At 52.6% G+C, this 285902-nt stretch overlaps 1 protein-coding gene across 4 annotated transcripts; it reads left to right on the top strand.

Annotated features, from left to right (window-relative positions):
• Positions 1 to 65470: 65470 nt before the first annotated feature.
• Positions 65471 to 197189, top strand: EPHA8 (EPH receptor A8). Of its 4 annotated transcripts, none has more exons than XM_039509366.1 (17): positions 65471 to 65664; positions 91552 to 91616; positions 113413 to 114076; positions 155567 to 155722; positions 162090 to 162425; positions 166545 to 166669; positions 166857 to 167019; positions 168428 to 168524; positions 181108 to 181175; positions 181526 to 181651; positions 183735 to 183920; positions 185486 to 185547; positions 186058 to 186267; positions 190955 to 191104; positions 192580 to 192770; positions 193819 to 193974; positions 195051 to 197189. In XM_039509366.1, the coding sequence occupies exons 1-17, from the start codon at positions 65595 to 65597 to the stop codon at positions 195163 to 195165; spliced, it is 2940 nt and encodes a 979-aa protein (XP_039365300.1). In that variant the 5' UTR covers positions 65471 to 65594; the 3' UTR covers positions 195166 to 197189. The 4 variants fall into 4 exon arrangements, with proteins under 4 accessions (XP_039365300.1, XP_039365301.1, XP_039365303.1 ...); XM_039509367.1 differs by having other exon boundaries at positions 168431 to 168524; XM_039509368.1 differs by lacking the exons at positions 65471 to 65664; positions 91552 to 91616 and adding an exon at positions 112964 to 113086.
• Positions 197190 to 285902: the final 88713 nt, after the last annotated feature.

Raw genomic sequence — 285902 nt, forward strand, 5'->3', positions numbered from 1 at the left:
AGATTGGAGGTGGCTTTCTGTGCAAACCTGGACACTTTCCAGAATCTCTCTGGGCGCCAGTTCACCCAGCCTGTTCTGTCTGGTCTATTTAGTCTGAGAGCTCATTGGGGCAGGAACTCTGTCACTCTGTGTCTGTGCAGCACCTGGCACAACAGGGCCCTGATCTGGGCTGGCATCTCTAATGCTCTTGTAACACAAATACACAAGAACAAGGCTGAAGGAAGAGGACTACCGCGGGTTGGGAATTTCTTGACAAAACTTCTTTTGGGGGCAGAAAATGCTGCTTTGTGAAAAAGGGAACTGCTCCTGGGAGAGTGCTGGGTTCAAGGAATTGCCTGTTTTGGGGTGGGGGAATCAAAATGGCCACAAATGAGCCAGTTTGCGGTTTTCAGAATGAAAAGTTCTGGGTTTACCACTCACAACAACATTGGTTTTGAAACTGAAGTTGATTTATAGTAAAACAAAATGTAAGTTACATTGTGGTTGTTTGTCTATCTCAGTGTGTCTGTCTTGTCTTCTAGACAGTGAGCTCCTCGGGGCAGTCTCAGTGTGTTCAGTGCCAGCCCAGCACCCTGGGCCCGACCTGGCTGGGTGTCTTTAAGTGCTGCCAGAATATAACCCTTAATCCCAGTGAGGCAGACGGGGAGGGGCTGCCTGACGACTGGCAGTGGAAAGGACCAACCAGCTTCCTGGAAGTGAGTAGAACAGGCGGAAAGGAGGCTACTGGGGTTGAGCCCTCACTGTGAGGTTTAGATTATGAATTTTACACCCAAGTGAAGAGCCCTGGGTCTGGGGCTGCAGCCTGAATACTGAGGTGTGGTGAACCCCACTCACCAGCATTAGGGTGAGATAGTTCTGAGGAGCTGGTGTCCTGCGGAAAAAGAGATTCTCTAATCACCAGTATAACTATTAAAAATCCAGAATGCAGCCGAGCGAGAGGCAGTGCTGCTCATGAATTCAAACCCCAGCGCTTCCTGACACTAATTAATGCCTTGCAGTGCTTCGAAGAGGAAAACAGCGATCTGCGATAAGCAATAAGTATTATTATTACTATGATTTTATTACATCAACCTTGCAAAGTTATATTTCCCCACTTGCTCAGGGCAAGTAATTTTTTTTTTGAACGGGCAAATAAGATATTATTTTTTCATTTTCATTATTAGCCTCCTTGTTGATGTGATAAGGGGCAGGGGCGAGGATTTGGGTCTATTTCCCATGGGAATTTGTAAGTGGAGCGGGATGGCTACCCCACTCCTGCCCTGAAGGGCTTGAAATCAGCCCTGAAAGAGGGCTGCAGTGGTCAAAGCTGGGCTGAGTGAGGAAGTGGCCACAGCTGGGCCACCGCAATCAGGCCACAGCTGGCCTGTATAGAAAGGCTGGGAGCCAGACACTCAATAGTCTGTCTCTGAGTTGAGAGAGAGAAGGGCCTGGCTGCAGGGAGCTTAACCAGGTATCTGGAGTGGAGTGGAGCAGGGCTGGGAAAAGGCTAAGGGAGCTGGGGAGCTCTGGCCTGGGAAAGCCCCAGGCTGCAGGCCTGGTAAAGCCTATTAGGTACCGGATTGCAGGGGCAGCCCATGGGTAGCCAGAGGCAGCAGGTCCAAACCCCTTTGCCTGTGATGAGTGGCTGATACACTGCAGTCTGCCCCAGGGAACAGGGGCTAGATGGAGACTGGGCAGTAGCTAAGACTGAGGCGAAGTGGGGATAGTGGGTGGGGGGGTCTCCTGGGAGGGGGAGACCCAGTCTGTGAGGGTTACTGCCAGGGGGCACCAGGTCTGGGAGGGACATGGGGGCCAAGCGGTAGCGGGACACCGGCCTGCAGAGGGCGCTCTGACAGCTGGAGAGCTAGTTCCCGGAGACGACCAGCAGGAGGCGCCGCCGGGTGAGTCTGTGCATGCTTACAGTCAGGTTTGGTAGGGCAAAGAGACACAAGGCCTCTGGCTCTAGCTGGCAGCAGTCCCCAAGCGACCATGCAGCAGCTGGAGATGGCCAAAGCACTGTGTCCTCCAGCTACACTGCCCCTGCCAGGCCCCTCCTCTTCTTGATGGCCTCATTGCTGACGGCTGCAAGAAGGGAGATGTAGGAGCCGGCTGGGCACCTGCTGGGGTCTCCCCCACCACATAGGGGCTGCCATTCCCTCTATTCCACCTGAGAGAATCTGCCCCCCAGTACTGATGGCCTGTGCTATGCTGGAGCTCAGCTTGTGATGGTCCCTGCTGGCCTTAAATCACAGGTGCTGGAACTGGGGGTGCTGCTGCACCTCCTGGCTGGAAGTGGTTTCCATTCTATCCAGGGCTTACAGTTTGGTTCAATGGCTCTCAGCACCCCCACTATAACTTTTCCAGCTCCCCTGCCTTAAACTCCATGGGGCAAGGGGTCTTTTAGCAGTAGGTTTGTCCCTCAGGCTGGAAATTACTGCCCAAGAGACTAGAGAAACAAAGCACTTGGTTCCAGTCAGCAAGGACAGATAAGAGTGGCTCTCCAGCACACAGGGATCCTGCGGTCTCAGATGAGACTGGTATTGTCTGCACTGATTGGCCCTCAGTCGCCCCAGACCCATGAATTCCCCCTGGGGCACCAAGCAGAGAGCAAGGCCAGGCTGTAGAGTGGTGCCTGCAAATTGAGCTGTTCATTAGCAATAATCCTTCTCATGAACCTTGCCCCTTTCGTGGTCAGCGAGTGGTTCTTATCACGGTCTGATTATTCCTAGCCAGTCACTGCATGTCCAGGAGAAATCGTTCCCAGCCTGCGGGTGGTCTGCGAGTCGGTCACGTTGACTCTGCTAATTTCCGTGTGCGGTTGGTCTCCTGAATTGATTCCATCCCTGATTGGATGACTGTAACATCATACAAATGAAGAGCAAATAGTGGCGTTTCTGGCCTGACTTTCCAGGCCAGTCGCTGTTGGAGTTAAAGTCGGTGAAAGTCTCTGTGTGACTTGTGGCTGCCCAGACCTGTATGTACAACGAATGGTAGGACCTGCCCCAGCCTAGGCTGCTCCTGGGTGAGGCTTTCTCAGTCTCTCCTGTTGATGCTGTTCCACGTTGTATAAAATGTTTGACTAGTTATCAGAGCAGGGACTTGAACAAGCGTCTTCCATGTCCCCAGGAGTGGGTGCTCTGGCGCTGGAAAAATGAGTGGGTGCTCTGCAGCCACGCTCCCCTCTCCCCCCGCCCTGCCTCCTTCTCTGCCTCCTGCCCTGAGTGTGTGGCGTCCCTGCTCCTCCGCCTACCTCCCAGTGTTTCCTGCCGCCAAACAGCTGTAGCAAGCTCCAGGAGGGAGGGGGGAGGAGCAGGAACATGGTGTGCTCAGGGGAGGAGGTGGGGCTGGGGCGGGGGTTTGGGGAAGGAGTCAGAATAGGGGCATGGAGGGGGCGGAGTTGGAGCGGGGACTTTGGGGAAGGGGTTGGAATGGGGGCGGGAGGGGGCAGGGTAGGGATGGAGTCGGGGCAGAGGGCGCCAGTAGAAGTCGGTGCCTATGCCCAGGAGTGCCCTAATCCCCAGTCTGTAGAGTCACTCTGCCGGCTTGCCACGCTGTTATTTCTTCTCAGCTAGTGGGTGCCCTCCAGTGGGCACTGCCTTAAAACTCACTTGTGGGCTGTGCCCCAAAGGAACCCCTGAGCTAATCTCTCGCTCTCATTTTGTTCATCACAGAAGCCTCTCGAGCCATGCCAGTCTCCCTGCCCCTTCATGAGGATGGCCATTTTTCCTTCTTGCTGTGCCACCTTTAAACGCCAGTCACTAACGCTGCTCCGCGGAGCTGGACAAATAACTGGGGTTTTGGTTTGCCGGCAGTTCAGAAAAAAAAATCGGTTCATGTTGAACCGAGTCTGAAAGTGTTTTGAATATTTGGTGAATTGGAAAAGCCCATTTTGGGTTGAATGAAGCGTTTCTTTCAAGCCAAAACATTTTATTTCTGGGCATTTTTAAAAGGCTGGCGTACCAAAGCTGCCAAGGGGGTGGAGGTGTCGCCTCTAGTACCCTTCCCCCTTGTAACTTTCAGCCCAGTGGTCAGGGACCCACCCACAATGTGGAGAATTTGGCTTTGTCTGTCGTGAACCAGGCCTTTGAACTGCGTTTTCAGCAAGTCAAGTATTTGTCCAGCTGTACTGACTCTGCGTCGCACTGGAGCTGCCAGTCTCCATGGGGGTCGCCCTCCTGACCCAAAACCAGTGCACTGGGCCTGAACATCACACTAGCCCCAGGGCAGGCAGCCAGTGCTGTGGGGGATAGGAGAGTTGCCCTTCCAGAGAGCTTGCTGCTGAGCACACCGGCGCTCCTTTTAAACGACCCTCCATCCTCTCAGTATCTGGGACTCTCTCCTGCAGACCCCCAGCGGCTCCTCCTGACCCTTGGAAGGGGGCCTGTGGCAGGCGCTGAAAAAGGTTAGGGTCTAAGAGCATCTATTTGTGCTAGAGCTGGGCACACGTGTTCCATGCGAAAGTGGGGGCAGGGAACGTGCTTTGGAGCAACAGAGATGTCTGAAGTACGTTGCCAATTCTCAGATTTCTCATGAAAATGGAACGTCCCTCAGTCTTTGGCCACCAATTTGCACTTGACAGACAAGGAACCGTTTTTGGTTTTCAGGTTTGCTTTTCCTGACAAACTTCTGAAAATGTCAAAGGCTTCTTTTCTGGGGGGGGGATGACGACCCCCCCTTTTTTGATAAAGTTCTGCACAACGGGGGGCGGGGGGAATCGACATTTTTTTTAATGAGCTCTAATTTGTAGCAGGGGGAGGATGATCCAGCTGAAAAAGTATCGAAGTGGTTGCAACCCAGCACCATTTGCATTATACCAATGGGATGTTCTCGGCTTGCGCTTTTTCAGATAACTAATTTTTAAAAATCCAGCTTTGAGCAAGAAGCTGCCTTACATTGTTCAGTGAATTTTCTTTTCTCCGCTGTTGAGGTTTGTAAGGCCTTCCCTACACCCACAGATTTAACTGTGTTGGGTAGGGGGTGGCTTCCTACCAACATTGTTTAATTGGTACAAGCCCTGTGGGGATGGAGTCACCTGGGTGTGAAGGTGCCTGTACTGGGAGAGCTGGTGCCCCTGCCCTACAGTCCTTCTGTGCCTAATGACCCCATGCCCTGGCAAGGAGGAAGCTGACCATCCCGTGAAGCAACCCTGCATCACCATAGGCTGTCAAAGTCACCCAGGGAGCAGAGAACAGACGCTTGCCTTTACCTCCTTCCGTTACGGGAATCTCGGGTTTCTTTTGGCAGCGGATCGGGGCATTTGCAGACAGAATGGGATGCTCAGCTAGGCAGTGGTGCTTTAATTCCCTCTGAGGCTAAATGCTTATCAGCCAGCCTTGGGCATCAGGGCTGAGTGCGAAGCCTTTGCCGACCAGGGCTTGTAATGCAAGCCCAAGCCTGGCCTCCCGCAGCCCTCCCCACAGCGAGGGGGCTGCTCTGCTAGGAATCTCAGCAAGTGGCTTCCTCTAACTTAGTCAAAAAAAGAAAATTGTGACATTTAAGCCCTTTCTCCCTAACGGGAAGTGGCAGATGAAATGAAAAGTTAATGAAGGTAACTGTGTCTCGCAGAATCTGGGCTCTTCCCCTCCCTGCCGGCCTCTCCGTTCTCCAATTAACATCTTGGCTGGATGGCCAGGCTGTGAAGAATCTGCCAAGATAGGAGGCCTGTGGGGGTAGGGGTGGAATGGGGGAGACGCCAGCTGCTCCTTCTCCTGGCACAAAGCAGATGAAAGGAGCAATCTTCCCTGTGTTTGAGAAGGGAACAGAGACCCCCTGCGCCTCTCATTCACACCACTCCCTCCCCTCTCATTAGAGCAGGAGTCTTGGGAGCCAAGTGCTGCAACTGCTACAAAGAGGACTAAGCACACACGGCCCAGGGATTGCGATTATGCTGCTGATGGGGGTTCCCTCTGCTTGGGAGGCCAGGGACTGTCCTGTAGCAGGGGAGGTGTCTTTCCAGCCCCCCAGCTGTGCACGGCAGACTGCCAGATCTACCCTACGGCCTGCTGCACCTTTGGCCCCACCACTTGAGCGGGGCTGTGGAGATCTAACCACGGGTATCGTGGAGAATAGATTTGTACGTGGAGAAGCCTGGGCTGCTGGCAGGAAACGGTAGTGGAACTCGCAATGAAAAGCAAAGCTAGTGGTGGCCAGAGCACTGGATGGCTGGTGCCAGCTTGGCGTGAAGGTGGTTAACAGGCTAGAAACATGTCTCCTGCCAGAAACCCCAGCTCCCGCAGTGCCCTGGGACAGGACACGCCCGCTGTTCTCAGGGCAAGCACTGGGGTCTCTCCAGGGCAGCAGCGTGGGGAACAGGGAGCTGCTCGCTGGGAGACTGGTGCACTTTAGAAGGGACAAATATGCCTGAGACCGTCCGTGCTGTGCGTGCCTCATCCCGCCTCTGAAAGGAGAAACCCTCCTTCAAAGCCAGGGCTCCCTGGCCTCGCTGAGCCGCGGGTGTATCACGAGCTTTGTGTGTGAAAGCAGCAGAGCCGCTGGCACAAACAGAGGCATCGTTCTGAGCAGGAGGGATCCACACAAGTGTGGTTGGAGGGCACTGGGGCCTGTCCTTCCAGCCCTACATACACCTGGGCTAGGGTGACCCGATCTCCTGATTTTTATAGGGACTGTCCCAATTTTTGGGTCTTTTTCTTATATAGGTTCCTATTACCCCCCACCCCCACCCCCTGTCCCGATTTTTCACATTTGCTGTCTGGTCACCCTAACCTGGGCCCAGTGTCTCCCAGACTGGCACAGTTAGGCAGTTTGTTGGGGAAGGAACCAGCTTCACAGGGACGGGGGAGAGGAAATGAATGTGATTTGTTTTAAGCCCTTTTCTGGTAGGATGGAGCAGTCCCTGGCCGCTGCAGAGGCTGCAGTGCGTGCAGGAGCAGGGCGTGTGGCCATATCCCAGCCAGCTTTGCTCTAGCGCACTCGAATAACAAGAGTGGTGACGCTGCGGCAGCATCGCGGGACCCTGGGTAATGCGCCAGGCAGCCAGCCCACACTTAAATCCATACTGCTGGCTTCCCGGCTCTCCGTACGTGAGCTCGCTAGACTAAGCGAGCTCAGCTCTGCTAACAGCTGGGAGAGGGAAGGATGGGGAAGCACCGGGTAGAGGGAACGTGCATTTCTCCCTGCCCACAGCAGTCTACGATAAATCCAGCCAAAAGCCAAAGCAATTGCAGGCTCTATTGACCTGTGTAAAGCTCCCCCAGCACTGAGGAGCCCCCCGTGGAGACCTGTGGCAGGCTGGGGAGCCATGCTTTGTTGGAGATATCCAGCCATGGGGAGCAGGGGCCTTGGGGCCAGTATGGAAGCACAGGACAGCTCAGGGGATACCATGGGGTCTCGGAAGGTCTCTGGGTTTGGGGGGTTTGAACCTCCCACTCATTCCCTGCGGGAGGAGACCTTTTTCTCCAGTAGACCCGTCTGGGACAGCCAGAGGGAGTGCGTCTCCCCCCCGCCCAGCCACGTCACATGGACTCGTCCATGGGAGAGGGAGATAAAAGGTAAAGTCCAGCGTGCTGCTGCCACTTGCCCCAGCTCTGCTCATGCAGAAGGGTGGTACAGAGAGAGGGCCCCCGGCGTCGGGCCGCTCCAGCTCTTTGTTCGGTTAATTCTACGCAGCGCGCCCCTCGGGGGATCAGCGCACCCCTCAGGGGATCAGCGCACCCCTCGGGGCAACATTCAGCTTTGGACTAAACTGATTTTAGGAAGTGTTCAGTGAGGCCAGGGCCCTTAGCGTCAGCTGGCACCTGGGCTGCCACTGCCACTCCCTCTGCGTCGTTAGGTGGGATTTGAATTGTCCCAAACTCCCCGTCAGGGGACACCCTAAGAGAGCCCACTGAAATAAATCACAGACTTGTGTTACCTGCTCCTACAGCCCAATAGTGCTGGGCACATCCCCTGGCATGAGCAACCCGCTGCTCCCCGCAGGTGTGGGCTGGGGCTGGGTCACTCGCTGCTGCTGGCTCCAGGCCCCCTGCTAACCCCCCATGCCACCCTGGACCCTGCGTCCCCTTGAAGCGTGGAGACCCCCAAAACCCAAACACTGGTGGAGCCGAGCCCACGTTCCTAAATATTGGTGGAGAACAGGCACCAGGGGCCCATATAGCTTGCTGCCTATGCTTGTCTACCAGTGTCCAAGGGTCAGACACAGCTGGGTAGCTGCTCCTCCCCAGTTGTTACACACAACCGGGTATTGTCGGGGGCTGGAAGTGTTGACGGCAACGTCCTTCTTATGGCACTTCCACCCTGTTCAGGAAAGAGCCTGACTCCCCTTCTCCTGTGATTGGCAGGCCCCAGTCAGCGAATGCTGCGTGTTCATGAAAGCCCAAAGCCCCCACACTAAAAACAGCAGCATAGGCTAGGCCAGGTGGAAGCAAACCCTACCCAGGCCAGTGTCTGATCTCTGACGGTGGCCAGCACCAGCTGCTTCCGAGGCAGGTGTAAGATCCCTCCTGAGACTGAGCCAGCGATTATGTGAACTCTGCCTAGTAGGAACTGGGCTGAAACCCTCAGCTCCCTGCATGCAAGGCTTGAACTGCCACTACCTGAGCCAGACTCCTCGGGTGACCTCAAGATTAACAGCTCTGAACGCCTCCCCCAGCGCCAGCCTTACTCGGTCATGTAGCCAGCCAGGGGCATGGGACCCCCTGAGCATCTCCCTCCACATCCCCAAGCAGACTCAACTAATGGGCTGGCACCTGCTTTGGTGCGAGGCCAGGCGGATGTGCGAGTGGGTCTGGAGCATGCTTGCTGTGTAGGGGTGCTAACCTTCTAATTTCTGAAAACCGGACTCTACTGCAGGCGCGCCACAACCTCCCTCTGGCCCACCTCTTCCCCCAAGGCTCCATCACCTGCTCTCTGCTCTCCCCCTCCCCACCTCCTTCCCCTCCCCCTCTGCTCCGGGGCTGGGTTGGGAACCTGCCTGGCCATGAGATGCAGGTATGAGGTGGCCCTGGCTGAGCAGGGGCTGGCACAGGTTGATGACCCAGCACCTCCCCCCACCCAGGGGCAGATTATCCAATCCCCAGAGCATCAGGCAGGCAGGGCAGCCCCCCTGTGCGCCCCCCCCCCCCCCGAGAGCAGGAAGATACCAGGCACCTGTTCTCCTTCAGCTGGCTACTACATCCCCAGTCTCTTCCTTGATATGATTTGGAAGCAGGCATATCGATAAGGTGATACAGCTTCTGGTGCTGCTAAATAGTTAGCAAGTGCTTAGTATTTCAGCTGTTCCCCAAAAGCGTAGTAATTACACATTCCCGAAGCTGATGTTTATGGTCCCGAAGCCTGTCTTTTGGAGGCTTTCAAGAAGCTAGATGGCTGGATTAAATTCTGTAGGTCTGCTAATATTGGAAAGTAGAGGTAGCACTTCAAAACTCAAGTGTCAGACTTCTGCACCCAGCAGCTGGTGCTTGGCAGTCCAAGCGTTTGGAATTTGGTCTTCTTTTAGGTGGCGATTTCATCTGGAGACCTAAACGCATGGGTCCCCCTCTAACTTCTTTCATGCTCCAGCCTCTGAGCCATGGCGCCTTGGTGAAGGTGTGAGCCCAACCAGCCTGTTAGTGCAACAGCTCTTCAACAAGCCCAGATGGCTGCAAGGTGACACCCGGCTGGCTGTGGTGCAATCTCCCCACTTAGAACAGGATTGGACGGCATCTGTTCTATTGATGTGGCTGAGCGATACCGAAGGGGCCATGCAGGGAGGGTTGGCTCCCAAAGGGCCCTGTTCCCCGATCCCCACATCCAGACCCTCAACAATTGGCTGCAGCAGAAGGTAGGAGAACAATGACTCCCCAGAATCTTGGCCACTGGAATCTTCCTGGGTCCCTAGAGATACATGTAGTTAACACACACATGTAAGAAAGGATGAAATTATCCATTGTGCATTTGAGCCGGATTGACGTGCTGGGCAGAGGCGCCGGGGCGAACTGTGGCCAAGTGTCTCGTCTCTGTGTGCTGAGAGTTTGTGGTGCAATCAAGTATCCCGTGATCTCAGCATCACCTGCAACTCCCACCCTCCCTATCAAAATCAGCGGCATTTTCCCTTATGATTTCACCTAGAGCTGGCTCTCTCCCGGCTGATGGGAGATTAGCCCAGGCTCTGGCGATGTCATGGGCCAGATTCAGCTCTCAGTTACACTGGTATAAGTCTGGAGTGGCTCCCTCACTGGCAATACCCCAAACAGGCCAGTGGTGGATTAGCCACTGGGCCAACAGGGCCAATTGGGGGGCTCTGGAAAAATGGTCGCCCCCATGCCCTGACTCTGCTCCCTGGCAGGGCAGCAGGTGAAGCCGCAGCGCCCAGACCCTGGCTGCAGCCCTGAGACTGGAGGAGCTCTGGCTTCCTGCCACGGCCTTAGGGCTGGGAGAGCTCTCGCTCCCTGCTGCAGCCCTAGGACCATGGTGGGTGGGTGGGAGGAGGGTACCGAGCTTCTCTGGTCTTGGGGCCGGGGCAGGGGGGCAGAAAGGAGCAAATGGGTTGGAGACAGGGGCGGCTCTAGGCATTTTGCCATCCCAAGCACGGCAGGCAGGCTGCCTTCAGCGGCGCACCTGTGGGACGTCCCCGGTCCCACTAATTCGGCAGCAGCCTACAGGAGGTCCGCCGAAGCCGCGGGACCAGCGGACCCTCCGCAGGCATGCCGCCGAAGGCAACCTGCCTACTGCCCTCGCGGCGACCGGCAGAGCACCCCCCGTGGCTTGCCGCCCCAAGCATGCGCTTGGCGTGCTGGTGCCTGGAGCCGCCCCTGGTTGCAGACTGCAGTGGGGGTGGGTGGAACAGGACGGGACCACGGGGGAAGGGGCATAATGGGGTGGGGGCCGTGTGATGGAGCAGGAAGCAGGGTGGATTTGACCTGGGAATGTTGGAGGGCAGTTACATTGAGGATGGGGAACTTCCCTTCAAGGAAGCTACCTGAGCTGTAACCTGAGCCAGGAGGGGGGTTGGGAGAAGTGACACCTTCTGCCCAGGAGACTGAACAGAGGAGAGGAGGAGCAGGGGGAGGGGGAAGAAAGCTGCTGGAGGAGTTTTTGTTTTCAGTCTTGGGCTGGGTGGTGCAACGCAGGGAACCCCAAGCTGGGGTCTAAGCTCCCTGAACCTCCAGAAGGACTTGACTGAGGGGTTCTGGTTGTACCTACATGGTCCACTTGGGACTGTGTTCCTGTTGTCTAATAAACCTTCTGTTTTACTGGCTGGGCTGAGAGTCATGGTGAATCTCAGGAAGAGGGGTGCAGGGCCCTGACTCCCCCACACTCCGTGATAGGCCGTGGATGGGGCCGCAGGTGGAAGGGGCAGAATGGGGGCGGGACCACAGGCAGAAGGGGAAGGGACCCTCACTTGCTCTGGCCCAGGGCCCCACGAAACCTTAATCTGCCTCTCCCTCACCCACCCACAGTAACCGGATTTTGGTGTCCGGTCAGTACATCTGACTGGACACTGGACTGGTCCCTTTTTGACCGGACTTTCTGGCCAAAAGCCGGATACCTGGAAACCCCAACACTATGGGCTGCGCTGCTTCATGTTTGCCACCGAGCCTGCCCGTCCCCATTAATTATCAGCTTTGAAATGATTTGTTCATTTGCACTAATGCAATAAGAGGCCAATTTGCCTGTGTTCTTTGTGCGGAAGCAAACGGGCGCCGCTCCCTGGGAGTGAGCATTGTGCTGCCTCTGACTCTCCGCTATGCTAATGCACCGTCTCACTGCAATTTCATTTCAACAGGGACTAATTTAAAAGAAATGACCAGCCTGCCAGGGGACTTCAAAGATCCCTTCTGATGAGTTTTAGCAGCTTCAGCAAAACTCTAATTTGAATTTCAGTGGCTGCTGTGTGATTTGCTCAGTGACAGTGGAGAGAGGCTAGAACTAGTGCTACCTGTCACTGGCACCTCTATCTTTTGCCTCGTTGTGCTGCTTTGTTACAGGCGGGGGGAAAGGGAAGGGAAAAGTTAAAAGAGAGGGTGGCTCGAATGAAGTGTGTGTGCATGCACACGTCAAGGAGAAATAAACAATTGATGATAGAGAGGGAAGAAAGGAGGAAAATAGAGTGTAGAAGGGCTGGGCTGGGAAGAGGGAGCTGAGTAAATCAGAGAAGGAGGTGATGGTGGCCAGACGAGCCGGTGCAGGGAAGGGAGGCTGCGGGCGCTATTGCTGGTTAGCAGCTCACGTGGGGACGGTAGGTGCCTGCTCAAATCTCCCCAGCCTGCACCCCAGGGGACGTTGGCTGCACTCGATATTTTCATGCATTTCATACAGACAATACATGAGATCAGTGAGCAAAGGGAACACAGTGGCTGGAGTCTGGGAGATATGCCAGTGTCAAACCAAAATTGGAAAAGATGCTGGTCAGACCCAGACCTGAATCAATGAGATACTCCAACCAGCATGGCCAGCACAGAGGCAGTGAGATGCACCAGCCTATGGGGCTGGCGCGGAGCTGGAGAGATGCTGGCCGACGGGGCCGGCGTGGAGCTGAGAGACACCGGCCGACAGGGGCCGGCACGGGGCTAGCAGGCGCGGAGCTGGAGAGCCCGGGCCGACAGGCCGGCACGGGGCTAGAGACACCGGCTGATGAGGCAGGCGCGGAGCTGGAGAGACGCCGGCCGACGGGGCTGGCGCGGAGCTGGAGAGACGCCGGCCGACGGGCCGGCGTGGAGCTGGAGAGACGCCGGCCGACGAGGCAGGCGCGGAGCTGGAGAGACGCCGGCCGACGGGGCCGGCGCGGAGCTGGAGAGACGTTGGCCGACGGGACCAGCCTTCTTTGTCAAATTCATCGATAGTTTCAGTGCCCCGCAAAATGCATTTTCCAATGAATTTACTACTCAGTTAGCTGGAGTTGTTAGTAGGGAGCAGGGGGCGGTGCCTCCCCAGTCCAGCCTGTCTCTGCTTTGGATCTTCATATCCGCTGTGCCCACATGCCCTTGTCCAGGAGCCCAGGATGCTGGAGTGTTGAAGGCCCGTGCTCCCTGCTAGCACAGGGTGCAGTGTGGCTTATTTCCCCGCTGGCCCCTGGTGCTTCACGCCTCTTGTTATGCGCGTGCGTCTCTTTAAGAGAGGCCTGGTGGGTGAGCAAGTGCCCCAGGTGTATCTGCTGCAGGGTTCGCTCCCTGTGTAATGTCTGGAGCTGCCATGGCTATGGCTGTCACAGACAATTTCACGCCTTCCCTAATATCTTTAGTTTCCCCTGTCAGAGACAGTTTCATCCCCCGCATCTGAGAGAGGCCCACCCCGCTGAGACGGCAGCTTCGGGGGCAGGGGCGCCCTGGCCTTTTGTTACCCAAGACCCAGATCCACATCCAGCGTCTGATCCAAAGGAAAGGAGCTTTGGCCTGGCCTCCGCTGCCCGGTGCAGAATATCAATCATCTTCTGCAGAGCTTGCACTTTCCGATTAGCAGGAGTGCTGGGCTGCATGAGAAAAGCCACTCAAAGCCCGGGAGGGGCTGCTCCCGCAGGCTGGGGGCGTCTGCTCTGACGGGCAGCATGAGAGCAGCCTGAAGGCTTCTGTCAATCCCGCGGTAAGCGCAATGCATCCCGATCAGGCCTCAGCTCGGCTGGGGGAGAATCCAGGATTAGAGAGCAGGCCACGTGCCCGCTGTTGCAGACTGCAGCAGCCCTTGGAGACTGAGAGCATGAGGATATGGGCCTGCATGGACACAGGGCCGCCACTGGGAAAGTGCCATCCCCACTTCTCCTCAGCCACCCTGAGGCTCAGGGTTCCCCCTAATCCTGCTTTTTGCTCCCTGGAGATGGGCTATGCCTGAGTTCATGCCACTTATTGAAAGGTGTCTCTTCCCGCTGCTCCATTGCGTGGGCTTGGCGTCCCCTAGCTTGTCTAATGCCTCAAGGCTGTCCAGGGACCACGGCCTCTCCTGGTCCCTGTGTGCAGGTCTGGGGGCTCCCTTAGAGTAAACCGGGGACTCAGGAAAGCTTGGAATGTGGGCGGCAGCTGCTCCTTGGTCATGGGTTGATACACGGAGTGCAGCTTTCCCGCCACCGAGCTCTTGCAGGGCAGAATCCCAGCGCTATCAACAAAGGATCCCTGGGACCCTCACCCAACCCGCCCCGCAGAAATGCCCAGGGAAGAAAGAGGCCCTGCAAAGCGCTCAGAGCTTCCACTGACTGGGGCTCTGCTGGGCCAGGGGGAGAGACAGGTCCAGAGCCCAGGGCCCTTCCCTGGGAAGATCTGCCCCACAGGCCCCCTGAGGATGGGCAGGCTGAGACACCAGGGCACCCTGCAGCGATAGTTTCGTTCGAGTGAGGGACACGGTGCTTGGTTCTGCGCTTCCACAGGTGACCGAGGACTGTGAGGTTGTGAATTTATGCAGCAAATGCAGATCTTGGAGCAGATGTTGCCTCCACCATCTCCGACTGCTTCTTCCAGCCAACCAGCATCCTCTCTCCTGCCTGCACTGAGCCTCGGATGTGGGTCCAAGTCCCAGGTCATGGCTCAAAGCTCCCCGACCACAGTTCTGTGCCAGTCATTTACCAGCATAGTTACTGGGGCAGTAGCACTGTCCCACTCCTCCATCCTGCCTCACATACCTTCTATCTGGGGATCTGCACTCTGGGGCCTTGCAAGGGTTTAGAACCTACAGCAGAAGCTGCAAAGACAATGCCGCAGGGTGGGGTTTGCCTGAGTGCTGGGGAGCAGCTCTAGAGAGATGGGTCAGAAATCGCCATAGCATGTGGGCTCCTGGACATGGTATCTGCTAAAGTGAGGCCCAGCCTTGGCTCAGGTCAAGCTTTGCAGAGATCTTTGTGCCATCTGGGAGGACACTGGTGCCAGCAAGAAGCACAGCGCAGAAACACTTTGGGAGAGAGAAGAGAGCAGGGAAGAGGCCAGGGATCAGGAGGGGCCCAGACTCAAGGTGCTGTGAACAAGGGAGTCATGGCCAGGGGTTCTGATGGGCTTGGCCCCAGCGTTAGTTATCTGGGTCACTGGGAGTGAACTTCCTCTGCTGTCACTGTCTGCAAAGATACACAGGGAGAGGAACTGCACGGCCTGGTGTATTTGTGCACATTCCGATTCCAGATCACCAGGAAGGATACTAGTGCTAGCACTAATTAATAGCAATGAATCCCTTGCTCTCCTATAGCACCTCCCATCCCAGGATCTCCGGGCTCTGTGCACACACTCATCAGCCTGGCCTCACCCCCTGTGGATGGGAATGCAGACCCCTCGCTGCTTTGATTGGCTCTCAGAGTAAAGTGCTGAGGTCAGCTCTCTCCTAAGCCCACCTGACAGTGGTGCTGCGACTCTGCAGGGGGAGACCTCAGCGCCTGGAGTCAGCCTGTCCCTGTGAGAGCTGCCGTGAAATCACTCCGACATTAGTCACTTCTTAATAAAGCTGTCACAGACACCCCCATTATCTCCCGGCTCAGCCCCCTGCCCTCTGTTTCACCAGATAATCTGCTTTTTAAAAATACATTTTCCACTGGCTTGGTGGAAGTTCAGGTCCATCCTGGTTCCTTGTCAGTGAGTCACGCTGAGGAGTTATCAGCATGGACTGTTATTTATTTATTTGTCATTGTGCAATAGAGCAAAGTCTGTTCTGTGGCTGATTAGAGTGGTACTCGGCATGTCCCCAGGGAGCGCTGTGAGCTCATCCCAACCGCAGTCAAACAGCCTCTGCAGAGGAGTGGCCACGTCCCTCAGGCAATGGACAGCTAAGCCCTCCAAGGTGCCTCACTGCAAATGCAACGCTGGGGGCCCAGTCTGTCCAGTGTCCCTTCATCCCACCCTCTGGGAACCCAGACTGGAGATGCAGCAGCTTTTCTGTGCTGTCTTGCAGGGATCTCAGGGGTCTTGGCTGGGGGTTGGGTGCTGTGTATCTGAACATATCTGAGCCTCTCTGGCTCCATCCCATGGGGACAGTCTTCTGCTACTCCACAGAGCAGTGGGCTGTAACAGTGCCCAGCCCTGAGCGGGGGTGCGAGGAGAAGGCCCCCCCCAGTGTATTATCTGGCTCTATCCCACCCATGGGGCTGGCCTCACATCTGCTTTGAACAGGCTGGAGCCTTGCAGCACACCTGCAGTGAGCCATCGGGGCATTAGCCACTGCCCAGTTCTACCCCCTGGGATCGCTCACCTGATGGGTGAAGCTGTGTTGCTATAACCATAAATGTCAAGTATCAGAGGGGTAGCCGTGTTAGTCTGGATCTGTAAAAGCAGCAAAGAATCCTGTGGCACCTTATAGACTAACAGACGTTTTGGAGCATGAGCTTTCGTGGGTGAATACCCACTTCGTCGGCATCTGACGAAGTGGGTATTCACCCACGAAAGCTCATGCTCCAAAACGTCTGTTAGTCTATAAGGTGCCACAGGATTCTTTGCTGCTTTTACATAACCATAAATGTGTCACCACAAGCACATGATCAACGGGCCAATGGCAGACCTAGAAGATTCAGCACAAATGCCTCTTCCTCACCCGTCCCCAGGAGGAGATCACCTGCCCATGCAGCTAGCCCAGACCTAGGCCCGAGACCAGACTGACAGGGGCAGGAGAATCAGAAGCCTCCAGGTCTTGCCAGAATTGCCTCAATCTGACCTGCTCAGCCACCTTCCCCAGAAAGGGGGGGGTTTGAAACAGGAGAATAAGTAACAAAACTGCCCCTCCGAGGACATGGTTTCTGCAGCGGGGCCCTCACACTCGTGGCCATAAGGGAACTGTTTGGCACCCTGCCCTGTTGAAATATGTTGAGAATCTCCAGGACAAGCAGCCCAAAGCTACGTCAGGACCTCCAGAACTTCAAGTGGACATGAGCAGGAACTCAAGCAGAGAGGATGTTGTATCCTGCTCTGCTCCTTGGGAGGCAGGTGGCTCAGTTCAGATCTGGGGAAACTTACCACAAGGTAACATGGAAATTCCTCCCAGCAAGAAAACAACTGTCAGCAAGTGGAGACACCTGGTTTCCCCAAGCTGCCCCTCTGCCTGGGGCTTTCCAGGCCCTATGGTGGAGGTGAAGAATCCTTTCTTGGCTTCCAATACATTGGTCTGAGTTGGCACGAGATCACCAACACCAGTCTGTTAGCCGTCTCCTCCGTCACTTGGCCTGTCTCAGGCCATCTCAACCCTGTGGTGACCTAGTGCGGATGGAGCCAAGGGCAGAAGCTGGTTAGGAGCCACCGTATGGGTTGCTGAGAACAGGGGTCCTTCCAGCCCATCGGCCGAGTCTGTCAGCTCAGCAGCGTTCTCCCAGACGAACAGGCAGATGCTGTGCTGCTAATCTTGACACCGAGCCCAAGTGAACATGCAGTCAGTGAGCGCACACTGCAGATTCCAACCCATGGTCCAGCCTGTGGAGCTCATGCTGGCCATCCCCTACCAAAGCCTAGGGCACCGGCTGTACCTAGGAGACTGTTGCTTTCATCCGGACGGCTCTCCTCATGAGATACCTTCCTACTGCTGCAGGAAGGTACCACTGCATTCTGTGATTGCCTCCTGCAGGAGCTAGGGCGTAGTTCATGTGGAGCTCCTCAGTAAAGGGAGCGGAGGCTGAATTCACATACTCATTGCTGTAGAAAAGCCCTGGAGAGGCAAACTCAGAGTCTGGCTGGATCCTTGTGACCTCATCCAAGCATTAAGACCCTCCCACTGTTACCCGCACAATTTAGGGCTCTCTCCTCCCCCTTGGGGTGTGTATCTATTGGGTTTCTGGGAAACTGGGCGGGCGGAAGCCCGCCCAATGCTAAAGGATCCCCCCCGCAGGATCTACAGGACCTACAGGGGGATCTACAGGACCTCCGAAACCCACTAATTTCGGGGGACAACTAATAAAAAACAGGGACAGGAGTGCGGTCAAAGGGTCAGAAGAAGGGAGCCTGACAGGGACACCGAGCAGAGAACCCCGGACAGCGCCCACCGCTCCTCGAAGGCGTCAAGGGAGCCAGTGGACGCCGCCCAGAGGAACTCCGCCCAGATACGTGAACGGACTAAGGACCGGAAACAAGCCCCACAGTCACAGGGGTCTCCATTGGCCAACCGCCTCTCCCTGGTCACGTAGATGGCCATCTTAGCCAGGGCGAGGAGGAGGTTGACCAGGAGGTCCCGTGACTTTGTGGGGCCACAGATAGGGAGTGCATGCCTTGGGGTGTGTATCTATTGGGTTTCCAGGAAACGGGGTGGGCAAAGCCCGCCCCATGCTAACGGATCCCCCCCTAGCCTAAGGGGAGGTTCCACAGGGCCTCAGAAACCCACTAATTGCGGGGGACAACTAATAAAAGAACAGGGACAGGAGCGCGGTCAGAGGGTCATAAGAAGGGAGCCTGACGGGGACACCGAGCAGAGAACCCCGGACAGCGCCCACCGCTCCTCGAAGGCGTCAAGGGAGCCAGTGGACGCCGCCCAGAGGAACTCCGCCCAGATACGTGAACGGACTAAGGATCGGAAACAAGCCCCACAGTCGCAGGAGTCTCCATTGGCCAACCGCCTCTCCCTGGTCACGTAGATGGCCATCTTAGCCAGGGCGAGGAGGAGGTTGACCAGGAGGTCCCGCGACTTTGTGGGGCCATGGATAGGGAGTGCATGCCTTGGGGTGTGTAGCGGAGTAAGCACCCGCTCCAGGGCTGAAGGGGTTGGAAAAGGCCTGCAGAGGGCTGGGGCTGGGGAAGGGAGAAAAGCCTTGGCTGATTGGGGGAAGTGGCTGCAGCTGGGGCCACGCCCCGAACAGACTAACAGGGCCTTATAAGAAGGCCAGGGCAGCCAAGAGCTTAGGAGTCTCTCCTCTAGCTGTGGAGGGAGACAGGCCTGGCTGCTGGAAGCTTGAGAGGTACCTGGGAATGAGGCAGGGCTGAGGAAAAGCCAGGGGAGCTCCAGGCTGATGACTCCCCAGGCTGTAGGGCCTGGTTCCAGAGGTACTGGGGGTAGAAGAAGCAGCAGGCCCAAACCCCCCTTGCCAGTGATGAGTGGCGTACACTGCAGTCTGCCCTAGGGAACGGGGGCTAGTTGGTGACTGGCAGTAGCCTTACACTGAGGCAAGGTGGGGGTGGGGGTTCCCCTGGGTGGGGAGACCTTGAGACTGAGGGGTTATGGCCAGAGGGGCAGCACCCCAGAGAAAGAGGCACCGGGGTCCTGGGAGGGACACAGGGGCCAGTGGTAAGGTGGATCACCAGCCTGCAGAGGGCGCTCTGACGGCTGGAGAGCTAATTCCCTGGACAACCAGCGGGAGGCGCCGCAGGGGTGAGTCCACACGCTTATAGGGTGCAATGGCCCCCATGCTTCATTAGGGGAATACATTTGCAACAGCAAAAACGTATCCCTTTTATTATCAGAAAGGAGCTGCAGTAACTCAAGGCTTGTTTGTCCCCATTCTCATGACTTGTGACTATCTAGCTATCCCTGTCAGTAATGCTGCAGCTGCAGGTGATACTTTTCTATCTGTCTGCCTACGTCCAGGCCGAATTCTCCTGACTCTGTTGTGTGTGTTTTCAACGTATGGTGGCTGAGCATGCAAGATGGCTGCGGGTTATTGTAAGTCCATACACAAGATGGCTGTGAGTCATGTCAAGTCCAGGCCATTCATTACACCGTTACCCTTTGCCCCCAGGGATACATTGCAGCCAAGCTCCTGGGTGTTGGGTGAGATGCACAATTGGTGCTTTGGGAAACTGCATCACCCAGACTTGCTGTGCCCAGTACAGACTGTGCTCAGTACGGATTCTCTCACTTGTTTGTCTGTCAATGTCTTAGTGCAATGTGGATCCTGTGACAAAGTGGGGGGTTTTCTTGGGGTTTTCTGTGTTTTCCAGTGGTTTGCATGCACAGGGGATGGGACTCAGTGTCCCCGGGTGTTACTGGTTTAACAAAGTGAGGGGAGAGGGAGTTTGTTACAGAGGACCGGAGAGGGAACTCGGGACCCCAGCCAATGGCCTGGAGGATGGAGACCCCAGCGACTGGTGACCTGGTGACCCGGAGACCCAACTCAGGAGACACATCCAGTTCTGGCCAGTGGGGGACAATGGGCTGTGGGGAGAGGACCCTGATTACCAGACCAGCTGGTTCCAGCCAGAGGAGGGCTGAGAGGAGAGGAGACCCAAGCCATCCTGTTTACGACCCTGTTTACTAGAGAGAAGACAATGGACAGAGGCGGGGCTTGAGGCTGGGGATATCAGAGGCCCAGCTGCGAAGCAGGGGGGCTCTGGGCTGGAGAGGGGAAGCAGGCAGAGCCCACCTGGATGCAGGGAGACTGGGATGTGCTGTTATTGTGAGAGGCCAGGCCTGAGGCCCTGAGAGTTTCCTGTGCTGTGTTCAACTCTCAATAAACCCCCGTTTTACGCTGGCTGAGAGTCACTCCCGTCTAGGGAACAGGGTTGCATCAACCCCTTCGGGGGTGAAGAGGCCCAGGGGGTCCAGAGCGCGTGGACTCCCTGAGGGGGCCCACGGCAGAGACAGATGTGCTAAGGCTCAGAGAGGTGCAGCTCCAGGAGGTGGAGGGGCCTGACCCCGAGAGAGAGTGGACCCCCGAGAAGGGCTGTCTCATTGAAAGGGGCACCCCTCACGGACCGCACGGGGCCAAGAGTGGGCACGATCTGTGAGTCCGTGACAGATCCCAATACAAGACTGACGAGTGTCCGACCCACATGTTAACCAGGCTCTAGTGGAGATGGGGGGCTAGGCTGGCTGAGACTCAGGAATGGTTGTAGGTTAGGGAAAGCAAATGTAGAGATGGGAGCAGCAACTCTGACTGCTAGCCTGTGCCACCTGCCATTTGTTATACAGGCCAGATACCTATGGGTGTTGGATGCTCAGGGTGTGGCTCTGGTCCATAACCCTTTATATCATCCATGTGTAGCAAGAAAGCTGTAGTCATTTCTTTTGGCTGTGGATATCCCCTCCTGGAGGGCTCTGTGCTCTGCAGGGGCTGCCCCTTCCCAGCAGTCAGACAGAGACTCCTAGGGCACCGTGTCATTCACTGTCTGCTCCATGGCATTTCCCATCGGAGCCACTCCGCACCTGTGAGCTGCACTGGGTACGGGAAGATTGCTGGGTGGAGTTCAAGGCGTTGGTTTTAACTTCAGTGGGTTCAGCCCCTGCCTACCTGAGAAAGAGAGAGAGCGTGTGTGCTGCTCTCCTCGTGCGATACCACCAAAGTCAGCTAGTGCTCCTGGGCATCTTCCAGCAGGGCATTCTCCAGGAGATGGCCTCAGCACTGGAGTCTACTTTCCCCTTTCATCTGCCAGGGTTAGGATCTCCTTCCCTTCCGGGTGCACTGCAAGTCCCACCTGTTGTTCCAGGGCATGAGGTGGGGGCAGGTGTTGAGCTGTGCTCTGGAAGAAGGTGCACATCTCAGCAAAGCATGATCTGTGTTCTGGAACTGAGCTACCATTTCACGGTAGATAGTGCATCTAATCCCAATAACCTCCCTGAGACAAAGCACCTCGAACAACCCTGGGCCTTGCTGAACTAAAGTCAGCACCAGGTATAATTGTCCAAATTCTCCCCAGCACGACTGAAGTTAAATTTCCACAGTGAGAGCTGCTGAGGCAACATAATGGGATCACTTCAGAGACACGTTATGTTGTTTTGCAGAATACAAAGAGCCTAAGCACAAAAGAGCCAGGGCCAGGGTTGCCTATTTTACTGCTAATAAAGCACTGACTCTACAAGCAGCTGAGGCTAAAATTGGATTTAATTTAGTGCAGCTCCAGAAGGCCACCCAGGATATTACACATCAGAGTGGCCCTGTGCACAAGCAAGCAAGCAGAAATGGCACTATACACTACTGCAGCCAACTCCAAATTCCTTTATCCATATGTAGAAAGTCTGATCAGAAACCATGTGAACCACTTGTCATGGATGGCGACATAGGCAGTCAGGCCCTGTGGTCAGAGCAGGCGTTGAAAGCCAGGTGTCAGAGTCAGGAGTCAAGCCATGGCTCAGAGATGGAGTCAGTAGCTGGGGTGAAGCAGAGATCGGAACAAGGCAGTACTCAGGAGTCAGGTCCAGTACAGCAGCCAGCCAGCAATTCACCCAGCTGCTCAGACAACTCCCTGTGCCTCCTTCTGGCATACATCACATGTCTTATCCAATGGGAGAGGCCGGATGTCTTCTCCAATCAGGGGCTTCGAGGATGGTACCTCTGGTGAGCTAGGATCCACCAGCCCACATAGCCTGCTGGTCTGAGGACTGATTGAGGACCTGGCTTTGAGCCCCATGCCCCCCTCACATTAGTCCTGAAAAACAAACAAACAAAAAAACCCACCGTACAACATCAGGCAGCTGATTCTCCAGTTGCAGAGATCAAGAGCCTGTGTAGTGTATCATACGTGAGTGGCCACTAGGATAAGTCTATCCATTACTGACCTCAGGAGAGCCCCACTGGTGGAATAGGGGGAGGAGTGCCCGTGGCAGGTCAGAATCTTCCAGTCCCAAAAGACTCCAGATCCATTGGTACCCTAGATCTTACACCAAAGACAACATTGGAAGCCAATTCTATAGTAAACAAACTAAAGGTTTATTAGCCAAGAAAAGGAAATGAGTTATTCAGAGATTAAAGCAGATAAATTATATGTATGGGTGAGTCACAGTCTATAATTCCAAATAGTAGCAGAGATGTAGCAATCTGCCAGTTTCCCCAAATTTCTCAGGGCTACCCAGAATAACTCTGGGGATCTCCAGTTTCTCCTTCACTTGTTCTGCTCTGTTAGAAGCAAAACAGTCCAGAGATGAAGGATCTTTCCCTGAATCCCTACTTATAGCTTCTTCTCACAAAAAACAAGCTGCCAGAGTCACTACCCGTTTGGGCTTTTCCTTTGAGGATGGAGAGTGAGGAATGCATTTAAAGTCTTTGACCTCCAATCATCACACACAATGACCACTTGATTTGAAATGAGCACTTTTCTGTGAAAGTTCTTCATCTGCAGTCCACAAGATTTCTTTCTTGTTTGATGGGTTATTTAGTTACAGGGGATATACACAGGGGTGTATACAGGTCTGTTGCATCTTACGCGCATTTAACATGCGTGATTTCAGCTTTACGTGGTCAGCAAAAAAAAAAAAAGAGAAAAATAACAATTTTAATACTGTACTTGTAGTGCGGGCGATTCCGCCCGCCATTACACTCAATGTAATTTTGACTATACACGATTTTCACTTTACGCGCTGACTGCGGAACGTAACCCCAATGTAAGATGCAACAGACCTGTACAGTGTGAATGTTTGCTATTACATTATAGTGGGATACATATATGTGAAAACAATACAAGTAACATTAGTTTTCATGAAGTTTAAACACCAACTACAGTCACACATTTCACAATCGCTTTGATCTATACTAACACATGTGAATAGGCCTGGGGCTTTGGCACGGGCTGGCACCTCATCTGCCAGCATCACAAGTGGAACCTTGCAGCAATGAATCCCAGCCAGGCAATGGCAAACACCACCACCAAAAGCATTTCTCTGGCAAATCTCTGCTGAGCTCTGGCAATTCAGCATGAGACCAGGGGACAGTCGCTGGAAACCAGCTAGAACTATGGGGGAAGCAAATAAATTCTTGGAATGTATCAGGGACAACGTTTTGTTCCAGAAAGTGGAGGAAGTAACCAGGGGATGGCCATTTTAGACTTGATTCTGACCAACAGGGAGGAATTCATAGCAAATCTGAAGGTGAAAGGCAATTTGGGTGACAGTGATCATGAAATGAGAGATTTCATGATTCTGAGGAAAAGGAGTGAGAGCAGCAGAATAATTATAATGGACTTCAAAAAAGCTGACTTTAAAAAACTCAGAAAACTGGTAGGTAAGGTCCCATGGAAAGAAAATCTAATGAAAAAAGTAGTTCAGGGGAGCTGGCAGGTCCTCAAGGAAGCAATATTAAAGGCACAACTGCAAACTATTCCAATGCAGAGGAAAGATAGGGAGACTAGAAAAAGCCCAACATGGCTCCATCAGGAGCTCTTTAATTACCTGAAAATCAAAAAGGAATCCTACAAGAAGTGGAAACCCGGACACATTGCTAAGGAGGAGTATAAAAGACAGCACACATATGTAGGAAGAAAATGAGAAAGGCACAAAATGAGTTACATCTTGCAAGGGACATAAAAGGCAAGAAGAAGAAGTTATTTAAAGACATTAGGAGCAAGAGAAAGATGAAGTGTAGATCTTGTACTTAGCAGGGCAGGAGAGCTAATAACTGATGATCTCCATCTGGCTGAGGTGTTTAATGCCTATTTTGCTTCAGTCTTCACTAAAAATGTTAATGGTGACCAGATACTCAACACAATTAATATTAACAACCGGGGGAAGGAATGTGAGCCAAAGTAGGGAGAGAACTGGTTAAAGAATATTTAGATAAGTTCAATGTATTCAAATCAGCAGGGCCGGATGTAATTCATTCTAGGGTACTTAAGGAACTAGCTGAAACAATCTTGGAGCTGTTAGCAATTATCTTGGAGAACTCCTAGGGGACAGGTGAGGTCCCAAAAGACTGGAGAAGGGCAAACTTTAGCACCTATCTTTAAAAAGGGAAACAAGGAAGACCCAGGGAATTATAGACCAGTCAGCCTGACTTCAATACCTGGAAAGATCCTGGAGCAAATTATTAAACAATCAATTTGTTAGCACTTGGAGGACGACAGGGTTATAAGGAATAGTCAGCATGGTTTGTGAAGAACAAATCATGCCAAACTAACTTAATGTCCTTCTTTGTTAGGATTACTGACTGGATGGATGGGGGAAGCAGTAGATGTGATGTGCCTTGCTTTTAGTGAGGCTTTTGACACAGTTTCACGTGATACTCTCATGAGTAAACTAGAGAAATGTGGTCTAGATGAAATTACTATAAGGTGGGTGCACAACTGGTTGATGATGCTCGTTAAAAAAATAATGCCTTAATTAAATTTGTGATTGAACTTCTTGGAAGAGAATTATATGTCCCCTGCTCTGTTTTACCTACATTCTGCCATATATTTCATGCTATAGCAGTTTCGGATGATGACCCAGCACATTTTAAGAACACTTTCAGCGCAGATTTCACAAAACACAAAGACGGTACCAACATAGCTACAGCACTCAACCCAAGGTTTAAGAATCTGAAATGTCTTGCAAAATCTGAGAGGGACGAGGCGTGGAGCATGCTTTCAGAAGTCTTAAAAGAGCAACACTCTGATGTGGAAACTACAGAACCCCGAACCACCAAAAAAGAAAATTAACCTTCTGCTGGTGGCATCTGACTCAGATGATGAAAATGAACATGCATTGGTCTGCACTGCTTTGGATAGTTATCAAGCAGAACCCATCATCAGCATATTTTTGTACATAATTCTACATTTGTAAGTTCAACTTTCATGATAAAGAGATTGCACTACAGTACTTGTATTTTTCAATTCATCTAATACTATTTTTTTACAGTGCAAATACTTTTAATCAAAAATAAATATAAAGTGAGCACTGTACATGTTGTTCTGCATTGTAATTGAAATCAGTATATTTGAAAATGTAGAAAACATCCAAAATATTTAACTAGATGGCATTCTATTATTATTTAACAGTGCGATTAATTTTTTTAATAGCATGATTAATCACAATTAATTTTTAATCGCTTGACAGCCTTAATTTTCATTAATGACTTGGGTTATGGAGGAGAGAGTATGCTTATAAAATTTGTTGATGATACCACGCTGGGAGGGGTTGCTAGCACTTTGGAGAACAGGATTAAAATTAAAAATGACCTTGACAAATTGGAGAATTGGTCTGAATTCAACAAGACAAGTGTAAAGTACTTCACTTTGGAAGGAAAAATCAAATGAAAACTATAAAATGGGGAATAACTGTCTAGGTGGCAGCACTGCTGGAAAGGATATGGGGGTATAGAGGACCACAAACTGAATCTGAGCCGTCAGTGTGATGCAGCTACAGAAAAGGCTGATATTCTGGGGTATATTAACAGAAGTGTCGAATGTAAGACACAGGAGGTAATTGTCCCGCTCTACTCTGTGCTAGGGAGGCCCCAGCTGGAGTCCTGTGTCCAGTTCTGGGCACCACACTTTAGGAAAGACATGGGCAAACCGGAGAGAGTCCAGAGGAAAGCAACAACAATGATAAAAGGTTTAGAAAACGTGGCCTATGAAGAAAGGTTATAAAAACTGTCTGTTTAGTTTTGAGAACGGAAGACTGAGAGGTGACCTGATAACAGTCTTCTAGGATGTTAAGGGCTGTTCTAAAGAGGACGTTCTCCTTGTCCACTGAAGTTAGGACAAGAAATAATGGGCTTAATCTGCAGCAAGGGAGACTTCAGTTGGATATTGGGGAACTACGGGTAGTTAAGCTCTGGAGGTCATGGAGTGCCCATCCTTGGAAGTGTTTAAGAACGAGTTGGACAAACACCTGTCACGGATGGTCCAGGTTTACTTGGTCCTGCCGCAGTGCAGAAGGTTGGACTAGATGACTTCTCAGTGTCCCTTCCAACCCTCCATTTCTGTGATTCTATGAAATGCTGAAAAGATGGGTTCCAGGAGATGTGACTCGAGATTGGACACCTCATTTTCAAAGCTCTTTAGCTCACCCAGGAGTGGATTAATGCACAGGCAAAGTAAGACATGTCTAGGGCCCAAATTCATGGAGGGGATGCAGATTTGCATGCAAACTGAAAGACTTGAGCTAGTGGCACTCTGGCGTGGAACACGGGTCGCAGCACCACTCAAAGTTGGCCCAACCCCTCTTCACCCTGGTGAGCAGCACCCTGGGCAGCAGCAGGATGAGCAGCCAGACCTGGCAGACCCAAAGTGGTGACTGTCCAGCTCTTTGTGGTGATTCACATTAGAGGGTAGGGGCCCAGGAGTGGGTTAATCTGGCCCTGAGCACAACCAGAAGCTTGGGGCTGGAAGCAGGACTCACTCTGCTGTGCTAAGCAGGAGGTCAGACTGCATGATTACAACGGGGTAAACTTTCCAAAGCACCTAAGTGATTTAGGAGCCTATGGCCCACTTTCAAAAGTGACTTAGACATTGAAAGTCACCTTTTGAAAATGATGGTTTAGTCGCCTAGGCAGCCTTGAATATTTTACCCAGCGGTGTCTTCCTGCCTTGAAGTCTCTGAGTTCTGTCACTCCCACTGTCGTTTGTCTCAAAGAGCAGAAAATCATCTGTTCTCTTGAGTCTCCTTCTGGGAGCGTTACTCTGCCAGAACAATCAAACCCCCAGTGCACCAGCCAGAGTGGGTGCCAACCTGTGACCCACTAGACGGACAGGTACCGGGCGCAGCAATATCCAATCAGTCTGAACAGCAGCCGTAGCAAAAGTTTGCCTTTCTGAGTGAAAAGTAATGGAGTAGGCAGCCTGCTGCTGTCTACATGGTTTGTTTAGATTGTTTCAGTGCCCTGGCTTGAAACGGTTACTAGGATTTGTGTTTATATGTTTCTCTGTGTGGTGGGGTGCTCCCCTGCTCCTGCCTGGGAGGGCTGCAGTGGTAAAAGCTGGGCTGATTGGGGAAGCGGCTGCAGCTGGGCCACACTCCAATCAGGCCACAGCTGGCCTGTATAAAGAGGCTGGGAGCCAGGAGCTCAGGAGTCTCTCTCTGTTTGTAGAGGGAGAAGGGCCTGGCTGCAGGGAGCTAGAGACAGGGTACCTGAGTGGAGCAGGGCTGGGGAAAGGCAGGGGAGCTGGGGAGCTCCAGCCTGGAAAGCCCCAGGCTGTGGCCTAGCAGAAGGCCCAGGGGTACTGGGGGTTGCAGAGGGCAGCCCAGGGGTAGGCAAAGGCAGCAGGTCCAAACTCACCCTTGCCAGTGATGAGTAGGCTGATACTGCAGTCTGCCCCGGGCTCAGGGGCTAGACAATGGCTGGCAATAGCTGTATACTGAGGTGAGGTGGGGATAGTGGGTGGGGGTTCCCTGGGGAGGGGAGACCCTAAGACAGGGTGTATGGCCAGGGGGCAGCATCCCAGATAATGGGGCACTGGGTCTGGGAGGGATGTGGGGGTCAGCAGTAAGGCGGATCACCAGCCTGCAGGTGGTGCTGCAGGATGCTGGAAGAGCTAATTTGCTGAGATGACCAGCAGGAGGCGCTGCAGGGGTGAGTCCCGCTCCTTTACACTCCACCACAGCCAATGCACCTCATTAATGTGGCGGTTCCTGAGGCTGCTAGAAGAGGAGTCAGGAAGGCTCTCTTATTTCCATGTATGACATTTACATTATGCCCTCAATCTCCATGCTAGAGCGGCACAGGTACCTGGCATTTGTCACTCAGAGCAGTGGGTTTGGGCAAGTGTCTTCCTTGTGTGCTCAACAAGACCCAAAGCATCTCACGGGCTTATTCCCAGCACCACGGCAAGCTGCAGCCATGCGCCGCAACACAACGCTGGGGCCAAAGTGGTCCACGGTCATCACAGCCACAGGAGGGCGCTGTTGCCATCACAGCACTGCATTAGCTCATCAGCCTGGCTCCGTTGCTTGCTGGGGATACCGTGCCCCAGTCTGGCTTTGACATGCTGCCAGCACATTGTCACACCACCCCCCTGGCTGCAGAACACGGGTACCTGCCTGGCTGAGCTGCTTACATCCAGCACTCGGACAGTTCTCCAGCCAGCCCTGCTGTGATGCAGTCTAGTGACCAGCGTTGCCCCAAGAAATCTGGCTGCTCTGAGCTCAACTTATATAGTCCCCTATTACCTGAGCCTCACCACCTTTAGTGCATGTATCCTCACAACAGCTCAGGGGTACCTTCATTTTCCCAATGGTGAACCAAGACACAGAGAGACTCAGTGACTGACCCAAAGTCACAGAGGGGATCTGTGGTGGGAGGAGCGGGGAATTGAACTCAGGGTTTCTAAGTCCTGTGGCTGGCTGCACACTGGGTACAAGTAGGTAGCTACTGTTGTCCTCCCTGGGCATGAGACATAAGGCCACAGGTCCGAGACTAGGCCAGCTGCTCTGCACCGAGCACCCAGAAGGGTCCTGGGCTGGATTCCCCTGGTATCGGTGCCCAGTTCCCGGAGTGAATGCACTGTCACTGCACATTGCTGGCCCTGCGGAGTCAGGGAAATGGCCCCGGAGAGACCAAGGGGGTGCAGGGATGGAAAGTACCATGGAGCTGAAGGGCCTGGTGTGGGTGTGCATGTCCTGGGGCCAGCACGGAAATGGGGCAGCATTAGAAAGGTGGGGGGGCAGCAGGGCTGGCAGCCCGGGGGAGCGCAGGGGGCTCAGAGCGTGTGTTGTTGGTGCGATCCCTGTAGTTTGGTGCGATCAGGTGCCTTGCAAGAAAGTGGTTTGATCTTCAGACATGTCTTCCTGCATGTGAGCTTCCTGGCAGGGCTGATGTAAGCATTCAGTGAGGGGACGAGCCCAATGCCCACGTCTCCTCCCCTCCGAACACTGCTCACTAACTGCTGGGAGACCAGGCTGGGCTGTTCCAGCAATCCCAGGGCTGGGGCAGTTTGACAGGCCCTGGGACAGTCTGGACTCTCAGGGTTCTGGAGATGGCCCAATGCATGTGTCCCTGGCCCCTGTGCTGTCTGAGTGGGAGTATTCCTGGTCTCTAAGACTGACCAGGTAATTCCAATATTGTCATGACAGGCAGCGGATCAAAGGCTGGGTGCAGGGGAGGGAGCAGCCGTGGCAGGAGGAATGATGTGCAGTTTGCATTTCGAAAGCACTTAAGAAGCAATTATCCAGCGCTGGGAGCCCTGGCCAGGGAGTGTGGCTCATGTATTTTAATGCGTATTTCAAAGAGCTGAAGATTGGTCCCCAGCAGGGGGGTCTGGCAGTCACGGAACAGTTGTGTGCAGCTCATGCAGCAACATGCTAAACATGCAGCCGCCTCACGCAAAGCTGCAGCCTGCACATGCATACTCTGGAACGCAGAGAACCCGCTGGGCTCCATCATCCCCCTCCCACTCTGCTCCCTCACCCCCAGGGGAAAGGGACCAAGTGCAGCAAGGGAAGTTGATGGCTTCATGGCTTGTCTGGAGGGGTCAGGTCAGAGGGTAGCTGGGCTGCACTCAGTGTCTCGGTCTGGCCTGCCCTGTGCTGGGGGTGCGATAATTCCACAGGGGGATCTGGGGATAGGTAAGGGGAAGCAGGCCAGGGATTTTCCCAGGGAAGCTCTGCTCAGTTGTAGCTTCTAGTATAGGGACAGGGAGATGCACAACGCTGTTTCCTCCAGGAAACTCAGCCCAAATGCAGCTTCCAGTGGGAGCATTTGGGGATCTTACTCCTGGGCAGCGCAGCAGAGCCCGTGCTCCGGGATGGAGCTGGGGGTTCTTGTTGTTCACTCTCTGGATTGCAGGAGTACACAGAACATGCCAGGCACGTTCCAAACAATCAGGGTATAGCTCATCTGTGGATCCAGGCTGTGGAAACAGCCCCCAGGAACAAAGGACCATGACAAGCCTCCCCACCTTCTGCTTGAGCTGCCAGGCCCATTTCTTGGCCTTTGCCTTTTCTGACATAAATACAGAGTAATGGGCATGATACAGAGAAACACAAAACCAAACCAAGACACTACTGCCCACGCTTCTTCCCCAGGGGAGAGGATGAGAGAACAAACACATGACAGATGTTAGCCAGGTACTAAGAAAATGAGCATGCAATAAGAAGCTGTATAGAATAGAATAGATGATCATGATGGTCTGCTCTGGCCTTAGTCTATGAAAAGAGACATGGCCGCTGTCCCAGGGATCATGTGTCCTACATTGCCTGGGGAAAAGCTGGGATGAGGAAGTCTGGTTCAGCCTCTGGGCTTGGGGAAATCTAAGGAATTTGAATGGACAAGGCCTATCAGCCTGGTTTCCAGAGATCTGGGCCCCAGGTCTGTACTCAGGTCAACTATTTAATCCAATCTGCAGCTGCTGCATCCTGAAACCACCCAGCTTCTTCCAGAGAGGGGAGGGGGGGTATCTGATACCCGCACAGGCTGATAGGGCAATGCTGGCGGCCTTTGAGAACTGAGATGTGATGAACACAAACATGATAGCCGGGTTTAGAGCTATGAAGAGGAAATGCCTAGGTCCCAACCCTGGTGGCAGGGCTGTTTTACCCAGGCTGAGAAGAGAGAGGTCAAAGGGAATGTTACATCCAGGGGCTGAGAAAAGGCTGGGGGTTGAGTGAGTGGCCAGAGGCTGCCCAGAAAGTGTCACTGAGGGCTGACAGAACACACCCAGAAAACGTGCTGTGAACAGGACAGTCTGTTTCTCCGAGCCAGTGATGGGGGAAGCTGGGCTGTGGGGAACATACAAAAGCTGACCAGGAGAGAGAAAGGGGTGAGGAAGACCCAGGCATATTGGCCTGTTATTGGTTCTACCCTTTGCTCTTCGTGCTTTGCACCTTTGGGGGATGAATCAATAAATAATGCTTTGTTTGGAAGATGTTTTTGAGTCGCTTTCATCAGTCATGGGTCCCTGGAGGGAAAGGGCTGCCATATACCAAATGCAGCTGGGCCTATCATGTTGACGTGGCTGAGAAACAGGAGACTGGTGACCACAGACTCAGGCCCAGAGTGGTTGGACCACATGGTTCTGCCCAAAGCAAAGGGTGCACATCTACTCGAGATCAACCAACAGGGGCTCGCCGCTCCCAGGGAAGGCCCTGTGCCATTGTCCCTGCCCTGGGAGCTCGCTCTCTGCAAGCGGTTGAGGTGGTGAGCTAAGTTAGTAGCACAGGGATAAAGGATCCTGTTTCCTAAATCCCAGCCTCAAGAGCCAAGTCTGAGGCTGTGTTCAGCCGGGTGAAGACGTGGGACTGCTCAGCTACACCATGTGTTTGACTTAATTTATTCTGCATCAGGCCCACACTGGTGGTGCTGCTGCTGCTGCTGCCTTGGCATTGTCCAGCAACACGCCAGGACTCTGGGAGGAGCAAACTCAGCTCATAACCTGTCACAGGCACATTCAGGAAGGACCGCAGGGACACCGGCTTTCAGGGGCCTTGTTACCCAGGGGTTAACTGAACCCAAAGCCATGGTGACTAGTCTCTGCTTTCCAGGCACTGTCAGGAAATAAATCCATGGGGGACACAGCTCCTCTGTCTGATAAATGATTGGTGTACATAAGAGTGCTTCCACTCAAAAGCTCTTGTTTTGATGGAGTACAAAGCACACCTCTAAAATAGCAATAGTCTAGAGCACCCCAAAATATAGTTACCCAAAGTGTGAGGTGGTGTTGAGTGGCAGCAGAGGTTTTCTGGTCGCCAGCCTTCCTCCTAGCTGCTGGGTAGATTGAGATCAGTGTCTTCTTGCTCATCGAAAATCCAAACTTCTCCAAAGTACACTCTCTAATCTTTTTAAAAGTAATTCAACACAAACATAACTCAAAGGAACAGCTAATAGGCTAACCATTTCCATAGTGACAGCAAAGAACTCGTAATTTCTACTTATCAGTAAAGCAAGTCTATCAAGAAACTTACAGGCTCAGGCACCCAGACAAGGTCAGCTATCTACCTTCCCTTTTCATTCTCCTTCCTTCTGTAACACCACAGCTGTGCAGCTGGTTTTGTCTGCCTAAGCAAGGCCAACTTTCTTCTCACTATGTGGCATCCTCACTTCCAGCTTATGGTGGCTAAGTGCACAAGATGGCTGCAGGTTATATCAAGTCCAGCTCTTTCATAACAGCATCATTTGCTTCTCAGTAACACTGCAGCAAATCCACAGTCACTCCAGGAAAATGTCACCACTGCAGCTGAGCTCTGAATCCGGACTGATCCGCTGGCTCTGTCAAGAGGCCAGACTGCATTGAAGACACCAGTTGTAAAGTACAGCCAGCTACCACCCAGCTACCACCTAGCGGGGACCAGTAGCAGACTGAAATCCCTTTATGTGGTGCAGCCACTAGCCTGGGACAGGCACTTGTCTGATGTGTTATACGTTGGGGGATGGAGTGCCACATGGGACTGTTACCTTTACCTGTCTGTACCCCCCTCCTCCTTCTCTATGGCCCTGTTACATCTGCCTCTTTCTGTATAGTCGCTTCCTGCTTATGACTCTAGTCTATCCCATTTGACTGCTGAGAAGTTTATCTACGTCCTCACCTTGTATTGCCTGGGGCGATTCCTTGGGTTCACCTGTGCACAGGCCCCCTTGCGTGGCGGCGTCATGCTAGAAACACCCCAGTTGTACTTGGAGAGGCCCATCAGGCCCGCGGACTCAGGGCACAGACTGGGAGCCAGTCCCAGCTGGGCAGTGGCATGGGCTGGTGGGTAGGGCACTGTGCCAGGAGCCAAGAGCTGTGCATTCCAGGCCTGCACCTATCAGTAGCTGTCAGTGTCCCCTTGGCCGACCTGCTCCCTGTCTCTAAGGTGTAGCTGCCGGCTCTTAGCTCCATTTACAGAGCAAGCTGAGCTCTGGTTAATAATGTCTAAGTGCTGAGTAAAAGCAGTGAAGAGTCCTGTGGCACCTTATAGACTAACACGTATTGGAGCATGAGCTTTCGTGGGTGAATACCCACTTCGTCGGGTGCTGCGTGTGCTTCGCAGTGTTGGAGTAGAGGTGATACCTGGCAGATTTGTCTCCCTATAGCTACAGCACTGATTTTCCTCAAAGGCTGGCAGGTTTCTCTCTGGGGTGTGCTAAGGGGTTACTCATCCTGGGGGTGTGACTAGCCCCCAGAATGATTCCCCCAGCTTCCCTGTGGATCCTGATCCTTCCAGTACCGAGTGGGTGGACTGTGGGGAAATCTCCCAGGCCTGTTCCCAGCTGTCATGTTGCTGCTTAGGAATGCGTCTCACTAATGGTGAAGCCTCTTTTGGGGAAGAGACCACCTGGGAGATGCAGCCTGGTCCTTATTTCCTAATGAGAGCCAGGCTTACACTGGCTACAGGCATTAAAGAATCTAGTAATCAATCTAGTAATTGCTAGCAATTCTCTCTCCCAGTGCTGGCTGGAGCAGCCCGGGGTACGACGAGCAATAACCCCCTGGCCTGAGACAGAGATCTCGACTTTTCAAAGGGGGCAGCTCCGCTGTGATCTGGAGGGAGGAGGGGGAGTGCTGGCTGGCTGGATCCCTGACACTGCTCACTGAGCAGGAGGGCAGCCTGTGTGGCTGGGTCCTGGAGGTAGGGAACTAGCGGAGCGCTAACCTGCCCGTAGCTCGGATGGGTATCTGGGTGCGGCGAGACAGAGCACTGATTGGGCACTTTCCCTAAGAGCAGGCAGTGCCAGCTCTGTGTCATAGGAAGGAAAGAGGCCTGGCATTTGGGGCCAATCCGTGGCTAGCTGGAGCCAAGTGGGAATATGGCAGACCCAGGGCTGTGTGAGCATTCGGGTCTGGCTAGGCATGTAACAGACCCGAATTCTGACTTTTGTCTAAAGTTTCTTTGTCACCAGCTAGCTCAGCAAGGGCCAGTTACTGCCCCCTTCAAACCTCCCAGAGTGTCAAAGCCCCTGGACAATATGGCCACCAGCTATGTTTGAGGAAAGTAAGTTGTAATTAAAACATAATAATTAAGCAACGTTTGCCATGGATCCTGTAGGTCCCAATCTTAGTCCTGCTGGTTTCAGTGGGAGTTATGGACTCAATGCTGCCTCCATTCATGATAGTGGCATATTTCATATTTACTATAATATTTAATATACCCTCTTCAGGATTAGGCGCTATCGTATGTGTGGGTGATCATGTCGCCTTCTGTCGGTCAGTGGCAGCTTAGACAGAACATAAAGGCTTGATTTGTGTGAGTAGCAGCTCGGAGGGATCTTTAGCTCCAGGGTTTGAGGCTTGTGTCTTTGTAGCTCTAAGAACAGGCTTTGGCCTCAGCTCAGCAGCTGTGTGGGGCTCTAGCAGGGAAGGGGGCAGCTGCAGTCCTGTTACAAGATGAATTTGACCCCCCAGGTAACTCCAAAAAGAAACGTTCTTGCACTCCCAGCAAGGCGTTGTGAAGGCTCCCTGGCAGTTTCCTGGTGTTCTGGTGCTTCTGAGTACATCAAGTGTGGACTTTCTGAGAAGAAAACACTCTAAAATGGCTTCTCCTGGACATTTTTTTCCAAGAGTCTAATGTTTCTTTAAACCCCTTGTGCTGCCTAACTAATTGAATCTACCCCACGACCTGGTAATGTGGTTAGGTTTTGATTTTGGCTCAGGCAAGAGGCTATTTTCAAGGGCAGGAACGGGAAAATGCTTAAGAAATTGACATAACTGAAAACTAGACACGACTCTCTGTCATTTTTAACGAGCCTGAAAAAAACAAGGAGATGAAAAATATTTCCATCTTCAATCTCCGATCCAAACTTGCAAAACTCCACAGTGCCCCAACACTCAGTTGTATAATGAGTCTTGTGGTATTTGGTGTTTCCCTTAAAGCCCCAGCTCCTCGAGTCTGGTGGTTATGTAAGAATCTCAATTTGTCTGTTTAAGATTCAGTGTCTAGTGTTTCTGGTGGCAGAGGAAACCCTGAAAACATGACCCCTAAGGACTCAAAACCAGAAGGTGAATAAAAAGACACCAAGTTAATTACATTTTAAAATATCTTGATTTTTAAGCCAATCTCATGATTATTTGGGGCATCTCATGAATTTCGAACGCTTGGGGTTGTTCAGACCAACTCCAGGATTTGGCAAAACATCCCCCTCCTGCCCTGCCAAAGTGTCTGTGGGGAAGTGTAATGGGCACAGCGGATTTTCCGTGTGGGGTGAGGAGACTTGCCCGAGGTTATACACCAGGATACCTGTGGCAGCACTGGGAACAAACCCCAATCTCTGAGGTGCTAGACCCATAGCATAGGGGCTGGAAATGAGGGGAACATGCCTGTAGGCCAGCACTTGGAGTAGCCCACAGCCATGGCATTCCCCAGATCCAGACTGGCAGGCAGTGGTGAAAGCCTCCTCCCACACAGTGTAATAGAGAGGTGTGACCTGGCCCACCTGTGTCCTTCTTGGGCACTGCAGCTAGCACTGGAGGTGGGTTATTTTTGCCTTGCCTGCTACCTCCATATGTACACCTCAATCCTACAGCCCCCCTAAGGAATAGCCCTCGCTTTCCCTGAGCCAGGGTGACTATGCTCAGAGAAGAAATGGTGCTGCTCGCTCTGCTCCCTGCATGGTTCAGAGGCACATTAGGGAACGGAAAATGAGTTTGAACTGTATTTACCTCCCGCTAGCCCTGCAGCATGAGCAGGTCTCTGGGAGAATGAGATGCCTCCTGCATCAGCACAGCTTTGCTAAGCTGGCTCCTATTGCTGGAGCAGCACTGGGTCAGCTCCTTACTTAAGGTTGGGTTCCATTTTTTAGCTGAAGCTGGGATTCAAGCTCTTCCTCCTGTATGATGGTTACAGCGTATCCTTGTTCAGCAGTTCCTCTCTAACCACATATTAATCTTTCTGACCATTTACAAGTAAATCTGTTCATTAGTTTGAGTTAAAATTAATTAAAATCAGGCCTTTTAGACATTTCAATTTGTTTATTAACCTTTTCTTCAGCCCCCTTTAACTAACAGATGGATTCTTATTGGCCTTTTAACTTCCCATAAAGTCAGAACTCATTGAAAACAGGTCTGTAGGCTACATCTGAAGAAACTAGGTTATAATAATCTAATTGGTCAATGATTGTTTATTCTTGTTTGTATTATAGTCAGAGCTAGATCAATAATTTGGGTCGTTCACAAACAGTGTCATTGTGACTGAATCTTCACCCTCTTCCCAGGGGCATGTGGATGTCTGATCATGAGGGAGACGGGGGCAGCAGGATCTTCCAAAATTCCCACGCTAGGGCTAGGAAGTAGGCAACAGACTTACATTTACATTAGGGTGACCAGACAGCAAGTGTGAAAAATCGGGATGGGGGTGGAGGGTAATAGGCGCCTCTATAAGACAAAGTCCCAAATATCAGGGCGGTCCCTATAAAATCAGGACATCTGGTCACCCTAACTTACACACACACACACACACACACACACACACACACACCCCACCAAGGGGCATGTGCCAGGACTGTCACATGTAGTGGTGCCTCTCCTCAGGGTAATTGAACCATTTCATTAGAGTCGGTGGGAAAGGAAGCTAGTGAGTCTAAAGATGGGGAATCCTGAAAGGTTTTATTTGAGGGAATTCACAACTAGACAAAGCACAAGCTGGCAGCCATCCATCACCGTTGGTTATTCATAAGCCAGGGCCTCTCAATGCACACTGCTAACACCAGAAAGGAGACATGAAAAGAGCACAAATTAGTGGGGGGGTGTCGGGGGGGGTATGTGTAATGCTTGTGATCACATGACAAGCTACATGCAAGGGAAAAAGTCGGCAGTTCATATCAGGAAGCCTGCGTGGTGAGGCCATTGGGTGTGAAGCCTCTACATGAGCTCCCCTAAAGGAACATGAGCAAACAGGGAAGTGATCAGAGAAGTCATCAGCCATCCAGAGCTAACCAGAATCTGGCAGGCATAAGACATGTTCTTTGCAGAGCATACTCAGCAAACTGAATGTCACTCCACAGCTGCACCTTTAGCTCCCACCCAGCATGACCCGGGAAAGAAAATGCTGCTGTTTGCATTGTTCATATGCCCATGTGCCACACTGGGGTGATATGTTAATGGAGGGAAATTTCAGACTTCTCTGCGCTGGAATCTCTCCCCATCGTCTGGCCCCTTGCGAGCTGAAATCAGGTGGCCCTGATTGCCTGTCTGAGAATTTCCCTGGTATGGGGGACCTCTCAGCTGTCATTAAGCTAGTTCCTATGCCACCTGCCTCAGAACTCCCAGTCACAGGGTATGTTGGGAGCAGGGAGCAGGGGGTGTTGGAGGGGAGCAGGGGGAGCACATCTGTGCTCTGTTAATTTTCAGCTTGCCTAAGTTAGAGCAGTGTTGTCTTCTTCCTCTTTACTCCCTTCCATCAGCTCAGCAGCGATGATGGGGCTGAATGAAGTCTTTCCACCACTTTCTGTCTTGCACCAGGTTCATGGCTTCGTTCAGCCTTTTTTGTTTCTATATCATTCTTCACCATGTCTATCCAACGCATCCTCAGTCGTCTTCTCTTTCGAGTTCCTTGCGCTCTGGTATGTATCACCATGTATAGTATCCTTTCCTGGTCCATTCTTAACATGTGTCCAAACCATGGCAGTTGTTTTTCTGGAGTCTTCTGTCACAGCATTATTTCTTGCCCTAGCCATTTTCTTATCATCTTGGGGCCTAGCATCTCAGACAGGTGCATACTTGGGGCCAGCTCCTCCTGCAGCTGATGCTGCAAAGCTACACTCTATTTTTAGCTCCATAAGAGCTCGCACAGGCAGGTCTCCTTGAGCTGGGAATTCCACCCCCAGCTCAAAGGGTACACACACCTTTACGCTGCAGCCAGAGCAGTGACTGTGTCCCCCCTGCTCTCTGGCACAAGTAGGTCCCAGTGCAGGCTGAGCCAGGACATTTCCAAATGAAGCTCAGAGAAGGCAAATGTTGGCCAAGGATACTAGGACAAATCCAGACACTTACAAAATGTGCCATGGGATGTTTATCCTGAGTGCAGAGGAGAAAGTGTTGAGATCCCACCAGAAAGACCCCACACAGCAAAGTGGCAGGAGCTCAGCTGATCTGCCTGAGAAGATGGAAAGGCTGAGTCAGCCCTGCAAGGGACCTGTGGTTTCAAGAAGTCTGCATATCGCAAACCACCTGCTTAGCCCACAAAGTCATCCCCTCCAGTGATATCACTATCCTTACGCTCTGGGGACTCTGAGGAAATACATGCTGGAATCGTTTGTGCTATTACAGCTATTGTTTTATTAGCCGTGGCTAATTTTTGTTTGTTTATATTTTCCCTTCCCTGCAGAATTTTGGGTGTCTTTGGAGTGGATGTGTGAGATGGTCAGTTGGTTCGGAGCTCCGTAGTGCCCCAGAACACTGCCCCCTTCCCTTCTTTGGCACGCACAATCAACACAGTGTGTGTGCCTTCCCAGGGAGAGAGCATCAAGGACTGAAGCCAGCAGACTGATATCAATTTGTTTGGCAGGGTCTGTCTCCAGTGTTGCTAACGCTTGTGATTTTATTGTAAGTCTTGTGATATTTGATGTGTTGTTTAAAGCTCCAACTCCTGGATGCATATGATTAGGTGAGAATCTCAGTTTTCATTTTAAATAAAGGCAAGCTTCTAGCCCTTGTGGTTGCATAGAAAAACCTGAAAACAAGAACCACATGCACCTTTTGCACAGGCAGAGAAAAATAACTTGAATTTTATAATGTTTAAAAACATCTCTTTATTTTTGGCACTTGACTCAAGGGTCTTCAGTGCTTGGGGTTGATAAAATTGTGTCTCTCCTTCCTTAGCCAACTGGTAAAATGTCATTGTTAAAAGAACCGCTTGGGATCATTTAAAAGGAAATCCAGAGAGAGATTTCCAGCAAATCACCTGGTGTCAAACCCCTGGGTGGATTTGAGCAGCCTGGCTTAAACGTGTGGGGTACGTGGCAATCCATTCCATGACTGTAGAATCCAGGCCAGGATTTAGGTAGTTTCTGTGTAGAGATGGTGACGTTAGGCAGCTCCGGCTGTGGCACTAGAAAGCCAAAGAGCAGCCTCAGTAAATGCCCAGTCCCCATTAACCTAATGATGCCCCCACCCTGCCTCTCCACTGTGATGAGGGGCGCCACCAACTGCACTCCTAAAACACACCGTTGTGCATGGACTGCAGCCCAGCTGGCCCGCAGGGCAGCACCCGCCTTTGCAGAGCCAGGGGATGGATCACTGCGGGAAACATGACCTCGTAGGAGGCTACAGGGTGTTTGACTGAGCAGGACTGTGCTGGGCAGGTTCATAGTGGGCACACTGGCCAAGGCTCCGCTTTGGAGCAGGTTATATTTCCCAGGGATAAAACACCCTCTCCACACCTGGAATGCACCCAGGTGCTGCCTGGCACTTGTGGCCAGCATTAGGCCAGCTGTCCTGTTTCAAAGGGACAGCCCCATCCTGCTGTTGGCTCTGCTCTGTCCCTCCATTACAACAGAGTCACTGGGCACAGCTGCCAACGGTGATCATTGCTGAGGGTTGTGGGGGCTGCTGGGCACATGTGTAAGCTCTGGGTTTCTGGGTTCCCCCGCAGCACATGGATATCTGCAGGGAAGGAAGGCACACCTGTCCCTGTCCTCACAGCATCTGTGATGAGCATCAGCCCTCTCTGACCTGCAGGTGCCCGGGCCTCCCATTCCCTGGTTATGTGAGGCTTCTCCCATGCAGGGTGACCCATCTTTTCCTCCTCCCTGGAGTTTCCTCTCTTTGTGTTATTTCTCTTCTCCCCGCCACCCTTCCTATGTTCCCCACTCTCACAGCCCTCCATTTGGGTCTCTCTGTGAGCCCTTTTTCCATCTGCTCTCCCCAAACCTGCCTCCCTCTCTTACCATAGCATGGAGATGGGGTGAGACTCCCCTGATACTGGCTGGAGCAGCTGAAAGCTGAGTCCTCCCCTCTCTGCACAGTTGGCCTTCACTGCTTTTCAGTGCAGAGAGGCTGAGGCGGGGATTGGAATGAGGGGTGCTTAGCTCTTGGCTGCCTCTCTGATATGCCCTGTGTCCTGTATGGGAAGGGCGTTCATCATCAAACTGCTCCACCAGCTGCCTGGCCTTTGGCTGGGACAGTCAGACCGGGAGCTGGGTTACTAACCCAGGCAGAACAGGGTGGAATGGGAGAGCTGGCAGGTCTGGCAAGGTGTGTCCCTCTCTCTCCCGAGTTGCCGCATTCCAGTGCAGACAGCAGAGCAGGGCCAGTTTTGGATGGTGGCTTGAGAGTCTTTCTCATGACTCTGAATTGTTTACTAACATATGCTGGATAGTATATATATAATCTCTCTCATATCATATTAATATGTCTGATCTTCACCATATATATATATTAGTATGCATTAAACACCAATAACATTAAGCATAAATAACTGTAACAGGATATAGCCTAAACTGAGCTATACCATAATCATGCTCACTTATGCTAATTATCCTGTAGCTCCTTGCATTTGCTGAAGTAAGCATTTGGCATAAGCAGATAGACTTATCAAATCAAAATATATGCATTCTATGTCTTAATACAAGACAGGGAAGTGCCTTCACGGACCAGTACCTGAAATGCCAGTATCCAAAACAAAGAAAGAAAGGAACAGGAGAAAAAGTTAGGGAACTGGGACAAACAGGTAGAATTTTAGTGACATGTAAAGAGATGTGTAACTTGTTAAACATCATATAAATAATACCAGTTGAAATGTGTAACTTGGGGAGCACACCTTCTATGTAAGATTGCATGAGGTGGCTTTCTGGAGACTGTTTTATATGGAGCCCTTTTCCTGTACTGTATTATTATTGACTTATAGCAATAAACCTGACTGACATTGGTTATTTGGTCTTATAAATATATTTTACAATGAACCAAAATATGGTCAAGCAATTTACTATTCAATTTATCAACTAACTGGTGAGCCAGCCAGGAGCCATCTAGCATAGATGTCAGACAAACAGTGCGGAGGCGACCTAACTGCTTGGAGAGGGATAACGTTCCATAAGTGAGATGCTAGTGTTCATCAGGGATCCTAGAAATTCATTTACCACGGAAAAACACAGTATTTGTATTTTTACAGAGAATCTTATATAGTCAAAACACGTATAGTAGAATCCCATTTATCTGAGCCTCCATTATCTGGCTCAGCCTGGGGCTGACAGTGCAAGCCCCAGCCACTGTCAGCCCCAGGCGGGTGGTGGTTCAGTTAATATGGAGAGACAGATAATGGGGGCTCAAATAAATGTGGTTCTACTGTATATCAATAAAACATTATGTTCAACTGATATCCATATATTGTGACTAGGGAAACAAAAGTTCAGTGTTTTGTTTTAATTGCGGAAAAACTTGGATTTTTATGGGTTTTTTTATCATGGAAAAAGTAGGATCCCTGGTGTTCATTAATCTCATGTACAATTGTACAGCCACTCAGGCCAGGCCTGAGGTATGGGTGGAAATTTTATAATAAGCGCTAATACAGCAAAACACCTTGGAAAAGTAACTGGTTTTATACATAGAGCATGATAAAGCACGTTAGGTGAAATGCCAACAGTTCAGGAATTCCTGGGCAATAAGCCACATTAAGTATATACAAAAATTAAATCACTTTTCTTGGCTAAATGCATACAGATATACAATAAAAAGAAAGGAAAATAATTCTCTCTCGGCAAATGCTGTATAACAAACTTAAAGCCATGGCGAATGAAAGTGGGAGACAGATGACAGAAGATAGAACCATTTGCTCTACAATTTGTAAATAGCCATGCTAAATATTTTTGCTCAATAGTGTAAATCTTGAGCTTGGAGCCGTGTATGTAACTTGTTTAAACTGGAAATGGAGGGGAAACAAAAAAGGGAAAGATAAGGAGCAAAGTGGTATTGCAATGCAGTGTCTCGCTTGTTTAGTTTTGAACAGTAATATAAGAGCGCTGACAAAGAATTTAAAACTAGAACAAGATCAAAATGGGAAATAAAAACAGCGAGTGGAAGGTATAATAACGTGTAATACTCCTCTTACCTACAGTTTACAAGAAATTAAGGGAAGACTAGGAGATTGTCAGGTGAGATGCAGCCAGCAAGAGGGAGAAAAATTAGGCTGACAAAGACAGGCTAAAAATCTTAAAAAGATATATGACCCTGCATCCCATATTCTTCATAGTGATATTATTATCATAGAATATGATATGGTTATAGCATAATTATGATGCATTTTATGCAAGATGAGTCATGTAAGGTGTCATTGGAAAAGTTATGGTTTTCTGAATATGATTATCCTATTTGTATGCATGTATGATTTTTGTATCTGAAGTTATGAATATTGACTATGTATCTGTATTTCAAATGTAGTTACACCTGAGTGATGACCACTAGGCAAGATGCTTTCAGTCTAGCTAGCTGGTTGGGAAGGGCCTATTCAGGGCAATGAATCATTAGGGAAAACAATAGGCCTTAGGAGAAGCCACCTGGTGAGCCTTCCTGAGAACGCTACAGACAGCCTGAGTGATGACTATGACTCTAAAAGGACATGTGACCAGGACACATGATGCTGGATTCCATCTTGGGATGTCAGTGTTTTTTCACAGACTGGTCTGGGAACCAAGCTTTGGAACAAAGGGTTCCCGCCATATGTAAAATGTATATAAGGCAGGCGTTTCTGTAGCAAGCTGATTTTTACAGGGTGGAGTTGCTAGCCCCACGCCCAACCCTCCTCCTTTACCCTGACTTGGGACAGGCAGATGGCCCCAAAGGACCTCTCTGGTGGACCTGATAACACAGGATACGAACAAGTCATGGGGACCCACGCTCTGGGAGAGATGAGTGAGAATGGAGAGAGATTTGTGGATCTGTGTGCACTTAACAACCTGGTCATAGGAGGCAGCATCTTTCCTCACAAGCGGATCCACAAGAGTACCTGGGTATCGCCAGCAGGCATGACAGAAAACCAGATCGACCATGTCTGCATTAGCAAGAAGTTCAGAAGATCCTTGCAGGACGTTAGAGTTAGAAGAGGAGCAGACGTGGCGTCCGACCATCACTTAGTGGTGGCCAGATTGAAGCTGAAGCTGAAGAAGAACTGGATAGACGCGTCAGACAGAAGAGCGAAGTACAACGTCAACCTTCTGAAGGACCATAAGACCAAGGAAGATTTTGGATTGACGCTGAAGAATAAGTTTTCAGTACTACAGGATCGGTCTGAGGAAGAGGAAGACAGTGTACTCAACAGATGGCAGAAAGTGAGAGACACACTTAGGTCAGCATGCCAGGAAGTGCTTGGAATTAAGAAACACCAGCAGAAAGAGTGGATCACAGCAGAGTCCTTGACAAAGATAGAAGACAGAAAGAAGAAGAAGGCAGCAGTCAACAACAGCAGGACTAGAGCAGCAAAGGCCAAAGCTCAAAAAGAGTATGCTGAAGCCCACAGAGCAGTGAAGAGGAATATTAGGAAGGACAAGAGAGATTATGTGGATGGACTGGCAGCAGAAGCAGAGCAGGCAGCATACAGCGGTAACATGAAACAGCTGTACGATACTACCAAGCGACTGTCTGGAAAGTTCAGCAAGCCAGAACGTCCCGTTAAAGACAAGCAGGGAAAGTCTATAACAGGAATAGAACTACAGATGAACAGATGGGCGGAGCACTTTGAGGAACTCCTGAACAGACCAGCACCACCAAATCCACCAGACATCGACCCAGCCAACGAGGACCTCCCAATCAATTGCGATAAACCAACCAGAGACGAGATCAGAAAAGCCATCACCATGATGAAGAACAGGAAGGCGGCTGGACCTGACGATATCCCAGCAGAGGCCCTGAAAGCAGACCTGGATGCTTCAGTGGAAATGCTGTACCCCCTCTTTGAGAAGATATGGGAAGAAGAAGTGATTCCGGCTGACTGGAAAGAGGGATATCTCATCAAAATCCCCAAGAAAGGAGACCTCAGCAACTGTGCCAACTATAGAGGAATCACACTCCTGTCGGTGCCAGGGAAGGTCTTCAACCGAGTCCTCATAGGGCTTGTCTACACTACAGGACTATTTCGAATCTACTTAAGTCGAATTTGTGGATTCGACCTTAATAAGTCGAATTTGTGTATCCATACTAAATACACAAATTCGAACTTCTGAATCCACATTCACGGTGCCAGCTTCGACTTTGGAAGCGGTGCACTGTGGGAAGCTATCCCACAGTTCCCGCACTCCCCGCTGCCCATTGGAATTGTGGGATTTCCCCCCAATGCATGCTGGGGGGAAAAATGTGTCGTCATTGAACCGTCAATCCCGCCCTCCCTGTCTTCCTTGAAAGCGCCGGCGGGAAATCTGTTCGCGCCCTTGTCTGGTCGGTTACAGCGCGGACGCCACAGCACTGCGAGCATGGAGCCCGCTGCGATCATCGCTGCACTTATGGCCGTTGTCAACTCCTCGCACGTTATCGTCCACCTCTTCCACAGTCAGATGCTGAGAAACCGGGCGAGGAGGCTCCGGCAGCACGGTGAGGAGAGTGGCGCAGACCTCTCAGAAAGCAGGGTACGCCGGGCAGTGGAGATCATGGTGGCAATGGGTCAAGTTCATGGTGTGGAACGGCGATTCTGGGCCCGGGAAACAAGCACAGACTGGTGGGACCGCATAGTGCTGCAGGTCTGGGATGACACAGAGTGGCTGCGAAACTTCAGGATGCGTAAGGGCACTTTCCTTGAACTGTGTGACTTGCTGTCCCCTGCCCTGAAGCGCCAGGACACAAGGATGCGAGCAGCCCTGAGTGTGCAGAAGCGAGTGGCCATAGCCCTCTGGAAACTTGCCACGCCAGACAGCTACCGGTCAGTAGCGAACCACTTTGGCGTGGGCAAATCTACCGTGGGGATTGCTGTGATTCAAGTAGCCCACGCAATCGTTGAGCAACTGCTCTCAAAGGTAGTGACTCTCGGAAATGTCCAGGTCATCATAGATGGCTTCGCCGCGATGGGATTCCCAAACTGCGGTGGGGCTATAGATGGGACTCACATCCCTATCCTGGCACCAGCCCACCAGGCCAGCGAGTACATTAACCGAAAGGGCTACTTTTCAATGGTGCTGCAAGCTGTGGTGGACCATAGGGGACGTTTTACCAACATCAACGTCGGGTGGGTGGGCAAGGTTCATGACGCGCGTGTGTTCAGGAACTCTGGTCTGTTTAGACGCCTCCAGGCAGGCACTTTCCTCCCGGACCACAAAATAACGGTTGGGGATGTGCAGATGCCTACAGTGATCCTCGGGGACCCGGCCTACCCGCTAATGCCCTGGCTCATGAAGCCCTATACAGCCCTATACAGGCGCCTTGGACAGTGAAAAGGAACTCTTCAACTACCGGCTGAGCAAGTGCAGAATGGTGGTGGAGTGTGCTTTTGGACGTCTCAAGGGGAGATGGCGGACCTTACTGACTCGCTCGGACATCAGCGAAAAGAATATCCCCGTAGTTATTGCTGCTTGCTGTGTGCTCCACAATCTCTGTGAGAGCAAGGGCGAGACCTTTTTGGCCGCTTGGGAGGTTGAGGCAAATCGCCTGGCTGCTGTTTACGATCAGCCAGACACCCGTGCTGAGAGAATATCCCAGCGGGAAGCAATATGCATCAGGGAGGCTTTGAAAGCGAGTTTCCTCGCAGAGCAGGGTAACCTGTGACTGTCCACTTGATTTTAAGAGAGCCTGATCATAAACCAAGTTTCCCCCACTTCCGAAGGACGTTTTAAAACTAAGGACATGTTTTAGTAATTAATAATAAATCTTTCGTTGACTTTGCATTTCTCTTTCTTCGTTGAAACATGGAAGCATTCTGTGCTGGTTAAGGTGTGCACTGATGGGTGGGTTTGCAAGAAGGGGCGAGGGGTGCCGTCTTTGGATAGGGGTTAACATGACGGCTGTGGGTTTGGGCGTTGGAAGGGGTGAGGGGTGTGGGGGAAGGGTGAGTATCTGCCCCTGGATGAGGTCTCTTGTTGGGGCGCAGGGCACCGGGGAGGGTCGTGACTACGGTCCTCGTGCATGTGAAGGGAAGCCTGCCTTTACATTCTGGGATGTCAGGCACCAGGACCCTGCACAAGCATACACATCAAGGAAAGACCCGGGGCAGCATACAGCACACAGACTGTCCCTGGTGCCTATTGACTGCAGTCTGTGTGCCCTGCAGTTGACCCTGCAGCCAAGTCTGTAGCATGGCACTGTGGGCTATGCAGTGAAATTACAACCCCCCCCGCCCCCCCCCCGGCAGAACAACAGAAAGTCTTCTGACACCAGAAACGTGACGGAAACAGTCAGTAACACAAAACCGCTTTTAATAATGTAGTAAACAGTGGGGGGTTTGAACTTGGAGTTGGGACTGGTTGATGCTTTAAGGAAAGAGCTTGTACAAATTTACAGCGCGACAGTTGTCTCGAACATTATCGGTGTGCTGTGGTGCAGGGACAGTTCTCACGGCCCCTACCGCCCCTCCGTCTTGTCACTTTGGGTGAGGGGGGGACAGGACTTCTAGGGGGATGGCGGGGCAGTCCGGGAAGGAGCCGAAGCTGTGTGATGCGAAAAAGTAGGTGATTTCCTTGAACAAATACATGTTTGCCAACAGTAAACACAGTCTAGTCAGTTTCAGTTAAGAAGACCAAACAGGGAAACAAGTCTCAGGAGATCTCAGAACTAGTCCGAGATTTCGGAATACGCTCTCATTGGCGGCGCGATTGCACTGGATAGCGCACAAGCGAGGAGAGACAGCTGCATCCCTCTTGCACAAAGTCCTGGTAAGCCTTACAGTACAGAGTGCTTATCAGTTAGTGCTTAGCTGTGCTCTCCTGCTGGAGGCAATGTGCAAAGCAGAAAAGATGAGCGTTATGCGGCACCTCCCGCCAGTGAACGGGAAAGACCCCTGTATGCTTTTCCTCTGTGGCCTGCAACACGTGGCTGTTAAGCGAGGGTCATTCTTATGCAAAGTAAAACTCTGTTAAGCGAGGGTCATTCTTATGCAAAGTAAAACTCTGTTAAGCGAGGGTCATTCTTATGCAAAGTAAAAGTCTACCATGCACAATAGTAACAGTACACTAATTCCACTAATTAGATGCAGCACTTCCACAACGACATCACCCTGAGGCGTGTCAGGCGCACACAGAGAGAGCGGATGCTAACAGAAGCCCTGCACAGACCAGGACCATACGCTGCCATGCTCGTAGAGGCGATGGTCCCCCTGTACCTGAGGATGGCCTGGCGCGGAAGAGTGTGCTTCAACGGAGCACCCAATAAAGCACCTCTCCCAAGAAACCTCCTGCTGAGGCTTTTCCAGCTGCTCTCTGAGAGCTTTTTTGAACTGTCCCCAGAGGACTATTGCTCCATTACTGTCTGTGTAGACCTACTTTTTGTATAGTTTGATATTTAAAAATTTTTATATAGTATTTCTATTTTTTATATATATCCCTGTTTCTTAAAAAAATAAATGTTTCCCTGTTTGTACCACTTACCGCCTGATCCTTCCCCTGATTCCGAGTCCGGGTTAACGGGCGGGGACGGTTGGTAGGGGATCTCTGTGAGGGTGATGAAGAGATCCTGGCTGTCAGGGAAGCGGAGTGGGTTCGATGTCGCCTGCGCCGTCCTCCAAAGACCCTTCCTCATCTTCCCCATCGGCGAACAGGGAGGAGGAACTGTCCCGGTACACTATTCCGTCCTCGGAGTCCACCGTCACTGGTGGGGCACTGGTGGCAGACCCACCTAGAATGGCATGCAGTGCCTCGTAGAAGCGGCATGTCTGGGGCTGGGCTCCGGAGCGTCCGTTTGCCGCTCTGACTTTTTGATACCCTTGTCTTAGGTCCTTCACTTTCACGCGGCACTGCATCGCATCCCGGCTGTATCCTTTGTCTTTCATGGCTTTAGAGACCTTCTCGAAGGTCTTCGCGTTCCGCTTGTTGGAGCGCAGCTCCGAGAGCACAGACTCCTCGCCCCACACAGCGATCAGATCCTGGACTTCCCGGTCAGTCCATGCTGGGGACCTCTTTCTAGTCTGGGATTGCCCGGACTCCTCTGCTGGAGAGCTCTGCATCGTTGCAGGTGCTGCGGAGCTCGCCCCGATGTGCAACCAGAACGTCAGATTCAAACCGCCCAGACAGGAAAATGAATTCAAATTTTCGCGGGTCATTTCCTGTGTGGCTGGCCAGAGAATCCAAGCTCGGACTGCTGTCCAGAGCGTCAACAGAGTGGTGCACTGTGGGATAGCTCCCGGAGCTGCTAAGTTCAATTAGCATCCACACCAAGCCTAATTCGAGCTAGCAAGTTCGAATTTAGCGTTACTCCACCTGCCGGGGTGGAGTACCAAATTCGAACTAAAGAGCCCTCTAGTTCGAATTAAATGGCTTCCTGGTGTGGACGGTTGAGCGGTTAGTTCGAATTAATGCTGATAAATTCGAATTAAAGTCCTAGTGTAGACCAGGCCTTAGAGAGAATGAAGGATGCCGTCGATCCACAGCTACGGGATGAACAGGCAGGTTTCCGGCAGAACAGATCATGCACGGACCAGATAGCAACGCTCCGCATCATAGTCGAGCAGTCTATGGAGTGGAACTCCTCGTTGTACATCAACTTTGTTGACTATGAGAAAGCATTCGATAGCGTGGATCGAGAGACCCTCTGGAAGCTCCTTCGGCACTATGGCATCCCAGCAAAGGTGGTCAACCTGATCAAGAATTCATACGACGGCATACACTGTAGAGTGATCCATGGAGGGCAGCTCACAAACAGCTTCCAGGTGCGAACCGGAGTCAGACAAGGATGCTTGTTGTCACCACTTCTCTTTCTTCTCGTCATCGATTGGATTATGAAGACATCCACTTACAAGCGTAGGAATGGAATCCAATGGTCATTGTGGACCCAGCTTGATGACCTGGACTTTGCCGACGACCTTGCACTCCTTTCACACAGTAAACAGCAGATGCAAGAGAAGACCAACGTAGTGGCAGCCACGTCATCACAGGTTGGCCTCAACATCCACAAGGATAAGACCAAGATCCTTAGGATCAATTCCATCAGCAACGACCCAGTCACACTGAATGGAAGCCCCCTGGAAGAAGTGCAGTCCTTCACCTACCTAGGTAGCATCATCGACCAGCAGGGTGGCACAGACGCAGACATCAAAGTAAGGATTGGTAAGGCAAGAGCAGCCTTCTTACAGCTCAAGAACATCTGGAGCTCCAGAGAGCTGTCTTTGGCAATAAAGATCCGACTGTTCAACTCCAACGTGAAATCAGTCTTACTGTATGGAGCTGAAACCTGGAGGACAACCAAACCAACCACCAGGAAGATCCAGACCTTCATTAATAGCTGCCTCAGAAGGATTCTCCAGATCCGCTGGCCAGACACCATCAGTAACATCCACCTCTTGGAGAGGACCCATCAACTCCCAGCAGAGGAAGAAATTAGAAGGAGAAGGTGGGGCTGGATAGGACATACACTACACAAGCAGCCAACCAACATCACCAGACAGGCACTGCGGTGGAACCCCCAAGGCAAGCGGAAAAGAGGCCGCCCAAGAAATACCTGGCGACGCGACCTTCAGGTTGATAGCAAAAAAATGGGCTATACCTGGAACCAGCTAGAGCGAATGGCCCAGGATAGAAGACTATGGAGATCTGTGGTTGGCGGCCCATACCCCGGTTGGGGTGACGGGCATGAATGATGAATGAATGATATAAGGCAGGGAGTGACATCATTGGTGGTTCTTCAGTCCCCACACAAGAAGACTCCTGGAAACAGCCGAGGAACAAAGACTGAAGTGGAGGATGTGCTGGACCCAGGCTAAAGGGATTTCTAGCCTGTGTATGAAACACCTGGAGATTCCAAGCTGCAAAGCAAGTGTAGTTTGGGCCTTAAGAATCTACAAGTCTGTCTGTACCATCGGTTAGGGTGAGAATCTGCTATTCATATCCAATCTATCTAGTATATTAAGCTTAGTTTGCGGTTTTTGTTTATTTGCCAGATAGTCTGTTTGCTATCCCTTATACTCACTTAAATCTATCTTTTGTAGTTAATAAACTTGTTTTTTTTAATCTAAACCAGTGAGCTTTGACTGGAGTGCTTGGGGGAAATCTCTTCTTGGTTACCACAAGTGTGCAAAGTTCTCTTCACACTGAGGGAGAAGTAGACTGGGTATTAAATCCATATACTGGCCAGATTAGACTAGGGCAGGATGGTACTGCTCTGGCGTCCCAGGATGGGAAGCTAGTGGTTAGAGAGCCTGTGTGTAATTGCAGCTGGGTGTGTCCCTACCAGGGGTGGCTCTAGGTATTTTGCCGCCGCAAGCACGGCAGGCAGGCTGCCTTCGGAGGCTTGCCTGCAAGAGGTCCCTGGTCCCGCGGATTCGGCAGCGCCTGTGGGAGGTCTGCCAAAGCCGCGGGACCAGTGGACCCTCCGCAGGCATGCTGCCAAAGGCAACCTGCCTACTGCCCTCGCGGCGACCGGCAGAGTGCCCCCCGTGGCTTGCCGCCCCAGGCACGCACTTGGCGTGCTGGTGCCTGGAGCCACTCCTGCTCCCTACCTATATGAATGCTAGTGAAAGTGCAGGCTGAAGGGCTTTGCAGCTTGTGACAGGAGTACAGTGTGAGAGGGAGCCCAGGATGATGGGGTTCAGTGATACTCCAGTTCCAGGTTGGACCCCAGAAGGAGCCCATCACAATATGTTTGAAGGTGTCTCATAACTGCAGCAAGGAAGAACACTCCTGTAATTAACTTGGAGTGCAGACATAAGCAACAGGCACTTGGGGAACAAATTCAGATTTTGTGGGAACAGGTAGCAACCCCCACTCTCCGCCCAGCGCTAGGATAAAAATGAGAAGTCATTATTCCCAGCCCCCCTGCTCTAACCCACAGAACCCCACTCACCTCTCAAAGCTACTAATATAAGCTTCACACTCTAATATTGTTATGTACAGGTCAAATTTTTCCTTTATGTCTTTTGTCACTGCTTCCTGTACTTTGAAATGTTCTCAAAGAATTGATTAATCTCTCTCGTCTCCCTCCCTTCCTACATTGCTTTCGCCTCGCTTCTCTGCTCTCTTTGTTTTAAAAGTTAAATATAGTTATTACAGAAAAACCCATCATAGAAAGAGATGGAGAAACTGAAACAAATAAATCATCAAAATGCTTAAGATAAAAACTTTAAATAAGCCCAGTAAAATTAATGATTTTAACCCTTCAGGAATCCAACAGCTAAAGAAACACCTAACTTTCTTGAAGATATGGTTTCCAAGCAACAGAAATGCTAACTTTGCTTCTAATCCTAGCCACTAATATATGAAACATGGCTTTTTCTTATTACTATATAGTAGTATTCTTAAGATAAAAGTAATATAAAGTAATGAAACTAAACTAAATTAATACAGCAAAGTGGGCAAATAACTAAATAGGGATTTTATCAATTCTTATTAAAAGTTTTAAATGACAACTTAATTAAATTAAACGTTTAATTCTTGTCTTTACTTTTTAATTTTCCAAAATGCATTGCCTCAATAATGTTAAGCTCTTAATGTCATATCTTATATAGTTATAAATACAATTTTGGCACCATTAATCTTTAATTATAGGTTTGTTATATATGACCTGTATGCTGTCCTATGTTGTACGTTGTGTCACAGGACTAATTTTTGTTTTTATTTTGTTGCAACAGAAGCCAGTTTTACGCTCATAATTATAAATCTACATTTTAATATTATGGTGGGGTCATAACCATCATAACACCAGTTCTTTTTTTTTTTCTTCCAAAGCTGAAAAAGGCCTGACTTCTAAGTATATGTACATAGATTTCTGACTTAATAAATAATGGAATTGCAAACAAAAACGTTTTTTTTATTAGTAAAAGGCTTTTATTCAAAAGTAAAAAAAACCTTAGGGTGAAAATCTCAGCATTAATGAAAGGTAATATTAATAAAATCATAACTTTTTTAAGGTTTTGGTAAACTTGTTTGAGCCTTTATTAAATATTAAACTATAGTTATAAGTATGTTGTAGCCAAAATGTCTAAAATATAACAATATATATTCTGTCTGGTTATGTTGCAAAATGTTAAAGCTAACCAAACAATTTCAGCAGGTTTCTACCTCTCTTTCCCAAGCACACCCAAGTGTCATGAAAGTTTAGTAACCTCATAGTGTTTGCATGAACCTGCATTTAAACTTCATTTTTCTTTAATTTTTATACTATTTTCTTTTCTATTTTGTTAAAAAAACATTGGTTATTAAAGTTTGTGCTTTCAAATACAGTAACTCCTTGCTTAACATTGTAGTTATGTTCCTGAAAAATGTAACTTTAAGTGAAACGATGTTAAGCAAATCCAATTTCCCCATAAGAATTAATGTAAATGGGGGGTTAGGTTTCAGGGAAATTTTTTTCACCAGACAAAAGACTATATATATTACACACACACACACAGTACAACACACATACACACACACACATTAACAATTTACACACACACATGTTTACATGATTGGTTGCTGATGTGAGGGTGGAAGTTGATAGGGTGGGATATACTGCTAAATTATAAAATGCCTAATAACTTAGCCCTCAAGGGTTAACACATTTACCTCACCCTTACACACATTGCATTACAGCAAATGGAGTGAGAGGGAACAGCAGGAGGAGGGGGAGTGTGTGTGAGACAGATGTGGTGTGTGTGTGTGTGGAGACAGTCTTGCCCCTCCACTTTAGCTGACTCCACTCAAGTGCCACTAAGTTTTTAAGTACAGCAGCTGAAGCTCAGCAGCTGTGCTGCCCCAAGCTCCCCTCCCATCCCCCCTGGGGGGAGGAGGGGAGGGGAGGGAGGAGAGGAGAGAGGAGACACCCCTCTCTCCCCCCCCCCAGCCCCCAGCCAGGCAGCAGCAGGCTCCAGTGAGCAGGCAGCAGGCAGCAGGCAGGGAACAGCACAGAGCAGGGGGGAGACTGCTGCTGCTGGCTGGCTGGGAGCTGCTGCTGGGGGGGAACTTAGGGGGGGGCTGGGGGGGGGGAGGGGGAGCTGGGGCTAGGGCACCAACTTTCGGGAGCCGTGGGTGCCCCCCCCCTGCCCCCCCCCCCCCCCCCCCCCCCCCCCCTCCCTGACTCCTCCACCCCCCTCCCCCAATCCCCCCCCCCCCCCCCCCACCCCCCCCCTCCCCCCCCCCACCCCCCTATTGGATCCCTTCCCCAAATTGCCATCCTTCTTCCCCCCAAGCGCGCATTCCCTCCCCTCCCTGCCCCACGAATGGGATGCGGGCAGAGGAGGGAGGAGGGAGGGAGGGAGGTAAGCTGGGGGAGGGGGGGAGGGGGGAGGGGCGGTGTGGAGCACCCACCAGTTTTTTTTTTTGGGTGGGCCAGAGGCTGGGCTGGCTGGAGCACCACCTATGCTATGCCGGGTCATGGTTCTTCCAGCCCCCCCACCCAGCAGGCTCAACTGGTTTGCTCTTCTGCCAAGCAGTGGACAAAGCAGGCAGCTGCCAACGACGTTATAGGGAAGCATTGCGCAACTTTAAACGAGCATGTTCTCTAATTGATCAGCAACATAACAACGTTAACCAGGATGACTTCAAGTGAGGAGTTACTTTATTTAACAAAAGTTATTCTTAATAAAAAAAAAAATTCTGTTTGCCTTTGCTAAAAAAAAACAGAATGCTCAGAGGGGAGAGCACACCATGACATGATGTGAGAGCATCTAGCAGTCAAGCCCTCTATTTATTATGGAAAATTAGTAATGCACAAGTTAAGGAAGTAAAAATAAATGTCTAAGCAAAAACTGCAAAAGCATCTAAAACAGGTAAAGACCTGGGAAAATGAGAACAGAAGCATAGCTTGTGTTATAAAAGATTAGGCCCCTATTACATTGTAAATATACAAAGTTAATCTGAGTATAAATTGGGGCCAAGCCATTGACAATACAATGTAGTAACAGAATCACGCTATTGGGTTACAGCTGACTGCATCAGTGGCTGGTAAATCACAGGCGCCATGACTGGAGCTGCACTTGGTTGTGTGGAAGGGCTGGGTCAGTTCCTGCCAGGTGGTGGGTGCCTCTGATTTCCTTGGAGCTGACTGGCAAAGGTTGCAGACTGGGCTGTGTCCTGCTGTGCTTCTCTGTGATGGAGACAGGAGGACTGGAAGGGTTGGATCAAATATTTGCATTGTTACCTGAGGAATCCTGGGGCAGGTTCTGTGCGGTAGCTGCCCTCCTGAGCAGCGCAACGCCGAAGGTGCCACTGGGGCTAGGAGTGCAGCGGTGCTTCATCTTTTCTGCTTGAATTCTCAGTTGCTGAAGTGGTTGCATGGGGCCCCCGTGTATTTTAAAGCAGCCCCATCCCAGCTTCCTGACGGCTGTTTCAGAGTCAAGAATTCCCGAAGCACAGAACATGAGAGTTACTCCTCCACCTGCCCCCCGAACACTCTTTCAACCCTACTGTGCTTCCCCCGGGAGATCCTCCCCCGGACCATTGCAGCCCTCTTGCACTGGAGCAGCATCAGACCCTGCTCTGGTTCACGCTGGAAGAGTCCATGGCCCGGTCTGCACTCAGAAATCTGCTGGAACAGCAATGGGAGGGCAAGTGAAGAGTGGGCTCTGAGCAGGAAGCTGTGCAGTGTCTAACAGTGTAGGGAGGGGCTGAGGGCGTGGAGACACCTGGTCTCTATGCACCAGCAGCAGCCTCTGTCAGGGCCCACTGCTGGGTGCCCTAGTCTCTACTTGTGGCATCTCTGCTATTGCAGCCGCCTTTGAAAGTTCCACTTTAGCCAGAGAGAAAATAAGCCAGGCAGCAAGCACCAGCCGGGCGTGCGTGGAGCAAAGGACATTAATGCCTTTAATATCCAGCAATCAGAATTTCTTCGAGAGAGAACACTACAGTATCCCATTCTCACTTGCTCATCCTCTGCCCGTTTAATGAAAATCAGAGCCAGCCATTAAAGAGCTGTTTAGCATTTCAATACGTTTAATATCCTCACTGATAAGGGAATGAGGGATATTACCATAAGGCCTTTCTTAAACTCACCCCCTTCTTCAGCCAGCACTCCTGGCTTATGTTTGTCTGAATTCCAATTCCAAATCATCTCCGTTAACCAGGCAAAATTATGATAAGATTATTTTTTTTAATATAAAGGATATTAATACACAGCGTTTCTGGTAATGACAAGGGAGAAGAGAGCACCAGGCCTTGGCAGCCCTGACCTGAATTAATCGTGCGCTGATTGCTGCGCCCGCCAAGGGCCCCTGGTGCTCCGGAGAGAGGCCACCACTTGCAATGCCCCTTAATGACAGTGCACCAAGGCCCCTTTCTGGGGGGGGGTGTTAATGAAAGGAGCACGCTACCTATTCAGGGTAATTGAAAGGCCTTCTTGCCTTGGTGAGGAGCTGAGAGCACTTGGCAGCTGCCCGTTCTGGGACTCACAGATGGAGCCTTGTTCAAGGGCATGAAGCCACCTGGACTGCTTGGGGCTGGGGGAATATACCCCTGCTATAGCTGTAAGACCCCCCTGGGAATACCCCTGGCAGCTGTGCTTCCCTGGCAGACACAGCATTGGCATAACCAGAAATACACAGGCCCTCGCAGGAGCCCTCATGGCAGATGCACCTGGGGAGGCAGGAGCATCCCTAAACTCCAGTTATCGCCAGCAGAGTCGATGGACCACTGAGGTCATTGCAGTCTGTGTGCAAGGGAAGTGACTCTAGGGCTGCTCTGACCTGTACTAGGGCCCCAGCTAGCTCCTGGCCATCCTAGAGTTGGAGAGGCACATTGCTTGTCCCGCAAGGGCTCAGCATGGCACAGTGATGGCTTCCCCCTCAGAGCAGGGAGAAGGAGAGATAGCTCAGTGGTTTGAGTATTGGCCTGCTAAACCTAGGGTTGTGAGTTCAATCCTTGAGGAGACCACTTAGGGATTTGGGGCAAAAATTGGTCCTGCTAGTGAAGGCAGGGGGCTGGACTCAATGACCTTTCAAGGTCCCTTCCAGTTCTAGGAGATTGGTATATCTCCAATTATTACCTAGCTCCAGCAGGGACTAGGCAGTGGTGTGACTAGGAGATCCTGGGAGGAATAGGCTCAAAGCGGGAAAGGAGAAGGAGGCTCTTTAGGCTGGTTGCTGAATGGGTCTGGATAGTGGGGTGGGGCTCATTAGCTCATCTCCCTCAGGCAGCCTGGTATGGAAAGCCCCATAGCAGCACTTGGGGGTTTATTGCCTTTGCCCCAGTGAATACGCTCCTCAGGCTTCCTTTCAACACCAGCCATCGTGGGGGGGAGCTTCCTTTCACAGGCCTGCTCCAGACAGGTGACGGAGGTGAATTGAGTGTGACAGAGAGGCCAGCATAACCTGGGGGAAGAGATGATTCCCACCCTTCTGCTTACTCTGTGCAAGGTCCCCATGTCTGCCCATTGACATCATGTTTGGTTTCCCTATAAACTCTGAATCCGCAGGTGGGACAATACAGATTACACTGAGAAATGGAAACAGTAGATGAAAGCTTATTAACTGGCATCAAAAAGTTCTCAGAAATCGGGGGTTGTGGTCAGAATCACCATGGTCAAAAGGGGCCTGGTGCTGCCCCCTGGCCAGGCAACCAAGGAATTTTTCCGAGAGAGGGAGCAGGAAAATTAAGATCCTATTGGGACAATAAAATCCATGTAGCACAGGAAAGGAAAGGGGATAGTCCAGTCTCTGGAACAGAAGAGAAGATGGAAAAGGAGGTCTCAGAGTTCTTCTCCACAATCTTTTACTTCCTTGTGACTTCTTTGGCCAGGTTCAGCTCCTCTGCTGATAAGTTCTTCAGCATTGGAGCCAAGATTGATGGAATTTAGGTAAACAAAGTGATACTGACTTATGGTGTGGCTGCTGCTGTAAATGGAGGGCTTTACAGTTCTGGATAGTTTGTTATTATGGGTATTTTTATAACTGGTGTACCACCCGGTGGTGACTTGGAATTCCATGGCTGTCCCACTGAGAGATGGGGATTGTTATTTCATAAGATATGACTAGCTTTGGGAATTAAAACTGCCAACACTCTGTTCTGCCGGGCAGTGGAACTACAGTTGCCACAGAAACATCCTATAATGTGGAATAAACTGAAGGCAGATAGAGACGTGTCCACCATTGGCTCCCAAACTCGTGACAGAGACGGACCCAAAGATTCACCTGAGAGCACCAGTTACGAGTGGGTGCAACTCACGGACGACTGCTGGTGAGTCGACTGGATGAACTGAATGTTACGGTGTGTTGAAAGCAATGTCGGGATGATCTTATTTTTGAGTAAGGGGCTGCCGGTGATGTATGGACCTGCGCCCTGTCCCTTTAGGGGCTAGAGCTGTTCAGCAGGCCGAAGAGGACAACTCTGGTTGCAGCAGCAGATTTGATGTACTCCCATCCAAAGGGATTTGCAGCCATGGGATGTGTGTGTGCAAGCTGAGGGCTTGGTTTGCGATACTAAGCTTAATAAAATCTCAGTTTTAAAACAGTCCCTAGTGTATGCACGAGAACGGAAAAGAGGGAGGGAGCCTGGAGGGCCTCTCTGTGCTCCAGCTCCACAGGCTGATATCTCTGCTGCTCTCACCCTGTGAAGGAGGCCCATGGCAGTGTGGGGAGGTGCCAGGGGCTGAGTTTTCAGAATCTTTGACTGCAGCAAGCCTTTGAGGGCAGCTCCTGCTCAGAGCCTCCCTCCTCTCACCCTATCCTCCCTCCTCCCAGCTGGAAGCTCAGGAGCAGTCTGGAACCATGTCTCGTGTCCAGGGAGGGGCAGTCGCACTGTTTCCCAGTGACCAGGTAAGAGCCGTGCTGGCTGCCTGGAGTCTGGTCCTGTGGGACACGTGATCTGGCTGCTTCTCAAACTCCTCCTTGCGCACAGAGACCCAAAGGGGGCTCCGGCAGGGCACTTGGCAGGAGAGACCCCGACAGATGTGCAGCCCTGGCGCTCTTTCCAACCCGAGGGCATGTCTCAGGTTCTCAGTCTGCTCCAGCGCCCTGCAAAGACATTCGCCTCTCACACCTGTGGTCTGTAGCTCTGTGCCTGCACCACTTTAACCCCCCGCAGTGTGCTGCACCCGTCCCTCCTAAAGCTCAGGGCTGCCATTCAGCCACAAATCCTGCCTGACAGAGACCCGAGTCTGGCTGGAACGCCCATGGTGCTGCAGCCAGGGAACAGGTGGGGGATGGAGGACCCAGGCTTTGCCTAGGCAGTGAGCAGCTGAGTGAGTGCTCCTGGAGGTGGTGCTGTTCACTTAATGACTCAATTACCAGCTTCCACTTGCATTGTCCAGCAGAAAGCTGGCCCCCGGCTACCAACGGGCAGCCCAGGCTCAGGGGGTGAGAGAGCAGAGCGGGAGGCTGCATGGAGCCAGGAGATGCAGCTGCACCCCGGCAGTTTGTCCCTGGCCTGACCTTACTGACCCGGAAGTTGCTAAAGATTGAAGAGACCAAGTGGGGCTGACATGAGAGGAGGGAGGGTCAGGACTTTCCTTCTTCAGCCCCAGCTCTGAAGGGCAGCCCAGCCAGGACACTGAGCCTGTCACAGGCATTTCTATAGCATCATCACAGACGTGATGCTGGGTGCTTCCAAGACTGGGATGCATTGGGAGGGTGGGAGGATGCCCCTAAGGGCCCTTTGTGACAAAGGGGGAATGTTCTTGATGTGTTCTTTGAATACTGAGTGGGGAGTATTGACCTGGGAAGGTTGCTGGGGAGTTTTGCTGGGACTGCCGGCATTGGGGATGGGAGACTTTCCTTGAGGGAGGATACCTGAGCACATAACAGGAGAACCCAGGAAGGGGGTTGGAGGCCAGGTGACACCTCTGCCCAGAAACTGGACAAAGGTTGGGGGAGGGTTGTCATCACGGAGTGTGGGGGAGACAAAGTCTTGCACCCCCGACTTCCTGCGATTCACCGTGACTCTCAGCCAGCCAGTAAAACAGAAGGTTTATTTAGATGACAGGAACACAGTCCAAGACAGGTCTTGCAGGTACAGACAACAAGACCCCCCTCAGTTAGGTCCATCTTGGCTGGGGGCAGGGAGGCCAGAGCCCCGTTGGGAGGCCAGAGCCCAATCTGGGCTCCCCTCCATTTTCCCAGCCAGCTCCAAAACTGAAACTCTGTCTCACTCGGCCTCCCCCTGGCTCCTCCCCCAGCCTTTGTCCAGTTTCAGGGCAAAGGTGTCAGCTGGCCTCCAACTCCTTCCTGGGTTCTCATGTTACGTGCTCAGGTATCCTCCCTCAAGGAAAGTCTCCCATCCCCAATGCAGACAGTCCCAGCAAAACTCCCCTGCAACCTTCCCAGGTCAATACTCCCCACTCAGCATTCAAAGAACACATCAAGAACATTCCCACTTCGTCACACCCTTCTAAAGAAAGGAATGCTTTCAATTTCTGTACTGTGCTGAAAATTCTTTCCCCCTGGGTTTACAAACATTAATTTGTATTTTTTATTTTATTTTACTATTTTTTTTTTTGTTTTAAATCAATAGGTGTGACTGCTGGACCCTTGGTGGAAAGCTTGGCCGATGGCATGGCTGAGGGCCCCCCCTGCCCACGCCTGGCTCAGAGCAACAGTGCAGCAGGCCCAGTCTGAGCTGCTACCGTGCTAAGTGTTAACCGTCCTGAAGGGAGGGGGCCCCCAGAGGAATTATTAGTATCAACTGTCTTCCTTTCTCTCCTGCATCTATAAATATCCTCCCTGTCTCCGTGACAGCCAGGTGCAGAACCACGTCCAGGGGACGCTGCGGATGGCAAGAGACACGCCAAGGGAGCGGCAGCAGGCATGTGAAATGGAGAAAGCCACAGTCGGAGGACGTGTGACAGTGACAGCGAGAGCTCGCTGCTGGGGGGAGGGGCAGCTGGGGTGCAGGCAGCACCCACCGCACCTCCCCAGCCCAAGCACGGGACCCAGGGCTTAGCTCCTGGCAGGGCCGGCTCCAGACCCCAGTGCACCAAGCGCGCGCTTGGGGCGGCATTTTGCCGGCAGGGCAGCAGCCGGCTCTGGCGGACCTTCCACAGTCATGCCTGCGGGAGGTCCACCGGAGCCGCAGGACCAGCGGAACCTCCGCAGGCATGACTGTCAGAGGTCCCACGGAGCCGCGGGACCGGCGACCGCCACAGCGCGCCCCACGGCGCGCCGCCCTGCTTGGGGCGGCGGGATTCCTAGAGCCGCCCCTGGCTCCTGGAGGAGCTGGCGGCTGAGTGGGGGAAGAGGAGTTTTACTGGGTCCAGGCGGGGTCTGCAGAGTTCGCACACACTGTGCTGGCCTGAGGGAGCTGGGAGCCCACAGGAAGCAGCCACTGGGGGCAGGAACAGGGGTCTCTGAAGGGCACTGTCGGAGCCACTTAATCCCTCCCAATGGGACAGAGCTGAGCCCAGCAGACCTCTCTCCGGGCTCTCCTGCGCCTACACCCCCGTCTGACCCTGGGGCTCCCGGCTCTCCTGCCCCTTCACCCCCCTCTGACCCTGGGGCTCCCGGCTCTCCTGCCCCTTCACCCCCCTCTGACCCTGGGACTCCCGGCTCTCCTGCCCCTTCACCCCCCCCGACCCCAGTGCTCCCGGCTCTCCTGCCCCTTCACCCCCTCCTGCCTTCACCCCCGACCCCGGGCGCCCGGCTCTCCTGCCCCTTCACCCCTGACCCTGGGCGCCCGGCTCTCCTGCCCCTTCACCCCTGACCCTGGGGCGCCCGGCCCTCCTGCCCCTTCCCCCCCCCCGACCCCGGGGCGCCCGGCTCTCCTGCCCCTTCACCCCCCCCGACCCTGGGGTGCCCGGCTCTCCGGCCCCTTCACCCCCCCCGACCCTGGGGTGCCCGGCTCTCCTACCCCTTCATCCCCCCTCTGACCCCAGGGTTCCCAGCTCTCCTGCGCCTACACCCGTGACTCAGGGACTCATTACCATTTCTTCCAACCTTCCCTACCCGGAGACCTAACCTAATCCAGCGCCTCTGAAATCGCATCTTCACTTTGAAAATCTTCACCTGAGCGACCAGGTGAAGGAGGGATTGCCCAACGCATCTGGGCACGGTGCCATGGAGTCACCACTTTGATTCTGCAGTATTAGAAAACAGGTTACCCACAAGATTCACCACAAAGAGACCATCCAGCATGGGCACCTCTACTTGTTTGTACAGGGATGTGGAAGTTATTGTGAGCATCCGGCACAGACCCATGAGGAGCCCAGATAGTGCGAGCATGGATGTGACTGGGGACAAGCCAAGTCCAATGGCACAGTGAGCCAGTGGCTGCTGGGGGTGGCTCATCCCCCCACTATTGTCAATGGTGGGTGTACTGGGGTAGTGACATGCAGATGCCTCTCTTCTGCAGGACTGCCAGTGCCACAGTCTGCCATGGGCAGGCACCTCTCTTTTCTAGTTCTACGGAAGGGAGGGCTGGCAGGAGCCAGGGTCAGTGATGCTCCATCCAGTGTAAGTACCTCTGGGATCTCCTGTTCCCAGATGCTGAGGATGATGACAAAGGAGCATGCAGTACTCATGTGGGAATTCTGCGCCACTGCACATGCACAGAACTCATGTCTGGTGCAGCATTTTTTCCCCCCGCAGAAAATACATTCTGCCCAAGAAGTGCTGCAGTTCCACCTTTCGCCTACCAGAGGCCGCTGTGCACCAGAACAGCTGGCTTACCGACAGTAACAGCTAGCAGCCAGCTGCGTTCATTACAGCAGCCTGCTGGTGGAGCCAGAGTGGGGCACACGGGGCTGCTGGGAGGGGTGTCACAGATGGGTTCAGAAGGACTAGTGGGGGGACAGACTGGGGCACCGGATCAGGAGCTAGTGGGGTGCCAGCACTAAGCCTGGGGCTGAATGGGAGCAGGGGCTGCAGGGCCACATGAGAATGGGGGAGCAGGGGCTCCAGGACCACATGGGGATGGGGAGTAGGGAGACTCCAGGGCTACATGGGGATGGGAGGTGGGGGACTGAGGACCACATGGGGACAGGGACCAATATGCCTGACTGAATGGGAGAGGCTCAGGGTCAGCCAGGGTCTGCATGGGGGAGGCTCTCCAAGTCCCTTACAACCCCGCCCCCCAAATAAACTGTTCCATACCTCTCCCACCCACACACAACAACCCTTCAGGATTGCTCCCAGTCCTTTCCTCTCCCAACGTGCCTCTGTTACCCCGACTCCCCCAAGCCTTTGCACAGCTTCTGAGGGGTGCAGAAATACGGCTCTGTAGTGTACTTTAAATGAATTACTCAGAGTTCTGTATTAATATGCCTAGTAAGGAATCTGTCAGATAAAAATTCTGAATTTGTTTTGTCTGTACTGTTACAGACATACTTGCTGACAGGTATTTTGAAATAAACGACCAACATAATTGAAACTGGCATGTTTATATTGTCTTATTTTGACAAATAAAATATGCAGAATTTTGCAGAATTTTTTTGGCACAGAATCTTTAATTTTTTGGTGCAGAATTCCCCCAGGAGTAATCTAGCGTCTAATGGCCAGTGCCACCCTGCATTGTTGGGGATGGCTGAGCTCTTCCATTCCTTGTGCTGTACATGCTGAAAACTAAGCTCAGCGCTACCCAGTGCCTGGGGAACAGGCGATTCCAGAAAGAAAAGTGACCATGGGGGTTGAGGGCACTCATCACCTGACCCCACCTAGGCCGGCATCACTAGGGGAAAGCACCCCGAGTCTCATCACAGCGAGACAGCTCCAAATTCCCCTCTCGTGTGATCTGAAGTCTAACCCATCCAGCTACAGCCCCAATCCTGATCCTAACCCTGGGACTAACTGTGACACTGTCCTTACTTTAATTCTCTCTGCCCCTGAGCACAAATGGGGCCGTGCCCCTAAACCTGACCACGGCTATAGCCCTGACCCTGAGTTAAACTGCAGGCTGATCCCATGAAGCTCCGATGGCAGGATTGCTCCAGAGCATGTCTCCAGACAGCCGGCTTCCCAGGGGCACAGGCCGTGAACCAGCTGGTGGAGGCTTGTACCGCAAGGCCATTCCAACACTGAGGGCAGGGGAAATGCCTAGACAGATTCCGGAGTAATTTCCCTGAATGGGGAATTGCTGAACCCACGCTGGGAGGGGAAGGGCTTAGCATTCTCTGCAGCAAGGCCACTTCCCCCATGAGGTGTTCGAAGGGATGAGGCCCTCAGGAAGCCAATGGTGGTGTTGCATCCAGCAGCAGGGAACCAGGCCCTGTCAGCCCCCCCACACAGCACCTTGTGGGGCTGGAGCACTCCCACTCACTTGCTGCGGATGGACTATAAACGTCACCAGGGCCCTCTGAAGGGAAATGTCTTGGCCAACAAGAAAAGCATCATAGGTTGGAGGAGTGCGCCAGACAGGTCTCTATTCCCTGAGACCCCGACAACAGCAGTCCTCCCAGTCCCAACACCTAACCCAGGACAAGAAGGGACTCCCAGCTGAGGCAGGAGGGATCTGCCCTGCCCTCGACATTCAAGAGGAAGAGAAAGATTTTGTATGTCAGTGAGTGAGCCTGAGCTGTTGGATGGTCTAATTGTCCTTGGTGCAGTGCCCTGATGGCCATGGGGTCACTCCAGGGTGGACTGGCCCCACACTACATAAGTACGGACTGCAGAGGGAAGAACTGAAAAGCAGCCCCTCCTTCATGAGCAACGGTGACTCCTCAGATCCCTCCAAAACACTCACGTTCTACGCTACTCACCGGGACTGGGGCGATGACCAGGGTGGGTCCTAGGAGTGGCACCGCAGCTGACGCTATGTGCTGAAATTGGCTTAAAATGGGACATTAATCATTGGACTAAAGAGCTCAGCCATTCCCTTCTCTGGGCTTCCTAGCACCCCCTGTCTGCATCTGGCTGTGTCCGGCTGTCTGCAGCTGTCTTGTCTAGACTAAGCAATTGGGGACGGGCCCGTCTGCTGTTTGTGTCTGGCTGACAATGCTGAGCACATTAAATACTAAGTCACAACAACAATGCATTCAGAAGTCAGGATTTGCCAATGGTTACTACTCACACAGATCGGAATCATAGAATCTCAGGGTTGGAAGGGACCTCAAGAGGTCATCTAGTCCCCCCCACTGCTCAAAGCAGGACCAAGCCCCATGCTCAGTCTAGGAAACAACTGTGGTAGCTGTTGGCAAATGCTGGGTTTTCAGGGCTGACCATTGTATCTGCCAGGGTCTGCATTCTCCCAGCACCATCTGATAGCTGCACCGTACAAACACCACAGCACCCGCATTACTGGCCCAGCATGCTGCCACGACAGTGGCTCGAGCAGCAGTCGCAAGGCCGCTCCATACACAAAGTGCTGCCCTGTCCCTTCTGGCAGAATGGCCTTTAGTTTGGAATCTGGAATCTTGCCTAGGCCAGGAAAAAGGTCCCAGCTAAGACATGCTGATTGAGCGCTGCTTAGAGTGTGTTGGCTCCTAGTAGAGATAGGGCCTAACACCTTTCGAAACAGGGTAGTTGGGCTGACACCTTTTTAAATTGCACTTCATTATACCCTGTCAGTTCACACATTGTTCCTAGTCTAGACAAGGCCAGAGAACAAGAGACGCACAAGAGTGAGAGCCCACGCAGAGAGTGCATCTCCTGCGCAGCAGGGTGCTGGGCTCAGAGAACATGGCGGCTGCACTCTGCACAGCGATATGCCTAAGGATGTTTTACAGAAAAAAACCCTCCCATAGAGTCCACCCTGCAGGTGTGCTCCGGACCACCCCCGAGCCGTGTGGGATTTATCCCGGAGGGCCACTCCCTCCCCATCAGCTGCAGAAGAAACGCTGGCCCTGGGCCTCAGGAGAACCTTTGCAAGAACTTTCCAGCCTCTCCCAGAGGACGCCCCGCTCCCTGCACCCCAGCCCGGGCTCGCCTCGAGAGCTTGGCTTCTTCTGTCCAGCGTCCACCCACTGCCTCTCGCTCCCAGCCAGCCCTTGCCCTGCTCCGTGTCCACACGGGACAGGGGGGAGCAGCGCAGCGACCTTTGCGGCCTCTGCCCAGGCGGCGGTGGCTGTACCACGGGGTGTCCCTGCAGCCTGCCCCGCGCTGAGCCGGAGCCGAGGTCTGTTTAAGCAGCACGAGCCGGGGGGAGAGGGAGCCCGGCGCGTGGATGGATGCACCGTATCGGGGGGGGCTCTCTGAAACCCAGCAAGCCAATTGGCTTCTAGGCTGTGACGGGCAGTTTGCTCCCGCCCCGCATGCGGCTTGCCGGGGTGGACGCGAGCAGGAGTGTGGAAAGTGCAGCCGGCGGGGCTGGGCTCTGCCGAACCCCCGACGCCAGCGGCCGCAGGAGCCCGGCCGGGCGGCCTGCCCCGTCCCCGTCCCCGCCGCGGACCATGGCCCGGCCGCCCCCGCTCTCCCTGCTCCTCGCCATCGCCGCCTGTGCCGCGGCCGCCACCAGCGAAGGTAGGAGCCCGAGTGGCCCGGCGCGGGGCGGGCGTGTCTGCGGCGGGGCAGGGGCCGGGGCCGTGGCCGGGGCCGGGCTGGCACCGCGCGCTCCGCCGGGCGCCCCTGGCCGGGCAGCGCCGGGCGCCGGACTGCCCGAGTTCTGCGCTCCCGCCGCGCCGGGCGGCGCAACTTCAGCGCAGGGCAAGAGGACTTCGTGGCACATGCCAAGGGCCTGCGGCCCGGGCCGGGCCGGACCGAGCAGCCGGAACCGCGGCGTTCTCCGCTGCCCGCGCTACAGCCCAGACGGCCGGGAGCGGCCGGACTGTGGGGCTGGGGCGGTCCGTGCTGGGGTGTTGGAGGGATGGCGCGGGTCGTGCAGACCGGCACCCCCAGGGGTGCGCGGACAGAGGGAGTGACAGAAACTTCCACGTGGCCAGCTGGGAAGCCTCCAGGTACCCTGCAGCGCAGCCCCCTGCCCGGCTCCCCTGGGCGCTGGCTACCCAGCCCCCCTGCCCGGCTCCTGCCCGGCTCCCCTGGGTGCTGGCTGCCCAGATCCCCTACCTGGCTCCCCTGGGCGCTGACAGTAGCATTCCTGCTGCTTCTTTCCAGGGCGCCAGACGTCCCTCACCAGACCTCTGCAGGCAGATGCCTCTCAGTATTGTCAGAGAGTTCTCGCTGCCCACCTTGCTACCAACACACTGGCAGTGCCTTTCCTGCTGCCTCTGTCCCCTGCAGCCCTGGCATCCTTGTGCCATCTCTGACCCTCCAGCTGCCTGTTGCCCCCACAGCACTGACCGCAGGGTCTGGGCTGCCTTTCCATGACAGCCCCACTGCCCCATCTTCCCCAGCCTTTCTCCCCATTCCCTGCTGCCCCATCTGCCAGCCTCACCTGGCGCCTTCCGCACCCTGGGAGCAGTGTTTCTCCCCATTCCCTGTGGTCCAGCGCTCGTCTAGCCTTGCTGCCAAATTCCCTCATCCCCATGCCCATCGTTCCACCCCTCGGCCCGGCCGTCACACCTCTGTCCCTGGCCCCCCTGCTGCCCAGCTGATTTCTTACTTCTCCCTGTGGCTGGTAGAGGAGTCCCAGCAGTGGAGCCCAGTGCTAACTTTCTCCCGTTCCTCAAAGGCGATGCTTTAAAGTGGGCTGGGAAAAAGTGCACGGAGGGGGCTGGATCACTCATAATCTGGGAGCTGCAGCTTGGGTCAGACAGTGCCCTGTGGCCCCCCGCCCCCCCTCCTGGCTCCCTTTCTAATTACATTGCTGGGTGTGTGACCCTTTGCCCCCCCCCCCCCCGCCCCCCACACACTCTGGAGCTCCCTGCCCCCAGAGCCCAGTGCCAGCTCCCGTTACACAGAGCTGCTGGCTGGGCTGTCCCTGCCCTCTCAGCAGCCAGTGAGTCCGGGCAGCCCTGCAGCTGCACTGACCCCAGCGCCGGGCACCTCAGCTAACCCTGCTCCGGACAGAGCATCTCAGCTACCAGGCAGCGGAAGCCAGGGAAGCTGCTCTCCTTGTGCTTCTGGGAACGTTCCCGTGTGCTGGTTTCAGTAATGGCACAGGGAGGGGAGTGAGGCGGGGGCTGAAAATTCAGCTGCCTCTAGACTGTGCTGGCTGGGACCCAGCTTAGTATGGAGGGAGGAGATTAGGTCCCTAGGGGCCCGGCCCCATGCAGCCTGCCCCCTGGGAAAGGGCCTCTGGAGAGGAGGCAGCGCTGGATGTGCTGGAGTCCGGCTGTGGTGCAGGGAAGGTACACGGCTGCCGCTGGAGTCCTTCCCCACATATCGCCCTCACCAACACCGCTGTGGGTCTGGGCCCCCCAGCAGTCAGGGACGTTGTCGCCAGCTCACCCTGGGGGGTCGGTCACTGTCTTGCTCAGATAACAATGTGCAAGCCCTGTATCGACAGGGTCCTGTCATCCTGGCCTCGTGGCTCAACCTGGGGCTGGGCTGCCCTCCCCCCAAGCCTCGCCCTCCCCCCGAGCCTCACCCTCCCAGGGTCTCATGCCTTGGTGGTCAGATGTGTGTGAGAGCCCGAGCTGCAGCCGGAGCCGCACCGTCCACAAGGCCCTTTCCGTGTGCTAGCTTGAGCCCTGCTAGCGTGAGTCTCTCCCAGGGCTGCAGCGTCACCATACCACACAGGGGTGGCCTGTGCGCAGGGGCCCTCACCCTGCCGTGCCCACGGGGCAGCTCAGGTCTTAGCAGAGTCCCTGCTGAACCCAGCCCCACACAAATGGCTCCCAGGCTGGCAGGTGTTTGAAGACGCTCCAGTGGAGACAGCTGTGTGCTGGGCTGGGTTCCCCAGCTGGGAGGGCTTCCTGTGTCCCTGCCAGACTAACTGTCTTGTGGCCAAGTGAGCTCTCCCGCAGCCCAGCCTCACTCATCCCTTTGCCCACGTTCATGCCCTGGCCCCATGTGCCCTTCTCCCCACACCGCAGCTCTCACAGCGCTGCTGGCTGCCCGGCTGCTCAGACAGAGGCAGCCCCTCCCCCTCTTTGGTCAGATACAGAGGTACCAGGAGTCGAGGCCATTGGCAGGCTTCTCGCTCACCCCGCTAACTTCTTTGGGACCAGTGACTGGGTTCTGATCCAGCAGGGACTGACCTGACTCTAATGCATTCATCTGCCCTTGTCCTCAGACCCCAGACCCTCGCCCCAAACCCCACCGCTTGTTTGCAGCTTTGAAATGGTGGGAGAGCTTTGATTTGTGGCTGTGGGGCTCACGCTGGAGAATGCTGAACTGTGGGGACCAGGCTACGCGCGGCTCACGGGATGGGGAGATGTGCTGCTGGGCAGCGTGGTGTCTGTGATGTCAGTGGTCAGCGATACGGGAGCGGTGCGGAGGAGTTCCAGGCAGGGTTAGGTCTGTGTTGGCAGGGTCAGACTGGGCAGCACGTTGTCAGTGGTGTTGGGAAAATACCGGGCAGAGTTGTCCATGGGACCGTGGCGATATCAGTGTCTGTCGTTCCAGGGTTCCGCTTATCAGTGGCTTGTTAGCGGTGCCGGGGATACACTGGGCACCGATTGGTGCTGCGATATGCTTGGTAGCTGAGTGTGATTGATGCCAGGGTGACATGGGGCAGGGATATGTCCATGGTACTAGATTTATTCTGGGGCAGAGATGTCAGTGGTGCCTGGGTAACAGCTGGCAGCAATGGCTGTGTTGCCAGAATCATAGCAGGCAATAAATGGAGTGCCAGGGGCTGGCGTAATGTCAGGGTTACACTGAGCTGGGATGTGACTGCGGTTTTGGAACTACAATGGGCAGAGCTGTGTCAGTCTTTTCAGATTATATTGAGCACATATGTGCCCGTGATGCCAGGGATATGACGGTCTGGGAGGCAGGGGATACAACGCGCCTTGATGTGTCTTGGATGCCCGGCCATAGATGAGCCTGTGATGCCCAGTGTATGATGGGTACCCATGGTGCTGTGGTTATATGAGGCTGGGGTACAACCGTGGTGGCACAGTTAAATTCAGCTCTGGTTATACTGAGCGAGAATCTGTTCCTGGTGCCAGGGTAGTTGAGGGCAGGGATGTGACAGCCGTGCTGCCTGCACACAGGGAAGCAGTGTATCCATGGTGCCAGAGCTACAAAGGGCAGTGATGTGTCAGTGGAGCCGGGGAGGCACTGGGCAGTGATAGGTTCGTGGGGCCATGTCTGTGCCTGACAGTGCTATGTCCTGCCCCCCGTGGTTATGGCAGGCATGGACGTGTGTGTGGCACTCATGATACACGGGACAGGCATGTGTGTGTGGAGCCAGCATTACGCTTGGTGTGGGGTGGGTTATACTGAGCGGGGGTAATTCCCTGGGGCAGGGTTATACTGGGCAGGGTCAGTTCCCTGGGGCAGGGTTATACTGGGCAGGGTCAGTTCCCTGGGGCAGGGTTATACTGGGTGGAGGTACTTCCCTGGAGCGGGGTCATATTGGGCGGGGGTATTTTCCTGGCATGGGAGTAGTTCTCTGGGCGGGGGTAGTTCCCCGGAGAGGGGTTATGCTGGGCGGGGGTAGTTCCCTGCAGCAGGGTTATTTGGCTGGGATAGGTCTATTAGGGTTGGATTGTTCTAGAGAGGGACAATTTTGCGGTTGGGTTTTTACTGCCCACATTTTGCAGCTCAGAGCCCTCGTGTGCCCCCTTTCAGGCCCCCCGCCCAACCCCATCATCCTGCCTCACAGTCATAGGCAGGGGCGCTGGAACAGTTGCTATAGTGGGGGTGCTGAGAGCCATTGGACCAAACCGTAAGCCCTGGATAGAATGGAAACCACTTCCCGGCAGGGGGTGCGGCAGTGGCGTGGTTTCCCACCATCCCCGAGTGACCAACCTGCTGGGCACCAGTGGGCACCCTGGCGTCACTGCCCCTGTGTGCACTGCATGAGGGGTGAATTGTTCAGAGTCCGAGTTGATTTTATTCTGAGCACTAGAACCTGGTGTAAATCCAGAAAGTGGGAAGTGCAGCTACAGGACAGAGAGTCCTTCTCAGTCACATCTGCATCAGTTAGTTTAATGTGCGCGCATTGGGTGTGTGCGTGCAGAGAGTCTTGGGTGTGTTTGTGTCTGTAAGATGGAGAAGCTGCCCCAGTCTGCTCTTCCTTCCATTCCACCAAAACCTAACCACCGCTTTCTTTCCAAAGGCATTTAACAAGAGCTCAGTTCTCCACCGGCAGGTTCCTTCCCCATGTGCTCAAGGATTCTGCTTAGATATGAGGACCCAATCTTGCAAAGACTGACAGTTGTGTGTAACTTTATGTCTGTCAGTAGTTCCCCTGAGCTAGGTCTTTGCAGGACTGGGGCTCTCGGATGTGTGTTGGGGGCAGGGGTGGCTCTATGTATTTTGCCGCCCCAAGCACGGCAGTCAGGCGGCCTTCGGCGGCGCACCTGCAGGAAGTCCTCCGGTCCCATGCCTTTGGCGTACCCGCCACCAAAGTGCCACCGAAACCGTGGGACTGATGGATCTCCCGCAGGCAAGCCGCCAAAGACAGCCTGACTGCTGCCCTCACAGGGCCTGGCACGCTGCCCCCAGTGGCTTGCTGCCCCAGGCACGCGCTTGGTGCGCTGGTGGCTGGAGCCGCCCCTGGTTGGGAGGAGGGAGTGCTGATATTGCTTGTTCAGTGATGAACTTCAAACAAGCTGTTTGGAGAAGGCAAATTCTTTTTCTGTTGTGTTGTAGGAAATTCTGACATTTTGAAAAATAATTTTTGTTCCAAAACAGAACTAAAAGCCAAATTTTCCCACAGAGCAAAAATTCTGAAAAATGTTGATTCAGCATCATAGACCCATAATGTTTTAATAAAATAAAATGTTCTGTTTGGATAATATAATATAATTAATAAACTGTCAAAACTAAGTGAATCAAAACAATAAAGCTGAAATGAAACATTTTTATTTTACTGAAACTTAATGTTTCAACCTTTTCAAAATGAAATAAGACAGTTGCAAGATTCATCGTGACTTTTTCCTATCAAACATTTCATCAATAATGGCACATTCCTACCAAATATTTTGATTTTGACAAATCTGCATGTTCATATGAAAAATTGTTCTGTCAGATTTTCAACCTCCTCTACTTCCAGTGTTTCCTCTGGCCTGAGAGCTACCAGCAGCCCTGCATTCTTCCACTCAAGCTTAGGAAAGATTTGTCAAAGCAGTGAAGTCTTTCAAACCAACAGAGGTGTTTAAAGTGCTACCTCCATAGGCATGAATGTGTTTGTAATACCTCTGCATCCCCTAAATGACTTTGTGGAGGGCATTATTATTATATGTCTGTCTGTGTAGATGGGTGTGTGCCACATATCTGTGTCTGTGTCACTCATCACATCTCTTGTGGGACATCCCATGCACGCTTCCCTTTGCGGCAGGGAGTGATTGATAAATGGTCCTAAATGGAGCCTCTTGGCATCTCTGTGCAAGGGAAGCAGCTCCATTTAAGCTGCCCAGCTTTCTCCTCCATCCGCTCTGATTGTAGCCTGGAGCATGTTTACCCATCACAGATTCTCCTGATGGATAAGCAAGGTGCTAACTGCTCACTGCTTTCCGCGCTCAGTGTGGAGGTCACTGCACCCCAACAGAGTCCCAAAGGCAGAAGATGGTGCTCCAGGAACAATGGTCATTAGGCTGCGCAGACCACTCTGTGCCCAAGTGGCTTGATTGTCCAGGGATCCTGGGTTGCCAACCTGGGCTCACAGAGTCCCTGATTTTTTCAGATCTTCCCATGCAGCATCAGGATTCGGTGATGTTACATATTTATGTTGCTTTGGACATAACCATAACACCCTCCCTGTGCAAGGAACCAGGAGTGACCAGGATAGTGTTAAAGGCAAATAAACAGGAAAGCTGAGAGTCCACTACAGCTTGTAGGGAAAAGATACAGGCAGCCAGTGATCAGAATGAGTTACTGCAGCCAATGGGGGAATGAGGGCATTTATCAAATATATCAGGGGAAAAGGAAACACGATGGAGACAGGACAGCACTAGATCCACTGATAAAAGAGGAAGAGGAAGAAATTAATGATCACTCTAAAATAGCTGAGATACCGAATTTGTTTGAAAATCGATCTTCAGGCAGAAAAAGAGGGGAAAGTAACTTGGTCAATTAGTGAGTGCGGAAGAACCTGTAAAAATAAGTATTGACAAAGAATATGGGCCCTATTGGATCATCTGGTTTTAATCAGAAATCCCCATTGATATCAATCAGTGCTTCAGATCTGCAGTCTGCTTCAAAACTCTTAGCATAATCACACCCTAGTTGAGGAAGCATTTGTATAATCTGAATATGCACAAATTAGCTGCATGGGATTAAATGCATGCCTGGGTATTTAGAGAAGCAGCAGATAAATTTACTGTGTTACTGATACTCGCAGTGTCATTGGAGCCGTGTTGGTCCTAGGATGTTAGAGAGACAAGTTGGACCCAAGTTGTGGGTCTTTTATTGGACCCACTTCTTCTTGTGGGGAGAGAGACAAGCTTTTGAGCTCTTCTTCAGGTCTGGGAAATGTGCTCAGAGTGTCACAGCTAAATACAAGGTGGAACAGATTGTTCAGCATGAGTAGTTAACACACATTTCAGGGGACCATTTGAGGCGAAGTGGCCCAGTAACACCCCTCCAGTCATAGGGGAGAAGAGAAAGGGGGGAGGAGAAGAAGATAAAATGCTACCGGTAACGATTTCTGAAAAATCAAGAAAAGTGGTGAGGTGCCAGGAGTTAGAGAAGAGCAAATACAGGTACCAGTCTTCAAAGAAGAAGGGGAGAGTGATCCTGGTAGTTCCCATTGTACAAATCTAACTTGTAAAATAGAGAGAGAGGGGAAAACCCCCTAGACAGCTAGCAGAGGGATTCTCCAAATTACCTAATGGGTTTTGCTTACAGGAGCAGATTTTCAAAAGTGTTCGGGCCCAGATTTGTAAGTGGTCAGCTCCTTCCCACAACTGGAGTCATATTTTCAAAAGAGCTCAGCGTTCAGTGTTCTTCTGAAAACTTGGCTCTTTATTGTGGTGCCTAAATGGGAGCATAGTGCGGCCCACAGCTTAATGGAGAGATCATTTCACGGACTCCTCTCTCCCCTCCTAATCTTCCAGTTGTAATCTCATTAATGGGCTCTGTGCTCAAATAGAAAACAAGGCAAAATTCATCCGATAATTTATTCAGTGTGCATTATTTTGTCAGCCCTGCTTCCAGCGGTGATGAGGGAGCGATCATTCGCCTAGTAAATATCTGAAAGAGAGAGGGAATGACTTTTACGGCTGGAATGCTTTGAGGATGCTACGGTCAGTTTTAGCATTTAGGAACAGGGAAAATAACAAAGATTTTCTTCATGTAGATCATTAGAGATGAATGAACAGTGCAGAAAGGACTTGTGAATATTTGAATAAAAACCGTGAATTGGCTTGGACAAAATTTGCAAACCCCTTTCTTTGTTTTCTGTGAACGCTTGCATGAGTGATTATTTTGTTTTATTTTGTTGTTGTTTGCTGTTTACGAGAATGTCGGTGGAAAGCAGAGACTGGTGTGACTATATGGGGGTGCCAAAGGGTTCATGCTGGAATGGGGTCTGAGCACATCTTGAAAGCTCTTTAATTTCTCCTGTTAATAGTATTTTCTAGAGCTGGTTCAAAAGTGAAAACAAATGTTTACAAAATTTTTGGAGATATTTTCATCTTGCAGAATTCAAAATGGACCTAGTTTTTAAGATTTTTTTTTCACAGTTTTTGTTTTATCAAAATAATTATTACAATTTGCTGTATACTGAAAATCCAATTTTTGGTAAATGACAAATGTGGATAACTACTTTAATAAATATAAACATATATAATGATAAATATAAATTTAAATCAACCTTGAAGAGAAATTAAATTTGTTACCAAAAGTGTTCTATTTATTGGTTACCAAAACCCCAGTTTTCAATAAATGAAACGTGAATAACCATTTAGATAATGAATTAAATCATTCAGTAGAATTTCCTTTTAAATTAACATGAACATTTTTGCAAAAAAAAAAATGCTAAAAATTAAGTGTTGACATTTTTTACAAAAATTGCCAATTACAAATTTATTTTTCAGAGGAAAAAATCCTTTCCATTGAAAAAATTTCAACCAGCTCTAAAAATTCCAAGCTACGGGTAGAAATGACCCGATGGGTTGACCACCACAGAATGACAAATCGGACTGTGAATAGCACAGCATTAAAGGTGTAATCAAAGCAAAAAGTGAACAAACCCCAAACGGCCTGAATCATGTCCACAAGACGTGTCCTTCAGATGATGATGATGAACAAACACATTTGAAAAAATCTAAATTTCTCAGTGAACAATCCACAAGCAGGGGGCTCATCAGCTGGACGTGACAGAGGAGGAGAGAGACTGAGGTGTGTGGGCTGATCATAGGATTACTATGAGCTAGCAGTGTGATGTGTCTGTGAAAAAGGCAAATATGTTCCTAGGATGTATCAGACGAGGCATTTCCAGTAGAGATAGAGAAGTATTAACACCATTGCACATGGCACTGGTAAAACCTCCTTTGGAAACTGTGTACAGTTCCAGTCACTCATGCCCCCCGCTTCCACAGGGACCCAGGTCTCCCTCGGCTGGAGAGTCTCCCCTCTCTTTTATCCACATAGTGAGTGAGCCTGACCACCAGGAGTTGTGTTCTCGGGGGACTCTCCTGTGCTTTGCCCTATAGGAACATATTCCCTGTGAGCTCAGTCACAGCACCATTTGCCCCGGCCGCCCCTCGTCCTGGGGCACCACTGGGATACACTGCTACAGAAATTTGGGGCTCCTGAAACAGACTGCTGAAATGCAGTTTCAGCGGCTCATAAAAGTGTAACATGATTTTTGTTTCCCTAAGTTAAATGGTTTAGCTGAAACGTACAGGGCCAAATTCACCTCTCTGAGTAAATTCCCATTAACATCATTGGAGGTTGAATTGCCTTACACCAGTACGGAATTTGGCTTGCAACCTCCACATCTGTAGACTAGAGACAGGAGAAAAACTGGTGGATTATAGCAAGTATAAAAGGCCAGGGCTTCTACTTGTGGGTTGGGTGTAATGTTAGAAGGAGTGCTGAGAGATCTGTGTGTACGCAAAGCTAATAGCCACGGGCGGTATGGGAAGTTACCGGGAACAACCTGTTGGGAGAATTGGTCTTGGGTGAGAACTCTGGGCATTGTGAATAATTTGTGAACTACTGCACATGCAAAGTGAAAAGAGCAGTAGCTCTAAGAAACTCCACTTTGGGATGCGTCCATAGTAGGGACATATTGGGACAGCCTGAAAACATGCCGGCTTGTCCTTCTCATGAAGATCTGGGCAGAAGGACCAGGCAGGCATCACCCCTAAAACAGACACACGGAAACGCATTTAACAGTTGTGGTCGTGCAGGATGAACCACTTTCTGCCACACCTTTTGCCAAGATCCTGACACGGCAACTGTACAGATTACAGAAACAGCTGTGCACGCTTGATAATGTACATACAGATTGTGTGTAGTAGTAACGCTGAACCACATGGCATAAGAACCTGGACCAGACAGAATTCAAGCAGGGCCTGTGCCTGCTATAGCAATGACTTCTGAAAGACTAGGTATGAACATGTCCAGGAAATGTAAATCGCAGCCCAGCAATGTGGCTCTGAAAACACAGACGTCGCACTTTTGCAAAGTGGCCACAGAGTTTGATTGCCTCCAAGTGGATACCAGGCATCAGCAAGTCCAGACAAAGCCAGTAGGAGCCTGTGGGGCTCCTCTGAAAATCAGGCACCAGGACCCAGATCCTCAAAGGTATTTAGGTGCCTAATTCCCACGGTGTCCAATGAGAGTTAGGTGCCTTGAATATGTTTGAAGATCTGAGCCTAGGTGTCTCAGGCTTGAACATCCAAAAATGGAGGCATCTCAGATCACTCACCACTCTTACACCTTTGGCCATTCAATGCAGTGCTCCAAAATCATGGGGAAAGTGCAGCATCAGTGCCAGGTGACAAATGTAGCAGTATTGCCATCAGGCAGGAGAGGAACGAGAGAATAAAGGGAGCTGGTCGGGAGCTGACCTGATCATAGACCCAGAGGACTGATGCACTAAGGCTGCGATTTCCAAAGCAGCCCAAGGGAGTGACGAGCCCAAATCCCATGGGAGTTAGGCACCTTGGAAAAGCCTCATCTCTGTATTGCTTGGGATCAACCAGCAAGAGGTTTGGTTAAAAGAATTTAAGGCAAACCTGTTCAGTTCAGAGACAGACCTCTCCAAATCCTGGCAAGGCAGAGCGTGCATATGGAGAGATGCTGCCAATCAGTAACTCAAGGACCTAGGGGAGGAAAAGGTTTTCAATCTCCCCGGTAGTTCTTAGTGCGTGGGCTGCACCAAAACCAACGGCAGAGGATGAGTTTTGTGGGGATTGTCACTGAAGAGAGGGTCCTGCTTAGAGGGAAATCAATACTCCATCTCCGCCCCCGCCCCCGGACTGAACAACAAGAGCAGATGGAAAAACTGACCACTAATGGGCCCAATCCTGCAAATGCTGATAGATGAAACTCCGCAGCTGAGTGACCCCACTGGCACTACTCAAGTAACCTTCCACATGTGTAGGTTTGCAGGAGAAGCCTTGAGATTTGACGGGCTTGCCAGCAGGTGGTGCTGGACAGTAAAGCTGAACTGCACTTTGTTATTAATATAAAGATTTTTCCAGTAAAACAGGATCCCCAATGGTGCAGGTCATGCAAGGAGTGTTCTCCTTCCCGCCACTCCACCATCCTGGACCAGGGGTCACACCTTATCTAGCAGATCCGCATGCCATCGGAGGAAGGAGAACTGAGCAGATGGTGGTGGAAGTGATTCTCGCACTCTGGAGTGGATAAATACCACACTTGTGCTCAGCCTATTTGTCTCATTTGTATTTGTGCAAAGGGGTGACGTTGAGATGAGTGCTTCTGAGCCAAACCTACAAAATGCCCCCAAAATGAATCTCGTTCCAGGCGGGAAGGGATTGATTTCAAAGGGGTTTCCAATGTGGGTGTTTCCGATTTTTCTCAAGACACCTGGGGCTCGACTTTCCCATGTTCTGAGACCCCACCGCTCCCCCAGACTTTGACTGGTGCTGGGGTGCTCAGCATGACTGATGACACACAGGGCTGGTGTCTTCACTTGGCCACCAAAAATCTGTGGCCCCTTTTGAAAACATTGTCTGCGTGAGCACGGTGCAGAGGGCAGCAAGCACTGCTGAAGGATCAGGGCTGGCTCTAGGTTTTCTGCCGCCCCAAGCGGCGGAAAAAAAAAAAAGCCGCGGCAGCGCGATCCCACCACTCCGTTCTTCAGCGACAATTTGGCAGCTGGTCCTTCGCTCCGAGAGGGAGTGAGGGACCTGCCGCCGAAGACCCGGACCTGCTGCCCCAATAGCGGCCGGAGGGCCGCCCCTTGGTATTGGTCGCCCCAAGCACCTGCTTCTTTAGCTGGTGCCTGGAGCCGGCCCTGCGAAGGATGGACAAAGAGCAGAGCTAAGGCTGAGCATTTGCTTGGAATATTTTCAGCAGAACTTTACCAGAAACCCAAACAGTGCGTAACTCGTGGTGCTGGCTGGCAAAGAGTCTCTGAATGGAACAGAGCTGAATCTTGTCAAAGAGCCGCGCACAGCCCAGAGCTGGCCTGGCTCTGTCAGAAAGGAGAGAAGTGGGATCATCCCAGTGGAGCTGAGAGTAAAGCAAACACGGCTCATTTTTCAAGCTAGTGCTCTCCCTGCACCCAGTGGGATTGGGGAGCCCGACTGCCTGGGAGGAGCTGTCTGTGCTCTCACTAGCGAGAGCTCCCTCTTCTTGCTAGTGCACGACTCTTAGGGTGAGACGCTGCCCTGTGCTGCTCCAAGTGCCTTTCTCCTGGCGAGCTCCGTGGCAGATGCTGCTTATCAAGAGTTTTCATAATCACTTGAAGGAGCCACTCCTGAGAGCACCCAGGGCTCTTTCATCTCCTCTGTCTTTCAACCAGGCGTCGTCCAGTGCTCTGGGTCTCTGCTGGCTCTCTGCCCTGTGGGGCCAGCATCCCCTCACACAGTGCAGTCAGCATGAGGGACACCACATGGCAGCTCAGCTCCTGATCAGCACCTCACTGGGGCAGTCTCTGCTCCCATATTTCACGGGCACTGGATCCAGTGACCTGGGTCAGCAGATTCCCCTGGGGAAGCAGAGGAGATCCACTCCCCATTCCTTCTAGCTGCTTCCTCTTGTCCCTGGCTCAGCCTCTCTCCTGCCCCCTTCCCTCCCCAGCTCCGAGCCTCGGCCTTTCCCTCTCGTGGCTCAGCTTTACAGGTTTGGCCAGACATGAATCTCATTCTCTGGGCTCCTGCCCCAGCAGATTCAGTCCCCAACGCAGGCCTCCTCCCTTCCGCTCTCCCCTCAGGAGCCTGCCTGGACACCCATAACTCTCTCCCAGGGCCATGCTCCCAGAGCGCAGGGCTGTTACCTCCATCCACCCATCCTCCTTCCCAGTGGCCTGCTGCTGGGCTCTCCCAGCACAAAGCGCTGCCCATCCCACGGGTATTAGCCCTGTCCTCTCCCTGCTGATGGGGCAATTGCAGCAGCGCCCCTCTGCTCACTGGCACTCTCAGCAGCTCTTCCCTCCCTGGCTCCATCTGCTCCCACAACGCCTGTCCTCTCCCATGGCTCCCAAGGATTCCTGCTCCTTCCCCTCATCTCACGCCCCCAGGCCTTGAACAGCTCCGTGGAGCTGCTTGTTTCACCTCCAGCCCACTGGGTTTTCCCACCCGCTCCTCAGCCTCCTGAACGTATAACAACCGTAGCCCTTCTTCAGATTCCCGCACTCGCCAGCCAGGGGCAGGCTGACAAGCTGCTTGGGCAGGGGAAGGAGCAGGCCCCTGACATGGGGGGAACTTGCACTCCTACCTAAGAGCTGGGGAGCAACTGGACAAGACGTCTGTGTAGATGTTGGTCAAGCCCCTCCCAGAGTCCGCATGCTCCTTTCAGGCCCCTTGTGGCTGTTATTCAGCGTTCTGATCCTGTTGTGTTTGCCAGGCTCCAGCGATGCGCTGGGCAGCATCTAGCTGGCCCTGACCTACAGCTACTGGAGCTCCTCTCGTCTGCAAAGAGCCCTGTTCACAGGCCAGCGAAAGGGTTTGCAATGTCTCGCCCTGGCTGGAGTGCTGGCAGCTGGATTCAAACCCAGGCCCTCTGGAGCTCAATGAAGGGGACTCGGCTGTCGGAGTTTGAAGGCCAGCTCTCGTACTGCTCTGTAGCAGGCTCGTCCGTCTCGCAATAAGACCCAGTCGCCACTAGAGGGGGACAGAGCGCTGCCTGGAGTCGATGGGGGCGATTTATTTGTCATTTATTATTCTCCCAGTGAAAAATAAAACTCCAGGCACCCAAGGCCAGTGTTTCCCCCCAGGAGTGCTATGGCTGCTACGGGGTAGACCTGGGTTTGCAAAGTTGCTGCGGAGCTGTAGCTCCTGTTGCAGGCAGTAGTGGCCTGGGGTGCTCAGCACCTGTCTGGATCAGGCCCATTGGGAGGTGATTAACTTCAGGCATCCAGGTTTGGACATTGTGGTCAGTAAGAAGCGCATGTGTTTCAGCTAACCAGGCTGGAGGCTGTAACCGGTGTGGACACATGATCCACTGCAAAATCATGACTAACGAACAATCCGGAGCCATTTGTGGGTTGTTCCTGGACAGAACAAACTCCATATTCCAGTGATACCAACGCTCCCAGTTTTATTGTGAGTTTCTCGGGGTTTGATCTGATTTTTTTTCTTAAATCCTGGAGTCGTGAGAATTTCATCTTTCTTTTCAAGAGAAGGTACATTTCTAGGCCTCATGGTTGTGGCGAAAAGCTTGAAAGTGTGGCACCTCTAGAAAACAGAAGGCCAAGAGAAAGACCCAACATTTTATTATTGTTTAAAATCTATTGGTTTTTAAGCCAGTCTGATAATGTTTTGAGGCCGGATTCATGGTGTTTGTTTGAAGGTTTGCGGGGTTGGCCACTCTGCTGATTCACTGTTAAATGGTTGGCTAGAGATACCTGGCCACACCTGTCTCTTGAAAATACGGCTTCAGTCTATGGGAAAAGCATGCCACTTCCTGGTTTGCCTCCTGCCCATTCTCCATAGATTCCAAGGCCGGAATCACAGGGTTGGAAGGGACCTCAGGAGGTATCTAGTCCAACCCCCTGCTCAAAGCAGGACCAAGCCCCAGACAGATTTTTACCCCAGTTGCCTAAATGGCCCCCTTAAGGATTGAACTCACAACCCTGGGTTTAGCAGGCCAATGCTCAAACCACTGAGATATCCCTCCCCCTAAAGGGGGGACCATTGTGATCATTCAGTCCAACCCTCTGGAACTCTTCCACCATAATTCCTGCTGGAATGAGCGCAGATACTTCAGAAAAAAATCCAATCTTGACCCAAAAAAGGCCAGTGGTAGAGAGGCCGTGACTCTGATACTTGCTTTCTGCTCTGGTTTATTCCTGGATCCAGTAGTGGGGAGAACCCAGAGCGCGGAGGAGTTGGGAGCCCTGGTTGCCGAGGGTGCCCAGGGAGGGGAGCTCAGTTCTACCGCTCTGCTGTGTGAGTGGGTTAGTAACTGAGAGGCAGAGAACAGACGTGTCGGGAAAACATGGCAAAGAGTTGAATTATCAATGCACAAGGCGTTGTTCCAGGGGCGGAGCCTGGCTGGGAATCTTAGGAGGCCTTTGAAGTTCTAATGATGAAGAACTGAAGCCCAAGGGGACAAGGCTGGTCCCACTGACCCTTCCTCTCCATGTGTGTGCTACCGAGATGACTGCCTGGGAGGGAGAGGATCTAATCATTGGGCCGGGGACTGCAGCAGGTTAACAATTAGTGAGGGATCTTGGAGCTCCTCTTGCTCCCCTGCCGCTCTTGAATATGCCTAGAAGCATTTTGGATGAAAGGGGCCCCATATGAGGCATCTGGCATGACCTTCTGCACTGGGGCAGGGCTGACTGCGCCGTCTCTGTGCTGTCCCCGCTAGCTGCGGGTCTAGTGCAGCTCCCCTGCAGTGGTGCAGGTCTTGTCCTATGTTCGTTTTCCCACTGGGAACCCAGGAGCAAGGCTTGGTGGGAGCTATTTTCTGTGCTTCTTGTGGGCTTTAGTTCTGTGCTATTCATTAACGTCAGTGGCTGTTGTGTGGCTGAGTCACCCCTCGCCATGGTGAGCAGTTTCCCTTAACTGGACTGTTTAGTCTTCTATGTTTCAATTAATCCAGCTTCCTGACACGCTACGTATAGGCAGCATGTCTAGTGGTTAGAGCAAAGGAATCCATGTCAAGAGAGCTGACCTCTGTCCCTATCCAAGCCAATGTCTCACTGTGTCACTTTGGGTAAGACACTCAGCACCCCCTGCCTCAGTTTCCCCACCTGTAAAGTAGGGATAAGGCTGTTTACTCTTACGAGCCACAGATTAAGTGCAAAATATAATCATTATTTTACTGACAAGTAAAACCAGTCAGATTTCTGCAGACTGGGCCAATCGCATCATGTCCTGCCGCACGTCTAAGGGATTGAGAGCCTCATTCTTATGCCATAAGAACAGGGTATCTGCTTCCATACATGAACACGTAGTCTGGAGACTGCATCCTTAGGGCTAGATGGGAACTACACATGTGTCCAATAGCTGTTTATTTTCTAATAATGTAAATGCTCGTTACTTCTCCCCCTGCACACAGGGACCTGGGTACGCAGCTCCGGATGGGTCCTAGATTGGACAGAATGTAGCTGCTTCGTTTCCTGCCGCTGCCCAAGGCACGATGCCGCAGGAGGGTTGCGCTGCCGGAGCCATGCAGCACAAGCTGAGGCTGCCAGGCATACATGGAACCTTAACCCTGGATCTTAGCAGGCTTCCAAAACCTTCCAGGTCGCTCACGGTGAGATCCGAGGCCGTGTCTTTGCTGGCCTAGGGAGCTGTTTACAAACACAGGGTCTGATTTCCACATGGTGGATCCCAGCAGGGCCTATGCTAGCAGTGACCTCCCTGCTGCCTGGCTGGCGAGTAGCGTGTCGCCGAGGGTGCGGGTAGCCTGCTGCACCATTCCAAGCAGGAAATCTCCTGGGCCCAGCCCCTTGCTGGGCAAATTACCCAGGGCAAATAGGCAGAAAATCTTCTGATTAACAATAACAAATAACAACGGATGTGAGATCTCGGAGGTAATTACTGTGTGCTGAGGGCAAGGCAGCTCTTTGGCAGTCTGCGCAGTGCCTCACCGGGAGCACAGGGCCTCGTCCTGCTGCCGAGCCAATGAAACCCTGGAAATTCTTTCCAATTGTTCTGCTAAGATTAATAAATGGCTCCAAAGCCCCTAATCTGCTCTGTCAGGAGCGTGATGCCGGGGCCCCTCGCAGTCAGCTCGCTACCTGCCTCTGCCACTCGTTCCCTGAGCTGTAATAGTAAGTGAAGGTGGTGCTGTTCCTCCGGCTGCATGGAGCCCGCCCTTGCTAGAGGAGAATGCCCTGCTTGCTGGAGTCTCCGGCCTGGCCTTGAGGGAGCCCGCAGCGGTGGGTTCAGCTCTGGTGTATTCCAGTTTCCAGAGTCTCCAGCCAGGATCAGGCCCAGCTGCTGCCCAGGTCTGGTCTCCACACCACTTTTGTGCCAACTGAATTACTTCACTTAGGGCTGTGATTTTCTACTGACAGTGAAATGAGTGCAACCCCCAGTGTGGACACAGGTATGTCGGTGAAAAGGAGCCCGATCCTGGAGAGGCGAGAAAGATCGGGGTGGATGCTTGGCAGCTGTCTGATGACATCGTCAGTGGCCCAAGGTCCCTGCTTCTGTGCCTGCAAGTGCCGGCTGATATTTTGAGCTGCCTCCCCAAAGGCTTGCAATTGGGGTGGCCACCCTGGAGCTCACACTCTGGCCAATGTGCCTTGGGGCCATGCCTTTCTAATTGCTGGCAACCGGACCCCTGAGGTCCTGCCCCACCTGTCCCCTTGAGGCCATGCCCCCTTTTCCGCCTCTTCCCCCAAGGTCTCGCCCCTGTTGCTTGTACCTCTCTCCCCTCCCCCGTCCCTCCCCTTGCTGGATTGTCTCCACCTCCCTCCCACCACAGCTGGGCTCCCTCTGCTCCGGGAGCTGCTGCAGCCTGACAAGGAGCCGGCCTGCAGGTAGAAGGTGGCCCCGGCTGAGCAGGGGCTGGCGTGGGTTAATGACCCAGCGCCTCCCCCTGGCCCGTGGTAGCCAGACTGTTGGTGTCCAGTCAGTGCATCTGACTGGACACTGCCAGGTCCCCTTTTTGACTGGACTTTCCAATAAAAAACCAGGCACCTGGCATCCCTAACTGGCACCCGGGCAAAGAAGCCAAAAACCAGACTGTCTGGGTAAAACCCGAATGCGTGACAGCCCGACCCAGAGTCCGGGTACCCTCCTGCGAAGCAGGGCTGCAGACACCCCGATCTGAGAGGGAGCCAGTGTCTGGCCTTTCTGAGCACCTTTCCCCTGCCTGCCACATGGCAGAGCAAGCTCGAGCCAGCAGCGTTTCACCCACATGCTCACGGTGTGTCTGCTACCAACGGGCTGTCGAGCTGGTGGTGTTGCTGTGCTGTGCGGGAGTCGAGGCTCGATGCTGGCGAAGTGCAGGGAGGGTTACAGGCCATGGCAGGGGTGGCTCCATGCCGGAGGGCTAAGAGATCGTCCAAGCCAAAGATCAAGCAGTAGCGAAGCAGGGAGAGGCTGGAGAGAGCGGGTGGGAGGGTCGATTGCTGGTCGATAGGAGCAATGGAAGGTCAGTTTGACCTGCTTCTGATACAAGGCTGAGCCTGCTGAGAGACTCCGGGAATCCGCAATCTCCTGTTTGCCTTACAAGCGTTATTGACTGAAACGTCCAGGGAAACAAACCAGGCGCAGAGCATTTCTGGGACAGGCGTGCGCTTCCCGCAGCCACCGTGCCTGTGGCTAATTCTGAGCAGTTGCTGAACTGCTGGGCACATCAGTATGGGACTAATGGGAGCCGAGCGTATCAGATTGCAGCCGGCAGGCAGCTCCCCCCTCTCTGCTTTTATTCCATGCTGGCTTCCTCTCCGTTCTCCCCGAAGACATTGAACTGACTTAAATAGAAAACTCTTGAGAGTGTTTAAAGGCATCCTTGTCCCTCCCCTGGCCTAAGCAGCTTTCCTCTCCCTGGATTGATTTGTCTGGTTCTCCTCCTTAAGCTGGACTCCCCGTGGTAGGAGGGCATTAGAAGGGGTGACTTTGATGGCACTCCCCTGCAGTCTGTTCGTGAGAACACCAGTCTCTCGTGTGGTGTTAGCAGAGGCGTGTTGGGGGCTGCTTTGGGCTGGACAGCAGGGCAGCATTTGGTCTGCAGACTTCAAACCCCGGTCACACCAGGCATGAAGTGAGTTGAAAGGGCTCAGCTGAGCCTCCAGAAGACGATGAGAAACTGCCAGCCCAGCGAGGTGAGTGCTGCACTGGGCCGGGGCAGGCTCAGGAGAATGTGTCAAGTCCTTCCCCTCCTCTCCTGGCCCCTCCTGCTCTCTGTCATCTCCCACCCTCCATTTCCTCAGGAGGGGCTGATATCTGGGAGTGCCAATGTGCTGGACGGTGCATGGATCCTTGTGCAGAGGACCCTGGTCTGCAGCAGTTTGCAGAGCCTGGCTGAGCACACAGCCCCCTGTTAGCAGAACATCACCGGGGCTAGAGCCCTGTCCCTCCCCAGCCCAGCAAGGGACCTGCACTACGAACTCTCAGTGACTCCAGGCAAGAAGAGCCTCTGCAAATCGGCCTGTTCCCCTTAGTCATCTGCTCCCTGTCTGTGAGCAGAGTAACAGCTACGGACCCCAGCGCCCCAAAGGGTGAGACCCTCAGCAGGGATCCTGACACAAGGAAGAAAGGAGAGCAGCAGAGTATGGACCCTGGACTTCAGAAAAACAGACTTTGACTCCCTCAGGATTCCCTGGGAGAATAACATGACGGGGAAAGGAGTCCAGGAGAGCTGGCTGTATTTTAAAGAATCCTTCTTGAGGGCGCAGGGACAAACCATCCCGATGTGTAGAAAGAATAGTAAATATGGCAGGCGACCAGCTTGGCTTAACAGTGAAATCCTTGCTGATCTTAAACACAAAAAAGAAGCTTACAAGAAGTCGAAGATTCGACAGATGACCAGGGAGGAGTATAAAAATATTGCTCAGGCATGCAGGAGTGAAATCAGGAAGGCCAAATCACATTTGGAGTTGCAGCTAGCGAGAGATGTTAAGTGTAACAAGAAGGGTTTCTTTAGGTATGTTAGCAACAAGAAGGTGGTCAAGGAAAGTGTGGGCCCCTTACTGAATGAGGGAGGCAACCTAGTGACAGCAGCAAAGAGTCCTGTGGCACCTTATAGACTAACAGACGTTTTGGAGCATGAGCTTTCGTGGGTGAATACCCACTTCGTCGGATGCATGTAGTAGAAATTTCCAGAGGCAGGTGTGTGTGTGTGTGTGTGTATATATATATATATGCATGCAAGCAAGAAGCAGGCTAGAGATAACGAGGTTAGTTCAATCAGGGAGGATGAGGCCCTCTTCTAGCAGCTGAGGTGTGAAAACCAAAGGAGGAGAAACTGGTTTTGTAGTTGGCAAGTCATTCACAGTCTTTGTTTAATCCTGAGCTGATGGTGTCAAATTTGCAGATGAACTGAAGCTCAGCAGTTTCTCTTTGAAGTCTGGTCCTGAAGTTTTTTTGCTGCAGGATGGCTACCTTTAGATCTGCTAATGTGTGTCCAGGGAGATTGAAGTGTTCTTGTATATTGCCATTCCTAATATCTGATTTGTGTCCATTTATCCTTTTCCGTAGGGACTGTCCAGTATGGCCAATGTACATAGCAGAGGGGCATTGCTGGCATATGATGGCGTATATTACATTGGTGGACGTGCAGGTGAATGAACCGGTGATGGTGTGGCTGATCTGGTTAGGTCCTGTGATGGTGTTGCTGGTGTAGACATGTGGGCAGAGTTGGCATCGAGGTTTGTGGCATGGATTGGTTTCTGAGTTAGAGTTACTATGGTGCAGTGTGCAGTTACTGGTGAGAATATGCTTCAGGTTGGCAGGTTGTCTGTGGGCGAGGACTGGCCTGCCACCCAAGGCCTGTGAAAGTGAGGGATCATTGTCCAGGATGGGCTGTAGATCCCTGATGATGCGTTGGAGGGGTTTTAGCTCGGGACTGTATGTGATGGCCACTGGAGTCCTGTTGGTTTCTTTCTTGGGTTTGTCTTGCAGTAGGAGGCTTCTGGGTACACATCTGGCTCTGTTGATCTGTTTCCTTATTTCCTCGTGCGGGTATTGTAGTTTTGAGAATGCTTGGTGAAGATTTTGTAGGTGTTGGTCTCTGTCTGAGAGGTTGGAGCAGATGCGGTTGTACCTCAGTGCTTGGCTGTAGACAATGGATCGTGTGGTGTGCCCGGGATGGAAGCTGGAGGCATGAAGGTAGGCATAGCGGTCAGTAGGTTTTCGGTATAGGGTGGTGTTAATGTGACCATCACTTATTTGCACCATGGTGTCTAGGAAGTGGACCTCCCGTGTAGATTGGTCCAGGCTGAGGTTGATGGTGGGGTGGAAGCTGTTGAAATCGTGGTGGAATTTTTCAGAGTCTCCTTCCCATGGGTCCAGATGATGAAGATGTCATCAATGTAGCGTAGGTAGAGAAGGAGCGTGAGTGGACGAGAGCTGAGGAAGTGTTGTTCCAGGTCAGCCATAAAACATGCATCCGACGAAGTGGGTATTCACCCACGAAAGCTCATGCTCCAAAACGTCTGTTAGTCTATAAGGTGCCACAGGACTCTTTGCTGCTTTTACAGATCCAGACTAACACGGCTACCCCTCTGATACTTGACACCATGTAATCAATGCTTTTTTTGCCTCTGTCTTCACGAACAAGGTCAGTTCCCAGACTACTGCACTGGGCAGCACAACATGGGGAGGAGGTGACCAGCCGTCTGTGGAGAAAGAAGTGGTTCAGGACTATTTAGAAAAGCTGGACGAGCACAAGTCCATGGGGCTGGATGCGCTGCATGCGAGGGTGCTAAAGGAGTTGGCGGATGTGATTGCAGAGCCATTGGCCATTATCTTTGAAAACTCATGGCAATCGGGGGAGGTCCCGGATGGCTGGAAAAAAGACTAATGTAGTGCCCATCTCTAAAAAAGGGAAGAAGGAGGATCCAGGGAATTACAGGCCAGTCAGCCTCACCTCAGTCCCTGGAAAAATCATGGAGCAGGTCCCCAAGGAATCAATTCTGAAGCCCTTAGAGGAGAGGAAAGGAAAGTGATCAGGCACAGTCAGCATGGATTCACCAAGGGCAAGTCATGCCTGAGGGGAAAGCAATGGACGTGTTATTCCTTGACTTTAGCAAAGCTTTTGATACGGTCCCCCCCTAGTATTCTTGCCAGCAAGTTAAAGAAGCATGGGCTGAATCAATAAGGTGGATACAAAGCTGGCTAGATGGTCGGGCTCAACGGGTAGTTATCAATGGCTCCATGTCTAGTTGGCAGCCGGTATCAAGCAGAGTGCCCCAAGGGTCGGTCCTGGAGCCGGTTTTGTTCAATATCTTCATTAACGATCTGGAGGATGGCGTGGACTGCACCCTTAGCAAGTTTGCAGATGACACTAATCTGGGAGGAGTGGTAGATACGCTGGAGGGTAGGGATATGATACAGAGGGACCTAGACAAATTAGAGGATTGGGCCAAAAGAAATCTGTTGAGGTTCAGCAAGGACAAGTGCAGAGTCCTGCACTTAGGACAGAAGAATCCCATGCACTGCTACAGACTAGGAACCAAGTGGCTGGGCAGCAGTTCTGCAGAAAAGGACCTAGTGATTACAGTGGATGAGAAGTTGGATATGAGTCAACAGTGTGCCGTTGTTGCCAAGAAGGCTAATGGCATTTCGGGCTGTATAAGTAGGGGCTCAAGCCTACTATTCAACATTGGTGAGGCCTCATCTGGAGCACCGTGTCCAGTTTTGGGCCCCACACTACAAGAAGGATGTGGAAAAATTGCAGAGAGTCCAGCAGAGGGCAACAAAAATGATTAGGGGGCTGGAGCACATGACTTAGGAGGAGAGGCTGAGGGAACTGGGCTTATTTAGTCTGCAGAAGAGAAGAATGAGGGGGGATTTGATAGCTGCTTTCAACTACCTGAAAGGGGGTTCCAAAGAGGATGGATCTAGACTGTTCTCAGTGGTAGCAGATGACAGAACAAGGAGTAATGGTCTCAAGTTGCAGTGGGGGAGGTTTAAGTTGAACATTAGGAAAAACTTTTTCACTAGGAGGGTGGTGAAACACTGGAATGGGTTACCTAGGGAGGTGGTGGAATCTCCTTCCTTGGAGGTTTTAAGGTCAGGCTTGACAAAGCCCTGGCTGGGATGATTTAGTTGGGTTTGGTCCTGCTTTGAGCAGGGGGTTGGACTAGATGACCTCCTGAAGTCCCTTCCAACCCTGATATTCTATGATTCTAATCAGGTGCACGGTGCTGCCCTGTGCAGGGCTGGGTGAGGGACAGGGCAGACCAAACAGGAATCAGACCCACCACACCCGTCCCCCACACTCACAGCTCCCCTAAAGATCTGTCACACTAGCTTCACCTCTGGTTTGCTCTGCAGTCACCATTCACCTCTCCCAGCTCTGCACTGTCCCCTCCTGTAGGAGGTAAGTGGGGAGAGGTGCTGGGAGAGGAGTCCGGGGGCATTTGTCCCCTCTGCCGACATCCCACCACTTTATACCTCTAGAACAAAGACTGCAGGATGGGGGGCTCTCTCCTGGGAAGCAGGGATTCTGAAAAAGATTGGGTGTGTGTGTGCATACTCAGCTGAACACAAGCTCCCAGTGCGACACTGTGACCAAATGGGCTAACTCGATTATGGGATGCAAGAACAGGGGACTCTCGAGTAGGAGCACAGATGTCATTTTATCTCTGTTTGGCATTGGTGTGACTGCTGCTGGGATCCTGTGTCCAGTTGTGGTGCCCACAATTCAAGGAGCATGTGGATATATTAGAGCTGGTTCAGCGAAGAGCCACACGAATCATTAAAGGATTAGAAAACCAGCCTTAGAGTGACAGACTCAAGGAGATCCATCTACTTAGCTTAACAAAGAGAAGCTTAAGGGGTGACTTGGTCACAATGTTGGAGTGCCCACATGGGGAATAAATATTTAAAAATGGGCTCTTCCGTCTAGCAGAGAAAGGTCTAACACGATCCGATGGCTGGAAGTTGGAGCTGGAAAATTAAGGCTGGAAATAAGACGTACATTTTTGACAGTGAGGGTAAACAACCGTTGGAACAATTTTCCAAGGGTTGTGGAGGATTCTCCATCACTGACAATTTTTAAATGAAGACTGGACATTGTTCTACAAGATCTGCTCTAGAAATTATTCTGGGGAAGTTCTCTGGTCTGAGTTATAAGGGAGGTCAGACTAGGTGATCCCAGTGGTCTCTTCTGGCCTTGGAATCCATGAAGCTACGAGTGTAGGTTAGTGGTTCTCAAACTTTTGTAGTGGTGACCCCTTTCGCCCAGCATGCCTGAGGGCAACCGCCCTTATAAATCAAAAACACTTTTTTTTTAAAAAATATTTAACACCATTATAAATGCTGAAGGTGAAGCAGGGTTTGGGGTGGAGGCTGATAGCTCGCGACCCCCCAGGTCATAACCTTGCGACCTCCTGAGGGGTCCCGACCCCCAGTTTGAGAACCCCTGGTGTAGGTGGATATGGGAGCACACAGTACTCCTGAGGGCATTCTGCACCAATACAATAAACCAGGGGTAGGCAACCTATGGCACGTGTGCCGAAAGCGGCACACAAGGTGATTTTTCCGTGGCACTGACACTGCCCAGGTCCTGGCCACCGGTCCGGGGGGCTCTGCATTTTAATTTAGTTTTAAATGAAGCTTCTTAACATTTAAAAAATCTTATTTACTTTACATACAGCAATAATTTAGTTATATATTATAGACTTATAGAAAGAGACCTTCTAAAAATGTTAACATGTATTATTGGCATGCAAAACCTTAAATTAGAGTGATTAAATGAAGACTCGGCACAGCACTTCTGAAAGGTTGCCGACCCCTGCAATAAAAATTCTGTGCACAATATTTTAAAATCTGCAAAATTCTGCAAATTTTATTTGTCAAATCAATGTCGAGGCTCCAGCATGGCCTTGGGGAGCACAGGCCACTGGCTGCACAGGGTGGGAGATAATTGCATAGCTCCACCCGAGACACAGACTCAGCGGTGAGGCTGCACCCAGCCCAGACAGCGGAGGACATGGCCGGCCCCTCTGTGCCATGTGCACCAGGTGTGGGCAGGCAGACTCAGCCCAGCAGGATCCAAGTGTGGAGGGGATCTAGGGGTGGGTTGAGAGGGTTCTGTGTGGGGCAATCTGGGTGTGTGGGGGATCTGGATGCACAGGGGCTTGTTGGGGAGTTCTGGTAAAGGGACTCTGCAGGGGGGTCCAGATGCTGGGGGAGTGGGGCTCAGTGGGGTGGGGGTCCAGGTGCAGCTGGTTGGGGCTCAGTGAGGTGAGGATCTGGGTGCAGGTGGCTCATCAGGGTGGTCCAGATGCAGGGACAGTGGAGCTCATCAGGCTGGTTCTGAGGGTGGGGGTGAGGCTTGGCAGGAGGGTCTGGGTATGAGGGGGTCTGGATGCATGGGGGTTGGGTGGATGGGGGAGTAGCTCCCTGTAAAGGGATCCCTCCCCCTTCAGCTGAGGAGTGATGGGCACAGGAAGTGGGAATGAGGGGGGAATTTGCAGAGCTTCCTGCAGCTGGAGGAGAAATCTGGAAGTGGGTCTGACATGGGCCCCAGATGCTGTGTAGGGGAACAGGAAGTCCCGTCCTCCCCAACCCAGCTGGGACTAGTAGCTGAGCCTGGCACGGGGTAGGAGCTGCAAGCCAGGTCTTCCCCAGTTCTGCCCCCTGCCTCACAGTGATTTACCTCTCTGCTGGGTGCCCAAAACACACTGCTGGAGAGGGTTGCATGTCTGCTCTTGTGGCTTCCCTGTCAGAAAGTCAGTTTTCTGCGGGGAAGCAAAGAAACTGCAGGAGACACAAATTCCGGATGTTCGCAGTGGTGCAGAATTCCCCCAGGAGTAACAGCCTCACGATATAGGTGTACTGTGGGGGGGTAGAGCACACGGCCTCACGGTGTAGCTTGGGGTGTGCTGTGGGGTGGGAGCACATGGCTTCACGGTGTAGCTTGGGATGTGCTGTGGGGTGGGAGCACATGACTTCACGGTGTAGCTTGGGGTGTGCTGTGAGGTGGGAGCACATGGCTTCACAGTATAGCTTGGGGTGTGCTGTGGGGTGGGAGCACAGAGCCTCACAGTGTAGTTTGGGGTGTGCTGTGGGGTGGGAGCACACAGTCTCACGGTGTAGCTTGGAGTGTGCTGCTTTTCAGGCTGTTTGTGAAAGGTGAGCAGTTTTCTAATGCCTTTTTTCCTCCCATGTTTTCCAGTGAACTTGCTGGACACAGCAATGATCCCCGGGGACTGGGGCTGGCTGACCTACCCGTCGCACGGGGTGAGTATGAGGCTATCGGCACACTGAAGAAATGGGGACTTTGGGAACTGGCAGTGTATGTTGCCTGTGACCCTTCTGGGCAGCTTCGGTGTAAATGGAAAGGAGAGAGCAATGCCTTCTCCCTGTAGAACATACAAGCCTCTTCAGCCTGCAGCTGAGCTTGGCAGAGTTTGCCTGAAGGGTCTGGGGCACAGCACTGGGATGTCTCCTCGGCACGGGTGGGTGTCTGTGGTGAGGTGTTCTCAGGCCCTACTCGGCTGTACTGGTCTGAGCATGCGCAGGAGTTGGAGTCTCCTTTGCTTGTTGTCTAGCACAACCCAGGAGGCTGGAGTTACACGGCAGTTTCTTATCAGCCTCAAGATTACCACAATTGGCACTAATAGAACAACGGGTATTTGTGTGGCAGAAAACTGGTATTGTTAAAAGACAACTCTGTAAGATAGCACAGCTGGTGACACGCCTCGACAGGCGATGAAAGGGCTATAACCACAACCCCCTGATTCCTACCCACAGCTGGAAACAGCACAAACTGTTACCATCACGCCTACCCACAAGCAAGCAAGCCACCATTCAGACACACCAACTGCCCTCCAGACACGGGCACACCTTCCCTTGCACCTCACATGGATGCACACACCCTACATGCACACAGTTCCCCATGTTCATCTTCCCCCACCCATGGACAGCACCCCTGACAACACACGTTTATAGTGGACCCAGCCTGGGAGCGAAATACCAACCAACACCAATTTGTTTGCCCAGTTACTGTTTGCTTTCTGCTGATTGTGCCTTCTCAGCTGTGATTTGCAGCCCATCTGCTCCTCTCCCAGGTGGCTGTGTCACCGAGTGCCCCCACTGCCTCTTGGCATTATGCTGGGCACTGCTGCGGGCCAGTGTCACAAGACTTGGAGAGTGCCAGGTTCTCCTGTGGTTTCATTGTCTCCATTGGGCACATTGAGCCTCCCTCACACTGAATAGCACTTTTCTGTGCCAGACATGGACTCGGGCACACTTCACGATGAGACGGGATCAGCATCTGGCCATCCGTGTGCACATCCCTGAGTCAGGGGAGGGCTGTTATGCCTAGAACTAGGCAGGTGCTGCCAATCACAACGAAGCAACACAGCTTCTAGTGTAACTGAAATGTGCAGCGTTGGGGTGCCGGAGTGGCCTTCTCAAAAGTGTTGAGTTTTTACGTTCCCCTCTTTTTTTCTTCTCCTCTCTAAACTCAGTGGCCCTAATTTTTTCAATTCCTTCTCATAGAGAAGTCGTTCCAAGCCTCCAATCCTTTTCTCTGATCTGTTGCTGGAGTCTTTCTCTCTCTTTTCTATCTGTTTGAGAAGGAGTGATCCAAACTGTGAATTCTTAATAATAACGATGATGAGATTCTATATAGAATATTATCAAATATGTAAGTACATCAAATCCTTGGCTCAGCTCCGATTTTAGCACTTAGAAACTGCAATGATGAGTACCCTGTGTGATAGACCCAGGCCAGTTGGGAACAGCAGAGTAGTCGAAGGGAGAGATACTGGCCACTGGATAAGCAGTTTTCTGTTCCCTGAGTGACCAGAGCAGGGGCTGCTCCAGACTAATGAGAACACCTGACTCCAATTAACCTGCTAAGAGTCAGGTGAGGCTGTTAAGCACCTGACTCTAATTAAGGCCCCTCTGATGCTATAAAAGGGCTCACTCCAGTCAGGCTAGAGGGAACCAGGGAGCCAGAGGAGAGGAAGTGCGTGCGAGGAACTGGGAGCAAGAGGCGTGCAAGAAGCTGAGTGAGTAGGCATACTGCTGGAGGACTGAGAAGTACAAGCGTTATCAGACACCAGGAGGAAGGTCCGGTGGTGAGGATAAAGGTGTTGGGAGGAGGCCATGGGGAAGTAGCCCAGGGAGTTGTAGCTGTCGTGCAGCTGTTCCAGGAGGCACTCTAGACAGCTGCAGTCCACAGGGCCCTGGGCTGGAACCCGGAGTAGAGGGTGGGCCCGGGTTCCCCCCAAACCTCCCAACTCCTGATCAGACACAGGAGGAATTGACCTGGACTGTGGCTTCTACCAGAGGGGAAGGTCTCTGGCCTGTTTCCCGACCCACAGGGTGAATCTGTGAGGCGAGCAAATCCGCTGATAAGTGCAGGACCCACCAAGGTAGAGGAGGAACTTTGTCACACCTGCAAACAGAATATATTGTAGATGGTGAGACCTTTTCCAGCCACGCTGCCTATCTGCATACGAGCCCCAGACTGTTCCTCACAATATGGTCTCCAGTGCTTTGTCCAGCCTAGGTTTAAATACTCAGGCAATGAGGCTTTTGCCACATCCTTCAGGAAACAACTCCACATCTTCATCCAGTAAAACCCTGCTTCGGTGCTGTTTGACATTCAGAGTCAATTTTCCTTTGTTCGCTTTCATTCTGTTCCCCTTTGTAACGTCCTGCACAATTCCTTCCCCTCTTAGGTAGTCACACCCTTCAAACACTCACAGACTGTTGTCACATCTCGCCCTGTGGCTGTTCCTTTGCCAAGCTGTACCTGCCACATTCAGCCCTTTCCATCCCTCCCACCAGCTCTCTAATGAATCCTTTTGGTTAATCTTCTGGGGCCAGGCCCCAGCAGGTGTAAAGCAGCGTATCTCCATTGACTGCAGTGGAACGTTGCCCATTTACACTAGCTGAGGATCTGCCCTGATGTGTAGTTTTGCATCCTAAGTTAATTTTCTTATTCTCCTGGGTCCCTCTGTTGCTTGAGACACAGCTGAGCACATCGTCTGCCTTTGTATTCACTCGTCTCTTGGCTCCTGCTTCTTCTCCTGCTGTGCTGAAGACTCATCCAGCATCTCCGCATTCTTCTTTCTGCTCCTCTGCCATTTGTCTTTGGTTCCCTCCTCTTCTCCATAGCTTGAGCCACCCCATCCATGCTGACAATGTCCAAGCCTCCCCCTCCAGCCTCCACCCTCTCTTGTAGCCTCTGGTGGCTTCTCTCGGGCATCCTGCAACCAGCTCACACGCTCTTTCTCCAGAATGAACTTCTTCAAGTGACAACTCCGCTCGCCTTCCTGTCTCCCAGGCCTGTGACTGTGGTGTCCTTCACTTGGCTTTCTCCTCTTTCCCACTTGGTCACCACAAGGCTCTAGAGCCAGTCTATCAAAAGGGTTTTACTTTGTATAAATAATTAAATATTGGGCGGGACTGAGACAGCCCAGTGACCTGCAGTGTGGGAGATTCCAGTTCAAGTCTCTGTGCCAAATGAGGCAGGGCTGGGGCCTGAAGGTGGGTCTCTTAACACCTCGGCGAGTGCCAGGCTTGGCTTGTCAAAACCAGGAGGTTTCTGTGGAACGTTTTGGTTTCGACAGAGCGGCGTTATTCGGCTGGAAAAAAGGTTGGTTGAAAAACTTTTGATCAGCTCCACCTTTATGCTGTCTGGGTTTCAGCGATGGTGGTTTCTTAGCATCCCAGCTCCTGGCCTCCTAAACCAGGAGTGGCAAAAGGTCCCTAAAAGTGTGCAGGGGGCAATGGCACTGAACTGTGCCCCGGTCCCTGCACCACCCCTTCTCCCTGAACCCCCACCCTCTCTCCTCCCCTTCTCCCCAAGGGCCCGCGCCCATGCTGTCCATTCCCCCAAGATCCTGCCCTCAATCTGCCCCTTCTCCCCAAGCCCCCTGCACCCTCCCCCCGGTCACTTGCCCTTATGGCTGGTAAAAAGTGAGAGGGGCCTGGCCCCCTGGCTCCCTCTGTTCCAACGCCCCGTCCTAATCCCATTTGTTGCTTTGGATAAACAGTTTCATTTCCTGTTCCATATTTGCCACTTAAAATATCCTTTGAAGATTGTGCCCTCGCAACGATTTCTCCATTGACCAGTGAACATTACCCCGTATGAGCATCTTATTACCCTCTGTCCAACAGCCTGTGCGTTGGGCCCAGCTCTGTCCTGGCTGATGAGGGTCAGCACAGGGGAGCTGGGTCTGATGCTGGTGGGGATTGTCAGCTCCTGTCCATAGGGAGGCCAGCCGCTGTGTCCAGAGAATGACGCTTGTCACACTGATGATCTGGCTAGCTACTGCCCCGTGTGCAGTCTTGCAGTTTTGGTTCGGAGTGTACAGAAGGTTGTGGCACAACAATTTTCAGACCAACTTGATGCCTCTGTCAGCCTCGAGTCCTGGCCGTGTGCTTTCAGGGCTGGGTACTGCACTGGTAGCCTTGGCAGGCCTTCCCCTCCTGGCGATGGGTTAAGATTGTGTGCCCACGCCAGTATTTCTACCTCAGCTGCCTTCTGCCCTGGGAGTGGCCAAAGCAGCACGTTATCACCGGGCGGCAGGGCTCCTCCTCCCCGAGGGTGTTCTCGTGTGGAGCTCCATGGCATGCTTCCCCCCCCCCCGCTTCTCAGGGTGTATGGGGCTGCTGGAAGGGCTCGCAATGCGATATGCCTGCAGAATGCTGATGGCACCCAACTCTCCATCACTGCCTCACCCAGCCCAGCCAGAACTCCCAACGCCGGGCACACGGTAAGACTGGCACACAGGTGAGAGCTGGTTGGCTGAGCTCAATCTAGGTAAGATAGCGGCTCATGGTTGGGGAGCAAGCAGAAGGTAGCTGAGGATTGTGTCTGTCCCACATGGTGAGTGAGCGTGTCTGCCATTAGTTCCCAGGCTGGGTCTGCTGTGAAGCACTGCCAGGCAGAAGCACTGTCTGGGGGAAGGGAAGGGCTGCCCAGAGGGGGGGGGCAAGTGGGCCAATTTGCCCCGGGCCCCGCAGGGGGCCCCACGAGAATATAATATTCTATAGTATTGCGACTTTTTTTTATGGAAGGGGCCCTCGAAATTGCTTTTGCCCCAGGCCCCCTGAATTGTCTGGGGGCTTTCTACTATCCACGCAGGGCTAGGGGGTTGTGGCCATTTCTTTCCGATACAGCCCTTACTGCATCGTCCGTGCTTTCGCCACCTCTTGCGTAGACGCTGCAGGGGGCTGCGCTCCAAGTGTCTGACTCCACAGCCGCTGGGAGGGTGACATGCATTCGCTAGCTGTGCTCCGGCTTGCACCAGAAAATAGCAGTGTGACTGCAGGGGCACAGGCGTCTCGGGCTAGCCACCCACGGAACATAGCCGGGGTCAGGTGGGATTGTACTCGGGCGGCTAGCCTGAGCCACCCACGGCACCGTGGTCCCACTGCTGTCTTTAGGTGCTAGCCCTGTGCCGGGAACTGCACCTCCCAGCAGCTGTGTAGTTGGACCCCGTGACGACCTGGAAACAGCAGCAGGTGCGGAACGCTGCAGCTTCTTTATGGAGCACTGTGTCTCAGAGGGCGCCCGTGCCACTGTGCCAGCTCCAGCATCCCTGTGGTGCCTGGGTTGCGGGGTAGAATTTAAAGCATTGTTTTTTCCCTATGGAGTCCCCAGTGGTTTGGGACCTGCCTGCCTGAGAGATGCTCATCTCCATGTGCCATTCTGCCCCTGCTGAAATTAGTGTGGATGTCTGAGTCGCCCCCTCCCCTGCTGCATAACAGAGAGGCAGGGCAGACTCTGTCAGGGGCCCAGACCTTAGAATGCAACCCCTGCCCCCCCACGCTGGCATCAGGGCCTGTTCTCAGAGCCAGCTGCTGACCCAAGCTGGGGGAGGGAGGGGCTGTGGCGGCAGCTGTTTGCCTGGGGAAGGGGAATATTGTCACACTGGGATTTTACTGAGCCTGGTTGTTTTTGGCAAAAGCACCTTGAGCTCAGGCTCCTCTCTGAAAAGCTACCTAACTAAATAAAGCCCCTGCTCGCCCCACTAGGGCTGGCTACCCGTGGTCCCAGGCTTCAGGGTGTTAATTGCCTTGGCTGGAGGGTCACCCTGAAGGCATCTCAGCCTGCATGGAAGATGCAGGGCTCCTCTAATGCTGAGCCTTCATTCCCAGCATTAATTCTGTCCCATGTGAAATATGGCTCATGGCCAGACTAATCTGTCACAGACACCTCCTGTCGAGGGATGGAATTTCCCACGCTGGCTTCCTCCATCAAGAGACAGCCAGTCACATCCTCCACCCCCCAAGCCACGTCCCGCAGGGCACTCATTGCCTCCCTCTGCTCCCAGCAGGGCCGTGCCCTAAGCGTGCTGCCAGGTGCAGCCCCCAGGCGCACACCAAGCGCTGGTGGGTTTCCCTCGGCACGGGCACCTGGTGGGCTACGAACGTGCTCTGCCTGCATGTTCCTCTGGCACTACAAGAGCACAGAGCACCAGACCGAAAAGGGCGCCATCGGCTGGGGGCACAGGGGAAGGATAACCCCAAACTAGCATCATCTATCAGGTTCTGCCTAATTACAAGGCGGAAGCTCCATGAGATGCCCCAGGGGACCGTGGCAGCCTGGTACCAATGGCATTTGCCTCTTGGAAGTGCAGTTCCTCAGTGCCATGTACCCCTACTTCCCTGGGCACCTGTTCAGACCCCTCCAGGCCGCCTGGCCTGCTGCGTCTCCCATGGCTCTCCTATCCACGTCCTGGTTCAGCCCAGCAGACTGGCTCGGAAAGGCAGCTTAGACCAGACCATGTTTATATGCATTGCGCTTTACCCAGTTTGAAACAGCTTGTTACTTTTTACGCTCCCCCCAAAACAGTGGCTGGTTTCTTCTGAGCAAGAGGAAACCAAACACACCTGGATCTTCTGGGCCCAGCCAGGTTGAAACTCTGATGAATCTGGAAAGGCAATTTTTTTTTAAAAAGTACATTTTTTAAAATGTCATCCCTTCAAAACACTGTCATGTTTACCTGACTTCCCAGGAAAACTACCCAGGGATGAGCTGAGGGATGCCGAATTTCAGGAAGCTCATTGTCTTCTGAGGGAAGTCAAGGGGTTGTGAAAACTGGGCTTTGTTTTTCTTTGCCGTTCAATGTGGTCTTGGTGTCATGGCAGCCTTGGCTTCCCCCATCACTGCTCTCTGCAAACAGTGCCTGCTTCTAGGCTGGGATGGGCCAGCGAGCGCCAGTGGGGATGGTGTGTGTTCTCATGCGGACCGTTGTCTGTTAGAAGCAGGACCAAGAGTCTAACAACGGTATTGCCAGGAGGCCCCTAGCAGGCTGTAGCTGCAGATGGTGATAACTTTCAGTCATCGCTGCCCTAGATTGGATTTGGACTGGCAGCCTCAAGGGACCTCCTCCCTCGCTTTCAGCTGCAGCAGGTAAGACGAGGCACTGGTGGCAGGCACTGGTGGGTTGCTCTGTCTGAGCCTCACAGAGCAGAGATGCCGGGACCTGGAAGCACAAACCCAGCTGCCTGAGTGTGCTCGGGCTGGGCGCCCTTTGACCCCGGGGATGGGCAGGCCAGCGGGAGGTGGTGTGGTCTGGTTTAATGTTTCCTCTCTCTGGGTGATTAGCAGGTGCGTAATGAGCTGTAATCGCCATGCCAGGGCTTAATTACACCGACCGTCACCCTCCATCTCAGTGACACATGCAGGGGGAGGAAGGGTCAGTGGGGGCAGCCCTGTCCCCGCAGGCTTCCACTCCTCTCAATTAAAACTTCAAAGCGCTCCCGAGAGATTCATGGCCGGCTCCCTCCCTGGAACCGTTCCCTTCACGCCGACAATTAAACTCTTCTCAGTGCCATCAAACAGCCCCGCTTCCCCCGTCTCGTCCTGCCCTTTGCCAGCCCCTGCCACAAAGCGCTCCAGTGCCCTCCTCCCCTGCGCCCACATGGCACGTGACCCGTCGGATCAGAGAGAGCCTGATCGGCCCCTCTGCAAATTGCTTTTCTACTGACTAATTAAAACGCTGATGAGATGAGTCAACATATTATTAATAATTATTGTATCGTCTCCTTTGATTTACAAAGTCAAACATGATTTTGTTCAGAAATCGAGTATCTAAAGAGGCTGAATGATTCCTGCAATGCTAATTACAAAGGGAGCGCCTGGAGCACCAATGGCGCAACCCCCCGCCGTTCCTCATGTTGTCCCCTGCACCTCCACCAGGACCTTTGGCAGCTGGTGCTGCAGCCTCCGCCCTCCTGCCCTGCTCAGTCCCAGGGGACAGAAAGGACCAAGCCACTTGTATGGACGGGACAATGCAAAGAAGATGATGTCATACCAGATTATGCTAATAGCTGTGTTAAATCCCTAAGCATGTCCAGTGGGATCTAGATACTTCCAGAAGCTTTAGGCAGGCCTCCAACCAGACTGAAAAACTGCCCCTTCACTAGTAAACAAAGGGCCACCCTCTCTCGCACTGCCAGTGTGGCCAGTGCTGGTTCTCGTGTAACTCGCAGTCTGTGGTTGATGTGGGACACTCTTTGTCATGGCAGCCAAAACACTTTCACCACCTGTCCCAGGGTCCCACCTGACCCCATCCGCTCTCACAGCCCCGCACCTGGATGCACACACACGTGGACACGCGGCGGGGCAGTCTCACCGCACACCAACACGGATGCATTTGCCTTTGTGAAGGCTCTTGGCTCTGAGAAGAGCTGGCCGCCTGTTCCCGTCAATCTGGGGAGGAGAACTGAGGGGCAGCTTGCTCTAGTGGTGAGAGCAGGGGGGAAGGTAGATCCCCAGCTTTACCATTCACCAGGTGGCCTTCGACGAGATGCTCAACTTCTTCATGCCTCATCTCTCCTCTCTGCACAATGGGGCTAATAATACAGACCTGCCCCACAGGGCAAAGTGTGAGGGTCAGTCACTCAGGGATTGACAAGTGGTGCGAGATCCTGGATAAGTATCCTGGTTATTGTCGTCTGCTTGTTAATGAGGATCCTGGCAACTGCTCTGTGAACGCAGAGGCCATTGGAGATCTGGCTGCAGAGCCTGGTTTGTAATCTCTCCGTCCGTCAGTCTGGGTAACGGTCAGTTGCCTGCAGTGTGTTACTCAGAAGAAATCGCTGCTTGTTTTCCAGACTGATTTCCTGGTAAGTGGCAGGTGCCTCGCTCGCTGTCACTCTCAGTTTAACTGTGTGGCTGCTTTTGGGTGCTCTGAACGCAGCCCATGAACAAAAAACCAGCTTGTCCTCACTCTGGAATAATCCAAAAAGTATCCAGTGGAATTGCACTAAATTTGCTTAAATAACCAGCTGAGACGCACGCCACAGGAGAAGCTGCCTAGGGTGTTTGTGTGTTACTGATGAAAGTTTCCTGCTGGTGAAGCACCAGCGGGGTGGCCGGGGGCTGATCTCCTACATCAACGGAGCAGTGACAGCACAGACAGCGGGAGCGTCTGGCTCACTACCCCGCTACAGACCTCTCCCACTTCTGGCTTGGCCTCTCTCCCGAGCCTGCTGCCAGGAAAGTCAGTGAGCGATTGGGACCTGAGCCCTCCCACCAGACAGCCAGTCAATGGCAAAAGCTCTTGGATCGGAATGAGCCAGGCCGGATCTTTTTCTACAAGGCATTTGTACCATCACATGAGCGGCGAGGTGCTCCCTATCCCATGGCCAACCCCTCCGCTAGCCTGGGTGCGGTTGGCTTGGAGAGTTCACAGCTCTGGAAGGCCTGGGCGTAGAACGGAGACGCTTTGCGGCCTACAAGGACAGTGGCCATTGTCAGACAGCCTTTGAATGCAGGAACCCCCATCTGCAATACTTGTAACTGCCTAGCACAGAACGTGGGGGTGGGGCCCTCCCCTCCGGATGGGACCCCTGAGCCATGGGTCTGCAAGTGCAGCAGAGTCTCAGGCGACTGTGGTCAGGAATGTGCTGCAGGAATAGCGAGGCGTTTACAGCTGCCTGGAAGCCCCTTGGCCTGCTGTGAGATTTCCAGGGGTTTCTCCGGCAGGTCAGGGCTCTGCCTGCGTGAATATTGGCACTGAGAGCAGAGGACAGAACAAGCCACAGTGCAGCTAATACTCATTTAGAAATGGGTATGTCAGGAGGAGCAGAGCCTTTGAAAATAAAGATTTAAACAAGATAAAGGCACTTACTGCTAATTCCCCGGACGCCGCCGGTCACTACCAGCAGTTAACGGCCTGAGGTAAAGCTCAGGGTATTTAATTGCCTAACAAATCCCTTGTTAGCCATCACAGTGACTGATTTCATGGGGATTGTCGCTATTAAAAACCCCATTTAATGCTTTATTGCTACAATAATGTGGGTTTTTTTCCCTCTTCCACTTGACAATGCTGGGTGGCTCCTGGGAAGGAATCGCATCTCAGTGCCCTGCGGGGAAGAGCTCAGGACATTTCTGGGGGCAGTGGCAGCTCTGCCGTGCTGGCAGGACCAGCAGTGAAAGGCTCCGTGGCTGTCCCCTGTGGGCGGGATCCCAGGCCTGGGTAGGTCTGGGGTCCCCTGGCTTGGCACAGCCAGGGAATGGGAGCCGTTTGGGGGATTGTCATGGAAAATAGCAAGGCTGAGGCTCTTTCATGGAGCCAGGCTTTTCTCCTTGTGTGTTCATTCCCTACAACTTCCCCTCCTCCTCCTCGTCCCTCTCCGTTGCACCGCGCAGGCCCTGGGGAGATTTCGGAGCCCTTGCTCAGCCGCACAGCTATCTGCTGTTTGCATCTTTTCCCTTTTATAATCTGGTATTTCTTTTTTTATAACTTGTGTTGACTTTAATTTAAACTATTAAAGGAGCCCCTGAATGCAGATGCAATCGCACTCCCTCCCCCCGCCGCACACTCGCCGCGCTAATTATGATGTCCTCATTTTCGTCTCGCTAGGGGATCTTATCACAGTGACGGGGGCCGAGCTGAGCTGCGTTTAGTAAAAGCCACTTCAAACCGGCAGCCAGGAGCAGGCCGAGGCGAGCGCGGCTGGAGAGGCCAGGTGCACGCCCAGCGCCCTCGTTCTTGAACTGATCCTTATCCCCTCCTCCACAGGCCCCCGCTCAGCATCAGCTCTGCCAGGCTCTCCCGGGAAGGGCAACTAGCCATGTGGCCCTGTAATTGCAGTAAACGAGAGAAACCCTTAAAGTCACAGAACTGCCTAAGGTCTGACCCTGCCTGCTGGATCTCCACACACACAGGACGGGAGCATGTCCCATGCTGGTGGCCCAGGAGCTCAGGGACCTAGTGGCATTCGCGGGTTGATGCGGGGTCACTCCAGGCAGGACACACTCTGGGTTAATAGGAAAGGGCCTAGCATTGATATAGTTCTTTTCATCAGTGGCACCAGCTTCCCAGCAGTCGACGTTACCAGGCGCTCAGACGCTTGGTTTGGACAAGCTCTCAGTAGCCTTTGCTAGAGCGAGCGATCAGGGAGGGAAAGACCTCTCCAGATGGACCCTTCCCAGTGATGAGCTGCCAAAATATTAACAACCGGTTCCCTCCTCCTCACCTCACGAGGGGGTCGTGCCCCCCCTTGGGGTCATGCCCCCCATGTTTTTTTGACACCCCCCGTCGGGACCCATGACCCATCCCCCCCTTCCCTGTCCCTTAACTGCCCTTTGCAGCCCCATCCAACCCCTCCTCTCATTCTGGATGGCCCCCCGGGACCCCTGCCCCATCCAACCACCCCTTCTCTCTGTCCCTGAGTGCCCCCACCACCACATCCAACCCCTGCTCCTTCCTGACTTCCCCCCCAGGACCCTTGCCCCCATTCAATCCCCCTGTTCCCTGCCCTCTGACCGCCCTGACCCCTATCCACCCCTCCACAACTCACCGAACACCCCCTCCCTGCCCCCTTACCACACTGCCTGGGGCCGGGACCGGGTCCGCTCTGCCGGGACCTCGACTGGCGCCGCGGGGCCCGCCTCCCCGGGCCGGCGCCGGGGCCGCAGCCGCGGGGCCCGACTCGGCCGGTACCGAGGCCGGAGCCGCTGGTTCCGAGCTGGGCGGTCGGAGCTGCGCAGGCGGGACCAGCCCGAGCCGGGGGTTTTTGTCTGGGACCGGGCTGGGGCGCTCAGCCGGGGCCAGGGGAAGCTGGACTGGGCCATGCGCGCGCCGTCCCGCTCCCCCGCCGCGCCAGGCTTACCTGCCTGCTGCTTTTTTCAGGCTTCCCGTAAACATTTGATTCGCGGGAAGCAGGGGAAGGGGAGGAGGAGGAGGAGGGCGGAGCATTCAGGGGAGAGGGGGAGGTGAGCTGTGGCCGGGGGCCAGGTGGACAGCTGCCCGAGCCTTTGTTAAATTTAAAAGCTTTTTAGAACCGGTTGTCCTGGAACAACCGGTTCTAAAAAGGCTTCTAAATTTAACAACCGGTTCTTGCGAACCGGTGCGAACCAGCTGGAGCTCACCACTGACCCTTCCTACTGGCGGGAATATTCCCAGGGAATCCCAAGTGATGGGACATCCCCCCTCCCCGTGGGGGTCTGGTCTGGGGCCCAACAGACCCCTCAGCAGAGAGACAGCCCCTCCTCTGTTGTTACTATGTATTACAGCCGGCATGGTGTACGAAAACAGGACAAAAAGCTGCCCCCTGCCCCAAGGAGCTGTCAATCTAAATAGCCAGTGAATGCAGGGAGCCCCTTGGGGTTTGATGAGTTGGTGTTTCCAGATGCTGAGCCTCGGAGCGCTTCCCCCTTCGCGGTGCTGATCGCTCACAGCACCTGCAGAGGTGCAGCACAAAGCCGTTCCCGTCCACTGTGGCTCTCGTAGCGAAGGCAGTTTGGGCTCTGGCTGTTTTGCCCATCGTAAGTAGAGGGAGCAACTGACCCACCCAGCATCGTACCTGCCCCCTCCCCAACAGCTTGGCGTGACGGAGGATGGGACCTGAGAGCCACACCCTGTGCCCAGCATGTTTACACAGCACAGCGGATAATGCTGACGACTGGCTGCTCTCTAGCAGCTTGCGTCAGAGGACCTCAAAGTGCTTAGGAAACCGTGGAGGCGCTACACCACCGCCCTCCCCGCGAGGCAGGGAAGGGTTTTGCAGAGGGGAAAACCAAGGAACAGAGAGATACATGAGGCACCAAGGCAGAGGTGCTGACCCCGTGGGTACTCCAGGCTGGAGCGCCCCCTCCCTCCTCCAGAGCCTCCCACCCACCGGTCGGCCCCACTGAACAGCGCTGCCTCCTTCTCCCAGAGCCTCCCACCCACCGGTCGGCCCCACTGAACAGCGCCGCCTCCTTCTCCCAGAGCCTCCCACCCACCGGTCGGCCCCACTGAACAGCGCCGCCTCCTTCCCCCAGAGCCTCCCACCCACCGGTCGGCCCCACTGAACAGCGCCGCCTCCTTCACCCAGAGCCTCCCACCCACCGGTCGGCCCCACTGAACAGCGCCGCCTCCTTCCCCCAGAGCCTCCCACCCACCGGTCGGCCCCACTGATCAGCACGTCCTCCTTCCCCCAGAGCCTCCCACCCACCGGTCGGCCCCACTGAACAGCGCCGCCTCCTTCCCCCAGAGCCTCCCACCCACCGGTCGGCCCCACTGAACAGCGCCGCCTCCTTCTCCCAGAGCCTCCCACCCACCGGTCGGCCCCACTGATCAGCACGTCCTCCTTCCCCCAGAGCCTCCCACCCACCGGTCGGCCCCACTGAACAGCGCCGCCTCCTTCCCCCAGAGCCTCCCACTCACTGGTCGGCCCCCCTGAACAGCGCCGCCTCCTTCCCCCAGAGCCTCCCACTCACTGGTCGGCCCCACTGATCAGCACCTCCTCCTCCCTCCCTGTGCCTCCCGCCTGCCGCAGTCAGCTGTTTTGCAGCATGCAGGAGGCTCTGGGGGGGAGGGGGGAAGAGTGAGGATGAGGTGCACTCGGGGGGGGTGAAACGGGGTGGGAAGAGGTGGGGTTAGGGCAGAGGCGGGGTGGAAGGGCGGGAAGAGGTGGTGGGGGGGGTGGGGCCTGGGGCAGAGCACCTCCCGGCACGTTGGAAAGTCGGCGCCTGTGCACCCAGTGGGACTGTGGCAGCCTTGCCAGGCCAGGGAAGAAGAACAGGCTGCTGGCTGGTGCCAGGAAGCAGGGCTGAGCGCAGCAGTAGCAGCTCAGTCTTCTCCCCCGGAGCTGGGGTCGGGGCAGGAGGAATCCCTAGCCCAGGAGCTAGGCTCTCCCTACACTAAGTGATGCTGAAGCAGAGCTTGGCCGTCCTGACGTGCTTTCCGTGGACGTTTTCCTTGCTCTGTGTCTGTCGCTGCTCCCCTGGTTTCAGACCCTGGAGTGGAGGCCAGGACGACAGGACCCCTCGTGGCGAATCCCCCCAGGGGCTCCGGGCCTTGCTGGAGCTGCAGTGTGATTCTCCCAGTGACCCTGGCCCTGGAGGGCCAGTCCAGAGAGGATGGGTCTGCGCTGCCTGTGACAGGCAGGACTTGACTGACTCATTGTTCCCTGTCAGTATCTCTGCGCTGTTCTCGGGTGCTGGCTCCCGTGTGTGCCGCCTGCAGCCAGGCCTGTGCTCGTTCCATGGCTCCACACGTTAGGCTGGAGAAGTCTGTGCTAGAGAAGCCCCTTGCAGTCTGTGCTCGGAGGTGGCGCAGCGAGCGGCACGCGTGTCAGGCGCGCTGGTGGCCGGCCCAGAGGCAAGCGATGCACATTAGCAGAGCCCTGAGAAAGGAAACCTGTTTACATCACCGAGAGGAGGCTGGGGCAGCCCAGTCGCTGCTTCGCACTCCACTTCTAAGACAGGTCAGAGTCGAAGAGCTCTGCTACCCCAGCCTCCCTGCCTGCTGCTCCCCACAAACGTCCCAGGCCCCCCACCCGCCTCCGCTTTCCAGCAGCAGCCTGTGTGTTAAGGGTGAGAACTCGGCTCAGGAGCCGTCAGACCCCTGCAACGGGGGAGAGAGCGAGGGGTGGGGAAGGTCATGGACCTGCTGGCCAGCAAGCACCACGTCATGTTGAGTGCCAGCCTGCAGTGCAGAGAACGAGCCACGTAGCTCCGAGAGCCAAGGCCTGGTGCCGAGGGCAGAGGCTGCACAGGAGAGGCCCTGTGGGGGTGGGGCAAGGTCTGACCCCACAGGTGTGGCCTTATCAGGGGGCCAGGGGCAAAGAGCAAGCGAAGACCATCTGAAAAGCAGGAAGGTCCCCTGCAGGTTTGACCTTGGGTTGAGGCCAGCCAGGACTCAGACTGGGCTAGCAGCATCACCCCCAGCCACCAGTGTAGTGGCCACTCAACTGAGCATGCCCGAGAGGTGCTCAGCAGCAATGTAGAGAGGCCTTGCCATTGGCCATGGGCAGCGAGCACGCGTGGCGCGAGCAGGGTGAATGTGTGTGACCCAGGAAACCCTTAGCGCCCGCGGGGAGGGGGTGCAGAAGGTAACAGGGATCTCCTGGGCCTGGTATACACAATCCAAGAAGTGTCATGGGAGGTGTCAACTGAAAGCCAGTGTCACACTGGTCATCAAAATCATGGCAAGACACATGTATGGATGCTATAAGTAGTGAGGTACGTAGGCTGAATGTTATGTTCTTAAGGTCTGTGCCTAGGGACAGGTCCCCAGGTTTGCTATCAGACAAGACGTGTTTCCCTAGCTGGCTGTTTACATGTAAATTGAGTATTGCATGGGTCACAGTCGGCTCCGCTCACCAGTCTGAACGAAATGCTGACAAAGGGTTGTGAAAACTTCAGAGAGAGAAAAGTTACAGGGAAGCGAGCAGTGGTGGGGGGACGTTACCCTATCTGGAGGGGCACATCAGAGGTTTTGTCAAGTATATTTAGGAAACAAAGAAGACACCCTGGCACCCTTCACCGAGTAAGTAAATGGGCAGTGAGTTTGCTTCATGAGAAAAGGATCTCAGCCAGGCTTGGGTGAAAACCCTGGGGAGAACTTTGGATGAGAGAAGTGTCTGAGACAGGGTTAGCCTGTGAGTTAAGTGTAGTTTCTAGGAAGCATGTTATGATTTTGTTTTATACGTAGCCGTTTGTTCCCAGTATTTTTACTCACTCTCACTTCACTCTCTGGTCTTTGATAATACCTGGATCCGTGTTTTCACTATAAATCTGTCTCAGTGCTGTGTGTTCCGCACAAGCTGTGTTCTAGGGTAGGACTCTTAGGGGCAGTGTATTGCTCCTTTGGGAACCATAGGCCTGGTGAGTCTGTGAGTGTTCAGTGGAGAAGGGGCTGGACTCTGGCTTGTCACGTTCCCCAGAGAGCCCTGTTCTTTGCTTGCCCTGAGCCCCCCTCCCAGTGACACATCGTCTGGTGAGCCATCCTGGTGCTGCACCTCATGGCGCTGACAGTGGGGTGGGCAGGCACCTTTTCCAGCACACAATTGCAATTAATGTCTCAATGGGCTCAGCAGGGAAAAGACAGAAAACAGATGTTGGTGTCATTTGTGCCCAATTAATTGTGACAATGGCTTTAACGTCCTCCCCCACACATTTCCCAGCAAGCTGGAGAACGGCTTTCCACTCAGTCCAGTGACGGGACATGCTTGAGTATGAAAAGGCTGAGATTGCAGGAGTGCCCTGTTGTGCTGTATTGTGGTGTGCCACATTCTCCAGTGCTGTGTTGTGTTGCAATGTGATGTGCTGCTCTCTCCAGTGCTTTGTTGTGTTGTGTTTCAATGTGATGTGCCACACTCTCCTGTGTTGTGTTGCAGTGTGATGTGCCACACTCTCCAGTGCTATGTTGTGTTGTGCTATAGCATAACATGCCACACATTCCAGTGCAGTGCTGTGTTGTGTTGCAGTCAGGGGCGGCTCCACACCCCAGCACGCCAAGCGCGTGCTTGGGGCGGCATGCCACAGGGGGCGCTCTGCTGGGAGGGCAGCAGGCGGCTCTGGTGGACCTCCCGCAGGCCCACCTGCGGGAGGTCCACCGGAGCCGCGGGACCGGCGACCGGCAGAGCATCTCCCGCGGCATGCCGCCCTGCTTGGGGCAGCGAAATGTCTAGAGCCGCCCCTGGTTGCAGTGTGATGTGCCACACTCTTAGCGCTGTGTTGTGTTGTGCTGTGTTGCAGTGTGATGTGCCACACCCTCCAGTGCTGTGTTGTGCTATAGCATAACATGTCGCACACTCCAGTGTTGTGCTGTGTTGCAGTGTGATGTGCCACACTCTGTGCTGTGTTGTGTTGTGTTGCAGTGTGATGTGCCACACACTCTCCAGTGCTGTGCTGTGTTGTGCTGTAGCGTAACATGCTGCACTCTCCAGTGCTGTGCTGGCCTGTACGCAGTGCCTGGAATCACTCCATGGAGCATGTCCTGGCTCCTGTCCCCTCAGCTCCACCCTGGGCCCATTGGGTTTGCTGACTCTTTGTATTGCTTTGGTAGGACAGGGCCCTGGACAAGGCTGGCAGGGTTGGGGCAAACAGAGGCTGGAAACGTTCACTTACCAACCTTAACTCAGCCCTTTTCCCACCCCAGAGAGAGACCCCCACGTTGTTACTTTACCAACGCATTTTTGTTCGTGTGAATAACAACAGCCTGATCTGGGGCAGTGACACGACCCCTCACTCTTCCCCAGGGTATCGGGAAGGGGCCTCCTTAGGTGCGGGGCTCGGGGGCTGTTTTCCATGTGTTCATGGCGGATGTGGAGAAGTTCAACTGGCCAATCTGGAGCATTGGCATAGGAGCTATTGCATCAGTGAATGAGGCTATCAGAGTCCTGGACCAGGATGATGGCGGAGGGGCTGTAATCACGGGCTGGGTTTGCCGCTTTGTCTTTGTGAGCCATCGATCAATGGGAAGCGGACGTGGTGCCTGGGGCAAAAGGCCAGAGAGAAGAATGGGGTTCTGTTTTTCTTTGAGGATTTCCAGACTCCTGCTAGTTCTAGTTACAACCTGCTGAGGCCTTGTCTTCACTGCAGAATTAACCTGAGTGTCGGCCCTGTCCCGTCTCCCGTCCACACACACACCCTTCACTTGAGCGTGTTGCACCTTTGAGGCTGTTTACACTGTGCCACAGTGCGGCCCACGGGGGATGTGAACTGCCATGTGCACCAGAGCGTTGCACCTGAACTGTCCTGTGTGGATGCTGCTGGCACAAACTAAAAGGTATCTAGTTCACCTTAGCGAACAGGACTGTGCTAACGGAGCTAGGTCCCTTTTCGTTCATGCAGCAGTGTCCACACGGGGCAGCTAGACTGCACCATTTTGGGGTGCTCTGCAATTCCCGTGGCCTGCACTGTGGTGCAGGGTAGACAAGCCAGACCTCGAGTTGGCTGCCCTGGCTGGGGGTGCAGGCTAATGCTCGTTGGCTGCTGACCCAATCGCTCTGTGCAGCTCAGTGTCATTTCACAGTGTGGCTGCTCTCACTGGAGCTGGGCTAACTCGAATGCAGATAACTCAAGTAAACCCTGCAGTGAAGACAAAGCCAGGCTGCTCAGCTGTCAGATGCTTGTTTGTTAAGTTTCACTCCAAGTCTCCAGTGTGCTGAAGATGGAATCCCTACAATTCGGGGTAGCCAGAGGCAGGGTTATGAACTCTGCAGGAGTCCTGCACCCACTGGCTACGTCGACTGCACTTGACACTGATTGCAGCACAGAGCTGGCGTTAATCTAGCCTGGGTAACAATAGCAGTGAAGGTGCGCTGGCATGGATCCTGCGCAGGCTAGCAAGCTGATGAGCTTGTACGGGGGCAGCTAACCTGCACCTCTTCACTGCTACCTAGGTAGGTAGATGAAAGCTAGCAGGGGATGGCTCCCTGTTTTACAGTCACCCCGTAAACTGCTGGGTAGACCTAGCCATTCTCTGGTCCTGCACAGTGCTAGGGTCGGAAAGCGGTCCTACCAGGCTGACACATGGCCTTTCTGAATGCCATGCTGGGCACACCGCTAACATGTCTGTCACATGGTGTCTGTGGGGTTGATGCACAAGATGCCTCAATGTAGCTGTCTAATTTTGGAGGTGATTTTTATAGTAAGCAGAAGTTCATTTTTCCAGAGCGAGTGACTAACTTTTCAATTATGCACCAGCATATTTCAATATCCCCTTTGACCTCATTTTCCTTGAGGCCTAATGAATGCAACACACAAGGAGTTCCTCTCTTTTCCAGGCAGGTCTGAGCTCTGGGACAGCAATAGAAAGTTAGGAGACTTTTCCAGAAGTGAGTGCATTTTGGAAGTTGCAGGTCTCCTAAATGGCAGGTCCAATCCACCTTCAACCTTGTAAGATGCAAAGAGGTTCTCCTCTAGCAGGAGACTAGAGATACACAATTTCTGCCAGGAAGGAGGTTTGTTTTTGCTGGAGTTAGAGGCAGTAGGAAGCGTGAACTATGGGCTTATTGTTTCAAATCCATGAAACTATCCCAATGTCATTTCATCCCTGCTAACCATGTGCTCACGTGATGCGCTGCAGAAGGAGCCAGTGTGACAGGATCCAGACAGCATATTATGGGGTTTGGCAGAGCGGAGCCGAGAGTTCTCAGCTCTAAGTGGCTCTGCACTTCCGGGGACCAGCATGTCCTGCAGCCTGGGAAAGCAGGGCCCGTGCGGCTGCTTCCAGCATCTGGGGGTGACAGGACCAGGGCCATTTCAATGGGCTTGGTGTCTGGTTTAAAGGAAAGAGATTGAGCCGAAGTGGTTGGTGGCAGAGGCCTTGCGGTCCGGGGGAGGCTCACATGGATTTAGGGTCAGATTCTGAAACATTTCAAGTGACATTTCTAAGGGCTTGGTTCAGATCTGAAAGATCTTTGCTTGTGAAACGTGCTCACACCATGTGTGTCATATTGCTCTCGAGCAGCTCCTCCACATACAGGATAACAGCCTACTACTACTGCTACTCTAGTACTCCTTTGACTTTAGTAGCCGAGGTCTCTGCTATGGATCTGAAGGTCCTGGGTTCAAACGCCACTGCTGAAACACGGGGCGGGGGAGTGTTGTAGTAGTAAAGCCCAGGGGTCATTCCTAGCCCTTGTGCAGCATGTCGCTGCGTGAGCAATGCAGGATGCAGTGTGCGGAGGGGTCCCCTGCCAAGCAGCGTGACACTGCGTGAGCCGTTGGCCTGCCACTCCCTCATGTTTGCAGTGCAGTGCATCTCTCATGTACGCGGGTGTAACGTCAGTGGGATTACCCTGGTGTGAGCCCAGTGGGAATCAGGCCCATGCTCTCTCTCAGCCGTGGTTGGCGTTTGTGTCTGTAATGTACTGTGGTTCATCACTAGAATGGGAACCAAGGCTTGTGTCCAGTTAGAGCAGAGCGGTGGGTTTATTTTTGTGTTCTTGCAGAGCTCCTGACAAGATTGGTTTTCCTGCTCTGCATATCTCCGCCGCGGCTGTGATTGGCCGTGGTAGGTCAGTGTCGGCAGATCCTGCTCCGTGGCTGGGCGCAAAGCAAGGATGCACGCCAGCAGGGATAACCAATCGCCAGGCTCCCACCTACAGCCCCAGTCCCACGTGTCCGTGGCGCTCGGGCAGATCTGCCAGACGCCCCAGTGTCCTGACAGAGTCCAGGCCTCCCATAGCAGGCAAGGCATGAGCAAGGGCCAGGGCTGAGCCCGGGGCCTGCCCCCAATGTCATCCTGCATGTCACGCTCTGGTGGGTCATGCGAGGGGCAAGTACGGTGTCTGGGGCAGGGGCAGCATCATTCCAGAGCTCCAGCCCTCCCCCAGCAGGGTCTGAGCCCTTTCCACATTCAAACGAGTCTCTGCTACAAAGCTTCTGGTTCCCTCCTGCCCTCCCACCCTTCCCCACACAGACACACGGGATCCCTCCCTCTGGGGGATTGGGCCCTTCAGCCCATTGGCTGGGCCCCACTGCTGCACCCTGTGGGGCTTCCGCGTGGGTGGCACCGTGGCTTGCGCTGGGACGTCCTTGGGCTGGGGAGAGGGACTAGGGCTCAGGACCAGGGAAGGCAGAAGAATGGGGTAGTCTGGGTGGAAGGAGAGAGAGGGGAGGAGGACAAGAGAGGGAGGTGGCAAAGCAGGAGACCTGGTAAGTTTGGAGGAGCCCTGGACCAGGCGGTCCTGCACCCCGCACCTTGGTCTGACCCCCAGGTCTACGCTGGTGAAGCTCTCGTCAGCTGTATTCAGAGCAGGGCTGATGGCTGAGTCTGGGGGGATCACTGGTTGGGGCAGCCACCCAAGGAGCAGTGTGCAAGGAAGATACGGGAGAGCCCCAAGGCATCTCTCCGGTCAGGCTGTCACATTGCGGCCGCAGTGTTGGCTAGATGCCAGCAGGACATCTTGTGCTGCCCCTCTGTCTAGGGCCTCTACTAGGCACAGCAAACAAGTCTCCGAGAAGGAGGCTTGAGCAGGGATTATTACTACAGAGTTCTTGGAGCCCAAACCTTTGTTTTCTGCCAGGACCTGGCCCCTGCTGCTGGCTCTGGCTGATTTCTGGAACCCCCTCCAAAAAAAGCAACCTGCAATGTGCTCTCGTTAGGGAGGAGAAAAGACAGGGTAGGAGATTAGCCAGAGGCCCCATGTGCTAGCTCCTGGTGCCAGGGACAGGAAGGAAGCTGGGACGGGTGTGTTGGCAGGGAGGGGAGCTTGGCTAATCGATGCAAGAATGCACTTTCCAGCCCCGATGTCACAGAACGCTGCAGGAAACGCTTGTGTGTTGCTCATTTTTTTGCTCTTTGTTGTTTGTCAGTCAGCAGTCACCTCTTTAAACTGTTTTTCATCCAGTCAGGGAGCAGAAGCTGGAACCGAAGGGACTAAACACATGCCGTTAATAACCGTGTCCAGCTGCAGTGGACAGTTTGTGAGCTTCCCAGAACCTGAGATCTGCTCCCAGGAACTCTGGCGAATCTTCACAAACAGGGAACACGCCCACGGAAATGAGGGTGGGTTTGCCAACAGTTTGCAAACAGCAAAAAGGCTCAGGGAAAGGGGGATTTGTCAGAAGCACTCAAGGGATTTAGGAGCACAAATCCCAGCGGCTTTAAATGGGGCTTGTGCACCTAAATCCCATAGCCCTGCAAAGTTCCCCCCTAAATTCATAATCCGCTTTATTCACACCAGATAATTCAACCAACTGCAGTTATGACCGTTCTGTTGAGGGGGGATGAAGTGCATGTTCACATTCACACCTCTGCCCCCGTCCGAGGGCTGGTATCAGTGAATGGCTGACATACGGGTTCGTACTAACCTCTGCCCCTCTGTCCCGCAGTGGGATTCGATCAATGAAATGGATGAATTTTTCAGCCCTATCCACACCTACCAGGTCTGTAATGTCATGACCCCGAACCAGAACAACTGGCTGCGCAGCAATTGGGTCCAGCGGGATGGTGCCCGTCGGGTTTATGCTGAGCTCAAGTTCACCCTGCGGGACTGTAACAGTATGCCAGGGGTGCTGGGCACCTGCAAGGAGACGTTCAATCTCTACTACCTGGAGTCCGACCGGGACCTGGGCACCAGCACCCGGGAGAGCCACTTCGTGAAGATCGATACCATAGCAGCCGACGAGAGCTTCACCGGCGTAGACCTGGGGGTCAGGCGGCTCAAGCTCAACACCGAGGTGCGGGGCGTGGGACCCCTGAGCAAACGGGGCTTTTACCTGGCTTTCCAGGACATCGGGGCCTGCATTGCCATCGTCTCCGTCCGGGTCTACTACAAGAAGTGCCCCGCGCTGGTCAGGAACCTGGCCTCCTTCTCCCAGGTGGTGACCGGGGCGGACTCCTCCTCTTTGGTGGAGGTGCGGGGCGAGTGTGTGAGGCACTCTGAGGAGAGAGACACCCCCAAAATGTACTGCAGTGCGGAGGGGGAATGGCTGGTGCCCATTGGGAAATGTGTGTGCAGCGCCGGCTACCAAGAGCAGAGGGATTCCTGTGTGGGTAAGTCTCTCTTTACCTACGGGTTAGCTCTCGAAGGGGGCAAAGATACCAACAGGTCAGAATGGGCCTTAGAATATAGGGGTTGCACAATGAGCTCTCGCAGCAGAAATGGTCCCGTGAACATTCTTATCAATTCCAGTGGGTAAGGGGGGGATTTTATTTTGGTCTTTTATTAAGAAGTCGACATTCCCCAGCAGTGGGGTGACCAGACAGCAAATGTGAAAAATTGGGACAGGGGGTGGAGGGCAATAGGAGCCTATATAAGAAACAGCCTCAAATATCAGGACTGTCCCTATAAAATCAGGACATCTGGTTACCCTACCCTGGAGCATTTGCAATCCAGACATTGCAGCACTGTGCTAGGGCACAGGAGCCCGACAGTGACATTGGCTGGAAACTGACCAGACAGAAGTGAAACGTTCTGGTCTGTATTCCTCTCCGAGCCAAGGAAAACCCTGAAAGTGAACCAGCCGTGTGAAAGGCTGTGTGTGTGAGTGGGTCGGAAAGCCGGGGGGGGGGGGTGTTATCCCCATCAGTGTTATTGGTGACACAAGCAAGGAAACCTGCTTTGTGGAAAGCTACTACTTTACGCCAGGCGTGTCCCTCCAGCGGCTGAGAACTGCTCGGTGCACTCGCTGGTAGCAGCTCACAGCCAGAGAGAAGAGCCCCCCCTCCTGCACACCTAAGCGCTGCGTTTCTCACTTCTCTTTGGCAGGGAGTTGACAGCAAAGTGAACAAAAAGAGAGATGCTGAGATGTATAAAACAAGGTTATCGCCTTAATCCCATCACCAACAAGAGCTGCCACTGCAGCCCCCAGGGGTGTAGAGGAGACTTCCCTAAGAGCCCCCCCTCCCCTGGAAGGGGTTCAGGCTGCCAACTGTATAAACTGTGATAAGGAGCCCTGGTGAGCTGGCAGTAGCCGTGTAGCTGGCTGTGCGGCTGGCATGGGGCTGCGTGTGTACAGAACTCCACGCGCTGGGCTCCCTGGGAGACCCCTCTCTGCAGGTTTGTTTGCTTTTGGTTCCTTCATGCGAGGTTTTTAGAGGAGCAGAGCTTTGACTCGGCAAACAGGGACGCTGGGCTTTGTTTGAATTTAGGGGCCAGGCAAATGGTGTCGTTCATCTTACAAGACTTGATGCAGGGTTAGAACTTTCAAAGTCACATTGGAAAAGACCCAGGCTCTGTTGAGACCATTATCTGTCCCGGGGAGCCCAGAGTTCTGCGGAGTTGGGAGAACAGGCAGAATAAGAGCTAATTTCCTAAATTCAACCTCTCCTGGTGTCTTTGATTTTAGTAAAAACAACAAGGAGTCCTTGTGGCACCTTAGAGACTAACACATTTATTTGGGCATAAGCTTTTGTGGGTAAAAACCCATTTCATTGGATGCATGGAGTGAAAAATACAGTAGCAGGTATAAATACACAGCACGTGAAAAGATGGGAGTTGCCTTACCAAGTGGGGGGTCAGTGATAACAAGCCAATTCAATTACGGTGGAAGTGGGCTATTCTCAACAGGTGACAAGAAGGGGTGAATACCAAGGTAGGAAAAATCACTTTTGTAGTGCTAATGAGGCCAATGCAATCAGGTGGCCCATTTCAAAGAGTTGACAAGAAGGGGTGAGTAGCAGCAGGGGGAAATTAGTTTTTGTAGTGACCCATCCACTCCCAGTCTTTATTCAGGCCTAATTTGATGGTGTCCAATTTGCAAATTAATTCCAGTTTTGCAGTTTCTCGTTGGAGTCTGTTTTTGCAGTTTGTTTGTGTTATCCTGGGATACATGCGATCGTTGGCTTAACCCTTCCGTGGGTGTCTCAGGGCAGTTATTGCTGCTAGCGAAGGATTTCTGGTGCCACGGCATGTGCAAAGGGGTGGGAGGGTAAGGCTGAAGGTCACTTTTGGCTAGGCAATTTGTAACTAACCCTGCTGTTCTTATTGGAAGTCCATTGTGCAGATCCAGTGTCAGATCCTCCACCCCAGGTGCCGGGCCCTGAGACAGACCTCTGCCAGGCAATAGCAGTAACAAATCTGTATTTATCTTGGCAAAGCAAAGAGATTAGAGCCTCCCTTTCCCCCTAAATCTGTGGTGCTGTGGGCTGCTCTTCTGTGCAGCTGCCTTGTGGCTCTCCTCGACTACACACATGGCGTGACTGGAGTAGCCCCCCGGGGCTGTACAGCTGAACCCGAGTAGTGGCTGGTCCATGCTTCCTGCAGCAAGCCTAGAGGAAAGCTGTGATTGTGTCTGCAAAGTTCCTTGCCTCCTCGTGTCTGCCATGTACCCTGCTGTGCTGTGTGGTGAGCTGCCACACGTATGCTGTGTGTTTGAGCGGATACAGCTGTGATGGGATCCCCGGGGTACAACCTGGGACTGGGGTACTGCTGTGCCCCCTTAGCTCTCCAGCCTGGGCCGTCTCTCTCAATGCTTTGCTAGTGACAGCCAACAAACCCCTCCAGGCGCTGTGATCACTCAGCACAACAGCGTGTGGAGCCCCACACCCAGCTCGATCCCATGACCGCTCCCTGAGCCACTCACAAATCACACAGGGAAAGGCACCGGCCAGTTTCCCTGGCTCCTCAGCCTGGCACCCCAGACCAGTGTACGTTTATTACCCAGTCCGCCCCTCCCTCAATGTGGAGAGGACACGCACCCGCCTTGGTCACTGAGCAGAGATTTCCCAAGCACTTCCACCAAAACACCCTGTTTTGGGTAAAATATAAAACAGGTTTAGCAACTACAGAAAGATGGATTTGAGAGAGTATAAGTGGGAGGCATAGAAGGTCAGAGCTAGTTACCATAGAAAGTCAAAGGTAAGTGCACAGTCCAAGTCTTAAACCTCGTTACACGGGACAGTATTTAGATCAAGCAGTTTGCTCACCCCCTGGATGTTACAGTTCTTAATACGCTGGCTTCTCCCTTGAGCCTGGACCAGTCTCCTCAGTTGAAGTCTTTGTCTTCCCAGTGTTCTTGTTGCTTCCAGCGTAGGTGGGGGAGGAGCTAGGCAAAGGCATGATGCCACTGTCCTTCATTTTATACCCTCAGACCATGTGCCTGGAAAATCCTAGCACAGACGTGCCCTGGGGGGCTTTGCTGAATCGCAGGGTTGAGAAATCCCCCCGGTGGTCTTGTGCAGCTGAGTCATTGAGCTGAGCAGACCCCATTGTGTGGTGCTTGCCCCAGTGTCATTGAATTGCAAACCCCTCGATTACACCTCCCTGATTGATGGCCGCTTGACACCCTCCTGGGAGTGGTTCACCTCCTAGCAGTAGAGACTCTCAAACTTACAGCATATGTCAGTAACAACCATACAGCAAAACCTCATAACTGAGTACACACTGGTGCTATACAGATTCGGACAGAGCAGTGGGTTTCAGCAGATCATGACCTTTCATATGATATCTTACCTGGCCTGCTCTGTATGAAATGCATCATAATTATGTGACTGGGGTGAATGTGGGGGCTCCAGGGTGCTGCTTGGAGGTACAGAGTGCCACAACAGTGTATGCAGATGCCAGCATTGGTGTCTGCACTAGCTAACAGTAGTTCACTCTGCGGCTAGGTGTAATTCTTGGTGCCAGCCTCAGCAAGACTCGCTCTCCCTTGGCTGATTCCCAGGGAGAAATCCATTAGAAGAACAGATGGCCTCCTGGACCCCCCGTCCCCTCCTCCATGGTGTCAGTGTAGCACTGCAGTGGAGACACTTGCTGCAGCTACGGAAGGGGGCTTTCTGGGGTGGTAAGAATCCATCCCCACAAGAGGCAGTAACTGGGCTGATGGCAGAATTCTTCCATTGACCGAGGTGTGTCCACACCAGGGCTTAGGTCTGTTGTACTACATCTCCCAGGGGTGTGAATCTACGTGTAGACTGGGTCTCGGAACACTGTTAATTAGAGCCGACGCGGTTTCTAGCTTCGTGTGCCAAGGTTATAAACATGTCACATCTGTAGATGTCAGAGCCGGGTATTAGTTCTGCACTGTCTTTATGGCTCCCTTCGTGCCCCCCGGAGAGCTCAAAGGGAAAGGGAATCTCTTTCTTGCAGGCTGCTCTCATGAATAGGAATTGACAGCACTCTCCACTTCTCCTACCCCGGGCTGTCTCTGCCTCGCTGCAGGTGCAGAGGTAGATGAGCTGTTCTTTAGGAAAAGCTGACCCCTTTTTCAGTTAGCAGATCGGTCGTGAGCCCATTAAGTTCTTCCAAGCAGGGAGTGTCTGTTTAGTCTGTGCGGCAGAGTTATATACAAAACGAGAATGATCCCAATGTCATTTTTATTCGCTAAACATCGTGGACGGATTCTGTTCAGCCTGTGAGCTGTTTGCGCTGATTAGTCGCTCGTGGCTGCCTGGAGCAGGCTGACACGCTTTAACCAGGGCAATACTGAATCGTGATGAACATGCTGCAGAATGAATCGTTCTTTGCTGAAATGCATTACAGGTTGGGGCTTCAAAAGCCCTGTGCCAGGCTTTCTGCTGGGCCAACTCCATTGAAGCCCCCAGAGTCTGAACCCAGGCTCTGTTCACACATATAAAGGAACAGAATTCAGTGCTTCTGTCCACAGCTCAGTTGTGCTCTTCCACTACCACCGTCCAGGGTCCGAATTCCAGCCCGACCCTGCTGGCCAGGGAGGAAGTTCTGCTGTTGGACGTTTCTCTCTTAGGCACTGACCCATCATCATCCTGAATGTTAATTAGTGTTAGCACCAGCGCCCACTGCATGCTGGGCACTTTCCAAACACCGACGTGCGATGCTCCGAGAAACCCACAGTCTGACGACAGACGTTTGAGGAAAGGGAATGGGAGTCAGAATAGGCCAACTGGATGCAATGTGTACACAAGCAACAGAGTCCTGTGGCACCTTATAGACCAGGGGTAGGCAACCTATGGCACGGGTGCCGAAGGCGGCACGCGAGCTGATTTTCAGTGGCACTCACACTGCCCGGGTCCTGGCCACTGCTCCGGGGGGGGGGCTCTGCATTTTATTTAATTTTAAATGAAGCTTCTTAAACATTTTAAAAACCTTATTTACTTTACATACAACAATAGTGTAGTTATGTATTATAGACTTATAGACAGAGACCTTCTAAGAACGTTAAAATGTATTACTGGCACATGAAACCTTAAATTAGAGTGAATGAATGAAGACTCAGCACAGCACTTCTGAAAGGTTGCCAACCCCTGTTATAGACTAACAGACATATTGGAGCATAAGCTTTCGTGGGTGAATACCCACTTTGTCAGATGCATGTCGCTTTTTACAGATCCAGACTAACACGGCTACCCCTCTGATACTTGAATGTACGCACAGTTGGCTGGATTCTCTGGCGGCGGCACACTACAGAGCAGGGGGGCTGGAACTAGGGGCGCTGGTTTAAAGTGGTTTCCATCGTATGCAGGGTTTACAGTTTTGTTCAATGACTCTCAGCCCCTCGCTGTACAAATGCCCCTGCTGCGGAGGGATAACGAGGAAGGGCTGGGGGACCAGCCCAGAGTGGTGGTAGCGTGTGCGATGGGCCAGAGAGGGAGCCAAGCTGGAGCACTGGCGGAGTGGAAGGGGCGGGGAGGAGACAACGCTAAGGGAGGATGGCGGTGGAGGTCAGAGCAGTGCTCAGCCTCGAAGTGGCAGGTGGGGCGCCATGGAGGGGAGGGACCAGATCACATCGCCCTGCTGGGGGAATCCGCTCCACGAGACACTGGCAGAGGGGCTGGGGCTGGAGGCTGCAGGCCTCACCTCTGGCTCTTGCCGAACACCCCGTTGGTGTCAGACAAGGCTCTGGCTCTGAATTATTTTCAACACGAAGGAGAAGTGGGGTGGGACAGTTGCACTAAAAACTGGCTCCCTCCCTAGGGCCGAACCCGGGGAGAGCAGGAGCTGCAGCCTCAGGGCCCGGTGGGAGGGGAAGAACATAGCACCCTGCTGGCATGGATCAGGCCCCCGCTGCCGGCCGTGGTAAAGCTCCCATTGACTTCAGTGGGGCAGGGCGGGTATGCAGCAGCAAGAGGCATTCGGTGATTCCCTCCAATGAGAGGGCAGATGTGGGTCTTGGCGGCTGTCAGCAGTGTACAGAGGTGCCTGCAGCAAACAGGCCAGATTGACATGAATGACTCGAGAGACAGAAGGCCAAGTCTGGGCTGAGGCCCAGGCTAAAGGGACCCCAAAAGGTGACTGCGGAGGGTCGGAGGGAATGGTGCGTATGAAGTAGCAAGCTGGGTGCCCATCTGCCTCATCCCACACCTGGGCTTGGGGTTCATCGGTCCCCAGCTCCGCTGCTCCAGCCTCCCATCCCCCAGTCCTGACAGGCTCAGGAATCTTTGGCCATGATCCGTTTTCTGGACCTGGCTTCCGTCACTCTGGCAGGTACTTAGAAGAATGGGGGTGGGGGGAAGCACTCCACTCTTCAAACAGCTTTAGCTTTGACAAATAAGGCGTCCGCCTGTGAAAGGCAAAAAGGAAATTAATCCGGAATCACATTTTAAATACTGCTGTAAAGGCAAAGGATCTCGTCTTTCATTTCTTCTCCCAGCCAAAACAGAATTTCCCTGATATTTATAGAAAGATGATTAGGCCTCTGCAGAGTGATTTATATCATCTCGGCCCAGTGGCAGAGAATGAAAAATCGCTGGGGCACCAGCCGCTGGAATCTTGCTCTTGTCCGCCTGACAATTAAAACGGCTAATTCCCAATTTCAACAGATCCACTCGGGTTATAAATCTTTCCAGAAAGGCCCTTTTCACTATGAAAAATGAACTCTGCACGTATCCAGCATGCGAATCTTAGATCCAAAGATCTGTATCTGTTTGCTTGTGTGTGTAAATATAGTCCCTGAATACACCCTCCCCCAGGCTGACACTGGTAATGGGGTGATTGACTGGCTGAGTCAGTTATTGCCTGTGTTCTTGTTGCACTAATATTGGGATTTGCTGCACGTTTGTTACAGCGTTTCCTTATCAGAGTGCCCCCTTGTGGCCCCATGTGCTGCAGCAGCCCCTCAATCCCGGATTCCCATTTGATCTTCCGCTGCTCCGCCCCCCCCGCCCTCACCTTCTAGGTTGCAGAGACTCAGCCCTCAGGTGAGGTCAGTGACAGGTCTGCCCTCCAGGTGCATTCAAAGTGCACAAGTCTGAAGCAACATAAACAAATTCTTCCCTTACCCCCAAGGAATCTACTAGGCTCCTGCTTTCCTCGCCCCCAGCCCTCTCCCACGTCAGAGCCCCACAGTTGCTCTGTGCTTGCTCTCCTCCAGCTGAGCAGGGATCGTCTTTTTAAGCCCCTCCCTGGAAGCCTTTTCCTGTTCCAGGTGTCTTAATTTGGGCTAATTGGGCCTTCAGTAGCCCATTAACCTCTTCCTGCCTTGCACAGCGGCTTGTGGGCCCCATGATGCGTTCTGTTGAAGATGGGGGTGGTGGGAAGTAGCACTGAACTTGGATCTTTCCATCAGACGTCTCCCAAAGGTGATCAGTGTGTCTTGCAGATTTCAGCTAGCCGAGTAGCCGTGACAGTTGCACTCCTGCAGTCTGGTTCCCATGCTCATTGTAAGCTGCCACCATCTCCTTGGTTAGAACCATGCTGGGGCTAAACCAGATGGGGAGAGGGCACAAGACAGTTTCTATTTGTAGTGTAGATGTAGCTGTGATGGGTTCCCCCCAGGGAGCCACCTGGAACTGGGGTACCACTGAGCCCCTCGACCCACCAGCCTGGGCTCCCTCTTACCCTGTACTGCTGTGGAAAGCTGCAAAGCTCTCTTTAGCCTGCACTTTCACCAGCATACATACAGGTAGGGACACACCCCGCTGCAGTTACATGCAGGCTCTCTGACCAGCCCCTGCATAGGAAGGCTACAGCTTTATCAGCTCTTCAGACACACACACTCTCTGGAGTATAAACCCAAAATTATACCATCTTGTGCTGCACAGGGAAGCGTAAGTGCATGAAATTCGCCCCCTTCCTCAGTGTGGAGAGGAATATGCAGTGGCCTTTTGCCCCTGAGTTATGATTCCCACACACTGGTTTAGATAAAGCAAAAATAAGTTTATTAACTATAGAAGATAGATTAAGTGTTTATAAGTGACAGCAAACAGATCAAAGCAGATTATCTAGCAAATAAACAAAAAACAAACTCAACTTAATATACTACATAGATCAGATATGAACAGCAGATTCTCACCCTAAGAGATGATACAAGCAGCTGCAGATTCTTAAGGGGCCAGCTGCACTAGCTTCCAGCTTGGAATCCCCAGGTGTTCCATTCACAGGCTAAAAGTCCCTTTAGCTTGGGACCAGCACTTAGAATCATAGAATATCAGGGTTGGAAGGGACCTCAGGAGGTCATCTAGTCCCACCCCCTGCTCAAAGCAAGACCAATTCCCAACTAAATCATCCCAGCCAGGGCTTTGTCAAGCCTGACCTTAAAAACCTCTAAGGAAGGAGATTCCACCACCTCCCTAGGTAACCCATTCCAGTGTTTCACCACTCTCTGAGTGAAAACGTTTTTCCTAATATCCAACCTAAACCTCCCCCACTGCAACCTGAGACCATTACTCCTTGTTCTGTCATTGGGTGCCACTGAGAACAGTCTAGATCCATCCTCTTTGGAACCCCCTTTCAGGTAGTTGAAAGCAGCTATCAAATCCCCCCTCCTTAAATAAAAAATAAAATAAATAATTGGAGATATACCAATCTCTTAGAACTGGAAGGGACCTTGAAAGGTCATTGAGTCCAGCCCCCTGCCTTCACTAGCAGGACCAATTTTTGCCCTAGATCCCTAAGTGGCCCCCCTCAAGGATTGAGCTCACAATGCTGGGTTTAGCAGGCCAATGCTCAAACCACTGAGCTATCCCTCCCCCCTCCTTCTTTTCTTCTGCAGACTAAACAATCCCAGTTCCCTCAGCCTCTCCTCGTAAGTCATGTACTCCAGCCCCCTAATCATTTTTGTTGCCCTCTGCTGGACTCTTTCCAATTTTTCCACATCCTTCTTGTAGTGTAGGGCCCAAAATTGGACACAGTACTCCAGCTGAGGCCTCACCAATGTCGAATAGAGGGGAATGGTCACATCCCTCAATCTGCTGGCAATGCCCCTACTTATACAGCCCAAAATGCCATTAGCCTTCTTGGCAACAAGGGCACACTGCTGACTCATATCCAGCTTCTCATCCACTGTAACCCCTAGGTCCTTTTTTGCAGAACTGCTTCCTAGCCATTCAGTCCCTAGTCTGTAGCAGTGCATGGGATTCTTCCATCCTAAGTGCAGGACTCTGCACTTGTCCTTATTGAACCTCATCAGGTTTCTTTTGGCCCAGTCCTCTAATTTGTCTAGGTCCCTCTGTATCCTATCCCTACCCTCCAGCGTATCTACCACTCCTCCCAGTTTAGTGTCATCTGCAAACTTGCTGAGGGTGCAGTCCATGTCATCCTCCAGATCATTAATGAAGATATTGAACAAAACTGGCCCCAGGACCGACCCTTGGGGCACTCCGCTTGAAACCGGCTGCTAACTAGACATGGAGCCATTGATCACTACCCGTTGAGCCCAACGATCTAGCCAGCTTTCTATCCACCTTATAGTCCAATCATCCAGCCCATACTTCTTTAACTTGCTGGCAAGAATACTGTGGGAGACTGTATCAAAAGCTTTGCTAAAGTCAAGGAATAACACATCCACTGCTTTCCCCTCATCCACAGACCCAGTTATCTCCTCATAGAAGGCAAGTAGGTTAGTCAGGCATGACTTGCCCTTGGTGAATCTATGCTGACTGTTCCTGATCACTTTCCTCTCCTCTAAGTGCTACAGAATTGATTCCTTGAGGACCTGCTCCATGATTTTTCCAGGGACTGAGGTGAGGCTGACTGGCCTGTAGTTCCCCGGATCCTCCTCCTTCCCTTTTTTAAAGATGGGCACTACAGTAGCCTTTTTCTAGTCATCCAGGACCTCCCCCATTCGCCATGAGTTTTCAAAGATAATGGCCAATGGCTCTGCAATCAGATCCGCCAACTCCTTTAGCACCCTAGGATGCAGCGCATCCGGCCCCATGGACTTGTGCTCATAAGAACATAAGAACGGCCGTACCGGGTCAGACCAAAGGTCCATCTAGCCCAGTATCCTGTCTGCCGACAGCAACCAATGCCAGGTGCCCCGGAGGGAGTGAACCTAACAGGCAACGATCAAGTGATCTCTCTCCTGCCATCCATCTCCATCCTCTGATGAACAGAGGCTAGGGACACCATTCTTACCCATCATAGCTAACAGCCATTTATGGACTTAGCCACCATGAATTTATCCAGTCCCCTTTTAAACATTGTTATAGTCCTAGCCTTCACAACCTCCTCAGATAAGGAGTTCCACAAGTTGACTGTGCGCTGCGTGAAGAAGAACTTCCTTTTATTTGTTTTAAACCTGCTTCCTATTAATTTCATTTGGTGACCCCTAGTTCTTGTATTATGGGAATAAGTAAATACCTTTTCCTTATCCACTTTCTCAACATCACTCATGATTTTATTTACCTCTATCATATCCCCCCTTAGTCTTCTCTTTTCCAAGCTGAAGAGTCCTAGCCTCTTTAATCTTTCCTCGTATGGGACCCTCTCCAAACCCCTAATCATTTTAGTTGCCCTTTTCTGAACCTTTTCTAGTGCTAGAATATCTTTTTTGAGGTGGGGAGACCACATCTGTACACAGTATTCGAGATGTGGGCGTACCATAGATTTATATAAGGGCAATAATATATTCTCAGTCTTATTCTCTACCCCCTTTTTAATGATTCCTAACATCCTGTTTGCTTTTTTGATCGCCTCTGCACACTGCGTGGACATCTTCAGAGAACTATCCACGATAACTCCAAGATCTTTTTCCTGACTCGTTGTAGCTAAACTAGCCCCCATCATGTTGTATGTATAGTTGGGGTTATTTTTTCCAATGTGCATTACTTTACATTTATCCACATTACATTTCATTTGCCATTTTGTTGCCCAGTCACTTAGTTTTGTGAGATCTTTTTGAAGTTCTTCACAATCTGCTTTGGTCTTAACTATCTTGAGTAGTTTAGTATCATCTGCAAACTTTGCCTTCTCACTGTTTACCCCTTTCTCCAGATCATTTATGAATAAATTGAATAGGATTGGTCCTAGGACTGACCCTTGGGGAACACCACGAGTTACCTCTCTCCATTCTGAGAATTTACCATTAATTCCTACCCTTTGTTCCCTGTCTTTTAACCAGTTCTCAATCCATGAAAGGACCTTCCCTTTTATCCCATGACAGCTTAATTTACGTAAGAGCCTTTGGTGAGGGACCTTGTCAAAGGCTTTCTGGAAATCTAAGTACACTATGTCCACTGGATCCCCCTTGTCCACATGTTTATTGACCCCTTCAAAGAACTCTAATAGATTAGTAAGACACGATTTCCCTTTACAGAAACCACGTTGACTATTGCTCAACTGTTTATGTTTTTCTATGTGTGTGACAATTTTATTCTTAACTATTGTTTCAAATAATTTGCCCAGTATCGACGTTAGACTTACTGATCTGTAATTGCCGGGATCACCCCTAGAGCCCTTTTTAAATATTGGCGTTACATTAGCTAACTTCCAGTCATAGAATCATAGAATCTCAGGGTTGGAAGGGACCTCAGGAGGTCATCTAGTCCAACCCCCTGCTCAAAGCAGGACCAAACCCAACTAAATCATCCCAGCCAGGGCTTTGTCAAGCCTGACCTTAAAAACCTCTAAGGAAGGAGATTCCACCACCTCCCTAGGTAACCCATTCCAGTTCTTCACCACCCTACTAGTGAAAAAGTTTTTCCTAATGTCCAACCTAAACCTCCCCCTCTGCAACTTGAGACCATTACTCCTTGTTCTGTCATCTTCTACCACTGAGAACAGTCTAGATCCATCCTCTTTGGAACCCCCTTTCAGGTAGTTGAAAGCAGCTATCAAATCCCCCCTCATTCTTCTCTTCTGCAGGCTAAACAATCCCAGTTCCCTCAGCCTCTCCTCGTAAGTCATGTGCTCCAGACCCCTAATCATTTTTGTTGTCCTCCGCTGGACTCTCTCCAATTTATCCACATCCTTCTTGTAGTGTGGGGCCCAAAACTGGACACAGTACTCCAAATGAGGCCTCACCAGTGCTGAATAGAGGGGAATGATCACATCCCGCAATCTGCTGGAAATGCCCCTACTTATACAACCCAAAATGCCATTAGCCTTCTTGGCAACAAGGGCACACTGTTGACTCATATTCAGCTTTTCGTCCACCGTAACCCCTAGGTCCTTTTCTGCAGAACTGCGGTCCCTAGTCTGTGGCAGTGCATGGGATTCTTCCGTCCTAAGTGCAGGACTCTGCACTTGTCCTTGTTGAACCTCATCATATTTCTTTTGGCCCAATCCTCTAATTTGTCTAGGTCCCTCTGTATCCTATCCCTACCCTCCAGCGTATCAACCACTCCTCCCAGTTTAGTGTCATCTGCAAACTTGCTAAGGGTGCAGTCCACACCACCCTCCAGATCGTTAATGAAGATATTGAACAAAACCGGCCCCAGCACCGACCCTTGGGGCACTCCACTTGATACCGGCTGCCAACTAGACATGGAACCATTGATCACTACCCGTTGAGCCCGACCATCTAGCCAGTTTTCTATCCACCTTACTGTCCATTCATCCAGCCCAGACTTCTTTAACTTGCTGGCAAGAATACTGTGGGAGACTGTATCAAAAGCTTTGCTAAAGTCCAGAAATAGCACATCCACTGCTTTCCCCTCATCCACAGAACCTGTTATCTCATCATAGAAGGCAATTAGGTTAGTCAGGCATGACTTGCCCTTGGTGAATCCATGCTGACTGTTCCTGATCACTTTCCCCTCCTTTAAGTTGTTCAGAATTGATTCCTTGAGGACCTGTTCCATGATTTTTCCAGGGACTGAGGTGAGACTGAATGGCCTGTAGTTCCCTGAATCTTCCTTCTTCCCTTTTTTAAAGATGGGCACTACATTAGCTTTTTTCCAGTCGTCCGGGACCTCCCCCGATCGCCATGATTTTTCAAAGATAATGGCCAATGGCTCTGCAATCTCATCGGCCAACTCCTTTAGCACCCTCGGATGCAGTGCATCCGGCCCCATGGACTTGTGCTCGTCCAGCTTTTCTAAATAGTCCCGAACTACTTCTTTCTCCACAGAGAGCTGGTCACCTCTTCCCCATACCATGCTGCAGAGTGCAGCTGTCTGGGAGCTGACCTTGTCTGTGAAGACAGAGGCAAAAAAAGCATTGAGTACACTAGCTTTCTCCACATTCTCTGTCACTAGGTTCCCTCCTTCATTCAGCAAGGGGCCCACACTTTCCTTGACTTTCTTCTTATTGCTAACATACGTGAAGAAACCCTTCTTGTTACTCCTAACATCTCCGGCTAGCTGCAACTCCAAGCGTGATTTGGCCTTCCTAATTTCATTCCTGCATGCTTGAGTGATACTTTTATACTCCTCCTTGGTTATTTGTCCAATCTTCCACTTCTTGTAAGCTGTTTTTTTGTGTTTTAAGACGAGCAAGGATTTCACTGTTAAGCCAAGCTGGTCGCCTGCCATATTTACTTTTCTTCCTACACATCGGGATGGTTTGTTCCTGCAACCTCAATAAGGATTCTTTAAAATACAGCGAGCTTTCCTCGACTCCTTTCCCCGTCATGTTATTCTCCCAGGGGACCTTGCCCATCAGTTCCCTGAGGGAGTCGAAGTCTGGTTTTCTGAAGTCCAGGGTCTCTGTTCTACTGCTCTCCTTTCTTCCTTGTATCAGGATCCTGAACTCGACCATCTCATGGTCACTGCCTCCCAGGTTCCCATTCACTATTGCTTCCTCTACTATTTCTTCCCTGTTTGTGAGCAGCAGGTCAAGAAGAGCTTTTCCCCTAGTTGGTTCCTCCAGCACTTGCACCAGGAAATTGTCCCCTACACTTTCCAGAAACTTCCTGGATTGTCTGTGCACTGCTGTATTGCTCTCCCAGCAGATATCGGGGTGATTAAAGTCACCCATGAGAACCAGGGCCTGCGATCTAGCAGCTTCTGTTAGTTGCTGGAAGAAAGCCTCGTCCACCTCATCCCCCTGGTCTGGTGGTCTGTAGCAGACTCCCACCACGACATCCCCCTTGTTGTTCATACTTCTAAATTTAATCCAGAGACTCTCAGGTTTTTCTGCAGTTTCATACCAGAGCTCTGAGCAGTCATACTGCTGTCTTACATACAATGCAACTCCCCCACCTTTTCTGCCCTGCCTGTCCATCCATGACAGTGCTCCAGTCATGTGAGTTAATCCCCCACTATTATTGGGTTCTTAATTTTGATAGCCTCTCTAATTTTCCTTAGCATTTCATCATCACTATTACTGTCCTGGTCAGGTGGTCGATAATAGATCCCTAATGTTATATTTTTACTAGAGCATGAAATTTCTATCCATAGAGACTCTATGGAACATGTGGATTCGCTTAAGATTTTTACTTCATTTGAATCTACACTTTCTTTCACATATAGTGCCACTCCTCCCCCTGCCTGACCTGTTCTGTCCTTCCGATATATTTTGTACCCCAGAATGATTGTGTCCCACTGATTGCTCTCAGTCCACCAGGTTTCTGTGATGTGCTCGTCCAGTTTTTCTAAATAGTCCTGAACCACTTCTTTCTCCACAGAGGTCTGGTCACCTTCTCCCCATACTGTGCTGCCCAGTGCAGCAGTCTGGGAGCTGACCTTGTTTGTGAAGACAGAGGCAAAAAAATCATTGAGTACATGAGCTTTTTCCACATCCTCTGTCACTAGGTTGCCTCCCTCATTCAGTAAGGGGCCCACACTTTCCTTGACTTTCTTCTTGTTGCTAACATACCTGAAGAAACCCTTCTTATTACTCTTAACATCTCTTGCTAGCTGCAACTCCAAGTGTGATTTGGCCTTCCTAATTTCACTCCTGCATGCCTGAGCAATATTTTTATACTCCTCCCTGGTTATTTGTCCAATCTTCCACTTCTTGTAAGCTTCTTTTTTGCGTTTAAGATCAGCAAGGATTTCACTGTTAAGCCAAGCTGGTCGCCTGCCATATTTACTATTCTTCCTACACATCGGGATGGTTTTTTCCTGCAACCTCAATAAGGATTCTTTAAAATACAGCCAGCTCTCCTGGACTCCTGTCCCCCTCATGTTATTTTCCCAGGGGATCCTGCCCATCAGCTCCCTGAGGGAGTCAAAGTCTGCTTTTCTGAAGTCCAGGGTCCGTATTCTGCTGCTCTCCTTTCTTCCTTGTGTCAGGATCCTGAACTTGACCATCTCATGGTCACTGCCTCCCAGGTTCCCATCTACTTTTGCTTCCTCTACTAACTCTTCTCTGTTTGTGAGCAGCAGGTCAAGAAGAGCTCTGCCCCTAGTTGGTTCCCCCAGCACTTGGACCAGGAAATTGTCCCCTACACTTTCCAAAAACTTCCTGGATTGTCTGTACAGCGCTGTATTGCTCTCTCAGCAGATATCAGGGTGATTAAAGTCTCCCATGAGAACCAGGGCCTGCGATCTAGTAACTTCTGCTAGTTGCCGGAAGAAAGCCTCGTCCACCTCATCCCCCTGGTCTGGTGGTCTATAGCAGACTCCCACCACGACATCCTCCTTGTTGCTCACACTTCTAAACCTAATCCAGAGACTCTCAGGTTTTTCTGCAGTTTCATACCAGAGCTCTGAGCAGTCATACTGCTCTCTTACATACAATGCAACTCCCCCACCTTTTCTGCCCTGCCTGTCCATCCATGACAGTGCTCCAGTCATGTGAGTTATCCCACCAAGTCTCTGTTATTCCAATCACATCATAGTTCCTTGACTGTGCCAGGACTTCCAGTTCTCCCTGCTTGTTCCCCAGGCTTCTTGCATTTGTGTATAGGCACTTAAGATAACTCGCTGATTGTCCCACTTTCTCGGTCTGAGACAGGAGTCCTCCCCTCTTGCACTCTCCTGCTTGTGCTTCCTCCCGGTATCCTATTTCCCCACTTACCTCAGGGCTTTGGTCTCCTTCCCCTGGTGAACCTAGTTTAAAGCCCTCCTCACTAGGTTAGCCAGCCTGCTTGTGAAGATGCTCTTCTCTCTCTTCGTTAGGTGGAGCCCGTCTCTGCCTAGCACTCCTCCTTCTTGGAACACCATCCCATGGTTGAAGAATCCAAAGCCTTCTCTCCAACACCACCTGCATAGCCATTTGTTGACTTCCACAATTCGACGCTCCCTACCCAGGCCTTTTCCCTGCACAGGGAGGATGGACGAGAACACTACTTGCGCCTCAAACTCCTTTATCCTTCTTCCCAGAGCCATGTAGTCTGCAGTGATCCGCTCAAGGTCATTCTTGGCAGTATCATTGGTGCCCTGTGGAGAAGCAGGAAGGGGTAGCGATCCGAGGGCTTGATGAGTCTCGGCAGTCTCTCCATCACATCGTGAATCCTAGCTCCTGGCAAGCAGCAGACCTCTCGGTTTTCTCGGTTGGGGCGGCAGATAGATGACTCAGTCCCCCGAGAAGGGAGTCCCCAACCACCATCACCCTCCTCCTTCTCTTGGGAGCGGTGGTCGTGGAACCCCCATCCCTAGGACAGTGCATCTCGTGCCTTCCAATTGATGGAATCTCCTTCTGCTCCTTTCTCTCAGATGTACCATCTAGTCCACTCTCTGCATTAGTACCTGTGGAAAGAACATGAAAATGGTTGCTCATCTGTATCTCCATTGCTGGTACATGGACGCTCCTCTTTCTTCTTCTGGAGGTCACATGCTGCCAAATTTTTCACCGTCCCTCTCTCCCCTCTGCACAGCCTGCTCCAATTCTTCAGGACATTGTGCCCGTAGAAGCATATCCTGACGTCTGTCCAGGAAATCTTCATTTTCTCGTATGCAACGCAAGGTCGATACTTGTTGCTCCAGATCTCGAACCTTCTCTTCCAATATGGAGACCAGCTTGCACTTTGTACAGACAAAGTCACTTCTATCCCGTGGAAGAAAGACAAACATGGCACAACCTGTGCAGGTTACAACAGCTGAACGCTCACCTTCCATAATTTCTTACTTCTAAGAGCTTCCTCAGCGGTTGCAGCAACTCACAGAAGCCCGCGAGATGAAAGCCTCAGTGGGCTCTCCCCAGGCAAACTCCCTCTGTTAGCCTTTGCTGTTCGCCGCTCAGCTGGTTCGCTGCTGGCTGCCTTTTTATAGCAGTCAGGCCCACTCAAGGCCCACCTGGAACAAACCACTCCCAATTCACACTTTTCAAACAAACAAGCAAACAATCAAGCACACAGTCAAACTGACAAACTGTCCCCTGCAACAAACACTCAGATACTCACCAACAGAGCCCCCCTAATGCAGCACTTGGCGTACCTCCTCTCAGACAGATCCCAGGCAAACTTCCCCCAGTTCAGTCTTTGTTCCTCACGTGTTTCCAGGTGTGGTGTTGCAGGAAGAGTGAGGTCCCATCATGATGTCATTTCCCTCTTTTATATCTTCTTCCCACTTGCTGGAAAGCTCTTTTGTTGTGACCTGGGTCAAACAGTTCCCATTATGCAGTGCTGTCTCTGAGAGGTTTCTGTTGTACACCGTTCCTGGGGTAATCCTGGTGCTTGTGTGCATTTCCTCAATAAACCATGAACATTGTTTGACCTTTTTACTGTTGTACCCGAAAGGCTGCTTGAGAGTGTATTCAACCTGACAACATGTTTCAGTAACACATACATAGCCAAACTTCATAACTTCACATTTGATGATAGCACATACAAGCTAACGAGATATTAATGTCTAGCAGATCAAGACTTTTAGAATGACACCTCACAAGGCATACTTTATGCAAAACATATCCTAATTATGTGACAGTGGTGAATAAGGGGGTGCCAGGGTGTCACAATAGCCTTAAAAATATGACATAGTTTACAAAATATAATGACCCAAAGCAAACCCGAACTCTGGGGAAAACGCTTGATACTAGAAAGCACTAGCCTAGCACTTGCTGATTTCTATTTCTACATTGGTGCCTGGGAAGGCGTGGGGGCAGTGTGGGATTGTGGGAGAAGCATGTTAACTGGATCTTTTTACTCTAATAAGAACATAAGAAGTTCTTGAGAAGGACATGGAGTGGCAGCAGGAGCAGGGAGGCCTCTCTAGATTGCAGACATCCTTGCACAGAGAGGTGTTACTCCATATCTGTGAAGGTGCCAGAATCTGGCTGGAAGTTACTGGCTTCAGTATCATATTGCTGGAACTGATTTCACTTTCATCCATTCCCATGTCACTGATTCCCCATGTCCTCTGTCTAAGGGATGGGGCAGACAGGAGACAATTTATCATTGCACATACCACACTTCTGTTGCTTTTTACTATTCCCTGTTCCCAAACTAACTGGTTATGTTCTGTTTCATTTACCTTGTATTTAAGTCCACCTCCATTTCTGTTGCCTTTCTCTTGACCTCTCCATTTTCTGGTCTGATGTTTCTCAAGATGAGGAATCCGAAGCTGATCGCGATGTTCAAGGTAACATCAAACCATCCATGTCTAAAATTACCATTCCAATATATCCTCCACTCTTCTCTACCTCCTTCCCAATGCTCACATTTGATTGTCATTTTTTAGCAGACATTGTGCACGGAAGAGTCCTCTACTGAACTGGCCATGTTGACATTTGCACTAGAACTGTCTCAGGAGAGGTTACGATTAATTCATGCCATGCTACTATGACCTTGCGGTTTGAAAAGCATTCACTGCACTTCTCTGCACTGCAGGCCACCTGGCTGAGGTTTCTGGTTTCATTCAGTCTCTTCGCTCTTGCTCCCTTTTGACAAATGTACATATTTTTATAACATCCTCAGATTTCCCCTCCTGATTTTCACCAAGCAAAATTATCACCATCTGGCTCAGTATAATCTTAGATTTGTTGAACAGGCCATGTTCAGCCACCTTGACTTCATTAGAGATGTGCCCTGTGACAAAGTTCCTCCTCTACCTTGGTGGATCCTGCACTTATTGGTGGATTTGCTGACCTCAGAGATTCACCATGTGGGTCAGAGACCTTCCCCTCTGGTAGAAGCCACAGTCCAGGTCAGTTCCTCCTGTGTCTGATCCGGAGTTGGGAGGTTTGGGGGGAACCCGGGCCCGCCCTCTACTCTGGGTTCCAGCCCAGGGCCCTGTGGATTGCAGCTGTCTAGAGTGCCTCCTGGTACAGCTGCGCGACAGCTACAACTCCCTGGGCTACTTCCCCATGGCCTCCTCACCACAGGACCTTTCTCCTGGTGTCTGATAATGCTTGTACTCCTCAGTCTTCCAGCAATATGTCTTCTCACTCTCAGCTCCTAGTGCCTCTTGCTCCCTGCTCCTCGCATGCACACTACAAACTGAAGTGAGGTCCTTTTTAACTCAGGTGCCCTCATTAGCCAACCTGTTCTAATTGATTCTAGCAGTTTCTTCTTAATTGGCTCCAGGTGTCCTAATTAGCCTGTCTGCCTTAATTGGTTCCAGCAAGTTCCTGCTTGTTCTGGAACTGCCCCTATTACCTTACCCAGGGAAAAGGGGGGATCTACTTAATCTGGGACTAATATATCTGCCTTCTAACACACTCCTGTAGCCATCTGGCCTGACCCTGACACATCCCACCCGCCCCACTCAAACCATGGGGTTGGGCGACTTGGGACATCAGGCAGTGTACCCGTGACAAGCCATCTGCATTGCCATGGTGGCTTCCAACCTGGTGTTGTATGGTGAATTGAAAAGGTTGTAGGGACAGGAACCATCTGGACATCCTTGTGTTCTTCTCTTTATTTCGCTGCATCCTCTGGAGGGGTGCATGGTCGGTCACAAGGGTAAACCGTCGTCCCAGAAGGTAATAACGTAGTGTTTCCATGGCCCATTTCACAGCTAGGCAATCTCTCTCAACCACGGCATACTTCTGCTCTCTCGGGAGGAGTTTCCTGCTGAGGTAGAGGATTGGGTGTTCTTCATCTCTGACCATCTGTGGGTGGAGCAGAGGAGTGTGGAGGAAGGGGAAGGGGACCATTGGATTGTCCTATGTGAGGTAACTGCTGAGGAATGATGCTTTCTGGAATGCTAGTGACACGACTGTCTCCCATATGGAAACCTGGGAAGCACTAGACGTATGGGCAAAATGTCATGGGCCAGACCCCCAGCTGGCGTAAATGGGTGCAGACATCGGCACAGAAGTAGCACAGCAGCTGCCTTTGAAAGTTCTCCTTTGCGGGGCTCCAGGGAGTTCTTGGCGACTGTAGAGGGCGGGTGATGTGTGCAAACCCAGAGGCGTGTTTCTGGCGGGTGGGAAGTGGTGGAGAGCCCTGGCGTAGTTTGTTAGGATTGCGAGGACGGATGGCAGGATATTTGTTCGCTGCACTCAGCAAACAGAATGGTCCCGGCCCCACAGAGCATTTGAGGCACTTGGGACATTTTCAGGACAGTTCCAAGAGTCCAACTTTATGGGGGAGTCTTGCAAAACTGGCAAGAGAGGAGTTTGCAGGAGCATTAATTTCCCTGCAGCTGGAAGGAGCCTTTTAGCTCGACCCTGAGCAGAAGGCCCAGTGCCTCAGTGTACTGCGGAGGATTTGCTGTGCTGTTTCTCAGGGCTCGGCATAGTCACCTCTTCTGATAGAGGCATGCGTCTGACGCAGTGGGCATTCACCCACGAAAGCTCATGCTCCAATACATCTGTTAGTCTTTAAGGTGCCACGGGACTCTTTGTCGCTCTTCTGATAGAGTCTCTAATTCCAGGGTCACACGCTGCTTGTTCTGCAGGAGACCAGCTGCTCTCGACGCGGGCGGATTGGTGAACAAGGCAGTGGGTCACGGCACTGACTCCTTACGAGCCTGTGTCTGCACCCTTTTCATGCTGCTGGTTTGAGTGAGCAGCCTCACACCGTGACCTCGGGCTCATGGCGGGGGGTATTACGGGTGCCTGGGAAGCAGCCTGGATTGGCCACGCCGATGGAGCCCGGGCACTCGTCTGCATGCCCTGTTTTCCTGTGCTGGGGGCTCTGTCCCAGCCAGTCACATCACTGCATGGGAACTGTGCATGCGTCACAGGTACCGTGTTATCATGTCCAGTCAGTGGTGCAGCTACCTAGATTCAAGGGCTCCTGGCACCTCAGCGGCATTTTCCAGGCTTGGTCTGCCTTGGAGATGAGGCTTTGCCGTGTGCTTGTTCCCACACACACCTTGGGGAGCGCTTGTGTGTTTGTGACACAGCGGCTCAGAGAGAGAAATGGGCATTAAAATCATGTATCATTGTGACTCTGAAACAACACACCTAGATCCAGACATGCCTGCAGAAACCCTCAGCTTTTCTGTGACTGAGGCTGGCTCTGGCCTACTATCTAGGACGAGCGAGCTGGGAGCTACAGACGCAATCTTGCTGTCGTTGACTTCGATGGGAGCAGAACTGGCACTGTATTTGGGTGAACACGTTGCCTTCGATTGAGCACAAGGGCGTTTCTTTAAGTGCTACTCGGCTGAGGGCTGTGCTGACAGACCAGGGGTCTAGCTTCTGCTCGGCAGGTGTGTCGGGCTGTCTTATGGAGAGGGGATAACCTCACTGTTAACGTTCCTGGAGACACCCAGAGATGTTAGATCAACACAAGAGTCTTGCTGGAAGGTTGTAACGGAACATGGCTGGTCCGTAGCATTCAGAACGAAGACACAAGAACCCAAAAGAGAGAGACAAGGCAGGCTGCTTCCAGAAACAGAGGCACAATTCACCCCCACCTTACTGTAACTGACTCAGAACATGTGGCTTCCCCAGAGTCCTCTAGCCTGAAAGCAGGACCAGGGAATCCCTCACACTTGGTGATAGTTTGTCATTTTTAACACTTTCCTGTACACTAAATCCCATTTTAAGGCTGCAACCAAACTCTCATTATCATTTAATCCCCCTTGTAACTCCCGTCCTTCCTCCTGCCTCCCAGCCCGCCACTCCAAGAAGGAAAAACCTGCTGGTGCTTTCAGAAATGTGGGTTGAGGCTCATTGACACCTTGACAGTTTTCTGACACTTTTGATTACGCTGAGTGAGGACTGGCTGAGAGTAAAATGCATTCAAACGGCTCCGATTATCAATGTTTTGCAAATTCCCAGGTGTTTCTTTGTGTCCCTTGATCTGCCCAATGGATTCACAAGAGTCCACAACCCTGGAACATCCTAGGGGGAGAGTTCTGTATTTTCTCATGCAAAGTGCAGTGTGCAAGGGACGGTGCAGTAACATGTTTAAACAGCGGCTGCTCTGTGAAAAGGAGACTCAGTTCTCTGTCAGTGCTGTGACTGGGGGGAAACAAACAGGCCACCTGGCTGACAATGTTTTCATCCTTGGCCTCTGAACTGGCCTGGGTCGGTTTCTGAAAGTGAAGGAACCCAGGATCTGGGAAGAAGACTCCTCTACCCTCGTGCACCACCCGAAGCCCCCGGCTGGAAGGAAATGCGTAGAGGCATGTGGTAATTGAAGACTTGAGCATTTAAGAGACTTTGTAATGTTTGCTTAAGGAGCTGGGAGCAGAGCGCAGGCCTCTGAGAGAGAAACCTCTGGCATCTCCCCCAAACCACAGTGAGGTGGGCCCACTTTCTGCACTCAGTCTGCTGGTGCTGCCCCATGTACATCCCGGACTCTGAGAGCTGCAGATGGATGGACAAAGCATTATTAGCCATATAGCCGAGAGGCAGTAACTAAGGCTCAGAGAGGTGCAGCCCATCTGCTTAGAGGCCCCATGGATTTGTATGCTCAGCAGTGTCTGTGGAATTCAGTGGTCTGGGCTCTGGGCCAAGGCCCTCTGCTGGCTGGCTGTGCTGTGTCTGCCTGGCTAATTTAGCTGGGTCAGCACATCAGGTGTGCTTTGGAATAGGCTGGGTTCGGCAGGAGCTGTTATTAGCTTGGCCAGCAACACTCGCCCCTTTTATTTAATAATCCGGTGATATGGCCAATCTCCTTTATTTATACAAAATGTAAACCTGTGTCTTCATTTATTACCTGAAAGTAACACAAAGACCAGTTAAAATCATAAATCTTACATTGCCCACATAAAAACCAAACCCAGGACGTGTCATTAATGGGAACGTATTAAACTACTGGTGTCTTTTTCCTGAGGCTTTTGAGTTGTTTGTATGTTGACAGTCCTGATGAAGGGCTGGTGTGCATTTTGGGTCAGAGTTAAGGAGATTGTGCTGTGATTAAATAAACATACCTTGCCGTTTGGGAGAATAATGCATGCCCTTGATTTTAAGCACCTGGGCCTTGTCAGTGCTGTGAGAGGCAAGTTTGCTGTTGTCACCCAGCTGCCTTCACTGGGTTTGGGGACTAAGGGTTCGGGGTTTGAATCTGTTTCTTTTCCTTCAGCCCATCAGCATTGGGTAGTGAAGCAGAATCACTGGAGTCTGGCTGACTGGGAAATGGTCAGCGGTTCCTGGAAAGAGGCTCCTGGGCTCAGGAGCATGCAGAGCATTCGCTGGGTGCGTGGGAAAGCCAGGCCCATCCAGAGGCCTCTCTCCTCCTCAGGGAATGAGGCAGAGGCTGTGTCCTAGCGGGATGTTGGCGGTAGGTGTAACTGACTAGGAGCTCACACAAGACTCTCTGAGGTCAGGCAGGGCCACTTCACTTCTAAACTCCCGGGTGAGTGTGGGGTGTGGAGAGGAGCTCAGGAGGCCTGGAGAGACGACTCTGTAGCTCAGTCTGAGTTTGCTCATTGGGCCTGGTTTTCCATTGCCCTGCACCTTGCCTGGCCACGGACACCAGCATGTTGTAGCTGTAAATTGCTCCAGTTCTAGCAGTTCACATTTGGTGCCAGTATGTACAAGCAGCCCAGGTGCAGGGCAGTGTAAACCTAACCCTCACTGAGCTTACGCTGGGCATGGGCACGGTCCCAGCGCACAAGGAAGATTTCCCTTCTAGTTCCAGAGTGGAGAATGCTCACCGTGAGGCTCTGTCCTCTAATGAGCTCGTTTGAGGAGGGCGCTCACGCAGCTCTCACGCCGGACTGAGACCCGGAGCCTACCCAGGCCTCACCATGGACTTGTGTGATCTTGGGCACGTCCCATGATGCCATGTTTGCCCCTGTGTCAATGGGGATGACGACGACACTGCCCTACGCACCTTCCCAGGGGCGTGGCGAGGCTAGGCTCATGGATGTTTGCAGCACCCTGGGAGGTGGAAGGAGCTAGAGCAGGGTGGGGTGTGTGTGTGTGTTATTCCTTTCCCCTCACACCCACACAGCCGCAACCTCGCGCCAGTCACACTATCCTACGTTTGCACGCAGCAGGTTGCAGCCTGATGAGGATCTGGTGAAGCACTGTGCATTTGGCACTGTGCATTTGGCCATGCCCCCCTCCGGTCCCCAGCCCCCATGCCAGACTCGCACCACCCAAGGAGTTCCACGGCAGGGCAGATCCTGGGCTGCCTCTTCAGGACAGCGTGCCAGCTGCAGGAGGGGCAACCCCCGCTGTTTTGTGCTTCTCTTCTTCTCTCATTTGCATTATTCACAAGCCAGGATCTTTGTCTCCTGAGGCCTTGCTCTGAGGCCAAACTCCCAGAGCTGCCCAGAGGGGAGCTGTGTGCCAAGCCCCAAGGCACCGGAGGTGGGAGAAGTCAGCAGCTCTCGTTGCTTGGCGGCCTTGCTCAGTCACACCCATGTCTTCGTGCCATGGGCTCAGCACTGCCTTTCGTTCTGTGCTGACGTTTCTGGTAATGGACAAGTGGCAAATGCCACAATATTGCTCTGGGAACGGGTCAGCCCCGTCCAAGCGCCCCGGGCACGGGGACCGGCCCCGGCCGAGTGCCCCGGGCACAGGGATTGTCCCCAGCTGAGCGCCCCGGGCTCAGGGATTGGCCCCGGCCGAGCATCCCGGGCACGGGGATCACTGAGGCACTTTTAGTTCGAAATGCCTTTTACTCTAGCCACAGGAAAGCAAGGAGAAAGCTCTAGGTCTCCGGGAGAGAGCACAGTGTGTGCTTCTCTGTAACAGGCTGCACGACCGCGGCGAGGTGCTGAGGGGGCGGGTGCTTAGAAAGCTGAGTGAGCCGTGCGCACAAACAAGGTTCCATAGCGAAGTCCCAGCTCATTGGAAACTTGACATTCCTCAGTTTCATAGAATCATAGATTATTAGGGTTGGAAGGGACCTCAGGAGATCATCTAGTCCAACCCCCTGCTCAAAGCAGGACCAAATCCCTAAATGGCCCCCTCAAGGATTGAACTCACAACCCTGGGTTTAGCAGGCCAATGCTCAAACCACTGAGCTGTCCCTCCCCTAGTTTGATTGTGCTCGTCTCGCCCAAGTGCTGGGCAATGTGCTCGGCCCCAGTGGATGTCGACGCATTGGTGTGTTCACAAGCCTCAGCTGAAAGCCAGGCTTGTGGTTTGCGATGCCGAGGAACGAGGCCTGCCGAGACAGTCACAGGACATTTGCTGGGGAGTGCAGATGGGTCGCTGCAGATTCCTGGCCTCATGGGCGGCGAGTAGGGCGGGCTGTGCCTCCCCAAACTGCCAGGCATGGCTCTGCCCACACTGTGCCCCTAGGCCCCCACTTCGGCTGTGCCACTGGCTCCAGGGGCTGGGGCCACACCGCCTACCTTCCCGGGGCTGGGGGGCTGCAGTGGCGCCTCACGCTCTCCCTCTCCGCACGCTGGGGCTGGGGTCCCCTCTCCTGCCCCCGCCCATCCAATAACTCTGGGCTCAGGCCCCAGGGATCTGCTCAGAAATGGAGCTGTGGCCTCCCCAGTAATGCGGACCAGAGGCAGAGTGAGAATTGGCCAGCTCAGCAGATGGGCTTGGCACTTGTTGGCGAAGTGGCACTGGCTCGTGCTAGGCCGGCTGCCACTTGCCGTCTCTCCAGAGAGTTTCCTGTTTCACAGGCAATAGGCTGGTTATTGTTCCCCTAACTGCATGGGAGATGCATCTCCCTCCTCGCTCTCCTCTGGCTGGGAGCCCTTCGAAGGCTGTCTGCTCCCTCTGCCCAGCACCGTAATGGGGCCGTGACCCTGCTCCCTGAGGCTGGTGAGCCTGCCCCTGCAAAGCCCTCTGAGCCTGGAATCCGTCAGACAGGCAGCCTCACGCACGGCAGCCCCTGCCTGAGCAGCTTTGTCACTGGCCTTCCTCGGGTCCCCTGAGACAGGGCCTGTCACGCAGACACAGCGCAGGCTTCCTGTCTGGGCTGCTGCCCGCTCCAAAGGATCCCAGTCCTCCATCGATTTGCTGTCCCTGCGCTGAACGGCAAGTGCACAGGGCAGCTGTCATGAGAATGAACCAGAGGCCACAGTGGTGTTCTGGCCACCTACCCTCTTCCCAGTAGGTGTGGGGCATCCTGGAGCAGCAAAAGGGCTGGGGCCGGACCAGCATGGACTCCACCACCTCAAGGGGTCACAGCCTTCTCCATGGTCGGGGCTGGGGGCAGGGATGCAGCCAGCTCACTGGGCAGCTGAGAAGACTGTGGTGCAGCCGGCCCTGGAATCAGAGGGAAGGAGAATGGGCACAGGCAGCCCCCGAGTTAGAAGAGGGGTCATAGCTGCCGCCAGCCCCTGAGTAAGGGGGAGGGTACAAATGGTCCCTGGAGAGGGGGCAGGCACGCAGCAGCCACGGGGAAGGGGAGAGAATCCCGGAGGATGTGAAAGGCCTTTACTGCTGCGGTTTAACGGGAGGTTCCCGTTGGTCACCAGGGAATGTCACCTGCCTGTGCCCTGTGGTAGCAGGGCTTCCTTCAGGACAGCAGAGCCCAGCCCCCATGGGGCGGAGAGGCAGCTGGACAGCTGGCCTGGGAATACTTGGGGTGCACAGGGCCCCACCCTGGTGCTTCCCAACCTGGCTTAGCTCCAATAACTTGGGCCAAGAGTCTTCCAACTTGGGTCAGGGTTCCAACCTGCCAGGATGCGCCTGGAATTCAGTTCATACGCAGGGAGATATTTTTAGTTACCGACAGTGGGCAATGCCAGAGGTGCCCTGAGGGAGAAGAACTCACAGGCTCTGATCAGTGATTCTCCCCTCCCATCCATCCATCCTCTCTAGGGAAGGCTAGGCTTACCCATCTGGCTAATAGCCATTTATGCCCATTAGCCTATGGACTTAACCATGAATTTATCCAGTCCCCTTTTAACATAAACAGTGTTACAACCCCCTCAGGTAAGGAGTTCCGAGAAAGTTGACTTGACTGTGAATGTTTGAAGAAGAACTTCCCTTAATTTTTTTTTAACCTGCTTTTCATTGATTTTATTTTGGTGATTTGTTTCTTTTCCTTATGTAATAACTTTTAACTACTCCACTTTCTCTTATTCACCATATCATATATATCATTCATCCCTGTCCCCTTAGTCCCTCTCCTTAGTCTCCTCTAATCTTCCCTAGCCTCTTTAATCCTTCCTGGACCCTCACCTCTCCCCCTCCCCTAACTCTTTTCTCTTTTTTTTTAGTTTTTTTCTAGTTTTTTTTTTCCTTTTCTAGTGAGGAGACCACATCTGTACACAGTATTCGAGATGTGGTATACATAGATGTGGATATATTGGGCAATATTATTATTAACAGTTTATATCCCTCCTAATATCATATTCATCCTTTTTTCTTTTTGACTTCCTCTTTTGTTCATGCCTGACTTCAGAGATCCAAACAGGACATATCTTCAGAGAACTTTTCCTGACCTGCCTAAATTAGCCTTCATATCCGTTGTATGCTGTTGTAGTGTTAGTTATTTTTTTCCAAGTTGCATTACTTTTTATTTATCCACATTTAATTTCATTTTTTTTTTTTTTTTCATGCCATTTTTTTTTGAGATTTGTTCCTTTTTTGTTCTTTCTTTCTTGCTTTTGGTCTTAATATCTAGTCTTAGTTTAGTGTCATAGCAAAGTGTTGCCCACCTCACTGTTTACTTTACCATCATTTTTTTATGAATAAAATGAAAAGAATTGAATTAGGACTGACTCCTTGGGGGAACACCCACTAGTTACCCCTTCCATTCTGAGAATTTACCACAATTTCCCCTACCCTTGTCCTGTGTCCAACCAGTTCTCAATCCCAAGAACCTTCCTTCCCTTTTTTCCTTGACAGACTTTAATCGAGAGCCTTTTTTTGAGACCTGGTCTTGTCGCTTTCTTCTGGAAATCTAAGTACACTATGTCTACCGGATCCCCCTTGTCCACATGTTTGTTGACCTCTTCAAAGAACTCTAATAGATTAGTAAGACACGATTTTATTAAAAAGAAGAAAAATGCTGCCTCCCCACCCCCCATGTGGCTTCATAGTAAGAACCCCGCTGGACCAGGGCCCAGATAGCCGGCTTTCCCCTGCCCTACCCAGGCCAGGGCGCTGCTGACCTTTCTCTTCAATTCTTACCAATATTTATTTGCATTGCCTTGGAGCCCAGTGGTGCCAGGCGCTGTACAAATGCGAAACAAACAGGTAGGTTCTGCCCCAAAGAGCAGAGAATCCGAGTCTAAGACAAGAGACAAAGCAGTTGTGGGCTCAGGTAGACATGGGAGGGAACACGGGTGTTCAGGCCAGCGTAGGGGGCTCACTGGCTGCCCAGCTTTGTCGAGTTTTTTGTAGGCTGGGCGGCAAAAGGGGTTTGAGGGTGGGAGTTGCTGGCTTTGTGGATGTTAACCGAACTCCTCCCACAGGAGAAGGGAAGTGCAATGGAGCTGGGAGGAAAATGTTTAACAACTGAAAGCTGGCGATGGGGCTGATAGCGTGTGAGAGACGAGAGGGAGAGGCCCAGACGGGCCTGGAGAGTGAAGGCAAATCATTCATGTTTCTGGTTTCAAATCTTTGGGGGCCTCTTTGACCATTGGACTAAATAACCTGGCTGTGTGGCTCCGGGGAAAGGACCTTCTCCCAGAAGTCCCTTCACCCAGACTCCTACCAGGTAATTCATGGGTCCCGCTCATCTCCTGCATGCTGTGTCATATGCAGTTAGCGCACGGGATTCTCTTCTGAGCCCACCAAGTCTTTGCACTTGCCTCAGGCTTCCAGGAAATTAGGGGACTTCAGTCCTCTGGAAATTCCCTTCCGCAATAGCAGCGTGCAGCATCACTCAGCTGGGAAGTCCATCACACACCAAAAGCCATTGTGAGGAATATTTCCCAACATAATTACATTTTGACTGCAAAATTCTACCTGCTCCGCTGTGTGCTGTGATCCGTCTTGCACTGATGGGCCACTGTCCTGCCTCCCGTGTTGTCAGTTACACCCAGGCAATATGAGTCCGCAGAATGGGCCCAGAGGGTTGTGGTTTGGGGGTGTTGTACCCTGCTTTGCAGCAGAGGTAGAACTGACAACACAAGGGAAAAGCAGAGGCGAATCAGGCCAATGGAATCTTTCATGTCTCTGGGAAGCTGCCCATTCAGATCAGCCCTTGGTACTGACTGACAGATGTTATTTGATGACCCACATGGGAAATGCGTTTAGCTCCCACTGGGCAGGGTAAGCACGTTGCAAACATGGTCAGGCCAGTGGGGAGTGACACTGGGGGGAGCTGCATGAGTGCTGTTTGTGCTGCCCCCTTGTGTGGCTCACCAGAGGCCTGTCAATCCTGCCACTTCCTCCACAGTTCACTTCACAACAGAAACACAAAAACACACACACCTTGCATCTCCCCCTTTCCTGTTGGAACACTGCCCGCAACTACAATGCAGTTGGGGACACTGCCAGCCTGGACGGCCAGGGCCCCACTTTGCACAACTAGAAAAAACAAAGAGCTTCTCCGTTCTTGGCTGCTAGCACATGGCCCCTGTGGGATTCGACCTGTTCCATTAGTCAGCTGCAAAACCTGTAAACTTGCCATGCAGCTGAATTTGATGCCCTTTGCTTGCACTGGCTGGTAATCCCACACGCAGGGTTTCTTCAGCCTGGCCAAACTCATATTGGAAAGAATTCTCCATTGTCTTTCTTACTGACACCAGCTCCTCTCCTATTGGGGTGAATTCTGCTCCACTGTAAATAATGTATGTGAGAGACGGGGGGGGGAGGGAAATATCTTTTATTGGACCAACTTCTGTTGGCGAGAGAGACAAGCTTGCGAGCTACACAGAGCCCCTCTTCAGGCCTGGAAAGGTGCTCCCGGTGTCACAGCTAGACACAAGAGTGAACAGAGAGTTTAGCATAAGTAGTTAGCACGTATTCTAAAGGACCGGTCAAGGTGAAGTGGCTCATACTTTTGCTGAACTATCTGTATTTACTCAGTTCCTTTCCCAGACCTGAAGAAGAGCTCTGTGCAGTGTTGTCATATGTTAGCTGCGTGTGTGTGTGCTCTCTGCGTGCTGCACTGGCCAGTCAAACTGCCCGTAGAGACCAGGAGGCCTGGTTTATTAGCAAAGGCAATCGGTCAGGTTTATTGTCGCTGAAGCGTGGTCCTAATTCCCCGGATTAATGTCTGCCTGTGACAATGGAGCAGCTCAGTCAGTGGCGGGACTTTCCAGTGCCCTCTAGGCTGGACACCGACACCCAGTACAAAGAAGTTCTGTATTGCCCCTCTGATGCGATTAGTTACCACCCATTATCATGCACATGTTGGTTGGATCAAAACATCTCTATCCATCACACTCTCATCCTGCCCTTATCATCAGGAGGGGTCAGTGTGTTCTCATTATCTTTGGCGGGGGGGTTGTACCATACTTTTCATTGGCTTATGTTGTCTCTTGCTCGTACAGGTGCTGGCACCTAGCAAAGTGCTTCTCCCATTCAGTCCCAACCTCCACTGTGCCTGGGGTCCCACTGCCACACAAGGGGTCAGACCCAGACATGAGCTGAATCAATACACATGGAAGTGGGCCCGCTCCACCATTTGTGTGATTCCTTCTGTGTGGCTACACCATGGTGAATTTGGTCCAGAGAATGGGTGGAAGAAGATGAGGCCAGTGATGGGGCCCATGGGGTAGCATGGGGATGGAAGGTTATTCTAGTTGTTGGATAGACTGAAGGCTGGATATGGGTGTGTGAGGGAGAGTGGAAAGGTCGAAGCTACAAGACGCAGCCCTGGCATGACCCCGGGTGTTGGCAGGAGGGTTGGAGAGAGGATAGGTGGGATTTAGAAATGTTACAGAGGGGGAAGCAACAGGATTTGGTGCAAGGCTGGATGGGTAGACAGAAGAAACGGGAAGGGTCCCAGATAATCTATTGGACATTTTCATTAATGACTTGGATAACAGGGAGGACAGTATGTTTATAAAACTTGCAGTGACACCAAGCTTGGCATGGTGACAGAAACTCTGGAGGGCAGGATTAGAATTCAAAACAGCCTTGATAAATTGGAGAATTGGTCTGACTTCAACAAGATGAAATTCAGTAAAGACAAGTGCACTGTACTTCACCTAGGAAGGAAAAAATCAAATGCACAGCTACAAAAATGGGGAATAACTGGCAAGGCAGACTGCTGCGGAAAAGGCCAGAGGGGTTATAGTGGATCGTAAACTGAATGTGAATCAACAATGTGACGCAGGTGTGAAAAAGGCAAAGCTCAGGCTGGGGTATATTAACAAGTATCCTACATAAGACACAGGAGGTCACTGTACTGCTCTACTTAACTCTGGCGAGGCTTCAGCTGAAGTATTGTGCCCACTTCTGGGGGCCTCACTTTAGGAAAGATGTGGTCAAATTGGAGAGAGTCCAGTATTGAGCAACAAGAATGATCAAAGGTTTAGAAAACCTGATCTATGAGGAAAGGTTAAAAGACTGAGCATGTTTAGTCTTGAGAAAAGAAGACTGAGGGAGGACCTAGTAACAGTTTTCAGCTATGTTAAGGGCTGTTATAAAGAGGTTGAAGGAAGTGGTGACAGCTGGTGGTGTTGGGTTGAAGAAAGTGTCTATGGTTGGCAGTGTCGGGTTGAGGGAAGTGGCGACGGCTGGCGGTGTCGGATTGAGGGAAGTGGTGACAGCTGGCAGTGATGGGTTGAAGGAATTGGCAATGGCTGGCAGTGGTGGGTTGAAGGAGTGATGACAGTTGGGTTTTGGAAGTGGCAACGGCTGGCAGTGTCAGGTTGAGGGAAGTGGAGACGGCTGGCGGTGTCGGGTTGAGGGAAGTGTGTGTTCAGGTTAGAGGACTAGAGGGCAGTGGCCATGAGGATACCGTGGGTGTCAGGTTGAGGGAAGTGGCGATGGCTGGCAGTGGTGGGTTGAGGGAAGTGGTGATGGCTGGCAGTGCTGGTTTGAAGGAGTGATGACAGTTGGGTTGAGGGAAGTGGTGATGGCTGGCGGTGTTGAGTTGAAGGAAGTGTCTATGGTTGGCAGTGTCGGGTTGAGGGAAGTGGCGACGGCTGGCGGTGTTGGATTGAGGGAAGTGGCGACAGCTGGCAGTGGTGGGTTGAAGGAATTGGCAATGGCTGGCAGTGGCGGGTTGAAGGAGTGATGACAGTTGGATTTCGGAAGTGGCGACGGCTGGCGGTGTCGGGTTGAGGGAAGTGTGTGTTCAGGTTAGAGGACTAGAGGGCAGTGGCCATGAGGATACCGTGGGTGTCGGGTTGAGGGAAGTGGCGATGGCTGGCAGTGGTGGGTTGAGGGAAGTGGCGATGGCTGGCAGTGGTGGTTTGAAGGAGTGATGACAGTTGGGTTGAGGGAAGTGGTGATGGCTGGCGGTGTTGGGTTGAAGGAAGTGGCGATGGCTGGCATGGTGGGTTGAAGGAATTGGCAATGGCTGGCAGTGGTGGGTTGAAGGAGTGATGACAGTTGGGTTGAGGGAAGTGGCGATTGCTGGTGGTGTCAGGTTGAGGGAAGTGGCGATGACTGGCAGAGGTGGGTTGAGGGAAGCGGTGTTGGGTTGAAGGAAGTGGCGATGGCTGGCAGAGGTGTATTGAGGGAAGTGTGTGTTCAGGTTAGAGGACTAGAGGGCAGTGGCCGTGAGGATACCGTGGGGGGAGGCCTGGGGCAATTACTGGCTGTGCGGGTTATGGAAGCAGCGACAGGTGGTGATGTCAGTGTGAGGGGGCAGTGACAAGTGGCTGCTTAGCACTGGCACATTCCCTTGTGGGCCCAATTTGGAGGTGGCAGGTAGTCGTGTGAGTCTGGGAGGCAGGGCTGGCTCCAGGCACCAGCGCAGCAAGCAGGGGCCTAGGGCAGCCAACGGGAAGGGGCGGCACGTGTGGACCTTCGGCGGCAATTTGGTAGCGGGTCCCTCAGTCCCTCTCAGAGGGAAGGACCTGCTGCTGAATTGCCGCCGAAGAATGAAGCGGTGGCGGTGGAGACAATCGCGGCTTTTTTTTTTTCCCACGCTTGGGGCGGCAAAAACGCTGGAACTAGCCCTCGTGGGAGGGGCTGTCGGCAGCTGTGCAGGTCCAAGGAGCAGCCACTGGTGTCTGTGCTTGTCTGTGGGGGAATTCACAGGGAGCTGCAAAGTTGCAGTGTAGCAGTTACTGGCAGCTGTGTGGATCGTAGGATGACCAGATCTCCCGATTTTATAGGGACAGTCCCGATTTTGGGGTCTTTTTTTTATATAGGCTCCTATTACCCTCCACCCCCTGTCCTGATTTTTCACACTTGCTGTCTGGTCACCCTAGTGCGTCGGCGTATGTAGTGACAGCCAGCTCTCTAGACCTGAGGGAGCAGTAAGAGTTGACTTCATGGGTTGGAAGGAGCAGGAGGAACCATCTTTGTGGGTGTGAGGGAGCAGCCAGCTTCATGGGGCAGAAATTAACACCTGAATTATTGGAGGTGCACACAGGCAACACCAACTAACTCAACGAAGCCATGTCACGCAGGACACCATCTAACACAAGTTTCTTCCTAGTGCTCCATGTCCCTTTCCCAGAAACCTCGCGTGGATCAATTATGGAGCGTTTGCATTTGGAGAGGGGGTTCATTGCTGCCTTTGATCAGTGTTGGGGCTCTCTGGGTCCCGTGAGAGCTTGTTCCGTTGCCATGTCCCTGCCACCATGTTCGAGCAGCCTCTGAAATGCAGAAGAAAAGCAGATTGGCAGCTGAGCTCGGTTGTCTGTGTGGCTCATTTCCATGCCAGTCTGTCTCTCGTACACACATACCGAGTGGCAGTTCTCATGACTGTGGGGTTCCTGCCCCAGTGGGTGAGGAAACTATTTTGTGCCATTTGTTTTTTTTCCATCAATCCCAGTGTAGTAGTTCCAGGAATGATATCAGCACTAGAAATGTTCTCTGATGCCATTGTAATCCCTGGAAGAGAACTGCCTTCCGGGGCTATGCAGGCAGCTGGCATGTGCCCATGGTAGCCCTGAGTCCCTAGAGATGGGGAGTGTTTTTCGTCCTGCCCATTGCTGACTTCCACCATTAGCTGCTTCCTTGCATGACCAGTGAATGGAGCAATCCTGAGGCCTGGCTCCCGGTGCTGAGCACAAGAGGGTTACCCAGAGTCGCTGCTACTCCTGGCCGTACCCCCCCACTCCCGCACACACATCTCTTGGCTGCAGCCTGCCTTCATGCTCCTGAGGAGAACAGAAAAGAGAAGGACCCTAGCCAGGAACTCCAAGCAGGCTGCACTTCCGCCTCCCGCCACTACCAAAGCTGCCTTTCCTTCTCCAGATCGCTTCCCTAGGCAGAGTTCTAGCCCCCATCAACACCAACTTGGACACGCAGCATGGCTGATCCTTGGCTATCATTTCCTTGACAGGTTCATCTATCATTTCTGCTACCCTGCCAGCTTATTAGCAGATGTTATTCTGTTCCCAGAGGATAAGCGGGAGGTAAACAAATGGCCCAAGCTACAGATGGCTTGGCAGAGCCTGCCCCACACTCTCTCTTATTGATACAAGACTGCCAGCTCCAGAGACCTCCCAGTGCAGGCAGCGGCTGCCAGGAGGCGTCAGGAGCTGGGATGTGGAGAGGGGGAGCTGCAGCACCAGGCTGGGATGTGTGGATGGGCTGTGCCGGAAGCAAAGCCACCGATTCCAATCACTGTGGTGGGACGCGCAGAGCAGAAGCCACGTGATGTTGGTATCATTATAAGAACATAAGAACGGCCGTACTGAGTCAGAGCAAAGGTCCATCTAGCCCAGTATCCTGTCTGCCGACAGCAACCAATGCCAGGTGCCCCGGAGGGAGTGAACCTAACAGGTAATGATCAAGTGATCTCTCTCCTGCCGTCCATCACCACCCTCTGACAAACAGAGGCTAGGGACACCATTCCTTACCCATCCTGGCTAATAGCCATTAATGGACTTAACCTCCATGAATTGATCTAGTTCTCTTTTAAACCCTGTTCTAGTCCTAGCCTTCACAGCCTCCTCAGGCAAGGAGTTCCACAGGTTGACTGTGCGCTGTGTGAAGAAGAACTTCCTTTTATTTGTTTTAAACCTGCTGCCCATTAATTTCATTTGGTGGCCCCTAGTTCTTGTATTATGGGAATAAGTAAATAATTTTTCCTTATCCACTTTCTCAACATCACTCATGATTTTATAGACCGCTATCATGTCCCCCCTTAGTCTCCTCTTTTCCAAGCTGAAAAGTCCTAGCCTCTTTAATCTCTTCTTATATGGGACCCGTTCCAAACCCCTAATCATTTTAGTTGCCCTTCTCTGAACGTTTTCTAATGCCAGTATATCTTTTTTGAGATGAGGAGACCACATCTGTACACAGTATTCAAGATGTGGGTGTACCATGGATTTATATAAGGGCAATAAAATATTCTCCATCTTATTCTCTATCCGTTTTTTAATGATTCTCAACATCCTATTTGCTTTTTTGACTGCCTCTGCACACTGCGTGGACGTCTTCAGAGAACTATCCACGATGACTCCAAGAGCTCTTTCCTGATTAGTTGTAGCTAAATTAGCCTCCATCATATTGTATGTATAGTTGGGGTTATTTTTTCCAATGTGCATTACTTTACATTTATCCACATTACATTTCATTTGCCATTTTGTTGCCCAATCACTTAGTTTTGTGAGATCTTTTTGAAGTTCTTCACAGTCTGCTTTGGTCTTAACTAACTGCTCAAGATAGTATCATCTGCAAAGTTTGCCACCTCACTGTTTACCCCTTTCTCCAGATCATTTATGAATAAGTTGAATAGGATTGGTCCTAGGACTGACCCTTGGGGAACACCACTGGTTACCCCTCTCCATTGTGAAAATTTACTATTTATTCCTACTCTTTGTTCCCTGTCTTTTAACCAGTTCTCAGTCCATAAAAGGATCTTCCCCCTTATCCCATGACAACTTAATTTATGTAAGAGCCTTTGGTGGGGGATCTTGTCAAAGGCTTTCTAGAAATCTAAGTACACTATGTCCACTGGATCCCCCTTGTCCACATGTTTGTTGACCCCTTCAAAGAACTCTAATAGATTAGTAAGACATGATTTCCCTTTACAGATGGCATTAAAATGTCCGGTTATGGCTTTGGAAGTAAGTGTATATTTCATGCACGTGTATGTGCTTTGAGAGCCTGAGGCAGAAGCGCTTTGGGTTAGAGATTTCCTACACACACCCTGAGGGTTGTCATGCATATGTGCTCCATGCATGTGTATGCGTGTGTGTAGAGGAGGAAGGGGACCCACGTAAACATTCCTCACTCTCATCCCCACTGCTCTAATTACTCTGCTCTCCGTGATCATCCCAGGTCCTGCCCTGACTTTGTGGCACTGCATCTAAGCTAGAGCTGGGCTAGTAATTCACAACGCCTTATTGGGTGAATTTTCCTGCTTTGGCAGACTGTGATTTTCCGAGAGGTGGAGGGCCGTCCGTGGGGAGGGATGGGTGCGTTGGGATCCTTCACAATCCTGTTCTGTGAGTGGCAGAAAGATAGAATTCAAGCTCTTTTGACCAGACTGGACAGCTAGGTTACATGATGTCCCTACTCCCCGTTCGATGAACAACCCTCTCAGCATGAGGGTGCCCAGCAGAACTTGACATTGGCTTTCCGTGAATATTCAGTAATCGTAACTGGAGAGCTGCCATTCCCCGCCCTAGGAAGGGAGCAGAATGTGATCGTTTAAGGATTCTAATGATTATATTTGGCAGCGTCCCCCGAGCTCTGGTCATGGCAGCCCCAGGTCATCAGACTCTAGGGATATATGGAAACTCAGGGAATTCAACCCAGTCCCTGTCCCAGTGACTTAAGGAACTCACTTTCTCCTCCTGTGGCAGTTCAGCTCAGTGGAAGCAGCTAGGCTGCCAGGCCCCAGTTTATAGCCAAGCTTACTGGTCTCCAGCCTAGGATACACTGCCAGGCCTGCCTGCGAGCCCAGGAAGGGGTGAGCTGACCTAGTGTATGTGGGAGGAGATGTCCTGGGCGGGGCGATGGAGCAGACAAGAGTGTTTTGTGACTCCTGATCCATGCTGCCCTGTGCATGTTCTTTGCCTACAGCTGTCTGTCAGCACACCTTGGGCAGCATTGATATACATCGAAATAAATCCCCATGGTCTCCTGGACCACTCCCCAGAGGGCTCTCCCAAGATGGAAATGTCCAGGAGCACTGTATAGAGCGGGAGAACTTTGCTGTAGGTTGTTTTGGACCATTCTATGGAATTCTTCTCCTGCTACAGGGTGGGTTAAATAACCTAGCGATGAGATCTCGTTCTTTATTGCATTCTGTAGGTGTTAGAGCAGTGTCTGTGGGGCCTGTTAAATTCTTTTACCCAATGGCAATTCCCTGCTGGTTTGTTCTTCTCACCTCTGATCATTGAGTGAGAGTCTGTTCTCCCACACTCTATGGGCCTGTGTTTCCTAGCAGGACCAGGTTGTGGGAGTGGGACATCCCAATAGGTATCGTAACATGCTTTTGATCCAATAGGTGCCAGCTCAAGGACACAGTCATTATCTACACGGTCGCCCACAATGCAGATACGGGAGGGCTATGTAGCCCACAGAACAATCCATATGTTCTACTACATGGACTCCTGCTCTAGCTAGGGTGACCAGATGTCCCGATTTTATAGAGACAGTCACGATTTTTGGGTCTTCTTCTTATATGGGCTCCTATTACCCCCCTACTCCCGTCCCGATTTTTCACATTTGCTGTCTGGTCACCCTAGCTCTAGCATAGCCTGTCAGACACTGTCTCACATGCCTGCCACAGAAGCCATCTTGCGTGTAGAGACACACACACACACCCTCCCATGGCCCTGAAACAGGAACTGTCCACTACACATGTCCTGGCTCCATCAGAGACATTGACCAAGATTCCCTCATCTGCTCGGGGGACTTTGTGCATCCTAGTGATGACAAGCAGCCACCTGGATCTGGCTGAATGTCTGACCTGTGTCACAGTCAAGACACCATCGCACATTCACACCAGTTCTGGCCCAGTGCAGTGTTTTGTATGGAGCATGTATAAACAGTGGTAATTTAGCATAATTTTCCCCTTGACTACATCTAAAATAAATGTGAATCATCGCCACAGGTAATTAACATTTCTTTACAACATTAAATTCTAAATGATTACAACTCCTGCTCAATGAAAATTTGTCATGCTTTGTGTTCCCATTTTTCCTGGCCAGCTGTCTCTCCAGAGCTGATAAATGGGAGCAGCATGCAGTGACAAATTGGCTCTGACTTCACCACCCCTAATTTGGGGGATCAGCTCCGGCTCCTTGGTCAGAAAGCACAAATCCAGAGGATGAGCAACCTCATTAACGCTGCATGCATGAGGCCTGCCAGCTTGGGGCATGAGTGAGTGCATCTCCCACAGCTGGGGAGTGGAGCTGGGAGGAAGGTGCATACTGGCCTCTGCATTGTGCAAACAGGCCCATAGAGGTGAAGGCCAAAGGCCAGACATAGGTGCCTGGAGCAGCATGGCCAGGCCCTGATGATCAGAAATCATGAGCCCAAATCCACCGGATTGGCTCAAGACTCACAAGATTTCCAAAGAGAAGAATTGTTGGTTCTTTGCCTTCCAGGGGAAGGGGGGCAGTGTGTGCATGCGCAGGTCATGCTTTCCGGCTTCTCCCTACCACCAGGAGGGCTGGAAACGTTCTTTTGTGAAATGAAAGCTCAGTTTCCCATGCGCCGCCATGTTTTAAGGAAACAACAGACGTCACCAGACTCATGATGAGATTGCCAGAGTTGCAACGTTGCCCAAGCCAAGCCCCTCAGGCACGTAACTGATGTGCCTCAAGCCTGGCTCTGTGGATATGGGGAAAGCCATGGATGTGATATATCTTGACTTTAGCAAAGCTTTTGATACGGTCTGCCACAGTATTTTTGCCAGCAAGTTAAAAAAGTCTGGGCTGGATGAATGGACTATACGGTGGATAGAAAGCTGGCTAGATTGTTGGGCTCAATGGGTAGTGCTCAATGGCTTGATGTCTAGTTGGCAGCCGCTATCAAGTGGCGTGTCCCAGGGGTCGGTCCTGGGACTGGTTTTGTTCAACATCTTTATCAGTGATCTGGATGATGGGATTAATTGCACCCTCAGCAAGTTCACTCTGAACTGGAGGGAGAGGTAGATTCGCTGGAGGGTACAGATAGGGTCCAGAGTGACCTAGACAAATTGGAGGATTGGGTAAAAGAAATTTGATGAGGTTCAACAAGGACAAGTACAGAGTCCTGCACTTAGGATGGAAGAATCCCATGTACCGCTACAGGCTGGGGATCGACTGGCTAAGCAGCAGTTCTGCAGAAAAGGACCTGGGGATTACAATGGACAAGAAGCTGGATATACGTCAGCAGTGTGCCCTTGTTGCCAATAAGGCTAATGGGACATATTGGGCTGCATTAGTAGAAGCACTGCCAGCAGATCGAAAGAAGTGATTATTCCCCTCTAGTTGGCACTGGTGAGGCCACACCTGGAGTATTGTGTCCAGTTTTGTTTCCCACACTACAGAAAGGATGTGGACAAATTGGAGAGAGTCCAGTGGAGGGCAATGAAAATGATTCAGGGGCTGGAGCACATGACTTACAAGGAGAGGCTGAGGGAGCTTAGGTTATTTAGTCTGCAGAAGAGAAGAATGAGGGGGGATTTGATAGCTGCTTTCAACTACCTGAAAGGGGGTTCCAAAGAGGATGGATCTAGACTTTTCTCAGTGATAGAAGATGACAGAACAAGGAGTAATGGTCTCAAGTTGCAGAGGGGGAGGTTTAGGTTGGACATTAGGAAAAACTTTTTCACTAGTAGGGTGGTGAAGAACTGGAATGGGTTACCTAGGGAGGTGGTGGAATCTCCTTCCTTAGAGGTTTTTAAGGTCAGGCTTGACAAAGCCCTGGCTGGGATGATTTAGTTGGGTTTGGTCCTGCTTTGAGCAGGGGGTTGGACTAGATACCTCCTGAGGTCCCTTCCAACCCTAATCTTCTATGAAGCCTGGCACACAAAAATGAAGGTATTCAAATTAGGGTCTGAGTAACTTGCTTCGGGTCCCACGGAGCTGGGATAAGACCCTAATTCTCTCGGCCAGACTCTCCTTGTGCTACCTGGCAGGCTCCGTGGCACATTGAAGCTCAGTCAAGCTCGCTGTCCCATACTCGTCAGGGTGGGGAGCAGCAGCTGAGGCGGGGCGGGGGGTGGAGGGGGAGGGAGAAGACCCTTCTCTGGCAGCTTCAGGCCCCTGCTGCCCTCTCCATGTTTCTGAGGAGTTGCTCAGGAGAAGCTGACCGTAGCTTTGGGAAGAGGGAGAGCTGCTGGAGGGACACGCTTTGCAGAAGGAGGGAAGGGATTAGAACTGGCCCTGAGCTACTGTGCTCCTCTGCTCCCTCCTTCCCTCTCCTCCCGTCACCTGTTACCCCAAAACTACTGTCAGCTTCTCCTGGGCAATTCTGCTCCTTCCCACACAGGCTTGTCTGCCCTTGGTGAGAAAGAGAAGCCAAAGCTCCCAGCTGTCCCTCCGCCTTGCCTTGCAGTGCCAGCACAGCCCAGGGTATACAACTCAGCTGCATCCCACTGAAAATATTGTTCTGCGTTTAATCAACAAGGATTAGCCAATCTCCATGCGCCAGGTGTAGCAATTTGCCTGCAACTTGGAGGGAGGAGCCCAGGTTGCAGCAGGAGGGCAGAGTTTGGAGGAGGCCCCAGGAAGTCAGTCTGTGTGCACATGGCTGGAATGTCAGCTGCACTGGTTGCACTGCTGGAAATAGTTCTCTTAATAGTTTAATTTTGTTTTACGAGCATGAAGGCCTCTCATATTATTACCCAGCATGTGGTACATGAACCATATGAGGAGGCCTGTAGGGGGTGCTATGGTGAGGAGTAGCGGAGTCCTGGACAGGCCATTCCTCCTCCTCTAGCAGGGAATTAATTCCCTGCCCTCAACTTGCCTGGGTGTCTTGCCTACTTTGTGCTGCTGCTCCCCTGCCTCGTGCTGGGAAGCAGCAGCTGGTGGACAGCGCTAGGAGGCCACTGTAGCCAGCGGCAGGGCAGAGCCAGTCAGGAGCCTGGGTCAGTTTCATGCAGAGGCACGTGGGGACTCAGAAGCCCCTGCCACTGGGCTCTCCAGGGCTTCTAGAAGGGACAGGGAAGAGCTAGCGAGCTGGGAGGTCCCTTTGGAGGGGCAGGAGTGGAACTTTCTCACAGAGCAAGTATCTTTCCCGTAGGGACATTGAGCTCAGTGTCTAGATATGGGGTTTACCAAGCCAGTGGATGAGTCTGCGCTGGGTGCTGCCTTCTGACTGCTTCCTTTCCCCCTCTCCTCTAGCCTGCGAGCTGGGATTTTACAAGTCAGCCCCTGGTGACCAGCTGTGTGCCAAGTGCCCCCTGCACAGCTACTCAGAGAGCCGGGCTGCACAGGTGTGCCGCTGTGACAGCAGCTACTACCGGGCAGCACAAGATCCTCCGTCTGCAGCCTGCACACGTAAGTACCTGCCCATCTGCCTCGGACTGCCCGCCCACTTTCCACAGCACGCAGGGAACAGAACCCGAATCAGCCTGGCTACAGCGGGAGAGGGAGATTCCCATGCAAGTGGGAAGGGGAGTATGTTTCTGTGGGACAAGAGGGACCTCAACACTAAAGGGGTGAATGTGTTAGAAACGTCGGGCTGGAGTCCTGGCCCCACTGGAGTCAATGGGAGAGTTGTCATGCTCTGTGCGTGTCTGGGGCGAGCGCTGTGAGTGTACCCAGGGGTGTTTGTGTTGTCCCGGAGGCATGTCTGCAATAGGATAACGGTGTGTGTTTCAGTCAGGATAGCTCACATGTCAAAGCTACAATGTGCCTTGACTTCACAAGGATTTTAAAGCATGTAAGCGTTAGTGTTTTAAACCCTTCTTTTTCTTAGTGTAGATGGGGCCTGTCTCTCTGCATGTGAATGCCATGGATTCAGATACACAGATTCCCAGGCAAGAAAGGACCATTGTGATTATCTAGTCTGATCTCTTGTGTAACACAAACCAGAGAATTTCCCCAAGGTAATTCCTAGAGCAGATCTTTTAGGGAAAAAACCCCAATCTTGGTTTAAAAGTGATCAGGGATGGAGAATACACTGTGACCTTTGGTAAGCTGTTCCAATGCTTAATTACTCTCACTATTAAAAATGTACACCTTTTTTCCATTCTGATTTTGTCTGGAGTTAACTTCCAGCCATTGGATCATGTTAGACCTTTCTCAGCTAGACTGAAGAGCCCATTATTAAATATTTATTCCCGTGTAATTACTTATAGACTGTTATCAAGTCACCCCTTAACATTCTCTTTGTTAAGCTAAATAGCCTGAGCGCTTTGAGTCTATCACTGTAAGGCAGGTTTTCTAATCCTCCAATCATTCTCGTGGCTCTTTGAATCTGTCAACATCCTCCTTGAATTGTGGGCATCAGAACTGGACACAGGATTCCTGCAGGGGTTATGCCAATGCCAAATAAAGGGCAAAATAACCTCTCTGCTCCTACTCGAGATTCTCGTTTATGCATCCCAGAATAGCATTAGCCTTTTTGGCCACAGAGCGACACTGGAAGCTTGTGTTCAGCTGATTATCCATCATGACCCTCAAATATTTTTCAGAGTCCCCCACCCTGGCCTGTATTCTGTGTTCATAGAGCTATACATTCACATCTAATCATGTTAAAATGCACGTTGTTTGCCTGGGATCCAGATTGCTCCATATTGATGACCTGTCTTCATAATTATTTCCCACTCTCCCATTTTTTGTGTCATCTGCAAACTTTATCAGTGATGATTCTGTTTTGTTTCAGGTCACTGATAAAAATGTTTAAATAGCATAGGGCCAAAACCAGATCCTTGCGGGATTCCACTAGAAAAACACCCACTCAGTGACGATTCCCCATTTACAATTACATTTGGAGAACTATCAGTTAGCCAGCTTTTAATTCATTTAATGTGGGCCATGTTAGTTTTTTAATCAAAGTATTATGCAATACCAAGTCAAACATCTTATAGAAGTCTAAATATATTACATCAACACTATTACCTTTATAAACCAAATTTGTAATCTTTTTTTTAAAAAGAGATCAAGTTAATTTGACAGGATCGATTTCCACAAACCTATGTTGATCAGCATTAATCATATTACCCTTCTTTAGTTCTTTATTAATTGAGTCTTGTTTCAGCTGCTCCATTATCTTACCTGGGGTTGATGTCAGGCTGACAGGCCTATAATTACCTAGGTCATCCCATTTTCACCCTTTTTAAATATTGGTACAACATTAGCTTTCTGCCAGTCTTGTGTAACTTCCCTGGTGTTTGAAGACTTACAGAAAGTCAACATGATTGGTCCACCCAGCTCATCAGCCAGCTCTTTTAAAACTCTTGGTTACAAGTTTTCCAGACCTGCTGCTGTAAAAATGTCTAATGTTTAGTAGCTGCTGTTCAACATCCTTCTGAAACACTAGTGGAATGGAAAGAATGTTATCATATGATATGACTACAGCATTCCAGATACAGAAAAGAAATATTTATTGAATGTTTCTGTCTTTTCTCCATTATTATTGATAATTCTACCATTTCCATCTAGTAACGGACCAATACCTTTGTTAGGATTCTTTTTGTTCCTAATATACTTAAAAACTCTTTCCTGTTTCATTTTCCCTGACTCATACCCTAAAGTCTTTGCTTTTGTCTCCATTCATGTCAGGATAAGAAGTACTTTCCCACTCAGCTCATCCTGTCCCCTTTGCAATTCCGGTGCTGTCCAGGGAACGTTTGGATGTGATGAGGAGTCGCTGAAATGTCGCTGTGGAATGCAGGCGGTTTTCATTCAGATTCTGCATGTGACATATCAGCGAACAGCAGCCGCTGAAGCAGCGGTCACATCAAACCCACGGCATGGCAGGACAGGCTCCCCCAGAGAGGCAGCCGGATTGCTGAGTGGTCTTGGACAGTCTGTGACATGTTAGTGCTCAGATGGGTGCAAGCCAGGCATGGGGCTGGCTGATGATGGGCAAACACCCCACACTGCTTCATCTGCAGCCTGTGCCATGGGATGAAGTGATCCCTTGGGCTCTCCCAAGCTAAGCAACCCGAGGCTTGTCCAACCCGTGGCTGGGAAGCCACGCTAGTGGCAGCAGAGAATGGTGTGAGTTACTGAGTAGGGGTTGTGCTCTCCCCTCAACTAGGGCCTGGCAGGTGGGTGCTGTGGTGGCGGGTGGGTGACGGACTCTCTCCTCTGTGTCAGTGCTGACCCTGGTGTTCCAATGTGCTGCCAGGGGCTCCTGGATGGGAGGGAAAACAGAGGTTCTGCCAGAGACGTCTTGGCATCCCCCTAAACCAGTGAAGGGTCCGTGAGCGCCTTCCCTGTAACAAACCAAATGAAGCTATTTAAGGGTGCATCCCATAGACCAGAGACACCAGGAAAGATCAGTGCACAGTGAAGAAACCCCTGGGCATCAGGAGAAGAAGATAAAGTGTGGTATAAATAACAGATTGGTCAACTACACCTCAACCTACTGTACATGGACAGCACGCCAAGCGCGTGCTTGGGGCGGCAGGCAGGCTGCCCTCGGCGGCATGTCTGTGGAGGGTCCGCTGGTCCCGCTGCTCCGGTGGACCTCCCGCAGGCAGTGAAGCCGCGGGACCAGCAGACCCTCCTCAGGCACGCCTGCGGGAGGTCCACTGGAACCGAGGGACGGGCGACTGGCAGAGCGCCCCCCGCGGCATGCCGCTGTGCTTGGGGCAGCAAAATGTCTAGAGCCGCCCCTGGACAGTTGAGTATGAAATCGACTGGAGGCACATTGTAAAGACAGATCACACGTCGGGTCAGGTCTAACTGTTGTTTAAATTGTATATTATTAAGCAAAGTGAGTTCATGCATATACCTATAGTTTTAATTATTTCTCAGTGAAATATGGTTAAATTTGGTTATTGTGTAAAAGCAAATATATCACTTCTGTATACTACTTTGTTAATTAATATAATAGTACCTTATCAGGAATGCACAAAACTCGAGGGCTGGGCAAAAGACTATTCCATAGTCTGGTATCTTTCAAAACAGTAGGTTACAAAATCTAGATGGAATGATTGGTTAAATTTCAAGATTCTCTGAATCTGGCTATCTGTTTGATTTGCAATGTGCACACATTGCTAAACTGTTTAATCAGACACAAAGAAAGTTAACAAACTAATTGCAGCAATTGATATAAAGGCAAGGAAAAACTAGAGTGGTAAAGACATTATTTTTACTGCTTATGGGAGTTACATGGTAACTACTACAACCAACTCATTAGGAAACATTGAAGAAGGAAAATTGCGTGACCTCCATTAGTGATGAACAGCTAACAGGTATTGCCCTCAGTGTATAACAAAAACTGTGGCTAACCAGCAGTACGTTGAGTTATGGAGACAAATTCCCTTTAAGTACCAGTCATAATTCGGGTTGAGTGACACGGTATCTTAATGGAGATAATGTGTTGTTAAAATAATCTTGCTCAGTGCCTGGTTCCATGTACATTTCTTTTATAGTTTCACTGCCAATATTGGAGCCTGACACAGGAATATTTAATAAATTGGTTCTGATCATTCAGTAGGTTATCTGGAAGACAAGCATCTACAAGAAACAATCGGCTCTGTCAACTAGCAGTGTATCACACAGCAATACAAACCTGAAAAGCGCCTCACACAGCTTTCAGTGGTAGCTGTGTTAGTCTGTATCAGCAAAAAAAATGAGTCCTTGTGGCACCTTAGAGACTAACAAATTTATTTGGGCATAAGCTTTTGTGGGCTAAAACCCACTTCATCAGATGTATGAAGTAAAAAATGCAGGAGCGGGTATAAATACATGAAAGGATGAGGGTTGCTTTACCAAGTGTTAGGTCAGTCTAACGAGATAAATCAATTAACAGCAGAATACCAAGGGAGGAAAAATAATTTTTGAAGTGGTAAGAGAGTGGCCCATTACAGACAGCTGACAAGAAGGTGCGAGTAACAGTAGGGAGAAATTAAGTTTAGGTTTTGTAATGACCCAACCACTCCCAGTCTTTATTCAGGCCTAATCTGATGCCAAAAGGACGCCTCATTTTTTTTTTTGCTCACACAGCTTGTTATGCCAAGGATGCTTTTGGCGTTTCAACTCATGTGTGTGGTCACAATGGTTCTGCCCAGTATGAGACAGAGAAGCTGGCCACTTCTGTCTCCTGCTCAGGAAAACTTCCCAGCAGGTGCTAATCAGCAGGAAGGGTAACCTATAACATGGATGGACAGTACCGTGTAGTAACTAATTACAAGAAGTTTATATATAGAGGCCTCACTTGTAAAGTCACTACTCCACATTTCTGTTTTATCCCTCATGTACCTAGCACTGTGGGACACACGATAATAATGTCTATCCCAGTTTTCAAAATGAATCTATTATCCAAAGTGAGCACCAATGAAGTTAAAACTTACTTACCAGTTTTAATGTGCATATTAATCACTTTAAATTTAAAAACATTACTAGACAAAACCACACACATTCAGATTAGCAGGGACATGCACAAGGCAGAACAAGCCTTGAATAACCTTATTCACGATGGGGATCTTAAAATACTGATTTCCCACACCTGGACAGCGGTTGCATTTAAGGCTTTGTTTGTGTTACAAGGTATCTTACTTTTAGCTGTGTTAATTATCTGTTGCCACTTATGGAGTTTGTTAAAACACTTTAAATCACATATAAAGGCCCTCACCACTAATTCATACATTCATTTGGCAAAGGTGTCGCCTTGACAATAACAATTATCAAGGCAACAGGTGGGGGCCCTGCTAAATAATATATGCTGGCTAGCATATAAATATACATCATATCAATAAAATGCATTATCTGCACCATACAGACGTATATTAGTATGCACTGAGCAGTAACATTCAGCACAAATATTGTAACAGCAATACAGCCCAAACCAACCTATACAGTAATCCTGTTCACATATGCTAAGTATCCCATAACTGCTTGCGTTTGCTGAAGTAAGCATTTGGCATAAACGGGTAGGAAACTTGTCAAAATCCAGAAACATCAATTCGTTCTATTTAGTACCAGCTAGGGAAGTACCTTCACGGACCAGTGCCTGGGATGCTAGTGTACAAAACAAGCTAAGGAAGGAACAGAATAGCAAGTTAGGGAACTGGGACAAACTTCTGGCTTAGACTGTAGCGACATGTAACTTGTAAAATCATCATATAAATAATAGCAGCTGGGATGTGTGACTTGGGGAGTGCACCTTCTGCATGAGGTGAGTGCACCATCGCTGCATGAGGCTGCTCTTTGGAGACTGGTATTGTACAGAACCTCTTCCTGTACCAGATTAATAAACCTGACACATTGGTCATTTAGTCTCTTGAGTATTCATCATAACAAACCAAAGTGTGATCAAGTAATTGTCTCTGCAATTTATCAACAATCCTATTCTAGTCAAGTTCTCACACTGCATGTCACCCTCATATCAGCCTGTATCTAGATTGTGTTATTTCCTTCCCCCGCCACACACACCCAGGGCATGGCACCCTCAGATCAGCCTGTATCTAGGTTGTGTTATTTCCTTCCCTCCCCTCCCCCACCCCCTGCCACACACACCCAGGGCATGGCACCCTCAGATCAGCCTGTATCACCTCCCACACACACCCAGGGCATGGCACCCTCAGATCAGCCTGTATCTAGGTTATTTTCCTCCCCCCACACACAGCCAGGGCATGTCAGTGTCACTCTGTTCTCTCCCTCGGATCACATCACCTTCCCATGGGCTCCCCCCCTCCCCCGAGCACAGCACCCCACTAATCTGGATGAATCTCTGCTTCCTTTCCAGGGCCCCCCTCTGCTCCTGTGAACCTGGTCTCCAGTGTGAATGGCACCTCGGTGACACTGGAGTGGGCTCCACCCCTGGACAAGGGGGGGCGCACTGATATCATGTACAACGTGGTCTGCAGGCACTGCACGTGGGACCTGGGCCAGTGCGAGGCGTGCGGCAGTGGGATCCGCTATGTTCCCCAGCAGATGAGCCTGGGGCAGGCTGCCCTCACCGTGGCCAACCTCATGGCCCACATGAACTACTCCTTCTGGGTGGAGGCTGTCAATGGCGTGTCCCACCTCAGCCTGGAGCCCAAGAGATTTGCTGTTGTCAACATCACCACGAACCAGGCAGGTAGGAGGAGCAGATACCCCCAGGAGGCTCGGCCCATGGCAACTGATGTGAACACTCCCCGCTGGGCCCAGCTGGACCTTCTCCCAAGAGGGGTCAGCATTTGCCGAAAGGCCCCCCGAGGGATCTGAGTCTGCCCTGGCTTTCCCTACGCTCAGAAGGGGAATTAGCCACGGTCACTGTGTGTGGGGAGCCTGTGACAAATGCTGGCTTGTCATGGTGACCATGGTAGCTCCCAGACAGGCTTCTGTGAGAAATGGCCCTTGTCTCCTCAGCCGGGGTGGCAGCGGCGCTGGGGAGACGGGACTGCCTGGGGCTCACTGCTGAGCCGCCGTCTGCAGACGCACGCTTTGAGCGAGGAATTAATCTTCTTCAGTTCGCTTTCAGCCCGTCACATTCTGCTTCGTCGCCACGTCTCCAACACCCTGGCCGTTCCGCTGTGGCCTCACGCTGGGCTGCTCCATTTCCACAGGAGGCCAGGGGCGCACCGGACATTTGTTTATTGACAAGGAAACTAAGTGGAGCATGAACCCCTAGGCCTACTCCTCACCTCCCTTCCCAAAGGGCCACGCAAAAGTTCATGCTCTGTCTAGTGCTCCTTTCCCATCTCACACAAGGGCCAGCAGCTGGCAGGTGCCTGTTGTTTGCTTGGGAAAGTCTCTCTCATGCATATCTTGTCTTTTCCAATCCCTTGCTGAGAAACAGCCTCTTTCCCCAGGAAGCAGTTCCCCACTTCAGCTCAGAGCAGGACCCTGGGGCCCCTCTCCAGTGCAGGGACCGGCATTTCCAGCTGTGCTCCCCAGCTGCAAACAAGCCCAGGGAGTGTTACGTGATGAGGAGCCTCAGGGCTTGCCTACGCTTACAGCACTGCTGAAGTGCATGGTGGAGACACTCCCTACGCTGACAGAGAGCTCCCATCAGCACAGGTACTCCACCTCCCCCAGAGAAGCCCTCCCATCTACATAGCCGCGGGGCTAGATCGGTACAACTACGTCATTCAGAGATCCACACCCCTGACTAACGTCGTGATACGGATGTAAGTGGGTAGGGTAAACCAGGGCTCATTCTGCTCTCATGTACAAGTATCAATCGGGAATAACTCCAGAGAAGTCAAGGGAGTTGCCTGGGTCAGCTCATAATAAGGGAGAGGGAAACAAGGCCTTTTATTGCAAACTGTCTCCTGCAGCTGCCCAGGCTCCCAACTGATCCCCCTCAGAGGACATCCCCCCTTTCCCTAACCCTCCTGCCGGCCCCGCCCCAGTATTATCACACCGATGCTCAGGGGACGGGCACTAAATGCCCGCAATGGCTTGTTACATAGACAGATGTTGAATGCTCCCTAGTTAGCTTTTCTCGTAGAACAGGTGTAGCTGGGTGCAGCAGAAACAGGCCGGTTGGAAAGAACAGAGGTTTAGCCGTGTGGCTGGAGGTGTTTAAAGGGATGCTGCAATGTAAAAGAGGCACCAGCCTGCAAAGCGGAGAGACGTGCTCAGTGCGATAGTCAATGATCGTTCTCAGTCATCCCGACAGCTCCACCACTCAGAGCAGCACTCTGGAGAGGGGCCAGATGGGGACTGTGCTGGATAGACCATACTCCCTGGACTGGCTCGGCCCAGTCAATCAATCTTTGCTGAGCTCTCCGGGGAATCTCACCAATCCCTGGAGTTCAGGGGTGCCAGGGATTGCTGTGGAGTGCGGAGCCTCAGTGCTCTGCCCATGGGGATTGCTTTGACTACCGTTCCCTTCTGTTGTGCCCAGCAGGGCTTCCTGGGGCTGGGCCACCTTCCCCATGGTCTGTGTCTCCGCTAGGGATTCTGACCTTGCATCACTTCCAGTTAGTTAATATGGTCACACGGGCCAGTCTGGACGCTCCCTGAATGTTTGTTCTGGGTCAGCGTTCCCCAGGGCCTGTCTACACACAGTTTGTGCTGCTTTAACTATACTGTGATCTAACCCAATCCAGTGGTAGCGGTACAAAAGCTGGGAGTTCATCATAGAATCTCAGGGTTGGAAGGGACCTCAGGTGGTATCTAGTCCAACCCCCTGCTCAAAGCAGGACCAAACCCAACTAAATCATCCCATGAGTAGGGCAGCTCATAGGCTGATCCCTGGGGTCAACCTCATGGCCAGGAAGAAACATGTGGGGAATGTCCCGAGGAGCTTTGACAAAGGCGTGAGCTGCACAGACTCATTCTTTGTGTGTGCATTAGAGCAAGAGGCAGCAAGCAGCCCAGTCGAAACATGCACTTTACTGCACCACAGCAAACTGGCTAGTTGAGGCCCCACCCGGGACTGACCTCCATGAGCTACGGTGAGGTAAAAACGACAGTGCTTTGTCTCCACGGGAATAGCACAGCCAGTGCTACCTGGAGTTACCCGTTCAGTGCCCAGACACCACAGGCCCCATCTTCGCCTGTAGTCTGCCTCCAGCAGGGGCTTTAGAAATGGCAAGACCCTTTCCCTGTAATGAACCAGCCAATCGTGCAATGCTAGAGGTGGGTGAGCTATCCCTGCCTGGCCCCCCCTCGGAGCCTGTGTGGTTAGTGTTAATGCTGATCGACATGCAGTTCTCTGGCCTTTTATCTGTCTGCTGAAAGGCTGGAATCCCACAGGCAGAGCCAGGCGGGGTGAGGCGGTTTCCCTTTGTTTGGTCTCAGTTCCCTGGCCTTTGCAGTGATGCCATGGGACAGTGCTTCCCGGGGACACAGGCCATAAGGCGGCCAGACCTCTCAGGTAACCAGTGTTATGATGCATCCTGGTCCATAGCTAAAACACTAATGCAGCTCCCCTGTAGCTGCACACCACAGCACTGAGGGGTGGGTGTGTGTGTAATGTTACTGCTCACCCTCCCCCACCCGTAAAACTGGAATAGTCCATTATGACTACTCCCACCTGGCACACCAATGGGGCATTCCATCATTGCTGCCCCGAAAAATAGAATATTCGATTGCTACCCACCCATCCACCCAACAAAACAATGGGGTGGTCCATTATTGTTGCCCCCCACCAACTGAAAAAATGGAATATCCCATTCTCGCTCTTCCACCCACCCATCATAACAAGGGTAGAACATTATCATTGGCCCCATGCACCCGCCGTAACACATCGCCTCTGGATCACCACGTGTGAGCCCCTCTTCGGGGAGAGGATTTCTGCAAGCAGGGGGCCCTGCAATCTAGCTGGCAAAGGCACAGCAAGGTCCGGTGTCTGGAAGCTGAAGCTAGATACATTCAACGTGGAAATGGGTTAATTAACCCCTGGAACAGCTTGCCTAGGGATGTGGTGGATTCTCTGTCATTTGGGGTCTTTAAATCGAGAGTGGACATCTCTGATCTCAGTGCTCGGGGCTGGATGCAGGATCCCTAGGTGGGGGTCTCTGGCCTGGGCTATGCAGGTCAGACTGGATGATCAGAACGGTCCAGCCACCCACCATGACACTGGAGTCCTTCATTGGTGCGCTCTCCCTCTGTGACAGTGCCATGTTCCATTGTGCCTCCCGGCATCCATCCACAGCGATGGAGTGAAACGATAGGCAGCCGCAGTGAGTGTGCCCAGGGCCCGAGGATGCCAGCTGTGCCGATGAGGGGCTCTTCCTGCCACTGGCACATAGCCTGGCCTGGCCGATGATTAGCTAGACAGGCTTGAAAAGGAAATCAATCACTCTGAGCCCAGCTGGGCTCGTCTGCACTCTGGTGCCATGGCCTGGGCTGGCAAGGGTGTAACTGGGGCCCGCTGACCAGCAAGGTTTGTGAATCTGCTCTACCTTTGTGAATCCAAAACAGAGAGAGCAGCGCCCATGGCCTGGGACAGCAGGAGGTTGCTGTCCCTCCTCACTAGGGAGTAGAATGGAGTTCTGGGACAGATTGTGCTTAAATGTGGGGGAGTCTGACGAGTCAGTGCTGTGCCGGGGCCCCAGGCAACTGGACAGCAAGGTCCTGCTCTCAGGGAGGGTGCTAGACAGCTGGGCTGCCCTCTGGGCGTTTGCCTCGGGACCCCAAGATTGGGGCAATGGCTGGACTCTGAACAGGCTCCAGAGATCCAGGGATTCCCAGTCTGCAGCATGGCTCACTCTGTCCCTGGAGACAAGTCCAGTTTCTGACGTTCTGTCATCTGCATTCTCAGCCCCATCCCAGGTGGTGGTGCTTCGCCAGGAGAACACGGGTCAGAACAGCGTCACGCTGCTGTGGCATGAGCCGGACCAACCCAACGGCATTATCCTGGAGTACGAAGTCAAGTACTACGAGAAGGTAACAGCGATTTACTGGTCCAGCCCCCGCAGCCTGGCCAGGGTGCATTAAGCCGGGGTTATAGCTTAGGCTGTAGTTTGCATGATGTAGTTACTGTTACCAGCCAGACACATCGAGAGGGTTACTGCCAGGCCCCTCCCCAGTCCCTGCACTGTCTCAGTGAGATCTTTGCCTTGCTATCCAACAGGACAAGGAAATGCAGAGTTACTCCACCCTAAAATCCAAAGGCACAAGTGCGACTGTCTCTGGGCTCAAGCCTGCAACCCGCTACATCTTCCAGGTTCGGGCCCGGACCTCTGCTGGCTGTGGGAGGTTCAGCCAGATGGTGGAGGTGGAGACCGGGAAAGCAAGTGAGTGCACAAGAGGATGAGGATGGGGAGAGAGCGGACGTGTGTGCGTGGGCACGAGGGTTTAAGTGCAGCATCCAGACACACAGCACTTGGTCATTGGGCTGTTTGCCTTGGACTTCAGCCGGAGCGGGATCCACCGCACAGTCAGTGGGAGGCGGAAGGGGGAGGAGTAAGTGAATGGGGAGGTGAGGGCAGAGTCAGAAGGGAGCGGTGGTTCTGCTGTCCTGGAAGCCAGGCTGGGAGTGCCAGGCACTGATGTTGGTGCAGCAGCTGGCATCTGGATGGAGAGGTTTGCTTGAGGGATTATGAGCAGCTGGAAATGGATAATGGCACATGATAGTGTAAGTGGGTGTGAGATGGGGAGGGAAAGCTGGGGGTGGGGGCAATTTGAAATCTTGGGCCTGGGACACTACACTGCATACTAGGAGAAGGGCAGAAGAGACCTCCTTGGGTCTGCCTTCCCTGCAGAGCTAGCCCACCATCCGCACACAAACTCCTCTGACACATCTCCAGAATACAGGACTCCCCCCCCCGTCCATCGCCTGCATCCACCTGCCCATCTGTGTGGGCCCACCCCTGGCTGCATCACTCTGCACGGAGATGCCACCTCCACCCCTGTTGCCACCAGTGTCCTCCTGCATCCAGTTTCCTCCTCTCTCCTCTCGTTTTCCCTGGACAAAGGCATGTGTGGTGCTGCGTCCCTCCCAGACAGGGCCACTGCTCCACAAAACGAGGACTGTCTGGCTGCAAACCGGACAAGTGGTCTCCCGCAGTGCGATTGCTCTTTGCAGTCAGGATGCAGGTGAAATCACTGCGGTGTGACACTCCTCCAGGGCGTTCCCACAATCCTGCCCTGTGCCCAGAAGGACAGACATGTTCTCCCACAATGCACTGGGAAAGACTCACAGAGTGTCCCAACTGACTGCAGCACAAAGAAGCACAAGACATGCCCCCAGAAATCCTAGCGACCCAGTGAGGACATGGGAACCCTGGCAGGGTTTTGCAGTGCTTGCCGAGTCGCTGTGGGGGGAGGAGTGACACTGCGACCATCAGACAGAGGGAACAATTCTCCCAGGGCTCCTTATGCCTTGAGAAGCGCCATTGCAATGATTAGCGCAAGGAAGTGGCAGCCAGCATTACTGGGTTCTGCACTTACCTCTGCCATGGGTTTGCTGTGCCACACTGGCCGGTTCAGCTCCATGCCTCAGTTTCCCCATCTGTAAGGAGATCCCTGCACTGGGGGACAGGAAGATTAATTCCTTTCCCGTCAAGATCCTCAATGGAAGGTCTAGCGATGGGACAGAGTGTTACATATTATGGAACGTAGGTTTACAGAGGGTGGGTTAGTGGGTGCCTCACACCAAGCACATGCGCCTTGAGTTCCCCTTCTGTGATGTTTCTCTTCCAGTAGCTCTCAGGTACGACACCATGACGATCATCTGGATCTGCCTGACCCTGATAACTGGCCTTGTAATCCTGCTGGTGGTTCTGATCTGCAAGAAGAGGTAGGAGACCCGCGGCGGTCACTGCATGCTGAACTCAAAGACACTTCATGTTGGCTCCCCCTAGAGCTGGGGCAAGAGACTGCGTTTGCGCCACACCTGGGGATTCTGTTCCGTCTGCCTGACAGGGAGTGGAGCGTCATTGAGAGCAGGGGTGGTGGAGACAGAATGGCAGGGAGCAGGAAGCAAACCAAGTCAATGTTCTAAGACAGCATTTCTCAAATGCAGCCACCGTGGCCACATGTGGCCACCAGGAGTGTTTCTTGCAGCCACCGCCTCCTGTGCAGTGATTGGAGGGGGCAGTGGCAAAGCATTCACCCCTTCCCCAGGGCCACCAGTAGGGGTTGGGCCCTGCCCCCTCTGGAGCCACAAACAGCAGAGGAGCAGGCAGCCAGTGTGAGTTCCCCCCTTTCCCAGGGGTAGTGGGGCTTGGGCTTCTGGTTTCTGCCCTAGGGCATTGGGTGGCAGGCTCCGGCCATGGGGTTTCGGGTTCCAGGCGCAGGGCTTCGTGCTCCATTCCCCAGCCACAGGGCTCTGGGCTCTGGCCCCAGGCTCACCTCCCCCATCACCCATGGCCCCCGCTGCCTTCCCCAGCCCTCCATTGCCCCTGGACCCCGCTGTTTGCCTACCCACCTGTCCATTCAGAGCTTAATTTGTCCCCAGGCTTGCCGGGGCTAAGTCTGCTGTGAAAAGCGATATGAACAAACCTACAAATGTCAGCTTTCACAGGAGCACACTTACTTAGCTAGCAAGTCTTAAACAGCAACCAAAAACCCAAAAGAAACAACAACAACAAAGAGACGAATGTACAAAGGACCTTATTTTGTTTCTATTCTGTTTAGGTCCAGTAAAGAATAGAGACAACTGTACTTTTTTTTATTATTGAGTCTGAAGAAAACTCTGCATAGATAAATTACAATGATTTGGACATGGATATGTGTATATATATTTTTTTCCTAAAGTTAATTAAGTATTTTAGGAAAAATTGTCAGAGCAGCCACCAGCAAGAGTTGGTGGCCGGAGTCTAAGGCCACCAAAAAATGTCTTGGGAGAACCCCCGCGCTAAGAGACCAGAGTGGTCCTGGGGAGAGTTAGGTCAGATAGACAAGAGCAGGGCTCCTGGTCACCTCAGCAGCGTGACGCAGGAGAAGAGGGACCTGGAGCTGATCTGCAATAGGCCTGTTGGGAAAGCAGTAGTCTGGTAGCACCTTGCTAGTACCGTGTTTTAGGGTATGTCTACACTACGGGATTATTCCGATTTTACAGAAACCGGTATTTGGAAACAGATTGTATAAAGTCGAGTGTACACACTAAGCACATTCATTCGGCGGTGTGCGTCCATGTACCGAGGCTAGCGTCGATTTCCGGAGCGTTGCACTGTGGGTAGCTATCCCATAGTTCCCGCAGTCTCCCCCACCCATTGGAATTCTGGGTTGAGATCACAATGCATGATGGGGCAAAAACAGTGTCGCGAGTGATTCTGGGTAAATGTCGTCAGTCAATCCTCCCTCCGTGAAAGCAACGGCAGACAATCATTTCGCGCCCTTTTTCCCTGGATTGCCCTGGCAGACGCCATAGCATGGCAACCATGGAGCCCGTTTAGCCTTTTGTCACTGTCACCGTATGTCTACTGGATGCTGCTGATAGACATGGTACTGCGGTGCTACACAGCAGCATTCACTTGCCTTTGCAAGTTAGCAGAGACAGTTACCAGCCCTATTGCACCGTCTGCTGCTTTGGAAATTGACGATGATGGTTACCAGTCCTATTGTACCGTCTGCTGCTGTCATGGGTACTCCTGGCTGGCCTCGCTGAGGTCGGCCGGGGGCGCATGGACAAAAACGGGAATGACTTCCCAGGTCATTCTCTTCTTTACGTTTTGTCTAAAGGTAGAGTCAGTCCTGCCTAGAATATCAGGCAAGCCTAATAAAGAACCAGAGAGTACAGCTGTTCCGGGTCAGAGCCCCAGACACCCCACAGAAATGATGAGCTGCATGCCATTCTAGGGGGTGCCCCTGCAACAACCCCACCCACTGCTTCCCTCCTCCCCTAAACCTCTTGGGCTACCCTGGCAGTTATCCGCCCATTTGTGTGATGAAGTAATATAGAATGCATGAATAAGAAACACTAACTTTATTGAGATAAAACGGGGGGGGAGGCAGCCTCCAGCTGCTATGATATTCCAGCCAGGACTGAATCTCCATTAGACGTTAATGGGGCGGGGGGGAAGAGAGGAGCACAGCCTCCAGCTGCTATGATATTCCAGCCAGGGCTGAATCTCCAAGAGACAAAGCTTAAAGAAAGGAATGACCGGAAGTTATTCCCATTTTTGCCCAGGCGCCCCCGGCCAACCTCACCGAGGCCAGCCAGGAGCAGTCACGGAATGATGAGGACGGTTTTCAAGCCTATTGCACCGTCTGCCATCAGGAAAGGAAGGGGAGGGGATGCTGCTGTTCAGCGCCGCAGCACCGTGTCTACCAGCAGCATGCAGTAGACATTCAGTGACACTGAAAATAGGCGAGTAACGATTTTTTTCCCTTTTCTTTCCCGGTGCGAGGGAGGAGGGGAGATTGACGACATATACCCTGAACCACCCGGGACAATGTTTTTGACCCTTCAAGCATTGGGAGCTCAGCCGAGAATGCAAATGGTTTTCAGAGACTGCGGGGACTGTGGGATAGCTGGAGTCCTCCGTCATAGAATCATAGAATCTCAGGGTTGGAAGGGACCTCAGGAGGTATCTAGCCCAACCCCCTGCTCAAAGCAGGACCAATTCCCAACTAAATCATCCCAGCCAGGGCTTTGTCAAGCCTGACCTTAAAAACCTCTAAGGAAGGAGATTCCACCACCTCCCTAGGTAACCCATTCCAGTTCTTCACCACCCTACTAGTGAAAAAGTTTTTCCTAATGTCCAACCTAAACCTCCCCCTCTGCAACTTGAGACCATTACTCCTTGTTCTGTCATCTTCTACCACTGAGAACAGTCTAGATCCATCCTCTTTGGAACCCCCTTTCAGGTAGTTGAAAGCAGCTATCAAATCCCCCCTCATTCTTCTCTTCTGCAGGCTAATCAATCTCAGTTCCCTCAGCCTCTCCTCATAAGTCATGTGCTCCAGCCCCCTAATCATTTTTGTTGCCCTCCGCTGGACTCTCTCCAATTTATCCACATCCTTCTTGTAGTGTGGGGCCCAAAACTGGACACAGTACTCCAGATGAGGCCTCACCAGTGCTGAATAGAGGGGAATGATCACATCCCTCGATCTGCTGGAAATGCCCCTACTTATACAACCCAAAATGCCATTAGCCTTCTTGGCAACAAGGGCACACTGTTGACTCATATTCAGCTTTTCGTCCACCGTAACCCCTAGGTCCTTTTCTGCAGAACTGCTGCCCAGCCATTCGGTCCCTAGTCTGTAGCAGTGCATGGGATTCTTCCGTCCTAAATGCAGGACTCTGCACTTGTCCTTGTTGAACCTCATCATATTTCTTTTGGCCCAGTCCTCTAATTTGTCTAGGTCCCTCTGTATCCTATCCCTACTCTCCAGCGTATCAACCATTCCTCCCAGTTTAGTGTCATCTGCAAACTTGCTAAGGGTGCAGTCCACACCATCCTCCAGATCGTTAATGAAGATATTGAACAAAACCGGCCCCAGCACCGACCCTTGGGGCACTCCACTTGATACCGGCTGCCAACTAGACATGGAACCATTGATCACTACCCGTTGAGCCCGACCATCTAGCCAGTTTTCTATCCACCTTACTGTCCATTCATCCAGCCCAGACTTCTTTAACTTGCTGGCAAGAATACTGTGGGAGACTGTATCAAAAGCTTTGCTAAAGTCCAGAAATAGCACATCCACTGCTTTCCCCTCATCCACAGAACCTGTTATCTCATCATAGAAGGCAATTAGGTTAGTCAGGCATGACTTGCCCTTGGTGAATCCATGCTGACTGTTCCTGATCACTTTCCCCTCCTTTAAGTGGTTCAGAATTGATTCCTTGAGGACCTGTTCCATGATTTTTCCAGGGACTGAGGTGAGACTGACTGGCCTGTAGTTCCCTGGATCTTCCTTCTTCCCTTTTTTAAAGATGGGCACTATATTAGCTTTTTTCCAGTCATCCGGGACCTCCCCCGATCGCCATGATTTTTCAAAGATAATGGCCAATGGCTCTGCAATCTCATCGGCCAACTCCTTTAGCACCCTCGGATGCAGTGCATCCGGCCCCATGGACTTGTGCTCGTCCAGCTTTTCTAAATAGTCCCGAACTACTTCTTTCTCCACAGAGAGCTGGTCACCTCCTCCCCATACCGTGCTGCAGAGTGCAGCTGCCTGGGAGCTGACCTTGTCTGTGAAGACAGAGGCAAAAAAAGCATTGAGTACACTAGCTTTCTCCACATCCTCTGTCACTAGATTCCCTCCCTCATTCAGCAAGGGGCCCACACTTTCCTTGACTTTCTTCTTGTTGCTAACATACCTGAAGAAACCCTTCTTGTTACTCCTAACATCTCTTGCTAGCTGCAACTCCAAGTGTGATTTGGCCTTCCTAATTTCACTCCTGCATGCCCGAGCAATACTTTTATACTGCTCCCTGGTTATTTGTCCAATCTTCCACTTCTTGTAAGCTGTTTTTTTGTGTTTAAGACAAGCAAGGATTTCACTGTTAAGCCAAGCTGGTCGCCTGCCATATTTACTTTTCTTCCTACACATCGGGATGGTTTGTTCCTGCAACCTCAATAAGGATTCTTTAAAATACAGCCAGCTTTTCTGGACTCCTTTCCCCCTCATGTTATTCTCCCAGGGGACCTTGCCCATCAGTTCCCTGAGGGAGTCGAAGTCTGCTTTTCTGAAGTCCAGGGTCTCTGTTCTACTGCTCTCCTTTCTTCCTTGTATCAGGATCCTGAACTCGACCATCTCATGGTCACTGCCTCCCAGGTTCCCATCCACTATTGCTTCCTCTACTATTTCTTCCCTGTTTGTGAGCAGCAGGTCAAGAAGAGCTTTTCCCCTAGTTGGTTCCTCCAGCACTTGCACCAGGAAATTGTCCCCTACACTTTCCAGAAACTTCCTGGATTGTCTGTGCACTGCTGTATTGCTCTCCCAGCAGATATCGGGGTGATTAAAGTCACCCATGAGAACCAGGGCCTGCGATCTAGCAACTTCTGTTAGTTGCTGAAAGAAAGCCTCGTCCACCTCATCCCCCTGGTCTGGTGGTCTGTAGCAGAATCCCACCACAACATCCCCCTTGTTGTTCATACTTCTAAATTTAATCCAGAGACTCTCAGGTTTTTCTGCAGTTTCATACTGGAGCTCTGAGCAGTCATACTGCTCTCTTACATACAATGCAACTCCCCCACCTTTTCTGCCCTGCCTGTCCTTCCTGAACAGTTTATATCCATCCATGACAGTACTCCAATCATGTGAGTTATCCCACCAAGTCTCTGTTATTCCAATTACATCATAATTCCTTGACTGTGCCAGGACTTCTAGTTCTCCCTGCTTGTTCCCCAGGCTTCTTGCATTTGTTTATAGGCATGTAAGATAACTCAGTGATCGTCCTGGTGTCCCAGTATGGGGCAGGAGCCCTCCCCTCTTGTACTCACCTACTTGTGCTTTCTCCCGATATCCCAGTACCCCACTTACCTCGGGGCTTTGGTCTCCTTCCCCCGGTGAACCTAGTTTAAAGCCCTCCTCACTAGGTTAGCCAGCCTGCTTGCAAAGATGCTCTTCCCTCTCTTCGTGAGGTGGAGCCCGTCTCTGCCTAGCACTCCTCCTTCTTGGAAGACCATCCCATGGTCAAAGAATCCAAACCCTTCTCTCCCACACCATCTGTGTAGCCATTTGTTGATTTCCAGGATTCGACGGTCTCTACCCTGGCCTTTTCCTGCCACAGGGAGGATAGACGAGAACACCACTTGCGCCTCAAACTCCTTTATCCTTCTTCCCAGAGCCACGTAGTCTGCAGTGATATGCTCAAGGTCATTCTTGGCAGTATCATTGGTGCCCACGTGGAGAAGCAGGAAGGGGTAGCGATCTGAGGGCTTGATGAGTCTCGGCAGTCTCTCCATCACATCATGAATCCTAGCCCCTGGCAAGCAGCACACCTCTCGGTTTTCCCAGTCAGGGTGGCAGATAGATGACTCAGTCCCCCTGAGGAGAGAGTCCCCGACCACCACCACCCTCCTCCTTCTCCTCTTGGGAGTGGTGGTCGTGGAACCCCCATCCCTAGGACGGTGCATCTCATGCCTTCCAATCAGTGGAGTCTCCTTCTGCTCTGTTCCCTCCACTCTCTGCACTAGTACCTGCGGAGAGAACATGAAAACGGTTGCTCACCTGCATCTGTGTTTCTGATACATGGACGTTTCTGGTACACTTTCCTCTTCTGGAAGTCACATGCCGCCAATTATCCTCGATGGCCTTCTGTCCCCGCTGCGTAGCCTGCTCTGAATCTTCAGAACATTGTGCCCACTGAAGCTGATCCTGACGTCTATCTAGGAAATCCTCATTTTCTTTTATGGAACGCAGGGTTGATATTCGTTTCTCCAGACCTTGAATCTTCTCTTCCAATATGGAGATCAGCTTGCACTTTGTACAGACAAAGTCGCTTCTATCCTGTGGAAGGAAGACAAACATGGCGCATCCTGTGCAGGTCACAACGGCGGATCACTCAGCATCCATAGTCTCTTCCTTCTAGGAGCTTCCTTACTTGTGGCAGAAGCTACTCGGAGCAACCTGCGAGAGGGGGGCCTCAGTAGGCTCTCTCCAGGCGAACGTCCATTTGATTCTTTGGCTTTCCGTTACGCTTATCACACAGCACAGTGTTGAGTCCCTGCTGTGGCCTCTATCTATCATGGCCTTGGAGATTTTTTTCAAATGTTTTGGCATTTCGTCTTTTGGAACGGAGTTCTGATAGAACAGCTTCATCTCCCCATACAGAGATCAGATTCGGTATCTCTCGTATGGTCCATGCTGGAGCTCTTTTTTGATTCTGGAACTGCATGGTCACCCATGCTGATCAGCGCTACACGCTGGGCAAACAAGAAATGAAATTCAAAAGTTCGCGGGGCTTTTCCTGTCTACTTGGCTGGTGCATCCGAGTTCAGATTACTGTCCAGAGCGGTCACAATGGTGCACTGTGGGATAGCACCCGGAGGCCAATACCGTCAAATTGCGGCCACACTAACCCTAATCCGACATGGCAATACTGATTTCAGCACTACTCCCCTCGTCGGGGAGGATTACAGATACCGGTATTAAGAGCTCTTTATATCGATATAAAGGGCTTTGTTGTGTGGACGGGTGCAGGGTTAATGTGGTTTAATGCTGCTAAATTCGATATAGACTCGTAGTGTAGACCTGGCCTTAGGCCTGAGTGTCAGTATAAGGTGGGGGTAGTCAGTCAACAGGCAGACCATGGGCCAAATCTGGACTGCCAGGCACTTTTGAACGTACCCTGAAATCTTTTCATTTATTTATTATCGTTATTGGTTTGTTTCTTATTTTCTCTGGAATCTGGACTGTGACTGTACCTTGGCCAAGACATTTGGACTTTGACAAAAAATAATCGACTACTCCTGGGGTAAGGTTTTTTTGTGGATTCTGAATCTCAAGACCCTAAGTTGGAAGAAACTGCCTGATGATACCTTGTCACTGCTGAGCATTTTGAAATACGAGCACTTATCACAAGCCAGGTGGCAGTGAAAGCATTTTCATTGAAGTTCCAAATATTTTTAATGAAAACCGCACACTAATGTTTTGTGCTGGAGCTAGGAGGTACATATGTGCTGTCTGTTGGTATTAGCTGTATACCTTTCTAGTACACGCCCTCCTCCCCCAAACTGAGACCGAAGGCATATTCTTCCTGTACTCTCTGAGCATGCTCACAACAAGTTCTTACATCTTCACTCATGCAAGTTAATTTTCAACTACTGGACAATTATAGACATTAATACATTATAAATTAAACACTCACCACACACCAAACATAATACAGGAGTTCCACATAGACAAAATGAAGTCGAGGATTGCTGCAGATGCAATATACAGAGAAGCCATAAGTAAGAAACTAGACCTGTGCACTGATCCCTTAAATGCCACTAGGCACTCAGAGGCCATAGTAAATATTGGCAGTGGTAGAGTGGCACAACCGTCAGTGTAGACAACTCACTTACAGCTGGAATTTTCCAAATGCACGAATCGGAACATTGCTGGCCCGCCCGCAGGGTTTTGTGACACAATGCCGAGGGGAGCAGAGACACTGGCAGTGCAAAATGCACAGGTTGGTCCAACCAAGATATTTGATGCTGAGCTTATCTATTGAAGGCCTACAAGCAAGTTCATGAGAGGTTGAGATCAAGAATATTTTGACAGGTGATTGGTTCCTGTACCGACATCAACATTCACTGCCTCTGGTGACGGGATTGCTGAGGCTAAATCTAAGCTAAAGAAGCAGCTGCAGACAGAGGTGTCAGCTAGACATCCTTCCTAAGAAGTCCCCTGCACCGTCACTGACGGTTCTGCTGTACACTTGCCAGCATGTGGCATCATCAAGGACTTTGTGACAAATTTCAGAATCTACACTGAACACGAGCTAGCAGCAGGTGATGTATACCTTGTCTCGGACAGGTGCAAATCCATCAGCACAATGAGTGTCACAAAATCGAGCAGAGCTACAGGAGCAAGCAGAGTGCATCATTTAAGGACAAATGCATCGGTACCTCCACAGAAAGTTGTCTTGACAGTTAATGAAAATAAGAGAGTTTGATTGGCATCATTTGTGCAGAATTATTAAAGACAGAGAAAATACCTGAGCTGAAATAAACCAGGGGTGTGTGGTGGTCAACAGAGGAGATATGGCCACCTCACATGAGGCAGCAAAGAACATCCTCAGACATCAAACAGTGATGATAGCAAAAGAGAAAGTGGTGGAAAAGTCAGTATTATCGGATGACATTGACATATTTCTCTTACTCTTGCATGATTACCTTGAACAGAGCCTAACATATTTAGTGATTATGGAACCCAGCGTCCAAGAGAGAGCTGTAATAGACATCCATGCTACTGCAGAGCAACGCCAGAACGCGATACCAGGGCTGTTAGCTGTCCAGGCGCTCTCAGCCTGTGATACAGTAGCTTCCTGTTTTGGCCTCTTCAGAATTACTCTGTTGAAAATTCTGCAAGCTGGGTACTCCCTCTCTCTGCTGGGTGACATCAATGCCACAATGCCTGCTGACGCTGAACAGGCACCCAAATTCCTGGCTGCACACTACAGACAATCAAACTGTGCCCCCATGTTAGAAGCATGGCAGAAATCATGGGCAGGGAAAACTGGCAAAGGTACCCAGGGCCGCCCAGAGGATTCCAGGGGCCCGGGGTCTTCGGCGGCGGGGGGCCCTTCCGTTCCGGGACCCACCGCCGAAGTGCCCCGAAGACCCGCGGCGGGGACCCCCCGCCGCCGAATTACCGCCGGAGCGGGACCCGCCGCCGAAGCGCAGCCCGGTCTTCGGCGGTAATTCGGCGGCAGGGGTCTTCGGGGCACTTCGGCGGCGGGTCCCGGAAGGGAAGGGGCCCCCCCCGCCGCCGAATTACCGCCGAAGACCGAGCTGAACTTCGGCGGCGGGTCCCGCTCCGTCTTCGGCGGTAATTCGCCGGCGGGGACCGGGAGCGAAGAAGCTCCTGCGCCCGGCCCCGCAAGAGTTTTCCGGGCCCCCCGGAGCGAGTGAGGGACTCCGCTCCAGGGACCCCGAAAAACTCTCATGGGGGCCCCTGTGGGGCTCGGGGCCTGGGGCAAATTGCCCCTCTTGCCCCCCCCCCTCTGGGCGGCCCTGAAGGTACCATATCAAACCAAAGCTCAGCTCCTTACCACCACCAAGGGAAGCACTTATAGGAAATGTCAAACGAGCACATATTCAGGTGCACTGCAGTATGGATGGATACGCAATGACAGTTCCAAGTCTCCATTTCCAAAAACTGAACCAGTCAATGGTGCACAGATATTTTGAAGTTAATCAAGGGTAATGGACCCTGTAAATCTATGAGCCAGATTGCCAGGAACCATATTCTGGGCATGCCCTGGAGGTGTGGAGTGTCATAATGACCTGACAAAATCAGCTTTAGCATTTGCAGATGAAAACAGGGATGACAAGTAGTATATTACCTGTATTACTCACGTTGGGACGCTCAGCTGTTGTTGGAATGAGACAGAACACCAGTAATCATTTATAATGACTCCAAAATGTGGTATTTGGTTACAATTATTATTATATTTGTCATTTTGCTGACTAGATACATCAAGGGTCGGCAACCTTTCAGAAGTGGTGTGCCGAGTCTTCATTTATTCACTCTAATTTAAGGTTTCGTGTGCCGGTAAAACATTTTAATGTTTTTTAGAAGGTCTCTCTCTACAAGTCTATATATTATATAACTAAACTAGTGTTGTATTGTAAAATAAACAAGGTTTTCAAAATATTTAAGCAGCTTCATTTAAAATTAAATTAAAATGTTGATCTTATGCCGCCAGCCTGCTGCTGGTCTGGGGTTCTGTTCACCTAGGCCGGCAGTGGGCTGAGTGGGGCCTGCAGCCGGGACCCCAGCTGGGAAGGGTCTGGCAGCCAGAACCCAAGACCGGCAGCAGGTTGTGCGGGGCCGGCAGCCAGAACCCCAGACTGGCAGCAGGCTGAGCGGCTCAGCCCCCTTCTGCTCAGGGGTTCCATCCGCCAGCTCCTGCCAGCCGGCATCCCGGCTGCCGGACCCGCTCAGCCCGCCGCTGGTCTGGGATCCCGGCCCTGCCCACATACAGTGGGTACCTACCTTCTCCCTGGTTCTGGCCCATTCTTTTCCTCTCTCTGCATTGAGCTGAGGGTGGGAGTGGCCAGAGCACAGGGCTGGGGGTGCTCAGGCTCCCCCCCCACCCGCTCCTTGTCCCAACTACCCCCTCCTGGGACCCCACCCCCTATCTAAGCCTCCCTGCCCCTTGTCCCCTGACTGCCCCCCTAGGACTCTACCCCCTACCTGTCCCCTGACTGCCCCAACCCTTATCCACACCCCCGCACCCAGACAGAACCCCTGGACTCCAACTGCTCCCCGCCCCTGACAGGACCCCAGAACTCTGGACCCATACAACCCCTGCTCCTGCCTGCGCCAACCCCTCTCCACACCCCTACCTCCTGACAGCCCCAGAACTCCCAACTCATCCAACCCCCACAGCTCCTTGTCCCATAACCACCTCCTCCAGAGACCCCCCACCTAACTGTCCCCAGGACCCTCCTTGCTCCCTGTCCCCTGACTGCCTTGACCCCATCCACCCCTCACCCCTAACAGACCCCGGGACTCCCATGCCCCATCCACCCCTGCTCCCTAACTGCCCCCTCCAGAGACCCCGCCCCTAACCACTCCCCGGGATCCCACCCACCCATCCAACCCACTCTGCTCCCTGTCCCCTGACTGCCCCCAACCCTTATCCAACCCCCCCCAGCCCCGGACCCCTTACCACGAGGCTCCCCGCTCATCCGGAGTTTTGTCGCTGCCGCACACGCACAGCCCCGCCCCGCCCCTCAGAGCGCTGCACGCGTGGCAGGAGGGCTCTGGATGAGCGGGGAGCGGTTTTCCCTCCCCACAGAGCCAAACGCTGCCCCACGGGAGAGCGCAGCCCCGGCCCCCAGAGCGCTGCGCGCGCGGCGGCAGGGCTCCAGGGGAAGGAGGGGAATGGGGGGGAGGGGCCAGCGCTCCAGCCAGGGAGCGCGGACCCTGCAGCTTGCCGCGTCGGCAGGATTTTTAATGGCACAATGGAGTCCCGGCAGGCTCCAGCGCGCCATTAAAAATCGGCTCGCGTGCCATAGGTTGCTGACCCCTGGGATACATTTATGGTCTGTTGAATACTTGTCACATAATAAAAAGTGGTCACTGTCTCAAGTGACGGTTAAGGTCTATGCTGTACCCCCAGCCCTCTGCCTCAGGTGCCCTTATTAGTCAAATATGTGTTGTTATTGATTGAGATTGCAAATGTTAAATACATGGATTTCATATATTAGGACTCTTATGCTTTGATTTTGTCTGCTCCAAATCATGTGAACTCCTGCTGATTGGGGGGGCCGGCGAGGGTGGGATGAAGCGTCGGTTTTTCAAAATGCTCAGCAGTGCCAGTGTCATTAGGCAGGTTCGTGTAACGTGTGGTCTAGAGATACAGAAGCCACAAAAACACCTTGTCTGGACCCTAAAGCGAGGCTGACCAGAGGGGCTGCCAGACTACAGGTCACGTGCAGCGGACAAACCCAGAGCAGGGAAGAGCAGATGATCGTTGTGAGACGTGGGGCTGGATGGGCTGGTGTTCTCTGAGCTGGTTGCTGTTGAACCGTGGACCTGGTACACAAGATATCCTGGTCTGGGCAAATTGAAAGCTGGAGGTGGGGGTGAAGATCTGCAGTGCAGCTGTTCTGCGCCCTGCTGTCAGCTCCAGCTCAGCTCCTGGGTGAATCTCTGGTACTGCGCCTTGCTCACTTCCTGGTAACGCGTGGCTGAGTGTGTGTGAGATGGGAGGCAGAGCTGCTGTGTCAGGAGTCTTCCCTCTGCCTCTTGTGTCTCCGTGGCAGGCACTGTGGTTACAGCAAGGCTTTCCAGGACTCAGATGAGGAGAAGATGCACTATCAGAATGGCCAGGGTAAGTACATGGAGACGTGTCTGGGGTGAGCTGTTCTCTGCCTCCCAGAAGGGGCTGAGTTCTGGGCCAGCTATTCCTGGTCTCAGGTGATTTTCCTTGTCCCTCTGGGTATCTGAGCCCTTGGGCTGGTCTGGAGAGGTCTGTGTTCTGAAGGGGAAATTTAGCTTTCCTGGAGTTGGGTGCCAGAGAGCAGGACCCCACTGGGGCATCTCTCCGCTGTATGTGGCCCTAAGGAGTCTGAATCACTGCTTTTGGGGCCTGGATTCCTGCCGCCTCTCTGGCTCCCAGAGGGCATTGCAGTTGGCTGTTGGAATAATCTCGCTTTTTCTTTCCCTGCTGAACTCTACCAGTGAAGTTCCCCGCGTCAAAGTTCTACGTGGACCCTCACACGTACGAGGACCCCTGCCAAGCCGTGCACGAGTTCACACGAGAGATCGAGGCCTCCAGGATTAAAATTGAGAAAGTCATTGGGTCCGGTGAGTGCCCTGGCTCTATGCATTTCACACCCTTCGAACTTCCTTCGGAAACTCATTTCTTCCCCCGGCGCTATGGTGCTAATGTTTGTGCAGTACTCTGGAGACGCGAGGGGCTAAATAAATACAGCTCGTGCTGAGTGTTATGATCCTCAGTGAGAGTTTGAGCCATTCTGTAGCTTTCTGAGCACAAAAAGCACGTGCAGAATTTTTTAACATATGAAGTGAACCATCCGGAGCCAGATGCTCAGCTGGTGTTAATCATAGAATCATAGAATCTCAGGGTTGGAAGGGACCTCAGGAGGTCATCTAGTCCAACCCCCTGCTCAAAGCAGGACCAAACCCAACTAAATCATCCCAGCCAGGGCTTTGTCAAGCCTGACCTTAAAAACCTCTAAGGAAGGAGATTCCACCACCTCCCTAGGTAACCCATTCCAGTGCTTCACCACCCTCCTAGTGAAAAAGTTTTTCCTAATGTCCAACCTAAACCTCCCCCTCTGCAACTTGAGACCATTACTCCTTGTTCTGTCATCTTCTACCACTGAGAACAGTCTAGATCCATCCTCTTTGGAACCCCCTTTCAGGTAGTTGAAAGCAGCTATCAAATCCCCCCTCATTCTTCTCTTCTGCAGGCTAAACACTCCCAGTTCCCTCAGCCTCTCCTCATAAGTCATGTGCTCCAGCCCCCTAATCATTTTTGTTGCCCTCCGCTGGACTCTCTCCAATTTATCCACATCCTTCTTGTAGTGTGGGGCCCAAAACTGGACACAGTACTCCAAATGAGGCCTCACCAGTGCTGAATAGAGGGGAATGATCACTCCTCGATCTGCTGGAAATGCCCCTACTTATACAACCCAAAATGCCATTAGCCTTCTTGGCAACAAGGGCACACTGTTGACTCATATTCAGCTTTTCGTCCACCGTAACCCCTAGGTCCTTTTCTGCAGAACTGCTGCCCAGCCATTCGGTCCCTAGTCTGTGGCAGTGCATGGGATTCTTCCGTCCTAAGTGCAGGACTCTGCACTTGTCCTTGTTGAACCTCATCATATTTCTTTTGGCCCAATCCTCTAATTTGTCTAGGTCCCTCTGTATCCTATCCCTACTCTCCAGCGTATCAACCACTCCTCCCAGTTTAGTGTCATCTGCAAACTTGCTAAGGGTGCAGTCCACACCATCCTCCAGATCGTTAATGAAGATATTGAACAAAACCGGCCCCAGCACCGACCCTTGGGGCACTCCACTTGATACCGGCTGCCAACTAGACATGGAACCATTGATCACTACCCGTTGAGCCCGACCATCTAGCCAGTTTTCTAATCAGTGTAGCTCAGCTGCAGCCAATGGAATGACACTGACTTGCTCCAGCTTAAGGTCTGGCTGTCCATGCACGAGTATCTCCTCTGCTGCTACCTTGAATTTCACCCCCAAAGTTCATGTCTGGGCTGAGAAGACGCTTGAGCCATTTCAGCAAAAATGTTGATTTTTTTTTCCTGAAAAGTGATATCAGCTGAGAATAGGGGCTTGGAAGGCAAGCGCACAAGAGAGAGGGCGAGCGAGCGAGCTGTCAGCTGCTGGTGACACCCATGGTAGCCAATGGTGCACAAAGTCTGAGTGCCCTCCTGCTTGGCAGTTGCACAGAACCAGCCAGGATGCTCAGGCTCAGAGCTGCCTGGGAGGTGCTGGGAATTCTCACTAAACCAGCCCTGCTCTTGCTTTTCACCTGGCTTTGTACCCACATTGTTGTGAGGGAAGTTGGAAATCCCATAATAGGACGTGCTGAGCACACCTCATCATTGCTATGCCAGCACAGAGGTGGATGAGAGTCTTTATGCCTCTGAGGCACCAAGCCAGGCAATGATTCCTTACGGTGAGTCAGTGGTAGGAAATAGAACCCAGGAGTCCTGACTCCCCAAGCACGGGACCATGCTGCAGCCTTCCTATTGGCTCTAGAAAACAGAGCCCTAGTTGTTGGCTCTGGACATGTGTTTAGCCTGGTGGCAGAAGGAGTGCGGATTTGGTGGGGTGCCAGGAGGCTGCAGTGAATTGAGAAGCTAAGCCCTTTCCCTTGTCTTTTCTTGCTTTGCAGGAGAGTCTGGGGAGGTGTGTTATGGCCACCTGAAAGTGCCAGGGAAGAGGGAGCTTCCCGTGGCCATCAAGGCTTTGAAAGCAGGTTACACGGAAAAGCAGAGACGGGACTTCCTGAGCGAGGCCAGCATCATGGCGCAGTTCGACCACCCCAATGTTATCCACCTGGAGGGCGTGGTCACCAGGAGTACGTTTCTGGGTGCAACAGATTAGAGAGGGCAGTCGCATAGTCAGTGCAGGACCATAGGGACAAAGGGGAAGCTGATCTCACACCCAGATCCCTCAGGAAGTGCTTTCCTCTCCCAAGCCTGGCAGAGACCCCCCCCTACAACCGAGAGGCCGGCCAGCTGCTGCACAACGTATAATCTCACTAATGGGGGCCTTTCACTTCGCTAGCCCCTTTCATCCCCAGGGATCCCCAATATAACAAACCCAAATGCAGCCGCCTTTGGGGTGGAATGTGGCAGCCGTGTCACTGACTATTGCAATGCTACCAAAGAGTGTTGGACAGGAATGGAGGCTTCTGTATCCAGTGGGAACGACAGAGGGAATTTAAGGAGATGGGGCACAGATGGCCAATAGGAAATGTGTCCAAAACATGGGGGTAAACATCTCATGGGTGGGAGTTCCCAACAGGCAGGTGCCACATCAGAGAGACAGCTGCTAGGCAGGCCTACCAGAGGGACCTGTTCCTAGAGAGCCCCTGCTGAAGGGCTGGATGGGCACTGGCAGGTGGCAGTGCGTGGGCGAAGCTTGCCCTGACACTGCCCTCACTCTACCTGCTCTGAGGGCTTCATTTTCGGGTCTGAACATACAGCACCGAATTCCTGGGAGCTGGCAATAAAGTGCCTTTGGATTGCTACGGGCCAGCAGGCTCCGAATGAAGTCCTATCACGAGCCGGGGTCTCTGCTGCTAGCTTCAGGCTCTAGAGTCTAGGAGCCAGCTCCTCAGCCCAGCAGCGTTCTCTCCTTTTGACATTCCTGATTAGCATCTTGAGAGGGAGACAGCTTGTCACTCGCAGGACTGCTGCTTTTCTCCTTCTCTTCTAATGTCATTAGAGAAATGAAGAGTTTATTCCTGGCCACAGCTCAAACCCCTGGTAGGAGAATGCTGCTATTTGGGGCTTTTCCAACATTCATTTGAGGGAGGTGAAATGGGACACCTGACAGGGTCCTTTGTAACATCACATGTGGTGGCTCCCCTCACCCCACTCCGCTCTGCACCGCAACGCCAGAGATCAGGGTTATTGGATTCAGAGAAGCACTACCCATTAGCGTTCATTTTAAAGGCTGCATCATATTGAATTGTAATGTGAAGTTATAGTTTTAAAAGGCACATTGAAATGCAAAGCATTATGGTAATGGGATGCAAATTTCATTTAGACAATGAAACTGACTTAGCAACAACAATGGCGCCTGTACAGAGAGTGCGAGTAGGATGCGTGAGTGTGAGTAGGCTGTGTTAGTGTGAGTAGGATGCGTGAGTGCAAGGTGGATGCATGAGTGTGAGTAGGCTGTGTTAGTGCGAGCAGGCTGCGTGAGTGTGAGCATGCTGTGTTAGTGCTATATGCACACACTGACATGGTTCACACGCAGCACCAGGATGGGACCTCACCAGCTCTTTGCAGGGCTGTGGGACACCTTGATTGTCCCTGTGGCCCTGGATTTGCTTCCCTCCCTGCACCAGGCAGGTATCTTGCTCCCAGAGGAAGGTGACTTCTCTATTAACTTGACCTCTCTTGTCTCCTACAGGCAAATTGGTAATGATTGTAACCGAATACATGGAGAACGGCTCACTAGATTCCTTTCTCCGGGTAATCAGCTCCTCTGAATTTTTATTCATTGCACATTCTTCAGGGCTGAGTGGCTGATGAGGGAGAAGAACAGGCTGATCCACACTGTGCGGCCTCATGACCACTGTGACCGCTGAGTAAAAGCTGCAGGCGCTGGGGGAACACTAGCTCCAAGGCATCTGCACTCGGTCTCACGCAGAGCATCCTAGTGTGACAGGCAGGACTCCTGTTGCTGGTGCACAGGAGCATCTGCCAGGCCTATGTAGTGGGAAGAGTGGAGGGTTGGAGGTGACAGGAGTACAAACTGTCCTTCATTTCCTCGGGCCTGGCCAGGCTTGCTCCAAGAGGTGTCTGGGTTTGGAGCCCGAGTGTGGGGGCATTACAGATTGCAACAGGTGAGCTGAGTGTAGCTTAATGGGGACAGGGGTCTGGCCCTACAGGTCACAGAGGTCCAAGTCACCATGCAGAATCAGTGTTTGTCAGGTGCCCAGCGAGAGGCCAGGAATAACGTCAGGGTTGTTTTCTCTCCAGAAACATGATGGGCAGTTCACCATCATCCAGCTGGTGGGCATGCTGAGGGGCATTGGTGCCGGCATGAGATACCTCTCTGATTTGGGCTACGTGCACCGGGACCTGGCTGCCCGTAACGTTCTTGTTAACAGCAACTTGGTCTGCAAGGTGTCCGACTTCGGCCTGTCGAGAATCCTCGAGGATGATCCGGATGCTGCGTATACCACCACGGTACATTCTGCGCTTTCCCTGCCTCTTTCTCTGTGCTGAGTCATAAAGAACAGCAGGCATCCGCACACCCTTCAGGGAGAGAAATCACAGCCTGAAGCCAAGGCATGAAGCTCAGCCCTAGCTCCACCCTCCTGTGCTGGTGCCATGAATTATGGAGCCCCTTAGACCATTATAAATGATCTGACAATTCATATAATACAAACTCGTTTCTTATACAGCCGTACGTGGAGGGAGTTACAGCACAGTGTGAGCTGGTACCTTTCCTAGCCTGCTCTCAATTACAGTCCACACACCGTCAGCGTCCCAAATCACCCTCTTCATACCCTAGCTCCTCTTTCCTCCCATCTCCCGTGTAACTGGGTGAGGTAACAGCTCATCTGTCTCAGGGAGTTTCGCACAAATGCTGCCACACTGTTACATACATACAGTCTCAGGCTTGGCCTGATGTTTTAATCTCAGTGAGATCAACAGAACAAGCTGAGTTTGAAGTAGATTGGTTCAGTAGTTTAAAAATTGTTTAAAGTTATTGAGTCCCATTGCTGGCTGGAGCAAAGGATTTCTTATTTTAGGAAGAGCTAGCAGTGACCCCAGATTTAGGTAACCTAACATTTCTGGTATAGAAGATTCTTGTGACCTTTTTATGAGGCACCCTTACCCCTCCATTATATGTTGCAGGCCTTTGACATTCTGCTGGGGCAAAGCACCGGAGCTAGAGATGTGTCTTTTGCTTGTCCCATGAAATTCTGTTGAGGGTTGGCTCAGACAGAAATGTAAAAATCACCATTTCCGTTCTCGGCCTGCATGGCTCAGCTTCCCAGAATAGTAACTCAACACAAACATTCTAAGGACAAGCCCCAGCTTCCACCAGAGCAGCAGGAGTGCTGGGAATGAGGACGAGAGCTGGACAAGGCTCCCACCCTGACCACACTCCTTCCCTGACCTGGCACATGGGGTAGGAGCCCATCCCCCACTCTAGGGGCACCAAATGGGGCAGGAGCCTATCGCTTCTTGGCATGGGAAGGGGGAGAGAGCCCACCCATTCCCCTCTGAGCTAGCAGCCTTCTCCTCATATAGCAGGTACAGTGGGTAACGTGGTCTATATGCGTTACAATAACGATGAAAGTTCAGGGTTCAAATCCTGCTGGTGCTGCATGATGGGATGGCTGGGTTGACACAATTATACATCACAGGGTTTGGTTTTTCTTTTAAAGAAAATCTTGAAATTACAAACAATTGTAATTTGGGGGGAGGGATAGCTCAGGGGTTTGAGCATTGGCCTACTAAACCCAGCATTGTGAGTTCAACCCTTGAGAGGGCCACTTAGGGATCTGGGGCAAAAATCAGTACTTGGTCCTGGTAGTGAAGGCAGGGGCTGGACTTGATGACCTTTCAAGGTCCCTTCTGGTTCTAGGAGATAGGTATATCTCCTATTATTAAATTAAAACTATGTTAAACAAACATACATTAGATTAGAGCAGGGATCAGCAACCTTTGGCATGCGGCCTGTCAGTGAAAGCTGCTGGTGGGCCGGGACAGTTTGTTTACCTGCAGCAGCCGCAAGTTTGGCCGAGCGCAGCTCCCACTGGCTGTGGTTCACAGTTACAGGCCAATGGGGGCTGCGGGAAGCGGCAGCCAGCACATCCCTCAGCCCACGCCACTTCCCACAGCCCCCATTGGCCTGGAACAGCGAACCGCAGCCACTGGGCACTGCACTCAGCCGAACCTGTGGACGCTGCAGATAAACAAACCATCCCGGCCCACCAGCGGCTTTCCCTGATGGGCCACGTGCCAAAGGTTGCCCATCCCTGGATTAGAGAGACAAGGTGGGTGAGGTAATATCTTTTATTGGACCAATACAAGTCAGTTACCTTGTCTCTCTAATATCCTGGGGTCAACACAGCTCCAACAAAATTTAGATCAGTGGTTCTCAACCAGGAGCACACATACCCTTGGGTGTTCGCAGAGATCTTCCAGTGGGAACATCAGCTCATCTAGATATTTGCCTAGGTTTACAACAGGCTACTAGCGAAATCAGTACAAACTAAAATTTCATACGACTTGTTTGTATTGCTCTATATGCTATACACTGAAATGTAAGTACACTAGTTATATTCCAATTGATTTCTTTTATAATGAAATGGTAAAAATGAGAAAGTAGGAATTTTTCAGTGCTAGTGTGCTGTGACTCGTATTTTTATGTCTGATTTTGTAAGCAAGTTGTTTTTAAGCAAGGCGATACTTGGGGGTACGCAAGACAAATCAGACTCCTGACGGGGTACAGTTATCTGGAAAGGTTAAGAGCCACTGATTTAGGTTACAAAGTCAAGCACGCAAAAATTAGGAAATGCCAAATTTACAGTTGCCTGCACATCAGTTTGATCCCTGTTTCCATATGTAACCCACTGGTCAGTGCCAGTCTGTGTCATGTGTCCCGCTCTGCGCCTGCTCCCCATGGGGTATGGGGCTGTTACAGCTCTCCTTTACAAATGCTAACTGTTTAGTTCATGCTTTCAGCTCTGGAGGGTTTCCTGCTCCAGTCCCTGAAGTGTTGGCCAAGGAACCTGGTCACATACTATATCCTCATTCACTGCACAGGATGGACATACAAAGGCGGAGAATTAAGGCCACGTGTGTAACTGTAATACTGACATTTCTTAACCTTTGAGTGCTTGACTTTGCGATCTAAACAGCATTCTACTAACGTAGATCGTGTGTGTGTGTGTCTGGGCTTTCACGTCCTGCCTAAAGCCACCCAGCGGGGAAGTAAGAGGGAGAGCGAGAAGCCAAGGATCTCTGTGTTTGGCTGCTCCTTGCCCCGGGATAAACACGCATCCTCCAGTGTCTAATAATTTCTGGGCTTGTTCTCCCTGCTGGGCTTGCGTGTGGGACACCCTGCAGCACCACACCAGACACCTTCTGGGCAGAGGCTTCGTTCCTCAGTGAGCGGTAGGGAGAAGGGGCCCAGAGTCTAGGCTTTCAGGAGTCTAAACATGAGCCCACTCTCTGCCTTATTGTCTTCCTTATAGCCAGCTCTCTGGGACTCCTGCGGGCAGAGGCCTTCCAGCAGCCAGGCTAAATTCTTGGTGCTTTCAGGTTCTGTCCTGTGTGCAAGCAAAACTCTCGGTACTCGGCCTTGGTGACACAACAAGATTGTCCTGTCATAGAGGGGAGGGATAGCACAGTGGTTTGAGCATTGGCCTGCTAAACCCAGGGTTGTGAGTTCAATTCTTGAGGGGGCCACTTAGGGATCTGGGGCAAAAATTGGTCCTGCTAGTGAAGGCAGGGCTTGATGACCTTTCAAGGTCCCTTCCAGTTCTAGGAGATGGGTATATCTCCAATTATTTAAAAGTGTCACATGACACAAGCCCTGAGCTGGTCATTGGCCCTTGTCAGTCCTGCTCCAGTTTCCAGATCTACCACTTGCCCCTAGAGTGCCCTTGCTTTGAATATATCAGGGGCACTCTAGGGTAGACTAGGACAACTTTCCCCAACGTGGGCATTTGCCACTGAGGGAGTCACTAGCTGAGGGTTTCCAGATGTCCTGGGCAGACACACTCCATTCACTTTTGCATCAGCAGGTGCTAGTGATGGGTGCACGTCCGGTCTCGAGCCCGATGCAGGGGCAAGAAATGGTATTTAAAATTCATCCCCTTTACCAAGGTTGGGGTCAGGTCATATTTGAAATGAACACATTTGCTCAGCATCAGCGCCTGCCCAGAGTCTAGTGTTAGGAGCCAATCCTGTGTTCTCATGCCGCCATTGCTAACTGCTCCAGAGTTACCCGTGACAGGATGGCAGGGCTGCATCTGCACTGGCAAAGCCAGGACTCATCGCTCAGCCTGGGAGTGCACCCGCGCAGCCAGGCTAGGGCTCAGCGTGTCTTCTGTCTAACCCTGTTCTGAGCTGGCGTAGCTGACACGGTGGTGGAAATGCCTGAGCCCTGCCCACACTAGAGCGCCTGCTGTTGCTGCCGGTGATGAATTATGGGTCCCACTTTGCCAGTGTAGACAAGGCCCAGGAGAGGACAGAGCTGCTAACAATTCATGGGAGGGAGGAGGAGCCGCATGCCCTTCCCAGTTAGGTGCGCTCCTCGGCCCAGCGAGGGAAGGGAGGGAGACCATTTACATTCAGGCCCTGCAGTGCTGCTGGTGCCAGTCACCGAACCAGAAAGCTGGGGGGTGTTCTTAGGGCGTGGGTGGGAAGCTGCCTGTTCTAGGCTCAGTCTTACAGCGCCCCACCCGGGGTCCATTGGTCCTTAGGGCTGACGCTGGGTGGTACCCAGTGGCTGCGGGTTGGACCCTCAGCACCGACAGGGCTTGGGGCCTGTTTGGTCTCAAAGAACGGAGAGCCCTGCCTCAGGGAACTAGGCTAAGCAAGATCAGGCCTGGGAGCTTTTTGCTGGGAGACCCAGGAGACTCCATGGTGTTTGAAAGCACAAAGGATTCAGAGACGGCGGGTCTCTCTAACAGACTGGCATGCTGACAGTCATGGAGATGCCAATGGCAGGCTCCAGGCTGATGCGAGTGGACATTCCCCATGCATGCCTGACCCCAGCTCCTGCTCTGGAGCAGTGAGGCCCAGCTCTGGCTCTCCGCGATAACTGCTGAATGGCCTTGCTGCCCAGGTGCCAGCTGTTTGCCCTGGGTGGAGCCTGTCCTGGACGGTTACCCTGTGTTCTGTGTTTCAGGGGGGGAAGATCCCCATCCGCTGGACGGCCCCCGAGGCCATCACGCACCGCACGTTCTCCTCAGCCAGCGACGTGTGGAGCTACGGCGTCGTCATGTGGGAGGTGTTGGCCTACGGGGAGCGGCCCTACTGGAACATGACCAACAGGGATGTAAGTGAGCGTCGTCCTGCCTGCGGCTGGGCTGGTATCAGGGCGGTTCCCTCCCTCCCTCTGCTGGGGCAGCACCTCCTGTTAACTGAGCGGTCGTGAGGGCTCACGGCGAGATGGAGGCCGCTGGGGAGGGGGTCCAAAGCCAGAGTGTAGTTCTCTGGGCAAAAGGCGATGCTGCCTCTCCTTGCAACGGGAATGGAGCTCGAGACTTTCCGCTGTCTGGGAGGGGCAACCTGGGGCCTCAACGCCGAGCTCAGCCGAGCCGTGAGGGGGGATTGTCAAATACCCTGTGTGAAAATATCAATGTGTTTACAGTTCTTCCTTCCGCATAGTGTGTGTCCCTGCCCCGCTGCGTGTTACTGGGTGTTCCCGCCCCGGTGCGTGTTACTGGGGGTCCCCGCCCCGCTGCGTGTTACTGGGTGTTCCTGCCCCGCTGCGTGTTACTGGGGGTCCCCGCCCCACTGCGTGTTACTGGGGGTCCCCGCCCAAAAAAATGTGTGGAGTCCCGCTTCCTTCTGCGTGTGTAGTGGGTCCCCCTGCAAGTGTGTTTACTGGGGTCTCCTGCCCGCTGCGTGTTACTGGGGTCCCGCCCGCTGCGTGTTACTGGCACTGTGTGAAAATATCAATGTGTTTGCAATCCTTCCTTCCGCATAGTGTGTGTCCCTGCCCCGCTGCGTGTTACTGGGTGTTCCTGCCCCGCTGCGTGTTACTGGGGGTCCCCGCCCCGCTGCGTGTTACTGGGGGTCCCCGCCCCGCTGCGTGTTACTGGGGGTCCCCGCCCCGCTGCGTGTTACTGGGGGTCCCCGCCCCACTGTGTGAAAATATCAATGTGTTTGCAATCCTTCCTTCCGCATAGTGTGTGTCTCTGCCCCGCTGCGTGTTACTGGGTGTTCCCGCCCCGCTGCATGTTACTGGGGGTCCCCGCCCCACTGTGTGAAAATATCAATGTGTTTGCAATCCTTCCTTCTGCATAGTGTGTGTCTCTGCCCCGCTGCGTGTTACTGGGTGTTCCTGCCCCGCTGCATGTTACTGGGTGTTCCCGCCCCGATGCGTGTTACTGGGGGGTCCCTGCCCCGCTGCCTGTCACTGGGGGTCCCCGCCCTGCTGGGTGTCACTGGGGGTCCCCGTTACTGGGTGTCCCCGCCCTGCTGCATGTCATTTATGTGCTTTAGGTGGGGTTATGTTAGGGGGTTGCCGAGATGAATAAGACAAAGGAAGGGAGGGGGCTGGCGAGTGGAGGGGTTGGCACAAAGAGCCAGGCAGCCTGAGGGCTGGTGTGTTCAGCGGGAGACCTCCGGAGAACAGATGCCTGTTACCACCAGTGGCCATTGGTCGCTGCTTGAGCTGCTCCTGCAGCTGCTTTGCCAGCTTCAGTCTGTGGCTGGCTCCACAGATCTCTGGAGCAAAGGGCCAGGACGTCTCAGAGTGCGCTCCAGGAGGGCTGGGTGCTCACCCTGAGCAAACCTTCCTTTCAGGTCATTAACTCAGTGGAGGAGGGCTACCGCCTGCCTGCCCCCATGGGCTGCCCTACAGCCCTGCACCAGCTCATGCTGGACTGCTGGCAGAAGGAGCGCAGCGAGCGGCCACGCTTCTCCCAGATCGTCAGCATCCTGGACAAGCTCATCCGCAACCCTGGGAATCTCAAGTGCACAGCCACGGTGAACCGGTAAGGCCAGGCACAGCCACGGGGAACCGGTAAGGCCGGGCACAGCCACGGTGAACCAGTAGGGCCGGGCACAGCCACAGGGAACCAGTAGGGCCGGCCACAGCCACAGGGAACCAGTAGGGCCGGCCACAGCCACGGGGACCCGGTAGGGCCGGCCACAGCCACGGGGACCCGGTAAGGCTGGCCACAGCCAGAATGAGCCAGTTAGAGCTCTGCAGGTGGTCTCAGCACCTTCTGCTCATAGCCATGATGAGCCAGAGAGACTCTTCACTCAACAGCACCAGCCAGTGCATCACAGCCACAGTGAATTGGTGAGAGACTCTCTTGCCAGATATGGCAACAATGGCTTCTCATTGGCTAACATTGGCCACTTTATGGCCTGTTCTCCGGCTAGAGCCTCATGCCAAGCTAGAGCGGACAGCGAGCTGGTTCACTGCCATGGTGAGACAGTCCGAGACAGAGCCAAGCCCAGGCTCTGAGCTGGCACTGGCCACATCAGGCACTCACATGCCACAGTGATGGGCAACACAACGAATGGATCAGAGACACAGAGAACTACTTAAAGCCGCCGTCCAAGCTAGAGCTTATGGCTAACACAGTCCAGGCCATAACCATAATGAGGCACACTAGCCTCCCAGCCTGGGTGGTGCTTATGGCTTCACGCGGTCATGGCCATAGGCCTGGCTAACACCAGCCAGGAGAAGAAAACAGGCTCAGCCATGAGTGGAGCAGCTGCATTTCACACACTTGGATTCACATCCACAGCCCATCTCCACACAAAGCTTAGTTGTGCACACCGAAGTGCATACACAATACTGAGCCCTGGCACTGTGGATACCCCTCCCGCACCCCTCTCTTTGGCTCTGGCTGACCAGAGAGGGCCCCAGCCGTGGAGAGCAGTAATTGTGCAATGGTAGAATAGTGTTGGGGCATCAGGCTGCCATCCCCCGCTGCACAGCCTGGGCTATGGCTGCTTTTCCGGTACCTTGACTCCACTCGCTGATCCGCCCCTTAGCGCTAAGTTTATGCCTTTTCTCTTGTCTTCGAGGTTCACCCAAACTCCCTTTGACAGAGGCTTCTTTGATTTCACGAGCTGTTTTACCGTGGAGGACTGGCTGGAGTCCATCAAACTGGGGCGGTATCGGGAGAACTTCGCGGTGGCCGGGTATTCCTCGCTGGGGATGGTGATGCGGATGAACATCGAGTGAGTACGAAGGGGGAGAAGTGACTGATGTAGGCCATGATGTGCTGGCACCACCTGTCACCCCCATCACTGTCTGCTGCCCTCCTACCTTGGGCTCTGTAGATCTTACAGGCTAACCAGTGCTAGGCCTAGTTAGCACCTGGAGGGGAGAAAATCCAGATACCGAAGGAAGTGGCGTTGGTGCCTCTCTCCTGGGTGCTCTTCTTTATGAGTCAGTCCTGAGCCAATGCACCAAGGTGATGCTGAGCTCTGTGTCTGTGTGCGCACAGGTGCAGAGGGCTCCGTGTGTGCGCGCGCGTGGGTGCACGGGGCTCCCTGTGTGCGCGCGTGGGTGCACGGGGCTCCCTGTGTGCGCGCGTGGGTGCACGGGGCTCCTTGTGTGCACGCGCGTGGGTGCACGGGGCTCCCTGTGTGTGCGCGCGTGGGTGCACGGGGCTCCGTGTGTGTGCGCGCGTGGGTGCACGGGGCTCCCTGTGCGCACGCGTGGGTGCACGGGGCTCCCTGTGCGCACGCGTGGGTGCACGGGGCTCCCTGTGCGCACGCGTGGGTGCACGGGGCTCCCTGTGTGTGCGCGCGTGGGTGCACGGGGCTCCCTGTGTGTGCGCGCGTGGGTGCACGGGGCTCCTTGTGTGACAAGATGGTGTGTCCAGCAGGGTTGGACGGGAGGCTGCACAGTGGAAGCTCAGCAAGAGTGAGACCATTGCACATGATTGCAGAATGAGGGGACGCACATCGGAGAAGCTGCTGAGTGTCCGTCTGTCTGTGTGTTTGACTGGGTGATGTGTGAGCAGCTCCAATTTCAGAGCATTGCTTTTGCTTGCTCCTAGCGTGTCAGGAGCCATTTCCCCTCTGCCTCCCTCTCCCCCTGGGAACGGCGCGGGGGCAGTGGCCCTGGGGTGGGCCATGGAGACTGATAGCCAGTCACTCCTGAGAACAGCGCGTCAGCCCCTCAGGACCAGACAACAGCAGCTCCACCGCTGGCAGATGAGTGCAGCTGAGCCAGTAGAAGGGAAGCCCCATGGCCTGGCCTGCAGCACAGGGGGAGCCGGGTTCTGACGTTGCCTTTGTTTTCACAGTGACGTCCGGAGCCTGGGGATCACCCTCATGGGGCACCAGAAGAAGATCCTGGGCAGCATCCAGATCATGAGGTCTCAGCTGCTGAACACCAGTGTCCCCAGGCGGCACCTCTAATCACCAGCTCCCCAGACCCAGCAGCTGGCATTCCAAAAGCACTGATCCTGGCAGAGTGGTGGGCAAAGCCGGCGGGAGAAGCGCCGAGCCAGAACCTCGAGCCTCTGTGGCTTTCTGTTGCCTTGCTGGGATTGGCGCTCCCAAGGGAAAGTGGAAGAGCTTTCCAGGTACATTGCTGAATCTGCTGGCTTCTTCCTCCAGCTGAGGGTAGGAGCAGCCTCCAGAGCAGGGCAGGCCATTTCATTTTCCATCCTGTGTCCCTGCTGGGCCGGGGCTCCTAGCAGGGCCTAGCTAGGGGCTGTGCAATAGAAGGGGCACGCCGCCCAGGCTGGGTCCTGCAAAGGGAGTTGCACTGACTGACAGCGATGGCGAGAGCAGCCGGGCAAGTCTCTTCCGTGTGCTGCTGCCGACTGTGTCTGAGCTGCTGTTGTACTGCCTGGAGGCTTAGCTGGATCTCTGAGCCTTGCAAGGCCTCCCACACCATTGCATGGCAGAGACAGCAAAGTGCCTGCTCTACCCAGGATCTCCAGACCAGCCCCTCCACGAAGCTACCAGGGTCATTGCCACTGCTCTCAGGAGGGTCACTGGAAAACCGGACAGTCTTGAGCCTCCTGCAGTAGTTTCTGCTGGTGCTGTGAGCGGACGGGACTTCCTTGGCGAGGGGCCCAGAAGCGCTGGCGCATGCTCAGGGAGATGTGAGAAGTGCTGTCAAAGGAGAACCCGGAACCAGCTAGGAAGTCACCACTTCCTGAATGCACCAGCACCGAACCTAGCACAGGCAGGCCAGGGCCAGGGCCAGGGGAGAGCATGTGTCTTAGGGCTACACGCTCAGGTTTCCACCCCCCGAGCCCCAACAGAGCAGAGGCCAGCAGGCTTGTGCCGCACGAGGGGCCACGTCCCCTCTCACGGTCCTGTCATGTCTTCTGAGGGGGGGTTACTGAACTCTCACATTGCCTAAAAACAGCCAGTCTGCCTTGCTGTGCTAACAGGGCCTGGCCAAGCCTCCCCTGGAGACAGTCACCAGCGGCACCGCTCCCAGCAGCACGCCGAGCTGCGATGCCCCCGCCCAAGGCTCTGCTCAGCTGTCAGATCCTGGCTGCCCCGCAGGTGAGGGCTTCTCCAGGCCACCGGGACAGGAGCTGCGCGAGCTCCCTGCTTGCGCCCCCTGCTGGCGAACGTGCCCCCAGAAGGCAGCAGGCCAGTGCGCTGAGGTGCTTGGACGCGTCGAGCTGCCCCGAGGAGAGACGTGCTCGAAGCAGAGGGACTGGCGCAGGCTGGAGAGGAAAACCGGCCTCTTGCTCCCCTTTGTAAATACGATTTTCTACCGTGTTCAAAGCTGTTTTACTACGTTGGACTTTAGACATGCAAAAATGGTCTCAAAGCACAGAAAGCCCAGCCCACGGGCTGGCTGCGCTGCCAAGCCTCTTCAAGGGGGCGTGTAGCCAGAGCTCACTGGGGGACCCCACTCCATGGGGCAGGGGAGACGAGCTCCTCCCAACGCTGCTGTTACTCGTGCATCTGGGACCCACGCCGCCGGTTCGCGGGTGAGGCCAGAGTCCCTCCCAGCGACAGCAGAGGAAATCCAGAGTCGCTCCGTTGGTTCCAGTGGATACTCTGGATTTACATCAGCACATGTGACAGCGGGATTTGGCCCGAGGTCGCCTTCCAGCAGCGCCAGATAAACTGGAGGATGGTGGGATGTGGGGGGAGGAGTTAAGGCCATTTTCCAGTCTGCAATAATCCTGGCTAATCTGAACCCTCCTGGGCTTGGTTTAGTTTTCTATCTACATGTCAATTCTACTCTGGGACTATGTCGTGGGCACTCCACTGCTTCCTATGGAAGCTCTTCCGAACGAGGGCCAGATGCAGTATGTGGTTCTAGTTACATTCCACCCTCTGTGCACTCAGACCCCTCACGCGCCAATCCTGGGGGCTGTGTACTCGGCGTTTACTCCTGCGGCACACAGGACACCCCGGGGGAGGGTGCTGCCTGGGCCTTACCCGCCCTGCGGCACACGGGATGCCCGGGGGGAGGGTGCTGCCTGGGCCTTACCCGCCCTGCGGCACACGGGACGCCCGGGGGGAGGGTGCTGGTTGGGCCTTACCCGCCCTGTGGCACACGGGATGCCCGGGGGGAGGGTGCTGGCTGGGCCTTACCCGCCCTGCGGCACGCGGGACGCCCGGGGGGAGGGTGCTGGCTGGGCCTTACCCGCCCTGCGGCACGCGGGACGCCCGGGGGGAGGGTGCTGGCTGGGCCTTACCCGCCCTGCGGCACACGGGATGCCCGGGGGGAGGGTGCTGCCTGGGCCTTACCCGCCCTGCGGCACACGGGACGCCCGGGGGGGAGGGTGCTGGCTGGGCCTTACCCACCCTGCGGCACGCGGAACACCTGGGGGGAGAGTGCTGGTTGGGCCTTACCCGCCCTGCGGCACGCGGGAGGTATAAGGGTGGGGGGGTTCTGGATAGATCCTGGTTCCTGGAGGGCAGAGGGTTGGTGGATGGTCTCTAGGGACACGGGGGTTGCTGGATGGGTCCTGGTACCCAGGGACGGGGGTGGGGTTGCTGGACGGCCCCAGCCCCTGGGGATGGGAATTGCTGGACAGAGGATGGGGGTTGCTGGCCAGGTGCTGGTCCCCGGCAGAGGAGTGTTGCTGGATGGGCCCTGGTCCCCAGGGACAGAGGGTTGCTAGATGGCCCTTGCCTCTCTCTTCCTTGCCCTTCTTTTATGGTCAGAGTCGGCACCTCTTCCCGGACAATAAAACTCTTCCTATTGCCCAGTTCTCTGTCTCTGATTGACAAATGTGTCATGCTGGGCTGCTCTCACAGGGTGCAAGGGCTGGTGGAGCTGCTAAGGGATCCCCAGGTTGCTGCTGCCGTTTCTTCCAGCTGGCATGGGGCTGCCCGAGCGGACTTGCCCAGAGGAGTCAGCACCTGTGCCCTTCTCTGGCCCCACACAGGGCTGCACGCACAGGCTGAACGCACAGACTGCATGCACAGGGCCGGCCTTTCAGTTATTTTACGTGAGAGATTCTGTGAGCAGCTTACCTGCTGGAGGAGCATGTTGAAATGGGCGGGGGGGGGCGGGCGGCAAAGCCAGTATGAGTTATATAGTGTGTGTATATGTGTGAGAGAGAGAGAGAGTGCATGCACATGTGTGTGCATGGATGTGTTTGTGTGTGCACAGCATGTGTATGCATGTGTGTGGGTGAGTGCATAGCGTGGATGTGCATGTGTATGCATAGCATGCATATGTGTGAGTGAAAGCACATGTGCGTGTTTGTGCATAGCATTCCTGTGCATGGATGTGTGTGTGAGTGCAAGCACGTGCATTTTGTGCATAGTGTGAGTGTGCATGGACATGCATGTGTGTGCATAGCATGAATGTGCATGTGTTCATAGTGTGACTATGGATGTGTGTGTGAGTAGTGTGAATGTGTATGGATGAGCATGTGTGAGTGCATGCATGTGTGTAGCATGAGTGTGTGTGATGTGGGTGTGTGCATAGTGTGAGTGTGCATGGCTGTGCGTATCTGTGTGAGTACGTGCGTGTGTGTAGTGTGAGTGTGTGTGTGTGTGCGCGTGGGTGGGGAAGAGAAGAGTTAGTGTCATTGCTGCTGTTACAGTCCAATCCCATTTCATCCTGGGTGGAGGTGGGATGGAGGAGTCACCTGGGTCCCTCTCTCTGGCCAGGTCTGGTCAGGACGCCTCTGAGAACCAGGACAAAGGCCCTGGGTCCCAGGAGATGGTGGGGGAGGCAGCCATGATGGTGAAGCTTGCTCCAGTAGCCAATTTTTCTCCCCTAAGTCCCTTTCTTTAAGGCCCCACAAAGGGAGTGATGGGCACAATAGCCCAATGGCACCTAGTTTCTGACGTGGCAATTTTGGCTCACTGTGTTCCAGTTCCACACTTTCCTGTTTACCAGGCATGATCTGACCACAGTGCTTGGGTTGGACTCATTCAGTCTGTCTGTCTGTCTCCCTTTCATACCTTTTCCCATCACCACCTGCTGTGGCGGTTACTGTGCCGTCTTCTGAACTTCCCCTCACTTCTTCCAGCTGGACCCACAAGGAGGGTAGGTTTGTAGGCCCAGTTACTACAACAGGCCCCACAGGACTAGAGCAGCAATTCCTTTCTGGGCCTGACAAAGAGACCAACGCACAACGGAAAAGCAAAATACTCCAGGATGTACATTTCCTGTTAGGGCTCACACGGGCATAGCCTAGAATAACCTCAGCAACAGGCTTATTTCAAGCACTAACGCTGAGCCATTGGCCCAAGGAGTCACTACAGTAAATCTGCTCAATTTCATCTGCAGTCCTGGCTGAATCGTAGCTTCGTCAGTTTTCTGTAGGTTCTGGATACTGCAGATCTACCCAGACACAATACTTGGCTCCACCTGCAAATTCAAAAATCATTCTAAATAGCCAAACTAAAGGCAGGCTAACTGCTTTGGGCAATGAACCTGTGACCCTAGCTATGCTATAACGGAGAAGAGAGCCACCAGGATCTGTTACGGAGGAATCTGCAGATCTGAAGGGGCAAAAAGGGACCAGTGTGTGTTTAAAGCATGAGAAGCATGTGCTTCCTTGCACCGTTATTGTGAACAGATGCTGCTCACCACCCTTACCATGGTGAAAATGTCAAAGGCAGATATTTCATATGCCCACCAAAAGCATCACTTGCCTCAGGAAGTGGGGAGCAGAGATTTGCACTTGGGTGTTCGTTAAGCTTCCACATTGCATTGATTCCTAAAGCCGACATTCACATTCTGCCAGATGTAGGGGGTTTCACCATAGGCGTTCAATCCAAAAGCAAGCATCAACCCAGGGGAGCTTACGTGTGTTAGAGACTGTACCTGGCTGACAGCTAAGCGTGCAACGCGCAGGGTGAGGGTTCCATGGGGTTATATGGGGATACTATTCAGAGCCCTCCGCACAGCTACAGTATTATTAACCTCTGAGAATTAAACAAATGTGTCCATGCTAATAGCCACTCACTAGATAAATGCCCTCCCCCAAACCCCCACTTGTCACCAGGGACATGAGTTTCCAGTTTTGCAACATTACCATTCTCCCTTCCCCCTCTTTAAGAGGTCCCTGTGACTCCTGGCCAGGGCTAGCCCAGCAGGGGCCGAGAGGCTGGCTCCGATGTGTTTTTATCTGCCAGCTAGCATGGCCCCACTGGGCGCTGAAGCCAGAAGAGACAGTTGATTTTTCAGATTATCCAAATCCCAATGTTTGTGTAGGGAAGGGGCCAGCCAGACCGCAGGGCAAAGGGACCAGGTGACTATGTTCAGGTGGGCCTGGCAGGTTCAGGTCACCTGTGCTGCCATTTACCTATGTTGTCAGGACATCTCTGAGCAGCAAGAAGGGAAGGGCAATTAATCAGCCAGGAACAGATGTTTTGCTGCATGGGCTCAGGGTTGGGAGTGACACACAGGCCAGGTATGTTGTCTACTTGCTTAGAAACAAACCAGGGGTTGTAGATGGGTCACCTGAAATCAGTCCTGCTGTGGGGCACCAGCTGTCCAAGCAGACAGACCCTCCCAACCCAGCAGCACCTACAGAACCCTCAGCATATTTATAATGCCAAATGGAGACGCTTGTGCACCCAAATAACAATCTGCCATGTTTCCCAAAGCTCTAGCCCCAGCAATCAGCATCCCACCGGGAGCACCCCCAGCAGACAGCCAGGGACTCCAGCCTGCAAACACTCCAGTGTTACTATACTGAAACCACCATGGACCAGAAGCAAAGGGGAAAAGGTTCATGGCAGTGTCACGCCCAGTCTCCCAGCCCAACTCAATTCCTTTCATAGAGTGGAAGCCAGCACCCACCAGCACCTCACCGAGTTCGGCCCCAGGGCAGTTTGTGTCCCAAGCAGGGACATCCTGTTCCAGTGATAGCCAGGCATCGAGGCAAGTCATTCTTTCACTGGTGAACTAGATCTCCTTCTCTAGTAATGCATAGTACCATTCCTGGGTACTCACCAGGCAACCCCACTATATTTGCTTTGCTATCTGTGCAAGCTAAGCTGGGATATGTCATTAATTGTACAAACCCCTGCACGCCAGCAGCATTATTAAGGTGCTTGGTCACTGTGGTACAGGACTTTGAAACAGCCCAGCAGTCCTACGTGACATCGCCCATGTGGCTTTACGCGCCCACAAGCCTCTTCTTTGTGTCAGTTTTATGAAATCATTCTGAGGTCAAACACGCTCGGTGGGTAAAGTGAACAAAGGGCAATTTCTGCCTGATCGTTACTGATATTCCTATCTGCTCACTCACCAGCCTACCTGCCGAGGAGCACCAGATTCCCTCTTTGCTTTACACTTAGCTGGGTGTTTGAGAAGATTGCTCAAGATAAACGGATAGGAGATTGAACCATCGCTATTGATGTTCTAACAGTTAAACTGGTTAAAAGCTGGCTCCATAGATACAGTTACCTTAGACATTTCCCTTAAATAAGTTCAATGTTGTAAATGACAATAGACGTGACTCTTAGCTGCAGAACTCCTCACAGGGCATCAGTGTTTTAATACTCACATTCTGAAAGCTCATAATCCCATTTCACCCCAGTCTGGAAACAGACTTGGCCCTGGAGAGCCTCAGGGAATTGCAGGTGCAGGAGCAGAGACCAGAGCCACACCCTGGAGTTATTTCCCAGTTGCTAAGAACGTTGTGCCCAATTGTCAAAGCAAGGCACATGCACCAAGCTGAAGTTGAGCTTTAGTCAAACGGGAGGGATCACAGGGATTAAGGCTCTCCTCGGCCGAGTAGGGAAAGGCTTCCAACCCCTTCAGGTTGAGGTGTGTCTGTATCTGTAGTTTTGGACTCAGTTCCCAGAGGGTGCAGCTTCCCGAGTGGCAGCACTAGAGTGGGCTGTAGTGTGGAGCCAGGGGCTGGGCATTCACCACTAGGCCGCCTAACCCAGAAAACATGATGAGAAAAAGTCTTGAGCGTGCTGGAGCCTTGTCTACGCTGCAGTTTTGGTTGGGGCCACCCCCACTGGAGTGACACCCTGGGAGTTACTGGGTTGAAAATTCCTTGCACTAGATTCACTGAGAACATAGGTGTGGTGACACCGAGCAGCACCACACCTTGAAAATCACTGGGATTCACAATGCTGGAGGTCGTCACCAGGTACAAGTATGGGGCAATGGCGCTGGATGTGGGCACTATGTGCCACAGGCAGTGGTGGTTTTAGCTGATATCTCCTGAGGGTTGCACTGGCACAGAGAACACAGCTGCTACTGGCATCCCAAAGCTGCCCAGGCCTGTATGCTGCTAGCCCGTTTACTGCAATGGTACCAGCCAAACTTGTCATGCAGCGGTGTGGGAAAGCATCCCACCGTGGACTCTGCCCTGCCCCAGCCAACAGGGGAATGAAAAGCAGATGCCAACGCTACTGCTGTTTGTTGCATCACTACTTCTTTTCGTCTGAGTAAAGCAATAAAAAAACCCGACACCTGAGTCTTGTTAACTTGGGGATGGGCCGGGCGCCATCTTTACATGTAAACAGTGTAAGGAAAAACGCACTCCCATTTACCGAAGGTCTCTGCCTCTTTATCAGGCTCAGCCAAGCACAACTGGTGGGGCTGGCTAGACTGTGGTGGGGTCTTGAAGAGGTCCTGACTCGCAGGATGGCTGTAGCCCCCTTCCTCCTCCTCTTCTCTGTTCACAGCAGGGGTCTCTGGCTCCTTCAGTGTGTCCATGGTGGTCTGCATAGCGCTGGTGGGGTCTCTGCCTAGCTCATTGTGAAAACCACAGGCTTGTGGGGCAACATCTATTGTGATGCTTCCTGGCCTCGTGGTACCTGCCACAGTGCCTTTGCTTTCACGTGGCACTGCTGCTGATCCCTGACGTACCCCTTTGCCTGCATTCCCTGTGCAATCTGCTTGTACCTGTCCTTGTTTCTGTGGCTGGTCCCAAAGCAGGCAGGCTCTTCCCAGTTCACAGCCCAGTTATTGTTCTCTGAAGGACCATGAAGGTTTTACCCCAGAGGCATCTTATCTCTAGGCATTGACTTGCTTCCTGCTTCTTTCTCCTAACAATCCCTTTTGACTTAACGCCCTAGACCTAGAGAGAGCCAAGGTGGGGGAGGGAATAGCTTTTAGTGGCCCAACTTCTGTTGGTAAGAGAGACAAGCCTTATCGCCAGATAGTCAGCCAGAAACCATCCTTTACATTCCAGCAACGGGCCACTCATGTTGCACATACAGTATTAATCACTTAATACAGAGGCACCCGTCAGCCTTCACAACTACACACAAGTGTTCAGCATAAAAGATCACATGTGGAGGGAGAGCAAGTCAGGCTGAGTGTGTGAGAAACTGGGGGAGGTTAGTGAGTGTGTGCAAATGGTGCATGTGTGTAGATGGCTGTGGGGCTGAGCATGCAGCAGGGTGAGTGTGTAACCCAACATGCATACAAGTGAACAGGCATGTTGAAGGGAGCGTGTGTGAGGGAAGGAGTGTGCCTGCAAGTTGGGATGCATTTCATCATAGACTTAAGATCAGAAAAAGACCAGAATCATCCATTATGTGATCATCCGCAAGAGCCCAGGCCAAGATGCAACCACCCACTCACCCACCAATCTCTGAAAATATCCTTTCTGTTGCATCTTGCCCCCAAAGTCCAAAAATAAAGACAAGTAGCAGATAATCTCCAGCAAGCCACCCCTGTCCCCCATGGCGGAGGAGGCGAAAAAAAAAAAAGGGCAGCCTCCAATCCACCCTGGGAGAAAAATTTCCCGAATTGACTTTGGGAAACCGAATTTGGGATGGTGAGTCTGTGCGCGCGTGTGCATGTGGGTGCAAGCAGTAAGCAGGGTGAGTGTGCAGAACAGGCTTGTGTGTAGGTGAATGTGCAGAGGAGTATGCATGTGTCAGTGACTAAGTGCACACACTCGTAGCTGGATGTGAGCGTGATTATCCGTGTGAGCGAGTGTGCATGTGAAGGAGCAGGTAGTCAGGGGTGTGTGCAGTCCCCGGCCCTGGAAGGATGGTCTGACTCCAGCGCTCCTGGCTGCTCTCCCTGCGTGTGTGGAGCAGTGAGGCCAGCAGCACGCATCAGTGCTGGCCCCCTCTAACTCAGTTAGCCAAAGGAAAGGTGCCTCATTAGAATTCCTTTATCTCGCTCACATCCTGCGCTGCCAGGGAAGGGTCAGCAGCGCTTATGAAATTTTCAATTCCCAGAGGTTTTGAATTTACATGTTTTTTCTGTGTCTGAGCTGCAAGAAGATTATGAATAAAAGATTAAAATGGGAGGTCTCCAGTCAGTTAAGAGCAATGCGCTAAGCAGTCATTCGGGGAGAGGAGAGCCAAACGCCGCTGCATGGATACCGAAAATGAGCAGCACTTCAAACGGGGAATAAACAAAAGGCTCCGTTCTTTGATGTGACACTTTGCCTGGGAGCTGGGAAGAGAGAGACATGATGCTGGGAGGAGTAAACTTGCGGGGCTGGCAGCTGGGCTGCGAAAGCTGCTAGAGGCTTGTCCACCAGTGGCGTGAGTGCCGGGGTCTCAGCGAGCAGCTGCTTTGCCCTTACAGAGGAATCAGTGCAGCGAAGCAGTGTGGAACCTCGCCCTTGACTCCGTCTGCTCCCTAGCACAAAGCGCTAGCAGACGCTGCCAGATTCCCATGGCCACATGTCCCTCTGCCCTGGCCACTGCTGGGGAGCGCTGCCTCAGAGCCATGATCATTCTGCCGGGCTCCTCACTGCACTCCTGGCATTTCCCCCCCCCACACCCCCCCTCTCTAAGTTTAGCTGCTTAGGAGCTGCCTTCCTGGCTCATTACTGTGGAGGCCTGTCGGCCCATCGGCCCAAGGAAGGGGTGTGCAGCTCAAAACACTGAGCAAGGAAACAGCAGGAAATTAACACACAGCTACAGTGAAGGGCGTGACAGGCCGAGGGCCCTGCCCCAGAGAGCCGGGCGGGTGCGACGGACCGAGGGCCCTGCCCCAGAGAGCTGGGCAGGTACAACGGGCCGAGGGCCCTGCCCCAGAGAGCCGGGCGGGTGCGACGGACCGAGGGCCCTGCCCCAGAGAGCTGGGCAGGTACAACGGGCCGAGGGCCCTGCCCCAGAGAGCCAGGCGGGAGCGACGGGCCGAGGGCCCTGCCCCAGAGAGCCGGGCAGGTGCGACGGGTCGAGGGCCCTGCCCCAGAGAGCCGGGCGGGAGCGACGGGCCGAGATCCCTGCCCCGGAGAGCCGGGCGGGTGCGACGGGCCGAGGGCCCTGCCCCAGAGAGCCGGGCGGCTGTGACGGGCCTAGGGCCCTGCCCCAGAGAGCCGGGCGGATGCGACGGGTCGAGGGCCCTGCCCCGGAGAGCCGGGCGGGTGCGACGGGCCGAGGGCCCTGCCCCAGAGAGCTGGGCAGGTACAACGGGCCGAGGGCCCTGCCCCAGAGAGCCAGGCGGGAGCGACGGGCCGAGGGCCCTGCCCCGGAGAGCCGGGCGGGTGCAACGGGCCGAGGGCCCTGCCCCGGAGAGCCAGGCGGGTGCGACGGGCCGAGGGCCCTGCCCCAGAGAGCCGGGCGGGTGCGACGGACCGAGGGCCCTGCCATGGAAAGCCCGGCAGGTGCGACGGGCCGAGGGCCCTGCCCCAGAGAGCCAGGCGGGAGCGACGGGCCGAGGGCCCTGCCCCGGAGAGCCGGGCGGGTGCGATGGGCCGAAGGCCCTGCCTCGGAGAGCCGGGGGGGTGCAACGGGCCGAGGGCCCTGCCCCGGAGAGCTGGGCGGGTGCCACGGGCCGAGGGCCCTGCCCCAGAGATCCAGGCGGGAGCGACGGGTCGAGGGCCCTGCCCTGGAGAGCCCGGCGGGTGCGACGGGTCGAGGGCCCTGCCCCGGAGAGCCGGGCGGTTGCGACGGGCCGAGGGCCCTGCCCCAGAGAGTCAGGCGGGAGCAACGGGCCAAGGGCCCTGCCCCAGAGAGCTGGGCGGATGCGACGGGCCAAGGGCCCTGCCCCAGAGAGCCGGGCGGATGCGACGGGTCAAGGGCCCTGCTCCGGAGAGCTGGGCGGGTGCAACGGGCCGAGGGCCCTGCCCCGGAGAGCCGGGCGGGTGCGACGGACCAAGGGCTCTGCCCCGGAGAGCTGGGCTGGTACAACGGGCCGAGGGCCCTGCCCCAGAGAGCCAGGCGGGAGCGACGGGTCGAGGGCCCTGCCCTGGAAAGCCCGGCAGGTGCGACGGGCCGAAGGCCCTGCCCCGGAGAGCCAGGCGGTTGCGACGGGACGAGGGCCCTGCCCCAGAGAGCCAGGCGGGAGCAACGGGCCAAGGGCCCTGCCCCAGAGAGCCGGGCGGATGCGACGGGTCAAGGGCCCTGCTCCGGAGAGCCGGGCGGGTGCAACGGGCCGAGGGCCCTGCCCCGGAGAGCCGGGTGGGTGCGACGGGCCGAGGGCCCTGCCCCGGAGAGCCGGGCGGGTGCGATGGGCCGAGGGCCCTGCCCCAGAGAGCCGGGCGGGTGCGACGGACCAAGGGCCCTGCCCCGGAGAGCTGGGCTGGTACAACGGGCCGAGGGCCCTGCCCCAGAGAGCCAGGCGGGAGCGACGGGTTGAGGGCCCTGCCCTGGAGAGCCCGGCGGGTGCGACGGGCCGAAGGCCCTGCCCCGGAGAGCCGGGCGGTTGCGACGGGCCGAGGGCCCTGCCCCAGAGAGCCAGGCGGGAGCGACGGGCCAAGGGCCCTGCCCCAGAGAGCCGGGCGGATGCGACGGGCCAAGGGCCCTGCCCCAGAGAGCCGGGCGGGTGCGGCGGGTCGAGGGCCCTGCCCCGGAGAGCCGGGTGGGTGCGATGGGCCGAGGGCCCTGCCCCAGAGAGCCGGGTGGGTGCCAGGGGCCGAGGGCCCTGCCCCGGAGAGCCAATTTCCCCCCTTGCTCCCTCCCAGCCAGGAGACGCTGCAGTGGAATAGGCCAGTCCAGCGCATGAAGCAGCAGGAAAGAGCAGCCAGGTGAGGGCTCATGTTGGCCTAGTTTAATATCAACTCTTGGACCTTTATTTTGGAGGCAGCTTTGGTACTTCCCTTCCCAAAGCTCCCGTGTCGGGTCTGAGCTGGGACATGTGGCAAGGGCAGGAAAGCCAGGATTGGGGTCTTGCTGCAACTGCAACCATCCCCATCCTGTGTTAATACATATGACAGACCAAGAACAACATCCATTCTATGATGCGTGCCCTGCGTCTCGGCCACGGTGCCCTGCCACGGTGCCCTGTATCCCGGCCACGGTGCCCTGTGTCCCAGCCATGGTGCCCTGCCACTGCGCCCTGCGTTCCAGTCACGGTGCCCTGCCACGGTGCCCTGCATCCCAGCCATGGTGCCCTGCCTCAGTGCTCTGCGTCCCGGCCACAGTGCCCTGCCTCGGTGCCCTGCATCCAGCCACGGTGCCCTGCCTCGGTGCCCTGCGTCCCAGCCACGGTGCCCTGCCACGGTGCCCTGCGTCCCAGCCATGGTGCCCTGCCTCAGTGCTCTGCGGCCCGGCCACGGTGCCCTGCCTCGGTGCCCTGCATCCCAGCCATGGTGCCCTGCCTCGGTGCCCTGCGTCCCAGCCACGGTGCCCTACATCCCGGCTCCAGTGCCCTGAGGCATTACAACAATTAATGGCACATAGACTGGCAATACTAAAGACAGTAAAAATGCCCAGTGCCCTCTAAACTAAACCCAGGAAAACCAATATTCCCTGCCCCCATTAACCTGACACACGTAAATAATCCTCACTCTGGGGATTAGGTGTGTAGGTTCCCTGGCACTGCCCTAGACAGGATCCCTTGAAGGAGGGAGCCGCAGAAGGGCACGTACGGAGCCAGCACTGCCTGGGTGCAGCGGGCAGCAGCAGGTCTTGTATGCGAGAACGAACCTTGCGCATCATCGAATGCACTTGGGGAAAGAAAGGTTCATGTGCTGCTGAAAAGCAAAGGTGGGGTGCAGGGGCTAAAGTTGCACTAGGGGTGTCACTGCAACGGGACGAGCTACGCCGCAAAGGTGCAGGGACAAGTGTGCCATTCAGCTGAGGCAGGAGAAGAACTGGCACTGCCTCGGGGGAGGGGGCCAGGAGGTTAGACCTGCTGATGCTGGGACAGCAACAGTGAAGCCGAATAAATGGGGGCCTGATCCAACCTCCTGACCCAGATCTTGACTTGATCTCAGCAGCAGCAGTAAATCCCCACCAACACATCCACACCTTGCACGTAAGCTCTGTGACAGTGTCAGTTTCTTTCGTTACAAGATCGCAAAGGCCTGCAGGAGGGGACTTCAGGCTCAGCAAATAGGCAACTCAGGAGCGTGGACTTTAGAGAAGGAAAAGGCCTACACAAGACCATCCACCCTGCTGCCCTGGGGCCAGGGTAGGGCTGCTCCCTGCAGCATATGCTCCAGTGGCCTGGCTCAGCCAGTTTTAAATGACTCCTGCTTCTGCTGCTGTTCCATTTAACGCGGTCTCTATGTTAGCATTTCCCCAGAAAGGGAGGCACGCTCCAGGCAGCGAGCTCTCAGCTTACTGACTGACCGAGGAGCGCTCCCTCGCTCTGGGGAGCCTATGGCCCAAACCACGAGAGTAGTTTTAATTTTGTTCATAAATTATCAAAAGGACATAAAGCTGAAAAAGCTCATTTTCCCCATATAAATAACCACACTGGGGCAGGATAACAGGCTCCGGAGCAACCAGTGTGAGTCACTAGCTCCAGTGTCAAGTCTGAGACATTAGAGCTACTGGGGGAAAGCTTAGCTACTGTTTCATTTCAAACAGTTACTAGTCACCAAATGTTCATGAAAATAACACGCCAGAGCATTGTGACAAACTGAGCGTGCAGTACAGGTGAAAGGGATGGAAAGCCTTGAGGAGTTTTAATCATAAAAATTCACAGCTTTGTGCAGCACTGATTAATATCAGATATTTAGAAATATTTTGTTTCTATTTCCCATCATTTTTTAATATCCACCACACTGTTATTCTACCTAAAGCAACTTCAACAGCTGCAGCAAAAAGACTTTTAAATGTAAGATCTTTATCCTCTTTGACCACAATTTCTATGTTGCTATTAAGAAACCGGTAAATGATGTGTACACGTGATTGCAATTTGCTAATAATAATAATAATTAATACCAGTACCAATAACGCATTTTCTAGTCAAGGCCACTCCAGGACCAATGCATCTTTTAGAAATAGTTCTGGAGTGGAGAAGAATTCATTATTTGATGTTTCTGTCTCATAGGAACCGCGTTGAGTTTGTAATGCACGTTATATTTTATGTCACAGACCCAAAGGGCTTGAGCCAAAGCCCACTGAAGTCAATGGCTCCCATTGATGTCAGGAGGTTGGAAATGAGCTATGGGGGGTGGAGAGGGGGCACCTAGGTCACTGGGGGGCATCTGGCTCCAGGTGAGCAAGTAGGTGATAATGGTGAGTCCTGGATAGCTGGAGATTTGTGGGTCATTGAAAGGAAATGAGCTATGGAGGGTGGGGAGGGGCCGGAGAAGAATTTCCAGTGGCAGGCAGAGCAGGCCAGCAGGGAAGGAAGGATGGGGCCATGGGTTGAGTGCAGCCTTGGACTTGGGCAATCTGGGCTCAGATCCTTGCTCCCTGTGTGACCTTGGGCAAGTCACTTGGTCCCTCTGGGCCCTGGTTCCCATCTGTCCCGTGGAGACAGCAGCCCTGCCCGGCCTCCCTGGGCGTGTGAGAGAAACCCACTAAGGCTGTGAGGCGCTCATGCAGTGCCATGATGTGGCCAGGGAAGCACCTTAGACAGACAGAAACTTTTTGCCACAGAAAACGCCTGTTCGACAAAATGAAATTTTTTTTTAATTTGTTTGTATCCCTTGGTGAGCACCAAGTCCCCCCCGACTCCACCATGCTCCCAGCTTTGGACACCAGTCGCCGGCTTCTCGCCCAATCCCCTCGGTGCCTGCATCTCTGCAGCCCCCTGTGCAGGGGCCCACCCGCCTGAGCTCATCTGCAAGGCCCTGCTCCGTCCTCGTTAAACCCTCTTCTGCGACTCTCGATTGCTATATCCCTGGTATCTGAGCTGCCCTTGTATTTCCCTCCCCAGCCTCAGCCTTGTGAGCGCCTTGTAGCCGGGAGTATCAGGGAACTCTTGGTAATCTCCTGGCACATCGGGGACACCAGCACCAATAAATAAAGCTGCTGAGCGACCTGGCTCGGAGTGCTGCTGCTGCCTGGGTCACTGGGTTGTGGGGCCGGGGCTGGGCCTGTGACTGTCTCCGGGTTCTGGTGGTGGAGTCTCTTCTACGACTGCACCTGAGGCAGCTCTGCCCAAGGACCAGAGGGATGTGCCCTGGCCACTGCTGAAGCTCGTCTTCTCTTCCAACACACAGCCCAGACACAGAGCCCGCCGCCCCCCAGCCTGCTCAGTTGCTCCCCTGAGGTGGAGGTGTTGCTGAAGCCAGGGACCCCCAGTTTCACCATCCCTAACCCTTCCCTCCCAGCATGGTGGCAGTCAGGTAGCCCTGACGAACAGGCCCATGGAGAGGAGGACACTGCATTTGGCAGTAGTGTAGTTTCAGCAGGTAGCAGAGCCCTATGCCTAACACCCCAGGGAGCAGGCAGCTGAGGCCTCTTTAAAATTCCCATCACACACTGCACAGGAGGCCAGGAAAGAAATTGATTTTTGGAAGCTTGGAGTTTTTTATTTCCCCTCTGCAAAGTGCCTGTCAGAGACACCCGCCTCTCTGGGAGGAGAGGCTGGACGGATGGATGTGGCTGAGCTGAGAGATTTTTCACTCCAGGCTGCAGAAAGCGCCCTGATTTTTGATAAGTCCCCTGGCGTCAGTGCTGACAGCCGTGGCTGCTGACTCCCTGCCCTCACAAAGCAGTTCTTTCACTTTGATCTTCTCCTGCTGCCTCTGCTGATTTCCCTTCTTGGGCTTTTCTTCTCGGTGTCCTCATTTTGGAATGACTTTCCTGGCAGCTGAGCTGCCCTGAACTCTCCCATCCCACCTCTCCTGTCCCTGCCTTTGTCAAGCTGGGATCACAAGGCCTCTCCCTTCTGAGCAGGGCCCTCCCTAAGCTCAGCAATGATAGCGCTGCCTCTCCCCCTCCAACACAGGGGCAATGTGTTCACTGACATTCTGTGCACAGTCAGCATGGGGAGGAAGCCATTACCCAGCATTTTCCAAGATCGTTCTTTCCTTTGGCACATTACTGAATTGCTAGAGATACTAGTGTCCCAGTTTGCTGGTGTCATTTTTTTGACATGAAGAAATAAGTTGTTTCCAGGGGGGTGTATCCTCTCGATAGCAGCACTGCAGCGAAGCAACAATTTTGAGTGACTTTGGCAATGAACAACCTTTTACTGATGACTTGCTCTGCTTAAAAAAAAAAAAGACAACTTGCACCACAAATAACATAGCATTTCTCCACGATCTAACCGCCTATACATTCAGTTAAACGCCCCTTGTCAGACCATTTTCACAGCCCCATCTTGTGTCTCCCAAGGCTAGTACATCACCTTATACAAGAGAAGATACAATTGACCAAGTTTATTATTACAAGAGCAACAGCACCTTCATAGTAAGGGGCAGCAAGGTTTCTGTTTAAAGCTCTGTTTTCAAAGCTCTCTGTAAACCACATGCACAGTGTAGACTGGCTGGAAATTCAGCGTGCTAGTTCAGGGCCTGGGGCAGAGCTTGTGGTACAAAAGTGGGGTCATTTGGACAAGGAGTTCCAGACACAGCCCCCCCCCCCCACACACACACCCCAAAGATGTTTTTAAACTTTCAACTTTCTTGTGTGTTTTTTGCACAGTGAGAAAGTGGGGGGAGGGTCCCCACAAAACAGCAGCCTGGCCTGCTCCTAGGGCTAGACTTTCAAGCACTCAGCACCCACAACTAGAGGGGGGTTTAAAAGAACCCAGTTCCTAGTCAGGCACCCAGGCAAGGGCCAGCTTTTACAACATGCTCAGCAGCCACTGTAGCGACCCTAACGACACCTCCTCAAGAGAGCTCAGCATTTGGGACACATCTGTCCTGCTGGACGCTCATCTAACTGATGTTGTCTGCATTTGCCCCAGGCTCCCCCTTTGTGAACAGGTTTGCAGTCTGCAGCAGACATTGTTTGTTTGGAGATGCCTGAAAACATAGGGGCGCTTAGCTACTCTGGTCAGCACCTCCTCTTCTGAGCTGTGTTTGGCCCTGGCCTTCAGTCCAGCTGGGTCACTGAAATCAAGCTCAGCTCTCTGCTGTCTTCGCTTGTCACGGATTTGGGGACATTTGCCCCCAGTGCTCTCTTGCCCTGAATCATTGTAGGGATGCAGTCTTGAAAGGGAAAGTATATGAAGCTCTGAAGGGGTTAAGTTGTCGTAAAAGGGGCAATTAATCTTGAAGGCCACACCTGGGTTGGGAGACCTCAGGCTTGATTGATAAATGACTGATTGCCCATGAAGCCCAGCTGGGGGAGAAGTTGGATACGATGCAAAGCCAGGACGCTGCAGCAGAAAGGGACTGAGCACAGAGAGGTGGGTAGGAGGAAACCCAGCAGGGAGCAAAAGCCCTGGGATCCTGTCCCTGACAGAAGGGGGTTCCCAGAGGAGCTGCAGGGAAGAAAGCTTGTGGAAGGTAGAGTAGGAAGAAGCCAGGGAAAGAGCAGTGAGGGCTGAGATTGTGTAGCCCTTGGCTGCTGCTCATAAGATCACAGGGGAGGGATAGCTCAGTGGTTTGAGCCTTGGCCTGCTAAACCCAGGCTTGTGAGTTCAATCCTTGAGGGGGCCATTTAGGGAACTGGGGTAAAAATCTGTCTGGGGATTGGTCCTGCAGGGGGTTGGACTAGATACCTCCTGAGGTCCCTTCCAACCCTGATATTCTATGTCCAGAATCCAGAGTAGCTGGTAGGCCTGGGTTCCCCTATCAGGAGTAGGAAGTGGTACAGGACTGGTGAAGGTGGCATCCAGATGGGTGGTCTAGTGACCTAGCAATACCCTGGAAGGGGAAAACTATATAGTGACCTGGCCAGAGAGCCGAGTCACAAAGAGAGGGTAAGTACTCTGAGTCTGGAAGGGGCCAAAGGGCAAGTGACTGAAGGGGGCGCTAGACTGGACAGAGCTGATTCCCAGGCCTAACAGTGAGTGAAAGCTGTTCCCACACAAATAGAGAGTCCTTGGAGGAGGATGGAGCGGAAGCACCAGCCTGGAGGGAGACAAATGGCATGAAATTTAAAAACTGGCTGTAGTGAAATGTGGCAAGTGGGGGAGTAATGCTGTAGTGAAGTGAGACTCACCAGTGCTGCCCCTCCTGCTGGTTGCCCTGGGAATTAGCTCAATTCCTGCTCAGAGCACCCTCTGCTAGCCAGGGGCTCACCTGTGTCCTGCCCCAGCTGTATCCCCACTCTCTAGGTCTCCCCTCCCGGGGGAACTCTAAGCCCACCTCACCTCCGTGGTTACTGCCAGTTATCATCTAGCTCCTGTTCACTGGGGCAGACTGTGCAGTGTAATGGCCACTCGCCATTGGTAAGGGGGGCTTGGACCTGCAGCCCAATACCTCTCTAGGCCTTCTTGTCAGGCCACAGCCTGGGAGGTCACCAGGACTCAGCTCCCCTGCTCTGTCCACAGTACCCTTTGCTCCTTCAGGCATCTAGGGCTGTCTCCAAACCCAGAGAGAGACTGACCCCGCTCCTGGCTCACAGCCCTTTTACAGAGCCAGCTGTCTCCTAACTGGGTGTGGCCCCAGCTGTGGCTGCCATCCCAAACACCCTACCTTTTCTCCTTGTTGTTCAGGAGCAGGGTGTTATGGAGTCCCCAGGCGATGCTCTGGAACTGCTCCCCACAAAGCCAGGCAGGACTTTGGGGAGCCTCCTCTCCCTTGGAGCAGACTGTCTCCAGGGCAAGAAGCTCACACGGCTTCACCTCCTGGGTCTCTCCTTGGAGCATTCAGCATCCTCTGCCCCTCCGTGCGCTTCCCACAGCGAGTCCGCCCAGGTGGGGTCCTGGGGAAGCCACAGGGTCCTGCCCCCCCACTTTGCAGTCAGACATGACTCTTAGCCAGCCAGTAACACAGAGGTTTATTTGATGACAGGAACAGGGTCTAAAACAGAGCTTGTAGGTACAGAGAATGGGACCCCTCGGCCGGGTCCATTCTGGGGAGCAGTGAGCCAGACCCCCATGTCTGCACTCACTCCTCGTCCCCAGCCAGCTCCAGACTCCCAACCCCCTCCAGCCCCTCCTCTCTGCTCAGCTCCTTTCCTGGGCCAGGAGGTCACCTGACTTCTTTGTCTCCAGCACCTTCAGTTGGCACCTTTCTGGGGAGGGGCCCAGGCCATCGGTTGCTAGGAGACAGCGTGTCAGGCATTTAGGTGCACTGGCCCCTTCCTCTGTAGCAATCACACCCCCTTCTCCCACCACCTAGATACTTAAGAACTGCATAGGGGACACTGAGGCACCAACACAGTATTCAGAGAAAACATTAAGAACATTCCCAGTTCGTCACACAGGGTAACTGCCCCGCTACGAACACTCAGAGCTTTGCTTCAGCTGGGTGCACACAGGCCCAGGCCTAGTTCCTGAGAGGTGCTTTTGCTGCAAGAAGAAGAGGCTGGACTGTCATTACAGGGACAAATGTCATTACAGGACACACAGTTCTAGACCCTGAACTCCACCGAGAGCTCGCACGTGACTTACAGCCTCCCTCCTCTGCAACCCTTCAAGAACACCTGTCCCAGCATGCAGTGCTCTAGCTTGTAGCATGTGATGCATGGCTGAGTGTGAGGACTACGTAAGGGTGTGGAGCACGGATGGGCCCATCTGCTCTCAGCACGTCCAGCCACACTCCATACGCTCACCCACTCTATCCACATCAGGTGTGTGTATGGGGGGGTCCTCATTCCCTGAGCAGGGGGTGGGGAAGGGTGAAGGAAAAATAGGTCTAGAGGCTGCCCCTTATGGATGGGCCCGGGGAAGCCCCCTCCCTAAGGAACAGGGTTTCCTTTGCTTAAGGGGAAGACCTGCCAGAAATGCAGCACACAGACTTCTCTGCCCTAAGGTACTCAGCCCAGTGCCCATGGACAGCCCTACGACAACAAAGCAGTGTGTGCAGCCCTATGATAACAATCAGTGTGTAGCCCTACGACAACAAAACAGTGTGTGCAGCCCTATGATAGCAATCAGTGTGTAGCCCTACGACAACAAAGCAGTGTGTGCAGCCCTATGACAACAATCAGTGTGTAGCCCTACGACAACAAAACAGTGTGTGCAGCCCTATGATAGCAATCAGTGTGTAGCCCTACGACAACAAAGCAGTGTGTGCAGCCCTACGATAACAATCAGTGTGTAGCCCTACGACAACAAAGCAGTGTGTGCAGCCCTACGATAACAATCAGTGTGTAGCCCTACGACAACAAAGCAGTGTGTGCAGCCCTATGATAGCAATCAGTGTGTAGCCCTACGACAACAAAGCAGTGTGTGCAGCCCTACGATAACAATCAGTGTGTAGCCCTACGACAACAAAGCAGTGTGTGCAGCCCTACGATAACAATCAGTGTGTAGCCCTACGACAACAAAACAGTGTGTGCAGCCCTACGATAACAATCAGTGTGTAGCCCTACGACAACAAAACAGTGTGTGCAGTCCTATGATAGCAATCAGTGGGTAGCCCTATGACAACAAAGCAGTGTGTGCAGCCCTACGATAGCAATCAGTGTGTAGCCCTACGACAACAAAGCAGTGTGTGCAGCCCTACGATAGCAATCAGTGTGTAGCCCTACGACAACAAAGCAGTGTGCATACAAAGGAGGGATAAATTATTCTAGTAAAAAGACAGGTTTCAGGTTTCAAGGAGCTAGTTAAACAGAGCGGTGAGCAAAATGACATCCAGGCTCCTGGGTCAGTGCTACCCCAATACTCCGGTTTAACACAGCGCAGCTCCTCTGAAACCAGTGGGGCTGCCTGGCGTAAAGCTGCGTAAAGAAGCCCAGCTTGTTTACTGAGCTGTGCTAGATCCAAACGGCTGCTGCTGATGATCCACCTGCCGCGTTTGCAGCCATTGTGCTGGGTGGGGAACCAGATGCTGGGGAGACTGGGAGGAGCAGCTAGAGGGGATGGGAAGAAAGAGGGTAGGGGGTGGGGTTCTGTGTGTCCAGCTTCCCTGCTTGCCCAAGCACAGCGCTGGCCGTGGTGCTGATGTGGGATCAGGCTGCTGTCCAGATGCAGCATTAGTTGGGGCCTGGAGCAGGCTGGTCAGCCAGTACCTGGGGGCCCGGCACGGGGTCTGAGGACAGGGGAGGGTGGCACATTCCAGCACACAGTGATTCTATGCTCACAAATGTATTGCATGTGATGCGACATTGTCCTGGCTGCAGGGAATCCCACCATAGCACAGATGCTTCCAGCTGCCAGGCGATTTTGGGAAGCCAAACCGAGCCAGGCCCCTACGCGCAACGCACGCTCGCCTAGAGAAAGGTACACGGACGCGCAAGCCCAAGCGTTCTCCACTGCTGCTGTCCGCTGTTATGTGCCCTTGATGGGAGCCAAGGTTTCATACTCAGGGGTAACTGCCATCCCCTGCTCACTCGAGGGAGAGCTGGGAAGAGAGCTCTGAGATAGCAGCGCCAAGGCTCACTTTACCAGACAGACTGTCAGCAGGAACATGCCAAATTAGGAGTTTGTGTAACTCACACTAACCATGGGGCTCTGGGTCACTCTCTAGGAGCGAAACCACATTGAATGACTCTGACGCTGCTTCTGTGCTAGGAGATCGTGTTCTTTAGCACAGCGGCTCTCAACCTTCCCAGACTGCTAGACCCCATTTAGGAGTCTGATTTGTCTGGGGTACCCCCAAGTTTCACCTCATTTAAACTATTTGCTGACAAAATCAGACAACAATACAAAAGTGTCACCACGCAGTATTACTGAAAACTGGCCGACTTTCTCAGTCTTACCATATCATTATAAAATAAATCGATGGGAATATAAGTATTGTACTTAGCATCTAGAGCAGTACAAACAAGTCAGTGTCTGGATGGAATTTTCGTTTGTACCTGACTTCACAAGTGCTATTAATGTAGCCTGTTGTAAAACTCTAGACGAGCTGATGTACCCCCTGGAAGATCTCTGCATCCCACCAAGGTACATGTGCCCCTGGTTCAGAACCATCCCAGGCAGCTCGGGCTTTTCATCCAGAGCTCCCGGGTTCAGCTGACCCAAACAGGGCATTGTTACGTTCATTTGTGCTGAGGGAGTATGAAGATGGTGGCAGATGAGGGGTTCTTGCCATGGCGAGCCTGAGATGGGTTGGTGAAGTGCTGGGCACTGAGTGGGATTAGAAGTACTGGGGTGGAGGTTTCTGTGAGTGGCCTGCATTAAAGATCCCAGGTGAGGCCCCTTGTGTCCTAGAACCCTCAGGAAGAGGAGCTGAAGAGCCTGAACTTTGGGTACTGATTTATGTGCACTTAGGACTGGGGTACCCCACAAGGAGTGTGGAACTAAGCCATGACCTGACTGGAGGCCTGAGCTGGGCCACTGTGGGTGACCATTGCCGGAGGGCGCTAGAGAAGCCAAGCCTGCTGTATCACACCCAGAGGGCAGAACTTGGTTTAATAACATCCCAGAGAGCAGCCTCATTCCCCAGGGGGTAACATTAGCGCTTACGGGGACTGGACGCCTGTGGGCACTGCTCACCGGCTGCAGCACTGCAGGGCCTGGAAGTGGGTCCTGTGCACTGGCCTCCATTTGGGATGTGTTGGACTCTCAGCTCCACAGACAAGCCAGCACTTGCACCAGCATGTCGGCGCTTTGGGGCATGGTTTGTTCTTACTTTAGTGCCCAGCACAAAGGGGCCTTGATCTCAGATGAGGCCTCTAGCGAGAGCGCCTGCAGTGGGGGCTTCTCTCATGCCCGTCATGACAGGGCCCCCCTCCCTCCTGCCCATCCTGGCAGTGTGGCACTATTTGAACTGTTTGTGATTTTAAGCCCGTTTGGTTAACACAGTGCAGACCCCTGTGTATTGATTTGACCCTGGCGTATCGCCACCGAGCTCCGGGGATGCCTTAAAGGCCCCAGTGCCGCTGTGCTGAGCCCCATTGTGTGAGCTGCTGTCTGCACGCACAGCCATGCAGGCTGCCAGTGGGGGAGGGGGCTGGCTCTTAAAATCCCGGCCCTGCAGGAGGCCTGGAGCTTGTCAGTTTCAATCAGTTTTTAACTCCCTTCCCCATTAGCCCAGCCCTCTGCAACATCTTTGGTGGTTAAGGGAGCAGGGCTTCCACCAGCAGCTCTGGCCCCATGTGGCTTCGCGCCTGGCTCCATCTGAGTCCCAGGGACCCAGCCTGCCATCACGGCCATGTACCCTTTCAGAGAGGTGACAAGAAGAGAACAGAATCCTCACGCTATCCAGGCAGGAAAACACTGTCACGGAAACATGCAAACAGATCAATACCTCTTGCTCCATGACCCCTTCCCTGGGACAGGCGCCAGCCCTCCACATGGCTCCTCCGCCCAGGCCTTGGGCAGGCCAGGAGCACCGCAGATGATCACGGGGTCTCCCAATTCACTCATCATTGTGCCTGGACTCCTCTCCTCCCTTCACGGAGCTTCACTATTCATCCGCTGCCCAGTCCTTTCCAGGTGCCGGACTCTGGAAGGGTGGCTCAGAAACCAGGCCCCACTGGAGGGCACAGATGAGGGAAAGGGAGGAGCTGAGCTCCTCCAAGCGCCCTGCACTGGTTCCTAGCAGCGACAAGGTGGGACCGGATCCTGGCGCCTTCCTGCCTGTGACTTGCCCTGTGCATCATCGCTGGACAGAGAGTGAGGCCTGGTCTACACTAGGAGTTTATGTCGAATTTAGCAGCGTTAATTCGACTTAACCGTGCACCTGTCCACACCAGGAAGCTAATTAGTTCGACCTAGAGGGCTCTTTAGTTCGAATTCTGTACTCCTCCCCGACGAGGGGAGTAGCACTAAATTTGACATGGCTATGTCGAATTAGGCTATGTGTGGACGGAAATTGACCTTAGTAGCTCCGGGAGCTATCCCACAGTGCACCACTCTGTTGACGCTCTGGACAGCAGTCCGAGCTTGGATGTTCTGACCAGCCACACAGGAAATGCCCAGGGAAAATTTGACATGCTCCGGCACCTTGTGGATGTTCTGCAGGACCACAGGCAGGAGGACAGAGCCCCCCTGCACTGTATCTGCAACCGCCCTCCCCCGCCACAAAGTCCCAAACCTCCCTCACCCAAAGTAACAAGAAGGAGGGGTGACAGGGGCCGTGAAAACTGTCACTGCACCCCTGCAGAGTGCACAAATACAAGAAGGCTCTCATTCCCTAAATGTTGAGAAGTCCTTCCCTTCCTGGCTCACCGAAGCCCCAATCCCAGTTTCATCCCCTAACTGTGTAGTTGATTATTAAAAGTAGTTTGCTGTTAATTACTATTTCCGTCAAGTTTTTCTACAGAAGACTGTCTGTGAAAGGGGGAGGGAAGGGGGTTGTTAATTGCATAGGACAGTCACCTTTACCAGGGTACAGACACGGGGGCAGGATCAACAGCAGGTCACACACACAGTGCAGTCAGTAGGCACCGTGGTCGGTCTGGGAGGTGTTTTCCATGTTCTGTGTGGGTGGGGGGTACGTGACTTTGTGGCATGGGAGGGCGGTTACAGAACTTATGCAATGGTCCTTGTCCCGGACCACAGAGCCACGCAGCAGGGGAATCTGTAACCGTCCTCCCCCGTCACAAGGTCACATAGCCCCCGCACACAGAGTCCCGAAAAGGAGGGATGGCAGGCTCCGTTGAAACAACCAGTCTGGCACTGCAGACTGCTCTAGGAGCAGGAGCCTATCATTCCTCGAGTGTAGAAGCGGTGTTAACATCACTGCACACCCTACCCACCACAGTCTGCATCCCTGTTTCAACCCTTTAACGCAAATTCATTAATAAAGAAAACGTTGTTAATTAACAATGTTCCATTAACTTTATTTTTAAACGTGTGTTGGAAGGGGGGAAACATGGTGAACGGGGTATATAACCGCAGAAGAAAGTCAACAGTAACTGAAGCAGGGGCAGGTTCAGCTTCTCTGTAAAGAAACTGAACAGTCACAGGTTACCCTGCTCCCTGAGGAACCTAGCTTTCAAAGCCTCCCCGATGCACAGCGCTTCCCGCTGGGCTCTTCTAATTGCACGGCTGTCTGGCTGGGCGTAATCAGCAGCCAGGCGATTTGCGTCAACCTCCCATCCCGCCATAAAGGTCTCCCCCTTGCTCTCACAGAGATTGTGGAGCACACAGCAAGCTGCAATAACAATGGGGATATTGGTTTCGCTGAGATCCGAGCGAGTCAGTAAGCTCCTCCATCTCCCCTTGAGACGTACGAAAGCACGTTGAATGATGACGGTTACCCAAGACCACCCTCGACACATTTTTCCCCCCAGCATGCATTGTGGGGAAATCCCAGAATTCAAATGGGCAGCGGGGACTGCGGGAACTGTGGGATAGCTTCCCACAGTGCACCGCTTCCAATGTCAACGCTTGCCCCGTTAGTATGGACTCAGAAAGTCGAATTAGTGTCCTTAGTGTGGACACACAAATTCGACTTTGTAAGGTCGATTCCACAAATTCGAATTAAGTTAAATCGAACTAATCTGGTAGTGTAGACATACCCTGAGAGTGGGTGGGATCTGGTTCCACCACACCTCCCAGCTGCCCCCGCGACCCCAGTGGCACTGTGCTGCCTGCCAGCAACCCAGGGTTTGCTCCTGGGAAATTTCCTATAGTGCCCCCTGCTGGGAGATGCTGAGCCTGGCATAGCTCTTCCCCTCTGTGCGTTCCTACTGGGAGAGGCCGGGCTTGTCCCCATGGCCAGCCCGCCCGTCCCACTCCCTGCGGCCCCCCCTGCCGGGAGAGGCCAGGACTGTCCCCATGGCCAGCCCGCCCGTCCCGCTCCCTGCGGCCCCCCCTGCCGGGAGAGGCCGGGACTGTCCCCGCGGCCAGCCCTCCCGTCCCGCTCCCTGCGGCGCCCCCTGCCGGGAGAGGCCGGGACTGTCCCCGCGGCCAGCCCTCCCGTCCCGTTCCCTGCGGCGCCCCCTGCCGGGAGAGGCCGGGCCTGTCCCCGCGGCCAGCCCTCCCGTCCCGCTCCCTGCGGCGCCCCCTGCCGGGAGAGGCCGGGCCTGTCCCCGTGGCCAGCCCTCCCGTCCCGCTCCCTGCGGCGCCCCCTGACAGGAGAGGCCGGACCTGTCCCTGCGGCCAGCCCTCCCGTCCCGTTCCCTGCGGCACCCCCTGCCGGGAGAGGCCGGGCCTGTCCCCGCGGCCAGCCCTCCCGTCCCGCTCCCTGCGGCGCCCCTTGCTGGAAAGGCCAGGACTGGCACAGCTCCATACGTGACGTTGGTCACACGAGAGCCAGTCACTGATTCTCAGGAGCAGAGCGGACAGGACGGAACAAGTTGACCCACCCACATCCATGGGATTGCATGTGCCTGGGAAGATGAGGGGGAACCTATTGGCTCCTGCACTGCCCACTAGCAGGAGGTGGGACCACCCTGCTGGGCAGGTGACGGACCCCTGGGTGCCTGGCAGGGAGTTGGTGATGGGACAGATGGGTGACTCCCTGGGCAGCTGGGCATGATAGGGGCAGTGTGTGGGGTGGCTGGGAGGTGGCTAGAGCAGCAGGGGTGGGTACTGCTTGGGTGCTGATTGCCTGGGATAGGTGGGTAGGACAAGGGCTGTGGCAGCTGAGTGCCAGAAGCAAGGACAGGTGCCTTTCTTGCCACCTTTTTCCTGCACATCCTCCCTGCTCCGCTCCCTGGCTGTCCCTCCATGGTGTGAGTGGGTCAGCCGGAGAGGGGTCCCCGCAGCCAGGAGTCACTCCACAGGAATCCTCCCTGTCTGTGCTTTGGGCGGGTGTGTGGAGGGGGGCAGGGAGGGCTGCCTCGTATTCAGCTGCTATGACAGCTGGGAGAGCAGGGAATGGAGTAGCTGTCTGCTCCCCTAGTGCGAGGGATCCCCCACCATTCCCTGCAGCGCTCCCCCAGGAGTGACAGTGAGTGCCAGCCCCCATCCCCCCCACCATTCCCTGCAGCGCTCCCCCAGGAGGGACCGGGAGTTCCAGCCCCCATCCCCCCACCCGTCCCTGCAGCGCTCCCCCAGGAGTGACAGTGAGTGCCAGCCCCATCCCCACCATTCCCTGCCTCACTCCCAGGAGTGACAGTGAGTGCCAGCCCCATCCCCCACCATTCCTGCCTCACTCCCCAGGAGTGACAGTGAGTGCCAGCCCCCATCCCCCCCACCATTCCCTGCCTCACTCCCCCAGGAGGGACAGGGAGTGCCAGCCCCCATCCCCCCCACCATTCCCTGCAGCGCTCCCCCAGGAGGGACAGGGAGTGCCAGCCCCCATCCCCCCACCATTCCCTGCCTCACTCCCCCAGGAGGGACAGGGAGTGCCAGCCCCATCCCCACCATTCCTGCAGCGCTCCCCCAGGAGGGACAGGGAGTGCCCGCCCCAATCCCCCCCCCAATTCCCACCAGCGCTCCCCCTGGCGTGACAGTGAGTGCCAGCCCCCATCCCCCCCACCATTCCCTGCCTCACTCCCCCAGGAGGGACAGGGAGTTCCAGCCCCCATCCCCCCACCATTCTCTGCCTCACTCCCCCAGGAGGGACAGGGAGTGCCAGCCCCCTATCCCCCCACCATTTCCTGCCGCACTCCCCCAGGAGGGACAGGGAGTGCCAGCCCCCAGCCCCCCCCCATTTCCTGCCTCACTCCCCCAGGAGGGACAGGGAGTGCCAGCCCCACCCCCACCATTCTCTGCCTCACTCCCCCAGGAGGGACAGGGAGTTCCAGCCCCATCCCCACCATTCTCTGCAGCACTCCCCAGGAGGGACAGGAGTGCCAGCCCCATCCCCCCACCATTTCCTGCCTCACTCCCCCAGGAGGGACAGGGAGTGCCAGCCCCCAGCCCCCCACCATTCCCTGCAAGAGGCTGGGGCTGGAGTCACTGGGAGTGCCCCAGAAGGCCAAGGCTCTGACACCAGTGTGTCCAGCACCTCCAGCGTGGAGATGCTGAGGCTGGAGCAGCCGGGACCCCCTGATCAAAGGGTCTGGACAGTCACCGCAATGTGTTGTGCCTCTGCGGCATGTTGGAAGTGGAGGAGCGAGAAACATGAAAAAGTCTCCAGCCAAGGCCCAGTAAAGGGGTTTCCCACCCCAGCTAGAAGCTCCCCATAAGAAGGAAAGTTCCCGCTCTGTGGGCCAGACCCTGATCACCTTCACACCACTCATAAATTGGAAGCATTTCCACTCCAGTTTTAGCCTGGTGTCACGGATCGGTAAGTAGTAGTTGCGCTAGGACCAGCTTCGGCCTCTCCACTGACCTTTCACTGTCACCTTAGCCTGCAGCTGGGCCTTTAAGAAACGAAACCTCAGCCGTCCTCTTCAGCAGGCTGTACTGCTCCTGAGTCACAGCCATGTACCCAGGACGACAGGCCATGGAGCGGGATCAACTCATAATTGCCCATATCTCAGAGAGGATCTTGGGATAATTAACCTGTCAACCCTCCAGCTGGAAGCCTGGCCTGTGGAAGAGTGTTGCTGACATGCCGCAGGGTCATTTCTCACTAAGCTTTAACTTCGCTTTCTCCACACCAGTCATGCTTTTTAGACCTTTTTCATAGCCCCTCTTACCCGTCTCTTTTCTAAGCCGAACAGTCTCCGGCTTTTTAGTCTCGCCTTGTATGGCAGCCATCATCTTTGTTGCCCTTCTTTGAACCTTTTCCAGTTCTACCACATGCTTTTTGAGACGGGGTGACCAGAACTGGACATGGTATGCAACACGCTATAGATGTACTAGGCATTTATGCCAATTTGCCTGAAGCTAGGCTTAACAGCCTGTAATTGCCAGGATCGCTTCTGGAGCCTTTTTTTTAAAATTGGTGTTACTTTAGCTGCCTTCCAGTCATTTGATACAGAGGCTTGTTCCCAAACCTCTTCTACTGACACATCAGTGTGGGACAGTCCTTCAGATGTGTCTCTCCCACATCCTCTGCAGTAAGACCGATGCAAGGAACTCATGAAGCCCTATGCTATAGAACCTGTGATGCCCATGGCATTTCCCCACTCTCCCAGCTCCAGTCTGGGTTGTTGAAGCCATTGCTGGCTGGGAGAAGCTGAGGGTGAGGGGGGCGGTGGGAAGAGGGACTGGGTTGTTTGCTATGGGAGGCAGTGATGTGCTGCTGACTCACAGCAACCTGCTGAGAAACCTTTCAGGGGCCGTCAGTGGAAAGGGTCGGGGATGGTGAGGACGGAGCGGCACAAGCAGTTAAGAAACCTCTTATGTTTGCACAAAACACAATCCAGGCAATCAGATTCCACTGCCCTGGGCTGTGCTCCCCCATCCCGCCCCTCTGTCTGGGGGTCTGGCTCGCACCCACATGCAGCTCCCTTATCTGGCCCTGCCCCAGCCCCCCAGGCAGGGGCTCCCCCATCACTCTGACTCCCTGGGTTGGTTTTGTTGAAGTGGAGTGCAGGATGAAATATGAATGAGGCGCGGTGCCATGTCGCGTGCTGCCGGGATGGATCCTGATTCGATTAGCACTGATGTTTCTTTCATGAGAGAGGAGATTGCTCTTCTCTGGAGCTCTGGAGCTCTTTGCTGCAGATACCGAGTTCAGTCACGGAAGCAGATGGCTGATTAACCATCCATTGCCTGCTGCTGCTCCCAGCCTGATGCTCCCTGCAACTGTCCACTCCCTGCCTGCTGCCTTGACAGACTCCTTGACCCCTTCCAGCATTCCCTGATCCCCTGCTTGGGGGCAGCTCCATGTGCCTGCCACTGATCTGTCACTCAAAGGCACATGGCACATTCCACACAGATGCCTGCAGAGCAGAAGGCTTCTCCATTGCTTCTCCCATGGCTGCCTACTCCAAAGCTATCCCCTGGCACCAGCCTTTCACCAGCCCCAATGCTGGCATTTCCCTCAAATAGTCTCAGCTGGAAGCTGGTGCTTCTTTTGCTGCTTCTCCAGCTGGAAACCTTTGTTGGTAAATGTAACATGGGAAAAGTGATCTGTTGGTCAGGAGTCTGGATCCCTGCTTGGGAGATCAAAGGCCAGCACTCACAGGACTGGTTCAGGCCCGAAGAAGCATTTCGCTAGGGGCAGGGAAAAGGGAAGGAGAGAGGCTGGCCCTGTCCTGGAGGTGGGGAGGGCAGATGCACAGGGGATGGAAAAGGACTCTCCTCATCAAGCATGGGGCCCAGTCCCCTAGCATTGCAGAGGACACTAACATGTCGTGTTAGAGGGCACAGGATGGCAGAAAACCATCCTCACTAACACTACTGCCAGCAAAGCCCTGAGTTTGCTCTGCTACTATCTGTGGAATCATGGGAGGAGTTGTTTGCAAATATCCAGGTCCCAGCGGGTGTTGGTGGTAATACCCCCAAAACCCAGCTCAGGATTCAGTCACACAGTCAGGACGAAAGTTTTTTCTTCATTCTCCCATTTAATAATGTTCAGCCATCGGATGGGAGAGCAGTAACAAGATCACGAGACAAATCACAATGTGAACAGTCAAAGTGAACAGCTTGGAAGCAGCCTCAAGGCAGGAACTGAATTGACAAATGTATGTAACTAGTAAATGCCTTCTCCGAAGTCAGGGCCAGCTTGTGAACGAGCCGCTCGGTGGTACAGGGAAAGAGGATTCATTAGTAACAAATCAGAGGAAATGAAGACTTGGACTGGCTATGCCTAGTTATTATGGCATCAGGGAGTGGTTTTTGTCTTATTCAGTTCATAGGTGGTTTTCCTAAGTGCCAAGCCTACATGTTAAGCTGGGTTAGTTCAGGCTTGGCTAACAAGAATGATTCGACAATCAGAACCTTCTTAACAATTCTGTTTGATAGACCAAGAGCTCCAATAGACACTGGTTCCCTCTCGAGGAGCTGCCTTCTCTGCGGCGCTGGCAGGAGGAGGAAGTTCTCAGCAAGGTAAGTGGATCTGACTGTGAATACAGCCACGGAGCAAATCTGGTGAGTCCAAAGGTGCCATTTGTCCATTGTGCCTTTTTGGGGCATTCAGAGTCCAGGCAGACAGAGAGATTGTAAAATGGATCAACTGAGCTGCAGAGGAACGGATGCCACAGTCTGAAGCAACACTGAGACAGCTGAAGGGAAAGGACAGTGGGGACCAAAGAGACCAAGGGATGGGACCGTGAAGCACTCACGCCATAGGAGAGGGAGAGGTTCCGTTGCCTTTCCTGTTATGCTCTTTTCCGCTCTCCTCTGCCACTCAGGTTCAGTCCAGTTTTATTTCAGTTCATCTTCACCGATGGCAGGTGAGACTAGAAGATCCAGGAAATATGCTCCATAGTGCAGACTATTCATTGTCCTTAGGGTGTCTCAGTGTTTGGCTGGTGTGAGGTTCATGGCGATTTTACTACAGACCAACCAGCAGGGACTGGCGATATTATGCAGGGTCAGGAGTAGCAGCAGGATGGGAAGAACAGCCTGGCTTTTCACAAGGGAGCACCAATGGATAAGGTCTTCCCCTGTGTGCACATATGTGGCTGTACCTATATGCTTTTGCCAGTTCAAAATTCTAAGGTTTCACAATTGTATGAATTTCCTAGGCCAAAGGCACAAGAGAGTCCCTCAGAAAATTACACTAAGGTTGTATAGTCAAGCATTTAAAAATCAGGAAAAGCCAAAAGTTAACCTTGTCTGTGTAACCTTAACTCAGCCCTTTTGCATACATGACTTACTGTTCTGTCATTCATTATGAGTACCTATGTAACGGGTTGGGACTAATTAGCTCTGTCCAGCACTGGAGCGCCTCTGCAGGCCGGTGATCCACCTGTCTTCTGGCCCCAGATTGCAGTATCAGCCTACTCATCACAGGCAAAGGGGTTTGGACCTGCTGCTTGGCCTACCCTGGGCTGCCTCTGCAACCCCAGTACCTGTTGGCCCTGCCATAGGCCTGGGGCTTTTCAGGGCTGAGCCCCCAGCTCCTCAGCCTTTCCCCAGCCCTGCTTCACTCTAGGTACGTTGCCTATAGCCCCTGCAGCCAGGCCCTTCTTCCTCTTCAGGCAGAGGAAAACTGTCTGCCTCTGGCCTCCCTGGCCTTTTATAGGGGCCAGCTGTGGCTCAGTTTGGGGCGTGGCCCCAGCTGCAGCCACTTCCCCAATCAGCCTAGCCTAAAGGCTGTCTTCTCAAGCCTCGGCCCCTTCCCAGGGCTGTTTTTAACCCCTTCAGGGCCGGAGCAGGGGTTCACCCTGCTACAACCTACTATTTCCCAGACAGCACAACATAATATCATAGAGTTTTGAACAGTCTCAGAGATGCCCCTGTAAGTATATTTTTACTCTGTGCTGTCTGCTCACACTCTTTTCATTGTCACAATGGCCCAGTCTATCCTTATAGACGTAGGCGTTCCTTGTGACACATTCTCATCACTCTAGGGTTTGTATTTCAATCATTTTGTCAGCAGCTGGGTACGGTACAATTTATTTTCAGCAGGTGGCCCAGCCTTCCTTAGGTGTAATTCAGGAGCTAATGCAATTAACTACCAAGCTAATTTACCTGCACACCCATGTGGCGCACAGTCTTTTTAAGTGCAATCCAAGGCACAAGGCTATTAACTATGAAGCTAACATAGCTGCACATGTAGGTGGCTTATTCATGCCGGCAAACATCCAGTATTAATCTGCCTCACCATACTTAACTCTACAGTCGGCCGTGGAAGAACAAATTCTCTGTGCACAGACAGTGCTAGCAGAGAGGTGCCCAGTATTACAAGTCACCTGGGTGACTAGTGGGCTAGATCCTGGTGTAAATTAGCCTAGCTCCACAGGCGTTACGCTGATTTACACCGCCTCAGGATCTGGCTCACTCTGACTGGTGAGCCCACTCTAGTCTCTCTCATAAATAGAGGCGGATCCTCTGGGCCATGTTCTCGGGGTGTTTCCCCCTCCCTCACGGCCAAGCTCTTCTCGTTACTGATCATTGAGAAAAGCTGCCAGGTGGCCCAGCTCCAGTGTTATGAGCCTGGCAGCCAGCAAGTTGCTATTGTACTGAACGTGCACAGGCCAATCTGCCCCCCCCCCCAATGAGGGGGTACTCCCAGACACCCGGCTCTTCTCCACTGCAGCAGAGACCCTCACAGTCCCCCTTAGCAGCCACAGCAGCACCCCCTCTCGTGCCTCCCCGCTAGCTGCGTGCCTGGCTGCCATTTCCAGCTCCTTGAACTCCAGTCTGAGAGGAGGAAGGGAAGGGGAGGGGGAGCGAGAAGCAGCGATCCCAGGGCCCAGGGGAACACTTGACACGCTATTCCTCTCACCCAGGCAGCACTTTACACGCTACTGCTGGCACAACAGAGCAAACAGCCTGGGGTTTCTCTGACACAGGCGCTGCCCCCACTGCCGTGCCTGAGAGCGCCTTCCTTCTCCCGCACTCACACCTTAAAGATACAGGCACATTCTGGTGTGACGGGGAGGCTGGTACGAGAGAGAGAAACACACTGAAAACCCCAGTGAAGCAGGGTCCTCTGCAGCTCTTGCTTCTTTTCTCTCTGCTTTTGCTTCTTTTCTTGCCCTCCTCGTGCCTTTCCCCTGGTTTTCCACCCACCTGTCTCTCCCTTCCCCATTCAATGTGTAGCCCCCGGTCCCCAGGCCTTGGGTGTCTGGCCTCTCTGCAGGCCAGCGGGCATCTCTTTGCCTTAGGTTCCCTAGGATCAGGTGTGACACTGCTGCATCCCTAGTGTGACTCTGGGCTGCTATGCCCCGTCCATTAGGTGAGAAGGTCATTGGTCCATCACCTGAGAGACGGGGTCCCTGGCACCCAGAGGCCTTCAGGAGATCTGCAGAGCCTTGGGGAGAGCCTGCTCCCCGAGACGGCTCAAAACCATTCTCACTTCCTAAGGAGACACAGGGGCTGAGCTTGATGGCTAGAAGCAGAAGCAAAAATACATGGCAAAGGAAGTTGTTCTCTTGGTCTGTGTCTTCACTGAAGAGCCAGCCTGGACTCTCATCCACGTGTCGTCCTGATGCCCCCTCCCGTCCACACACAAACCCTCTCACCTCTTGTTTAATTTAGATGGAATAAATGGGCCCAAAGTGTTAACATAACCCAACCACTGTCCAACATTAACCAGTGTTAAACAAGGTCTGGGTGGTATTCAGAGACCTCAGCCTGCTTAGTACCACGGCAAACACCCCATTAAACAGCCTTTGCACCTTTTATTAAAGATACAGAAAAGGAGAAACAGTTAAAGCCTTGGAAAGGTAAAGCTGTAAGTCAGGCTTTCATTGTAACAACAGCCCTTGTTCCCTTTAGCTGGGGAGGGTTTTTAGAAGGAAACCCCCCTTGTTTGACAGTTTCTTCTCTTGGATGGGATCAAAGCTGGGGTGAACTGTTTGTGGCAGGTGCTGCTAGAGAGGCTCCTGCCACTCCAGCCCCAGTGAGGGGGGTTGGACTGGGGCTGGGTAGATAGCCAGATGCTTGCCTGGTAACTGACCACACCGGCCAGCCTCCTTAGCAGGAGCTATAAGGCTGGGAGGAAGTGAGAGCATGGCAGGGCAGAGACTAGGAGGGAAGGTCAGGCCCAGGCCCAGGTGGAGGTGGAAGACTCCTAGTCTGTTGCTGGCCAGGCCTGTGGCAGGCCAAGCTGTTGTAAAAAGCCTGTCTATCGTTGGAAACTGGTGGTGGGGCCTGGGTGTTGCACCAGCCTGACGTGTCCCTGAGTCTCTGAGAAGAGGGGGAGAAGGGCTGAACCAGAGGGGCACGGCGTGTGCACTGTTATACTGTCCTTTGGGGAAAAGAGAAAGATAGTTGAGATGGGCTGGAGCTGCTGCTGTTAAAGTCCGATCCTGTTTCACCCCAGGTGGTGTTTGGGCTTCACCTGGAGCAGGTTAAGGTGGCGATGTCATCTGGAGCCCTAGTTGTCATGGAGCCCCCAAGTGATGCTCTGGATCTGCTCCCTATGAAGCCAGTCAGGATTTTGGTGAAGTCTCCTCTCCCTTGGAGCAAACTGTCTTCAGGGCAAGGAGCTCACACGGCTTCCACCTCCTGGGTCTCTCCTTGGAGCATTCAGCATCCTCTGCCCCTCTGTGCACTTCCCACAGCGAGTCCGCCCTGGCGGGGTTCTGGGGAAGCCACAGGGTCCTGCCCCCCACTTCGCAGTCAGACGTGACTCTTAGTCAGCCAGTAACACAGAGGTTTATTCGATGACAGGAACACAGTCTAAAACAGAGCTTGTAGGTACAGAGAACGGGACCCCTCGGCCAGGTCCATCCTGGGGAGCAGTGAGCCAGACCCCCATGTCTGCACTCACCCCTTGTCCCCAGCTAGCTCCAAACTGACACCCCCCTCATCCCCTCCTCCTCTGGGCTTTGTCCCTTTCCCAGGCCAGGAGGTCACCTGATCTCTTTGTTCTCCGACACCTTGAGCTATCTCTTTGCAGGGGGGAACGGCCCCGGCCATTAGTTGCCAGGCGATAGAGCAGAGGTTGGCAACTTTTCAGAAGTGCTGTGCCGAGTCTTCGTTTATTCACTGTAATTTAAGGTTTCGCGTGCTGGTAATACATTAACGTTTTTAGAAGATCTCTTTCTATAAGTCTATAATATATAACTAAGCTATTGTTGTATGTAAAGTAAATAAGGTTTTTAAAATGTTTAAGAAGTTTCATTTAAAATTAAATTAAAATGCGGAGCCCCCTGGACTGGTGGCCGGGACCCGGGCAGTGTGAGTGCCACTGACAATCATCTCGCGTGCCACCTTCGGCACACATGCCATAGGTTGCCTACTCCTGCGATAGAGTGTCAGCCATTTATGTGCACTGGCCCTCTGCAACAATCTCACCCCCTAGAGACTTAAGAAATGCATAGGGGAAACTGAGGCACCCACACAGTATTCAAAGGAAACATTAAGAACAGCCCCACTTTGTCACACCCTCTCTGGCCCACTCTGGTCGGGACATCTCTCAGGATTAGGACAAAGGAGGTCCCGGATTCCAGGAGATGATGGGGTGGCAGCCAGGATGGTGAAGCTCGCTCCAGTCTGTTCTTTCCATCTCTTCCCCACAAGTCTCTTTCTTTAAGGACCCACAAAGGGCATGGCAGGTGGACTAGCCCATTGTTATTTTGTCCACCCATTAGGCATAATATACAACACACCAGTTTTGGCTCATTAACTTCGAGCTCTACATTATCTATTTTTAACAAGCATAATTTTCATTTCAACAGTCCTGGGATTATGTCACTGTGACCTTTCTGGTTTAGACTAATCCAGTTTCTTTCTCTGGTTTTCTTGCACCTATTCCTCCCCCCCATCCAGTTGTTATTATTGTGACATCTTATGAACTTTCACTCACTTCTTACAGATAAACTCACAATCAGGGTAAAGTTGTAGGCCCAATTATCACACCACACTTCAGTTTGTGGTGCTTTGCAGCCAGGCTAGCTGGCCTGCTTGGGGAGTGGGTTAGAACAGAGAAATAGTGTGTCCCAGATCCACCACTCTTCCTTCAGTTTTAAGCTGGTGTGACTCCATTGGTGTCAGGGGAGAAAGTGAAGATGAATCAGGCCCCATCCATCTAGATTTAAACAAAGCAGGAGAGGTAGCTGTGTTGCAATGAGCAGGGAGATTGCTGCACAAAACAGAACAGACCCCATTTCTGCATTGGGCACAATGAGCAATGAAAGACCCTGGGATTCCCCATGAGAGAGGTCAGCCAAGTAGCCTGAGACCCAAATGTGAAGAAGGAAACCTGGATTTGGACACTGACCATGAAAATCTGAGACCTGAACCCAAGAGACATAACTGAAGCCCCAGGTAGCCATAACTCTGAGGAAGCAGATGCTGTCTGAAGGGGGAGCCACACAGAGTGCATATGTCTACTCCACTGGCTACCAGAGCCGTGGCCAGATACATACCAACCAAGTTAAAGAACGTTCATTCCACAGAATGGTTCAAACGCAAACAAGAAGATCAGTGTGTCTTGGACGATGTCCTAGAACTTGTGCTCCTTCCACCCAGCCTGGGGGGAACCCACAGAGGAACCACAATACCTGATGCTTCCTGGTCTCAGATGCTGCTGATTCATCTTATCAGGTCAGCATGGACCTCTCCCCTTAGCCCATGGCTGGAAGGAACTGGTGCATAATTGGGATCAATGCCGTGTTGGGCCCAGTCCCAAGACTGATCGGCAAGGTTCTGAGAAACCTGGGATCCCTGGGAGCCTGCCCTCTGGAAGGGAGCTATTAACAAACCTCATTGGCAAAGGGGCCTGGGAGGGACTTAGACCAGTTCAGACCCCATCCCCCACTCTGAGCAATAAGCTGGCGATTCCTAACCCTTAGAAGCTCTCAGCTCTGCTGTGCCCTGGTGCTGCTAGGAAAAGTCCTGGCTGAGCATGGCTGTCGCCCGGGGGCCCTGGTCCCTCAGAACAGTTCAGCTGCCAGTGCGCATGGAGCGAACCCCTTCTCATCACTATTGCTGGGTGCCTGGTGGATGCACGTTCAGCCAGGTTACTCAGTGTGCCCAGAACGCAGAGCTGCACAGCAGGGAGGAGTGTCACAACGCCCGGGTCTCAAACCTAGGCCTGGTCATGGGAGCAGCCCCGCTCCAACCCTCCACTTGGCAGTCTGCTGGCGCTAGCTTACCCAGTGTGAGCTTCTGTCCTGAGATCCGATTGGCAGAGTCCCGGCGCGACTGACTGGCCCTACTTCAGCAGGAGCAGGGAACTATCCAAACAACTGGACTGCACCCTGCTCTGGGCTGTGTGCCATGTACCTCCTGCTACCTACTACCTCCTCCTGCTTCCCCGGCTCGCTCTCCTGGCATTCCCACCCAGTGTGACTCCTGGCCTCTGGCCGCCAGTTCATCTCCTGTCTCTTACCCCCTGTATCCTGACCCAGCCGACTCCTGTCTCGGACTGGCCTCTGGCTCTGACTACTAGGTCTGGCTGCCCCATGACCTGGCTGTGATTGGGGGGGGTCAGCCATGATGTATTGCTGCTGATTGGGCCAAAAGAAATATGATGAGGTTCAACAAGGACAAGTGCAGAGTCCTGCACTTAGGACAGAAGAATCCCATGTACCGCTACAGGCTGGGGACCGACTGGCCAGGCAGCAGTTCTGCAGAGAAGGACCTAGGGGTTACAGTGGACGAGAAGCTGGATAGGAGCCAACAGTGTGCCCTTGTTGCCAAGAAGGCTAATGGCATTTTGGGTTGTATAAGTAGGGGCATTTCCAGCAGATCGAGGGATGTGATCATTCCCCTCTACTCAGCACTGGTGAGGCCTCATTTGGAGTACTGTGTCCAGTTTTGGGCCCCACACTACAAGAAGGATGTGGATAAATTGGAGAGAGTCCAGCGGAGGGCAACAAAAATGATTAGGGGGCTGGAGCACATGACTTATGAGGAGAGGCTGAGGGAACTGGGATTGTTTAGTCTGCAGAGAGAAGAATGAGGGGGGATTTGATAGCTGCTTTCAACTACCTGAAAGGGGGTTCCAAAGAGGATGGATCTAGACTGTTCTCAGTGGTAGAAGATGACACAACAAGGAGTAATGGTCTCAAGTTGCAGAGGGGGAGGTTTAGGTTGGACATTAGGAAAAACTTTTTCACTAGTAGGTTGGTGAAGAACTGGAATGGGTTACCTAGGGAGGTGGTGGAATCTCCTTCCTTAGAGGTTTTTAAGGTCAGGCTTGACAAAGTCCTGGCTGGGATGATTTAGTTGGGTTTGGTCCTGCTTTGAGCAGGGGGTTGGACTAGATACCTCCTGAGGTCCCTTCCAACCCTGAGAGTCTATGATTCTATGATTCTATGATCTGCACTCTGCTATGAGTGGGGAGCTCAGCCTTGGCCCAGGAATTCAAAACGATTTGTGGTGCAATTAACTGGACTCGGAGAGTCACCTGCACTGTTCAGATGCCTCTGCTGATCAGTTGCAAGCATTAAATCATTTCTTGCTGTCAACCACCCCAAAATACCCAATGAGTGGGGCACCCTACCCATACCAACCCTAACCCTAGCTCCAAGTACCCTATGAGTACCCTATGGGTGGCATGGTGCTGCGCTGCACTGCATGACACTGCATTTGCTGAGTAGCATGGCACAGTGTTGCACTGTATGACGCTGAGCTTGCTGAGTTTCCCTGCATGGCACTGTGTGTGCTGGGTGGCACGGTGCTGTTTCACTGCATGACACTGCACTTGCTGTGTTGCATGGTGCTGTGTTGCACTGCCTTTGCTGGGTAGCATGGCGTTGTGTTGCACTGGATGATGCTGGGCTTGCTGTGTTGCACTGCATGATTCTGTTTCACTGCATGGTGCTGAGCTGTATGTGCTACATGGCATGGTGCTGATTTTCACTGCATGGCACTGGGCATGCTGGGTGGCATGGCACTGTGTTGCACTGCGTGTTGCACTGCAAGGTGCAGAGCTTGCTGTGGTGCACTGCAGGTGCTGGGTGGCCTGGTGCTGTGTTGCACTACATAGTGCTGAGCTTGCTGCGTTGCACTGTGTGGCACTGTGTGTACTGGGTGGCATAGTGCTATGCTTCACTGTCTGGTGCTGAGCTTGCTGTGTTACACTGCATGTGCTGGGAGGCATGGTGCTGTGTTGCACTGCATGGCACTGTGTGTGCTGGGTAGAATGGTGCTGTGTTGAATTGCATGGCACTGTGTGTGCTGGGAGGCATCGTGCTGTGTTGAATTGTGTGTGCTGGGTGGCATGGCGCTGTGTTGCACTGTGTGGTGCTGTGGTGCTCATTGCTGTGTGGCATTGTGTTGCATTTGACACTACTCCGCATTGGCTCCAGTGCACGTCTCCCCCTGTGCTGGAGAATTTTCTGAGGACTAGGTTTGTGAAGGCTCCTCTGGCTCTCCTGGAGCAGAGTGAGTGGGTAGCTCCTGTCCATTTATGTGTAAGGAAAGAAAAAATACAGACTGGTGATTTTCTCGGGGGGGGCCGAGCGCAGCTCAATCTCGTTGTGTGCTGTGAAGCCTAAAGGACACCTTGAAAAGTTCTTTTCTTCTGTCAGGGAAAAGCTGCCTTCTCTCTTCAGGGGCTCCTCCACAGGGGGTTTCCTGTTGGATTTCTGACATCCAAGGGAGTGTCCTGCCCCCATGTCACGTGTCAGCCTGGCCCCCGTGTGCAGCACAGCGCCCTGGCTCAGAGCAGGGCCTGGGGGAAGGGCAGGTTTCACAGGCCCAGGGACTGGACACAGGATAGCTTTGATGCTGCTCTGGGGAGGTTTGAAGTGACATGGCCAGCTCCAGTGTCACTAACTCACCTGCTCAATCCCTGCATTTGGGGAAGTTGTGCTGGCTGGGGCAGCTGAAACACAGGAGTGCGATAGCTCAGTGGTTTGAGCATTGGCCTGTTAAACCTGGGGGTGTGAGTTCAATCCTTGAGGGGGGCCACTTAGGGATCTGGGGCAAAAATCTGTCCGGGGATTGGTCCTGCTTTGAGCAAGGGATTGGATGAGATGATCTCCTCAGGTCCCTTCTAATCCTGATAGTCTATGATTCAGGGTCCAGGTGCAAATGGTTGGGGAGGATTTTTAAAAGAAACTCTCCAGGGGCCTCTGCTGCCCCAGGCAGCTGTTTTGCCCCTACACAGTGCTCGCCTGGCCAGAGCTGAGGGTCGAGTCAGGCAGCTGCTGGGCAAGCTCTGCAGTCTGGATGCTCCCGCTGCTCCTCCCATTCACTCGGGCTTCACTGGGAGCACCCCATTACTGGAGTCATGGTGTTCAAATATCCCAGCCATCAGCTCAATGTAATCAGCTGGGTAGAGTCTTGTGCCTGCTCAGATCTGTGCTGTCATACCCAGGCTCTGATCCCCCTGGGGCTCCCTGGGATGGTACCACTAGAGCAGGGTCCCCATTTTCCAGCATCTCCCTTCCCTGGGCATTGAGCCCTGCTGGGGGAGACTGTAGCACCCAGCAGTGCCAGGGATCAAATGGGCACCAGACGCCAACTTTGTCTGAGCCCATCTGGCCGTCCTCTCTTGGCCAGTGGAAGGTGACAGCTGATGCAGAGGTTGCTGGGCAGAGCCAGGTGAAGGGCTCCACTCCTTGATTCCCTGACTCAGCCCCCTCCCCTCCCAGCTGGGGGCAGTGACTGGGGTGCCCCAGAGCTCTCCCTAATGCCTTGTAAAACAGCCAGGGAAAGCCTCTGCCCACTTCTCAGCTCAGCCTCACTCCCAGTCCCCTCCATGCTGTTTTCTCCCCAGGCTCCCTTTTCATCTAGAGGGCCCCAAGGAAGCTACCCTGATCCTGCTACTTTAGCACCTTACCCCAGATAGAATATCAAGGTTGGAAGGGACCTCAGGAGGTATCTAGTCCAACCCCCTGCTCAACGCAGGACTAATCCCCAGACAGATTTTTGCCCCAGATCCCTAAGTGGCCCCCTCAAGGACTGAACTCACAACCCTGGGTTTAGCAAGCTAATGCTCAAACCACTGAGCTATCCCTCTCCTATCCCAGTCAGCTGCCTGCAGATTTCATGTGCTGCCGACACTGCGGGCTTGCCTGCCACATCTGTGCTCTTGTCCGCACGGCGTCACCCCACATATCAGGAGTCGGGCTCCAGTGGGTCAGATTTTGGGATAGGAGCTGTGGGGAGGGCAGGGTTTGCATTCCGTCCAATGTCTGATTGCTCTACACTTCAAGCTTTTCGCTGCAGCCCGGAGGGCTAGAAATGTGCTTTTAATAGGACTACCTGGGGGTGTCGTTCCCCGGATGGCCGTGCCCAGGTCCCTCAGCACAAGGGAGGTGCAGTGCCGCTCCAGCAGAGCCATTGGCCCTTTGATCTCACCTCCTAAACCAGCCTAGCTCCTCTCCCCACACCACACAGCCGCCCCGATGGTGCCCCCGGACATCTCATTGTGCAGGCTCTTGTGTGACTGTGTTCTCTGCTCATTCTGTCCCTCCTGCAGCACGCTGCCACCAGATCTCCCGCCCCAACTTCCATAAACCCCCCGTGGTTCCTGCTAGCACTGTGCTCACACCCACGCCCAGAGTCTCCCCTGCAGCCCGGAGCACTCTCAGCATGTGCAGCCTGTCCCAGCTGGTCCCACCCAGCCTCGGGCACGACGCTGCTCCTGTCCCCCATTCGGGGCAGGCTAATGACTTGGCAACTTTTCATAGCTTTATTTGTCTAATTATCTGCCCAGGCACAGCCAGAATCCTGGCCCTGCCCTGTTCCCCTCCGCCCCTCCCACATGGGGCATCCCAGTGGGGCGGGGGGGATGCTGGCTTGTACTCACCTCCTCAATGGCTTCATTATGTGTGGGAAAGCCCTGTATTTTGCATGTCAATTTCCCATTGGCCCACGGGGTCCCGCTGGGCCCCTCACTTTGATATTGTAATTTAGCAACAGGAAAACAGTTGTGCTCTGAAATTAAACAGTCAACAAGCTTCCCTTAAACTAGGGAATTATTTCTACATCATTTGGCATTTTCTGCTCTGTTAATTTCCTTCTAGTCTGTCATTTTCCTCATTTGTCCAAAGGCAATGGCCCACGTAAGGCCTGGAGCCTCTGGAGACGCCAAACGAGTCACTGCTCCCTCCCTGGCCGGCTCAGCATCCCTTGGCCAAGTCTCACTTGGTCTTGCGCTCTCCTTGACCCATTAGGGTCCCTCCTGGCTCAGTCAGCCCCCCCCCCTCAGATCAAAGATCCCACAGGGATCCCTAGCAATTCTACGGGAACAAATCTCTGCACAGCATCGGCCCCTCCATTCATAGTAAATAACCAGCAAAGCCATTGCAGGTGCTCAGCACCTCTCAGCATTTCATAGGTTACAAGGCCAGAAGGGCCCACAGTGATCATCTAGTCAGGTCTCCTGTATAACACTGGCCACGGGCCTGCCCCAAAGTCTGCCCTGAGGTTGGCCCCCACGTTTGTGAGTCACTCGAGACAGCCCGACAGTCACCTGCAAACGTTATCAGTGATGATTTTATGTTTTCTTCGAGGTCATCGATAAAAATGTTAAACAGTGCAGGGCCATGTTAAATGATCCTAGCAGCGATCATTTAGCCATTTTAATCCATTTCATGTGGGCCATGTTAAGTTTTTAGCATTATATTTTTTTAATCAAAATATTGTGTGGTATCAAGTCAAACACCTTACAGAAGTCTAAGTATAGTATGCCAATGCTATTACCTTTAGCAACCAAATTTGTAATCTCATCCAAAAAAGCTATCGAGTTAGTTTGATAGGATCTATTTGCCATAAACCCATGTTATTTGCATTAATTATATTACTCTCCTTTAGGTCTTTATTAAATTGATTCTCATACCAGCCATTTCATTCTCTTGCCCAGGATCAATGTCAGGCTGACAGGCCTATAATTACTCAGGACATCCCATTTACCCTTTTAAAGAATTGGCACAACATTAGCTTTCTTGCCATTTTCTGGAACTTCCCCAGTGCACCAAGATTTATTGAACATTACCAGTCCAACGAGCTCCTCAGCCAACTCTTTTAAAACTCTTGGATACAAGTTATCTGGATCTGCTGATTTTACAATGTCTAACTTTAGTAGCTGCTGTTTAACATCCTCCAGAGACACTAGTGGAATGTAAGGAGTGCTATCATCACCATATGATGAGAGCTGTTTTTTTTCCCTAAATACAGAACAGAAACACTTATTGAACACTTCTGCCTTTCCTGCATTATTATTGAAAATTCTACCCTTTCCATCTAGTAATGGACCAGTTCCATTGCCAGGATTTTTGTTCATAATATATTTTTTAAAACTCCTTATTGTCCTTAACTCTGCTTGGCCATAGATTTCTCCTTGTGTCCCTTTGCTTCCCTTATTAATGTTTTACAATTCCTATATTCTGACATATTCATTACTATCAATTTCCTATTTCTTCCATTTATTGTATAGTTTTATTTTTATAGCTGTCTTCACTTCCCCACTAAACCAGGGTGTTTTGTTTTTTTAACCCCCATGGCTCTCTTCCTCAGTTGTGGGATTGGGGCTTTTGGGGCATAGAGCAGTAACTCCCTTGCACCTATCCTGCTTCCTTCATCTGCAGGACGGAAAGTGCTTTGAGACATCACCCAGTGGAATCATGGCCACACCCTCCTCCTGCCAGCAGCATGTCCAGCCAAAACCCCACTCCTGGAAGCTGCACCCAGGGATCAAGGTGATGGTCCCTGTCAGCCTAGATCCTGCAGGGCCCCTGTAGCAGGAAGTGTGTGGGCATGGGGAGGATGGTGCAGGGGATACAGTCAGGGATGTGCACGCCCTTGTAAGTGCAAATGAAGCACAAGTAAGGCCAAGTGTTGGGTCTCACCCTCTGCATTCCCCAGCCCCCTCACACTCTGGCTCCCTCACATGCGGGTGGGCAGGGTAAAAGCACTGAGGTCTGTCAGAGGAGACTTGGTCTCAAGTTGGAGAAGGCAGTTAGTTCTGTGTCTCCCCCCACCCCCCTAAACCGCTGAGCTCTCACCATGCTGCTCAGCAAGGAAGAACTTGGCAGCCACAGAGCAGCTCTCCTGGTGATGTAGGATTGGGCCCATCCCCACATTCTAGGCCACACAGGTTCAGGCACTTCCCCACGGTGTCAGCAATGCAGGATCGGGCCCCTCCATGCAGGATTTATTCATAGATTTTAAGGCCAAAATGGACCATCGCCACCATTCTGTCTGATCACCCACAGTACACAAGCCAGAGACGCTCCCTGTGAGAGCTGCTGGCTGAGCCAGGGCGGAGACACATCCAGTCTCAGTCATGGGACGGAGAAGCCCTCATGCCCTGGGTGAGTAGTTCCAATGTGCCCCCCTGTGCCCAGGCAGGTTCAGCCCCCCCCCCCCCCCCAGTAATGCTGCAGTGCAGATGTCTCCCTGCCCCCTCCCTCCCCGCAAGTGCTCTTGATAATGCAGGTTTGGGGCCCCCACACCACACAGAATCAGGCTCCCCTGCCCTCAGCAATCCCTGGGCCCGCTGCCCTCTGCACCGGACAGGATCGCACCTTCCCCACGCTCTGAACCGCCGGATCAGGCCCCCACCCCCGCTCTGCTAGCACCTAGCTAATGGTTTCCATATGCTCCTTCACCTGTGTCTGTATCCACCTGCTCTCTCTCCTCCACACTTCGACTGTCAGCTCTCTCCTCGTTCTGCGTTTATACAGCACCTGGCACAGCGGGGGCCCGGGCCACGGCAGGCTCCTCTGCACGACCATGATAATAATACAGTAACGCTTGGCTGTGCAGGATCGGGCCCCACACAATCCACAGCACAGGATCCCCTCCCCCACCTCCCATCCTACTCAGCACTTGACAGCTGCACTCCTGTGCCTCCCGCCACCACGTGCTGCCCCGGATCAAACCTTTGCCCCACACATCCCAGTGTCGTCCAGCGTTAGCTCAACACACACCCCGGCGTGTTCTGCTGTCCAGGCGTGTGCGCCACCTTGTCACCTCCCCCCGGACAGTGATGCCCGGCTGCCTCCCACACGTAGCCCTCATGCCCGGTGTCCATGCTCCCCTCCGGGGGCTCTTCACTGAGACCTCTACGAGAAATCCCCCTGCTTGGTCTCCTAACACCCTCTCCCCATTCAGGGGCAACTGCCCTTCCCCGCTGCTTCCTCCCCTCCCCCACAGCCCCCTTCTCTGCTGTGCCAATCAGCCGGCTACAAATTGCATGTTCTGAATCCCCAGTGAAATGACCACTCACAACGGCTCTTATTTAATCTCCCCCGGATTGGCAGCTCTGCCATTACCCGGCCTGGCAGAGCAGTCACTGGAGAAGGCCTAGCAAGGGGAGGAATAATAGAAGGAGCCCACTGTGGCGCCTGACAGCCCATCCAAAATGTGTCATTTCTGAGCGAGCCAGGCCAGTCCCCAGTTAATCTCGCTGTCCTCTTCCACCCGCTAACAGCACCAATCACCATGTCACGATCACAGCTCTTAGCTGCTTAGGGACGCTCCGGCAGCTCAGCTCATGGACTAGCCACGAGCTTCCTGCGGAGAGCAGGGAGGTTCTAGAGACACTGCTCAGTGCAGGGCCATAACACGGAGCTTTCAAGGGCGAAACCCTTCATGGATCCAGCGCAAGTGGGAGGAGACGGAGCATGGAGTGAGAGCACTGCAGGAACACACACACACACACGCACACACACTCAGCCAGAGCTAGTCAGACACCAACACACCCACAACCACAGCAGCACCCCTGCGCATACACAGGTTGGTGCACACACCTTTCTGCCCACCCCACACTCACACACAACCAGACACTAACTCTCCCGCACTCCCCTGCCGCGCACACACTCCTATGTACCCACCCCCATGTAACGCCAAACACGGCCTTGGAAAGGCGGCTGTTCGCAGAGACAGGGCCCCGTGGCTCCGGATGCGCCGTTCAGAGTGATGGGCTCTGGTTACCACGGGGAGGTGCAGCCTGTGAGACTAGCAGAGCTCGGCCAGCGGGGACCGTCCCACCTCTAGAGTCAAGGTGAAATCCACACCCGGGTGTGTAGGTGCTAAAGCCCACTCCTCCTCCAGACCCCCGGGTCCCATAAGGCCCCCGAGCAGAGTCACACACAGAGTCAGGAGGCCCAGAAGCTGGTGAACTGCCTGGCTCCTAGAGGCCTGGCTCCTGCCAATGCCCTTTGCTTGCTGAATTCAGAGCCCGGGGGGGACACTGAGGCAGAGAGCTCAGGCCAATTGTCAGAGACTCATTCCCACAGTCCAGCCCCTCAGGTTCCCCCGGCCCTATCACATCCACTCACAGCTGCTGCCCCATGGCTCCTTGCACAGCCCCAGTTGTTATGCAGAGGCTGGGTCACAGCTTGGAGCAGCTGGGAGCTCCTGGGGCCTGTCTTGGTGACTGGGCAGGACAGCTGTCACCAAGGCCAAGATTCATGGAGTCACAGATTTTATGGACCATTGTGATCAGCCTGTCGGATCTCCTGTCTGGACACAGGCCAGAGACCCACCCCAGGATCATTCCTGGAGCAGAGCTTTCAGAAAAACAGCCCCTCTTGATTTAAAAATGGTCAGTGATAGAGAATCCACTGTAGGAAAGGTCCAACAAGGACGATGGCTGAGCCCTTGTTAGTGCCTTCAGCCCTGTCTCTGGGCTCAGTTCTCAGCCCCTTTGGGGCTAGCTTTCAGTCCTTCCTCGCCCTATTAGAGAGCACAGCCCCCCTCCCCGGGCTTTCACCCTGGAGAGACTCTGTCGTCACCTGTTCTCACTGCCCCAGCTCGGTCATCTCTCAGTCCCGTTCACCAGACGATCTGCCTGCCCTTACCAGGGTCTTTAGCCCCATCCCTGAGCCTTCTAAACACACCTTATCCTCTTCTCTGGACTTAGCCCCCTTCCCAGCACCCGGGCCCAGCAACTACTTCAGGTTCCAGACCAGGGACCCTATAAATAGCAGCCGCATGCGGCTTCCTTTACTCAGTTGCTGCTGCTATTCCCTGGCCTCTTCCCCTCTGTCCATTACCTTGGGGCTCAAGCGCTCAGCGCCTCTCACTCCCAGATTTAGCTATTGCAGCCCATCAAGCTGGCCAGGCCAGGCCAGGCCAGGCCAGAGCCCCCATCCTCCTACTCTAGCCCCAGCCAGGGACTGCCCTGCTCAGCCCCTGCAGCACCTTTCAGCTGAGCCTGTCGGGCTCTGATTGGCTGCTTCCCTGTAGCCTTTCTAGGCAGGCCCAAAGGAACCACCCTGACTCCTCTTTTCCTGGGGCAGGGTGTGGTAGGACCATGAGGCCTCCAGCAGGAGGCTTCCAAGGGCCTGCTGCACCTGGTCACACTCTGTACCAGTGACCTGTCCTCTTCGCTAGTTGCCATTCCCCCAATTTTTATGTCATCTGCAAACTTTATCAGTGATGCTTTTATGTTTCCTTCCAGGTCATTGAGCAAAACGTTGAATGACGCAGGGCCAAGCACTGATCCCTGTGGGACTCCACTGGAAACACGCCCACTTGATGATTAGCTCTTCCCCCAGCTGTGTTTCTAATAAAGCTGCCTATGTTCCCATAGCCTTCCTGATACGCACGTCACATGGTCCCACCCTGCCCAGCTGGGCTGATTGACGCCTGTGGGGAGGGCAGGCTATTCTTACACAAGCAGAAGGTGAGCCTCTCCCAGGACACCATGTCTGGAGCTGCAGGGATGGCCCATGATCCCATCTGTAGGGCAGTGAGAGAGGCTGTAGTATCTGTTCAATCCAGGAGCACCTGGCCACTGATGTCCCTTGGACTCACCCAGATCACGAATCGAGCTGGGCAGCAAACAAGCTTCCCAGCCCATGAAACTTTCCAAGATGTCACAAATGTTCCCATTTTGCATTGGGACAAAACTGAGACTCTTTGAAGTTTTTTTGCAGGGAGGAGAGGGGGGTGAGAGGGAGTACAAGAGCCCAGCCCTGCCCCCCCCACACACAGGAAGGCCAATAGCTGCTGGTCTGGGTACCCTCCTGCAATGTAGGAGACCCAGGTTGAAGTCTCTGCTCTCCCAGAGTCAGACCAGAGACTTGACCCTGGGTCACATACGTCCTAGAGGAGTGCCCTAAACTCTGGGATATTGGCCATTCTAAGGCAGGCTGGGCTGTCTCTGGCTATGACTGGAAATACCAACCTTAGCCTGAGAAACCTTCCTGACGAAAGCTTCACTGACTCTGGGGATGTCCCCGCAAAAAGTTTTGCTTCTGATGAATTGTCATTTTCTGACCGGCTGCAGTGAGCATGATCTGCAATAGTCTGGGACCTGGTGGAGTTCTGAGCCACTCCAGCAGCTGGGAGAGGCTCTGGGCACCCTGGGAACTGCCTGCCAGTACGGCAATTGCCTGCAATATCCTAGACAAGCCTTACTGAATTGTTTCCTTCCTTTGGCGTCCATTGTTTTCAATGACGGGTTGACATACCCTTGTGGGCCAGGGACTGTATGGATCTCCATGGGTAGGTACAGTTCCTCCAGGACTGGGAACTGCAGGGTTACTTGGGCAAATTCACTCAGATTATAACACCTCCAGCGAAGTACCAACACCTGCAGACGCTCACCTCTACTGGTTCAAGCTGGATTCTCCAGAGCCCAGCAGACAAAGAAAGGACTTTTGGACACATAGATTGAGCTTACACTGACTCAGGGCCTGCAAACAGACAGGCCCTCTGGTCCAAGGGAAGCACCAATCCTTAGAGAAGGGTTGGCAGGTCTGAGCTGCTGAGGCCCCATACGACTGAGGGGGCACCTGCTGAGCCGAAGCTGTTATGAACTTGTGACCACAGAAAAAACCCTGGGTGGGGCTTGCAGGACTGTTCACTGGCCAGAGCCCTTGCTGGAGTTGGGGTGATCTCCGAGAAGCTTATTAGCCTGCATGTCTTTTATTGCTTCAACGTGTTTTCTCTGGAATGCTTTCACCTTAAGAATACATGTGCTTGCTTACGTGCGCTGTGTGCTAACTTAATGATGAGAAATTACACCATGCCCTGTCTCCGAGGAGAGACGTGAAGCAGGCCTGCTGAGGCAGACTGTCTTTTGCCGGGGAGGTCGCCGTACAGTCAGGGCACTGTGCAGCCTGGGAACACCCTAGTCAGGATGGGGGTTGCCAGGTGTCTCCACCCACAAGAGGTGATGGCTGAAGAGCTGGGAGCCTCGGGTGGATGCGCTGGCTGCACCTTGGAGGGGAAATACAAGTACTGGGATGCTGCCCTCTGCTGGCTGAGATGAAACCTTGAGTACAGGTGCTGATGAACAATTGTGCTGCATGTCATCTGCAGCCTTTCCCCGGGATCTGCCTCCCACCTTGTGCTGTACAGTGGAGTCTGTACATAGACACCTCTGTCCCTTTGTGGATCCAGGCCAAAGTAACTTCCCAGGGTCACACAGGGAATTGAATCCAACTCTCCCAATTCGCAGGCTGCTGCCCTAACCTCCGGACCATTCTTCCTCTCTGGGGTGGGCGGCTGTGACTCCCGAGTTTATAGCCTTGTACGCTGTGTAACCTCATGCTGCATGCCGGGGGACAGCCAGAAGTGAGGCAGGCTTATCCTTGGCTTGTGCTGAGTTTGTTTCCCTGGGTCTGGGCAGCGTGCTGGCAGGCAGAGCCAAGCGCTTCAGAGCTCACTAGTCATAGACTCATAGACTCATAGACTTTAAGGTCAGAAGGGACCATTATGATCATCTAGTCTGACCTCCTGCACAATGCAGGCCACAGAATCCCACCCATCCACTTCTATAACAAACCCCTAGCCTATGTCTGAGTTATCGAAGTCCCCAAATTGCGGTTTGAAGACCTCAACCTGCAGAGAATCCTCCAGAAAGTGACCCGTGTCCCATGCTGCAGAGGAAGGCGAAAAACCTCCAGGGCCTCTGCCAATCTGCCCTGGAGGAAAATTCCTTCCCGACCCCAAATATGGCGATCAGTTAAACCCTGAGCATGTGGGCAAGACTCACCAGCCAGCACCCAGGAAAGAATTCTTTGTAGTAACTCAGATCCCAACCCATCTAACATCCCATCACAGACCACTGGGCATACTTACCTGCTGATAATCAAAGATCAATTGCCAAATTAATTGCCAAAATTAGGCTATCCCATCATACCATCCCCTCCATAAACTTATCAAGCTTAGTCTTAAAGCCAGATATGTCTTTTGCCCCCACTACTCCCCTTGGAAGGCTGTTCCAGAACTTCACTCCTCTAATGGTTAGAAACCTTCATCTAATTTCAAGTCTAAACTTCCTAGTGTCCAGTTTATATCCATTTGTTCTTGTGTCCACATTGGTACTAAGCTTAAATAATTCCTCTCCCTCCCTAATATTAATCCCTCTGATATATTTATAAAGAGTAATCATATCCCCCCTCAACCTTCTTTTGGTTAGGCTAAACAAGCCAAGCTCTTTCAGTCTCCTTTCATAAGACAGGTTTTCCATTCCTCGGATCATCCTAGTAGCCCGTCTCTGAACCTGTTCCAGTTTGAATTCATCCTTCTTAAACATGGGAGACCAGAACTGCACACAGTATTCCAGATGAAGTCTCACCAGTGCCTTGTATAACGGTACTAACACCTCCTTATCTTTGCTGGAAATACCTCACCTGATGCATCCTAAAACCGCATTAGCTTTTTTTACGGCCATATCACATTGGCAGCTCATAGTCATTCTGTGATCAACCAATACTCCGAGGTCCTTCTCCTCCTTTGTTACTTCCAACTGATGCATCCCCAATTTATAACTAAAATTCTTGTTATTAATCCCTAAATGCATGACCTTGCACTTTTCACTATTAAATTTCATTCTATTACTATTACTCCAGTTTACAAGGACATCCAGATCTTCCTGTATGATATCCCGGTCCTTCTCTGTGTTAGCAATACCTCCCAGCTTTGTGTCATCCGCAAACTTTATTAGCACATTCCCGCTTTTTGTGCCACGTAATAAAAAGGTTAAATAAAATTGGTCCCAAAACTGATCCCTGAAGAACTCCACTAGTAACCTCCTTCTAGCCTGACAGTTCACCTTTCAGTATGACCCGTTGTAGTCTCCCCTTTAACCAGTTCCTTATCCACCTTTCAATTTTCATATTTATCCCCATCTTTTCCAATTTAACTAATAATTCCCCATGTGGAACCGTGTCAAATGCCTTACTGAAATCGAGGTAAATTAGATCCACTGCATTTCCTTTGTCTAAAAAATCTGTTACTTTCTCAAAGAAGGAGATCAGGTTGGTTTGGCACAATCTACCTTTTGTGAAACCATGTTGTATTTTGTCCCAATTACCATTGACCTCAATGTCCTTAACTACCCTCTCCTTCAAAAAATTTTCCAAGACCTTACATACTACAGATGTCAAACTAACAGGCCTATAGTTACTCGGATCACTTTTTTTTCCTTTCTTAAAAATAGGAACTATGTTAGCAATTCTCCAGTCGTACGGTACAACCCCTGAGTTTACCGATTCATTAAAAATTTTTGCTAATGGGCTTGCAATTTCATGTGCCAGTTCCTTTAATATTCTTGGATGAAGATTATCTGGGCCCCCTGATTTAGTCCCATTAAGCTGTTCGAGTTTGGCTTCTACCTAGGATGTGGTAATATCTACCTTCATATCCTCATTCCCAATTGTCATCCTTCCATTATCCCTAAGCTCCTCATTAGCCTTATTAAAGACCGAGGCAAAGTATTTATTTAGATATTGGGCCATGCCTAGATTATCTTTAACCTCCACTCCATCCTCAGTGTTTAGCGGTCCCACTTCTTCTCTCTTTGTTTTCTTCTTATTTATATGGCTATAGAACCTTTTACTATTGGTTTTAATTCCCTTTGCAAGGTCCAACTCTACATGGCTTTTAGCCTTTCTCACTTCATCCCTACATGTTCTGACCTCAATAAGGTAGCTTTCCTTGCTAATCCTGCCCATCTTCCACTCCCTGTAGGCTTTCTGCTTTTTCTTAATCACCTCTCCGAGATGCTTGCTCATCCAGCTTGGTCTACAACTCCTGCCTATGAATTTTTTCCCCTTTCTTGGGATGCAGGCTTCTGATAGTTTCTGCAACTTTGACTTGAAGTAATTCCAGGCCTCCTTTGCTTTTAGATCCACAAGTTCTTCCGTCCAATCTACTTGCCTAACTAATTTCCTTAATTCTTTAAAGTTAGCCCTTTTGAAATCAAAAACCCCAGTCCCAGATGTATTTTTGTTTATCCTTCCATCTAGTTTGAACTGAATTAACTCATGATCACTCGAACCAAGGTTGTCCCCTACAAACATTTCTTCTATGAGGTCCTCACTACTCACCAAAACCACATCTGAAATGGCATCCCACCTTGTTGGCTCTACTTGATGAAGAAATCCATCAGCTATCACATCCAGAAAAATCTGAGCCCTATTACTACTACTAGCACTAGTCAAGGTCTAAGGTGATCAGTGACCCCAGACATAGCAAATTGCAGGGAAACTTTCATGCAGTCTGAAAGAATAACGCAAAGTTGTCTGGAAAAGAATAGCTTCAAGTGGGAGTATAAAGAATAAACGTTCCACATCTGGCCAACAGGGAAAACATCAAAGCTCAAATCCAGGCCAGTCTGCAGCAGCCGTGAATCCTACCAGGATAAATTATGTTTGCCCAACTTCAATTACTGCAGTTAATTTGCAATGTTACACACCAGCCTTCCTGGGGACAGAGCGCACCGCTGGGCTCTGTTCCTCCTCATGCTGAACCTGTCAGCTCCAATCTGAATGGAGCCTCAGGACAAGCAAATGCCCCAAGAGGAATCAGGATTCCCAGCCAGGGATCTGACCTTGCCCCAGAAACGTGCAGGCCCCCTCTCAGAAAAGAGACACTTTGCTCAGTTTGTACTTCCCTGGGGACCTCCTGCTGTTGGAATCACAGTCCCCACTGGCTTCTATTCGCTGCTCCCACGCTGCCATGCCAGGGGTGCGGGGAGGAAGCAGCTCTCCTGGGTGGCCCAGGCGCAGGACCTGGCATGTCTGTGTGGCAGAGCCAATGTTCAGGTGTGACCAAGAACCATGGCCTCAAGAGAGAGGGTGACGCTTTGTCCTGTAGGCAGGAGGCAGCAGATGGGAGGTTGCTGAAATCGCAGGGGGGGCCATCTGGAGAGTGTCGGAGTCCTTGGGAGAGGGTGGATGGAGTTACAGGGCTGTGCCACACCTGAAAGCTGGGAGAGCTGCATTCTCTCCTCGGCTCTGCTACACACACAACGCCAGGGCCTGGGCAGGCCACTTCCCTTCCCTGCCCCTGTGCAGCGAGGAGGTCAGGGCCGTTTACTTGCCTGTGCTGCGGGTGACGAGGCCGATAAAGTTCCCAAGATGGATGGACGGAAGCTGCGAACAAAGGGTCAGTCTCTGGGTCGGCTTCTCTTCCACTCGCCCTTGTCAGCCCTTCTCAGCCAGGAGTCTCCTGTTGTGAGCTGAGGTCCCCCCCTTGCAGGCAGCCTACCACATGGCCACCAGTCGGGGTGAAAATAAAATACAGCTCTTACCAGTACAGGTCCTGCTCTGCCCCTCCCCTGAATGGGCGGGGCCTCAGACTGAAGGGGCGGGGCCAGGGTGGAAGTAAGTTACATTTCTTACCCATACAGTCGAAACACAAGCAACCCACCTCTCCTACATACTTCATGGATCCCTCCCATTGCATGACTTAGATATAGAAAATAAAGCTACTATTACTACTACCAGCACTGTCTGTAATAAAACTTTACTGAAAAACTGAAAACTCACTGTCACATTTTTCTCCTTGTCCTCCCTCCTCCTCCTCCAGCCAGGCTGTCCGACACGGCTAGGCTCCCCATTCCCCCGACCCCAACACTCAGCAGGGGCTGCAGCAGCTCCCCTCTAGCTTGTAGCAGGGAGCAGGGGGACTGGCTGAGGGAGAAGCCTCCCCAGGACGCCTGCTGCCTGCATAGGAACAGTTTAAATTTAGCTGTTCACTCCCCGGTCTGAACCAGGATTCGTGGCTATTTCTGGCATCTTTGTTAATTTCACTCACGGTTGTTGAGGGTGGAGGGTGACCAAAGTCGGGCAGTTCTTTTCTGCCCCCTGGATGAGGTGATCTTCAATAATATAATACACAAAAAATACAATCAAAATCAGGAACCATTTCCAAGTTCAAATCTATGATAGATTTAATCACAACCCCCCGCCCCAACAACAACCATGACTGAATGTTACGGAGTCTCCGGGTGATGCTCTGGAACTGCTCCCCACAAAGCCAGTCAGGACTTTGGGGAGCCTCCTCGCCCTTGGAGCAGACTTTTTCAGGGCAAGAAGCTCACACGTCTTCACCTCCACTCCTGGGTCTCTCCTTGGAGCATTTAGCATCCTCTGCCCCTCCATGCGCTTCCCACAGCAAGCCTGCCCCGGCGGGGTCCTGGGGAAGCCACAGGGTCCTGCACCCCCACTTTGCAGTCAGACATGACTCTCAGCCAGCCAGTAAAACAGAGGTTTATTCGATGACAGGAACACGGTCTAAACCAGAGCTTGTAGGTACCGCAAACCAGACCCCTCGGCCGGGTCCATTCTGGGGGGCAGTGAGACAGACCCCAACGTCTGCACTTCACTCCTCATCCCCAGCCAGCTCCAGACTGAAACCCGCCTCCAGCCCCTCCTCCTCTGCTCAGTTCCTTTCCCGGGCCAGGAGGTCACCTGATCTCTTTGTCTCTATCACCTTCAGTTGGCACCTTTGCAGAGGACGGGCCCAGGCCCAGGGGCGGCTCTAGGCATTTTGCCACCCCAAGCACGGCAGGCAGGCTGCCTTCGGCGGCTTGCCTGCGGAGGGTCCGCTGGTCCCACGGCTTCGGAGGACTTGGGAGGTCCGCTGAAGCCGCAGGACCAGCTGACTCTCCACAGGCACGCCTGCGGGAGGTTCTCCGAAGCCGCGGGACCAGCTGACTCTCCACAGGCAAGCCACCGAGGGCAGCCTGCCTGCCGCCTTCGCGGCGCTGGCAGAGCACCCCCTGCGGCTTGCCGCCCCAAGCACGCACTTGGCGTGCTGGGGCCTGGAGCCGCCCCTGCCCAGGCCATCAGTTGCTAGGAGACAGAGTGCCAGGCATTTAGGTGCACTGGCCCCTTCCTCTGCAGCAATCACACACCCTTACTCCACCACCTAGATACTTAAGAACTGCACAGGGGACACTGAGGCACCAACACAGTATTCAGAGAAAACATTAAGAACATTCCCAGTTCGTCACAGTGAAATTAACAAGGATGCAAGAAATAGCCCCGAATCCCACGGAGTGAACAGCTAAGTTTAAACTGTTCCTATGCAGGCAGCAGGCTACCTGGGGAGGCTTCTCCCTCAGCCAGTCCCCCTGCTCCCTGCTACAAGCTAGAGGGGAGCCTCTGCAGCCCCTGCTGAGTGGGACAGTTGGGGAACGCGGAGCCTAGCCCCATCGGGCAGCCTGGCTGGAGGAGGAGAGGGAGAGAAACAACAAACAAATGTGACAGTGAGTTTTCCCTTTCCAAGCTTTTATTAGCTTCGAGTTTGAACTTTTTGTTATGCAGCCCAAAGAGGTGAAAGTGAGCCAGTACTGAATGCTTCACTTATTTGCTGGTACACTACTGCGCCTCTTTTTACCGGTACTCAGTACCAGGCCGTACCAGCTTACTTTCACCTCTGCACAGGTGCTGCTAACTGAATCTGCCAGTCTCTTCGATCCCCTTGATCTCCGCTGTGTGCTGCCCCTCGTTAATTTCAGCTCACTCCGGTAATGCTTTCCTCTCTGCTCAGGCCCTTCAGGGAGCCTCCCCAGCATCCCGGACCCCCAAGAGATGCGGGAGCTCTGCTCCAGGTGGGGTTTGCAGTTACAAAGTTCGCACACAAAGCATTTCAATGACTTCTTCAAAGCTGGTTTGTTTGAGGGAGGTCACGGGGAGGCCTTTCTGTCTCATTTTTCCTCCAGTTCTTCCCGCAAACACAAGCCAAGTTGTTTTCAAACGAATTCAAATGATTCACCTTTTGCTCCACAGACAAACTCCCCCCCGCCTTCTCCTTTGAAGATGCTCACAACATGTTGGACTTCTCAAGAGTAATTTTAAAGCAAAACAGAAAAAAAATATGCAAACGACAGACTCAGGCCCCTGAAGACCACAAGTCTGTCTAAGAGTTCTTCTAAAGTGTGCAAACGAGGCGGGCTGCCTTCTCTTGGAGTCAGCGCTGGAGAAGAGAGCCACGTAACGAGGGACTATTCCCCATCTGCTGCATAAATCTAATGTTACTTCAGGCAGAATGAAAAATCAGAAGATACTTCAAAGGCATTTGAGCTCGATATGTGTGTCAGAGCACAGCTCTCAGCATTCTGGGTCACCCTCCCATTAAAGATGAACTTTTGTACTCTGTTAGACATCCTTAAAAAGCATAAAACATAAGTTCATTTGCTTTTCAAGTTCCCTCCCCTCTCGCTCCGTTTCCTTTTGCAACATACAAAGTTGTCGGGATATTTGTTAACAAACAAGTACTTGTTTTGCTGGGGAAATTCTCTTCATCCCCCTTGGAAATAGAAGGCAGGCTCAGCAAGTCACTATGGGTGCGGACAAGGTTCTCCATTCGAATCAGCAGAGGAAGTGCCCTCATAAGATCAACATTGCCGTGTGTGCATTCACCCCCAGGAGCTGCCCTGGCTCCTACTAGAAAGGAAAATGCCTTTGCGTGATGTGACACCCATTGTGTTGCGTTGGGCACTCGAAGGATGGTTACAAAGGGATTTGCAGTGGCTGAGATGAAATCGGGCCGGTTGACTACAAATTTCAAATTAAACCTTTTCCCGTCAGGAAATGAAGTTTCATTGACATTTTTTACGGCGACAATTTTTTTCACAATTTGTGTTGAAATGTTGTGTGGTGACAATTGAAACAAAATGTTTCATGTCTCGTCAAGGCTGAGCTCTGCATCCGCCTGAGAAGCCATGGTGCCCCCTGGGAGTTATAGTTCCTACCCTCCCCCGTTCTCCCCTACGCTCTGGGCTCCCTGATGGGTACATAGCTGATGACACACCGCAGGCTCTCCCGATGGCTGAGCTGCTGCAATGCATCATGGGACTCCACAACGGGAATAGAACGCTGTCCATGGGACTGCAGCCCCTTCAGGAGGCCAGCTCATGGGCCGGGCTTCCTTAACGCCCCTCCACAAACACACCCTCTGCATCTGCCCCTGTGCACGGGGGAGAGTGAGGGGGAAAGTGCCGTAGCTCCACAGAGGATGGGAACCGTCCGACAGAATTAATGGGGTTCTATCCCTGCCAGACGATCCCTGAAGATGGCTTTAAAAACAGCCCTGTGCAAAGGATCTCACTGCTGAGGATTTTCCCTAGGGCTGGAGAGTGAATTTAACAGAAGCCCTTCATGTTTCTATAGAGCCCAGTTGATTTCATTCCTATTCCGCTCTATGGGCCTTTCCCAAGGCCAGAGCTGGGAATGTAGCAAGGATCCAGTTCAGCGCAGCTTCCCCCAGCAGAGAGCAGAGAGCACTGGAGCTCAGCACATGGGCCTGCAGATTTATAATAAGCCACAGGGAAACCTTACCACTAAACCCCCCTGCCAGTAGGAATCACAGCTGGGACCCCAGCTCCCCCGCAGGGTCTGAATAACTCTCATGGACTCAGTCAGAGCCAGCCTAGGAGCCTGGGTGAGGGGCACAGGCAGGAGCCTGCCCTCTGGCGCACCCTTACGGTGCCCTCACGGCTGTACAGTGCCATGGGCAGCCCAAGGCAGCAAGAGCAGCAGTGGCATGACAGGACACGAAGCAGACGGGCTGTGGCCGTCAGCTCCGAGGAATCCAGTGCAATGACAGGCAGAGGCCGGGTGCCATGTGGGCCAAAGTTCCTCTCTGGCATGGAGGAAAGGAGGCCTCTAGGAAACAGGGAATGAAGCACAAAAAAAAATGGGCTTGCTGCTCTGTGGGGAGCAACCTGTGGAGGGTCACATTGCAGCGGACGATGCAGAACACTTGAGCAGCAGGCACCATGGAGACCTGGCTGCGTTGCCCAGAGCTAGAGCTGCCCCGGGGATCATTTCTCATTGGCTGAGCCCCACGGCAAGACTTGGCCAACAGTGTTTCTTCCCCACAGTATTTCAGAAACACGGCTCTGTAGCTTACACAGACCCAATGCTCTGGAAATGCCTCAGTGCCTACAAACACTGCACAAAGCCTGATCCCCCTTCTGGTCGCATTTCCTGTACTGCATTCTGGGTAATAACATGAAAGGACTCCATGCTGGTAAAACTAAACTGGCTCTTTATCAAGAGAACTATGTACAGAGGTGCTGCAGCTGGGGCTGACATTCCAGCCATGTGCACACAGACTGACTTCCTGGGCCCGCCTCCAAACCCTTCCTGCAACCTGTGCTCCTCCCTCCCAGATCTGTGCTGGTTACTACAGCCAGCATCTGGTGTTTCCTTTACACCTGTTTAAAGTGGATGTGAAATGCCACCACTCAGACTTGGCGGCCTCAGGCACGCACTGTGAGTTGGTGTAAATACTGATGCAATGTGTCAGGCAACAAACGATCATGCGCTAGGTTTCTAGAGGGGTTGCCTGTTGTCTCAGTGATGGATCCCTCATTGCCATTGAAATCCATGGTGGGAGAGGAGACCCAGAGAGACCGTGTGTGCGTGTGTGAGCGAGACTGCCCAGTGATAGTTTTATTAATTGGCAAGAGCAATTCCATGGCTGCGAACTGTAGTCACTCCCATGAGAAAAGCACCATCCAGGAGCGGCGAAATCTCCCTAAAAATGGGGGCCACCAGCACCTGAACCACGGCCCCTCCCCCCTGCACCGCTCTTCTCCCCAAGCCCCTGCCCTCACACTGTCCCTTCTCCCCGAGGCTCTGTCCCCGTGTCACCTCTTCCCCTGAGGCCCTGCCCCCGCGCTGCCTCTTCCCCCAACACCCTGCCCCCCTCTTGTTTTTAAATTGAAGTTAATCTATTTTAGAAAAATGTTGACAAGGCTGAATTCAAAACACATTGTAAAATTATCAAAATGAAACCTTTTGACTGACCCAGACCCCTGGAAATTTCCACTGCTTGCATCCGAAGAAGTGGGTGTTCACCCACGAAAGCTCATGCTACAAAACATCTGTTAGTCTATAAGGTGCCACAGGATTCTTTGCTGCTTCTACAGAACCAGACTAACACGACTATCCCTCTGATACCAGACCAAAAAGTTTGTGTCATTTTCTATTTGTGAAAATTGTTGCAATTTCAACTTTTTTTCTGATTCAGGATGGGAAATTTTGAAATCTCAAAAATTCTCATGGGACGGGAAAACTATTTCCTACACAGCTCTTACTCTCAACAGATGCATTTTTTGACGGTCTAGAGGTCTTTATACAGGAAGGAGAGCCAGTTGCATTTGCTCCAAGATACCAAACCAAAGCAGAAAGCAAACACAAATCAATGTGGAGATGTTGACAGATGTTTGATTGTCTTAAGTTTCACAGTTACATAGAGCTGCAGGCCAGAAGGGGTGTTAGACCCTCTACTCTGACCTCCTGTACAGCACAGGCCATTAAGTGTCATCTGGATACCCTTACATTGAGCCCAAAGATGTTAGTTATGCTGAAGCATTTCAGTCCTCAGAGGACTAAACTGTTGTGGGCCGCAGGCAGAGAACAGGAGAAACCAAGGTGCCTGATCAGGTGAGACATGCCCAGATGAACCCAACGGGCAATTCACACCCATGCTGCAGAGGAAGGTGAAAAACCTCCAAGGACTCTGCCAATCTGCCCTGGGGAACAATTCCTTTGTGACATCAATTCTGGTGATCAATTAGACCCTGAGCATGTGGGCAAGCCCCATAACTGGCATTTAAGAAAGAGGATTCTCTGTACCACCTCAAAGCACTAGTCCATCCCATCCAGTGGCCTGTCTCCAGCTGTGGCTAATTTCTGATACTTCAGGGGAAGTAGAAAAAAATCCCCACATCTGGACAATTGTTCAAAAATTCCTTCCTGACCCCTGCAGCCCTGAAACATGAGATTTGATTCCAGGCATTATCTTAATGCAGAGCTGCAAGTGTGATGAGCCAAGGGCAATGCAGTTCTCCCCATGGCCCATGAAGGACGTGGATGAAGAAGGAGACTTGTCGATTCACAGATTTCAAGACCAGAGGGGACCACCAGCACCGTACAGCCTGACACCTTATTTCGCCCTGTACACAGGCCATAGAATTTCTCTCAGAAGCTGGAGTAAGTATCTAATCTAAAGACTCCAAACAATGGTGAATCCCCCACCTGCCCTGGGAAGGTGTTCCAGCCAGTGTTTAATCACCCTCACTGCTAGGAAATTAAGTCTTATTTCAAGGTTGAATTTGTCTAACTTAACCTCCAGCCACTGGATCTTGTTATGCCTTTGTCGGCAAGGCTGAAAGCCCAGCACTCTGAGATCTCTTGTCCATGCGTAAGTAACTAGACACCCTGATCATGTCGCCTCTCGGCTTCTTCTTCAATAGGCTGCATAAACTGAGCTCCTTAAGCCCCATCCGGGACAGATTGGTGCGTGTCCACACAAGGCTGTTGTAAAATCGGGACTCGACACTGGAAGCACCAATCTGAAGAACGTGACTTACATTATGAGGCTATAATTGTAACTGCCTGAAGATGTCAAGGACAGGCCCAGGCAGCTTCTTGTAATGCTGCACCCAGGAGCCTTTGGCTATGATTGTTCTCCTGTCACAGGGGCCCACCCTAGGACAGTGGGTTTGGCACGGGGAGTGGCCAGGCTGAAGGGAACCGGTTCTCTGAGTTTGGACCTCGAGGATGGGCTGGGACTCTCCCCACTGACTGGGGTTCTGAAGCAGGTCAGGAGTCACATGACAGAGGGGTCAGGCGCCTAAGGGCAGGGTTTTTGCAGTCTCCTGCTCTCTCCACAACCAACCGTCGCCTGACTCCAGGACTGTAGGAGTCCGAGGGTAAGAGGGATCTGCCTGCCTGACACACAGACTGAGCCTAGGGATTCACCAGAAGCAGTGAGCACAGACTCGGGAGTGAGAGCCTACAGGCTTTGGCTGGCTCATCTAAAGATCAGTAACTCGTGTGCTAGGAGAATAAAGTGACCCTGGTTTTAGAAACGCTTGTGCAAACCCTGCATTAGTTAATTTCCCTGCCAGGTGCCCCCTGCAGAGATAAATTATACCCAGCACTCGCGGAGGTGGACTCTGGAGGAACATGCATCGGTGACTGGCAGGGGCAGCTCTAGGTATTTTGCCACCCCAAGCACGGCAGGCAGGCTGCCTTTGGCGGCTTGCCTGCGGGAGGTCCCCAGTCCCGCGGATTCGGCGGCAGCCTGTGGGAGGTCCGCCGAAGCCGTGGGACCAGCGGACCCTCTGCAGGCATGCCACCAAAGGCAACCTGCCTGTCGCCCTCGCGGCGACCAGCAGAGCACCCCCCCTGGCTTGCCGCCCCAGGCACGCGCTTGGTGTGCTGGTGCCTGGAGCCGCCCCTGGTGACTGGAGAAGCTTGGGAGGACTCAGCACTGGTTTCTGGGCCTAGGGCAGTTGGACTGACGAATCCCACGTCCCAAGAGATGGAGCTAGAATGAGGATCTGCATCCAGGAGTTTGCCTAGAGGCCCAGACAGTGACTGGACAAGCACCTTCCAGAACCAGCTGGCTCGGAAGCACGCGGGATCCAAGGTTTGAATCCAGTTACAACAGACTAGTGACCATTTACCAGGGGGACTTGGCCAGGGCTGTGACAGCAGCAATAGAGATGGGAAAGAAAAGGAACGTGCAGAAATGGAGCACAAGGCACGGGAATGTTTTTTTAAAATCCTCCTTCAGCACTGCCCAGAATCCAGAAAGGCTGCAAAACTGCCGAGATCTGGCCTGCAAAGGGAATAGAAATGGGATAAGGAACTACATTGAGAATTACCCTACAGCAGAGCCAGGAGCGTATGTTCTGCAAGCAGCCAGTTGGAAGCATTGCAGAAATTACTGAGATTTACTGGAAACACCTGAGACATGCCGGGTCTCTATTAACGCAGGAGAGAAAGGAGAAGACGCCATTCTTCAAAGTGCAGATGGTGCTGTGAGCAGATCTGTAACAGAGCCAGCAGGGTCATTACAGCCTAGACGCATCACCCGGCAGAAAGGAACAGGGCAGACCCTGGTGGGAGATGATGAAGAGCTAAAATCTGCCTTTGGCTGCTGGGTTACGGTATATGTTAATGTCTGGGCACATGGGGGGCACTGGAGCATTCTGTTCCTATCTCTGTGTTTGCAAAGCGCCACAACTCGCCTGGTGCGCGGGGTGGATGCATCTGCCTACGGATGTGCATGCACTGAAATAAGCATATACATAAAGTTACCGAGTGCCAGCAGCCCTGACACCACCTGCCTGGAGTGAGTCCTGTGAATGGCCATGGCCTGAGAAAAGCAGCCACGGTCACACACAGTTGTCTCCAGGAGGGGGGAAATACGAAAGATTTCCTTTAAAATCAGTTGAGTCTAATCTGAGTCCACAGCCCCCAACAGGTGTTAAATAGGGCTGGAGGACGTCATGGCAGGGGAGTAGCTTTGGGGGACAAGATATTTCTCTCTAGACCGTTACATGTTGGTATTTTGTCCACACTTAGCCCTAACTCTGTCTGTCCTGGGTTGACACTGGCAGGGAGGAGGCTGGGCGTTCTCAGGACAACCTGTGCAGTGCTGCCCTTTACATTCTGCCGTCTTCCCGAACCTTAACACCGCCCAGCCGAGTGTTCCCCTGGGATATTCCACACAGACAGGCCCCGTGCTGCAGCCAGGGCAGCGGCTGTGCTGACAGCCCTAGAAAGTCTCCCAACACGCCCAGTTAGCAGGGGACATTGCAGCGGCTGGAGCAGACCCAGGCTGAGCTGAGTGCTCGTGAAAGTGCCAGGCCTTCTCCCCCCGCCCAGCCATAGAGCTTTTCTACACAGCGCAGGCCAGGGCAAGGTGTTTTTCAAATGCCCCGGCCCATTCAAATCCTGGCCCGGCTGCCCAGGTAGGTGCTGCTGTGGCAGGTTTTCTGTGACGTGAACAACTCTCCAGCTAGGGAGCAGCCTGAGGCCAACAGATTTTCCCCCCCGGGGCACTGTTCTGCCTGCTGTTGGCACTGGCTTCTGGTCCCCACTGGCCTGGCTCAGCTCTGGGCACTGTCGTGTTCAGACACCCTGGGCGTGTGGCTGCAGCAGCCCATTCGGCATGCACAGTGTTTGTTTCACGTGGGTATCTGCTCCTTGCACACACTCAGCAGGTTCAGGGAGGGTAAATGCTAGGAGGTGGGGACTGAATTATTAACAGGCTACAGAGATTAGTTAGCAGTGAAGACAGACAGCACCGGGAGAAGGGACACCCTAGGAGTCGGACTCTGCATAGCCGGCAGGGCCGCCCAGAGGATTCCGGGGGCCCGGGGTCTTCAGCGGCGGGGGGGGCCCTTCCGTTCCGGGACCCGCCGCCGAATTACTGCCGAAGCGCAGCCCGGTCTTCGGCGGTAATTCGGCGGAGGGGGGCCCCCGCCGCGGGTCTTCGGGGCACTTACCGCCGAAGACCGAGCTGAACTCGGCGGCGGGTCCCGCTCCGTCTTCGGGGGTAATTCGCCAGCGGGGGGGTCCTTCCGCCCCGGAGCAGAAGGACCCGCCGCCGGCGAAGACCGGGAGCAAAAGAAGCTCCTGCGCCTGGTCCCACAAGAGTTTTCCGGGCCCCCCGGAGCGAGTGAGGGACCCCGCTCCAGGGGCCCCGAAAAACTCTGGTGGGGGCCCCTGTGGGGCCCAGGGCCTGGGGCAAATTGCCCCTCTTGCCCCCCCCCTCTGGGCGGCCCTGATAGCCGGGAGCATGCCAAAGACCAGGAGGGGATCTTGGAAGGAAAACTCATTTAAGTGGGGTTCCCTTTCTCCCCCAGCCCTGGCTGGAGCCATACAGAGGGGAACACTGCAGTCCCACAACGCCCCTCCACGGCATGTCTTTTCTAGCGGCGGATCTGGGAGGCCTTCGCCTGAAGCAGGCCCCTGCCGCCTTCTAGCAAGAGACGCATCCCGTGGGGCCTGACAGAGCTGGAGCCCGGCACAAAGGGGAGGGGTGGATCATCCGGCAGTTCCGAGAGAGCAAAGCAGGGTCTTGTGGTGCTAGGGAGCCTTACGGAGAGGGTCACAGCCCGAGTTTTACGGCTCAGCTGGTGCAGCACAAAGCCCAGGCCTGCAAGTGCTCGGTGTGTCTGCACCCATGACACAGAGGGTGCCTAGCACAGACCTTACAGCGAGAGGGAATAGCCCAGTGCCTTGTACGGAGGGGCACCGCTCAGAGCGTTAGAGAGGGGCCCAGATACTTTGCTTGACACAGAAAAACGTGGCCAATAAATGGAGTATTTTAGAAGGAAAAGCCTGTGTCTGTAAATCTCTCTGCATCCCGCCCCTGTCAGTGGGACTGCGGGAAGCTGATGTTCAGGGACGTGGCAATGGAGCGCCACCTAAGAATGCAATGAGAGAGGGGACATCCCAGCTCTGCTCCCGCTAACGCCTTATGCCGGGCCGCAGCCTGCTGCACTGGGAAAGGTGAGATGGGCCTGGCCTGCGAGTGAGGAGCAGCCCATCTTGTTTGATCAGCAGCAGACGGGAGTGCACGCAAGAGAGCGATAATTAATTAACTGTGACTTTCCCAGCCGCGAGACTCCGGTTCCTATTGATCTCAGTTTTATCTGGAGTAATAGAGACAATTAGGAGGGAACGCGGCAGCAGGAGTTAATTACCAACGGAATGAAAACTGTGCCTTTCAATTTATTAAACTTTTATCATGAAGTCATGCTGCTACAGAAGCACTAAGGGGAAGCAGCTTCTCCTGCCTCCCCAGCGCGGTGCTCGGCACCTCTGGTGCTCAGCAATCGATCAAAAAGGATAAATTCATCCTAGTGCCAAGGTGAAAAAATCCTGACCCCCGGAGCTCTGGGAGAACAGAGTGACTGGAGGGAAGAGCCGGACGGAGCCCTGGTCCTCCAGCCGTTGTGGCAATTCTAGGAAGCCCAGCCCCTGCCAGCTTACAAGGAGAGATGCTCCCTCCACGCCTTGTCATTATCATTGAGAATGTTTACGTTTGGATGGGGTCCACAGGCCCTCTCAGGATGGGGCCCTGTTGGGTGGGGCACTGCACAGGCACAGACCAGAGACACTCCCTGCCCTGAAGTCTCATGACACCAACCGGTGAAGGGTTGTGGCTGGGGACACAACGTAGCAGTGAACTAGTGCAAGGAGAGACTGGCCCAGCGTAGACGGCTCCATGGATTGCAGCAGGGTTTGGCTTCTGGGGCTGTTTGGCTCAGCTCACAGGCAGCCCTGATTGCAAATAGACCTCCTAGAAATAGATCCCCAAGAGCCCAGCACACAGGACCAGCCTCTCCCCTTGCTGAGCACACAGCATAGGGCCTGCGAGGAGCCTCGCTGCTCTCCCGGGGCCCTGTTCTCCCACTTCAGGATTCCAGTGACTCACTGACTCCAGTGGGCGTCTCTTGTATCGTGTAGGGAGACGAGGCCCCAGAGGGATGGAAACTGCTGGCCAAGAGTCTTTAGAACACCAGGGTCACGGCCTGAGTGATGATCTCTCTCTCTAATGACCAAGGAGAACTTGGATCCTATTTGCTTCCTGCACATTCTTTACCTTTTCCTCTAAGCAGGCTTTACTTGGTCTGCTTTCTTGTTGTCCCCCTCCTACACCCGTCTTTCCATCCCAGGTAGAGTTAGCTAGAGTCAGGAATGATACTATTGCACCTCGTAGCACAAGCATGTAGGGATGGAATTAGAAAGGCTAAGGCGTATAATGAATGGGACATAAAAAGCCATAAGAGATTCTTTAAATACATTAGGAGCAAGAGAAAGATGAAGGAACGTGTAGGTCCACTACTTCACGGGCAAGGAGAGCTAATAACAGAGGAAACCAGGAAGGCTGAGATGTTTAATGTCTATTTTTCTTCAGTTTTCTCTAAAAAAAAGTTCATAGATTCACAGATTCCAATGCCAGAAGGGACAATTGTGATGACCTAGTCCAATCTCCTGTATAACACAGGTGACAGAACTCCCCCAAAATAATTCCTAGATCATATTTTTAGACAAACATCCAATCTTGATTTAAAAATTGTCAGTGATGGTGAATTCACCATGACCCTGGGTAAATTGCTCCAGGGGTTAATTACTCTCACTGTTAAAAACCTATTTCCAGTCTGAGTTGGTCTAATTTCAACTTCCAACTGCTGAATCATGTTAGTCCTTTTCCTGCTAGACTGGAGAGCCCATTATAGAGTCACTGCTTCCCAGGACAGATCCCCTCACCGTGTAAGTATGGACTCTGTTATGTGTTCCTGAACATATAGTCATGTTAAAACGCATATTGTTGGCTTGTGCCCAGTTTACCAAGTCATCCAGATTGCTCTGATTCAGTGCCTGTGAAAGTGCCAGGCCTTCTCCCCCAACACTAACCCTAACCCTAATCCTGTTCTCTTCATTATTTACCACTCCCCTAATTTTTGTGTCATCTGCAAACTTTATCAGTGATGATTTTATGTTTTCTTCCAGGTTAATTGTTAATTATGATCCAATGTTTAACACAATTAATGCTAACACAAAGGGGGAAGTAGCACAAGCCAGAATAGGGATAGAACAGGTTAAAGAATATTTAGATAAGTTAAATGAATTTAAGTTAGCGTGGCATGACAAAATTCATCCTCAGATACTTAAAGAACTAGCTGAAGTAATCTCGGAACCGTTAGCGATTATCTACGAGAATTCATGGAGGTCAGGTGAGGTCCGAGATGACTAGAGAATAGCAAACATAATGCCTATCTTCAAAAAGGGGAACAATGGGGACCCTGGGGAATTATAGACTGGTCAGCCTACCTTCGATACCCTGGAAAGAGACCGGAACAAATTATTAAGCAATCAGTGCCTGGATGATAACAGGGTGAGACGAATAGCCAGCCTTGTTCTATCAAGAACAAATCCTGCCAAACCAGCCTAATTTCCTTCTTTGCCAAGCTTATGGGGGAAGCAATACACGTAATTTCTCTGGATTTTAGTAAAGCTTTTGACGCTGTTCCACACGACATTCTCGTAAGCAAAGTAGGGAAATGTGGCCTAAATGAAATTACTATAAGGTGGGTGCACAACGGGTTGAAAAACTGTACTCAGAGAACAGTTATTAATGGTTCACTGTCAAACTAGGCAGGTGTATCTAGTGAGGCATGTTCTGGGTCCAGTGCTAGTCAATTTTTTCATTAATTACTTGCATAATGGAGTGGAGAGTATGCTTCTAAAATCTGTGGATGACCCCAAGCTGGGAGGGGTTGTAAGCACTTTGGGGGACTGGATTAGAATTCAAAATGACCTTGACAAATTGGAGAATTGGTCTGAAATCAAGAAGATGAAATTCAGTAAAGACAAGTGCAAAGTACTACAATTAGCAAGGAAAAATCAGAAGCACGATGTCACGGAGTCCCCGGGCGATGCTCTGGAACTGCTCCCCACAAAGCCAGTCAAGACTTTGGGGAGCCTCCTCTCCCTTGGAGCAGACTTTTTCAGGGCAAGAAGCTCACATGTCTTCACCTTCTGGGTCTCTCCTTGGAGCATTCAGCATCCTCTGCCCCTCCGTGCGCTTCCCACAGCAAGCCCACCCCAGCGGGGCCCTGGAGAAGCCACAGGGTCCTGCACCCCCACTTCGCAGTCAGACGTGACTCTCAGCCATCCAGTAAAACAGAGGTTTATTCGATGACAGGAACACAGTCTGAAACAGAGTTTGTAGATACAGTGAACTGGACCCCTCGGCATTCTGGGGTCCATTCTGGGGCCCAGCGAGCCAGACCCCCACATCTGCCCTCACTCCTCGTCCCCAGCCAACTCCAGACTCCCAACCCCCTCCAGCCCCTCCTCTCTGCTCAGTTCCTTTCCCGGGCCAGGAGGTCACCTGATCTCTTTGTCTCCAACACCTTCAGTTGGCACCTTTGCAGAGGGGGGACCCAGGCCATCAGTTGCTAGGAGACAGAGTGCCAGGCATTTAGGTGCACTGGCCCCTTGCTCTGCAGCAATCACACCCCCATACCCCACCACCTAGATACTTAAGAACTGCAGAGGGGACACTGAGGCACCAACACAGTATTCAGAGAAAACATTAAGAACATTCCCAGTTTGCCACACATGGCTATAAAATGAGGAACAACTGGTTAGCTGGTAGTACTGCTAAAATAGATCGGGGATTATAGAAGATCATAAATTGAATATGAGCCAACAATGTGAGGCAGCTGCAAAAAGGGCTGATATCATTCTGGGGTGTAGTATCAGGAGTGTCATAGGTTAGACATGGGGGGGAATTGTTCCACTGCACTCAGCACTGGTGAGGCCTGAGCCGAAGTACTGTCTCCAGTTTTGGGCACTGCACTTTAAGATGGATGTGGACAAATTGGAGAGATCCCAGAGAAGACCAACAATGATAAAGGTTGCAAAAATTGACATTTATCATGCAAAACAAAAGAGAGAGAGACAGTGTTACCTGTGCTTGAATAGCCCAGGGGTCAGGGCCGCCACCTCAGGTGTGGGACACCGAGGCTCATGTCCCTGCTCTCCCACACCCTAGCCACCAGGCCATTGGCTACCTTGGCCTGGATCTCTCTCTGTAAAACCTACTGCAGTAGGCAGATGAATGCATATAGGCCAGAAAACAAAGCCTCGGTGGAGTCATGATCATGTTCTATGAATTCCCTTCAAAGCAACAGCATCAGTGAAGGAAGGGAAAGACACACTTCAGTGAGGAGCAATGGGCTGAAGTGGAGGAAGGTGGGATTCAGGGAACACGTTAGATACATGTTCTTCACATGAAAAGCAACTAGGCAGCAGAATAGGCATTGAGCAGATGGTTTCAGAGAACTATCCACAATGACTCCAAGATCTCCTTCTTGAGTAATAACAGCTAATTTAGAGCCCATCATTTTGGATGTATAGTTGGGATGATGTTTTCCAATGTGCATTACTTTGCATTTATCAACACTGAATTTCATCTGCCATTTTGTTGCCCAGTCACCCAGTTTTGTGAGATCCTTTTGTAGCTCTTCACAGTCTGTTTGGAGTTCACTGTCTTGGGTAACTTAGTATCATATGCAAATTTTGCCACCTCACGGTTCACCCCCATTTCCAGACTGCGTTGAGCAGTGCTGGTCCCAGTACAGATCCCTGGGGGAGGTGGCTAGGGTGAAGCACGGCAGTAGTTCAGAAGAAGGGACGGGGGCATGATGAGGACCCCATGTTAGTGGGATGGCGTAGGGTGGCATTTGTCTCTGACAAAAGGCAGCAGCGGCGGCTCCAGGCACCAGCGCTCCAAGCACGTGCCTGGGGCTGCAAGCTGCGGGGGCGCCCTGCCGGTCCCTGTGAGGGCAGCAGTCAGGCAGCCTTCGGCGGCTTGCCTGTGGGAGGTCCGCCGGTCCCGCGGCTTTGGCAGCAGGTACACTGAAGGCGCGGGATGGGACAGGCGGACCTCCCGCAGGCAAGCTGCCGAAGGCAGCCTGCCTGCCGTGCTTGGGGCGGCAAAAATCTAGAGCCGCCCCTGGAAGGCAGTGAGTTCAGGTTGGGTCTCCCAGGTTGGCTTGCCGACCCCGTTCCCTACGATTTGATGACTGCTGGATGCGCTCACAAGGGTATTTGTCCTGTGTAAAGAGGCAGTGGCCAAAAATCAAACACTTTGTTAGGCTGGGTATCATGAGCTTGCTGGGAGGCCACATTGTGTCCCTATTGTGATTGCTTCTGATACTGCAGCTGAGAATGCATTAGCTCAGGCAGTGGGAAGGGCGTGCGCTGGGCTGCGTAGGGGGCAGATTTACTCAGCTCTCTGGCCAGTGGCTGTGGGAGAGACTAGCTGAAGTCTGTTAAGCCCCCACTAATCCTCCATGACCCAGCCCTTGGTGTGTATGTGGCGCCCCACAGGGCAGGTGGCTGCGTGGGAGCTCAGGGACCCTGTGGATTGCTCAGAGCATTTCCCTGGCTAGGGGCCTTTGATGGCAGGCTCAAAGCACAAGGCCATCTGGCTCCCCAGGAGAGCGCACCCTCTGCCGCGCTGCCACCTCCGGCGGGGCAGGGACATTCCAGCATCAGACAGGTCTGTAACCCCCAGGGAGCTCACCATGCTCCTGGGTCTGTGTGTGCTGGGAGCTCAGGGAGAGGCGCTGTCCTGGGAGCAGGGGGCCAAGGACAGACCCAAAGGGAGAGAGGAGAGACACTGTTTTGAGTAGCAGGGTCCCTGTTGGCTCAGAGGTGCGGATAGCAGAGGGCCTGGATGGCTGCCGGGTGGAGCAGTGTCTGAGGGAGAGGAGGGGGTAGACTCAACAGGCTGACAAGTCGAAGCCTAGGAAGAAGCGTTAACCTGACCAAGAGGAAGAGATGCCGCCCCTGAGAGCTCTGGAGAGGGGAGAAGCCAGCCCGTAGCCAGCCACTGAAAGGCAGGGCTGGCTGGGAGTCAGCTGGGGAGACCCAGAGTGCATGCAGGGTCCCCCTGGGAACGGGCACCTGGCAGCAACATCCCCCAGCAGGGTCCTCTCCCTCTCCAAGGTGACTCCCAGTATAGTGAGTCTGATGGGAAAATGCAGGCGGAGTTAGCCATCCAGCTCCATAGACCCTGCAGCAAGTTCTGCTCTGCCTGCTAGCTTGGGCTGCTGCCTGCTGTGAGTGTTTGAGCGCTGCAGTAGGGGATCAGGAGTTCGGAGTTGGGGGATATTTATTGTGGTTTCCACCTGAGCCCTGAATCGCTCTGTGGGGAGGGGACATCTCGGGAACAGCAGCAGCCTGGTTCCTGCACAACAGGGACGCCTGCCAGCTGCGATCGTCAGCCCCGCTACAGGGGCTGAGGAGTCTGGCTCCATCGGTGAACCTGAGGATCATTCATGGAGCTGTGAGTGCACCATCTTATAGTTAGATCGTCAGGGAAATTGTTTGGGAGCCACCCCCCGCCTCCCATTCCTTGGACCTGCATCCTCAAGCCAGGGGAAAGGCTTTGGGGTTTTTATTACCTGCTGCCTATTAAACTTGTGGCAGATCTGACCATCTTGTCTCACTTGTGTCCCCCTTGGGCTGTGCTGAACCAAGCCAGCCAAAATGCTTATTGCTGCTACCGAAGATATCGCTGTCTCAGATCGTCGAGGACCCCTATGAAGCACACCTACCAACGGAACCCTAAATTATACGTGTGTGCTATCAGGTTGCATGACTGGGAAATTCATGGGTATTATCAGTGCGGGCACCAGTGACCCTGAGCGTTGGGTTCCACCCAATTATGTTATGTTTTCATTACTATGTTGAACATATCATGTGTGTTTGTTATTTCTTGGAGGTCTCCAACTAGCTGGCAAGAAAGTGGAGGTTACCTGTGGCTAGAACTTTCCTTCCCAGCTGCCCTGGTCACCTTGCCCAGAAGGAACGAGGGGGGTGGAGGTACCACCAAATAAATTCCTCTGGGAAGAAAATAAGGAAGTGACACGCTGCTGGGCTGGGGGTGGGATCCAGCTGAACCCAGGCCTGTCCACCAGAGCCTGCCAGGAGACTGGTGTCCAAAGGGCTCACTGGCGGAATGGGACGCGGCACCTTTTTGACAGAAATGTTTGTGGGCAACATTGCCCCATTTCCCACCCGCTTGAACTGCAGCCCCCAATGGGAGCTGCCTCCAAACAGCCCCTCCACACCTCCAGCTGCATGGACAGCCCCACAACGTGCTCCTTGGGGCTGTTCCCACTGGGTGTCTGGCGGGTTAAAGGGAGGGTGGGGGGCTCAGATACACTCAATGAAGCCACACTAGGTAATGCGTGAAGGCTGGTAAGCTTATTATACTTATATAACCGGTTTTATTGCCAAAGTATAATAATCCTACCAGCCTTCACGTGTTACTAAATACGAGCTTTCCAGCAACCAAGCAAGCAAGCGAGAATCAGTGCTTGTGCCCCCTCTGCTACGGACAGTCCCGGACTCTCCAGCCTTGTCCTCAAGGGCTCGTAGCAGGCGCTGCTCCAGCGGGGGGATTCCTGGGCACCCACAAGGCCACGGTCTGCAGGTGAGACTGTTCGTCTAAAGCAATTCTCCTTCTCGGGGTGTGTGTTCATCCACAAGCAGGCTCTGGCCGGACACACTATGGCTTTCTAGTCCCACACTTAACACGCTTAGGCCCTGCTTAGCTCCTTACTTGTTTATCCAGTTGGAGTGGCTGCAAGCCAGCCCAGCCAGTCAAAGCCAGTTCACCACTAGCTCCACCCGGACCATCTTGTACAACAGGCCAAGGTAACTTGCGGTCAGCCCCCACAGTGTCCGTGGGAAGAGTGTTCTCTGTGCCGCCCCCTGCAGGTACCATAGCCCCTCTAGAAGTGACTTGAAGTCATCCGTGGCACTGTGTGCCCAATCTGAGGCTCCCCCACTCAAGAGAAGGCAAGATCTCCTAGTGCCTGGGGCCAGCCCCGGCGCTTTCACAGCTGCTCCAGCCGGTGCTGATTGTCACCTAAACCCCGGGACTCCCCACCACACCAGCTGAGTTAGTGACACTGGTGTGACGAGGGTGTGAAATGCACCCTTGGTGTGAGTGTGAGGGGAATTCATATGGCGTAGGGACTAAAACTCCCTCTGCAGACCCCAGGGCCAGTGGAGAACGTGGTCTGGGGGATACGGCCCTTGTAGAACCCACATTCTGGGAATCTGCAGCCAAGGGAGTTCAATCCCCTGTGAACGCAAGGGATTGTGCCATGGCTGGGGAGTAAAGGGCCTGCCCTGCCGTGACTGGTGGAGTGGGTGCCCTCTTCTTCCATATTCATAGATTCACTGGTTTTAATGCCAGAAGAGACAGCTGTGAACACCCAGTCTGACCTTCCGCATAGCCCAGGCCAGAAACCCTGCCCCAGTGATCCCTGAGCCCAGCCCAGAGCCACTGGGGGAGCTAGAGCAGAGCTCTGAGAAAGAGACAACCAATCCTGACTGATAGAGACCTGGTGATGGAGAATCCCCCCAAGCCCCGAGATGGGTGGTTTCAATGGTTAATCAACTTCCCTGTTAAAATTGTGCACCTGGTTTCTACTCTGGATGTGTCCAGCTTTATCCAGCCTTGGATCTTGTTCTGCCTTTGCTGGATTAAAGAGCCCTCTGCTACCAGACACCTTCTTCCCAGGCCCATACTTGCAGGCCAGGCTTGAGTCAGCCCTGACCGGCCCGTTTGACAATGTGCAGAGTGGCCACAGTCACGCGGGGAAGAACAGATCTACTCCCAAAGGCTTGACTAGGGACAGTGGCTGAGTTTGGGCCCGGCTTAGGTAACATGCGGCAGCTGAACCCAAACTCAGCTCAGCTTTTCCCGAGCGCCGATGCAGGGTGGCCTTGTAGTTGGATGTAGCTGGTTGAGCTGTGGCCTAGCCTGCTATGCAGAGGTCCAAACACCGGGCTCCTACAACCAGAGGCGCTACCCTGCATCTGGACGGGGAAAAGAGTCGGGATCAGGCTGGGCTTTGCTAGCTAACCCGCCCTAATCCCAGCCGCATTCCCTGCTCGAGGCAAAGCCAAAGCCAGCAGCAGCAGATCTGCTACATGGGTGAGGACGTGTCCTGCCCTCAGTGCCCTGGGCAGCCAGCGCCCTCTGGGCTGTGCAGGGGAACCCCTCCCCAGGCACTCGGTAAGGTCTGTAGCTCCTGACATTGCTGGGAAATCACTTGCTGAGCTCCCGGAGCGAGGGTGCAGGTTCCCGCTGGATTCCTTGCTGCGCTCCCTGCTGCTGCCGCTGCACTTTTCTCCGCCCAAGAGTCCTTCCCGGGCAATTTTCTGGGAATTCAAGCCCTTTCCGACCCCGACAAATGAGGAGAAGGGCCTCATTTGCATAAAGTGCGGCACATCAGCTCCAGCTTCCCCACCAGCCCCACATTTTATCTGATTTCAGCCTGTTGACTTTCCCCTCCACTTGAGAGAATTAATTAATTGCCAGCTCTACTCTGGGCTGCTTTCAAATCAATAATGGGATGAAAAAGAAAGGTGGCACACCTGTCATTAATCATCATTATAAGAGTGACTCCAGAATTAGCTTGCCCTGAAAGCCAGAGTTATTGCTGATACAGACGAGATGCTTCCACCTTGCTGGAGACAGTGCAAGATCCCCGCCCCATCCAATGGCTGCCTGGAGCCAGCCGTGGAGCCCAATCAGCAAAGCTGGGAACAGGGACCCCAGAGCAGGAAAAGCCAGTGTTTCTGGGTATCAGACTTGGCACACAGAAGAAGGGCAGAGCAGGACACCCCTCGCCATCTCCCAGACATGGCTACTGTAGGGTTGTCCCCATGGCCCTGGTATTTATTTCTGCCCCTACCTAGGTGTCTGTGACTGACCCACTCATCTGGTGTGTGTGTTCTCGTGACAGCTGTGTGTACATGGCATGAATCCATCTCCTCAGCTCAGGCCTCCAACCTGCATCCTCTCCATGAACTTGGCTTCACCCTTGACACGGAGCGTTCCTCCTCTTCCCACCGCCCCATCCTCTCTAGATCTGCTCACGACCCTCACCCCAGCGCTGCTGGCGCAAGCTCCAAGCCACCAAATCCACCAAATCCTCTTCCAGGTCTTCATCTCCTCTCATCTTGACTATTGCAACCCCCTTCTCTGGACCCCTCAACCCAGCTAGATTACAGTGCAGACTACAACCTGTACAGGGTGCTGCTGCCACTTCCTCTCATGCACAAAGCCATGGGAGCACCGCTTCCATCGCCAAGCACCCAGGTGACAGCCCATTCACTGCAGGACACAGCTCCTGACTCCTGGCTTCCAACACCCTTCACGGACTCCCTCTCACTAGCTCTCTGTTCTCTGCTTGTTCCCATCGCTCTTCTAGTGCCAGCTTCCATGCAGAAGCCTGCCAGCGTGCAGCTCCTTGCCTCTGGAAGAGCCTTTCCCTGCATCTTTTCTCTGCTTCTTTCTCTGGGGCCTGGACAACCCTCAGGACTACAGCAGAAAGCACCCCAGGGAAACAGGAGCAGGGTCCCTCCAGAGTCATGGGCACGTTTGCTCCCAATTCCCTGAAATCCCACTGTCCGGTCACAACCCCATCACTATCACTGCCCCAAGGCCCAGGTCCGTGACCCTCAGCACGCACCCATGTGCGACTGACCCTGCATCTGCAGACGGGGCGGGGGGCAGCCCTGCACACCCTGGGGTGCTACTGGCTCCAGAGCAGTGTGGCTGCAACGCTGACTGTGTGTCCCGGTATATTTTATTGCCCAAGGTGAGGTCACTGTGTCCCCTGGGATGGGGAAGGGCTTGGGGAGCCCTGTCCCTCCTGGCCTACTCTGCACTGGGAGCTGGGCCTCCAGCAGCCCTCCCAGGGGAACCAGTTCCCCAGCACTTCATTGATCTAATCCAGGAAGGCAGGAAATCTCCAGCCCCCTTTGGACGACCTGTCCCTGAGTGCCAGGGGCCTGCGCCTGTTGTCATTGATAATCCTGGCGCTAAATCCCCAAGCAGGCGATGGACAGTAGATTAAAATCCAGGGATTTTTCTGCACAGAGACAATGTAACGAGGAGGGGGAAAGCACAGCTGAGATCAGTGGGGGGCTCCCCGACATGGCAGCTCGGCTCCCTCGCCTCTCAGCAGGCTGCCACACCCTTCCCACAGGACCCTGTTGCTCTGCTCAGGTAGCTCATTATTCACACGTATGTGACAGTCGTGCAGAGTTCTGGACACCCACCAGCCGACACGTCCCTGGCCCAAAGAGTTCACCGCCTCAGGTCTTGTCTAGCCTGGGAAAGGTGTGTTTGCACATCCTGTTAGATACCCACACGGAAACGCTGCCGCCGGCCCTCGCCTAGGCACAGCTTAACACCTGTCAGATGGGGGTTGGGGCCAAGCCTAGTGGGCAGCCCAGGCAGAGTTTGGTCAAGGGGGTGGGCAGGGAGAGCGGGGTCAGGGTGGGTTGGGGGTAGGGAAAGGAAGGATGGAGAAGAGGGACGGTCACAGCTTGTCACCGGCCTGGCCATGGTCTGCAGGCAGGACATGTAGGCACCAGGGCAGGGGCTAGTCTCAGCAGGGGCTCAAAGGAGGATCAAGGAGTGGCTGTACCGGTTCTGCCAGGGAGTTTCCCCAGGCATGAGGGGCAGTGCAGGAAGCAGCATGAAGGTGTTTACAGGAGCCTCATGGAACTGGAGACATGGAAAAGCCAATAGAGGGCGACAGAGAGACACTCGGTGTTCACCAGTGTCACACCTGGCTCTTCTGAAGTCAACCTAAGTCCTGTGGAAAGTGAGGTGACCCAGTCTCTGCCTGTAACTTACCTCCCAGCTTGTGACACCAGCAGACGTCGTGGGTGACAAAGGGCCGAAATGTGGGAATATCATCATCAGTTCACAGGATTTAAGGCCAGATGGGATTGTGATCTCCTAGTCTGGCCTCCTACACTGGCCAGGCTAGGGACCTTCACTCAGTCATTCCTGTGTCCTGCCCAGAACTTCTGGCTGAGCTCTAGCAGAGCGTTTCAAAAGAGACACCCGCTCACGATGTAAAGACTTCAAGTGTGGGAACCTCTCCCGCACCCCTGGGCAAGCTGTTCCAATGAGCAATTACCCAGCCAGGGCCCTCCTTAGGCATATGCAACATACGCAACTGCGTAGGGCACTTGAAAATGTCTTTTGCCCCACTGCTCCCCTTGGAAGGCTGCTCCAGAACTTCACTCCTCTGATGGTTAGAAACCTTCCTCTAATTTCAAGTCTAAACTTCCTGATGGTCAGTTTATATCCTATTGTTCTTGTGTCCACATTGGTACTGAACTTAAAAAATTCCTCTCCCTCCTTGGTATTTATCCCTCTGATATATTTAGAGAGAGCAATCATATCTCCCCTCAGCCTTCTTTTGGTTAGGGCTAAACAAGCCAAGCTCTTTCATAAGACAGGTTTTCCATTCCTCGAATCATACCTCGAGATCTGGTTATGCTGCCACCAGCTAGAAATTCCAGTGTCTAGCACACTCCCTGTTCCCCCAAAACCTTCCTTGGGGAACACAGACCTCAACTCCTTGGATCTTAACACAAAGGGAAATAGCCCATTCCCCCACCTCCCCCTCCCTTAGCCGTTGGGAGAGATCACCTTGATTCAAACTCCTTGAATCAAACAAAGAGGGATTCCCTTTCCCCGCCCCCCTCTTCCACTGAGATTCCAAACAAGGGAAGAAATCAATCAGTAGCCCTTCTCTGAACCTGTTCCAGTTTGAATTCATCCTTCTTAAACATGGGAGACCAGAACTGCACACAGTATTCCAGATGAGATCTCACCAGTGCCTTGTATAACAGTGCTAACACCTCCTTATCTCTACTGGAAATACCTCACCTGATGCATCCCAAGACCGCATTAGCTTTTTTCCCAGCCATATCACATTAGTGTCCACCCTCCTAACTTTCCTATCCTTGTTCTGACCCTTCCTGCAGGCTCCCACAGCTGGCTGCTGCAGCCTGCTAAGTCTTCCTCCGGAGGGGGTCGAGTAGTTAAAAGTGAAAAAGCTTCCAGCCTGCCAGACCTATTAGCACAACATTGAAACTGTTAAAGAGCCATTCAAGGGGTAATGAAGCCATTTAACAGGCATTTGCCAAACCCCAGGTATATACTGTCAATTTCTGAATTTACTGACAAAAACACTGGTGCATGACTGTCATATTTATTCAGAACATGTCAGTCTACAGGGCCTTAGTTTAAAATTTGCTTTAAAAATATTTCATTGGTGAGTTGGTGAAGATTATAAAATCACATCTCTAAAAAAATCCTTGCATAGATTTTTAGATGCACAATCATCTTTAGCCTTAAATGCTTGGATCTTCAGACATATAGTTTTTAAAATAGATCCTTCAAAAGACCCCCCTGATCTAAAATACACATTTTAATTACGATATTAAAAAAAACTTGCTTCCAAAGTCTTCCTGTCCTTTCTGTCCATCCCTTTCTCCCTTCACCCCCTCTCCTCCAACCCCCACCCTCATTGAAGAGAGCCCTTAAAGGGACAGCACCCCTTTCCTTCCAGATAGCTGGACAAAGGGTTTCCTTTCCTTTACTTGTGACTATCTGATTAACTAGTTTTAGGAGAACCTTCCAGCAAAATCAGTACCTTAGTAAAATATAAAATCCTTTGTTATGCCTAAAATCTTTGGAAACATTTTTTAAAGTTGGTGAAATTTCATAAACATGTCTATTGTTACGGAGATCACACCAGGTGTTCCCTTTTTCTAAAAGCAATGAACATTGTTTTGAACACACTAAATCTCTGTGACTGATTAATTTAAAATAATGTCTTTGTTTCAGTGAGTTAAATATGTAGTAATCTGGAATGAGTACTTTATGAAGGCTTAAGAGTGCATTTAAAATATCAAATCAGCTAAGAAAATGTAAAACAGAAAAGAGCTGCATCATGTATTCCATAATATTTAATGTTGTATTCGGCAGGACGGCTGACTCACCCTTACTACAAAGGTTTTGCAAATAAATCTCTGACAAACTTCAGGGCAGATCAAAAAACCTGTGACTGACATTTTTTATTCCCAAATTTAGTGCTTTTAATTAGGAACCTTTTGCGTGTTCATTCTGCTTGAGGGAGAGGGCACGGGATCTCTGCAGGGAACCATGACTCTCTGCCACCATGAGGTGGGACGGGGGCCTCGTTATCCTTTGCTGCCTCGTCCCTCCTTCCCGCCCCCCTTCGCTGCCGTCGGGCATAGGGGCACCAGTTTAATAATACTGCATAGGGCCCCATAAATCCTAAGGATGGCCCTGCAGCCAGCCCTGTGAAAAACTGGTGCCGTGTTTCTAGTCTGGAGGTTTCTAGCTTCAGCTTGCAGCCATGGCGCTAACTCTGCTTTTTCCTGCCAGACTAAAGAGCCCTGCTAGCAGAAAGCTCTCACCCCTGCAGCTTCTTGTCGCTCACAACTGAGTCACTTTTTAACATTCTCTTGGAGAAATGAAATAGACGAAGCTTCTTTAATCTCTCGCGCTACAGGAGGTTTTCCAGACCTTGAATCATTCCTGTAGCTCTTTTCTTAAATTGTTTCAATTTTCCCAACATTCTTTTTGTGGTGTGGCCACCAGATCAGGACCAGGTATCCAGTGGTGATCTCACTGACACCAATGCAGAGGTAGTCCCACGGCTCTGCTCCTGCCTGCTGTCCCCCTGCTTGTACATCCAAGGGTCACCATTCCCCCTCTTAGCTACAGCATTGTTCTGGGAGCCCCTTTCAGAGACCCTGCTTTCACAGAGAACCCAGCGGGTAAGTGAGACCTTCATTGGCATTTAGCTGTGTTAACGTGCTTGTTGTTCAAGTGACCCAATGTCGACCTCACTTACGGATTAGAATGTTTCAAACCAGGAGGCCCGTTTGAGGGAGCTTTTCTCACTGTGTGAATTAAACACGCCAGTTTTTACAAAGGAAACTGGAGAACCAGTTGTTATTGCATCCAGCTATAAAGGACCGTCTCACCCAGGCCATCAATGGGCCGTTATCCCTGCACGCACAAACCCCGCTCTGCAGGCATCAATCTGCTGCAGGTCGACCCAACTGCTGGGCCCTGCCTGCGCCTGAACCCCTGCCTCTGGGCTGAGTCTAGTCGCTGTTTCTAGCTCTGGGTCTCTATCGCACCCTCCCCAGGCTCAGTGCATGGGACTCTGCTGTCCAGCTGCCCTGGGCTACATCCTAAGAGACTTTGAGTGACACGTTCAGCATGTACCGCACCTGGGAAGTTACAACACACAGTGATGTCACTGCAGACACAGACATACCCCTCTCTCTCAGCGGGACTATGCTCAGGGCTGTATTTCCCCCTGGAAAAGTCAAGGTCTTCATAAATCACAAGCAGCATTTCACGTGACTCCGCCAACACAAAGCACCTGGGCACAGAGTATGGCATTAGCCCTGTTCAAATCGAGACCCCGGGGCAGCCTCAGGGACAGGGGAGGCTGCAAAGGAAGGGAAGAGGCTTGCACTGTTGGGGTCTCTGTTCCCCTTCTTCTAGGTGAATTCCTCTGGGGCTGCAGCACACTGCATCCTCCCCCATGGAGCAGAGCTGCGTCTTGCCGGCTGGCGCTGGAACTACCCCAACGGGAAGCAGTACGGGACTGAGCAGACAAAGGGAGCAGTGTCTTACCCCAAAGGGGAGACAACGCTCCCGCTACGGGCGCATGCTCTTCACACGGACAAAGTGGGGCTTGTCGTGGGCAATGGGAGCTTTTCAGGGAGTTGTTCTCTCCCTGAAGCTCCACACGCTGTGCAGGCGGCTCTCCCGACCGGACGGGAGTGTAAGAAACATCCGAGATCTTCAAAGCCCCAGCTCCGGCAGCCATACGATTAGGGGAGACTCAGGCCTTTCCCTTTATGTTTCTAGCCCTCCTGGTTGTGGAGAAACACCTGCCAATGGATCTGAGTGCGGCCCAACGGCTCCGAAACCGGAAGGCAAGTAACAGAATCCCCAGCTGATCATTCTGGCTGGTCAGGCGCATGGTTTTTAAATGTCTGCACTTGGCCTGACTTAGTACTGGTGGGAGCCACAAAATCCCATTGATTTCACTAGGTGCTCAAATGCCTTTGTGAAGCCACCTTCTGGGCTTACTCAGCGCACGCTCGGTCCTCACGCATGTAAACCTGCCGCTGACACCACAGTGAATTTGGCCCGAGTGAGAGCGCCAGGGATTTGGTTCGTATGAAAAGCAAAAAGAAAGGAGTGGTCCAATCCCCCACTTCACTGTAAGTGACCAAAGGGCCTTATGGGGTCCATATGTATTCTCTGTTGTTCCACATCAAACATGCTCAATTTAGATAAGAACATAAGCATGGCCATACTGGGTCAGACCAAAGGTCCATCTAGCCCAGTATCCCGTCTTCCAACAGTGGCCAATGCCAGGTGCCCCAGAGGGAATGAACAGAACAGGGAATCATCAAGTGATCCATCCCCTGTCACCCATTCCCAGCTTCTGGCAAACAGGCTGGGGACACCATCCCTGCCCATCCTGGCTAAGAGCCATTCATGGACTCATCCTCCAGGAACTTATCTAGTTCTTTTTTGAACCCTGTTATAATCTTGGCCTTCACAACATCCTTTGGCAGTGAGTTCCACAGGTTGACTGTGCTTTGTGTGAAAAAAAATTTCCTGGACCAATCTACACGGGAGGCCCACTTCCTAGACACCATGGTGCAAATAAGTGATGGTCACATTAACACCACCCTATACCGAAAACCTACCGACAGCTATGCCTACCTTCATGCCTCCAGCTTCCATCCCGGGCACACCACACGATCCATTGTCTACAGCCAAGCACTGAGGTACAACTGCATCTGCTCCAACCCCTCAGACAGAGACCAACACCTACAAAATCTTCACCAAGCATTCTCAAAACTACCGTACCCGCACGAGGAAATAAGGAAACAGATCAACAGAGCCAGATGTGTACCCAGAAGCCTCCTACTGCAAGATAAACCCAAGAAAGAAACCAACAGGACTACACTGGCCATCACATACAGTCCCCAGCTAAAACCCCTCCAACGCATCATCAGGGATCTACAGCCCATCCTGGACAATGATCCCTCACTTTCACAGGCCTTGGGTGGCAGGCCAGTCCTCGCCCACAGACAACCTGCCAACCTGAAGCATATTCTCACCAGTAACTGCACACTGCACCAAGTAATTCTAACTCAGGAACCAATCCATGCAACAAACCTCGATGCCAACTCTGCTCACATATCAACACCAGCGACACCATCACAGGACCTAACCAGATCAGCCACAACATCACCGGTTCATTCACCAGCACATCCACCAATGTAATATACGCCATCATATGCCAGCAATGCCCCTCTGCTATGTACATCGGCCAAACTGGACAGTCCCTACAGAAAAGGATAAATGGACACAAATCAGATATTAGGAATGGCAATATATAAAAACCTGTAGGAGAACACTTCAATCTCCCTGGACACACAATAGCAGATGTAAAGGTAGCCATCCTGCAGCAAAAAAACTTCAGGACCAGACTTCAAAGAGAGACTGCTGAGCTTCAGTTCATCTGCAAATTTGACACCATCAGCTCAGGATTAAACAAAGACTGTGACTGGCTAGCCAACTACAAAAGCAGTTTCTCCTCCCTTGGTGTTCACACCTCAGCTGCTAGAAGAGGGCCTCATCCTCCCTGATTGAACTAACCTCCTTATCTCTAGCCTGCTTCTTGCTTGCATATATATACCTGCCCCTGGAAATTTCCACTAAATGCATCCGACGAAGTGGGTATTCACCCACGAAAGCTCATGCTCCAGTACATCTGTTAGTCTATAAGGTGCCACAGGACTCTTTGCTGCTTTTACAGATCCAGACTAACACGGCTACCCCTCTGAGACTTCCTTTTGTTTGTTTTAAACCTGCTGCCTGTTAAATTTAGGCAGAAGGACAATTTTTCTAACTTTCCCTCACATGTCACAAACTCCACCTGGGATCAGAAACTCCATCTGGTTCTTTCTGCCCCCAGGAAGAAAGATTCCACAGTCGGGATAATCAGTTCCAAAGTCAGACATTAGTATCGCTTCTAGATTTGCAACAATAAAGGCTTATCCCAGATGACTAGTCCTGCAACTGATCCAGATTAGAGAATTGGTGTTAAAAACCTATCCCAGATTTAAAAACCAAACAAACCAATTGCTCTGCTCCCTCTTTAAAGATTGCAATAGGCAGGCATCAGCAAATAAATCTCACCCTGCAAACCACCTGTGTCCCCAACTCCCCACAAGAGACCTGCAGTCCCGTTAACTGAGAAAGAATGGCTCTTGGGGCGACAAATGACCCTGACATTTGCTGTAATCACAGGCAGAGGCTAATGCCTACAGCATATTGACACATTATTCCACCAGCCCTGACACCTGTCATGGGGTCCACTCACAGTCCTGGCGCCTCCTCCTGGTCGCTCTGGGGATTAGCTCTGGGCAGACATTGCGTCCTCCTCTGGTGGTGTCTCTACCATCCTCTTGCATCCTCTGCAACTCAGGGTGTTCCCTCTTCTTGCCTTGGCCCTCCAGCCAGCTCACTCTGCCTGTTTCCCCTTCCAGAGCATCCCAGGCAATCCACTGTCCTTTGCCTGCTCTGTGCCATGTCCCCAGTGGCTGGTAGGGAAACCCAGGCCCACCCTCTACTCCAGGTTCCAGCTCAGGGGCCCTCCGGTCAGCAGCCAAGGCCTGCAGTGTCCTCCCAGCTTCCCCCCCAGGCAGTGACCGCAGCCTGCTTTTCCTGCAGCCTCCAGCTGGACACAGCTCCTGGGCCTCTCCTGTTCCTGTCAGGTTTGGCCTGCTTCCAATTAGTGCAGCCTAAATCTTTCCCCTGCTCGCTGCTTAACTGGTTAATTAGGCCCACCTGGCCTATGTCAACCTTCTCAGGGCCAGGATCAGTGCCAGGAATACGCCCCAGCACAGCACCACACCCAGGATGTGCAAGAAGAACTACTGTGCCATTTTCCCTCCCAACTGGTGTGAGGGGCTGTGCGCCTCCCCCCGGCCCTGGAAGAGTGGAATCAGGCCAGCCGGGCCCGATCAGCCAGTTAAGCTGCAAACAGGGGAGATGTAGGCTGTGCGAAGGGCGTTAATTGGAAAGAAGGGACCAGACAGGGCTTCTACAAAGCCAGGAGACTGGCAACAGGGGTGCAGCAGGGAGGAAGCCTGCGGTGTCTCCCGCCGAGGTCAGGGAGAAGGAAGGGAGGATAGGAAGGGGAGATCACAGAGTGACCTGGCCAGAGGGTCGAGTCACAAAGCAGCTGTACTGCAACTCTGCGCGGGAGGAGAGCTGCAAAGGGAGAGGAGGAGAAAGGGGGCGCTGAACTGGGCAGAGTTAATGCCAAGAATCACCAGAAGGAGGCGCCACCCAGCCGCGAGGAGAGCGCCCCATGACAAATGGGCACAAGACTAACGAGGAACAATCCTTACACACGAGCCACAGCTCTGTCTCTCAGGGCTGAACCTGGGAAACAGGCATCTGGCTTTGTCACCAGACACATTGTATTCCTGCTACTGTGACCGACATTCTGCATAATTAAAGCCTGGCACTCCGAACGCAGCACTCCATGAGACCAGTGGGTTTTATTTATCACAGGCTTCTGCCCAAGGAATGGATCACAGGAGGCATCACCCAGAAGGGAGCTGTGTTTGAGGAAGAGCGGCTGAGGTGCTACTGCATTTCATAAAGACTCTGTAGCATGCTCCTTATCGTAGCAGCGCCAACAGTTCCCCTAGACTGAATCACAGTCTCTCTGGCTGCAGCCTACATCTGTGCAGCTCTGGCGACGCTCCGAGCTAGCCAGCATGGCAGTCTGATGGACATTAGCAGAAATCGCCAGTCACAAGAGTAGCTCTGCCCTTGCGTGAGGCAGGATAGGATCCCATAGCGGCATTGGCTCCGCAGGACTGGTAACTTGTTTTGGCCAGCAAAGGCAGGTGAAACAATTCCCCAGGAGCATCGCTGTTGGGCAAGACGGGGCTGGGTCTATAAATGCAACTGCATGTTACAGGGATTTACTTCCTGGAGGGTTCCAATCTTCCATTTAATTCCTAGACTAAAAAATACATGAAGCTAAACCCAAGGCTGAGAATACGTCTCAATCCCAAACCAGCAAAGCAGGGGAAAAAGAAGTTAAGGGGAAAGACTTGTGAATTCCTTTCCACCTTCATGTTGCCGATAACTCTCCAGCACTCGGTACCATTTTCACTCCTATCTCCCACAGACACCCTATAGCAATACCCACCCCCGCTTCATCCAGCTCACACTCTGACTCACCGCCCCAGCAGTGACCTTGTGCACCTCCATCCCCGTTCTGGCCACAGATCGGCACCGCCCAGGCCCAGCGTCACACATGCATGAGGTGGTTCTGACCTGATCCCGCAGCGGTTGCTGTTCAGCAAAGTGTGTTACAAGTGGCTGAATGTGGAGTGGGCATTTTGGTGGGTCACCCCATAATGTAGAGACCAGCATAGCTTTAAGTACAGAACCTGCTTCAAACTGATCTTTTCACCGAGTCATAGTCAGGCCTAACCAGCAGCGGGGTTTGAACTTGCATCCCTAACTTAGGCCCTTATTATCTGAGCCACAGGACTAATCGACGCTGCTCTGTGTAGCCCAGCCAGCAGGGGACTCACTTCCCAGTGCATGGCACAGCCATTGACTTGTCAGTCACAGAATAGTGGGGCACAGGAATCGTGGCGTCTATCCTGGTCCTGGGCCAGGAGTGCGCTGTATAGTGGCTAGCGAAAGGAGAAGCTTAACTAGCTGGGTTGCTGTAAATGGCCCTGTGGTGCAGTCGCTAAGTTTGGGGGTTGTTATTTTAGAAACCTGAGTTCGGGGCATGCATGACCTTGTCTCAACTCTAGATTAGGGTTTTGGTTTGAAAAAAGAAAGGGACAGGGGGCGGATCTGCAGCTTTTCTCTGTCTCCTGGGGCTGGTGCGCTGTAATGGCTGGAGTCTCATTGCCAAACTGCATGATCAGTCCCCACGCCCCATGGTGTCACTATAGGGCAGTGTTACAGAGCTGTGAGTGCCCCAGGGGCATATTGCCCTGAGGGCAGGGCTGTGCAGGGACCACTGAGGGGAAAGGGGAAGGAGGGGTCAGGCTGGGGGAGCAGGGATGAGGAATGGGGATTTAGCACCAATATCAAGGGCAGGGCAGGGCAGGGAGGCCAGTGATGTGCATGAGGCTGAGAGCAGAGGATGGAAAGCGATTGATGTGCAAGGAAGTTCTGCACTGGGGAGACCGGAGTGGTCTGGGGAGGGGTTGATGCAGAGCAGTAGGACTGCGCCAGTTTGCCTGAGGTGAGTGTCTGTGAGGAGAGCAGTTTGATGTGACGCTGTTGGGTTTGATTGCTTGTTTGACCAGTTTGATTTGGGTGGTTTTTGTGTTTGTGGCTTGATTTGTTGAAAAGGTTTGATGCAGGAGGCCCAGCTGAGCCTGATTGTTAGAGGGAGAACCAGCTAGACCCTGGAGATTTGTGAGAGAGCCACAAGCAGAGCAGAGAAGCAGGAGCTTCCAAGTTTAGAGAGGAGTAAAAGAAGAGGCTACCTCAAAGAGAGAGCAGATAGAAGGAACTCCAATCTTCCTTGAGCTGGATAGGATCTGTGCACCTCGACGGAAGTGACTGGACATCTTGCACAGGAGGATCTGAGTCTGTCTTGCTTCATTCCATGATAAAGCAGATTCGTTCTGAAAAAGAATCTGAGATATGAAGAAATAGGGATTTCCTCTCGAACTGGAAAATGATGATTTCTGGATAGACATCAGGATCAGCTTCAATGTTCGCCAGATTCAGAGATTCAGAGCAGGCTAGAGCAAGAGGACAGAAGGGCAAGTGACGGCATGTGACAGAAGACCACAGAGGGATGAGAAAAACAGACATGTCCAGTCACAGACACAAAGTGGTGAGCAAGGAGTTGGTACATCACTTCCACATGTACAGCAGCAGGAGGTGCATCTCCAGGAATAGATGCATGACAGGTGGACAGATGGGGACAGAAGGAGACTCCACATCATGAAGATCCATGAAGAGGGGTTTCAGGAGGTGGAGGAGAAGGAGGAGGGGGTTTCACACTCTCACCCTGGGGTGAGAAGGGGGGGGAGGTGTCTCAGATCTGCCTCTCATGGAGGCCACTGAGTCATCTCTCTGTAGAGGAGACTGGTGAGGCTGAATGCCGATGGAGAGACTGCTACTCTACCGTGAGACCCTCAGATGCCTCAAGTCGCCTGCTTCTCCACGTGTTTCCCACTCATGTCCTGGGAAGATCGCTACTCAAAATCACTGCAGAAGGAAGACTCTGATCCAGAAGCTCAGAAGGATCCTGAGGCGCAAGTGGTGTTCTCGCTGAGTCTGGGAGTGGCAGGAAAGGGCCCAGGTAGAGACCAGGCCCACCTGATAATGGACGAATGCAATTAAGATGGATGGGGATGGAAGAAGGAGGATGGATTCAGGGACCATGGAGGACGCAAGGAGAGAGCTCACGAGGAGGACGAGGGGCTGAGAACGGGAAGAGAGAGAAGAGCATCTGGAAGAGAGCCTTTGGCAGGGAGGAAAAAGGAGTGAGGAGGGGAAGGCCGGGAAGGAGACCAAAGAAGGAGAGGAAACAAGAAGGAGGAGGGGAGTACAAAGGGGAGCCAGAGGGGAAGTGGAGGGAGGACCAGAGCACTGGGAGGGAGACCAGGAGACCCAGGTTATCAGAAGACAACAGACAAATGCAAGAAGGGAAATGCCAAGCACCTAGATCTAGAGGTCCTTGCCAGGTAAAGTCAATAGATCAGAGCACTGGAATAACAGGGACTTGGTGGATAACTCACATGACTGGAGCACTGACATTATGGAGGGAAATAACTCAGGCAGGACAGGCAGGCAGACTGAGAAAGGGGGAGGCAGAGGAGGTCAGAGTAGAGCAGGACTATGCTTCAGAGAAAAACTAGAACTAAGAAAAACCTAAGAGTCTTCAGGTGAACCTCAAGATTAGAAGCATGTGAAGGTGTGGTGGAGTGGATGGACAGTGGGGAGTCGTGGACAGGACTATGAGGTGAACACCACAGGATCCCTGGTTCTTCCAGCACTGCCTCATGGTTCTGCAAATCATCAAGATCACTGTCCCTGGCACACACCCTGAGCAGATAATCCAGGAGTGCACTGACAATTTCCTGGACAACAAGTTCTGGAAACAATTTCCTGGTGCAAGTGCAAAAGGGAGGAAGGCAAGTGCAGGACAGCTGCTCTAACCTGCCTGGAAGAAATACTGATGGGAGCAATGGGAGAGAGTGCAATAGTGATGGAGGCAGTGACCATGAGATGGTCAAGGAAGAGAGGGAGAGTGTAGGAAGGAAGAAGGAAGAAGGAGAACAGAGAGACTGGACTTTCAGAGAACAGATGGGCAAGCTCACTGAACAGATGGGCAAGGTCTGGGAAAGGAACTGATGAAAGGGAAAGGAGGGGAAAAGCTGGCTGTATTGAAAGTTTTAAAGAAAAACCATCCCGATGTGTAGGAAGAATTGTAAATGTGTAGGAAGAAAAACTCTATGGCAGGGGACCAACTTGGCTCAACAGTGAAATCCTTTGGCTCAAAAAAACTTAAACAGAAGTGGAGAATTGGACAAATAGGAAGGAGTAGTATAAGAGTAAGTAGCAGGGAGTGAAAAAAGCAGTGAGGAAGAATGCAGGGATGCGAAATCATGCTTGAGTTGCAAGTAGCCGAAGAGGTTAGGAGTAATTTCTGGGTTGTCAGAAATGTTAAGAAAGAAAAAGGCAAAAAGAAATGCTGAGCTGGGAAGGAAGGAAGGAACGTAGGAGCGGGAGAAAGAAAGTGATTAGAGGATGTTTTTTTTTTTAGTGTTGGCACTCACACAGCTCAGACACTTCCCCTGCCAGGCAGCTGCCTGCTGCAGAGGAGGGGGAGGAGGTGGGAGAAAGAAGTAGAAAGAAGTAGTAAAGAGTTCAGGGACGAGCACAAAAGCTGGGGGAGCACAAGTTCGATGAGGTGCATGCTAAGTTGGTGCTAAAGGAGGAAAGGAGTTGATTGCATAGAGCCATTGGCCATCATCTTTGAAAATCATGGCGATCGGGGGGGGAGGCTAATGTAGTGCCCATGGAAAAAGTAGTGAGGGAAGAAAAAAGGAAAGAAGGAGAGGTCAGTCAGTCCTCATACAGTCCAGGAAAACCTCAGTCCCTGGAAAAATCATGAACAGGTCCTCACTTAATGAAAGGGAAAACCACAAGGAACAGGGGAAATGGATGGATTCAGCAAGGGGCAGTCATAACCTAATTGCCTTCTCCTTCTATGATGAGATAACTGGCTCTGATGATGGAGGATGAGGAAATGTGTGGGAGCAGTGGATAGCAAAGCTTTTTTTTTGCTTTTTTTTTGATATTCTTGCCAGCAAGTTAAATAAGTATGGCTGGGATGATGGGGCTGGTATGGACGGTAAAAACTGGGGTCGATGGCAGGGGCTGGTGGGTCATGGGGGTGATCATCCCATCAATGTTGGCAGCCGGTGCCGTATGAGGTGGAGGCCCAAGGGTCAGCGGTTTTTATTCAAATCTTCATTTTAACGATCTGAGGGATGGTGACTGAACCCTTTAGCAAGTTTGCAGATGACACTAAACTGGGAGGAGGTTGATGTTGATGGCTGGGAGATAGACAGGAGATACAGAGGGAACATAGAGGATTAGAGAGGATTGAAAAAAATGATATGATGATTCAACAACAAGTGCAGAGTCCTGCACCTGCACTTGAGAAGGATGCACTGCTACAGACTGGGACGGGGACCGAATGGGCAGGCTGGGCAGCAAGACAGCAGAAAAGGACCTAGGGGTTACGTGGTGGATAAAAAGCTGAATATGAGTCAACAGTTGCCTTGCTGCCAAGAAGGCTAATGGCATTTTGGGGTTGTATAAGTAGGGGCATCAGAGCAGATCGAGGGGATGTGATCATTCCTCAGCACTGGTGAGGCCTCATTTTCATTTCCAGTGTCCAGTTTTGGGTACCCAACAGGAAAGAATGAATGGAGAGATGGAGAGGAGTCCAGCGGGAGGGCAAAAAAAATGATTAGGGGGCTGGAGCTGACTTCTGAGGAGGAGCTGAGGGAACTGGGATTGTTTTTAAGAGAGAAGAGAGAAGGGAAATTTGATAGCTGCTTTCAACTTCCTGAAAGGAAAGGAGGAGGGATGGAGGGAAGATCTAGACTGTTCTCAAGAGATGAAGACACAAACAGTAATGGTCTCAAGTTGCAGAGAGGGAGGTTTAGTTTGGATATTAGGAAAAACTTTTTTTTCACTAGGAAGAACTGGAATGGGGAATGGGTTACCTAGAGGGTGGTGAATCTCCTCTTTCCTTGTTGGTGTCAGGCTTGACAAAGCCCTGGCTGGGATGATTTAGTTGGGTTTGGTCCTGCTTTGAGCAGGGGGTTGGACTAGATACCTCCTGAGGTCCCTTCCAACCCTGAGATTCTATGATTCTATGATTCTATGATCCCACGTCCTCAGTGCTGAAGCATCAGGGCTTGGAGGGCTCATAAGAACGTAAGACCGGCCAGACTGGCTCAGACCCAAAGGTCCATCTAGCTCAGTCTCCTGTCCTCCGACAGTGGCCGATGCCAGTGCCCAGAAGGAATGAACAGAACAGGTGATCATCCAGTGATCCATCCCTTGTCGCACATTCCCAGCTTCTGGCAAACAGAGGCTAGGGACACCATACCTTCCCATCCTGTCTGATAGCCGTTGCTGGACCTATCCTCCAGGAACTTACCTAGTTCTTTTTTGAACCCTGTTATAGTCTTGGCCTTCACAACATCCTCTAGCAAGGAGTTCCACAGGTTGACTGTGCGTGGTGTGAAAAAATACTTCCTTTTGTTTGTTTTAAACCTACTGATTTCATTGGGTGACC

The sequence above is a fragment of the Mauremys reevesii genome, linkage group 21 (genome assembly GCF_016161935.1).
Source record: "Mauremys reevesii isolate NIE-2019 linkage group 21, ASM1616193v1, whole genome shotgun sequence".
NCBI lineage: Eukaryota > Metazoa > Chordata > Testudines > Geoemydidae > Mauremys > Mauremys reevesii.

Coding starts and splice junctions, on each gene's coding strand:
- EPHA8 (XM_039509366.1), top strand. CDS start 65,595: ATGGCCCGGCCGCCCCCGCTCTCCCTGCTCCTCGCCATCGCCGCCTGT. Junction 181,176..181,525: donor GCACTATCAGAATGGCCAGG/GTAAGTACATGG, acceptor GAACTCTACCAG/TGAAGTTCCCCGCGTCAAAG. Junction 186,268..190,954: donor ATGCTGCGTATACCACCACG/GTACATTCTGCG, acceptor TCTGTGTTTCAG/GGGGGGAAGATCCCCATCCG.